This window comes from Phoenix dactylifera, chromosome 3 (genome assembly GCF_051530095.1).
Source record: "Phoenix dactylifera cultivar Ajwa chromosome 3, Ajwa_hap1_PhDact_Kaust_v1.1, whole genome shotgun sequence".
Taxonomy (NCBI): Eukaryota; Viridiplantae; Streptophyta; class Magnoliopsida; order Arecales; family Arecaceae; genus Phoenix; species Phoenix dactylifera.
In genome coordinates this window covers 53,713,614-53,995,103 of record NC_143192.1, presented here as the reverse complement: position 1 = coordinate 53,995,103, position 281,490 = coordinate 53,713,614, and the positions used below count along the sequence as shown (strand labels likewise).

The 281,490-nt window shown below is 38.7% G+C and overlaps 21 protein-coding genes, 2 non-coding genes and 2 pseudogenes across 68 annotated transcripts; 18 read left to right on the top strand and 7 right to left on the bottom strand.

The window, feature by feature from the left end:
* Window positions 1–6,913: 6,913 nt before the first annotated feature.
* LOC103697417 (uncharacterized) lies at window positions 6,914–13,613 on the bottom strand. 3 transcript variants are annotated; one of them, XM_039117090.2, is made up of 3 exons: window positions 12,565–13,613; window positions 9,189–11,010; window positions 6,914–7,301 (listed from the first exon to the last, which is right to left on the bottom strand). In XM_039117090.2, the coding sequence occupies exons 2-3, from the start codon at window positions 10,956–10,958 to the stop codon at window positions 7,146–7,148; spliced, it is 1,926 nt and encodes a 641-aa protein (XP_038973018.2). In that variant the 5' UTR covers window positions 10,959–11,010; window positions 12,565–13,613; the 3' UTR covers window positions 6,914–7,145. The 3 variants fall into 3 exon arrangements, with proteins under 3 accessions (XP_038973018.2, XP_038973021.2, XP_088575268.1); XM_039117093.2 differs by lacking the exon at window positions 12,565–13,613 and adding an exon at window positions 11,260–11,378; XM_088719142.1 differs by lacking the exon at window positions 12,565–13,613 and adding an exon at window positions 11,204–11,228.
* Window positions 13,614–26,011: 12,398 nt separating this feature from the next.
* On the bottom strand, window positions 26,012–32,293 carry LOC103697416 (uncharacterized). Its single transcript, XM_089929957.1, has 5 exons — window positions 32,249–32,293; window positions 29,383–30,165; window positions 27,585–27,773; window positions 27,341–27,466; window positions 26,012–26,402 (listed from the first exon to the last, which is right to left on the bottom strand). Exons 1-5 carry the CDS (start codon window positions 32,291–32,293, stop codon window positions 26,298–26,300), a joined length of 1,248 nt encoding a protein of 415 aa, XP_089786083.1. The 3' UTR covers window positions 26,012–26,297.
* Window positions 32,294–36,668: 4,375 nt separating this feature from the next.
* On the top strand, window positions 36,669–36,742 carry TRNAI-AAU (transfer RNA isoleucine (anticodon AAU)). Its single transcript has one exon. It is a non-coding gene; the product is annotated as a tRNA-Ile (tRNA).
* Window positions 36,743–46,429: 9,687 nt separating this feature from the next.
* LOC103715421 (pre-mRNA-processing factor 19-like) lies at window positions 46,430–64,352 on the top strand. 2 transcript variants are annotated; one of them, XM_008803029.6, is made up of 18 exons: window positions 46,430–46,730; window positions 46,839–46,924; window positions 47,070–47,141; window positions 48,301–48,363; window positions 53,917–54,003; window positions 54,264–54,408; window positions 54,500–54,618; window positions 54,993–55,109; window positions 56,359–56,454; window positions 56,565–56,624; window positions 60,900–60,974; window positions 62,276–62,380; window positions 62,472–62,588; window positions 62,703–62,780; window positions 62,860–62,956; window positions 63,556–63,607; window positions 63,789–63,859; window positions 63,972–64,352. In XM_008803029.6, the coding sequence occupies exons 1-18, from the start codon at window positions 46,718–46,720 to the stop codon at window positions 64,097–64,099; spliced, it is 1,581 nt and encodes a 526-aa protein (XP_008801251.1). In that variant the 5' UTR covers window positions 46,430–46,717; the 3' UTR covers window positions 64,100–64,352. The 2 variants fall into 2 exon arrangements, with proteins under 2 accessions (XP_008801251.1, XP_038973040.1); XM_039117112.3 differs by having other exon boundaries at window positions 46,562–46,730; window positions 54,506–54,618.
* Window positions 64,353–66,703: 2,351 nt separating this feature from the next.
* Window positions 66,704–78,884, bottom strand: LOC103715422 (uncharacterized). 3 transcript variants are annotated; one of them, XM_008803031.6, is made up of 8 exons: window positions 78,594–78,884; window positions 75,500–75,963; window positions 75,333–75,405; window positions 75,076–75,156; window positions 74,901–74,964; window positions 73,256–73,343; window positions 72,984–73,068; window positions 66,704–66,841 (listed from the first exon to the last, which is right to left on the bottom strand). In XM_008803031.6, exons 1-8 carry the CDS (start codon window positions 78,708–78,710, stop codon window positions 66,803–66,805), a joined length of 1,011 nt encoding a protein of 336 aa, XP_008801253.4. In that variant the 5' UTR covers window positions 78,711–78,884; the 3' UTR covers window positions 66,704–66,802. The 3 variants fall into 3 exon arrangements, with proteins under 3 accessions (XP_008801253.4, XP_008801254.4, XP_038973058.3); XM_008803032.6 differs by having other exon boundaries at window positions 75,347–75,410; window positions 78,594–78,853; XM_039117130.3 differs by having other exon boundaries at window positions 75,076–75,149; window positions 75,347–75,405; window positions 78,594–78,853.
* A 4,478-nt stretch (window positions 78,885–83,362) lies between these two features.
* Window positions 83,363–86,747, top strand: LOC103715423 (large ribosomal subunit protein eL37x-like). Its single transcript, XM_008803033.5, has 4 exons — window positions 83,363–83,495; window positions 83,572–83,707; window positions 85,886–85,987; window positions 86,318–86,747. The coding sequence occupies exons 1-4, from the start codon at window positions 83,493–83,495 to the stop codon at window positions 86,365–86,367; spliced, it is 291 nt and encodes a 96-aa protein (XP_008801255.1). The 5' UTR covers window positions 83,363–83,492; the 3' UTR covers window positions 86,368–86,747.
* Window positions 86,748–94,021: 7,274 nt separating this feature from the next.
* On the top strand, window positions 94,022–95,977 carry LOC103715424 (noroxomaritidine synthase 2-like). The gene has a single exon (XM_008803034.6). The coding sequence runs from the start codon at window positions 94,137–94,139 to the stop codon at window positions 95,721–95,723; it is 1,587 nt and encodes a 528-aa protein (XP_008801256.2). The 5' UTR covers window positions 94,022–94,136; the 3' UTR covers window positions 95,724–95,977.
* Window positions 95,978–103,732: 7,755 nt separating this feature from the next.
* Window positions 103,733–108,738, top strand: LOC103715425 (S-adenosyl-L-methionine-dependent methyltransferases superfamily protein). Its single transcript, XM_008803035.6, has 4 exons — window positions 103,733–104,002; window positions 105,751–105,979; window positions 107,493–107,645; window positions 107,959–108,738. Exons 1-4 carry the CDS (start codon window positions 103,796–103,798, stop codon window positions 108,630–108,632), a joined length of 1,263 nt encoding a protein of 420 aa, XP_008801257.4. The 5' UTR covers window positions 103,733–103,795; the 3' UTR covers window positions 108,633–108,738.
* Window positions 108,739–110,963: 2,225 nt separating this feature from the next.
* Window positions 110,964–114,791, top strand: LOC103715426 (pentatricopeptide repeat-containing protein At2g27610 pseudogene; annotated as a pseudogene). Of its 5 annotated transcripts, none has more exons than XR_015976733.2 (3): window positions 110,964–112,893; window positions 113,004–113,423; window positions 114,397–114,791. The product of XR_015976733.2 is annotated as a pentatricopeptide repeat-containing protein At2g27610 pseudogene, transcript variant X3 (transcript). The 5 variants fall into 5 exon arrangements; XR_016400007.1 differs by having other exon boundaries at window positions 114,261–114,791; XR_015976737.2 differs by having other exon boundaries at window positions 110,964–112,898.
* A 1,395-nt stretch (window positions 114,792–116,186) lies between these two features.
* LOC103715427 (mitochondrial import receptor subunit TOM9-2 pseudogene) lies at window positions 116,187–116,934 on the top strand (annotated as a pseudogene). Its single transcript, XR_015976739.2, has one exon. The product of XR_015976739.2 is annotated as a mitochondrial import receptor subunit TOM9-2 pseudogene (transcript).
* Window positions 116,935–128,538: 11,604 nt separating this feature from the next.
* LOC103715428 (plasmodesmata-located protein 2-like) lies at window positions 128,539–130,182 on the bottom strand. The gene is made up of 3 exons (XM_039117170.3): window positions 129,230–130,182; window positions 129,009–129,116; window positions 128,539–128,828 (listed from the first exon to the last, which is right to left on the bottom strand). Exons 1-3 carry the CDS (start codon window positions 130,047–130,049, stop codon window positions 128,821–128,823), a joined length of 936 nt encoding a protein of 311 aa, XP_038973098.3. The 5' UTR covers window positions 130,050–130,182; the 3' UTR covers window positions 128,539–128,820.
* Window positions 130,183–137,683: 7,501 nt separating this feature from the next.
* LOC148714463 (uncharacterized) lies at window positions 137,684–139,199 on the bottom strand. The gene has a single exon (XM_088719140.2). The coding sequence runs from the start codon at window positions 139,129–139,131 to the stop codon at window positions 137,767–137,769; it is 1,365 nt and encodes a 454-aa protein (XP_088575266.2). The 5' UTR covers window positions 139,132–139,199; the 3' UTR covers window positions 137,684–137,766.
* Window positions 139,200–142,104: 2,905 nt separating this feature from the next.
* LOC148714462 (uncharacterized) lies at window positions 142,105–144,408 on the bottom strand. The gene is made up of 3 exons (XM_088719363.2): window positions 143,818–144,408; window positions 143,529–143,724; window positions 142,105–142,166 (listed from the first exon to the last, which is right to left on the bottom strand). The coding sequence occupies exons 1-3, from the start codon at window positions 144,406–144,408 to the stop codon at window positions 142,105–142,107; spliced, it is 849 nt and encodes a 282-aa protein (XP_088575489.2).
* A 3,158-nt stretch (window positions 144,409–147,566) lies between these two features.
* LOC103715452 (uncharacterized) lies at window positions 147,567–150,298 on the top strand. Its single transcript, XM_008803070.6, has 3 exons — window positions 147,567–148,401; window positions 149,723–149,895; window positions 150,010–150,298. The coding sequence occupies exons 1-3, from the start codon at window positions 147,622–147,624 to the stop codon at window positions 150,143–150,145; spliced, it is 1,089 nt and encodes a 362-aa protein (XP_008801292.5). The 5' UTR covers window positions 147,567–147,621; the 3' UTR covers window positions 150,146–150,298.
* A 4,787-nt stretch (window positions 150,299–155,085) lies between these two features.
* NRPB2 (DNA-directed RNA polymerase family protein) lies at window positions 155,086–169,778 on the top strand. Its single transcript, XM_008803040.6, has 25 exons — window positions 155,086–155,569; window positions 157,093–157,314; window positions 157,401–157,691; window positions 157,841–158,038; window positions 160,379–160,443; window positions 160,557–160,643; window positions 160,734–160,854; window positions 160,950–160,994; window positions 161,107–161,244; window positions 161,339–161,411; window positions 161,507–161,583; window positions 161,788–161,895; window positions 162,049–162,165; window positions 164,106–164,261; window positions 164,350–164,451; window positions 165,159–165,284; window positions 165,373–165,450; window positions 165,525–165,620; window positions 165,712–165,827; window positions 165,926–165,995; window positions 166,265–166,318; window positions 166,407–166,550; window positions 166,748–167,047; window positions 167,841–168,263; window positions 169,058–169,778. Exons 1-25 carry the CDS (start codon window positions 155,333–155,335, stop codon window positions 169,175–169,177), a joined length of 3,564 nt encoding a protein of 1,187 aa, XP_008801262.2. The 5' UTR covers window positions 155,086–155,332; the 3' UTR covers window positions 169,178–169,778.
* Window positions 169,779–171,440: 1,662 nt separating this feature from the next.
* Window positions 171,441–177,910, top strand: MRPL11 (mitochondrial ribosomal protein L11). Of its 2 annotated transcripts, none has more exons than XM_008803041.5 (2): window positions 171,441–171,578; window positions 177,192–177,910. In XM_008803041.5, exon 2 carries the CDS (start codon window positions 177,211–177,213, stop codon window positions 177,673–177,675), a length of 465 nt encoding a protein of 154 aa, XP_008801263.2. In that variant the 5' UTR covers window positions 171,441–171,578; window positions 177,192–177,210; the 3' UTR covers window positions 177,676–177,910. The 2 variants fall into 2 exon arrangements, with proteins under 2 accessions (XP_008801263.2, XP_088575265.2); XM_088719139.2 differs by lacking the exon at window positions 171,441–171,578 and adding an exon at window positions 171,612–171,700.
* Window positions 177,911–184,513: 6,603 nt separating this feature from the next.
* LOC103715431 (pre-mRNA-processing factor 39-1-like) lies at window positions 184,514–206,199 on the top strand. 27 transcript variants are annotated; one of them, XR_015976720.2, is made up of 16 exons: window positions 184,514–184,688; window positions 185,770–186,246; window positions 186,419–186,525; window positions 189,085–189,314; window positions 189,951–190,118; window positions 191,523–191,883; window positions 192,400–192,543; window positions 194,017–194,169; window positions 194,252–194,368; window positions 194,853–194,933; window positions 195,040–195,189; window positions 201,959–202,252; window positions 203,156–203,263; window positions 205,409–205,589; window positions 205,781–205,812; window positions 205,890–206,199. XR_015976720.2 is itself a non-coding variant. In XM_088719135.2 (16 exons), exons 2-15 carry the CDS (start codon window positions 185,805–185,807, stop codon window positions 205,541–205,543), a joined length of 2,415 nt encoding a protein of 804 aa, XP_088575261.2. In that variant the 5' UTR covers window positions 184,514–184,688; window positions 185,770–185,804; the 3' UTR covers window positions 205,544–205,589; window positions 205,781–206,199. The 27 variants fall into 27 exon arrangements, 17 of the variants coding, with proteins under 17 accessions (XP_088575261.2, XP_088575260.2, XP_088575257.2 ...); XR_015976718.2 differs by having other exon boundaries at window positions 205,724–205,812; XR_015976717.2 differs by having other exon boundaries at window positions 205,721–205,812.
* A 5,671-nt stretch (window positions 206,200–211,870) lies between these two features.
* LOC148714461 (protein SENSITIVITY TO RED LIGHT REDUCED 1-like) lies at window positions 211,871–213,047 on the top strand. The gene is made up of 2 exons (XM_089929975.1): window positions 211,871–211,951; window positions 212,096–213,047. Exon 2 carries the CDS (start codon window positions 212,112–212,114, stop codon window positions 212,943–212,945), a length of 834 nt encoding a protein of 277 aa, XP_089786101.1. The 5' UTR covers window positions 211,871–211,951; window positions 212,096–212,111; the 3' UTR covers window positions 212,946–213,047.
* A 1,622-nt stretch (window positions 213,048–214,669) lies between these two features.
* On the top strand, window positions 214,670–215,401 carry LOC149768149 (protein SENSITIVITY TO RED LIGHT REDUCED 1-like). Its single transcript, XM_089929956.1, has one exon. The coding sequence runs from the start codon at window positions 214,670–214,672 to the stop codon at window positions 215,399–215,401; it is 732 nt and encodes a 243-aa protein (XP_089786082.1).
* A 46-nt stretch (window positions 215,402–215,447) lies between these two features.
* LOC149768148 (uncharacterized) lies at window positions 215,448–217,233 on the top strand. The gene is made up of 2 exons (XM_089929974.1): window positions 215,448–215,547; window positions 216,322–217,233. Exons 1-2 carry the CDS (start codon window positions 215,465–215,467, stop codon window positions 217,094–217,096), a joined length of 858 nt encoding a protein of 285 aa, XP_089786100.1. The 5' UTR covers window positions 215,448–215,464; the 3' UTR covers window positions 217,097–217,233.
* A 2,973-nt stretch (window positions 217,234–220,206) lies between these two features.
* Window positions 220,207–224,825, top strand: LOC103715432 (uncharacterized). Its single transcript, XM_088719127.2, has 3 exons — window positions 220,207–220,939; window positions 222,839–222,925; window positions 223,124–224,825. The coding sequence occupies exons 1-3, from the start codon at window positions 220,592–220,594 to the stop codon at window positions 224,573–224,575; spliced, it is 1,887 nt and encodes a 628-aa protein (XP_088575253.2). The 5' UTR covers window positions 220,207–220,591; the 3' UTR covers window positions 224,576–224,825.
* Window positions 224,826–231,201: 6,376 nt separating this feature from the next.
* LOC103715433 (P-loop containing nucleoside triphosphate hydrolases superfamily protein) lies at window positions 231,202–248,346 on the top strand. The gene is made up of 15 exons (XM_008803044.5): window positions 231,202–231,474; window positions 231,601–231,891; window positions 232,706–232,893; window positions 233,351–233,551; window positions 235,244–235,420; window positions 236,046–236,434; window positions 237,813–237,993; window positions 239,644–239,766; window positions 239,840–239,956; window positions 242,476–242,580; window positions 244,220–244,360; window positions 244,522–244,587; window positions 246,368–246,526; window positions 247,633–247,714; window positions 247,844–248,346. Exons 1-15 carry the CDS (start codon window positions 231,294–231,296, stop codon window positions 247,897–247,899), a joined length of 2,457 nt encoding a protein of 818 aa, XP_008801266.4. The 5' UTR covers window positions 231,202–231,293; the 3' UTR covers window positions 247,900–248,346.
* Window positions 248,347–250,142: 1,796 nt separating this feature from the next.
* LOC103715434 (Pentatricopeptide repeat (PPR) superfamily protein) lies at window positions 250,143–255,469 on the top strand. Of its 8 annotated transcripts, XM_089929833.1 has the most exons (4): window positions 250,143–252,403; window positions 254,041–254,172; window positions 254,373–254,468; window positions 255,151–255,469. In XM_089929833.1, exon 1 carries the CDS (start codon window positions 250,703–250,705, stop codon window positions 252,269–252,271), a length of 1,569 nt encoding a protein of 522 aa, XP_089785959.1. In that variant the 5' UTR covers window positions 250,143–250,702; the 3' UTR covers window positions 252,272–252,403; window positions 254,041–254,172; window positions 254,373–254,468; window positions 255,151–255,469. The 8 variants fall into 8 exon arrangements, with proteins under 8 accessions (XP_089785959.1, XP_088575255.2, XP_008801270.4 ...); XM_088719129.2 differs by lacking the exon at window positions 254,041–254,172; XM_008803048.6 differs by lacking the exon at window positions 254,041–254,172 and having other exon boundaries at window positions 254,363–254,468.
* A 4,140-nt stretch (window positions 255,470–259,609) lies between these two features.
* On the bottom strand, window positions 259,610–262,209 carry LOC103715435 (ammonium transporter 1 member 2-like). The gene has a single exon (XM_008803050.6). The coding sequence runs from the start codon at window positions 261,505–261,507 to the stop codon at window positions 259,972–259,974; it is 1,536 nt and encodes a 511-aa protein (XP_008801272.1). The 5' UTR covers window positions 261,508–262,209; the 3' UTR covers window positions 259,610–259,971.
* A 5,921-nt stretch (window positions 262,210–268,130) lies between these two features.
* TRNAF-GAA (transfer RNA phenylalanine (anticodon GAA)) lies at window positions 268,131–268,203 on the top strand. Its single transcript has one exon. It is a non-coding gene; the product is annotated as a tRNA-Phe (tRNA).
* The last annotated feature ends 13,287 nt before the right edge of the window (window positions 268,204–281,490 follow it).

The following is a 281,490-nucleotide window of genomic DNA, read 5'->3' as shown; positions in this document are numbered from 1 at the left end:
CCATTATATCTTTAGTTGTAATTAAAACTACCATTATGATTGCTTTTAATTTTCATTTACGAAATTAATGACCACCTTCTTAACCTTATTAAAATCAAACTAAATTATATGTTAGGGACTAACAACCATCCATTTCCTAGGCTATATTGATATAACTTTTAAGAAGCTTTTTTCTTGGGAGAGCACACGTCACACTTTCCCTCTCTAGCCGTTGGAGAATCTAAGCAATCACTTATTGTTGATAATTTATCCTTCCCAATTAACTCCCTTCTAATTTTAACAACAATTAAATACACATTTATTTGATCCAATTAATTACCTCTCTAAATTGAACCACAACTTCTTAAATATTTCAACTGCTGCTATTTTATACATCTATTAAATGTATACTAAAAATATATATACTAAAATAGAGGCTATATTTGCAAAGAGCTTTCCACTAGTCATGGATACCCATATTAATTATGTTACTAATAAAACTTTTTGTTAACACAACTAAATTTAATATACAAATTAATGACATCATTAATAACCGTATTTGTTTAACATATGCTAATATTAATGAAAAATATTTTTCATTAGTACTGTATCCCACACAAGTCATTAGATATTAATATTAATGAAAAATATTAATAACCATATCTAAAATGGGTAATTATATTACACAACTATTTTAGTAATTTTAATTGCATTTTTATAATCATGATGATACTTAAGAGTGAAGGTAGAACCCCTGATGACTCCACTACATTGTATTAAAATATTTTCTAGATGTAATACTTTTCCATTTCTTATTACATGCAAATCGGATCATGGTCTTATTGTTTTATAATAATATATTATTTTACTATATAGATAGATAGGTGGATATACTACTAGAATTTTATATATTGATAATATATCATGATATTAATATCAGAAATTTATTTTAAATAGCATGAAACATGATTGAAGTTTGATGTACGATTATATTAATAATATTAATATTAATACTATTGGTAAAAACATTTATTAATATAAACGAAAAAATTATATTAAATTATCATAATCATGTCTATATTATGATATAGATTTTATGATATGTTCGATGAGCTTAGTGTGCAATCAATACGAGTCTATCGATAACAATCAGTTTAATATTCAATGAGGTTCAGCTTCTAGGTAATAGGCAGGGCTCTTATTTCATACGGTTATTTATTTCTCAAAATAATATATTTTTCTAACAGCCATTACAATGTTGTAATACCATCACGATGGTTTCGATGGACTTAAATAATACTTGAAATATAATTTGCTGCATTATTATAACACATTTCAATAATAATTTGAAAAAAGATTAAAACAAAGTATCATGCGAATTTCCTAGGTTATATGTGTTGGAGATAATTATGGAGATCATCTGGAGATAATCATAAAGGAGCAAAACATGAAAATACAAATAATGATAGAATATCATACAGCTGAAATTGTAGTATCTTTATATGGATTGTACGACAATAGAAGAATCACGAAGGAGCAAAACATGGAAATACAGAATATCATACATTATAGTGTCTTTATATGGATTATAAATAAAGTCTCCTACAATACAAGCAATTCACTGTGGTTTTTCACCAAATCATTCTTTCTTAATCTTGCCTTGGTATCAGAGCATAATTTTTAAATAACTACAAAGGTGGGCAGTAAAAGGAGGTAATCATGGCAAGGAGCAGCCTAAGCGCCCTCCTTGATGTCAAATATGTCGTGAGGAAGGGCATTATGCCTCCCATTGCCATGAACGCTACATCAAAACTAATGCCCGCGCCAATCTTGCCGAGTCTCTTGCACACTGCTCTATTGATGATGATACTGCAGATTGGTATACTAATACAAGAGCATCGGCACATATGACTCCGGATGTATCTCTACTTGACAAGGCACAGCCATATAATGGTAAGGACAAGGTTATTGTTGGCAATGGATCCTCCCTACCCATTACTCACACGGGTTCTTTTTCTCCCACTCCCTCTCTCAACTTACTTGATGTGCTGGTTGTTCTCAAATTAACCAAAAATCTGTTGTCTGTCAGTAAACTCACCTCTGATTTTTCTTTCTCAGTTTCCTTTACTGACACTGATTTTCTCATACAGAACCTTCAAACCAGAAAGGTGGTAGCAAGCGGTAAACGTGTTAATGGTCTTTACGTACTACAGCGTGGACACCGTGCATTTTCCTCCATTCTCCACAAACATAATTTATGTGTCTCATTTGATATTTGGCATGCACGTTTAGGGCATGTTTCCCCAAAAATAATTACCATGCTAAATAAGACAGGTCATTTATCTCTCACTTCTGTTTTGCCTACTCCTACTTTATGTGCAAGCTATCAAAAAGCAAAAAGCCATAAACTTCCCTTTCCTATCAGTGAGAATCGATCCCCTCTATATTAGGCCTCGTTCATTGCGATTTATGGGGTCCTACTCCCATAACATCCATTTCTGGCTATCGTTATTATGTCATTTTTATTGACGATCATTCTCGTTTCGCTTGGCTCTATCCCTTAAAAAATAAATCCGACTTTTATGACACTTTCATACAATTCCAAGTATTCGTTGAAAATCAATTGTCGGCTAAAATAAAGGCTTTTCGAATTAATGGAGGTGGTGAATTTACAAGTGTCCGATTTAAATCACACTTAAATAAATCCGATATACATCACCAAATTTTCTGTCCCTATACCTTCTCTCAAAATGGCCGCGCAGAAAGAAAACACCGCCATCTTATCGAAACTGGCCTCACCATGCTTTTCCATGCCCATGCCCCCCTAAACCTTTGGGTTGAAGCCTTCAACACAGCCGCTTTCACAATTAACCGCTTGCCTACACCGGTCCTACATGGGATCTCCCCATTTGAAGTTTTATATGTTAAGTCATCTACGTATGCTCTTTTTCGTCCATTTGGATGTTTGTGCTTTCCTTATTTACGAGATTACGCTCAACATAATTTGAACCACGTAGTCTACCTTGCATATTTCTTGGTTACAGTACCTCTCACAAAGGTTTCTGCTATCTTGATCCCATCTCACATAGAGTATTTGTAACTCGTCATGCCCGGTTTGATGAAAACTTTTTTCCCTTTTCATCGTCAAATTTAAAGCATAATACTCCATCGTTAGATTTTATTTCTTTTTCTGACCCTTCCCCCCATAGCATCTTCTTTGCCTATTACTCACTCTTCTGCAGATTCTCCTCCATTGTCGCAATCAACTGCGCCCAAGCCTTGTGTGCCTTGCGCCTTGGAACTGAGCCCCATCCGACGCCCTGTTATGCCTATGCTTTTCGAGACTGCTCCCACACCTGCAGCAGCTCTTGACGCATCTCCTGCCGCTACGTTCGCTTCTTTGGCTGCCCCGATCACTGCTTCTGCACCTGTACAGAATGATCATCCCATGGTCACCCGCGGCAAGGCTGGTATTTCCAAGCCCAAGACTTACACTTATGTTTGTGAAGTTCCGCATTCTCCATTTTTGTTCTCACTACTAGCAATGAAGGCACCGAAGAGTTTTAAAAGTACAGCAAAATCATCAGAATGGATTGTTGCCATGAAGGACGAAATCCGAGCTCTTATTATCAATAAAACATGGGATCTCGTACCCCGACCACCCGATAAAAATGTAGTTAGAGCCAAGTGGGTTTTCCGCATCAAATTTCACCCTGATGGTTCTATTGCTCGGTTTAAAGCCCGTCTTGTAGCAAAGGGCTATACACAACTTTATGGTCTTGATTTTCATGACACCTTCAGTCCAATTGTTAAGGCCTCTACAATTTGTATTATTCAGTCTATTGCAGTTTCTCGCGGCTGGCCTCTTCATCAACTGGATGTCAACAATGTATTCTTAAATGGTTTTTTACAGGAGGAGGTTTATATGGAACAACCACAGGGCTATATTGATCCTTCTCGTCCAAATCATGTTTGTCGACTAAACAAGGCAATCTATGGTTTTAATTAAGCACCCCGTGCGTGTTCCATCGCTTTAGCAAATTTTTGCTCAAGCTCGGCTTTGTATGCAGCAAGGCCAACTCCAGCCTCTTTGTTCACTCCACGGCTAAGGGAACAATTCTTTTGCTTCTCTATGTTGATGATATTGTTCTCACAGGTAGCCATGTGGACCTTCTTGATCACTTCATCGGCAAATTGAGATCAGAATTTTCTATAAAGGATCTCGGGCCCCTTAATTATTTTTTGGGTCTTGAAATACATAGCAATACTTTGGCTTATTTCTCAGCCAGACGAAATATGCTCGGAATATCCTTATCCGGGATAATTTGCTTGATTGCAAACCAGTTGCTACCCCGATGATCGTCTCACAGTATTTAAGTACAAATGGTCCTGCCTTTGATTCTCCTACAAAGTATCGTTCTTTAGTTGGAGCTTTGTAGTATCTCACAATCACAAGGCCCGACATTGCCCATGCCGTTAATTCTGTCAACCAATTTATGCATGCTCCCACTGAGCATCATTTTCAAGCTGTGAAAAGGATCCTCCGATATGTTAAAGGAATGATGCACTTTGATCTTTTTATATGTCCAAGTAACCGATTTGATATCCTTGCCTATTCCGATGCCGATTGGGCTGGTTGCCCGGACACAAGACGATCCACTTTTGGCATTGCTATTTTTCTTGGTGAAAATTTGGTTTCCTAGAGTGCTAAAAAGCAACCTACTGTCTCTCGATCTAGTACAGAATCTGAGTACCGTGCTCTAGCACTCACTGCCACTGAAGTCAAATGGCTCTTGCACCTCCTTCATGATTTGCACATACCGCTCTCTAAGCCGCCTGCTTTGTTATGCGACAATAAAAGTGCTATATTCATGACACGAAATCCCATTACACAAAGGAGGTCTAAGCATATTGACCCTGACTACCATTTTGTTCGTGAATTAGTATGCAGTGGTGTTTTGCGGATTACGCATGTTCCCTCTAATCTCCAGATTGCGGATATCTTCGCCCAAAAGTCCCTCTTGACCATTGTTTACACTATTCCGTTCCAAGCTTCGCGTGCGAGCTCCCACGCTCGACTTGCGGTGGGGTATTGGAGATAATTATGGAGATCATCATGGAGATAATCATAAAGGAGCAAAACATAGAAATACAAATAATGACAGAATATCATACAACTGAAATTGTGGTGTCTTTATATGGATCGTACAACAATAGAAGAATCACGAAGGAGCAAAATATAGAAATACATCATGGCAGAATATCATACATTATGGTGTCTTTATATGGATTGTACAGCAATAGCTATTTAATGGCATTCAATTTATACATTGACCTTTTGTAAACCCTTCCCTATAAATAAAGTCTCCTATAATACAAGTAATTTGCTGTGGTTTTTCACCAAATCATTCTTTCTTAATCTTGTCTATATGCTGCTATTTTTAGAATTTCTAATCATTTCACTTGCAGAGGCACTGCAGGGACCAGCACTCTAAAACTTAACAAACTAGATGGTCTTAGCCTGTTAATCCCAGCGACAGAAGGGGTAAGCCCAACTTTAAGTGCTCGTGATAGCAAAAGAATGGATGCGGATTGCTAAGGAGCTGGTCAAGAAGGGGAAAATAAGAATCAAGTTTGATATGAAGTTCCTCTCTAGGCTGATAGCAATACAAAGGGCAGGCATCTAACACATTTTGGGCTGTTAATAGCAACTAGAAATCAAATATTTAGTATCTCATCCCATCTAGGACAAATTCTTTGTCTGAGCTCTTTTGAAATTGTATTTGTTTTGTTCTCAATTCAATTTTTTTCCAATTTTAAAGAGGTAGTGATTAACCATCTAATATACCTATTGAATATTGGTTTTCTATATTCTAATTTGTTGTATGAAGATAACATTGCAGTGGAAAATGTTGTTCTAAACTTATACATGATATCCATAAGTTTAGGCCAGCCTAAAGTAGTGCAATATTTGAGATGGTAAGCTGTGAAACGATGTGTAAAGCAGTTTGACATTCTCACAAACAGTGAGCATTTAGTTCTCTTGGTATATCACATAAGAGAGAGAAATGGAAGAGCCAAAGTCCTGGAAAGAGAAGAATATGGTGAAAAATTGAACAATTTAAGACTCTGTCTTGTTTGCAAAAAGAATTTTTCTTACTAAAATATTTTGAGTATATAGTATCTGAAAAGGTAATTTTGCATGTTTAATTAACCATAAAAAAGGGCACATTTTTAGAGTAGCTTATATTTATGTTTGGTTGAGTTTCTACTTTTTAAAAAAATTATACAAAATAAATATTATATTTTTTGTTAAAAAAAAGGTCTTATCCTATTAAGGATATTTTTGAAAAAATATTGTTCCAATTCTCAGCGGGTAAAAATTGGATGTTCCTATATCCTATATAGATTTTCCTTTCCCACGAAACCTTATTTTCATAAGAAAACTATTTTTCTAGCTCCTCATTTTTTTCATTGACCCACTTTCTCCTCCGCTGTGCCCGCGAAGCAAACGTGTCCTTAGAATAGAACAGGGATATTTTGTCTCGCCCACTAATCTATGAGTAACTCCAACCATTGATGGTTTTTTTCCCCAAAAAAATGGCATCATCTTGGTCGATCTGTAAATAAGGATAAGGCAATGTTTTATATATAATTTTGATAAAATGATGCACGTGATTTGCAGCAGAAACAAAAATCAAAAAAGGAGTGTTTGTGGAACATTGGATTAGAGCAACGAGATAAGATCTCTCTAATCTCAAAGTATTTCTGTCTCTGTTTACAAGAGCTTGCTCCATTAATAGCAGGAACCTATCCATTATGTCCCAGTCTTTGATGCTGAGCCGCAGAGGAGAAACAAAATTCTTGCTCAGGATCAAAAACTACTGAAAAAAGTTTACCAGATGATCCAAGCATCAGTCTATTCTGCAAAAGATTTATTGGAGTCCAAATACTCTTGTTGTTTGAATTAAACTGATGCTTAAAAAAAGCAAATGACAATAGATGAATCCTTTTATACATGAATTTATACAGCATTAGTGGAAAATTACAGAGGGATAAAAAATACTAGACATCTATTTCACCGTATAGTTATTCTATAATTTCTCGCTCTTTAAAAGAACGAAAGCAAAACCGATGGTTACAGTTGCAGAAAACTCATCTTGGTTCTACAGGTTTGGATAGAGGTCTGGTGTTTGAGTATGGATGATCGCCACCGCTGCGGAGAACGATTGCAGAGCCGAGAGAGTTGACTGAAAGTAAATAATGTAGAGGCCTTCACTCGAATTCACCAGCTTGAGCGTCGGTTCACCATGCTTTGCACCCTGAGAGTTACAAGCATAATCAAAGCTGCATCAATGCTCGTTTAGAGACATGCAGAACATGAACAGCAGTAAAGCCACATCTCCCCACCCCGCAAATAAAAAAAGAGAAAAAATAATTAATACAGTTCCATATTTCTTCGATGATATAAAATTCCAAACATCAATAATACACTAGAAGAAATTGAATGATGAAGTATATGTTTATTACGTATGTATATATGTACATATATTAACAATATCAGATATTAAAAAATTTTAAAATCTTCATCTTGGGATTTTAGTTAATCCAAGATGGAGCTGTGAATACAAACACCAATTCAGGATTTCCAGGGTCATCTTGTCGTTCATAAAAGAGAATGAGAATGTTTATATTAAAGAGAAAAAGTTGAAATAATTTTCTGCACTCGATTTAACAATAAATAATAAACTATGGATGATAATTCAAAAGACATAACAGTCTCTGCTTTGCCTCTTCACAGTTACCTTTTCTGGGTGCAGCTGCAACAGATGTTAGATGTCGGGCAAAAGTAACAAAAAATAAAAACAACAGCAGCTCTTTCAAGTTTTGCTCAAGGGTCTGGGCGTTTGCTATCCAAAGTTTTACTCAGATGTTGTTGTCGCCTGGAGCAACCAACATCTCAGCAACCAGCAATTATAAGTTGAAAAATGTTGTATTGATACAACAAAGATCTTCCTATAATGTGATGCACAAGAAGAGCGCACTAAAAGTGTGATCCATTAAAGAACATGAAGAGGTTAAAAGTATAAAACAACATGAACTACATGGCATGATTAGATGAGGATTTAAGATTTTTTCCTTTCTCCTTTCTTTTCTATCAGTTTCCACTTCTCAGATATGATACGAACCATGCCTTTCGGAGGTCATAATTTGAGAGATCCAAGCATTCATTCAGACTTACAATATACATCTTTAAGTTGTCTCATTAGGATATAACTCTCGATTTTACTCAAAGCAACAAATAAGTTTGTTTAGACCAGGACATCATGTCATGGTAATACTATGGCAGGATTAGAGGCATGAATAAACCAAATAAAATGCAAATGTGAATAAGAAGGTACCCAACCTGTTAGTGGGTCAGTTTGCTCAGACTGAAGGATAAAAGAGCTGAGAGAAGGGTGTCTTGTGCAACAAAAACGACATACGAGTCAAGATAAGTGTCCGCTCCAAGAGTCAGAACTGTGGTGATGTTTTGAGAAATGAGTATGAAATGAAGTAGAAAATATTGGCGCAACTCAAAAAATTGAGACCTAGCATGCAATTATACTTTAACGTAGTACATCCATGTAAAATGAGTTGATCACCCATAAACAAGACACGATACATGCAACCACCAGCAGATGCAATAAGGTAGGATACCAGATGTCAAATTCAAAGGCTCAAAATAGGAGGCAGAAAAAGAGTCACTGAGGAGTAATGGTGAGTATCAGAAAAAAATTTTCTTGAGAACTTGTACAACATTCAACAAGATTAACTATGAAAGGTGTAATCAACAACACAAATACAGTCATGATCAACTGGTTAAGTTCTAGCTGAAGATTGGGATGACGACGATGAACAAAAATTGCAAGCATCATTGGGTAACCAACCAAAACAATAGTTTTCATAACAAGGGAATATCCAGAATTGGCGATCAACAGAAACCACACTTCTGAGTTACCCAGAGACATACTCACAAAATCACAAGCATGGTGCCAAAGAAAAATTGGAAAATTTAAAAATTTCTTAGGCATCTCACCATTTCCTACAAGCAGATGAATCCAGAGCATGAAATTTTCAACAAAAAGCACAATGAATACATAAGATATTAAGGACAGGGGTCAAAAGGAACCTACAAAAATAGGAAAAAGAAACAATTTCTTACACACCTCCATAAACAAGTCAACTGAGCTGAGGTCTTCTCGTGATTCCTCCGGCGGCGAAGTTTTTGAATGGATACAGCAGTTGTCGAGTACTGTCAGAGGACACCCAACATCCCACCCACCACAGTCACAATGTCCACCAGACCTCCACCTCTCAACAAGACTAGATGGGCCACCAGTTCTGGTAATTGGACCGCCATGGAAACCAGCTGGAACTAAAACATTCATTCTCCTGGCAGATTTCCTTGAATTTCTCATGAGAATTTCTTCTCTGTTTTTTGAAGCAGATGAAGGCTCTGGACAGTTATCAGCATGACTAGCTCTGTTGAGAAAGCTAAGGCCCCAACCTCCACTTGCTGCCAGTTTATTGCTATCATGCTGATAGTCTTCCACAACTATTGCAGCCAACTCGAAATTGGGTGGGAAATCATCTGCAAGGTGATTCAAAGCAAATGATTCATCAATATTGCTCACCTCACCTATAAACACTTCCTCCAGACCCTCAGATTGAGAGCTTGCTTCACCAACTTTGTGAGTAGATGTATGCTTGGATGAAGGACTTGGTCTAAATATTCCTGCCACCTTCTTAGATAATCCCTTGCTTTTCATAATAGGAGAGGAGGAACTTTGCATTTCTTTGAAATGGTCTCCATTAGCACCAAACAAGACAAACTTGGTTTCTATGAATTTAGATCTATTCGAGTTCAGAACTAGAGTACTCGATACCTTCATCTTACCGACAACATTCGAGGCACCATTGATGGGGTTTCTTGAATCCTTCCGGCTATCAGTTTTAGAATGAAACAAGTACATGTAATCCATGGCCCTGTCAACCGAGGACTTGATCTTCAGAGGATTTGCCAAATACAATTCCCTCGGATCATCATTCAGAGAGAACACAAAATGAGGAGTCCCACCCTTCCACACACAGCGAAGAAGCCCTGTTGAAGTAAAGTGGTGTGCAGATGAAGAGGACTGATATGAACATGGAAAGTCTGTAGCTGAGCAAAACAGAAGCATCTCTTTGGAGAAGTTAGACATGGTTTTCTGCTTCCTAAAAGGAATTACCGCCATCATGGGCTTTTGTGATGAGGTATCAAAATGCCCAGAAGGAGAACTTGTCAACTCTGAGAATTCTATTCGTCTGGTACTGGTCGATCTTGATCTAATGTGTCCCACAGTATCATCTGAATTGCCTAGCTTGAAGAATAGTGAGCTTTTTATAAAGGTCCTTGCTTTGACAATTGCCTCTATAGAATCAAAAATCCATCGCCCTGAAGGACTCACAATTACATTCACTGAACGAATTGCTGGAGAACATTCAACAATGAAATCGCCCAGATCATTAATACTCCTTGTTCTTCTTCGCATTTTTAAGCTTTTGAACATATATCTCACATTCACGGGGATGTTTAACAGGGATTCTGTTCTACAAAAGATATGAATAGAATCAGAACTAAGTTCTTCCGATCCAATGAAATGCTGTGCGAACTTCCTATTGGGACTGATAAAATTGATATAATTTGGAAAGATGAGTTCATTGCTGCATGGACATGATTTCTGGTTACATATTGAACTATTTTTTGATCGTCCAACATCCAAGATCAAAGGTAGATTCCTGCTGACCTTCTCAAAAAGCTCTAATTTAAGTTCCGGTATGACAAAATACAAGCAATTGTCTTCTTCCAACCCTCCGGTACTGTCCGAACTACAAGGTATGGCATTTTCATCTTGGAATACTTTTGTCTCAGCCAAATATATACAATTCATCTTCATGATTGACAGGGCGTGTCTAGCTACTGACCATGTAAAATGAACTCCGGCTCATCTGCATGTCGCAACAAAAAATCAAGGTAACTCATTAACTAGATGCTGCTACATAGTTTTAAAAATGCATTCAAGAAGCTCAAAGAAGTTTTTCTTTTCCAATTGCAACTATTACCAAAACACTTCAGTAGGACATCAGTCAAATAAAAACTCTTAAAATTTTGCATGCACAAGTATTCGAGGATTCAGATTACATTTAACTTCAAATAATGCAGCAGACACTAAAACATGTACTCATCAACAAGCATACCAAAACAAAGAAACATCAGGTGCATTCCCTGCTAAGTTTGTACCCAGTTGGTTGTCCAGAGAATGCAGCATAAGTTCCCCATTTGGCATGCATATATTTCTACAGAAGAAACCTTCATGAATACACAAGACAGATGTCGCGCCCTTGCCCTTAATCCTCATCTCTATTTTTCACCTTGAAGACCACATGGCAGATTGGTGGACCACAGATGGAAAATTCCCTTTTCCCAAACAATTATTAGAAACAACATTTTGTTCCATGATTCCTCCATGCAATAGCCAAAATGGACTGGTCCCCCACAAATACGAGAACAAATCTATTCTATAGATCTAATACTTGGCAGGTTTAACAGACCTGCTCGCCATCCTTTGTCATGGAATCTATTCTGATGATCAAAACATGCACAAACAAGTAAGAAAATTTGTTTTATCTCTTTGGATTTTATTCTAATGACTCAAAAACAGAAAGTGGTGGTCAAACATGCATTATTGCTGTGAAACAAATCGATGGGCTATCTTTTGGATTGAAAATGGAGGCAATCCAAATTAATTTGGGAAGTCCAATTGCAAAATTCTATACACTTGCTGAATTACAAATGTTTTATGTATACATGTATGTTTATATGGACATTAGCTCATTTAGTGAATAAGAATATAATTTAAAAAAAAAAACAATGCCCTTCTTTCTTCTAAAGAAATAGAACTAGAGTATAAAGGCACAAATTACTCTACCATCAAAACTACAAGAATTCGCAAATGCTACGCCTGTTCTACCAAGCTGGGATTTAAAAATGAGTCCCTAGATTTAGTTTTAAAGGACAACTCTGAATAACAGCAAATTCAATTACACTTCCTTAGCCTTCAAGTGACACTTTGCACTGTCCAAATAAAATAGAAAGGTGTATTCCTTCCTACTCTTCTAGAGAAAATAGTAGAACACAAGATTATACATACATAAATACATACTAAAAATAGAGTTTCTTTTCTGGTAGAGAGAGAGAGAGAGAGAGAGAGAGAGTAACAACCTACCCTGTAATAAAAATCAGAAGAAATAATCAAGAAATAGAAGACGATACACAAAGAAAAGGTGGAAATTATGATAGAAAGAGTACGTTTTTTTGGAGAAATTATGACTAATCTCAAAAGTTCGATGTTTACTTTTAGTTTTCAAAAGAGAAAGAGAATGTTGGGAAAGTTTCCAGGTAATATCAAGCAGAGGACTGAAGCACCCACACCCTTTACTAAATGCTAAAAGGGAATAAAGAGGATGCTGAAGTAAAGAGAAGAACAAGAACAGATTCCTCACCTGAGGTATGATAGAATCCAAAGCTCGCCGAAGCTCCCCGGAAGCTGCGACACCCGCACTTCTTTTATTCAGAGAATGGAGAAATGAGGTCTAGATGTTTCTAGAAAGGAACTTCCTTTCGCCCTTGTAAGCTCCAAATCTTATCAATCAGAAGAACGGAGACAAAAAAATAATTATGAGGTAAAATAAAAACACTGTGGGGGGGAAAAAAATGGGTTTCCTGAATAAGACAAGACAAGGAGAAAAGATTAGAGAACGAAATTTTCTAAGCGAATGCGGAAAAAGATGAGACTAGCAGATGAAAGGCGAGTTGTTTGCACTGTTTGTATACTAAAGAGAGAAGAGAACACGAGGAAGGCGAAAAAGGAGTCTTTTTTTGACGCAAAACAGAGGATTTTCTCCTGCTACAGACAGGAAGAAGAAAACAGAGAAACTGGTATATATCATCAACCAAAATATACGAAAACTGGTAGAGGAAGGCTTACTCTTCATGCAGAAAAGAAGTTCAAAAAAACTAAGCCAGGAAAAACATTTTTTTTTGGATAAAAAACACAGAGAATCTTCCTTAGAGGTAAACAGGAGAAGGGAAGAAGACAACAGAAAATAGGATATGTAATAAAGGAACGAGGCGCTCCTTTCCCCTGTTTCTCAACTATAATATAGAGAGGAGAACACAAAGAAGAAGGCCAAAAAGGACTTCTTTTACAATGGGAAAATGAAGGGGTTTTCCTCTGAACAACAGGGTGCAATCGGCCAGCTTTCTCGACTTTTCCTTTCTCTCTTCCTTCTCTGCGTAACGCGTGCCGCCACGATCAAACAATCCAATTCAACTGCAATCCACTAAGCCACCATCACTCCCACCATTCCATTAATAACAGGAGCCAAGTAAAGAACAAGAGAGAAAGGAAGCGACCGTTTAAAAAAAAAAAAAAAAAAACGTCGCTTTAGCGTGGAAGCGCCATCTAATCCCGACCCATGTGATGGAGCGGGGACTGATGCATCCCAATCCCATAAAAAAATATATATAAAAAAGAAATAATTTTTTTAATATATCGAGAGATTAAATAAGTCTTATATAAACACTACCATCTAAATTAGAGGACAAAATACTATATAAAAATAAAAAAATATAAAATAAATTTATAAAATATTTTTAAAATAATAGGAAGCGATTCAATCAGCAGCTTTGTTCATCTTTTGAAAGAGATTCACAACTTAGGAGACGTCACACTTTTTCAATAGCTGTCGAATGCCTTCTAGAACTCCAAACTAATGAGCGAAAAGTAAGTAAATAAAAATAATAAACAAAAATGGAGGGAGAAAAAAAGAGGAAAAATAAGAAAGAAAGAAAAAAAACTACCGGAGGGCAGATGAGATGACAGGAAATTCCAGGCTGGCTTCGGAATCGGAAGTGAAGCTGCCGACGCGCACCTGTGTCGCTTTCTTTTCCCACTTATCCCGCTCTTATGTATTCCTTCTGCGCCGCCTATGTACGTTCCCCGAGAAATTACAACCCGGGGAATGGTGGCCAAGATGGACCGGGGTTACAAGCTCTCGGGGAGTATATGGGTGGCCAAGAAGTACTCTGATTCTATTTTGTTTTGTTTCGTCGTTGCTGACGACTGGGGTGTGTCGGAAGATTCAAACACGTCGACCGAGAGATGCATGAATATGGACGCTAGCATTAAAGTTAGAATGTTACTTGACCAAAGATTAATTTTGCTAATTCATTGATTAAAGTCCAATGCAACCTATCCGTGAATATATACAAGATATTGAAAATATAAATATAAATTTATACAAATAGAAAAATAAATATTTTTTAAAAATAAATAAAAAATTAATTATAAGTGGAATATCTTAATAATTAATAACTATTCCGTGACACCGACCGGCATGTCAATCTTTCCAACGACTTTGATCGCCATGATACTGACTGGGAGGTAATTTTTTTAGAATTTTTCGCATGTTAGATTGAAATAAGACTCATCAAAAAATAATTAAAAAAAGTTTCTGTATTATTTAAAATATTTTTTGAGTTTTCTAAATTGATTAAGAAGTTTTTGCCTAACTGGCATTTTTTTTTGGCATGTCAATAAGGCTTGGTAAAAAATGGTTAAGAAGATTTTCAGCATTTCCTAAAATAATTAATAAGGATTTTCATATTTCTTAAAATAATTGAGAAGCAAGCTTTTTGAAATAATTTTTTCTCTAAAAAATTTCTAAACAGACGGGTTCAAATATTTTTTTCAAGTATTTTTTAAAATAATTAAGAAGAGTACAGGGCATTTTTTTAACGGCTTTTAAATGTGGAACTCCAAAATTTTTACATCTCTAAAATAATTTATGCATTTCTTAAATAGGGCTGGTCAAATATTAGATAAAATGAGTTTCTTCTTTTTTTTAAATAATTAGTAACAGATTCTATGTTGGACCAATAGTACTGGATCCATTTGAAATTCTTTATATTAGGGTGGGCATTGTTCGGTAGATCAGGTCGGGGTTGCATGATGTTTGGATTTAACCTCAATCCTACGTAAAGCCACCATTCCCATTAGCATTAAACTTCTCGTTTGCCCAGCTATGGGAGCCTCTTAAATGGCTTTATTTATTTATTTATTTACTTATTTTTTTGGTTACAATGGTTGTTTACATTACTTTAGCTTGAGTATAACCAACAAAATTTAAAAACAAAAAATGCCAAAATAATGGAAGAACCCCCTAATGTGTCGAAAAAATCTCACCGAAATGCTGCGCAGCAAAGGAGGCAACCCTGTTCGCCTCACTGTATGTATGTAATGTCTGAAATGCCCTACAGTTGCCCGTCATCTTGCAGATGTCACACAACGAGGGTTGTCCCCCCCCCCCCCCCCCCCGACTCTCCCAGACCAATCCAGTCATTTGCTGTGGCTGAATTCTCTTCAAGCAAGATGCACTCTGTCTCTAACATTCTCTCATGAGAAATGCCTTTTCATGCTGCCCCGAGCTCCGCTCTAATGGCTGTCAATCCGGCCACATGCCGAATTATAACTACTGATCACAAACTCCATGCCTATACTGCCGTACCACCGGTTACATTTTCGTTGAAATTCACCTTCAAATAGCCAGAGAGGGGAGGTTCCTACTAGACAAGAACAATCCTGTCTTAAATGGCTTCATGGGTAATCCGGATGGCGTAACTGATCAAATTACATCATATTTCACCACCCAAGTCACCCCTTTACTTGGTGTCAAGACTTTGTGTGCACTACGAGGGGTGTGCATCTGTCAATACCTCAACATAAATAAGAAATTTTGAAGGTATTTTAAGTAACTTAAGTTACAGTACTCTTATTTCATGGCATGAATCTTTAATCAAAATTTACTATTATATGAGTTGTACCAGAAAGACATGAAGTTGGTATTATTGAACTACAAACGTACAAAACTACCCGTGAGTACTGTAACTTAGTTACGGTACTCTTATTTCAAATGCAAACATACAAAACTACCCGTGAATAAAAGGACAACGCTATTTTGGAAATTTTATTGAAATTTCAATGCTAGTAATTTACCACTCATATTGCTCACTGTGCCTTTATCTATCCACTTGTGATGCATTATTATTACGACTATTATCTTTCCTCCGGCAGGACAACGCATGCAGTGATCAGGAAGTTGGATAAGGGTAAGATCCAAAAAAAAAACACTGATATTTGCATGGTAGTCTCTCTGCCAAGGCTAGAAAATATTGAAACCACTGCATATATGGTCCATGCTCTATGGAGAAACTAGAAAAAGAGTTAGGGAGATCGAAAATTTCTCCATAACTGAAATGAAATGAACAAGGAATTGAAAAAACTTGGAGATTAAGCGAAGGCACCGGAAGGTGGCAGAGGAAAGAGGATTCGAACTTTGAAAAATAGCAGATGTTGTGACAAGCAAAAAAAATAACAAAAGAAGAAGAGAAATAAAAGTACATAATATTTATATGGCTCGATTTATTCATCTATGTCCATGAGCAAAGACGATACAAAAGCTTCATTACAAAAACTGAAGGTCACGTATTACAAAATTTTCTTGCAAACTTTAGCCTCTAATAGATTCGATCTCTAGAACAATTAATTGTTTCATTCTTTTACGATTACGAGATGTATATATAAGATTACAGAGTATGAAGACTCGTATGGACGTATGTTTAGTATCACATCGGTTATTTACTGGATAGATATTGGATACTTATACATGATCAAGAAATCCAAATAATACCTTCCGACTAGCCATTTTGGATGAGGTTCTGAATTGTTACAAATGGTAACAAAGCGGACTCAGCCCATATCCTATGTTACACTGCGGCACGGATTTATTGGAGTGACCACGGGCTGATCATGATGTTTGTGATGATTTGAATAGATTTGAACTCTTAGCTTGATGAATTAGACGTCATAGCTTTAACAGGGGGAGTATGTGAGGACTCATGCGGGCATATATTTAGTCTCACATTGATTTTTCACTGAATAGATCTTGAGTACTTATACAGAATCAATAAACTCAAATAATATATTCTGGCTAGCCATTTTGGATAAGGTTCTAGATTATTACACGAAGTATAAAATTTTCTCATAAACTATCAGTCTGCGAGCTCTAAAAAAAAAAAGTTTTATTTGCTCTTTAGGGTTTGTAAACTCAGGATATACTCAAACTGTAGGCTTGCAACATACTTGCTGGGGTCTCGCATAATCTAGTTCTTGTTCTCCTTCTCAATATTCTATTTTTGAGTCCCTAAATTGGCTCAACTATTGGACCAACCCAACCCGAGAAACAGAAATATTAGCCGTACTAAATTATTGATCGACGATCACTTTTAAACTCTCCATTGGTCAAAGTTAGACCAATAAAATTCGGCAACGGGAGGGCGATGAACCGGGCGAGACAACGCTCCGGTTCACTCGGCACCAGACATCCACCTTGGAAAAGGTAATATATTAGTGCACTGCTTTGTCAGTACTCCACCACGGCTAATCTTTTTAAGAACGATGATTGCTTGTGATTGAATCAAAGTAAGTGGATTTCTATGACTTTAGCAACCACATCCACATGGTGTTATTTGTGTATATATATACTTTTAAGGTTCACCACGGCCAAGGTATTGTTTATGCTCGAATTTTGACGCAAAAGGAGGGCTCGGGGAGAAATTCGAGAACGATTTGACCTTTTTGAGTTGTGATGTGATTTGTACTTCCAAATATATTAATGGAAGAAAACCCAATAACCGATGGGCTCGGGTTGTAGCTTTGGCGCAAAAAATTGATTCAATTTCTTCAGCTACGCTCACCTTCCGATTGCCTCATGCGCAAATCTTAAATTATACTGAGCCCTTGCATTCCCGGCTTGTGATGACCACGCGGACATATATTTATCCAAATATTAGTTATTCGCTGAATAGATTTTAGGTACTTATATAGGATCAAAGAGCCCAAATAATATCTTCCGACTAGGCATTTTGAATTAGGTTCTCGATTGTAACAAATGACATCAAAGCGGATCCGGTCCATAATTTATGTGGACTAGGAGACACTGCAACATGGATCCATTGAGGCTGACCACGACTCGATCGTAGTGTTTGCGTTTAGATTTGAATGGATTTAAACTCTTAATCTGACGAATACGTCAAGACTTAAACGGAAGGAGTATATGAGGACCGTGCGAGCATGTATTTAGTCCCATATTGGTTATTCGCTGGATAGATCTTGGGTACTTATACATGATCAAGAAATCTAAATAATATCTTTCGGCTAGCCACTTTGAATGAGATCCTGAGTTATGACACTGCTTGCACATGATCCATACATGGATTTGTGTTCGGGCCATGGTTTTATATGGGAAATCTATAATCAAATGATGTTTGTCATGCAATTTATAGACTTTTTTTTTTAATGCTTTTGTGGTGTGGGATGCGTGTGAATCTGTAGGTATTTTCCTCTGCAAGTCGCCTGGCCATTTGGGTGAGTTGGTGAGGCAAGACTAGTGCATGTTCCCGGTGACATGGTGGGCCTAATGCCTTCCAATTTTGAAGTGGAACACCGTTTTGACTTCACATTGGCAAACTTTGAGGCAGCCACATCTCTTCAAGGAGTAGGTGCCAACCACTTGAGCTACGGCCCATTTAGCTAAGAAAAATCGATTCTATAAATTAATTGTTTTTAATAGGCCACCAATATATTATAATCATATGTTGTCCTGGTCTCTATACCTCATTATCTTGGTGTATGAGAAAAACAATTGATTTTTGTGGTCCCTCTGCAATGATTTTTCTTTTATGTGTATAAATATCTAAAATAAAAAATTAAGCAACTAGCAAACACGTTTTATTTTTATCTTGAGTACTTATATAGGATCAAAAAATCCAAATATACCTTTCGTCTAGTACTTTTATAGGATCAAAAAATTCAAATAATATCTTTCGGTTAACTATTTTGGATGAGGTCTTGGATTGTTGCAAATAGTATCAAAACAAACTCGGTTCATAACTTATATGGACTAAAGGACACTGCAGCACAGATTCATTGAGAATGACCATAGGCCGATCATAGTGCTTAGGATTAGATTTGAATAAATTTGAACTTTTAGTCAAATAATATCTTTCGGCTAGATATTTTGGGTGAGATCCTCGATTGTCTATGCCAACTCATGCAATGGCTTGCTTTGTTTAAGGATCCTAGTGACATACATAGATATGAAGTTTTTCGAATTTCCTAGGTTGGTTGGCACTTTGGGGCTGTGGTGCAGGGTGGAAAGAAGTCAAAGGTTATAGAGATCCCCTATTGGGGAGGCCACCATATGTTGATGGAGGGATATTCTAGGAAACTCATCCAAAATATCATATAATCGGACCAAGGATCATATCAGTTGATGTGGAGAGGAAGACATGCAGGATGCTGAGAATTCCGAATCTACTTGAGTTGGGTCATACTAAGAGCTATAACTTACAGCCAAGTCTTCTGAAAGGCGATCCATTCCTTTCCAACGTGTACTCGTTGGTGCTCGAGGATTGCAACCAGAGTTGCTGGGAACTGTGATACACTTGTTTCATGCCCCTGATGGTGGACACACGAGAGAGGAGTTCCGGAGTTTCTGTAGATCTATATTTAGGGATGGCAAATACTTAATCGTTTAATTTATTTAATTTGATTCATTTAGTTATAGATTAGTTTAGATTATATATTAATAAAATAAATAGATTTAGATCTTAAATAAGTTGGATTCGGATTGACAATTTTTTGATCTATTTTATATCCAATCCAATCCATATCTTGTCCGATCCAATTGCCACCTCTACTTACATTCAAGAATCCGATCAGAATAGAAGCTGTCTGGGGGCTACATAGGAGCGGCTCAATACATTTGGAGGCCTAAGGCGAACTCAAAAGTTCCAACATAAATACATTTAGAGGCCTCAATGCATAAATAAGAAAAGATAATAAATTTCTCGTTCCAACATAAATGCATTTGGAGGCCTCAATTAGAGTTGATCAAAATCTAGGCCGGGTTCTATAGCAGAAATTAGGCTCGATGGCTATGCCCAGGCCCGGCCCGGCTCGACTGTCGGGCTTAAATTTTTGTCCAGGCCCGATCCGACTTTATAAATCTGGTTCTAGGCCCGTCTAGCCCGGTCCGACAGGCCCGATTTTTTCTTTGTTTGGAATCCGAAAATGGGCCAGAATGGCCCGACCCAATTTTTTTAGTCGGGCCGTTTTTCTTGCCCAGGCCCGACCCATGGACCTTTTTTTAATGCCCAAGTCCGAAAAATTTCAGGCCGGACTGGACGGGCTAGGCGAGCCAGAAAGTCCGTGATCAGCTCTAGCCTTAATGTATTTATAGCTATAAAGATACGTAGCATTTGAGGCCCCCAATGTATTTGGACGCTCATCTTAAAACTTGCTATAATAAATGCATTTGGGGCCGGAGTCTTTGGCAACTATCCCAGTCATTCTAAGGGTTAAGCCAGCTCTAGGGCTTTTATTTTTTGTAGCTAAAGCGGGCGAGTCGTACTACATGGGAGTCTAGCATTTGCTGCAGCAGAAGCGAAACCTTTTGGCCGCAGCATTATTCGTCCTCGAATGGGCACAGTAGAGGTATTGGAGGCTACGTAAAGATAACTAGGCAGCCACATCCTCTATTTTCTTATCTTTTCGTTTTTTCTTTGTTGATATGCTCCCCCACTATCGATCTGGGGCCACCTGAAAAGAAGCTATGTGTAAGGTGGTATTTAAGTTGAATATTTGTTTGTAGCATGGAACTTCTTCTTGACGTTGGGAGATCCTATTGTTGTGGTTCAAATTTGGTCCCAAAGGTGACCACGCCGGAGGAATCGAGGGAGCTGCCGGCTGGAGCGGAAGAAGGAGAGCCACCTTCCGCGCGATGGTGTACCTGCACAAAGCTTTACTGGTGGTTCCGGTGAGGATTCTTCAACGCTCAAGTTAGGGTGGATCTTAGTCGGTCCCCCCGGTTTCTGTAGTGTTACCTGATGGGGCTATATATAGCCCTCTGAGAGATGTCCAGATGGCGGAGGTATGACCCATTCTTAGCATGGAAGGAAATAGGGTTCAGACAGATGGCGCACAGCTAGAACTTGTTCGAGGCATACGGCGAAGGCCGTTCTTGTGAACGATAAGGCATCGATAAGTATGACCGGGTATAGCTGGAGCAGCATGGCGTTGTTCTTGACTGTCGTTGGCCAGCAAGCAAAGCATGACATGGTGAGCAGGATGACCCATTTTGCCCCCCATCATCTATATTACATGGAAAGTTGACACGATTGTCCCCCAGCAATCTTCTATAATTTCTATTAATTGTAATTTTTCTTAGCAGATCTCAATTATTATGCAAGGGCTAATGCTTTGCTTTCCTCTCAAAACAAAAACAAGAATATATGGGATGGCATATCAACTATTTTTCTTATATTTTTCTTTCCTAGATTGTTCATTTTGTTTATCTTTCTTCAAGGATTCATTAAAACTATTCCAGAACAATTATAATTTAGATTTATTTTTATGTTAAAATTATTCAATTAAAATATTTCATGCAAACAAGATAATTTTTTCTTGTTTGTTAACTTATTTTTCATAATTAAAATTCTTGTTCAAAGTTATCATTTGTCATAGTATATCTTCTACATTTATGTTCTTTCTTAAGCAGCAAGTATATATATTTTATTTCTAATGGTATTTGTGATCTATATAACTCAATACAACTAAACCTTGATCCCAAACTAGTTGGTCGGTTATATAAACCGTTTTTTCTTTATTCTACGCAGTTTAGAGCCATGCTTTTTAGGAGATATTGAGATAATGAGTCTTTTCTTATTATTTTATTTTATATGATTTTTACTTTACATCTACCCTTCTTTCTATTAAATCACTTTTTAGTATTAGTACATACCTCGTCCTACATAATACATATCTAAATTATTTAATTGTCCTTCTCTAAATTTGTCCTCTATTGATATTAAACCTATTTTTTTTTACGAATAACTTTATTTTTTATTATATATTTTCTTGTAGCATCATGCTTCTATATCTATATTCTCATTTTGGCCGGGCCATATACTCATTTTACTATATAGTTGTTTTATAAATTTTTTTTAACTTAATAGGTATCTTATGAATATATAATATGCTGGTTGTACTTTTTTTTATTTCATCCGACTTATCTTCATTTTATGGACAACATTATTTTCTATCTTTTTTAATAAATAATCAAATTTTAAATATCAAAATGGTCTCTATTAAAAATTTTCATGATGCTCAATATTTATTTTATATTTATATTTATTTTTAATTTTACTAAAACTATGTATGGCAATTTTTTATGTGAATTGAAATTTTTCCATGTTTCAAGTTATTTAAGCCAAAAAAAAAAAATTTCAAGCCTCTCTCGCTAAACATTAAAATGATTGTTACCCTTTTTGCAGCTCATCACTCTGGTGAGATTCTCTGAACAAGTCATGTATATGTTCTTCCACCTTTGGGGGATGTTTGGTATGGGGTGATCATCCTAAGATCAAAGGTGATGTAGGTCGAGGTGATGAGATTACCGCATTTGGTTGCACCACGGTGATCCTACGTGGCAGTGATTTTAAATCACCTCCACTTCTCAAATCATCCCCCAACTCGGTGATGGGATACCCGTCTTCGAAGTCGGAAATTCAAGATCACTTCAAGACAATGATCCTGAGTTGAAAGTTAAAGACAAAAATACCCCTCAAGCTAGCAAAAAAATTGATATATCAATATACCATCAATATTATATATATATATATATATATTATGTTGATATTATATATTATATTAATGATATATATTATATTATAATATATTACTAATCATATTATTAACGATAATTTTTAAATTCTAGTAGAAATATATTATTATTTTTTATATTTATATAATGAAAATATTTAATATATTACTATATTACTTCTATTTACCTTATTTTTCTAATCAAAATAATTATTAGTATTAAAAAAATATGTTATAAGTATAAATAAAAATATTAATTCTATAATAAAAAATAACATATTTTTATAAGATTAATAATTTATAGGAGTAATAATATATTTTTATAGAATATATTAATAATTAATATATTGATAAATATATTAATATTTTATTATAAATATATTTTATATGATTAATAAATATATGATAAGGGCTACTAAAAGTAGAATATGTGACAAAATTATGGAGTTATTATAGGAATTAGTATATTGACTTACATTTTTAATTCATGAGAATTAAAAATACATTAAAAAAATATATAAGATATATCAAGGGTATTTGTGGTATTATGTAGTCAGTGATATTGGATCCCATACCATACAAACAAATTACTTATGGATATTCAAAAATTTTTAATTACTGAACCATGGCCTACCAAATACATTGATCTTAGATCACCAAGATCAAATCATCCCAGCATTCGGATCATCGGAGATCTTAGATCACCATGGTGATCCTGTTGGAGTTACCAAACGCCCCCTTGGGGTATATTTTCTGTCTTGACTCTTGTGGCAGTGCTTGTCCGAGATTAATATAAGCCACTAATATATAAAATAATAATAATAATAATAATAATAAATCAAAATAAGTAAAAAATAAAAAAAAAACCACGTCTCTAAGGTTGGGATTTGGAGTTGGATTTGGGTTTGGGTGAGGTTTTCTCCTCTTCATGCGATCCCGATTAATCAAGCCCCTCTCCACCGCCATCAAGGGCACCAAGGACCTCCAGGATCTCCACTCGCCTTCCCCTAAAGCGATCGTTTCGCCTCCAAGGCCTTGATCAAGGGCTGCAAGGCTTCGAAGCGCTTCATTCCGGTGGGAGTTAACCCCGGAATCCCTTCCCCTGCTGCCAAGACGATCAGAGCCTATTTAGGCGCCGTGAATTTGATCGGGGACGCGACCGCATCGCTTTCTCCGATGGATTTCTAGGGCTGGCGCTTCTGAAGGGTGGCTACAAAAGTTTTCCAAGAATTTCTTGAACGTTCTCGAAGGGTTTGTCGGCTTGCAACTGGATTCGGCTCTCAAAAAGGGCATCTATGCCTTGGATTTGCTCGTCAGGAATGTGTTTGTTGGGAGAGAGCTCAACCAATGGATTGTGATCGGATGGCCAGGAAGGAGGCGGCACGAGTATGGCGTTGCGAGGAGCATCGATATGAGGTGAGGGAATAGTTTGGGCTATAAAAGAACAAAATTTGCTAGTGAATGTAGATATGTGAGAGCTTTCTTGGAGAGAGTTTTGCTAAATTAGAGGGAGCTGTGATTTTTGGAATGCCTTCAGAGTTGTCCTTTTGAATTGCTACGCTTGTCTATTCCTATACACGAGGTGATTCCAATGAATTTACTGAATTACTGTAAAAATCCCTAGTTGTTTGCAAGCATCGAAGCACAGAACTTATAGGTATCTGTTATCTGTTTAGTTTCTCAATTGATTGGTGTACGTAATAAGGAAATTGACACTGTCAACGTTCTTGTTTGGATGCTTTGATTATCCATTACCTATCATGAGTCACGCAACATCTTTAACTATGTTATTGGGCTCAATAGAGAATGAAATTCATTTGTATTGCAGAATTTATCTTCATCATATCCACTAAAAAGTGTCCCTGTCTTACAGGGAACCCTAACCAAATGCTTAGAAATTGACATGCAATCTTCTTCTCAAGATCTGATATGTTTCGTATCCAAAATTTCTTTAATAGTGACAAGCTTTGTCTATGCTATTTGCTAAATGATATCCAACCTTCTTGCTTTGGCACAATGTCATATATGTAATCAAGGATAACGATACAAACTGAAGTTTGTGGACATACTGGTGTTTCATAATTCTGCCTTAATTGTCACAAGGTCAAATATTTAACTTTTATTTCCCAACCTTGTTTTTTCATAAACAACAGATTGGTTGTGAAACACTTGCTGAATTTGCCAGCATATATATTGCTGAAATTTCAGAATCTTCCATCACTCATGATTACGTGATACATAATAAAGGATTTGGTTCTATAGCTTTCTCGTCCTGTTGATGGTACTACTGGCACTGTCAGTCATGTCCATGAGCATACAGGCAATAAGGCGATGCTTTGGTAGCACCCAAGCTGACCCTTGATCTGAGGTGTATAACAGGACATTTGTTTAGAAGAAGGGGAGTAACTTGAGCAGAACAACTGCGTGAGTTTATGAAACATTCCAAAAAGCAAAACTTATTTGTATTTTATGAAAAATAGTGCAAATCATAGGTGTCATTGCTTTCTGCATAAGAGCAACCAAAGAGGTCAACTTTATTGCTTACAATAAATTCATTTGTGAAGGTAACTTTCAAGACTTGTTGTCTCCATGAATCGTCCAAATATCTTTCACAAAATGGGGGAGCAGTCATGGCTGGTATTAAGCAGATGATGCAAGTGCAACCAGTATCTGCTGGTATTTTCATTGATGAAATATATTACTATGCTATTCCCTTTCATAAATGTTGTGCTATCAAAACAAATCTGAGTCTAGAACTGGTTCTTCACCAAATCAATTTTCTTTTCAATGTTTCAAGTAGCACTCTTTCTATAATTTAATTGAATTAGGGACCCTTGGCTTGCATGATCATGGTGATTCATGCTTTACTACGTACAGTTTTTTTCCTTGACCATTTTTTGGTCCAAAAGTGCATTTAGAAGACCGAACAAACTGTCTGAAAGTGGCTTTAACGACACTTTCTGGAACTTAGTAGCAACTTAAATTTTATTAAAACAAATGCAGATTGGGATGTGCCTTGTCATTTTCACGGTATTTGAACTGCTCGCTTGTACTAGATATTATCGGCCTCTTAGACCTCATGTATTATCACATACAGAAATCATCGCATGTATATGATTGTTTAATATCAATGCTAACATTTCATAAACAGGACCTCTCTCTCGATGATTTTGGCCATTCGTTTTGACTGTTGTTTAGGACTCAAAGATTCCTGCTTTATTTAGTGTGAAGTATGTATTATGGGTCTTTCACGTTGAAACGAGATAACAATAAAATGGCAAGAAAATCTCTTGCTATTTCTGCAATCATGGAAATTGTGATGTACAACACTACTGAAGACAACGATTGCCTCCATGCCTTTCTGTTTATTTGAAAGGGATAATGATTACGCCCACTGGTGAATGGCCAGACGTAGCAATAATACCAACTCCAGCATCTGTTTGGTCATATGACTCATATCCAGGACTCCAGAGTGTAGTTGTATTTAAAGGAATTCACGCCACTGATGTGAGCAAGTATATCCGAGGAGTCAAGTATATCTTCTTCCTTCACCTTTACCTGCAAATTGCGGTAGCAATAATGTTATTAAAAACAGGATATGCTTAATTCGAGGTAAAATAAAGCTGTCTTCTTTCTTATTGAAGTTAACCAAGATACTGAGACCTGTTGCACTAAAGCATGTAGCTTTTGTTGAGATCTGACTGGTAGCTCACTTGTGTTTGGTAGTAGGACTATTAAATTGAGTTGATAAAAAGAAGTAGGAAAGTCTATTACTTCTACTAGTTTATTGTCAAGCTTAAAACTTAAATCTTGGAAATTTGGCCTATAGAAGCTTTTACAGAATTGTTTTTTAATATTTTTGGGCTCAATGGATTTATATTCTAGGGGCCTTCAAACTTCATGTTAATGTTAGTTTCATTTTAGATATATTGAATTGCTATCAATCAAATGAGGGAGGGCAGACCATTTCTTGCAACCGTATTCTAATACTGGTAAGGACTGAATGCAAGACAGAGTTCAGAAAATGGATCAGTTTCATCTTGGAAATCTGGCCTACAGATGCTTTCACAGAATGTTTTTTTTTTTTAATATTTTTATGCTCCGGAGAGTTATGTTTTAGAGGCCTCCAAAGTTTCATACTAAAATTAGTTGTCATTTTTAGATAGTTTGAACTGTTAACAATCAAATGAGCAAGGGCAGCCCATTTCTGGCAACCATGTTCTCGTACTGCTGAGGATTGATCGCAAGACAGGATTCTTCAGAAAATAGATCAGTTCATCTTCATACATATCATATGAAGCAATTTTTGAATAATCCAAGGCTATGATAGTTAATGTTGTTCATAATCATAATTTCTTTTATATGCTTGCTAGGTTTTTTTTTTTTTTCAATTTAAATGTTGCCCTTTAGGGTTAGTTTCTACACTGCAAAGAACCTGAGTATTTCTGGATAATCAGCATGATGCATTGCAGAAATGAGATTATTATAAAGCTTACTTCCTCCTCTTCATTGAACTCATGGTGATTGGAGGTGTGTCTTGCTGCCTCTCTAAACTCATCATTCTTTGCAAATCGCCCTCGGATACGAGGTCGGCTATCTGCTAGAGTTTTCCTACAAGCATACTGCATTTTTCCCCCCATTAATTTGGACTGCTAGTAAGGAGTACTGTGCAAGAATAAAAATATCAAAATTAAAAGATCATTTTCTTAGAGGGTCCATGGGGTGTAAGTCTTTAACTACCTTGATCTTTTTGCTGAAGTTTCTTTCATTCCTCTTCTTCAGGTATCTGTGGATCTTCTCCTTCCTCTCTTCCATGGAGAGGCGACCGACTTTGAAGGTGGACTCTTCTAATGCTGAGATGTCTGATGCTGGCAACTTTGTCGGGCTTCCGCTGCACCCATCCATGAGATGCTGGTTTCCTCCAATCACCTTACGAGAGTAACAAAATGGATGGTAAGAGTCACTGCACCATGACATAGATTTCAACTACTGGTTGTGGAATGGTTGATAAAGCCTGCCAACCATTCCAAAGAGATCCTGGCCTCTTGAGAGGTTTATTTCTTCATGCTGATGATGTTTTTATGCTTGCGAGGTTTATTGATCATATTTAGACAACAATGGGACTGCAGACTTCTCCTTTCTCAATTTGGATTTAGTGATTTTTTATGCATCAAGAGTCATATTTATGCTTGCTTCTACAGCCTATATATATACATATATCATGCACCATCAATATGGAAGGATGCTGTATTGTTAGTTCACATGAGTCAAAAGATTGTTCACCATATATATTTTTACAATCAAAATTAATAAGAAGTATGTTGCTCAACTATATTGTAAAGATCAATTAGAGAAACTCGGCAGTTTGTGACTGATGAGTGAACAATTCCAAATGTCTACTAGCACTTCCTCACCGAAGGAACTCTTGTGTTTTACGTAGTGGTGGAGTTAAAGAGGGTCGAAATTATTCCCTCTAGTCCAAGACATGGGACAATATGGGTGAGCTGTTGATTAGTAGGTGGATCTAGTATTGAACCAGATGCTTTCTGGCTGGCTTCTTAGTGGGCTCGGTCAACCCAAAATCAGAACATAAGACTTTGGTCTGATTTGCTTCTGATAAGATTGGATCTTAATGGGACCACATTCCTTGCTAATTAGCCTAAAAGTTGTTCCAAAATATTGCAATATAACTTCTAGAATTCGGGCAAGACCTAACTAACCAGACCTGATAAGTGGATTGGAGTGAATGGGTCCCATATATGGGTCCATATCTTGGACCAGTATGGAGCTAACCCTTCTGTACACTAATAAATACAGTCATCATGTAAAAAAATTGTGAACAGGGAGACTTGGCATGTCAAAATCTATGCATTAAGTACTTAACCAAATACTTGCTCTTATTTCTGCACAGAACGCATAGCTGGTGCAAAACTTTAGGCTTCCTTAGTCATCTATATGTGACTCCAACCATCAATAACGCTATCAAATGAGCTGACCTGAGCAGATCTAGTTGACCCTTTTATTTAGATCAGGCATGGCATATTTGAAATGCTCAACTGTTGGTCAAGCTAAACTCAAGAATAAATGTTCGAACTTGGCTCATGGGGCACCATGATTCAGCTAATTCTCAAGCTGAAGCTATTTATCTCAGTGGCCTAGTTGACAAGGTCACCATGATTCAAGTTTATCCCATCTGCCACTCGAGCCTTCAAAAAGGGTTCAAGGTTAACCCTATTTTAACATAACAAACATGAACGAGCTAAGGCCAAGTTGTTTGTAAATAACTTAGTTAATCTTTTCTTTTATAAAAAGTTTCATAGGCAATGATTTACATGAAATCTTTCTCAAATACTCCTAACTTACAAACCTTACTGAATTATGGTGGAAGGCAGGATTTCATCTCATTTCACTTGATCCAAATTGTATAAGGTGGCAGCTTGAATAGCTTGGTTAATTGACAAATTCGCTACTTATTATTCATAAGTAATAGTAAGTTAAGAAAAGAAAGAAAATGACAGTATTCTTTCTGAATCAGTACCTGCTGCATGTCGCCGGAGCTGTAGACCCGCTGCATGGAATTCAAGCCGTAGATCCCGACATTTCCGGGCCCCTCCGCCAGCGGCTGGTACCCCCCCACCTCCGGCGCCGACCCCACCATCATCATTCCCGCGCTAAAGAACCCCGGCTGCCTTTCTCCTCCCATCCCCGTATGGTGGTACAACGCCCCGATCCCGCCCCCTTCCAGAAACGCGCAAGACGGCGACGGCACCGCCGACTCCAACCCCACGAACGTCGCCGCCTGCTGCTGCTGTATCTGGATCGGCACCATGGACTCCGGCGAGTAGGCTGGGTATCCGCCACCCGGGATCGGATCCGTTAAACCGATCTGGTCGAAGGGGTCCACCACCTGCTGGTGGTCCCCGCCGGCGTACTGCGGCGGGGCTGGGAACATCGAGGAGAGGTCGGACGAGGACGGATAATTGACGGCGTGGAGGACGTCGGGATCGGGGTCGGGAGGCTGCGGGTCGTCGAGGAAGGCGGAAAGCGCGGCGGCGTCGATGGAGGGGAAAGGGGAGAAGGCGGTGGGGCCGGCGGAGGAGGAGGAGGAGGCAGGGACGTCGTCGGAGGAGTAGAGGAGGGGTTGGCTGTCGGGAGGGAAGAGGTCGTCGTCGTCGCAGAACTCCAGGATCCGGTCCTCGATAGGACTCGAGATGCCCTCCTGCACGCGCTCACAATTTTTCAAAACCAAAACGCACCCAATTTTATACACACATGTACACGCAAGGAGGAGAATAGGACTTGCAATTATAAAGTGCGCACACTATTTAAAACAGGCAGCAAGCTTATAAAAATCTAAACCCGAAAGTGACGAGTCTTTTATATGAGGTGGCGAGGAGTTCGGTGTTAGAGTCTGATTTTGAGTTCAATTGTAGAACACTGCTTTTTTCTTAAAAAAAAAGAAATATGGCACATGTGACCGGTCTGTAGGGTTGGCGCGTGGTGTCCAACGTCGTCTGGATAAGACCGACGGATGGACGGAAGGAGGTGACAGCGACGCTGCTGTCTTCGCTTAGTTGACATTCGACCAAAAAGTCAATGCTTAATTGGGCTGACCTCGTTGGCCACCAGAGAGGAGAGTCAAAAGTGTTTCATAAAGTTGTATTGTATTTCATATCTTCTCCATGTCTTCCAAAAGTGCATTGCATTTTATAGTTGACCACGGAGCTATGTATCCCCATGCCATCAAACATATCAAACATATGTATATATGCATAGGCGGACACACAAATACATATCTTTATGTATGTAAGCATCAATCTTTTAATGTAATGCTTGCACGTATTTCTATGCATAAAAAAGAATTGGATGTGCATTGTTTATTACTTAGAATCCTACTGTTGAACGTCTTCAAGTTATTCTCTTGTTCGATTGATTGTTTGTGGACCTTCACTAACTGACCTTACAATGTTCTTCAAAGATGCCTCTGTTACATCAATAAGTATAAGCTAGGTGCTATGCATGCGAGACTCAATATTCCTAGTCATGGCAACTAAAAGTGAAATATGTGCATCCATCATCTCATTGTGCATGCTACCATCAACAAAAGTAGCAAACTCTTGTCAATAAACTATTCTGAGCTGACTCAACAATCCACAGATAGGAAACAAATTTAGGCTAAATCGAGTTTGGGTTTGGGTTTGGATTCGGATTCCCAAATTGCTGTCCCCAAATAAGCATAAATTCAAAATCAATCATAAATTTTCAGCATAAGCTAAATTAACCCAGCCTGTTGATTGACCTACCTCATAAATTAAAGAGATGTAATATAAGTAAATTGGAATGAAAGATAAGGGGGAGAAAAAGGTAGGAATCTCTAAAAACAGGTAAAAGAAAAGCTCAAAGCATCGCAGTCAATAAGTAAATTGGTCTTGGATGGGAGAGGAAATCCAAACAGAGCACCTATACTTTGGCACTTGAACCAAAGCCAAAGTGCATCGATTCTCCACACCAGTGTGCTGTTTTAGTCTTGTCCGATTGATATGGCTTTGGATCGCTTTACCGTACGGGGCGGAGCTTCTATTGCTCATCATGTGAAGAGGGAGGTTCGGAAGAATGCTTAAGCTTATACTATTATTAAGTATTGAAGTTTTTGACTACCACACTGTCATGTTCCACCTACTGGTGTGACAAGTACGTTCACATAGAACCGTGAAACATTGTAGAAAAAGAGAAACTCACGAAGAGATATAGAAGAGAGAAGAAATATTGGCACGCCATTTGTGGAATAATAAGAAATAAGAAGGTGGTAATTGTACGTGTTGTTTGAGATACAAACATGCAGGAAATGGAGATTGGAAGTTCTAGAGATAGTGTTGAAATAGAATTTGCAAACTTGACTTCAGATAGAAACATGTAATTCTATATTTGTTCGGACAAAAGAAACGCCAAGAGCTGAACATACAAAATGATCTTAAACTTGGGGAAAATCTGTAGTTCTTTTCTGAAACTCCAAAAAATGCTTCCATATTTCCATCAAACTAGCTTTTTAATCTTTAATTTTTTTTTAAAAAAAAATGTAGCTTCTTTGTTTGCTTAACTTTAACGAATGGATCGAATTTTTCCTCCAAATCACTACTATTTTGAAAGATAGAACCAGCAGTTTCAACCAAAATTCCGAGGAAAATAATGAAGATACTATTGAACAATATGCAGCAAAAAGAAAGAAAAAAAAAGAATCTGAATTAGAACAGTCCACCTTTTATATTAATTAGTAGTATATAATAATATAATCGTTTAATAAGGATACGATTATCTGCAAATCATAATATGCAAACCTTTAAAGAACTTCCATTAAACCAAAAAAAAGAAAGATAAATGAGGAGCAGTGGGGATGAGAGAATTACAATGGAGAACTGCACCGGCTGGCTATGGATCAGGTCCTGCGACATCTCTCCTTGACGAGCTCTCCTAATCTTCCAAAAAAACAAAGAATGGTAGAAACAGAAGCCCTCACTCACTGCAAAAGCTCTTATTCTCGTCTCCTTCCCTTTCCTTCTCCTATTCCTAACCTAAAACATCGACGTTCCAAACAAAAGAAGAAGAAGAAGAAGAAGAAGAAAAAGTGGAACAGGATTTCCTAAGCCAACCCAGAGACCCCCTTCCAATATATAGGATGAGGTGTGGAGAGAGAGAGAACTGGAAGAGCCCGAGGATAGAGAAGTGGGACGCGGGTGGGGTTACTATATATGGCGAGGAAGACTGTCCATAGGAGGACGGGGAGAACAAGTAACGGCCGTTTTTTCGTACGGCTAGTCGCCGTCAGCGGTTGGGGCCCGAGGTTGACGGGGGGCCGCGAGGGCCCAGCCCGCGGGTCCAACGGCGGCCGGGAAGCGTTTGCCACGTAGGACGGAGCAAACGTGGCAGTGATGAGCTGGCACGACAAATGCGGGCGGGATCTGGGTTATTTCCGGTTGCTCCGGTTTACTATACGCGACTAGGGTTTGTAACGGTATCATGCTGCTGCCGGACCCCATAACTCGCATTCAATTAACTTAACTATATATCCATGGACGGATTAATCTCATCTCCCATGTCGCTGACAAGTGTCTAATGGTGTCCGGGAGATTTGTTCTTACTTTTTCTCTCCTAGATATAAAAGGGTATTTGGGCCATTGACAGTGCTAACTGTATAAAATTTGATGACTAAGACATATGATAGATTTTTATTGGCTATGCAGTTTGCCAAAGTGTACTATATGCACTTAGTAATTTATAGAAGATCTACTAAAGCTACAGGGATAATTAGTTGCAGATCATGAATGAATTGTGTTATGAGGTTATTGCCTTGGTCATCTCTAGTTTGCTGCCACCTGGGTGGTTGAAGCATATGTAGGGTTGGGCTACCGGATTTAGGGACATGAGGCTTTAGGTTTTTGTTGAACATGGGAAGTTAATTTGAAGCTTCGGTAACTTATTTGTTGATGGAAGTATTTTGCATATCATTTGCATGGTTGACACTTTGAATAATAGGTAGCTTAGTTGTATCTAACCTAAAGAGAATAATTTAGGAGAATTTCTAGGCTTGAAGTGGACCATCTTGATCACTACAAGTTGCGTTGGATAGAGTTCAGGAGCGAAATCAGCCATATTGGAAAGCCGAGTTACAGACTTAATTTTCATAGATCATAACTTGGACATACGATATCCGATTGAGATAATTTTTTTTTTTTTTAACCGAGTAGTTTTTCGAGATCAAGCTCAAATCTCATCGTTTCGAGCCTGAAACGGATCAATCAAACCGAAAGTTATCTTTTTAGATAAGATTAGAATTAGAAAGAAGAATTTGATCTAAATTATATAAGAAAAGGTATGCAAAATTACTATTGACAAAATTACCTTCTAGGTATAATAGTTGTCTGTTTGATTTCGTGATTGATGGACCATCTTTGGTTTAACTGTACCAAAATCAAGTCCAGATGGCATGTTCAGAATTTTTATTCATAAAAAGTATAATTATTTAGTATATATCCAGTTTTGTAGCTTGGTTTGGTTTTGTTTGGTTTCCTGTTTGGTGGTTATACTAGACTACTAACATCATACCCATCTTAGTTATCTTTAGAATAGACTTTCCGGTAAGGCATATTTCCTTATATAGCAATAAATCTAACTGGCTTTGAGCCAGGATTAACACAGCCAACCAAAAAGGATTACTTTTAACACACCATTGTGATTTGTGAATCGGAAAAGATTAGGTTCTGATCGTCTAAAATAGTGCATTGCCGTCACAATTTGTACCCTCTACAACCTCATTTTAGGAAATTATTCGATCTGCAGGGCTGTCATTGATGGAGCTCTACTGAGTAACTTCTAGCTGTCATTAGTCTTAGCCAGATGTATGTAGCTCGAGAAAAATATACAATGAGTATAACCACCAAAGAAAAATATATTTTGGCTCCGTCTTGTCACTGAGAAATTATATCTTACACCGCATATACTACATGACTGTGCACCGCGCCAATTATCTTGTCTTCTTCTTATGAGCCCCATTCATCATTTGCTTGTTTCGGTGACTGGCCTAAAGAAAGGAAACGAGTTGATTGGCATAGTGTACAGTGACTTGGTGTAGCCGTGCAGGGTATTCGTTTGCAGACCGAAAAAAAACTAATAAAGCGGCAAAAGTAAGAAGAATCTCATGAAAGCATCTTTAGAAAGCAAGCTTGAAATGTTTCACCGTAATGTGCTATCTAGCGTAAATATTCTGCAGGAGGCCCCTGGTCGTGTGAGTTCATGTGTATACTTTTGTTGTCGAGTGGCATGTTGATGTCGGCAAACGGATGACTAGTTACCAAGGCAACCAAGTCAAAGGGAGGGCGACAGACCATGAGATCGAAGTGGGCAAACCTCTGCTCTGCCACGATAATGCAACAAAAATAAATTTTAATTTATAATAAATAAGAACATTATATTCTGAAAACTATATATCAATTTATCTGAAGATTTATATTAGGCCGCTGTCAGTTATGTACTTAAAAAAAAGAAAAGGATTTAGAAAAGAGAAAAGAAACTCGGAGAGGAAAAGAAAGGCCTGATGCATGGACCAACAGGGAAGAATAGTTTTACGAGGAAGAAGAGATACGAACGAGCAGTATCACACACGGATGCTTTACTCTTCGATTTTTACTTTAAGATAGATGCGAAAGAATAACGGCTCCAGACGATCTTCTTTGGTAGGATTTTTTGTTCATTCCGAGCACCCAAATTGGTGCGTTGATTCAATGCATGAATTGAATTGAAGAGGTAACACAAATGCGGCCGCTTCTCATTCCACGCAACGTGGCAATAACCCTTTTTAGTGTCTATATTGGTTCCGACCAAGTCATCCGAGCTGTTCTTATCCACTTCCAATGTCAGCTTTAGGTAGAATCTTCAAGGAACCATAGTAAAAGATTGACGAATACTTTCAAATAGGATGACAAACTAGTGAATTTCTTTTGCGACACAAGTAATTCATTGCTGCTGTCAATTCTGACTGAAGGCAGTAACTGAACCGAGTCTATGGTAACATCAACTTCAATTGGTAATTAAGGAGCTCCAAGACTTGGATAAGTAAAGAAAACAATGGAAACTAAACAAAAGCTGAACACCTGATCTTTAAAAGATACGTTCTAGACCATGGCTTTTCTGTCCTTCAATGGCTACCCCTAAAGTACAGGAAGACTTGGAGAAGTCCACATCTGAACCCTGAGGCCACCCCCACCAAAATGGAACCAATGCCCATCAATCCCTTTAAAGGGCTGCCATTGTCTCCAAGCTTTAGCCGTGAGAATCTTTAGTTCATCAAGACCAATCCCTTTGGGCTGGGACGACAGGCGACCCTCCAAAGCCAGCAAGGGAAGGAAGGAAAAGAGATGAGAGAAGATCACATATATTTCCCAAGTGGCCGTTGCCACCCCTTTAGACCTACATTGGAATCCCATGCCCTTCCTCTTAGGACACAATGTCCATGAACATGAGTTCAATGCCCCCTCCACTTGCATGATTTGAATTGCTGTCTTGGCTAAAACTGCCATAATTCCCTCAACCACAGCCCAGCACCTTCACATATTTGGGAAAGCTCGCCCACATGAGCCATGCATGTTGTTGGAACTCTTTGGGACACCAAATCAACCTGCTTTGAACCTTGGATCATGTTTCAATCCAGGATATATTCCGATCATTTGACGAGACCTAAGATCCCCAAGATATTGCTTGGCTTCACTGGCCAATTGTCGATCCATGATTGGGTAACTTTGTCATGCTAAGATTCCAAGGGTTTTTTTGAAGTTCCTTGATGGATGAACTTGCATCATGCACCCGTGAGCTAGTATAAGTGGATGAAACTTGGTCATGGAGATTAATAGCATTGACATATATAATATAAAAGATTTATAGTTGGAATTACTTCTTTTATGTACTCAAAAAAGTTAAAAAAAAATTATTGTCAATTTAACTTTATTTGACTATTACGAGACGGTTTAACCTAATATCGTCAGCCTTATGGTTGAGCATTGTGTTTAGGCAAGCACCCACAAGATTGACAATGCTTATCCATGGAAGTGTCAAAATCACTCGTAGTTTGCATTATTGGAGCTACATTGCTCTGCATGATAAGGGAGAGTGAAAGAAATTGGATAGAAAATGAAGTGAATATAACAGCCGAAATATGCATGGGTGTGGCCGAAATCAGTGAAAGCTTGCAATTATGAGGCTGACGTATAAAATTTTCGTATAATTTTAACATGTTCGTGTATATATTATTGATCCTAGAAATGCATCGTAACAACTGGCCTATTAGCTCAGCTGGTTAGAGCGTCGTGCTAATAACGCGAAGGTCGCAGGTTCGAGACCTGCATGGGCCATTATTAACTTTGTTTATTTTTTAACTCATCAATCAACAAAATAACCTAATTTTTATTTTTATCTTTCTCAATTCACCATCAATCAACAAAATAACCTAATTTTTATTGATATCTTTCTCAATTCATCATAAACTACATCCCCATGCTATATATCATCAAAATTGATCAGGTCCATCATACTGACCTGAGTCATACCTAGTTTTCAGGCTGCTCGTTACCTTCTCTAGTTTCATAGCATCAGGGCCATTTAACTTTGTTTATTTTTTAACTCATCAATCAACAAAATAACCTAATTTTTATTTTTATCTTTCTCAATTCATCATCAATCAACAAAATAACCTAATTTTTATTGATATCTTTCTCAATTCATCATAAACTACATCCCCATGCTATATATCATCAAAATTGATCAGGTCCATCATACTGACCTGAGTCATACCTAGTTTTCAGGCTGCTCGTTACCTTCTCTAGTTTCATAGCATCAGGGCCATTTCACAAGTGCAATGCTTGACAAACACGAGAGGAGATTTTCTAATACCTTTACGATCCCATTTAATAATGGAATGCTTGTATTCCTATGCTTGTTCTCTTTGATTTTTCTTTTTTGTTCAAATTATTTAGCATGCGATACATGCAATTTATTCAAGATGAAAGAGAGTCTAATGCATACGCTCATGACCCCTTCATGTAGGATGTATGACTCTTGTATTTAATAGATTGTTTGTCTCGGAAAGTATTTAATGTCTAGGTATTTAATAGATTGTTTCTCTGCTTCTTCTTTCTTCATTCCTTTTACTTTTCTTACCTAATGTTACCTTTCTACCTCTAACTGGTCTCACTCCCTGAATGCAATCTGGGTGGGCTCTTCTTCCTTCCCTTTTTCCATTACATTTTATTCGATCCAAATTTGATATTATTTGATGGATAATTATAATCCTCACCAACATCATGTTCCAGTTCACTAGAAGGTCTTAAAAAAGTTATGACACAGATGTAAATGCCTTATTCAATTTGCATTGTATAAAATGTAGCCTTATTAACTAGTGTAATCTGTTTTTAAATCTAGCTTAAATCTTATATCTGTTTTCATTGACTCAATCCAATGATTAATTTTTGATCAACTCTCCTTGTGACCACATAAATATAATAACCAAACATGTAGATTTTGTATAAAATCATAAGAAAGCAGACATAGACCAATAAGCAGAATGGTTCAAGATAAAAGTCCAAGACAAAATGGCCAACATAACATAAACTACTAAGTTGATTTAACTGGCAAATCACTAATCAACACCGATATCCCAAAGCATTCAGTAGCCACTGTAGCAGCATATCCTATCAAGCAAATGATAAAAAGATCAATATCAGAAAAGTTACAATTATAGCTGATTTGAATGGTCTCACCGGTCATCATTTAAATCTGATTTGCATTCCAATTAAAATACCAACATCACAACATTTCATGTTCTTAGGGTTCATACCTCACTCAAAAGAAATGCATATTCATATATTTACAATTAAACTTGTAGGCCCCTGATACGATAAGCATAGCATAATTTGATTTAAGCTATCACACCATCTCAGTTTTCCTTCTGGGATCAGACTCGCCAGCAACCATCCATAGGTCAACAAGCTCTCTGACCTCTAGATGCTCAAACAGATAGGTCAGATGACATTCTTAACCAAGGACATTCGAATCTTATGGGGATTTAGGAAGGAGTTGACTTATACAAAGATGGGCAAGGAGGTCGATGAGAAAAGACTAACGACGTGGACAGGATCAATGCAATCATGCAAATAAAACCTTGAATGAATAATGATATTACTTCAATCTAGTGCTTCAGTCATCATCTAGGTTAAGGTAGAGCTGAAAATCACTGATGTAGTCAGTTAATTTCAACTGAAGTTGGATATTTTACTGATAGCCCTCTCCTCATGCATTCCCTGTGTATGTGATGAAAGAGAAAAGGGCATAAGTAATGATCAATATGAAGATACCCACATAAAAAACAATTAAAATTAAAAGACAATCAGTATGAAGATGATAACCTAATTAATCCAGTTAGAATGCAAGGAACCTGCATCTCTGAATTTATGTTAGTAAATGCTCAACCTCAAGGCTCTTGCGTAATCAAAGTGAGACACATGCCTGCCGTGGGCCTGTAGAATCCTCAGCCCCAAGGCGCAAGCCCTAGCATGAACTCATTCTTCAGATCGAGGTGCATGTTCAGGACTGCAAGACCAAGTCAGTCTTCAGTTTGATCATCCTACCATATCTAGCTAACCCTAGACAGGTCACCTCATCCAAAGTATATCTAACAAGTGCTCTTCATCTAAGGTTTCATGTATCATCAATCATCTAATTAAAGACATAGGCAGCTGACGCAGGCCAGGCATAAATATACCGCCTCGCATATGTGTCAGCCATTTATTTATACATCAAGCACTGACCTGTCCAATTTTATAATTAAGAGTGGAATAAAATAGTAAGATGCTGCTCACCAAAGGCAAGCCACTTATAAAGTAGATCTATGCAGCTGCGTGTGTGTTTGGCACGTGCACGCATGCGTACATGTGTGTGTGTCTTTACATCATTAGATGCATTAAATTACTCTGATGAACTTATTTGGTTTGAGACAATCTCATCCATGGAGATGCTGTTAGACTGAAAACAATATACGAAATGAACATTTTTAGAACCCCATTTCAGAGTTTGTTATGAAAGCAAGTTACCAAAATTTTAGCTCGGATGAATCTTTTGAAAATATTGGAATAGAATAAACATTATGACAGTGATTTTTTTTAACAAAAAAACTTGAAACCTTATTTTCATATAATATTTCATCACTGGATATGATCTTCTCATTGTCCTTCCCTTTTCTACAGATACGGACAACACCAAAGTCTCTGCATATAGTCCTCAAAGTTCCGCCGGGTTGGATAACAGATCGGTTTGCCCTAGGTTGGTCACAACCACAGGCAACTCGTTCCGAAGGAGAAGAGGACCGGATGACAAAGGTAAGTAAGAAATTGACCTTATTAAGTGTGAAGATTCTAAGGCTTATCAAGTTTATACACCTGACGATTGTCGCCTTTCTAAAAGTTCTTCTCCTGCTCTTGACTCATCAAGCCCTGGTGGCTGTTCTAGCCGATCACGAGACCTACACCTAGCCTCTTTGTCCAATGAAAAGTGAGAGGATTCCCTCTCTGACGACTTCGGTGAACAATGGGCAACTCCTATTACTGAAACCAGTGGATACTGAACCTCTTCCTCTCATCTTTGGGCTGCTCTTGCTGGCTCTGAAAACAAATTTAGAGACATAGAACAATGGATCCATTGTTCATCTTTGCTTTCTTGTTCTTCAAGGAAATAAACATCCAAAACAGCAATTAAAGCAAATTCTAGAGAATCCAATTTTTGTAGTTAACAAATTATGCAAAGGTACTCAAAAGAGAGGAGCATGGTAGACTAAGTTTTCTGCAAAAAGGAGACACAGACAGTTATGCTCTTCCTGCATTATGACTTTTGCCACCACCGAACGTCTTGCACGTCTGCAGACTTTTCTTGTGCACTTCTCTATGTCCTTTAGAACTGGTAGTTCGTATCTTATCTGAAATAAGAACCATGCAACTCATAGTGTACATAATGCTACAACAACACATAATAAAATAAGAACATTATTTATAATATGTCATAGAGCAAGCGAAGGAAAAATGACAACCTTATAAGTAATTCGATGACCAGTCAATCACCTGTGTAAATCTCGACGCACAGCATTCTTAGACGATCAAAGAGATTTTCATCTCTCGTTAACCTGATCATGCATCCATGACGCAGGAATGCAAAGGAAATGAGTAGATCAGAACCACATAAAAGCACCACTTTCAGTGATTCTGCATCGAAAAGAAAAAGAATTTATTCTTCAGAGGAGTTTCTACCAACTAAAATATACATATTGTATTAATCTTGTCTTTTTGGCATGATAATATGCTATCATAATAAAAGCAACATTAGTAATACTACAGACTGTGCAGCAACAGCCTTCTCACAGTCTGTCTACTTTATCTAAAATTCCTTATATCCTCATTTTATCCTTTGTCTCATGGCTAACATCACACGGCACCAGAGCTTATGAACTTTGCTCTCTGGTCCAGCATTCCACCATTTTTCTCTTTTATCTTTATTAACACAATCCATAAATTAACCTTAGAAGCCCAAAGGTTCATCTGAAAGGGGAAGCAATTTTCATGATTTGTTTGCATGCTGCATTAAGATCTGTTAAACTGAACGAATCAAACTACCTCCAGTGTGCAACATGCATAGTGCTCCGTATTGGAGTCAAAAGGTCGCGAGTAATAATATGTTCAGGAATCCTATGCAGCCTTCTCCATGCAAGGTGTTATGCTACTCATACCACAAAAAAGATGTGGACAAACTTGGTAAAGGAAACACTGAAAAATAACAAAGGTTAAATTGCTTATGTAAAATTTGGAAGTTATAGCACGCGTATAATGAGAGGTGCCAATGAGGGTGAGCTACACAACAAATAGTTTCATGAATAGCTCATCAAGTAAGTTAGCAACATTACTAACAATCCAAAACTTGCGCATACTTAGCAGTGGGAAAATTTTAGGGACAATGAGAGTCTATGGTTACACCTATAGTATACATTGTAGGGGGAGTATCTTATTAGAGTGGCATGAATGAAGCATTTAAATATAGTCAAAGCACCTAAATGAGTGAAAGAAGCAGCAAGAAAATGAATGAAATAAATATTGATAAAAGAGGAGGAGAGGGACAAAAATTAACTAGGAAAATAATCAAACTATAAAAGTATTGTTTCCTCAGACCATTGGCAACTAATACAAGTATATTCCTATAAACTCCACCATGATGAAAGGAAGGCTTCCGGAAAATCTTCATATTTGTTCCTACCTGCAGCAGCCACAATATCATAACTCACAAGTGAAAGAGCCAATTAAGCATTTCTTGTACTTTTAACTGCAGACATTGTTCCCAGGCCAAATTTCAAAGGGAAAAGGTAATCATGTGATTCTGGAAGCCAAGCACAAGGTTAGCTCCTTAATATGTTTTCTCTTTCTTCTTCTTTGTTCAGCCATATCTTATGCACCTATGACCAGCTCACCAGAGTGAAAGTGAGTTGCTAATTTAATAACGCTAGCATGCATGATCACATGTTGCTGCTAAAATTTCTCATCAATATGGTTTGCATTTTATGAAAGTGTTTTGCAAATAGCATCCATGAATGAGCCACAATGGAAGAACAATTATTTCAGCTCATACATAAAGCAAGTCCAACAACATGCCTAATATCCAAACAAAATGGAGCTAGTCTAAACCAACACTATGCAATTCAGCAATGAGCTTGTAAATACTAATGTCGATGAAGAGTAATTTAATTTCCAGATGAGCTCAGAATTCATGATTTAAAATTTTGAAACATAGAACACATGATGAATGAGATATTTCATGCATGCCTAAGAAGACAAGTAGTCTGGATGTTGACTATAGCAAAAATATTACTTTATCGCAATTTCGGTATACCAATAAATAATGCAAGTTCAGAGAAGAAATTTACAGGGAGAATTGAACTTATTCAACATGAGTAAGTGCATACAAGTTAGAGGATTGAAACTTCCTGTTGAGACCAAAATGACATACATCATTTCTAGAACTTGCATTAAAAAGAAAACACACATAAGCAGACGACACAGTAACCTATCTTGCTTGGACTCTTGACATTATAATTTTTAAGCAACTGAATAAAATTTCTATCTGCTGTACACATGCTTGTTATCAACTCCAAAATGCACTCTACTGAAACCCAAGTGTGGGAATCATATATGAACAGCTAATGTTGCACAACCACTTTCATCATCCTGATATCTAGTGGTTCCAAAGCAAATAAACGTTTAGATGCATGGAGAGAATGAAGATAAGACTCGCCAATTAGTACATCTCTATACTTGATGTTTATCTACGGAAGTGCATCAGAAAATTCGTTATAGTATGGTTTCCATAGCCAAAAAAGTGAAAAATTTAGCAATTCTTCTTTGTTCCTCTTCATCACAGAAGATATCCTAAATAGATCTTAAGGGGAGGGAAGGGGGGGAATACTTATCCTACGACCCTGCAATGGTTGAAAAAGGAAAAAGAAAGAGGAAAAACACGAAGATGAGGAGAATTTGGATGGAGCAAAATTTTTTATGGGTAGAAGAATGATAGGAAGGATGGGTTTGAGAAGCTTGGTTGCAACCCAAACCCCTTCATTTCCTCAGCACACTCGATCAACCACCCCATGGTTATGGTTCCATTCAAACCAACTCTGCTATGGAACGTGTTTATAAATCCTATCTTTCCCTGTAAATACATTAAACAGTTCTGTAGCGTACCTATTATCGGGCCCAGCCCTCCATTTGTCAGGTGAATATCGCATTAAATAACATTATTAATATAGTTTTTTTTTATTTTAGATAATAATTAGAGCTTGGATTTAATATGAAATTTTATTTTGAATCATATTAATATATTATTAATATAGTTCTTTATTTTGGATAGTTTATAATAGATCCGTGCATATATGTGTTTAATGCCATATTGGCTATACATTGGATAAATCTTAGGTACTTCTGCTAAAAAATCTATAGTATATTTTTTATTTTATTTTATTTTATTTTATTTTTATCAGATCTTGTCTTGTTACAAATAGTTTCATTCATGTAGATTAGGGGAGATTGTAGCAAAAGCCTACTTTAATTAACCATGAGCTAATTATGGTATCTGTAATTGGATTTGGACACTATGTATCACAAAAAAAAAAGAATTTTGTGCATGAAAACCCTCCTAAATATTGGATTTTGCATGAACACCCTTCCAACATTAATATTTGCAGGTATTTCCTCGTAAAATACTTGTTTTACTATTCTACCTTTTTTAATTTTTGTTTTTGCATATGTACCGATTTTATTTAGCAATGTCAAAAAATTAACGGTTTCAAATTAAAATGACTAAAATACCCTTAATGTGTAGACTTGCAAATAGATCACGATCCCAAAAGAAGGCAGGAACAATAGTGCAATTTTACAATTTTATTTTATTTTTAATTAATATAAATTTGATTTTTCTTAACACCGTTAGAATGATCATTATATTAGGAGCATTTGTACAATAATAGAGTTTTACGAGGGTATATATGCAAATATAAATTTTAAGAGGATATCCATATAAAATTCGATATTTAGAAGGGTATCCATACAAAAAATATATTTAGCCCAGGATGAACATGCAAGGATATTGACGCCTGTGCGTGTGTTTTTATGGGGCTGCTTGAAAATAGAGACATTAGTTTTAGAAGAGCTTAATCTTATGTGGACTTGATATTTCAATTCAATGGCAATCTGTCCTCTTTGCAGTTCCCTTCCAAGTATCTAACATATATTATATCTTCTCTTAATCCAATAGCACCAGAACTTGGATTTGATAGATATCAAGTAGTTCAAGCTTTTTTTTTTTTTTTAATAAGTTGGAATAATAAGCAATTGCAGGGCTATGATTTTGAGAGATATATCACTGTTTCATTTGGAAGCTAGTATTTCCTCTCCAGCTAACTTAAAAACGAAGGTTATCCATGCATTCAGGAATTTAGAAGGGGCATGAGTTCATAGGAGAGGGCCACTCCCCTATGAGGAAAATCAGAGCTCAAGTATCCATCAAAAAAAGTATAGAATATCATTTTATTAAAAACAATATAAGTTATATATGACCTAGGTAATACAACAATTAGATGTTTCTACCCTCATGCACAAGTTGCAACATGTTGGTTTGTATTCTTGAAACTTTAGAAGCTAAACAACACTTGGCTGTCATGTGAACCAACATAATCCAAGTACTCTCAAAGCTTATCTGTCCTTGCTTGGACTACTTAATTAGTAGCATATGCAACTCTTATTCATTCATTTTGCATTTCTCCATCAAACAAAATCTGAGCTCTAGCACTATATCAACTAACCAACTGATCTTAACAAGTCGAGACGATGAACAATGTATATCAAACTCAAATAGCACATGAGGCATCGAGCATATGCAAGATAGACATGCAAAGATTGTGCTTACAAAAACAATTGTCTCATATGCCATCCTAAAATATGTATGCATGTTTAAACTTTGGCAGTTCATTAATTCTGCTCTAATAATATGCTACAACCAATTCAAAAGATCATACATATATACACACGCACACACATACGCACATATGTGCATTTGTTGTTTTGGGTATTGAAAGATCTGAATCAGGTAAAAATCAGAAAAATTTCATAGCTGATCATCTAAAAGAAAGAAAGAGGTTGGTAAGAGCCGAGGAACAATGCCTCCCTAACTTAAGGGGGCCCACCAGCCAAGCAACTAGTATTTTTTCGGGTGAGAAGCGGTTTGCTTTCGTGTAATGCCCCATTGCAGGAGTCAAGATGGTAGAATAGGAGTCACAAAGATTAGATCACAACCTTCCTATGGACATCTTCGCTGTTCTTCAATTAACCTTACAAAATAGAAGAAGAAAAAGTGAAGACCAAATATATCTAATACCACCTCATACACACACACACTATATGTATGTGTGTGTGTATATATGTATGTATGTGTTGTGGTTCAAATTTGGCCTGCGGGTGACCATGCTACAGGAGTCGAGGAAGCCGCCAGAATATGGAAGAAGAGGATGAGAGCCACCTCCCCCGGTCGGCGGTGAACCTGTACAAAGCCTCACCGGTGTTTTCAGTGAGGGCCTTCCGACGATCAAGTTAGTGTGGAACTCGGGTGGTCCAGCTAAAAGTCCCTTAGGTGTTACCTGACGGGGCTATTTATAGTCCCGGTAGGGGTGCTTAGATAGTAGAGGTATGGCCCGTTTCCATCATGAGTGGGGATGGCGTGCAACCAGAGCTTGCTTGTGGCGCATGGTGCGATTCGTCCCTATGAGGAGTAAGGCGTCGACAGTCGTAGCAGGGTATGGCTGGAGTAGTACGGTGCTATCCTCGACTGTCATGGGCTAGCAAGCAAAGTATGACGTGGTGGCATCGCAATGTACGACTATATAGGAGGGCGTGAGCACGCACATAGGTGTGGCCGTTGGCAAAGCCGAGCTCGTCAAGAGGTCGCATCATGCATTTGGCGAGATCGGCTTGACAGGTGTTGAGACTAGCCTGGCATCTCGGGTTTCGAGGTGTGCTCGATAGGGCGCCCCGAGCTTAAGGGTTGGGGCGTATTATTGGAAAGGGCACCCTGAGCTCGATCGGGATGAGTCGGCGAATATAGGAGGTGCCCCGAGCTTAGTCGGGGCGAGTCGACGAATACAAGAGGCGCCCCGAGCTTGGTTGGCGAATACAGGAGGCGCCCCGAGCTTGGTCGGGGCGTCCCGAGGGTTACTGTGGGCCGCGGCAATGGAGAAATTTGGCCGGGGTCAACTGTACCTTCGGCGGAGTCTGGGCTTGGATTGGCTCTTGGCGGGGGCCGATATTCAGGGGGTCCATTTGGCCGAAATTGAGTGGTCCCTTCGTTGTGAGCAGGACGATCCATTTTGCCCCTTATCAGTATGTACGTGGTGTATGTTTTTGTGTATGTATTTATGCTTTCCCCCCCTCCTTGGTAACTTAATTTGCCAGCAGTACTATGTTAGTAGGATTTTTTATTTGTAAGCTTGAAATCCTTGCAAAGCCACCGTCGAATCCAAATGAAACAGCGACTCCATGTGAAAATTACATTTACAGCCGGGTTTGCATCAGAATTCGGAACCCAGGCCAACGAAACCCGGAGCTCCGTTTTATAATAAATCAAACCCTACACCTCCCACTTCTTGCGCCTCTCCCTCTCCCCTCCCCGGCGCTCCCAAAACCCTACCGTCCTCCTCCTCCTCCTCCTCCTCCTAACGGGCCCCGGCGAAGCCGAAACCCTAGCTCGGCGCCGCCATGATCTGTGCGAGTACGCTCTCATCCCCCCCAGTCTCTCCGCCACCCAAAACCCTAGCGTTTATTCGTCTTGCTTCCTCCCATTTTTCTCGTGAACTGACCCTTCTTCTCTCTTCTGCAGTCTCCGGAGAAGTGCCGGAGGAACCGGTGCTATCGAAGAAATCCGGGCTTCTGTTCGAGCGCCGGCTGATCGAGCGCTACATTGCGGTAATAGTTTCGATCTTGAATCTGATGCCTTTCTTGGTTCTATATTTTTTTTCCTTTCTAGGTATTTTGGTTTGATTTTAGTCTAATTGATGCGATTTGTTTCTTTTTATCCTTTTGGAATTGTTGTTTGGTAATTTTTGTTTAGGATTATGGGAAGTGCCCTGTTACAAAGGAGGAGCTCACGATGGATGATATCTTGCCCGTGAAGACGAACAAGGTTAATCTCGTTATCGATGCTTCTTAATTTAGTCACTATCAGCGCGCTTAAAAGAAGAAAAAACAAAAAGACTAAAACCTTGGGTATTATTAGGCGTTCCCTTGGGTAAAAGGCTACATGCAAAACGGTTAATTGGCTCTGACCATCGTTCTACCTCCATTCTAACAAACACGGTTACCATCTTTTCTTTATGTGGATTTGTCTGGATAACCGGTTTTTCACCATCTTGGTGGCAGTTTTAAAAGATTGTGATTTTGAAAGACTTATTTGTAACCCAACTGTAGGTTTCCGTCAATGGAACCCCTAAATTATAGAGACATTACATTACTTTGCATGTTTTCTTGCATCACCATAACAGATGATTGGGTTCAAAACAAACTTACACTTTCCAATAGTCTATCCATTTTCTTTGTTATTGATGCTGTCATGTAATATAGTTTTTGTTTGGGTGTCAGTGAATTGAAGTTATGTATTATTTTTTTTTTGTAGAAGTTGGCACGTGACTGTCGATCCCAGATATGTTTGAATACTCAGATCTAGATTTGCTTACTCTTGACCTTGATTCTTTTTGATTCAAGCATGCCGTCAAATTTTGGTTTGCAAGAGAAGCCCAAACTTTCTATTAGGTTTCATTAGGAAAATGAACAGGAGTTAAGAAGGGCTGAACTTAGTTGTGCACCTCTGACAGAGATTTGTTCTTAAGCACAAACTTGCATGAGTTATGGTAAAGAAATACATATTTGGATATCAACTTTGCACCTAGCTGACCTTTCCTTTAGATCAGCCTGAATTTAGATTGATACAGGTTGTCTCAGCTGACTCTATGATTGTGTTTGGCAAGTCATGCTAAAATAAAATAGTCACATAAAGTTCTAGCATAATGTACAATGATAACGTGACAGTTAATGCATAGTAAATTGAGAAGAAAAGATTTAAGTTGGAAAATAGGAGTGGATGTTGGTATGTGTTATCATATTATAGAAGGGGACCTGTGAGACCTAGAACTGAATGCAAAAGTGTTCCGTTAATTATCCAGAATATATTCTGGTACAATAACAATGATTCGGGTGCCTAATATGCACTAACAGTGATTACTAAAGTCTTCCTCTTGCACTGCTAATACTTTAGGATGATATCATAATGTATCTTTTCTTTGCAGGTGGTGAAGCCTAGACCCTTGCAGGCTGCAAGCATCCCTGGGCTGCTTGGAATGTTCCAAAATGTAGGCGTCTTAAACTCTCTGATTTTGATATGACCAGTTCTTGTCATCATGTTTTAAAAGGATAGTATTTTTTATAAAAAAATTTTATTCCTACTAAATACTAAGAAATTCTCGCTGTGATAATTTGGAGTTTGTTGATGAATTTATTTTCTGCTTCCAAAAGAAGACTTCATATCTTAGACACAAATTTTTCTTCTTGAGCTTGAGTGTGATATTCTGATGGATTTGAATTTGTATTTGGAGTTGATGCCAATATGGCAGTTCATCAGGTCATTTAGGGAGCTTGTGTGCTACTAAATCGTGATATGTATAATTTGGCATGCTTTCTAAAATTACAAATTGTGGTTGCATAATATCAAATTTTGGTGGTATTACTGCAATTTAGATAAGCCCTAAGATCGTAAATTGAAATTTTATGATAAAATGTGGTAGTGTCTTCCAAATTTTGTTCGGAGTTCATGCCATATGGCAGTTTATTGTGTCATTAGGGTAAGCTTGGGTGTGCTTCTAAATCATGATAATTATAATTTGACATGCTTTCTAAAGTTACAAATTGCAGTTACATAATGTCAAATTCTGGTAGGATACTGTAATTTAGACAAGCCCTAAGGTCGTGATGCCATATTTCTCTATTGTTACCATCTTATGCTTTTCTGTTTTGTAATCTGCTTCTTCTTCTTCTTCTTCTTTTTCAACAACCAAACTTCTCCTAGAAGGTCACAACTCTCAAAATTCAAATTCTTTAGATGGGGAAAGAGGATTAAAATCATGATTTTAAATTTAAAGGTCTCGAAAGATAGCCCTAGAAATGATTATATCCAGAAGCAGATCTTGAAGACTGCATGTTTCATCGCGAGCCATGCAGTGGAGAACATGTTTCACTTGCTCAGCAAACCTAAGTTACTTCTCAGTGATGGATGGGAGAGCATTATCAATAGTCATGCTCTTTTTGTTAGCTAAAATTGTTTTAATTCTAGCCCTAAGCATGCAAGTAAAAAAATGCCAACATTTTAGCCTACAAGGTTACATTTAGTAGAATTGCAATTTTTAACAGATGTACTAAAATCATTTGAACATTTAGATGCCTGAGTTGTTTGTGTTTTCCTTCACAGTTAAAGTAAAAAAAAGGCCCATCGATTTATACCTCAATCTTATTTATTTATTTTACTTAAAACATATATAAAATGATAAAGGCATATTCACCCTAGAAGTTATTTATTCCGATGATTTGATCTGGATGTCGGGCTTTCTGTAACATACTCTAAATACATTGTTTAAGTTTATCCACATGGATGTGTCACATCACTTATTCAATGATATAGATATTGAACTATGTAATGCCCTTACAGCATATGGAACGCAAATAAGATGCAATCAATGAGGTTTTGGTCATTCCACTAGATATAGGAAGGTGTAATGGAGCAATGCATGTAAAAGTTAAATTATACTGGTTTACCCAGAAAAAGAGGTTAAATTGTGCTATAACAGATAGTATGAACCTTTTTTTTAATGTTTCTGGTGTTAATTAAGCATTACAATCATTAATTTATGCCATCTTTCTGGAAAAGCAAATAATATAACATTAAATTTGAGTAAGAGGTAAAGTTTGGAGAGGAATACTTTTCCCATCAACAATGCATGAAACACTGAAACACAACAAATTACAGTGTTGCTCTTTTGGAAGACATTGCTATCTGAATTCTAATCAATCAAGAAGCAGTATTATTTTTGCATGTTACTGAGATTTCAATTTGGAAGTAATGATTAACATAGGAGAAACCTGTAATGTTCAAGGTCCAATGAGCCATCTTTTAGAGAATGACTAGGCGCGTTGTGTCATGCACAATCTACATCAATCACATCTTCATTCTGCTAATTAATTTGCAGTGAAATAGTAGGTGACTATTGAATTTATAAATTAAGCTGCATAGAGAGAGCATTTCTCCACTTCAATCCCTTTATTTGCTATTATGGTGATTATCAAAAGCTCAGTGCTTCAAGTAAATGCCTTGATTAAGTCAAACCGGTTGATGCCACTTCTTCATCTGGTTAGTGCATCTTTTGTGCTTGAAGGATTGAAATAAGGAACTAGCATGCAAAGCCCATTTAGCCTCTAAATCCAGTCTTAGTAGTTGGAACATCCATTTATTTTCTTGGCCATGCAAGCAGGGTCAAGAGCTGTGTTCCTTCCCTACAAAGTTATTATTTAACATGGCTCCACACCTCCCCACCATTTGCTTCACACCAGAATTCTCTTGCCAAAGGCACCTAAGATAATGATGCCACCATCTACCAATCTGCAATATCATATAATTCTGCCTACCTGTAGTAAACCTTAACACATGCTCAAAACAGGCTCCAAAAATAGTAAAGGTTTCAAACTTTCTATACCCATCCAAAAATTCATACCGAGATAATACCAATTTATAGTAGCGACTAGCGACTCTTCTAAAATCTTACCTCATCATCATCTATTCTTCTAATTATTTACCTAGCAAAAGTCTTGTTCTTATTCTTTGAATTCCAAACACCATTCCAAGTACCAATCCCTCTTTCTTTCTATTGTGACTTTATTCCGTTAATCCATGGAAATTACTATATATCCGCTCTAGCTTGAAATTAATGGTTTTCATGGTTATGAACAGAAAGAAAGTACAATTTTGGAGAATCAAGAAAATGGTTACTCTTATCTTACTTTTAGAAGAGGGCAGTGGACTCTTACACCCTGTTAGTTTTTTCTTTTATCAAAATGCTCCAAGATGGGATCCCGATGCACCTGTGGCTTCTGTAACATCAACAAGAAAACCAAATAATTAGAAGGTGATGTACTATTCACATCTGCAAATTTACTCCAATAGCCATATGACTCTTGCCTGCACTAAGCCCAAGCCAGGTGCTTTTGTTAAGGTTGATTCTAAGATTAGGTCACAGATTCAAAATAAAATAGGTTGCGGTTATATCTTAGTGGATTGGTAAAGATGACATCTCAAAAAATAAGTTAAGAGTTGGCGTAGAGTACTGTCTGACCTAAAAAACTTTACTCAAGGTTGAGTAAAACAGAAGTAGGATCCTTTTGCTTCATACTCTCCGAGTTCTTAAGGATGCCTTTCTAGAAAACTACATAAAACTAATTCTGAGATATTTATCAGTTATATTTTGATCTTTTTTGGGAGGTTTTACATTTTGGTGGCCATTGAAGATCTCCCTTTGTACTGGCCTCTAAGATGCTTCATTTTTTCCCTTATTCCCTTTAATCCTTTTCATATGAAGTCAACTTTAGGAAATAATTGGGGATTATGGAATCAATAGCAATTACATAAAGTGGATGTAGCTGGCATTAGGAAATTTAGAAGCTGAGAAATTAACAATTATTATTTTTTGAAAGTTTGGTTGCATGGGCTAGTTGGGACCTGGGTGTGGTTAATGTCAGGAGCAAGATTTGAAGTCCTCCTCCTCGTCTGCCTCCTTTGTTAAAGTATGTTTTGGCTTCTCCTGGAATTACACTATTTGTCTTGTAACTAGGCATTGAATAAAACTTATCAAAGTTGGAAGAAAACAATTCAAGCTAACTCTGGAAAACAAAGGCTCGTTTCACTCGAATTTAAAGGCTGAATTATCATCCCAAAAAAATGTGTGATCTCTATCAGCATACGAATGTTAGCCATTTTCATGTGCAGCGGTTGCCTTGCAAGCATTGTGCATATATGCATTCACAATGAAACCATTCTAAACATATGAAGCTCATCTTGCCTCATGTAGATCAATGCTTACGTGAGTGCAGGCTGCTATTGTGGTTATACAGCATTTGTAGGTAGGATGTGCTTGTCTTATTTTGACATTTCCATATATTTTTCTTTTTTTTTTTTGAATTTACAAATAGAAAGTAAAGAGTTATTTCTGCTATAACCATGACATGGGGTGCTAATGCTTTTAGGCTGTATTTTGTGTAACAAGTCAATCTAGAGGAAAAAGGTTATTCCTCCTAACCCTCTTTACTTCAGAATTAACTATTCCAAGCTGTAGCGTGGAATAATTTACTCCAAGTTAAGTGGAAAAGTAGCTGTCAAGTTTTTAAATTATCTATTTTGTCCTCAATAAATTCGTAGCTGTTCTAGCGTTTTGTGGGTTAAAGTGGAATAGAAGGGTTAAAGAAGCCTTTCCACCTTTTGTTCCATTTAACCTCTCTTTAGGCAACAACAAAATGCAGACTTAAGGAATACATCTTTGGTTAATGAATGTTTTGCCACATAATAGCTCATATAGCTTTTTGCAACCTCCCTATGCAGCATGGTTTTATGTGATAAGTTCAATGGCTCATTGAGGATGAGAGACTGAAGCTTATTTTATTTTATTTTATTTTATTTTATTTTTTACAACCGTAAACAAGATGAGCATATTGCATCTCCATGTGAGTAATGCTAAATGGTGGAATAAGCCAACAATGTTCTCAACTGACTTTTGGCCTTAAACCATAGCTAGTCTTATCACAAAATGAGAACAACATCCTGTGCTATTCATATTTATATATAATTAAAACCGGGTCTATGATCAATAGATTCAATACCAACCGAGAAACTGCAAGTTAGTGTTCTTTAGACCAAGAAGGTTTGGAATTCATGATTTTGTTTGGATGCATAGACTTTGGAAGATATTATTAAGGAGTGTGACCCTACTGAAAGGAATCGGAACATTACAAGCAACAGCAAGGCTCCAATATGGAGACATTGAATCTTATTTTTGGTCTCATAGTAACTTGATATGGAATTTATTATGCCATTATCTTTCCACCTTATAATGTGGAAGACTGGACACCTACTCAAAAGAGCATTGTGATTAACATACAGAGGTATGTGTAAACCATGATATGGTGGGATATTTGATATTTGCATGAGAGATCACTTAAATTTTGACAATTTCTGGCTGGATGTAAATAGTATGCCACACTATATGATTTGGAATATTGGCCTTTTGGGTTGAGGGATTTAAAAGGCAACCTTCTTATGTAGTTGAGCACATAGTTTCTCATAATGCGGTTCTACTTTTTTATTTCTTCCTTCTTTCTAATTTCTGCTTTTTCTTCCACAAGGACAATGTATTTACCACTTTTGATGTGATAACATATTATTAATTGAAAAATGGCTTTCCAAGAAGAATGAAGAGGATATGATCTTCAACCTAGCTTGAGTTTAGAATGTATTTTTTCTGTATGCTCCAATGGCAATTGAAACATGGAAGATCACTAATGAATTTTTTTCCTGATATTCTGGAACCTGAAAGATCAAGGACAATTCTGCCTTTTAATTTTTCTGAAAGCTTGCTTTAGATATTGAAACTACTGATCAGGTAATCATGTTCGGTAAGTGTTATGGCTGTGATAATCCATATTGTTTGTTCACCATAATATCTGTATCTTTGGATCTTCATTTTGCTTATGTAAGGTTATATGCTTTTAAACAATTTTAACTTTTGGTCTGCTGATGCTAATTTAGCTACCAGTTGTCTAGATTTAACTCTATAATTTTCTCAACCCTTATTTCCATCTATGGATGGCAGGAGTGGGATGCTTTGATGCTCTCCAATTTTGCTCTGGAACAGCAGTTGCATACAGCAAGGCAAGAGCTAAGTCATGCCCTATACCAGGTATTAGTTAATTGCATTATTTTGTTTTTGTGATTAGCGGCATATTCTGGCACTGAATATAGCCCTTCTATGTTCTATTCTGCTTGGTAGCAGTTGATGTTAGAGGCAAATGACATTTAGTTTTGCCTTTATCTTTGATATAGTATATCTACTTTAGTTTGAAGTCTTTTTTGTGTTCTCTAGTTTGGTCTGTGCAATCTTTAAGAAATCTTTTATTATCATGAGTCACTTCAATTTCTTCCTTTGCATTTATTTTCCAGCACGATGCTGCATGCCGTGTTATAGCAAGACTAAAGAAGGAAAGGGATGAGGCCAGAATTCTCTTGGCTCAGGCTGAAAGACAGATTCCGTCATCTATAGCATCTGCTGCTAATGCAAACAATATTGTCAGCAATGGGAAAAGAGGTTTCTGTTATTTGCTGTGTTGTAATTGAGCTTTGGTGGTACAGCAGGAATTGGTTCCATATCTTAAGAATTTGCTTTATTGTACTTGTAGCTGCAGAAGAGGAGTTAGGCCCTGATGGGAAGAGAATTCGTCCAGGTATAAATCCTGCTATGATTGCAGAACTTACAGAGTGTAATGCTATGCTTTCAGGACAGCGGAAGAAGCGGCAGGTAGTTATTCTTTTGCTATGCAACTCTAGCAGCTCTCTTTTTCATCATTATTACCCAACATTATGGCATCTTGATTTGTAGAAGAAATGGCTGGAACCAAACTTTATTGATAGAAATGGAGCACAAAGATATGAGCACACACATGCACATGGATTGGGGGTGGGGGGGGGGATCCCAAGGGAAGGAGGGAGCAAGGGAGTGGTTGTATATTAATATTGCTGGATGAGAGGGAGAGAGAGAGAGAGAGAGTGATTGTATATTAATATACTGGATGAGGGAGAGAGGGAGAGAGGGAGTTGTTGTATATCAAGGGTGTGACTTTTTACAGTTGCTTCTTAATTGCTACAATTTGATCCATATCTTGTGTTTGCTAGATTTCACCAACATTGGCACCCATTGATGCGCTGGAGAGATACACACAAATCTCTAGCCATCCCCTTCACAAGACTAACAAGCCAGGCATTGTATCTGTCGATATCCATCCTTCAAAGGTACACATTAATAATTTTCTGTTCTCTGACCTATTATCATGCTTTTGTGTGTCCTTGTGTGAACAATGTATGCATGTACTATGTTTCTGCACACACCCATGCATGGTAACAGACTTCTTGTGCATGGGGAAAGGATTGTGCATAGCCATGTGGATGAAAAGGTGAAACATTATGTGACCTGATACGGCAATTATCTGACATGAGGAAAGGGTTTTCACTTTTTGGACTTGTCCTCTAGTCTAAAAAGCTTTTTTTTTTGGGATAAGATCCACAAGTTTGCATTTGGGCTTAAAATGATCGGAGCTGTTCATGAGTAGCTCAAGCTTTGCTCAATTGCATGGATTGATCTAGCTTGTTCGGTAAGGAAATGAGCCAAGCTCAAAATCATTGAGAGCTTGACTCACAGATGACAAGCTTGTTCAGTTAACAGATGAGCGAAGCTTGAACAGATGTTGCCAAAGCTCAGCTTGGGCCCAATAGTCCTTTTATAATAATAAGCACAGGTGAGCTCCTTAGTACTTGGCTCGGCTTATGTTTTTTGCGGTGCTGCTTTGAAGTGGCCAGAGCTATTCTGCATAATCTGACAGATACTTTGTAGACAGATACCATGTTGTTTTTAGGAAGTCTTTAGAATAACGACCAGCATCACATATGTATGATAAAGCTTGGTGGTTATGTAGTTTGTTATTTCCTTTGGAAGAGAAATCATATTTTTTTGAAAATTCATGTTATTACTTTCACATTGCTAATGTTTATTGAATCTCAGAATATGCATGAATAGTGCAAGGACACCAGATGACTAGGTTTATTGTTTGTTATTTTCCTTATTATATATGTATGTGTGTGTATGCGTGTATATATGTATATATATAATGTATTAAATATACATATATATGTTTGTGTACCACTGAGAAATATAAATTGCATGCTTAAATTTTCTTTTTTAATATTTTAATTGGGCAGAAATGTATTGTGATTTTACCTATGCATATCATGCATATATGTATTGAGATGTCACCTATGCATATTATCTATATATTCCATACACAGTGTTCGGTGAACATTAAAAGAAATATGAAACTTCACAGAATAATGGTTTTTCCATTTCATTTTGTTGGATGTAAAAATTTTTGTGCATAGTTTTATGAATATAGCTGCCATTTTGAAAAAAAATATTACGTACATTTTGTGATTGGAATTTGAGAAGTCTGCATGTCTCATTTGAAGCATTTTCCTAAATGATTAACAGGATATAATTGCAACTGGAGGGATTGATACAAATGCAGTAGTTTTTGATAGGTCAGCAGGTCAGATCATATGTACACTCACTGGCCACTCAAAGAAGGTTTATGCTTTCATCTTTCATCCTCCTGTATCTATTACAGCGATCTTTCTTTATTTTCTTCGATTTTTTTAATCCTTCTAATATCATTGGTATTTTAACTGAAATTTTAGGTTACCAGTGTGAAATTTGTACCTCGAGATGAGCTTTTTATTTCTGGATCGGGAGATAAGGTTAGTCGTCAGCTAAGCATCTTGTTGTTGTTGTTATTGTTGTTGATTACCTAAGCATCTGTTACCCTATATGTTACTGATTCGGTTTCATATTTCATTAGCTTGCTGAAGGATTCTCATTTGTTGTCTATAGGAAATTACTCTGCTTCATGGCTATTTTTGGAGAGCTTAAATATAAAATTAGTTTCTTAAATATGGGCTGCGATTCAAGGAATTTTGTCCTTCATGTTGGCGTTTATATTAATACAAACCTCAGTGACTAGCTTATTTTTTCTGCAAGTGAGATAACAAAAATAGGGGTTTTATACTAACATCTTCTTTATGAGGGAATAAGCTAAATCTCAGCATTATCACAGAATCATGATTACAGAGCTTACATGACTTCATCTTATCTATGATGAGCATTTTAAGGCAAACCTTTGGCATTTTAAGTATGCAAGCTGGTGTCATTCATGTGAAACGTCATTGATAGATTGTCACATTTTTGTATTAAATTAAATCCTTGCTTTAATGCATGATTTCAAACCTGGCTTAAACAAACTGCCAACAATGCAAAAAAATAGCAGTGTTGAAATCAATTTTATTTTAATGACTTATTTCTCCTCAAGCACTTATGCTACATTAATTTGCATTGATTAAGTTTAGTTCTTTACTTGTTACAATCAACATTGCTCCATTATATGTCTTCTCATAACTGAAAGAATTGGTTTATTGTTGATTTCCCTTCACTGTATATTCCCCTTTATCATTATATAGTCCCTTTCCTATCATTGTGTGTACCTTTCATAAATATTGCAGCAATAATGGATGGAGGGGGTGCTTTGGTTTAGGTAGGCGCATAGAGGTTAAGGTGGCCCAATAATAATAAATTCTGAAAAGTAATAAATATAAGGAGAATCCTAGAAACGTGGTTATAACCCAAGGAAAGATGTGGCAAGTCAACGAAAATATCGAGCGATATCAAAATTGATTCATAAATTGATCTCATCCTCCACATGGAAACATGATACAGAATGTCAGGTGGGTCCTCAAGAAGCTGTTTTTAGAACATTGGGCACAAACTATCATTCTAGTTTGTTCCCTCCTTCTGTTGATGGAATTGGATGGTTTATATATATATATATATATATATATATATACACCTATGTATGTATGAATATACATACATATGTATATGCATATTAAAACATCAAGGCATTATTGTCACCATATGAAATTCATATAGCACTTTTTAGGCTGAGAATTAACATCCTGAAATTATCAACAAAATGATGGTGGGACATGTTCATCCAACAAACTAGAATGGTTATATGGCCTAGACTATGAAGCAGAAAATTGAAAAAGGATAGCAGTATTGGCAGTTTTTTTTTTAAAAAAAATCAGTGTGTATTTGTGTGCCTGAATGCATGTTCTTGTGGGTGGGCATGTTGCAATGAGGGGCTGGTAGGTGGGAATGTTGGTGATTTTCAGAGGTGATATATGTGGTCTTTCTGCTTTTGCTTGTTTGGTTGGCGGAATATATTCTTATGTATGGTGGGTGGTTCTCATAGTCGCCCTCCAACTGGTTATTGCCCCCAGCCAATTAGATGGCAAGCTCCTTTGCTTCAGAGAGGTGGCTATAGTAGGGGTATGAAACCTGACTTGGATGCCAACTTGGTTTGGTAGCTAGGTCATGGATTAGGGTTCAATTGCAATTAGCCAAACAGTGTAGAACCTTGTATTTCTCTTTTCCTCCCACAAATAGAAATCACCTTCCCCCCAAAAAATAGACCATCTTGACTTCTCACCACAAGTCTGCAGCTAGCGAACTACCCATCTAGACATCAGTGGTCAACAACCAGTGGAGCTACCTACCTACCTACCTACCTCCTTCATGCAGGTAGCTAACTAGTAGTGGACGAAGACTTAAGAGAAGAATGTGACTCTATAAGGCAACTTAAAATCATATCTACCTCCTTCCCCCAGACCAGAGATTGCCTTTCTCCAAAAAAAAATAGAGTTCGCCTCAATTTCTTGTTTTAGGTTGACAACTAGGGGGTCTACCCGCATCCTCATTGTTAATGGCTGATAGCAGTTGGTGAAGACCTAAAAAATGTCTAAGGCTGTGTGGCAGGACTATTCTTCCTATTGACCGATAACCTCTCTTTGGGTGGTCAAGATGGATAGAGGGAAGTGAGACGGGGACATAGAGGAAATTTGGCGTTTCAGCCTTATCCTAGAAACAGTGACAAAAGTAGCAGCTGCGTTGGTGTTAGATAAGGGACATAGATGAGATTAAAGTGCAAATCAAAGAGAAAGGGTCAACATTTTAGGACTTAGGGATTGAACTAGAGATGTGTATCTTCCCCTTTTTTTTCAATACTTTAACCTGTGTGGTTTAGGTGAGGGATTCAACATTGAGCGGTCTGCATGCCTAAACAAATTTGTTTGACGGTTCAAGCAGGCTTTCCCCACTTTCAATATTGGACCTAGGTGACAAGTCCGATGTCTCAACCTAGGTAGGTCAAATAACATTGGGTTGAGTCGTTTATTTTTTTTAAAGGTTGTCAAATTGCCTAGGTGAGGTCAAGTGGTGGACCCCTATATGACCTAGGCAATCACTTAGGTGCTTAAGCAGCTGCATAGGGAGGAAAGTCTTCCAAGGAAGGTTTGTCGTACCTATTTATTATCATTTTGTACTGGATGTACCGTACTGGTATTGAACCAGTATGCAGTCTCTTATCGTACCGACACTTAGTATGCCTTGCCATCTCGTACCGTACTGTATATTAACATTCTAATAGAATGGTATTGGTATGAGATCCGTACCAAGATGGCAAATTTTGCTTCCGAGCTTTTATTTGAAGTACCTTCAATCACATGTAAGAATAAGGTTGTAAATATATCATATATATATATATATATATCCTGTTTTCACTAATATAGGTATCATAAAACCTATTTTTCACACTTAGAAAGTTCAAACAACAGAATCCATAAAAAGAGAATGGCAACAACATTGTTGCCCTTACAACAACTAACAGGTCTCAGAACATGGCCAACACCTAGCAAGAAGCAAGAGGAGGGTTGGAAGCAGTAGCAGCAGGATGGGCCACAACAAACAAACATAAAAAAGGAACAACCAGAACAAAATGGAAAAATTAGGGGAAAAGGGAAAAAATGGTGAGATGAAGAATGTGTAGGAGTAGAAGAAAATGAGAAAGAAAATTTAGAAAGAGAAGAAGATGAGGATTGATCTAAGGAAGAACAAAGGAAAAAATATACACAAACTTGGTGCTAGTGCTTGGCCACTACATCCATCATTGCAACTTGGGGCTGCTGATTGACCTATTGGTAGTTGTTGATAAGTCCACTAGTTGCTACAAGGTTGATAGTAGCCTTCACTGCCCTCTTTCATTTTTCATCTGGAGGTTTAAACAAGGAAAAAACAGGAAGAAAAAAAACCTTAAAGCAGCAAGGTTTAAGTGGTCTTGGCCTGGCGGCGTGGCCAAATTAAGCGCCTAGGCGTGCAGGTGGCCATTTTTGACAGCAATATTGTTTTTTAAAGAAAGGGAATGAGATCCACTAGCACTAAAGTTATTCAGGTCTAAATGCTTGGGGGTCACCATTCAATAATCAAAACCAGAACATCTGTTTTTTATAAGAAATGCAGTGTGACCATTGGGACCAGCCCCCGGTCACTGTTGTTGTTTAGGGAATCTTTCTTTTACATTAGTTGATTCAAGCCTTTTGCAGTCCACTTCATCCCCCATCCCCCGCCCCCTCTCTCGTGTGCCTTTCTCTGGTGTCGTCATCATCTCTCTCTTGTAGTGCTTGTCTTCAACTTTCTATTTCCTAATCAATAATGCAAACAGTTTAAGAAGGCAATAACGTTCTGTTGCATGGGCATGCTTCCAAACATATATACGCATAGTGAAAGTCCTCTACACTGGTGTGGTTAATTATCTAGTTTTTGGATCCTCTATAGACTTCAAAAGCTAAATAGTGGCGAAAATCCACCGCTATTTTCGTTATTGTTCGAGTATATTTCACAAACAGAATATGTGTAACTTATGCTGCACATTCCAAAATGGCCATGTTTATGGAATAATGTAACTATAAGCTGTGCTTCAGAAAGAGTAAACTGTAAAATACTATTTAAAGTTGCAAAGTTCATCATCTAGCGTGGGATATATCACAAAAAAATGGAAACATGATGTTGCATATAATTTTAGAAGATTTGTAAACACTGAAGATTGTCAGTTCTGAGTTGAACTGCTTTATATTCTGCTGCAGACTGTTCGTGTTTGGCAAGGGACTGAAGATGGGAATTATAATTGTCGACATATCTTGAAGGACCATAGTGCAGAGGTATCTCAGTTCCAGAAACTTGTTTCGTTGCAAAATATTTGGGTGTTGTATGTTCTTTTTCCTAATAAAAGTGGTGATAAATGACAATCCCGTTTCATGCAAGAAATCTTTACTTTTTAAACATGACTGGCATTTCAATAATTTGAAAAGTTCATATTAGCTAAAGTTATATAATTAAATAGGTGATTAATGGCTTGTTGCTTATCTTTGAAATTAAGATTTCTTCTATATCATCATTTTCCATCATAACTATATGCTGTTTCTGTATAGATATGAGGAATTAATCGCGTCGTTTTTGTCCTCAACGAAAAAAAAAACACTTAAATTGCAATATGGTAGTCCCTATATGTTGAGTTGTTCGTATTTTACTATGGCTATGCTAACTGTTTGGTTGAAACTGCTCTTGACATGATTCCCTATGGTCTTGTTAATATCGAATCTTCATGTGCTAACTTGCTGCAAGATTTGTGTTGAAGATAATTTGTGAGACCAAGTCTCACATGGAATATTATCTGCAATCTTTCAGAGAGGGTCACACAAAGTAGAGGCATTTTGCTTCCATTCCCTAGGCGCTAGTCACTATTTCCCCTCTATTTACTGCATTTCTTTTTCTCAAAGAAACATTTCTATTTACCATCTAAAAGTCTGAAAATGTGAAAGACCAGTTGAAACATATGTCTATGTATGTGATATTGATATACAAGTTATTTATTGCTATGCCACATAATCGGTATCGACCTCCCACCAGAAGATGTTTGTAGAAATAAGAATGAAGCAAATTTTAGGAGAAATAATTCAATGATCTGATCAATTAACTGCTGGATTAAAAATCACTTCTTACAATACCCGGCATTGACCATAATTTACAAGAACATACTGTAGTATTAATAAGAGGAGGAAGAATTAAAGATTTACCCGGTGTGGATGTCACATTATTCAAGGAACCCTAGATACTGTTTGAGTGGAGGATCGTGAACAAGGGTGCGAAGATAGTTTGCTTAGTTTTAGAGGTATGACTATACAGAATTTGCTGAGCAATTTTTGGGCACAGCACTCATCTCATCATAAATGTTAGTCTGTTGAAAGAGAACTAGCGGAAGATAAACAATGTGCACCCTGGACTTATGCTTAGTTACCACCATAGCTGCACTATATTCTATCTCATATCCTATTCATGGAGTGTTTCAAGAATTTGTATGGTAGCTTTCTTGATGTTTTTGTTTCTGCATGTTACTTGGTGAAGCTATTTTAGTTACACTTCGTACCACTGATTTTAATTTATAAATTGACTTTTCAACCAGGTACAAGCAGTCACAGTCCATGCAACTCATAAGTACTTTGTGACTGCTGCTTTGGACAACACTTGGTGTTTCTATGATCTTGCTACTGGATCATGCCTCTCTCAGGTTCTCTCTCTCTGTGTGTTCTCTCTCTTCATGCATGTAAACAATCTTGCAAACACCCCAAGGATAACTAATTGATAAGATGCATATGCAGGTGGGTGAAGCTTCGGGAGAAGAGGGCTACACTTCAGCTGCCTTTCACCCTGATGGTCTAATCCTTGGAACAGGAACTTCTGAAGCTCTTGTTAGAATTTGGGATGTAAAATCTCAGGTAGAAGCGTACAGCATTTGCAGTCACAATATTTTGTTGGCTGATGTTGTTCCTATTCTTGAAAATTTTTAAGCAGTCCTTGCCTTATGTTAATGGAAACATGGTTATTTGCAGTCAAATGTTGCAAAATTTGATGGGCATGTTGGAGCAGTCACTGCCTTGTCGTTTTCTGAAAATGGCTATTTCCTTGCGGTGTGTGTTCTTTTGCATATGCTGAAACATCAATGGACAACTTATTCACCTTGTTCTTATGTGTTGTGTCATTGAGTAGACTGCAGCTCTTGATGGTGTTAAGCTGTGGGATCTTCGGAAGCTGAGGAATTTCAGATCCTTTACTCCCTATGACTCGGATACTCCGACAAACTCTGGTAACAAAAAAAAAAAAAAAACTCTGATATGGTCATGAAAATCCCTCACATGCCTCATCTTGTTATTTATAGTTGTCCTAAAATTTAATGGAAACTCATTCTTTTGATTGCTTCATTTTCACACAATAAACCATGGATTATCTTGACGTCACAATAACGTGACTGTTATGGATAGGCCCAGATCATTTTCCCTCTACAATCATGCTCACGTATGAGGTCTTTAATTATCTTCGCTTCACCTAATAAACTTCTAGCATACTTATAGTTAACTAGATGGTTCATGTCCTGTTACTCCATAACTGAAACTTTTGTATAAATTTATCTGCACTGACCATGCTTGCTTCTTGTAAGATCTGCTTGAAAGTTCTAATTCCAATAAGCTAGAGTAAAGTTCCTTTTGGAGCTGTCTTCGATTTATGAAATATGCACTATTGTTGAGCTAGAAATTTTACAAAATTATTGTAATGGTATTCTAAATTTCTGGAGTTCATATTCCTGTCTTAGTAGTATGTGGAACTCTTGTCTATATGTTAGTTCTTCCCGGGCTAATTAGTTTAAGCATTTTTACTAATGCATAGAAAGTATGCTGTTATTTGCAGTGGAATTCGACTATAGTGGAAACTATCTTGCAATTGCGGGTTCGGATGCAAGGTATATGCTTCTCAGGAAAATTCCTTTGCAGAATAATTTGTCTCAGAATTATGTTACATTTAAGGGATGATGATCAGATGCTTCCACAACATGGGAGTCTGGGGCACGCTTGCCAAAAAGCCTTTTCTATCCAATTCTTTCTGGTGATTGATCAGGTTTATTTTCAAATGGATTGGTGCAGGGTCTACCAAGTTGCCAGTGTAAAGATGGAATGGAATCAGATTAAGACACTCGCTGATTTATCAGGCACAGGTCTAGATACGTTATACGCTTTTTATTATCATAAATTTTGCCAATCATTTTAACAATCGATATATATTGTTTTGCTCGGTCTCACGTTTTATCGGCTGTCTTCCATGGCCAGGAAAAGTGACATGCGTTAAGTTTGGAGCGGATGCAAAATACATGGCTGTTGGTTCTATGGACCGTAATCTCCGAATCTTTGGGCTCCCAGGGGATGGTCCAGAGGAACCCAGATCACCAGATCACTGATTTCAAACTTACAGAGAAGCCAGAGTCAAGATTCTTTGCGTTATCACTTAATCCTTTGCTGCTCATGGGGACGCTGCACGCCCCTGGGCTCGAGATCAGCAGTTAACCGTTGGATGCCCCCCTTGTATTTTAAGTGCAACCAAGATCCTGGATGGAAGCCCTGAATATGGCATTTTATTTTGATGATGTCCCGTAAAACATGTTGTATTCGTAGTTTTGAGTCACCGGTGAAAAAGCGCATAAACTTATTCTATCTGTGATTCTTGACATTGTTGCTTGTCCGATTGTCTTGATTGCTTGGGAACAATCTATATTCTAGTTTCATTTATGAAAGGCCTTCAAAAAAGGTTCGTAGAAAGGGGAAAGGTACAAATGCTTGATGCAACCGGATGTCCTGTATTTGTGCCGTCGTCCGACAGGGAAGCATGCAACCATGATAAAATAGTGGTGCGGGTGGGTGACTGGGGCAACCGACAAGCCATGTGAAAATGTATCGTCGACAGGCATTGATGGCTTTCAGGTATTTGAATTGTCGATCGTGACTGCGAAGCATGTTAAAGTGGTGCGAACTGGTGATTGTGGATGTCAAGCCAAATAATTAGTCATTGAAGTGGTGCAGGTGCAGCGGTCGTGGATGGGTAATTCTTGTTATTGCTCCAAGAAAGCAACATAGAGTATAAGCTATATAGAAGTATATGGCTTTCGGGACAAGTATATTTTAATTTTTTAAAAAATACTGATCAGGAGGATCAACTTAACTGAACAGGCCCTTGATAGATGGAGCTGAATGTCTATCGTGACCATCTAGGTCTTTCGTGCACGCACAGCCATCTAGTCGCACTTTGGAGCTGCTTTGAGATGCGCGATCATATTTGATTGTATAAAATCATGCGTGTTCTTCCGTATTCTCGCATCGTAAAGTCTGATAAGTTGCATGCGTGCAAAAGTCCATGGGGTGCCGCTCCGCTCAGTTTGTAAGTAAAATTTGAAGGTTAAAGGTCTGTGGATGCTCCGGCAGAGGTAGCGATCACTCTCAGATTGAAGCAATTAGGAGCCATATAGTTTTCAATTGAAGTCGACTGTTGGAGGACCACAAAAGGTCAGAAGATATAGTGGTCACTCTCAGATTGGGGCAATCAAGAGTTAAATCTTGGAAGAGTCAATGGAGTGCCATGCAGTTTTGAGGTCAGAAGATCGAAGAGGAATGGAGGCAGATGCCAAAGTAAGGATTTCGAGCAGCTTGATGTTCTGCGGAAGAGAGTCCAGCGTGGATGATGAATTCTCAGTGGATAGAGGATGAAGGACACCAAGGCTGTGGGCCAAACTGTGATTGCAATGCTTGTAGTGGAATTTTGGTTGTGGCAGCTTATATGTGGGAGCATTGGTTTGGACATCGACGAGGGTATTGATAGTTCGCATGGGGAGGATTGTCGCGGATATAGTTGTAGGTAGGCTCATTGCAGGGCGTGAGCATGGCATGGTGTGGTGGAGGATCTTGCATGTGCCAAAAGCTGCAATGCTCCTCAATATTTTCAAAACCCCAGGCACATCATCAGGTAGATGCCTCGCTAGGGTATTCAAGAGAGCAATGGTTAGTTGTGGCACATGATGGCCATGGCATGATATTAGGGGGCTTGGGAAGTTTGATATTTGGCATGATGGCCGATCGCCAAGATATATATGGATACTCTGAGGATTTTTCATGGATCTGAGGAGGGGTGCAATGCTCTGTATGTATTCCTGATTGCCCTAAGCCCGTAGGATACGAGCTTGCTGTGGCATGATTACAGAGCAAGAAGTTGCCCCACTCGAATGGTCTTTGTACAAAAGTATCTCGAGCAATACTAGCCGAACAAGCTAGCCATTTCACAAAGGGGATTTCTACAAGGTTGACCTTAGGGAGTTTTCCGAGCTATCCGGCTTATATTGTGCCTTGGATTGGGCCAAGGATCATAGATGGCCGAAAAGGTTATGCCCAGTGTGATACAAGAATTGTACTAGTCAAATATATTTACTTGATCGGCAAATTTGGATACTAGTGTTGTGGTAGTATGCAGGGACATGCAAGCAGGCCACAGACCAAGAATGCTGGACGGTACGGTCATAGACCTTAAGAGCCATGTGAATGTGCAGCAATGTGTGAACATGCATGCTAAGGATGCAAGGTCGAGATCGTGGCACAAGAGCTTGCGGAAAAGCATGGATAGTGGAACAATGAAGGCTCAGACGCAGCTTCGAGAGGCTGCGGAGTGTGTTGGCTAAGCAAAACTAGGGAATTGTTTACCTTAACCTCGTGTATAGCAATGGCAGTGCATAGTCATGCCATGTGTTTGGCCTCTGTATTTCAAAGAGCAGCGCAGTGACTCACAGATCGATTGCACGGAAGTACTCTACTGGGAGTCATGATATCTTTGGTGAGCAGTACTCGGCTTATGGGGCATTACTGTGGAATTAGCACAGAGATATTGGCCTGCAAAGCACTCTCCTGAGTCTCTACTTTGACATAGCCCGAGGGGAAGGGTTGCCTGTAGCCTGTAGGTACTCGGATATCCATGTATTCAGTTTGACAACACATCGTCCCACATCCAAGTCAAGAAATTGTAATAAAATCAATTGAAACTGGGATTCTTGATCTAAAAGAAAAGTCAAAACAAATGAACAACAAAATCATATACAACAAAAATGCTGGCATCCTACCAACAATTATGTGTGATATTGTGATGAATGAGCGAAACCCCATAACTGGAGAAACAAATAGAAAAACTCAAGAGATTTCTCATGCAGCAACTATATACTGAGAAATTAGTACCCAATAAAGCTTTAAATATCATCGTGAAATTTATTAAAACATGCAGCATATTACAACATTTCTGTGCAGCAAGAAGCATTAAATGGGAATAGCTTGATAGATTAGGGGTAGCAGTAAATGATCCAAAAATGTCACGGTGTGGCTAGACTCTTCTCACTCTAATAGATCACACACAGACTTAATCTAGTGAAATTTCATTAAAATGTTCGATAAGGGAAACAGTTGATGCCAGATTTGGACATTGTGCTGTTTTTCCATGAGATAAATTAAGATGAGCATTTATAGTACATTCATATATCTGGAATTTACTAGTCTTGATACAAAGATCATTTTAATAATTTAAGATGGAAATCAAGAATTTATTTAGCTTTATTTTCTCTGGCAATAATGTTTGAATTTAATTCATGGATCACAATAAGCAAGGCATACTACAGAAAAATTTAGATGCATCAACTGATCCTGAATATACATTCTTATGTTACAAGTCGATTATGCAACCAGTTCATTATATGGCCGGACTATTATGTATTATACCTCTTATCCGATACAAGGAAAAGAAAGAGACAGTATCTATGAAGAACTTAATAAGAATGTTAGAGCAGAACATGAGAGTTCCTAGTTTGTTCAGCCTGAGATCAAACATTCTATATTGGAGTTCACAGAAGAATCACTATAGGGAGAATAAAGGTCTAATGATCCATATAATATTCGAGCAATGAATAAGAAACTACTAAAGTTCCCAAGCAAATCAGACAGCAAGCATACAGTTTTCTGATAGCAAAAAAAATTTAGTTCACCAATATTAAGATTTTATATTAGAAATCATTGCACATTTGGCTGGAGGAAAGCTATGGAACTTATCATTCTATCAGGCCTAAACTTTATGCCCTCGAGCTTATTTTTTTGGGCTAGAACCGATGATAGTCCTCTCAAGGACCAGCTCCCACATGAAAGGTGCAACTAAATGATTTCAGGCTTGGCCTCAGTTACTAAGACTGTGGGTTAGGTTCAAGCTTGAACTATATATTGAAAAATTTGGGCCCTACTATATATATACATATATATACATATATCTATGTATCTATGTACGTATATATGCATAATCCTCATAATGCCCATCCTGACCAGATAACCTAAGGCTCGGCACCAAAAATTCAAGCCGTTGGATGTAATCTACTATTCATAAAGTACTCAGTGCTCACTGTCAAAAAAATATATGATTTGGAAATCCCTAGCCTATACATCCCAAGTTCAAAAGTCATGCATTATTTCATATTATTTAAACTGTCCATTTTTAACCACCGGATGCATAAACTAGGGATATTCAAATCATATTATTTTTGATAGTAAGTTAGAGATTGTATATCACATCCAATCGCTCGGATCATTAGTGAAGGCCCCTAGTCATCCGATCAGGACCTACCTTATTAGAGTTGTATGGACACCTATATATATGTATCTATGTATAGATTGACTTGGCTAGACTCAAGTGGATCTCTACTTAGATTTGATCGAGTCTAGATTGAATGATGGGAGTCTCATATTGATGATTTGAGTTATTGTATGAGATCTTTTATCTTTAAACTAATTACACATCAAAAAATCATGTGAATTAGAGACCCTTAACATATGCATCAAATGGTCAAAAAACCATATATTGATATATGTTATTTAAACTGGCCAATTTTTTGACCACTTGATGTATAGGCTACAGATCTTTAAATCACATGATTTTTTGTGTGTAAGCAGTTTAGAGGTAATAGATCACATCCAATAACTCGGATTATTGATGTGGAACCCTTATCATCTAATCTAGATCTAACTGGATCGGAGTGGAGGTCCACTCAAGTGGAGCCAAATCAATCTATACATACGTTCGTACATACGTACATACATACATACATATATATATATAGGGATTCCCTATCCCTGCATCAAGTGAATGCAGATATGATTGTTTTTATGTCATGATATTATGTTTGCTAAGATCTACAGCTTAGTAGTAGCCAAAGCTATTAAAAAACTGACTTATAGATGATTTAAGATGCATGGATTATGAAGAACAATGCAAGCTTTCAATATTTGAGGTATAACGCATTTTACCACATTAGCGCTATTGGTGCCATCCATTTTTGTGCTAATGTATTGCATAGGTAGGAGATCTCGAAAACATATAACTTTTTGAGTTTACATGTTTTTAGTATTGTACATCATGATACAAAATATGGATCTTTGATTTGAGTGGCCTATTACTAGTTTTGCACCATTACTTGATGACAAACATTTAATGGAAACTGGTGTCCAATTCAAGCACATGTTAATGTTCCGATTTAACTGTATCTCTAGATCAATCACCCGACATAACCATACCTTTAGATCAATCATTGATAGTTGAGATCTAAGGAGTGGCCAATAACCCTAATTCAATGCTTGAAGCATGCTTTATTGCATGTTCAATCAGGGATACTATTGTATCTAAAGGCTAATCATAATCCGGGTCTAAACTGAAGTAGACTTGATATAAGTCATAACAACCAGCAAAGCACTGCAAAAGAAAATAACAAGAAACAAAGAGGCAACCCTGTGTACTTCTTGTAAAAAGGACTATTTCATTTTCACAGTAGGCAGCCCCACTCATGTAGTTGATATATCTTATTGCTTCTTTATAGTACAAGTCCATTTATGGCACTACATGAAAGGAATATCCATAAAAAGAAAATGAATACATATAAAATCGAAAGGATCATATAAAGTCTTTTACAATCTTCTGAAATCTTGTACAATCGTCACTAAAAAGAAAAGATCATATAAAATCAAAATATCCCAACTCTAGTAGTATTCAGCTAATATTTTCTGGTTTTCCTCTTTTAAAATATTACAAATCTTGAGAGAATTACCCTTTTATGGACAACGCCAGTCTCAAATCTGCTCAATTTTTAGGCCTATCTGTAACCCATAATATCCCCAACCCTACCTAGCATTTCCCAACGTAGCAGCTGGCCACATCAGTATGGGCTCAAGAACAACCATGCTTCCCACTATCCCGTTATTAATTCCAATATATATGTAGTTACTGTAAAGGTGTTTTATCTGGACAGATTGTAACTATTGATATTGTACTAAGTACTAACCAGCATTCAAAAGGTAGTTTGTGAAAACTTGTATAGCAGATATCTGTATATCAAATAGTGAGCCCCCCTAAATTTTCCTTGGGCAATAAAATAGCTAGATCTTAAGTGAGAACATGTGATTTATTTTATGACAAGAACAGGAAATGGTAAGTGCACATCCAGTAGATGCCTCAATGGATCCAAGTATAAACCACGCAATAGCAGTTGAAAGCTCAACATATCCAGGTCTCTCCCTGAGCAGGCTGATCAAGAAAGTCACAAGCTGTTAGAATTGTTATCTAGTGTATCTTTAGAAGACAGGCCTGATGAGATCAAATGGATTGGTTGAAGAAGCAATGAATTCAGAACTTCCAAGCTATGGATTGGTGGCCCTTGCCTCTCTACAAGTCAATGTGGAAGTGTCAGATACCTGAGAAGGTGAAAATCTTTCTGTGGATGCCTTATCATGACAAACTGAACACAAAGTAAAAGCTTACTGCAACAGGTTTTGGCATCACATCTGTGTGCAGTATTTGCAGCTCAAACAAGGAATCAGCTGAGCACCTACTGATACCTTGTTGTTGTTCTCAGAATATCTGGGTATCTATCCTCAACGCTCTCAGTATTCAAGTCAGAATACCTTCCATTCGCTTGCTTTGGAAAAATGGAGAAAGAATAGAATTCCTAAGAGACAGAAACCAGCTTGGGATGTATCATTGATCTCTTCTCCAGCTGGACAGTTATTGCATATGCTAAGATAAATGCAAGTTTCAATGTTCTCCAGCCCAAAATTCACAGGCTAGCCAATCCTTAAATTATGCAGAACTGACTGCTGCTTTATTTTCCATCTCTTGCAGAGGCATGAGATAACACCTCTGTAAACATCCAATAAATTGGGTGCTTAACACCTCCCTTATACTCAAAAAGAAAAAAAAACAGAACAAGCAGTGCATCATGGAGGTCTATAGGATGATGCAAGGGTAAGCAGAATGATAACTAACAAACTAGTTTGTTTGCTGTCACCATGAGAGGCATGAAGTTTGCTATCAACCTGGAGAGTGAGCTTGTGTGTTCTACCCAAAAAATTCCTCTTAGGAGGCAATGGTTTCTAGGGAGCCCAGCGAAAGGAATAATGTATTTAGCTACAAAAAAGTTTTGCAAAGATTTTCAGATACAGATTGGTTTTTGTCTCCTAATAAGAGCTTCTAGTACTACTCATTTTGGCAGGGAACTACAAACACCGAGAACCAAAAAAAAGTCGAGTTGTCAGATTTGGTGCACAAATGACTTGAATAGCACATGGACTTAGGGATTAAAACATTGATATAAGAAATAAGGTGTTTTCAGTAAACCAAGCTACCATACATATGCAAGAAACTGTGTTTTGTATGAGCTAGTAAAACATATAAAAGTTCGCGATCAATTAGGAAAATGATAAACAATTAGTCGCTCCCTTCGGAAGAGAGAGACTGAGAGCAGAAAGAGAGAGATGGCGAAGCCACCAGGGTTGTTGTTTGAGAGAGAGAGAGAGAGAGAAACTAAGAGAGAAAGAGGAGAAAGAAAGTGGGGAGAAGCCGCCAAGGTCGTCATTGTCATTGTCATTGGAAGAGAGAGATTGAGATAGAAGACGAGATACGGTGAAGCTGCTCAAGTCAATCTTCGCAAGAGAGAGAGAGAGGAAAGACAGATGGGGGAAGCACGTACATGTCATTGTTGGAGGCAGTGACGGCCGACAGCGGAGGGAGGGAAGGAGGGGGTGGGGATTGAAACCCTAACCACAGCCAAATGCAAGAGGGAGGAAGCAAGTGATAGACGAGGCGAATCATATTGTGCTTGGGTCAAGGCAGTTTGCTGCCTTTATAACCCCCCTCCTCTAGGACCCCACTTGGAGTCGCATCATCTTCCGATCACTCTTCCTCCCTCTTGCATTCAGCTAGGGTTAGGATTTTGACACCTCCCCCTCTCCCCCAGCTGTCACCTCCACCGATGACCACATGTATGCGCTTCGCCCTCTCTCCATATTTTCTCTCTCTCAATCTCTCTCCCAAAGACAATGACCCCCAGCAGCTTCACTGCCTGTTCCAAACTGAACTTGCATCTCGACTTGGTGTCCGCTAGGCATGGGTTGATACGCTCCGAACTGAGCAGTTCAGGCCAAGATAGCTAACCTTATTGTAGAAATGTAAGTTCCACCATTATGGGAGAAGTAGAAAGTGGTAACTTGTAACTTGGGATCGAAGAGGACTATACGCTTATCATTCTATGGCTGGCCTTAATTATATGTACTTGGGCATGTTTTGTTGAGCCATAACCATTATAACAACACCCTATGTAGTCAAACCAACTTGGCGGCACTTTGCTCATAGCCACCTAAGAGATGGATGTTCCAATAAGCATAATAGAAAGCATAGCTTGGGACTATATTTGATCATTCTCTTTCTCTACTTTATCATTTTATCTTTTATCTCGTTCTCAACTCCTTAAGTGGTCAGTCCCTATCTAGGGGCATTTTGGGCATAACTGCCTTAGAGATGGATGTTCTAGCAAGAGATTGCCCCTCTACAATGTTCTCTTTTACGATTTTACCTATTCTAATCTACCTTCCTTTCTTCTTCTTCTTCCTCTACTTCAATCTTCTTTTATCTTACTTTCCATAAACTTCCTCTTTCATTTTTCTTGCTTTAGTTCCTCCTATCATCTCAACAAAGAATCTGCAGTATTTAGTATTACGAGCCAAAACAGTACAGAAAATAAACTGTGTTTATGCAGATGCAAGTTATAGAATGAATGTGGTATAGGAAATGATGTGGCTATATGGATAATGGTTAGCATCTGCGATCATCATAAACAAATCAATTAGAAAGATAGTACCATCCAAACTATTGGGGTGCACCATACCAATATTGCTTTAAAAGAATGATAAAACTCCCCCTCCCACCCCCTAAAAAAGCAGAGTTGATATTACCTCAACATTCTGTAATTCAAATTCTGCATTATGAGCCAAACATGAGTTCTCAAATGTTTCACTCGCGCCGCTTGTTCCATGTAATCTTTTTAACAAGAAAGAAAAAGTTAGGAGAGAAAAATTTACATGTTGCAGTTATTAGTAGTTATATCCATTTTAAAAAAATGCAAGGCCGTACAAGTCTGCATTACTTGAGGGAGGCAGAAGTCATTAGAATTTCAAATTTTAGAAATATTGCATTTTTTGACAGAAAAAGAAAATAATTTACTTACAAATCTTCATCAAGGCATAATGCAAAGCTTCCACCCCCACCAAATGCCAATAGATCATTCAAGCACAAGTAATAGTATCGATTTGAACCTATGCAGTATCCCAATATTAGAGAGGGAGGAGGGAAAAAATACTCAAGAAGACAATTGGCATGCTTGGGTTACGTTAACTGATATTAACACATGTCTGGCTAAAATATTTTTCATTTGATGTTACTCCTGCACTATATAGATTCTGACCATACACATATCTGAAAAATTTTTCATAGACAAATGATCTCAATTACTAGAAAAGGCATACACAGGCACACAGCAAAGATATACCTGCTGTGAAATAACATAAATCTAATAAGCCACAACAAAGTAAATAGATGTGTATGAAACAGGCTTCTAGCAGAATCTGCAGAGTAAATGTGCTCACATCATCCACCCTTTTCATCTTCTTTTCAGATATAGCAACTTTAGCAAAAAGAACCACCAAACTGTACTCATCTATCTGGGGTAAGGTTCACCATTTATGATCTGATCTATCAACAGACTTCCAAGATCCAAAGTTCGATACTGAGTTTCAAATTAGACAGATCTTAAGGCAATACCATTGCCATGGAAACTATTTTCTCAATTGTGAGTAGTAGTCACATGTTAATTTGGCAACCCAATCGCTCTCAACAGGTCTCTTCACCATTTTCAGAAGGAGAAAAAATCACTTACCACTCTACCTAAACCCCCCACTGTGAGGTTCCCTAAATACAACTTGCTCATGACACCGGTACAAATAACTGACTTATGATTCATCGATAAATTTTTATATGTAAACTCTGGATCAATTATTGCTGAAGTTTTGAGACATTCTACAACAGCTAATGTCATCAGTTGGTTTAGACTGATTTCGTCATACAACTGTAAGGCCAACCATTTCCTTGTTCATCGATAATTCCTTATTTACCAATTATGTATTTAAAATTTTGAATATTTTTTATTCATCACCAAACATCATAAAATGTGTTGTACTATCAGTTCAAATTTATTTTTCCATAAACCCCCAGCAACTTCTTCATGGTTAACAAGTATTTGTGGAGATTAAGGAAGAGCATAATATAACATTTCGTAAGTTTGGATTCATAAGTGCAAGAAAATTACGAGTATTGGGCTTAAAGATCTCACTTCTGTCAATTTTCTTATAGATGATGTCAGAGAATCATATAAGATTTTATGATGCTCACAAATATGAGAACAATGCATGCTAATAGAATCTGACTGTTGAACCTTCAGTTTATATAAAAAGATACAAATTTCCAACCATTAGCAAATTACGAACAGTTGATGCTAATACTGTCCCGACTCCTAGATTGAGTTAAGGTATAAAGTGAAAGAAATACCACTTTTACCACATAGTTTCTGGCAAAACTAAAGTTAAAAAGCCTCTTGCAGAAGCTATCTTTTCCAAATATTAGCAGAACATGATAATAGATATTTCTTGTTAAAATTAGATCCTAATGCCACCATCCAACCCTCCTGCAAAACTTCCTTAGAACATAAGGCACTTTGATGAGTTTGAAAAAGACATATTTTTGATTAACTTTGAATGCATAGAAGTTGAAATGCAGCAAAAAAAGGAAAAAAAAAAAATTGATAGTAAGATTATTACCGGTTGCTCTAAAGAGCCTTGGGTCCCCATATATGGTAGTAAATACAAATGTTTGGATCGTCCCCTGTCCAAAAACAATATGATGAGTGTGAACTTCAAGACACTGGAAAAGCAACACAAGCAAACAAAGGGTCATAACGAGATCAGCTTGCAATGTGAAATATTAGGGACTTACCTGGTATTTTCTTTTAGCTGTAGGCTTTAGAGGGCACTCCAGAAGGCCACCAAATATGGCACCTTGCATATCTCCTGCAATCTAGAAAGCATGAAGATATCTCAAAATAATTATTTAACAACATACACATTTACAACATGCATGCATGCCTGTTGTTATCACAAAACCAATAGCTTTTAAGCAGAGAAATAAAGAACATTCCAATCTTAAGAGCAATAACCAGAAAAATTTGTGTCCAAACACAAGAATAAACTCACTAGTAAACATGGACCTGGGAGATTAACGCTCCTACGGATAAGTGTGCGAAGTGATATCCCATGTTTCCACGTACTGCCCTTCATTTGCAGAGAGCAGCAATAAATCAGGGAAAAGGGGAGGAAAAGCTTAAGTAGCATATGCCAATAATCTATTGACAGCACACTACCTATACAACAAAATCCATTGGCACCCTTTCACAATATTAGGGAGGGATGACTGAAAAAACTCAAACAAATCTGCAGATATAAATGCAGACTTTTCCGAAAGATATGAAAGATATTCTTTAGAATCGCGTGAAGCTGTTGCTTCTTTAATTCCATTAGAGCTGTTGATATTCCTTTCAGAGACATGCTCCAGATTTTCTTTAAAAATCTCAACTGTTTCATCAGTTTCGCTTTCAGTTCTGCAGTCTCCACCACAATCCAATGGTCTATCTTTCCACGTGATACCACTGGACTTCCATCTTGAAGGCAATGAGAGAGATGGTAATAATCTTCTACTATGTGAGCAAGCAGGTGAATTTGGCTTGCCCACATCACCACCAGAACTTGCACGGAGAACAGATGAAATGTATGAAGAGAAAGTAGATTTCTTGGAATGAGTAGATTCCTCTGAAGAAAAGTACACTGCCTGCATGACATGAAATGTTTATGCTGTATGATTGAATAAGAAATTACAAAATGAAGATACTCAAATATGCAAATATGATGGAATGGAGATCATTAGTGGGTTCTGCTTCATTCTGGAATCTGAATTTTTGTTGAGCAAGTAACAATCAAACTTCAAGAATAGAGTGGTATAGCCCATGCTCTTAAAGATAAGTTATTATAATCACATAAATTATTACCAGGAATGGATTAGAAATTCCTAGAAAACAGATAAGATAGATCTGCCATTAAATGCTTAGCACCTCATCATGTTAAGATAGCGTAATCAGACTAGTAATAAATGTTAAACTAGAACAATGCATGCTTTTGAAGAGACTGACTTTTGCATCCTCTTTTAAAATTAACTCACCAACTCATTCTTAGTATATGGAAATGGATATTTTTGCATCATACAGTCATTTTACTTCAACATGAATTGCTTAATTGCTTGATCAGGAAAGACGTTCAGCTGAAGTGTCTTATGCAACCAAAAAGTGGATTGAAGCATATATGACATGAGGGACACTAACCAATCCATCATAGCTAGGTTTTAAATGGATGAAAAAATTGATTTCACATCTTCAGAAGAACTTATTTTCAACATTGATGAGGACATACAGATATAAGTTATCAACAAAGTATCACAAGAATGCTGTAAATCCTTCCCATCATCTTGTCTCATCAATAATTAAAAGTTTATTTTCTCTAACTGTCTTTGTTAACTAGCAAGTGATTCAAATCTCGTGTAGAAAGAAATGATCAAGATATCCAATATGATGGGCATGGAAAGCAAGAAAATGTACTTGTTAAAGAAATCAGGCAGGTGCCAAAAGAATGAAGATCAAGTCTTAATCCATGTATCATCATTCAAGTTACAGCTAACAATATTGTTCTCAATAACATTTTCAAAATAGAAGCATTGTATCATTAATCAAGACAAAGGAGATAGCAGTGCTATAATGAAACTTTTTTTCGCAACAGTTTCTTCTAGGGGATTCATGCAATAGTCAATGATAGATTTTTCATATTTCATTGATCTGCATATACGCTATTGGATGAAGCTTCTATTAAATCCCAATTACTTAATTAAAAATTTAAAACTGCTATGGTTGTTTCATTTACTGCAGAATATCCTATACAAAAACCATATGGCGAACTAAATGCTTAAGGAACACGTCTTTTTGCAAATGGATGTGTGAATACATATTGAGGTTTGTTTATATATTTAAATGAAAACCTAAAAGTCAAAACATAAATAAAATTAGTGCTGATCAAAGTGTCTGAAGAACTAAAACCTATTGCTGATCTGGCTATCAAGAAACTAGAAAGTAAAGCAGAACATATAGAAAAAGGGAAATGTTAATGTTAAGCTCATTCCCCAGTTATCACTAATTTTGTTTCATGTTCTTATTGGTCAATTAATTACATTTAAATGGTACTATTTTAGCCATCAACTACCTTTCAAAATTTGCTTCTCAAAATTTCCCGAAATCTCTCCAACTCAACTACCCATTCTACTGTTTATTGCACTCTTTTTTTTGTCTTCATATGAGTGGTTAAGATTCATTTATTGAAGCATAATTGTAGAATTAAAGTTGTCACTATTAGGAATATAAAACTGTGAGTTATTTATAGTTGAATATATAGGTTCTCATGGAAAATTTGGGTTAACCTATATGTCATTTAAGACAATAAGTGCCATGGAGGAATCTTTAAACAGACCCATAGAAAAATTGAGCTATGACTAGCCAAAGATAAACCTAATTTAAACCCTAAACTAATACGAAGGCTATAGCCACCACTGCAAAGTTTACCTTGATTATCCGCAAGTTAAAATCTCCAAGGATTCACAAAAATCGTCATGCTCCTTAACTCCCAATTCCAACCTTTCGGTTGACTTACTGCCTCCCTTTTCTTTCATAAAACAATCAGATTTGCTTCTTCTCGTTTCTGAATTACATGGCCTTTGGAACTTCCTTGTTGTTGAAATTTCCCCATGCTAAGTCCTTAATCTGGTATTGGGACTCTCCAAATTTTCAAGCAGATATGGCTTCCTACTCTCGTCCTTTCATAAAACTCTTTGCAAATATGACATACCTGTCAAGCTCGCATGATCAAAGATCAAACTAAAATGACAGGCAAATAAATCGCAAACCCTAATGTAAAGGCATCAAATTGATCATTTTCAGGGAATGACATTTTAAAAGCCTATGGCATGATTTGTACTCGCGAAAAAAAGACGGACAGCATCCACCCTTTCTATAAAGAATCTCAAGAGAAAACGCAGAGCCCTACCCATGGCATCCGTCCAACAGGGTACTATTATGAAGAAAAAAAAAGAATTAACCATAATTCCAAGAATCAAGATTAGAAAGAAAGAACGAATGTCCCTCCAACACTCATCTGATCACACACAAGCTTTAATCAAGAATACATCCATCAAAAGAAACACATTAATTTTCTTGAATTCAACTTGAAGTTATTGCGATTAGAAAAATCGAAGGCAAGAAAAGGCAGTGTACCATCAGATTCCGCGGCCCATCACGCAAGAAGAGATGAAACATTTCGCAAGAAACGGAAGCAAGAAGAAAAGGATCGAGCGGGAGGCATTACCTGAGACTCGTGGTCAGCGATGGGGGAAAAACCGGCGGCCGGAGGGGAAGGCGAGGACGGCGGGTCGGCAAGAAGACGGGATAGCTTGTCCGCCACCTTGTCCCTCCACGAGAGCATGGTTGCAGCGGCGACGTAGAGATATCGGAGCCCTAGCCCTGGTCTTAGAAACCCCAGATCTCGTCTCGAATCGAGGAAGCGTACGGAGGTGGCGAGGAGATGCCTCCGCCTCCGCCTCCGCCTCTCTCGCTGGCTCTCTCGCGGCGCTTCCGCTGGGAGTTCGTGTACGTCGGGTGTTTCTTTTTAACTTATAGTGCGGAGGGGAGCATCGGACATGGTCGTGGGAGTTGAGGTACGTAAAATATCAAACGGATGGATGTGATTCCTCCGATCTGGAACCGGAGGTAATAAATATAGTATATATAGATATAGATATAGATATATAATAAAAATATACATATAGACAGAGATATATACAAAATAAAATTTTTTGCTTGTGCAAATTTTTTCCTTCACCTTTTAGATAAATAAAATTTAATTTAAAAATTTTGCTTGTCCAAAGCTCTCTGTTCCCCATTTATACAAATAAAATTTAATTTTATATAAATAAAATTTGATCAAAGAATGCAAATGATCAATATTATCTTTCTCCCATTCAAAGTAAAGAATTAAAGGCAAAAGCATGTCCATCTCACTATTTCTTAAAGATAGTTAATCTCATGTTTCCACTTTCACAACAAATCATTCATGGCAAGAAGCATATCTTCTATTGTTGCCGATCTTCGAAGTATGGGTTATTTTCATCGATTTGCAAAATAGCAAATAAGATCAAAGAATTTATTGGACTTTTGCTCTGTCCGGGCCCTTGAAAAAGATGTCTAAGTGGGAATGAAGAAGGAGTTAGAGGAATAGAGTGTTGTTTAGCTAGAGATTAATTGATTACTTTTTATATAGAGCCCTAAGGATCTATTTTATAGTTGATATGGAATCCTTGAAAATTGCGCCCTAGCAACTTAGAGTAATGTTGTAACTATTGAAGATTCCACTATAACCATATGAAATTTTGCTGTAATCACTCGGAATCATGCTGTAACAACCTAGATGAGAGTGTCGGCAGAATATGTTGTAATTATCTATAAGAGTGGGGGCTAGCTGGAGCTCACACCTTCGAGCATTGTCCAAGATGAGAGCACCCTATTCAGCTTGGTGCTGAAATGAGCAATTTTTTGGCCAAGTCGGAGAGCTCAACCTTAGAGGTCGGTTGCCTCTAACTTGATTGACTTGATCGTCTAGTTGGAGAGAGTTGGCTTAGTCTGATCATATCAAGGAGGTCTGAGAGTTGTCATGTTGGTTGCGAGCTGGTCAAATTGATTGCACCGTGTTACTGGGCTCGTTTGATACTACATCAACATAATTTCAAGTATTAGAATTCTTCTTGCATTCTACATTGAAATAAACATTCGATGCCTTTTAAAAAAAGATTTGAGAGTCAGTTTTTGTCATCATTGACATTTTTGATAGGGGAATCTTCGAAGCTTGGAGATCATTTGAATAAATTAAAGATAGGCCTCTCAAATATGAATAAAGATGGGTCTCTCAAATATGTAGAAAGTGCATTGCCTCACAATAGTCTCTACTCATGAAAGTCAAATAATTCTCCGTCCAAGTGTATCTAAAACAATTTCATTTTTTGGAGTGCTTTAGTTAAGTTTCTATATTATATATATATTTCTATATTATAATAGATCTTAGATATAGCAAAGTATAATATATTTAATATAATCCCTTAGTAACATATTTTGATAATATTTATTTACAACAATATTTTGATATTATAATATACAATAATTAATAATATAATAGATCAATTTCGTATAAATTACAATATTTATATACTATAATATACTATAATCTATTAATATTTGATAATGAATATTATATTATATTATTTATCCTATATCAATCATCTTTAAAATAATTAGGTAAAAGTTGGTCCATATAATTTAAAAATAAATATATAAAATATTGTACTAATAGTAATACATAATTACTATTGATTGGATATGGTAAAAATTGTAGTTATATTATGATATCCAATCATTTATTTATTATTGTAGCTGTATATTATATAAATCTTCCTTAAAAATTTTGAGACACTTGAAATTCTACATGCCTGTAATTATTTGCTGTAGAACTCAACTTTATATTAGATGCCTCATCTAATATAAACATAATATTACTGAAGGATTACTAGAGCACAAATTATAATCTTGAAACCATAAAATAGAGTTAATAAGGCAAACCGGGCAAAAAGAAAATAATCATGTACCAAATCAAACAACAATATAATATAGTAGCAAAAAATAAATATGAAATCAAAGGAAAAACTAAAGGCAGACTAATTTGGGTGATGATTTGTAAATTTAAAAATGAAGCATTTCATAAATCAAGCAACGTATCTCAATAAAAGTAATATTCCACTTTAATCTTCAACAAAGAGGGGAGAAAAAATAGAAATAACAGCCTAAAAATAAGAATAATTCATATACATATGGTTTGAAATAAGAAATTTTTAATTTTAGTTAAGCAAAATTAGGGGGGACAAATATTTGTTTAGCAAAAATTTTGTATAGTTAATATAAATTATAATAAATACCTAGAAAATATTTGATGATGGAAATCCAAAAGGAAAATACTCTGAAAGTATTATTATATCTCTTATTTACATCTGATTTTCCTCCTGTGTTCTCATAACCTCAAACATATAAACTAATTTTATTAGAACTAATCTAATCAAAAATTTTCTTTGAAAACATATAAAGTAAATCTAAAACAATTCTATTTTTTGACATGCTTTAACTAAATAAATAAAGAGTAAGTATATCTTAGAACAAGGGTATAATATGCTACAAAATCAGTTGAAAAAAGAAGGAAAAAAAAATCATACTCCGTGTATTGCATGGGTTATAAGCTAGTATATATAATAATGTATCGATATCTTGCAAGAATTATATATATTCATGGCCATGGAAGTGGGCTGATTTATAAGAGGCATTATTGGTTGGACCTAGGCATGCAAATGGGTCGGGTAGGATTGAGTCATGAATGACCCCGACCTGACCTAGTTCCTTATTCAGATTCTAATATTGGATCTAGACCCAACCCAATAAAAGATTGGATCGGGTCGGATTGTATTGGATCCATAGTTAAAATTTTTAATCCAACAAGTCATTTGAGTCGGGTCAGATTTATATATAACTCGATCCCAACCAAAAAATTTTAGATCTAGATCAGGCTCGAGTTGGTTCCAAACCTCACATATGAAGTTTTAAAGTAAAAAAAGTTAATTTTGGATAAAAAAATTCTAGCTTCATCACAAAATATGATATCTCTTTAAGAAGCAAGTTATGACACATTTAGGTTACATTTGGCATTATTGTCACTTTTTAAAAAAATAAAAATTATAAAAATTATTTATTATTTTTTTTAGATTTTTGATAATAGAAAATATGTTTAGTTCGCTCTTTATGTTTTACAACGAGGGGCATCGATGTGATCAGCGATGAGGGAAAGGGAGGGGGGATAGGGTTGGCGACATAGTCAGGGATAAGAAAGAGCTCAATGTCAGGTGGAGAGGTAGTCAAGGGAGAAGTAGAAGAAAATAAAGTGGGGATGGAGCTGTGGACGCATCCGGAGATGAGAGGATAGCTCAGCATCAGGCAGGGAGATAGTCAGTGAGGCCCAAGAAGCTGATATGGTTGGGCGGGGGCGATGGAGTTAAGGGCAAGATGAGATGGAAGAAGAGGAGTTAGAAAGAGAAAGGTGAAAATCTACTTTTAGAAAAACCAAAAGTGAATTTTTTTTAATTTCATGTTTTCCACAAATAAAGAAAGTTATTTTTAAAAAATAAAAATAGAAATAGGATAACCAAACATGTTTTTTTGCATTGAATTCCGTATTTTTACTTAAAAAAAAGAAATGAAAAAAAAACAGTACCAAGCAGGCTCTTTGGGATGATATTTTTTTGCCAACAAGGCTTAAAAATAATTAAAAAAAAGTTCCAAAAGTTGAGCATGGACTTAACTAGAGCATGGATAAAATGCCAAGTCAATCACAATATCAATCTATAATTTAAAAGTCAAACTTTTCATTCAAGAATATCATTCATCTATCCAATTTGCCACAACATCCTCTATACCATATAAATAAAATCAGAGCAAAAAGTTTGGATTAGTAGGATTGATGACACTATTTATTTTAAACCAATCAACTGATGATGGATACCACAATTATATAGGACTAATGTCTAATCGAAACTTCGGAGAAGTAGACTGTAAACGGCAAACCGGCTTAACACCACCCCCTCTCGCCTCGAGTTAATGGATATATCATGTTCGAGTTAGATCGGGTAATAGATGAGAAGACCTAAATTATACCTAACAATAGGGTTGGGTCATAACTCAATAAATCAAGATTTGATCCAAAATATGAAGCGGGTCTAAATTTGGAGCCTTACCCGGGCCCATGGATCCTTAAATTAGATTGAATCAGATAGGTCGAGTCACGAATCAACATGACCCATTTAGAGTCTTAGTTGGATCATATGTAACCGATAATTTTTCTGATTTATAATAACCATTGATGAACCATGTTTCCTCCATGTACCGGCTACTTAATGGCCAGGTGAGAATTTGCGTGTCCGTTGATCTCCAATCTCGGCCATTGGATTTGACAAAGCATTCCTGTAATTCACCAGAAGGTGAAGGGCAAGAGAATCGGGTGAGGGGCTATAAGCTGTGGTGCTCGAGTTGCTTCCTAGGGTTTTGGCGAGACTGCGCTCGTCTCTCGTCCCGCCGTCAAGCCAACCTCAGAAGGGGCGACCGGGGAGAACACCGTTCCAGAATGGTAACGCTCTCTCGGTCCTTCGCTAACCCTAGTTTTGAACGTTGGCTTATCTTTTCTTTATCTGGTTTGATGGCAGGGGAAGGGCACGGGGAGCTTTGGGAAGAGGAGGAACAAGACCCACACGCTTTGCATCAGGTGCGGCCGCAGGAGCTTTCACCTCCAGAAGAGCCGTTGCGCCTCCTGTGGATACCCCGCGGCTCGAATCCGCAAGTGTAAGTGCTCTCGCCGATCCGATCTTGATCGCTTGTTTTTTCGATGTCTTGTTTTTTTTAATTTTCCAGTTAAAATAGATTTTTTTAACAGAAACTCATTCAAGGAGATGGAACCGAGGCTTTCTGTTTGCTGGAAAATAAATGAAATATTAACACGTAATTCTTTTTTTGTAGTGTTACTTTTTGGATAAATTTCTGTAAATCGATAATCGTTGTTTGGAACATTGATGTGTTTTGCCTGTTTGCGTTTACTTGGTTTTTTATAAATATTTTTGGTATCGTTATAAAAATCGACTGCAGTTTCTCTATAATGTGTCCTGATTTAATAAAACGAATACGTTATTAGAAGAACTGGTATAGGTGCGCGTATCGCTTTAGATGTTCATTGATTTTCGATAAGTGGTTATATCATTTGAAATGAGAACTTTTTATTACAATTGTTTTTAATTTTCTTTTATTCCATGTAATATTCCTTTCTAAGAAAAGAGATAATTTGAGGAAGCAGTTCATCATTTATTGATGATCCGTTTTGGTGCAGTATATGTTGACCACTAAAGTGGTAATTCGTACTACAAATTATGCAAAAAATGGTGCAACAAACTACTCTGTCAAATGAGTAATGATCAAGATTAAGTTGGAAGTTAACATCTTAGTTGAGTCTTGGAATGCTTCTGAAGGATGCTGCTGCTGGGGTTCCTGGGATTGATTGGGGATATCCTTTGCAGTACCAAATGGAGAGAAGGGGGGTAAGGAAGATGGAAGGGTGTAATAGCAGGAATTGGAAAGAGGGGGAGCACTTAGATCTAGATCAGAATGGATGACTAATCCTTGATTAGCGCTGGATTTGCACTCCAAGGCAGGACTAATAGCTGCATCTCAGCTTATGACCATCTTGGATGTAAGTTGGGATACAACAGCACAACATAAATTTGCACCTAAATTGATGTAGTCATGGCTCAAGCAAAGACAATCATATAGCATTAATTGCTGAGCTGCAGTATGCCAGTATCTGGAGTTTCAGTAGCCCTGGTAATCAGCAACCAAGAACAAACTTGCACCTCTTTTGCATATGCGTACATGATACATGCATGCTTTTTTTTTCCTGTACATACGTGTATATGTATGCATATATATGTATTTATGTGTGTGAGATTGACTATGAAATTTTTTTCAATGGTTTAAAAAATGTATATCAAGGTATTGATTCCACATTATAACAATAACAGCTGAATGTTTAACTCCTCAACTGTCATTTAGTTAGAATTTATTAATAAAATTAAGGATTCATTGATATTTAACTAGAAACCTTAAACTCTAGCTTTTGAAGTTAAACTTTGTTTATAATTAAATATTTCACCTTTTCCCCATCATATGGACTGAAGTTCGTGGCAGAAGTCTCCGTGGATTTGCTTGTGTCTTTTTTGTCATTTAATGTGGTTTTTGCTTCTCCTGATAAACATGGACCGAGGTGAAATTTATTGTTGTTTTTTCTTAAAAAACATGTAAAAATGAATCAGCAAGGGGTTAGGTGAAATAAGTTAACTGCTAACATGTTCGTGAATTTTATGAACCATTTTTAATTGCCCAAGATTGGTTGAATATCTCAGCCTTAAACTGCTAAATATCAAAGTCTTAGCCAAGTACAATCGTCATGATATATCTGCTTATAGTATTTGGCTTCAGTTTTTCTCCTTGTTTTTCATTTGTTAGATTGTTGTATTATAAGATATATAGAAATTTCAATATTGAGTAGCTAATTATAAAAGTTCTGAATGTCAGCCTTTTTTTGTATTTTTTAAGGGAGCAAGCAACATCTTAATTTTATGCAGCTACTCGTATATTTTTGTCTCATGATATATTATAGTCTACCTTTGGTCCATTATATGATGACTGATCCTTTGGCCCAAGCACATTACTCCCAGCAATTTTGCGGCAGTTTGCTCATGCATACTTCTAATTTTCATTTTTTCCATGATTTTCATAAGTTTGTCAATACAAGGTTTTCTTATATAATTTTCATGCTAAATGCATGTGTGACATGTTTTCATCAAGTGAAGTGTAGTTGCTTCATGTTATGTTCTTCCTCAACCTCATTGATAGGACAACCTGCCACCTAACTTACTATGAAGTGGTTTTAATCGGTGACAAACATTACATACATCTGTTATCATGGAACAGATAATTGGAGCGTGAAGGCCATAAGGAGAAAGACAACAGGCACAGGAAGGATGAGGTATCTTCGTCATCTGCCTCGAAGGTTCAAGAGCAATTTCAGAGAAGGTATTACTCCTTTATGGATGCAGCAAAAGCTACAATCAGATCATAGGGTTGTTTTTGAGCAGCATATATGTTGGTCCATTTAGCCTTGGCAGATTTGGCTGGATAACAAAGGGCCAGTGGTTTATTTATCTTTTATATTTATCTGTGAATTTCTTTTGCCTGCTTGCTGCTTCATGGCATTGTTCAATTCTTTTGTGATTTTCTCATATAGCGTTGTTTAACGTGATCACTGGCTATGACCGTCCAGTAACATCATTATCAACTGAAGTGTTTTGGTTTCATTTTTTCTTAATCATATTTATATTAATCATCTGGATTGTCCTCTTTCAGGAACTCAAGCAACTCCAAGGAGGCAGGCTGCAGCAGCTGCAGCTCTTTAAGCTGCTTCCATTTGGATCACAGGCACCAAGAAGCTTTTTAAGCCGTTCTGTTTTTACCTTATTTTGTTTGTTTGAATCTGGTTGAGCTATGTTTTAGCAAATTTCTGCTATTGAAAATTGAAGGATATTATTTTTGATCTTTAAGCTGCTTCCATTTGGATCACAGGCACCAAGAAGCTTTTTAAGCCGTTCTGTTTTTACCTTATTTTGTTTGTTTGAATCTGGTTGAGCTATGTTTTAGCAAATTTCTGCTATTGAAAATTGAAGGATATTATTTTTGACATGCTTAATTTTGTTAAAGACAGTTCCGTTACCGGCAGAACCATCCATCTGTTGTCCTTTGCTAACTTTAGAGTCGGTTAATGGAGCTTTTGGGGCAATATCTTCTGCTTGGTCGAGTTTCCATGCACAATTCTTCTATCATTGTGTTTTGGGCTCGCTGCTTGATATTTCTTTTGTTCATCTGTTGGTCGCTGGCGAGGCTTTGGCCCATAACTAATGGGGGATTAAAACATACGTCTGTCCTCATATGGTTCTTTTTTTTGTGTCCTGAGATCTTTGTCGGGCTAAATGTTCAAATTCATTCAAATTTAATTACAAGCACGATGAGTGGTCAGCCTCAATTAGTTTACATGTGTCATAGGCTAGGTTTATGATTGGTCTATGGTCTGTCTTAATGGATCCGTGCTGTGGTGGCTTTTAGTCTATATAAGCTATGGGCTAGATCTGTTTTAATATCATTTGTAACAATTTAGGATCAAGTATTATTTACATAGGTTCACAGCTATAACTAGTAATGGCCTACTTTTTTTGTCCTTGATCTCTTGTTTTAGTACAATAGAAGATTTTAGCGGCTGCCTTGATTGGGCTTGCCACATTTATTTGCTTTTCTTGTTTGTGGACTTCAGTCATTGTCGGTAATGTAGACTACCATCTTTTGCATCTTTTGTGCTTGAAATTAAACTTGTCGAGATGCTTGCGAGTTCTCTCATCCTCCCTGCTAATAGCCTCTGGAAGTTAAACTTGTCGAGATGCTTGCGAATTCACTCATCCTACCCTGCTAATAGCCTCTGGCCAAAAGCTGGATAGGCCTTGAATGTTATTTAAAAAAGTAATCAGTGATGAGACGATTCAATCGTCCTATTTTGTGCAATGAATGCCATAGAAGTGTCCAAATAGACCTGTGATTATGCTTATACAATTTCCTATTAGATAATAAAAGGCTGAGATATGGGCTTCATGCCTATACAATTTCCAGTTAGAGTGATATATAAATATCTGATACACATTGGATCTAATTTTAGCGCTTTAGCAATGAGCAAAGGAGTTAAAAAGACAAAAATGAAATTTGTTATGTATATCTTCATGCATAGCGATTATTGAATCACTTGCTTTGTCCCACTGGCAACCAAGTTAGGCTTATGGGCTTCATCTAGGAATGGTTCTTGCAACTCCGGAGTCCCTTGACTCCTTGAGGTGTTCTCATGGTGGTTGATTGCAGGTGATCAGAAGCATTAATCATTAATTTAGAGAGTGTTGCTTCCCTGCACCACTCCTTTCCGCCGAGAGCACCAGTTCCATGGCAGTTGGTGCGGTATGTCCCATGTTGCAGTGCATCAATAACCACACTTGGGGAATTAAGGGTGTGGTGAAGCTCTTAGAGTTGAGCAGGGAATGGACGACAGAGGTTATATCAGTAGGATTCACCTTTGTTCGCACGAGTCCACTATTGGATTGCAGTGAAGAGTTCAAGGTGCTTTCTGAGCTATGCGTGATGCGATCCAACAGTTGATGTCGCGAAAGATAGACCAAGCATTCAAAAGATACAAGCCGTGAATGGAAGGCCATTCTGAAGCTTTTTTGGACCATATAACATCTGTTGGAGGCAGATGGTGACTACAAGCTGGCAGCTACAGTGTGTTTTGTAGTTCAGTGCTACTCGAGTCAAAAAAAGTGTCCTTGTATTTCTCCCAAAGAGTCAATATAGAGGGCGCATCCCTTAATTATCCAAGAAGATGGAGAATTAGGCGCGTTTGGTTGTTATTTGATCTTTTGATATTAAAGGATAGCTACTATATCTCTGTCCTTTTTCTTTTTTTTAATATAAAAAGGGAGGTAGAAAGAAGCCACCAGGCTTTTATTAAAGATTAGGGGCAAAGATGAGTTACATTGTTACGAGAAAAAGAAGCTAGATGGTTCCAAACTAAATGTCTGATAATCAGTGGAGAAAAGAATCTTATCCAGACCAATAAGCAAGAGTATTTATTGCCCAGAAGTTCCAAGCATTTATTATATCTCTGTCTCGATCTGATAACCAAGTCTTCTTGTGCAAATGGTTGTATTAAAGATTATGGAAATTTTAGAAGTCTGGTGGTGTGGAAATGGATACCTGAGAAGGCATTAAAATTGCTTCAGGGTACGTGGGAAATGGTTTGTCGATGTTAAAGAGGTTCGAGATCAATTCAATTGGGTAGGTGTGGAAGAAAGATCAAGCCGTGAAGGAGTTATCTTTACTACAATTGATTAACAATTAATGACAAGAACCTTCTTAGAACAAGATTGACATATTATTGGCCATTGGTACTGATATTTGATGTAACTGATACCTGTAAGATTAAACAGTCCGGAGCTTGTTAGCATCAAAACTTTATCATAGGAGAACGGCAGCATGACATGATTCATAGCTGTCCAATAAATTGACCATCTAATTCATCACAAAAAGACATAGAGTCCTCAGTGTCGGATCTCTTTAATTAGGCAAAGTTTTTTTTTGTTGTTGTTGTTATTTTATAGGAGTAAGATTAAGATCAACTAGAGGTTACTGCCGAGATATTAGCTCTAGTTCTGGGGCTCGGATTAGAAGGCAAACGAGACATAAATCTCATCAACTTCCGAGCTGCCTTGGTTCCCTAGCAAATCCACTGTCCACAGTTTTGAGTGAGCTAAACTCAAAAATACTCTACAACTCAGCCTAGCATGAACATGATGATGGATTTTAGCATTCAAAAGCTATGCACGTACGGTATTTCCTGCAAAATTCGCCATATTTTTTCACCCCGAACATCACTTGTTTGTGGATTAGATAAATGGTCGATATCTAATCTGAAAGACGCATCAAGAGTAAATTAGAGATCTAATCCAGCATTGGAATGCTGTATGTTCCATCTGAATCATCCTAATACCAAGCAAACGTTGGCAAAGCCCTCTTTTCTTATAGTTGAATGCAAAAAGTTTAGGATTTCAGGAAGACTGATACATACAACTCACACATCTCTTGGTTAGAGCTTGCAAGATGCAAGGGTGGAACCTCTCTGCTTGGGCTAGATAAAAGTCCAAAACCAAACGCATGCTATCTATTACTCAACTACGATGCTTGATCTCAAGCCAATCCCAACCTGACTTGGCCTTGGATCTGATGCAAGGAAGATGGTTAGCATTAATGCAAACAACTAACAATAAAGATCTATTTAGGTGTGTACCAATATGGTCGTGCACCACATTAATCACCTTGTCTTGTTCCTATAGGCCAACCACTGAGATGAGTACATGATGGATAGGGTTCGGAGGAGCAAGACAGGATGATTGGCATGGTGTACAACCATGTGATGTATGCGGTGTAGGTATAATTTTTCTTGTTCTTGATGCAATCCTTCTCTAGCAGACTCAAAAGTGTACTGCTGCTCGCTCTGGATCATGATAAAATCCAATCTAAGCTCAGCTGGATTTCGTTAGGATTATTTTGATAATTTATAGAATTCACTAGCTATTAAAGATGTAGTCAAAACAAAGAAAAGAAATCCGTTGCCCTCCTCCTCACGGAATTTTAATTTTATACCCCGTACCTATTCAAACTTTTATCCAAACTTGTTCGCTTGCGTATCAACTGGCTTCAACTGAGAGCCTCTACATGGTTAGCTTGCATAGAATTTGAGATCCCCAAGAGCAAATAAATGAGACGCCTGACTCTTACTTGCAAGGGCGCACTTCGAGAACAACCAATCTGATAAAAGGTCAATACCCATCCTTTTCATGAATCTTATCTTTATATATGTCACGTATTCAGAAATTTTAATTTTATACCATGTAACTCTTCAAACTTGTATCCAGACCTGTTAATAAAGTACCCATCAATCAGCCTCAACTGAAATCACCTCCAAAACTTGCTATATAAGTTATTGGCGTATAAGAGTATATTTGGTTGGCAGAAGTTGGACTTTAGAATGAAAATAAGAACGAGTGATTTCCAAATCGAGCTATTTGATTGGGGGGAAAGTTTCATTTCCATTTCGATTCCAAAAAAATACGAATGCCCCAATCTCCAAAACTCAATTTCTACTTGTTGAGGGAAAAAATGGACCACCTCACAAGTACAATTAAAGCACCCAAATCCGACAGCAAGCCTGACCTTATGCAGGCCGAGCTCATACAGACCGAGCTCAGAAGGCCGAGCTCATGCAGGCTGAGCTCACGCAGGCCGAGCTCATGCGGACCGAGCTTAGAAGGCCAAGCTCATGCAGGTCGAGCTCACGCAGGCCGAGTTCATATAGACCGAGCTCAGAAGGCCGAGCTCATGCAGACCGAGCTCAGAAGGCCGAGCTCATGCAGGCCGAGCTCACGCAGGCCAAACTCATGTAGACCGAGCTCAGAAGGCCGAGCTCATGCAGACCGAGCTCATGCAGGCCGAGCCCAGAAGACCGAGCTCAGAAGGCCGAACTCATGCAGGCCGAGCTCATGCAGACCGAGCTCAGAAGACCGAGATCATCGTCCACATGCTGTGGCCACGCCCTGCAGCAGTCCCACCGTACCATACTTTGCTTGTCGGCCACGCCACGACACATCAACCAGAGATCATACCATACTACGACTGTTAACAATTAATGCGCATGGTCTCCACGGATCTCCGGCTTACTCAAAATCTTAGGCCATCCACGATAACTCATCGACTCACTCAACTACGTCCGGTCACCCACAACAACTCATTAGCTCCAGTCCCGTCCTCCACATCAACGCATTAATTCAGATGACCGCATTCAATCATGACGATAACTTATTTAATTCGTCCGGTCACATCACAGGTAATCCTATATCCCTCCTATAAAAGGAGAACTTCTTCCTCTTTAAAGGAGGATTCTTCTTCTTGATTCGGACTTTTAGACTCCGATATACAACTCATCTATCTTTCTCCACTAATTCCCCCCTCTAACTTAAGCATCGGAGGGCCGACGCCGGAAGCCCCGGCCATCGGCTTTTTGAAGGTCCCCTAGAGGACGCAGCCCGCCGACGCACCATCCACACCGGAGCTCCTCCTTCTCAGCCGAGTGGTCACCCTCGGGTCCAATTTCCAGCAACACTACTCTTTCTTATTATTGAAATTTTATTTTGATCCTGATTTCAGTCATGAATGAAATACGTGGAGGAACATGATCATTCCAATTTTCATTCCAATCGACTCCAACTCCAACTCCGATTGCAATTGCGAACAAAATGCATGTTAATTTTTTTTTATCAATGATTGCTTTTTCCTTTTTTTTTTCTTTCTTTTTTTGCTAGACGAAAGGAGGGGGGAGGAGAATTAACCCCACCCGCATAACAACCTCCACTGAGCCCCTCTTCCACTAGAGAATATTTGATGCGGGTAGATAATACACTCATACCCTCTCCAAATCGTGGGTTACCTACTTACCTCATGTGTGAGTAAGTCACCTCAGCGCCACCTCAGTGCCAACTGGATCAGAAGTGCTCCCACCAAGTGTGTCCAGGCGAGGGGCATCCGGTCCCCATATTTAATCGACGCCCGTGCGTTTCGAGCCTGGGCCATTCTGGTGGAAATAAAGCCCCGTTCCAACTGTGCTACCACCTTGGTGGCATGATTGCCTTTGGATGCATAATAATTGTGGGTACTTTGTTTCCACTAGATCTTAGCTGGTGAGGCTTGGCTAGTGCGACAGTTTGGCACATGCTGCATGCCTTGTCGCTTTTGGGTGCAATGCTAACCTAGCTTTCAAATTGGACAAAAAGAACAAAGAACGCCGGGCTATGCCCGATTTGTCACAACTCCATTATTGGCGACCGTGGTGGGTAATGATCATCCATATCCTTTTCCGATGAACTAGATTTCCATAGGATCCCTTGCCACAACCAAATATAGTATTAGGTTGACATTATTTAGAACTGAAATAATAAAATATAATGATATTACCTACTTAAATCATTGCAGGGGCTGAAAGGCAGCAGGCACAAATTACAGCAAATTAAAGCCTCTCTAAGCCATGTAAAACCATGGCTATACACATTCTGCATCCTTTATGAATTCATTATGTATCGAAAAAGATAAGACCTAATATAGGATTGAAAACACCAAACAACAAGAAGGGAATGAAGAACACGATAAAAAAAAAAAACAAAAAGAGTCGAACAGGAGAAGAAGGTGGATGGATTAGTTTCACCTCTATAACCATTTTGATTTAGCAATTCTGATCCAATGGTTAACAAAATAGCACGACTGCTATACTTATTTGACATAAATTGCTTTGCCGTCATTGAGATTTATATGTCACAAAAGTCTCAAATAAGCCCCAAATCATAAATTCAAACTAGACTGAAAATAACAGCTCCTGGTATCTAGAGAGTGATTGGGTTTACAAGTAAAAAAGTCGCATTATCTAGCTAGAGATTCCTTTCTTATTAATCAAGTATCTCCCAAAATCAGAACACCATATTCTGCTATTAAAACTGTTTATTGGCGATTCTAAAGTAGAATTATAGATGTAAAACTGTTTATTGGTGATTCTCGTAACATAGTAAATTTTGTATAGTATAAATAGTTTTTTACAATTTACATATAATATATTTATTTATTTTATTGGCCCATCATGTTTATTGTTCTTAAAATGCAATATACGTGCCTCACTGTCAATATATATATATAATTATGGCAACAGGATAAGACCCAACTTATTGATCCTTGCCCCAATAATCATATTGTCGTCCTGTAGCTATCTAGATTGGTTTTTTCTACGGCGCATGACATATGAAATCTCATCTCCGTGAAATCCTGAATGAAACCAACGTTTCAACTCCTAGATTAAAAAAAATATATACATGGAAAACAGCTAGTAAGACTGCATCGGTGGTTGCAACACCAACCACCTCTAAAATACCGTGTAGGCATATATAGTGACATCCAGCCAACCATACAACTCCATAACCGAGATAAAATTAGATGTGGCAATTTATAATCCGATCCACTTTAAGTAATTTTGGATTTAACATAAACAACTTTATACCGTATATTGTCCAATCCATCTAAATTTGTTTATTAAATAAGTCGGATTCAGATTTGAACTTTTTACCCGTTTAATTCATTGTGACCCATATAATAATCAGATCGGATCAGATCAATCCAACCCATTTAATTTATTAAAATTTGTTTAACTTTTTTAAAACCTGCTTAACCTATTTCTAACCTATTTAACCCGACTAGCTTAATCTGTTTAAATCAATTTAATTCATTTAAAATCCATTTAATTTATTTAATAAATAAATTATGTAGGTCGAATCAAGTTAACTGTCTAATAAATATATCGAATTTATATTTAAAATTTTGATCTATTTAATAAATAGATTAAATTTGGGTTGATAAATTTTTATCCAAACCCAAGTTCAATCCGACCCGATTGCCCCCTAGGTAAAGCACGAAGCTTCGCCTATATATAGAGGCTTGCTGTTTCTTTTGATCCCCACTCATAGCAGCTTATCCACAAACAACAATGGCTGCCAGTTTGTTAGGGGCTTCACTACTAGGCGTCTTGCGAGCATACCCTGAGATCCTCATATCCGTTGCTTGCTTCTTCTTCTTCTACTGCTACCGAAAAAAAATGAACGAGGGGACTGGGATCCCAGTGAATTGGCCATTCGTGGGGATGCTCCCGGCCCTTCTTGTCCATCTCCACCAGCTCCATGACTGGGGCACCATGATCCTGAAGGAGACCGGGTGCAACTTCTTCTTCCATGGCCCGTGGTACTCAGGCATGGACATGTTGATTACCTGCGACCCGGCCAACGTGTACCATGTCTTCAGTGCCAACTTCCATAATTACCCGAAGGGCGACGACTTCTCGGAGATCTTCGACGTCCTCGGCGACGGGATCTTCAATTCCGACGCAGAGTCATGGAGAAGGCAAAGGATGAAAGCCCATAGCCTGATCAATGATCGAAGGTTTCGGGCCTTCGTGGCGCAGTCGAGCCGAAGCAAGGTGGAGAAGGGGCTCATCCCTCTTCTGGATCAACTTGCCGAACAAGAAGTTGCAGTGGACTTGCAAGATGTCTTCCTAAGGCTTACCTTCGATACCACCTGCTACTTGGTTTTTGGCGTTGACCCCGGCTGCCTCTCAATCGGATTTCCCACGATTCCGTTTGCCAAAGCTATGGATGATGCCACGGGGGCCTTGCTCGTCCGGCACACGGTGCCGCCGGCGTGGTGGAAGCTGCAAAGATGGCTGAGGGTAGGGGTGGAGAAGAAGATGGCACTGGCATGGGAAGTGATGGACCAATTCATAGCACAAAGAATTGCTGAGAAAAAGGAGGAGAGGAACAGATCGAGAAGCCATGAAGAAGAGGCACCAAGAGATCTGCTATCATCTTATGTTGATGTTTGTGATGATCTTCATCTTGTGGATGCGGAAAATCCAATGGAATTCGATAAGTTTCTTCGAGATACAGCCATGAATTTTATGATTGCAGGGAGGGACACCACCGGTGCCGCCCTCACATGGTTCTTTTGGCTTCTCTCGAAGAATCCGCTTGTGGAGTCGAAGATCCTGGAGGAATTGAAGTCCTTAAGAAAGAAGAGTTCATGCTTCGACAACATGACCCTATTCGATGCCGAGGAGCTCAAAGGGTTGGTCTACTTGCATGCAGCCCTGTGCGAATCCTTGAGGCTATACCCGCCGGTCCCGTTCGAGCACAAGGGTGTGCTGCAATCCGAAGTCCTTCCAAGCGGCGACAAAGCGCAGCCGAGCACGAAGATACTGTTCTCTTTGTATTCCATGGGAAGGATGGAAGGTGTATGGGGAAAAGATTGCTTAGAATTTAAGCCTGAGAGATGGATTTCAGAGAAGGGGAGGTTGAGGCATGAGCCATCTTATAAGTTTACTTCATTCAACTCCGGGCCGAGGACTTGTATCGGGAAGGACATGGCCTTCACTCAGATGAAAGCGGTTGTGGCTGCCATGGTGTATAACTTCCATGTTGATGTGGTTGAAGGCCATGTGGTTCAGCCCAAGATTTCCATCATCCTTCACATGAAGAATGGCCTGATGGTGAGGATTAGGAAGAGAGCTAGTGCCTGTCTGTAGTGTTGAAATCCAAGTTGTTTGCTGTGAAGCTAAACATATAAATTATTAGTATAATTTTAGGAGTCATGTAATAATTTGTATCAATCGGTATTATTTTTTTTTTGTTATTGTGCTTCTGTATCAGTCAATACTATTTTTCTTTATTAGTGTAATCTTATATTAGCTTTTTTTTTTGTATACAGTCTGTATACGAGTTTATATAACTCATGAGATATACCAAATACAATAAAATTTTTTATTTTTTTTTCTATAAATACTTTAACATAAATTAATGCAGCGGGTAACAACGATTTCATGTTATAATTGTTAGGTAAGGATATTGGAGAATTATTAGGCAGACCGTAGACTTGGGCTTTCGCTTTCGATTCCCACACTCCTTCCTCTCTCTCTTCAACTCATCTTGCCTAAATTCCTCTCCCGTCTCAAGCTTCCTCCTCGAAATCCATCGAATGATACGAGAAAACCAAAAGAATACTCAACAAAATAGCATTCGCATTTCCATTCGCATTCTGTAATTACTACAATTCCATTTTCCTTTGTTGATGGACGAGTAAGTTAACCTCGTACAAGGCCCTTCTTTTTTCCTATCCCTCTTCCACATCCGGGGACGACGACAACAACTGGTCTAAGGACTCCGACAGGCGGGGGGCGGCGAAAGGAGAGATGCGGAGCACCACAAGCATCCGTGGGCCCAGGTTCACTGGACCAGCGGACTACGTGCGCCCTCTCTTTCTCTCTCTCTCTGTCCCTGTCCCTGTCTGTGTCTCTGTCTCTCTCACACTCTCGCACGCAGAGTCTCTCTCTCTTTCTCAGAGAGATCTTTACCATGCCACTTCTGCCACCCATCCTATCTTTCCTTAGGGGGGATTTAAATATTATCATATCACTGATTTCACAAGTATACGTCGTTTTGAATTATTAGGTTTCGAGGAGTTAAATATTATCATATCACTGATTTGGTAAATGCATGGGGTTTTGAATTATTGGGTTCGTAGGAACTCTAGAAAGTTGATTAGACCATCTGGATGTGACATCTATAAGATAAGTAATATTTACACTTTGTACTATTTATTTAAGATTAATTATAAAAATTGATGTCATGATTCTAAAATAAAAATATTTATATAATTTTATAATTATATTAAGTTTGATTATTGAAAAAATTTTTGTTAATTAATCGTACTAATTGAAATATTGTTATAAGATGAAGCATGCAAAATTAAAATTGTTGTAGGTTCAATTGTAAGGCACAATAGTGGTATTGAAAATGAAAAAATGATTTATTTTTTTAATATATGTGTATCACCCGACTCTCTGCATGGGTATGTATGGATTTAGAATGTGATTGCATGACCCAGACTACGAGGATTAAATATGGCCATATGATGATATGACCTAAGGCATAGGGCTTAGATATAGAGTGACCCAAGCTCAATAGGGGTTAAGTGCGGTTTAATTATCATAATTCTCGGATTTTGATTACTAGTGACCCAAACATAGGGATTAAATATGGAGTGACCTATGCAATGGGGATTAAGTGTGATAATTACTAGTGACCGAGAATCGGGCTCATATGTAAGTATAGTTGATTATGAGATTAGATACTTTACTTATTACATACTGAGACGTGACATTTCCGATCTTTAGCTTTTTTTCTTAATCTAGAGATAAGAGGCTAGACTAGTATCGGTATGTTGGGGAACTATTAGAGGCAAGATCATTCTAGTAATAGTAAATCTAGTTGATCATTATATATATAATATAATATTTTTTGGATCTCGTGTAAATAATTTAAACACTAGAAGTTGTAGATTATAAAATTTTAGAGAACTTTATGTCATGGCTTCTGATAGTGTCCATGTTATATGCTATATTTTGGCTTAATAGTTTAATGTTTTTGATATTTACTATTCTCTGTAAATAAATTGTATAATTCTCAAGTTATATAACTCCTTGGGAGGGTATATAACTCCGCCTGCGACGGCGGCCCGGACGTCGTCGGCGACCTCCTGGTGTTCGAGGTGGTCTCCTTCAGCTTCTTGCTCTTCTCCAGCCTCGTGACCCAGGGCCGCAAAGCTCGCCGCCATCAATGGCGACGTGGACGAGGCGTTCCGGGCGCACAGCGACACGTGGGTGCTTCACCTTCGCACGCTCGCCTCGGCGGTGGGGCCGCCTCTTCCTGCTGCTCTCCATGGCCCACGTCATCCAGATCTGCCTCGGGATGCTATCCTGCGGTTAGAACGAAGAGGAGCGGGGGCATCCAATAAAAATATTTTTTTATTCTTCTAGCCGCGGTCGAAAGTGGAGATAGGGTAGGCTTCTACTGGCTGACGTGTCGAGTTTTTATTTGTGGCCCGTTAATGGCAAGGAAAGAATCCATGATAACTACTCCATGTTTCCACTTTCCAATGGACTGGGGGAGCCCATTAATGGGTTTTGATCGATTGGGCTTGAAAAGTGGGGCCCGACTTGTTTCAACAATTAATGGGTTTCCTCTTTCCCAACCCAAGGACTGCCAGATTTAGAGCGGGGAGAGAGAGGGAGGGAGAGTAGGCAGGGATTGGTCGCAATACTCCACGATGGATTGATTTCTTAAGGGAAAAAAAAAATCCCTAAAATCATTTTCAATATTCTTTCAGAATTTGGGCTGCAATAGAGTTTTTAACCGTTGTAGAGTTGCTGCCCACAAATTGATGAAACAGGGATGAAAGACAACCAACTTTGCAGCTGTTGTCAGTATTTTAGATCTTGTTTTTTATGCTGCATCACTTTATCATGAAATTATACTCTACACCGTGGGCACCATATGTGGCTGTTGCACTATATCGATCATCGGGTCTGCTTTCTATCGGCTCTATTTATTATGCGCTCGTCTCGGTGATTGGCCCACAGAAAGGAGACGAGCTGATCTTAGAATTGCCTTGAGGTGCTTGTTGATTGCATTTGATCATTGATTTATATATCACGCAACTAAGGTTGTAATTGGAACTCATAAAAATATAGTGGGAACATTGATTCTTTGGTAAATGAAAATTAACTATTTTACAAGCCAACGGAACCGATTTGCTTACATCACCCGGATGTTGGGTAAGGGAACAAACAACGAAGCGCCTATACTTGTTCCTCATCTTTGTGTTATTTAATGTTTGTATGATTGAATAGATGGTATCGGTAAAAATAAAAGACAAATTGATTACCATTAGTATGCACTTATTGCTAACATCAATATCATCGTCAACCTAGTTTACATTAACTAACTTTAAATTAGAGAATAAAAATATTTGTTAAACTAGGAAAGATAAAAGATGAAACTAGTATTTTTGATGGATATTTGAGCATCGGCCCAATAAATAGAATTGTACCGAATTTTTTAGATTGGTTTCAAACAATTTTTGTAGATGATCGGCTCCATGCAGTCAAGAAGAAGAAGAAGAAGAACAATTCAAGAAACCACGAGGATCACAAGGATGGCAAAGGACGAATCGGTTTAATATCATCATGTATAGGTGGTCGGCAAGATCTTTAGGTGGTGGATGGAAGATTTAATTTTCAGTGAAGTTTGATAAATTTCTTAGTCATGACATGGTGACGAATTTCATGCAAGCTCGGAGGGACACCACCAGCGCTGCGCTCACATGGTTCTTTTGGTTTCTGTCAAAGAATAGGCTGGTGGAAATCAAGATCCTTGAGGGATTGAAGTCGCCACCAAAAGAGAGGTCAACTTTAGATATTATGAGCATCCTTTTTTTAGGTTCCAAAGTTGGCGCAGCCTTGTGTGAATCCTTGAGATCTATATCCACCGGTTCCATTCGAGCACAAGGAATGATTGCTTAGGATTTAAGCCCGAGAGATGGATTTCAGAGACGGAGAGATTTGAGGCATGAGCCATCTTACAAGTTTCTATCATTCAATTCCGGGCCTAGAACTTGTTTGGGGAAGGACATAGATAAAAGCGTTGGTGGCTGCCACGGTATATGGATAACTTATAGGCTCATTTGGTTCACGAGAAGCATTTTTCTTCTTAGGAATATGATTCCTAGGATGCATATTCCGAGGAAAAGGATGCCTGAGAGGGCTCGTTTGGTTCGCGGGAAAAGGAGGGAAGGTGTGGTTAACAGAAAAGTAATGACACGCCTCTTGTTTTATTGGAGTTTTCAAAGAAGAGAGACGGAAAAGTTGTATTTACATGGGAATATGATTCCCACATTTCATGAAAAAGTCTTTTCCATGAGAAGCATGGGAAGGTTATTTTTCCATGAGCCGGAAATCATTCCATTTTTATTTTTTCCCAAAAAGGCCCTTGAGCATTAAAGAGGCATTAAAGACCTAATTTTTATTAAGGATATAATAGAAATTACATATAACTTTTTTAGAAAAGTGGATGGCCAACCAAACATAAGCTCTCTGCAAATCTGTCACTTTTCCCTGGTTAACCAAACATGCCAAAAGCACTTTTCCAGGCATCCTCTTTCTAGGAATCTGTTTTCCAAAAATCATATTTATAGGAGAAAAAATGCTTCCTGCGAACCAAATGCCTCTTTAATGCTGAATGGCATTTTTGAGAAAAAATAAAAATAGAGTGATTCTCGGCTCATGGGAAAGTAACTTTCCCATGGTTCTCATTGGAAAGACTTTTTCATAAAATGTGGGAATCATATTCCCATGGGAATATGAGTACTTTTTCGTCTCTTTTCTTTGAAAACTCCAACCAAACAAGAGGCATCTCATTATTTTTCGTTGACCATACTTTTTTCTCTTCTTTTCTCACGAACCAAACAAGCCCTATATGTTCATGTGGTTGAAGGCTATGTGATTGAATGCAAAAGATGATGGTGTGGTCTTTCAGGCTAAGCATATGCTCAGAGAGACTAACAAAACCGCGGAATAAGTGACTTCTTATATCGCCAATTACTCTGAAGGTACCCTATGGATCGGAGAGAGGGAGCTGCCTAGAGCACTCCGAGACTTGTTGTTTTCTGATTTTATTGGATATATTCGTATTCGAACCATATGAATAATCAATTTTAGGAAAAAAAAGAGGGCTCTTGGTAAGGATTAGGAAGAGAGCTAGCACTTGATACAAATGTGATGCTGAAAATAATGTAGACTCATACGTTATATGGTTAGGATAGCAAATCTCTCTCTTTAGCTTTAATTAGTCCTATACTGTCCAAGAAAAAGCTTTAGTTACTCTCTTTTAAATTGCAAAATTTTATAGCCTCTCTGAGGTATTGCATGTGAGGGGAAGAGGATGGTACCATCTTCACTAGTACTGAAAGATTCTCTTTACCAAGGTTGGCACAAGATGATCTCAGGTATGCTCTGGGAAGCCTTACGTTATAGAGCGTGGAGCATGAGGCATTAGGTGAGGTGACAAGCATAAAATGTTTAATTTAAAGCAGAGGGAGGGGAGGTAATCTGACTGTCGTTGTTCTCAGGGGAAAAAGCCGTTGTCACGTTACTTATAAGTGCAATCAAAACATTTTTGTGCATCTATCTCGTATTTTACATAAAAGTCAGCCCTGGGCAGCACCCGTTGAGCAGTTCAAGTGCATGTAGTATTGGAATTTGGAGGTTTAGGCCCTGTTTGGAGGAGCTGTTGGCAGTAGAGCTGTTGGAAGTAGAGCTGTCGGAAGTAGAGCTGTTATAAAATGCTGTTTGCTGTTTGGTAACTACATTCGTAAAGTGTTGTGGTACTTTGTTTTGTGTTTGATAAACAAACTGAGAAAGTACTTTTGTATGGCAAAATTACCATAAAGGACATTGCATAGTATTATACAACTAAACATAATAAAATATAACATATATTAGTATATAAATATACGATATAGTATAATATTATTGTAATATAAAATAATATTATTATAATATAGCATAATAGTAATATAATTATTAGAGTAAATTAATATTTGGTAATATAACATAATATTAAATTATTTAACATAACATATTAATGTATTATGATATAATGTAATATATATTATATTTATAGTATAATACAATAATAAAGGTATAAAATATTATAATTATTAGTATAAATTAATTTTTATAATCTAACATAATATTAAATTATTTAAAATAACATATTAATATATTATAATGTAATGTAATATAATATAATATTTATAGTATAATATAATAATAAAGGTATAAAATATTATAATTATTAGTGTAAATAATTAATAATGTTGAAATATATTTATTTATTATCTTATTTATTCATTTATTCATTCATTCCTTCATTTATATAAATATTTATTTATTTATTTTTTTCTTTTTTTATTTTTTAAATTTTCTTTTCTTCTCTTTTTTCTTTCTTTTTCTTCTTTTTTTCCTTTTCTTTTTCTTTTCTTTTTTCTTCTCTTCTTCTCCTTCCTTCCTCTCCCCCGTTCTTCTTTCTTCTCCTCCCACGCGGCCGGCGGCACCGGAAGGGGGCCAGGCCGCCGCGGGAGGGGGCCGGGCCGCGGCCGACGGCGCCCGCGGGAGGGGGCCGGGCCGCGGCCGACGGCGCCCGCGGGAGGGGGCCGGGCCGCGGCCGACGGCGCCCGCGGGAGGGGGCCGGGCCGCGGCCGACGGCGCCCGCAGCAGTCTCGGCGGCCGCGGCTGGCCCCGTGGGAAGTGCCCTCCTCCCGTGAGGCCGTCAGCGTCGGGCGGGCCGTGGCGGATGCGGGAGGGGGGCGGGTCGTGACCGCCGGCGGCCGCAGGAACCCCCTTCTTCTTCCTATTCTTCGGCCCCTCCCACCGTGGGACCTCCTTCTTCTTCGGCCCCTTCTTCTTCCTGTTCTTTGGCACCGCCCCTTTCCGTGACGGGTCGTCGCCGGCGGCGGCCGCGGGAAGGAGAAGACGACCTGTCTTCCTCTTCTTCGGCACCTCCCCACCATGGGGGCAGGGGAGAGGGAGGGGGTGCGACGGCGGGGCAGAGGGAGAGGGTGCGGCGGCGGGGGAGAGGGAGTGGGGTTGGGTGGGAGAGGAAGAGACGGTGAGAGAAAGGTTTTTGGGAGGATTTTTTTTTAAATGGGGGTATTTTGGTCAAAAATACAGCTTTCCGAAAAAGCTGAAAACAACATTTTTGAAAAGCTCCAAATTGGAGCTTCCCCCCAAAAGCTGTTTTCAGCTTCCTGCAAAAGCTGAAACAGTTTTTCGAAAAATTTACCAAACACTCTTTTTTAGCTAAAAGTATTTTTGGAGGGCCAGAAAGTGCTTTTTGGCCCTCCAAAAGCTCCCCCAAATAGGGCCTTATTCTATAAGCTGAATGGTGTTTCACTGATGTTTTTTTCAAACGTATATCTGTATATAAAGAAGATGAATGTACATTACTTACCATATTTGGCTGACCAAAATATTTGGATTTTTGGAGAGCAGTCCTACACCAAAGTTCGTTATGAAGAAGGCCTGAGTGCATGCTATAAAGATCACCCATGAAGGTCCATCGGACAAGCCGTTAACAGCTCAGAACACCTGAGATTCTACCTCTGCTCTTGTAGCGCCTCGAATGGTGTACATCACCTGTGAGCCTCCACTTCCGAGTTTTCTCAAGGTCAACTTCGATAGATGTATTTTGGATGGTGGTAGAAGGGTGGAGCGGGTTTTGTGATCGGAAGCCCAGACTCTAAAATGGTGGTAGCTGGTGGGTGCCTAATCTTCAATATTTCTGTCCTTGGGGCAGAGTTGAGGGCAGTTTGGGCTGATCTGTATCATGCTCGGCATGTACTGCTGGCCAACGCAATCTTGCTCAAAGTTGACTCGGCTAATATGATCGGCTGGATCCAGAGGTGTACTAGTGATATATATGGCTATCATTCTTTGCTCCGGAACATCTGGGACATGGCAAGTGGAGATATTGCCTTTTGAGCCAAACCCAACTATAGAGAGACTAAAGGAGATGCCAACTGGATAGCTAATTATTTTAGAAGAGTTTTTTGAATGGGTGAGGGAGAGCATTGCAGCTAGTCAGAGTACGCCACGTATCCCAATTGTATAAGTTTCCTACAGCTAGAGTTGTATGGTATTTACGCTCGAGAGCTAGCTCCGTTTCTTCTGGGAGTTCAGGTTTAGGGCTTTGGGCGTCTTCGATGTGGCGAGGCGCAAGACTCGCGTGGAGGAGCTCCGCTGTGCGCCGGTTCTCCTCCAACGTCCGCCGGCTCCCGGAGGACGAGGGGGACTGGTCCTACTCCTCTGAGTGGTGGGGGACGTCCTCCGATGGCCGGACCGTCTTCCGATCGACGTCTGATTACGGAAATGGCGTCGTCTCCGTCGTCTCCTACCCTTGTTCAAGACCGGTGACCCCTCTACTCCTCTCCTTCCTTTATTTATTTTTTGTTATCTTTTTCTTTTAATTGAACCATCCAATGCGGTAAGAAAGCCCACAAGCTCATGAAAAACCCAGCAGTTAAGAGCACTTTAGTTGTTGAGTTGGTGCCCGTATTGGGATCTTTAGTAAAATATGAGAACTTTGAAAGTGAATCGTGTTTGTACTGAGGTTATTTTTTTTTTTTTAGGATTTATATATAGTTTTTGGCTTGCTGTTTGAAATTTATGTTGATATAGGATATATTGATACTTTTTGTTTAGGAAAATAACATCTTGATCTGTCCGAGTTGAATAAAATACCCCGTAAGTTTAAAAATTGGGACCATGAATCGATAAATTAATGTTGTAGCAACAGATACTAGAGCTCTCAGGTCTTGACCCTGGAATGGTAGAACTCCACAGTAGGAGTTTTACAGGTTAAATCGAAGTTGATGACAAGCAGATAAATAAAACCACTGAGTTGCAAATGTTTTAGATGAAGTCCTTAGCCATCATTACAGAAAAGAAACTCTCACACGTAGTCCGAAGAGTGGAGAACCAGATCATGGCTTTACATCGCATGCATGATGTTTCTTGAGCAATTATGCCACAGGAATAAATGAATGTGATACATTCTGATGCTAGCTTAGTGATGCAACCTACTTTCTTAAGGTACTCATGACCTCTGTCGTGAATGAAAGTGACAATAATAGTACATTTTTGAATTGCTCAATTCAAGTTTCCTTATTTTGTTGAAGAGGATCCTGTGAGGTGAGCTTTTAGGTACCAATTGCTTCCTTGATTATAAAGAGCAAAATACTTTAGTGGTACCAATTTCTGTGGAGAACTCATTGGACGGCGTGAGGTAGCATTTTGAGGCTCCTTGTGTTCAAACAATGTTTGTATTGGAAGTACATGGCAGAACTGACATAACCCTGTCTGTTCAAATAGCAAGTTTCATTACAAGCAACTGTCAAATGCAGTGTGGGTTGACAAAAGGATTTTCATTATTTCACCTGTGGCTTTAAGGAGGATCTAGCATGATCAGTTGATAGCGTGACAAGCAATAAAAAGGATGAATGTAGTAAAATTTTCTTCTTTTTTTTAAAATAAAGAAAAGATTTTAGGGGCTTCTTATCATCTGATGCACAGGAAATCTCTGGATATGCCTAATTATCTTGCCATACTAAACGAGTTTTACAAAACAAACATCAGAAGTAGATATAAACAATTTATAGTTTATTTCAATTTTACCACTTAGGCCTTTGGGATTGGTCTTTCGATTGCAACCCTTGCTTATATCGCTATTAGCTGGTATTTGTTCTCAACTTCATTCTTCTGTTGCCATGCCCGACAGGCTTTATTTTGCCGTTCATGAATAGTATCTTTATCTGACCAACATTCTAAATGGTGTTTAAAACAATTAATAATAATCGTAATGAAGAAAAGAATTGATAGAGCTGGACTCAAAAAATTAAGTTTATCGATTTTAGGGTCTCACATTTCTCAATCATGTTAGCACTCTTTTTTTGCATTAGGAATATAAAATAAGGCCAAGGAATACTGAAATAACAGGTTTGAGTAGAAGGTTTTTAAGTTGCACATTTTGTGTTGGAAGTGTTTACATGATCAAGATAGCTCAAGTGATAAGTTTACAAGACTAATGCTTCTTATTGTGCATTATTCTAAGCCCATCTACTTATAGTGCTTTTCTTTCCTTATATGTGTACCTTTTCAGGCTCCAATGCAATGGCCAACAATAGAGAGATGGCTCGAGCAAAGATATGCAAAGATTCATCCAGAATTTGAACATGATGGGAAGTTTAGGATACTTGGTTATGAATGGCGTGTGCTTAGCTTTAATGGCAACACTCGCCAAAGCACAGCTAAAACTATGGTCATTTACAGAAAATCAGACCCTGCATCATTGTATTTGATGCAGCAGCCACATTGTCTGGCTGTACCATGTAAGCTCCTTCACTTGATTTCAAATGTAATCTTTATTGTAATTTATCAAAACAACATACATTTCCTTGCCCATTCTTAAAGGTTTCTCTTTGTATGTTAGATACTTGCAGATTTGATCTGCTTTGTTGCAAAAATAATCATGCTACATGTATATGCTATTAGTAATATGCTTTCATCATGATGAGATTTTACATTATACAGTAGGATTGTTGCACTACATACCTGCTGCATGATTATGGTTATTGTTAATCTTCTTTCCTCATGAGCGTAATTAAGAGTCAATTTTGGGTACCTTCTATGGTAGAACTTAATCCTGGCTGAACTTGATTATGTGGTCATATGTTTTTAGAATTTGGTAGTGTTTGTTATATGTTATAAAATTATGGAATCTCCTTTTATCCTGTAACAAGAACCTTATTCTGTTTCCAGTAAATGAAGGTGCTTACTACTCAGTAACTGGAGTCCAGCAAGATGGAATCATTCAAGTAAAAGGAAATTGCAGTTTGGTCAATAGCTAATTTGGCCATAATTTAGGTTGCAGAATTTTGATTGAAGATAACAATTATAATAATTGAACCAAGGTTGGAAAACCCAGCGAGCCAACTCACGACTCGGCTGAGTCGAGTCAAAAACTAAGGCTACCAAGACAAGAGCCAAGATCACGTGATTGGTATTAATAAATAAATGAAAGTAGAGTGTTTCGTGACTTGGTTGAATCGGCGAGTCAAAAAAATCGATTGAGTCATGTTCTTATATTTGTTTTCGGCAAGACTTTAACTTGGTCGAGTTAGAATGAGTCGTTGCTAAGCTAGGGGATGACAGCAATGCCAATGACGAATAAGATCAAGGAGACATGGTTGTGGGAATTGAGGGTCAAGAATGTGATGGGAAAACATGATCGTATTTCTTTGCCAACAATGACTAGAGATGATTGTGATTTTTTTTTTCTGTCTGAAAGACTAGTTTAATCGCAAGTGATAAGAAAGAAGATGATGTTTTCCTTTTTGTGTTAAGTTGAAATTTGTATATTTTGTAGACTAAATGACTTGGACATGATTAATTCTGATAACTTGGAATGTTGGATGGCTATTGTTGTAATGCTATTCTCTCATTTGGTTTTGCATAGAGACACTATTGATCTATAGTATTTGTATGTTCCTCCTTGTTTAGAATATTAGAACATACTAAATTCAAATTAATTGTAGAAGTTTAGGTCAGTCAAATATTTTTTTTAGTTACTTATAGAGAAGTGTTTTTTATATGTATGTATGTATATAATATATGTATGCATGAGGTACAACTCGCCCGAGTTGCCTAGTTGACTCGTCTGAGTGAAAAATTAGTAGAGGGTGAGTCAAGTCCAAGTCATCAGTTTTCCGACCTGGAATTGAACATGCCCAATTGCATTGCAGTTATTAATGCTTCTCTGAATGATTTGTTAATGTTTGATATTATTTCCTACTTCTTTATATATTTTTGATATTCCCTTCAATCTGAAAAATGCTGTGGCAGATTTAAAAAGTATGGTATCCGCCGGCTTGATAACATTGACTTCTTCCACTTATGATCTCCCTGAGGCAGTTATTGGAAAGAGAACCATGAATATTCTGTGCATCGGTCATGGTGGTGGTAGTCTACCTTTATTCTTGGCCAGTAAAATTAAAGGTGAAGACTACCTTCCCCCTTTGTCCATAATTAATTGTCTCAATTTTATAATATCTACATGAAAAGAATTTTATCCTTTTCTTTTATGCACTTTAGTATTACGGGATCCTTTTTGCATATCTTTTAAGGATTTTGGGTTGACGTGCACATCACAAGATGAAAACTAAAATCTTCTTTATCCAATAATTTCTCGGTCTACAATAACTATCCTGTGCAAACTTCGCAGGCTCAACGTGTAGGCCATGATATCTACCGCAAGTTATTCTTTCCCAATTGCTAAATTCTACTCCTGATCACTGCTTGTTTTGTACAGGTGCTGTTGTCCACATCGTGGACATCGATCCGGTTGTTATCTCGGCCTCAATTCAGGCAATGGGTTTCCCTGCTTCTGCTGTCAAAACCGCAGATCAGATTTCGGCCGCACCACCTGCCTATGCTGACAGATTACTGTGGGATGGCATCCATGACCGGCTATTCCTCCACCGATCGGATGCTGAGGATTTTGTACTCAACAACCCTTACATATATGATTTAGTCTTTATCGATGCATACGATGGCGATGATATTTTCCCTCGCAAGTTGTGGGATTCAGATGGCCCTTTCCTCAGATCTCTTGAAAATAGGCTTCATCCTGCCCATGGGACTGTTGTGGTCAATCTGCACTCAGATTCAGAAGGCTTCGCTACTGATGCAAATGATTGCTCTTTTTCCGACAGCATTCTACCCATGAGCAGATATGTCTCACAAGTTTGCAGGGCTTATAAGGAGCATCTGGGTCTGGCGTTTTGTGTCCCCGTTCCGTGGCTTTGCAACGCCACTCTTGTTGCATGCAGGGGAACGGGGTTGTGCGGTGGCGAGGGGTTCTTTGTTAATAGGGATATGGTTCTAAATACCCTCATTTCTAAATCTCGTTTGGTGGAAACTGTGCTTGACCTGCCATTTCCTTGCCTGCAATATGTCAAAGGAGGGTTCGTGTTGGTTGATTGATCTGCTTGGATGCAAGATTTTTTTTGTTTACATGTTCTTGCGTTGCCAAAAGTACGTTTAGACTTGCGATTAATTAGCTCTAAAGCCTAATCAGCAGGGTCACAAATTTGGGGGGCTGTCAAATGTTTTAAATTCAGAAAAAAAAATATCGGAAAATTACTGACAACATGTTTTATTACTAAGTTGTTCAAATTTGTAATCTCTAAAATTTGCGAAGCGAGTTTTGAAAGCTCAGTGCATCATCCTGAAGGAGAACTCAGCAGAGGTGGTAGAGTGGATTCTACAGAAGAGGTTCGGGGTCTTTGACCATCTGTTTTTAGAGGACATCAAATAGTTATAGCAAGTGTGTGCTGTTTTTCAGATTGGCCATGTGTTCTGAGATACGCAGCGAATCTAAAGAAAATCTTCAGAATAATAAGCAGCAAAAAAGGCAGCTTATAATTTAGATATAGCTAGACGAAAAGTGATCTTGTGATCTTGGAAAAGTGAAATATATACTCCTACCAAAAAAAATTGAAACGCTGACAATATACATCAAATTATATGTAAATATAATAGTTAAATTGGAGAATCATGTGACGTGCAAATGGATATAAAGTTTGATGTGTTTGATTACAAAGAATTGTCTTTGATTAGCATATGATGAGAATTATGTTATGGAGGCAAGCATAGTCATTTGCAATTGTCTTGTTGCATACTAATATGACCATGCAACTGAGTCTATATTGTTTAAATACGGCTAATTAAAATGCCAATATTATGTAATTCATGGCCCATCAATAAAATAAATAAATTAAAAAAAAGACGACTAGGGCCAACATTGCAATGCCAATTCCCACGTCGATTCCTGCAATATATCTCATGACAAATGTCAAATTGAAAAGCCCAAGTGACTCGCTGGCGGTAGCTAATACACTAATACAGCTACCAACGGACTATACAGGGCAGGCATAGAGAAAAAAAAAAGAGATGACTTTTCTATTTTATTATATTTCCTCTAGTACTTATCTTAAAGAAAAAAAATTAAAAGTCATAAATAGAGTTGTCGGTCCCATGAATAAAAAAAAATCAAAAATAAAATAAAAATCGTGGTATATACTACATGGCCAAATAATATACATAAAGTGAATTAATTATTTAGCAAGCCAATATACTTATTTAGATAAATTGATACATAGTTTTTAGACTATGATGTTCACCAGTACATAATATACAGTCAAATAATACACATTTATCAAATTAGGCCCTGTTTGGGGGAGCTGTTGGAAGTAGAGCTGTTGAAAGTAGAGCTTTTATAAAAAGCTGTTTGCTGTTTGGTAACTACATTTCTAAAGTGCTATGGTGCTTTAACATTTGTTTGGTAAACAAACTGAGAAAGTATTTTTGTATGACAAAATGACTATAAAGGACATTACTAGTATTATACAATAGTATATAATAAAATATAATATATATTAATACATAAATATATGATATAGTATAATATTAATGTAATGTAATATAATATTATTATAATATAGTAATATAACATTATATACTATAGGATAATAATTTAATATAATATTAAATTATTTAACATAATATAATATAATATTTTATTATATTTATAGTATCCCCAAAGAGGGCCTAGTCATTGAGCAACCAAATACACACCCTTCAAGTAAATTAATACATAATCTCTGTCAAACCATATTTAGCAATGATACTACATGGCCGATGTTAGTTTAATTAATGTATACCTAACAATGATCCAATACATATCTTCAGGTAAATCGATTTACAGTATCAAAATATGCTTTTTACAAGTACATACTATATGAACAAGTAACACACACCAAGTAAATTAATTATCTTGCAAGCCAATATACACCTATAGGTAAATCGATACATAGTATTTAGAGCATAGTGTTCATCAATATTGATTCATAGTTTTCTAGCTCTGTCCAACAAAAAAAATTATATATATATTATTTTTTAGATTCAATGATCGCTTAGGTGCAAAGATGTTAAAAAGAAAGAAATTTGTACGAGGAGAAAGGAGTTAAGAAAGAGAAGAAAGATTTTATAGGTGTGATAAATAGCTTGATCAAAAAAAAATTAGATAGAGAGGCCGGAAAAGAAAAAAAGAATGCGAATGTTCTCTCTCCAAGGATAATCTCTTTTGGTGCATCTATTTTTTTTATATATTTTAAAATTATGGCATTGGCGGAAAAAGTCCTACTTCTCTCTAACTTTTAGATTTTTTTTTTTTGAGATGAACGTCAGAGAAAATATAAATATCCCGCTCTATATAATATTCAATAGTGTCCGCTGCGAGTTTTATTCACTACTAACAAGTCTATACGGGCCCTTCATTGTAAGTAAGTTACGAAGTAGACGTTACATGGCCACGAGCACGTAGCGAGCACTAACAAACAGCCCACGACTCCGGCGAGCCACCCCGGTGGCGTCCGCCTATGCCTGTGGCGACGGCCCCGGCGGCGGCGGACCCCGCACGCGTCCACGCCCACCTCATCAAGTTGGCCTCCGTCGACCGCGCCCTCTACAACCAGCTCATCACCCTCTACTCCCGCTCCCCGGTCACCCTCACCGACGCCCTCCGCCTCTTCCGCCGCCTCCCCTTCCCCCCGACCCATGTCTCATGGACAGCCGCCGTTTCCGCCCTCTCCGCCGACCCCGACGCCGCCCTCCGCCTCTTCCTCTCCATGCTCCGTGGCCCCTCCCGCCCCACCCAGGCCACCCTCTCCGCTCTCCTGAAATCCCTCTCCCTCTCATCTCCTCCGCTCCTCTCCGCTGCCCTCCAGCTCCACTCCCTCTCCCTTAAGCTCGCCCTCTCCCGCCTACCCTTCGCCGGCACCGCCCTCGTCGCTTTCTACTCCAAGGCCCGCCGCCCCTACGACGCACTCAAGGCGTTCGACGACCTCCCTTACAAGGATGAGGTTTGCTACGCCGCCGCCATCGTCGGCATGGCTCAGAACCACCGACCCAACTGCGCCCTCTCCCTCTTCGCCGCCATGAGGGCCGCCGGCGTCGCCTCCACCGTCTATAGCGTCTCCGGAGCCCTACGGTCGGCGGCCCACCTCGCCACCCTCGAGCAGTCCCGGGTAGTCCACGCCCACGCTGTCGTCGCCGGGCTCGAGCCCGATCTCGTGGTCTCGACTGCCCTTGTCGATGCCTACGGAAAGTCCGGCCTCGTCTCTGACGCACGGATGGTGTTCGACGCTCTGCTACCGGACGCCAACCTCGTCACCTGGAATGCTATGCTTTCGGCCTATGCGCAGCAGGGGGACTCGGAGTCAGCAGTCAAGCTGTTCGATGAAATGCTTGAAAGGAAGATCGCGCCTGATGATTTCTCCTTTCTTGCCGTCCTCACGGCATGTAGCAATGCTGGTTTCGTTGGTGAGGCAGAGCGGTGGATTGATTTGATGGGATCAAGTTTTGGAGTGGCGCCAAGCCTGGAGCATTACAATTGCTTGGTTGGTGCGATGGCCAGAGTGGGGCGTTTAGAGGATGCCGAATGCCTCGTGCTCACGATGCCATTCGAGCCTGATGCGGCTGTGTGGCGGACGCTGTTATCGGGTTGTGTGGTTCATCGTGCAGCTGACTTGGCAACAACTGTGGGACGGCGGCTATTAGAACTGGACCCTCAGGATGACTCAGCCTATGTTATGCTCGCCAACATATATCTGGCAGCAGGGAGAAAGGATGACATGGCCAAGGTGTGGACAGAGATGAGGGACCGGGGAGTGAAGAAGGAGGGTGGACGTAGTTGGATTGAAGTGAGAGGGGAGGTGCATGCATTCATTGCAGGGGATAGGATGCACAAACATGCGACAGATATCTATGCCAAGTTGGTGGAACTGATGGAAGAAGCAAAAACGCTAGGGTATGAAGAGGTGAATGAGAATGAGGGACTTTGGTACCATAGCGAGAGGTTGGCAGTGGCGTTTGGGGTGCTGAATGGAGCAGTGCCAGAAGGGAAGGCATTGAGGGTGGTGAAAAATTTGAGAATTTGTGGAGATTGTCATGAATTCTTTAAGTACGTGGCTAGGGTGATCCAGAGGGAGATTGTGGTGAGGGACGTAAATAGGTACCATAGGTTTCAACGTGGTTGCTGCACATGCAAGGACTATTGGTGAATTTGGCCAGCATGGTATTATGGTATGATTGAAGTGCCAATCACTATTAATAACTCATGAACGGCCATCGCGATGTGATGACTGATGAAGCTTTTGTAACTTTATTGTAGTCTGGAGCCTTGGTAAGGTGGATTTCTTCTTTTCTATCAATAATATCTGAGTTCTGTTCAATACAATAAGGACCGTACAAAGGGATAGATTGTAAGCTTCATTCCTTTTTGTCTCTTCTCAGCTTCATAGAACTGTCAACCGCTCACTGGTTTGCCTTCAGCTCTATTTCTGGGTAAGACTTTGGATGACCTCAAGGAGTTTTACCATGGGATCAATGGTAGACCATCAGTGTCTATAGGCTTTTTCCTTGATGGATATCTATAACAGTGAAAGGTCATCATCACTTTGGGTAATGAGAATGTTCATATGAGCGTATTAAAATTTCTCACTTCAGATCTTGGATTGAGTTTGAATTCCCTCTTAATTACATGTGAGCTTGTTGAGCAAGGAGCATTAGTTGTCTTATATAGCTCAGTTTGTTTTGTCCAACATTGTCGAGTTTGATGTCTCTATTCAAGCTACTACACTCCAGCTTCCAGAAAGACACCAATTGGCGCCCCTACACATGGATCTGTCTCTAGGCATTCTCTTCCGCTGTAAGGTAATTTCCTCCTGTAGAATAGTCAGTAACATACTACAGTACACTTTAAGGTTAATTGTTATGAATATCTATCTTTCTTTAGCAAAATTATGACTCATCATACTTATTTCTTGGGGAAAAAATTAGCAATAAGCCCATGTCATGTTCTAGATTATTTTGGGAAGTCCCTTATTTGTTTTGGTTTTGGGAACCTGCTACGGCCATGTTGGGAAGTGCTTGTATTTCAGTGGGATATAAAAAAGAAAAACAATTTCTCATCATTTTCAACTACTTGGAGTGGACCAATAAAGCTCAGTGTGAGTAATTTTTTATATAGGCTGGTTTATAATTTGTCAAATTATATTTGTCTATGATTTTATTAGTTATAGTTGCATAAACATGCTAGGTATTCCTTCATTTTGTTCCTAAGAAAGCTCAGACATTGTTGGATCTCAGTGCATTAAGTGCCACTTGATAAGAGTTCACAGTTTCTGTAATTATGAAATGATTCATCAGTTTTTACCTACGGTTCCAATTTTGCTGACTTAAATAGAGCACTCTCTGTAACTAAAATGAATAGGAAGAACTTATATGACCTCTGCACATCATTCTCTTGCAGAAAGTTCTTCCATTTCATATTACTTTCCATGTCAGTTGGGATCATTTGCGTACACAGTTATATGTAAGCTTTGGAAATTATTAATTTTTGTCTGAAATGTACAATTCTATTCCTATGTTTTGTGGGATATACGACTCTTGAGCATTATATCAGCTAAAATGAATCTTTTCTGAACTATCACATCTATGATACTTTGTGCTGAGTAGCAGCAGGAATTTGATAAGAATTTTATGTTTCAGGAGTATTCTGTCGACTGTTTCAGTCTTTCAGAACTTACTAGCCACAAATAGTGTTATTCTACAACATCAGCATTATCTTTTACTGATCTCGCATCCCTTAAATTTTGATTCATCTACAATCTGTACTCATCTGCAGAAAGCTGTCAAGTCATGGAGATATCATTCTACACACCTGCTTATTGCTGCTGTTTCAAGTCACATTCAACAACTGTAGTTGGAAAATAGAGACATCATCAGTATTCTGTACTAAGCTTGTTTTAACATATTCTTATTATGGTTGAACACAGAATCATTTTTCTTATACGCAGATGTGCGTCACTCCAATTACAATGCTCCACGCGCAAAATATTTTGTGGTTAATAGTGTCTTTACTTGGTGATATTATATTCTGCAACCATTTACCGCATGAATCTTATAGCTCCTCGACAGTTTGTCTGGTGGAGCTGCAGGATGGTCAGAAATATGCTAATTAAATGTTGTCAGCTATCAGCTGGCCAGTTCATATTAATCTGCCTTTGAGTTCTTTGCTTATTTGATGAATCATTTGTGATCTAATCTCAGTATGAAACTAGTATTCTTGCTTCTACTATCTATCCATAGATCGTTAGTTTTTTGAGTTCATTATCACCCAGTTCTGATTGTAGAACAAATGGTCGGTGTCCTTTATATTTGTCGGTATCTCCTAGTATTCCCAACAGACATTAGACACAAGCTTGCCGTGCAAAAAGCTTCATTTAACATACATTGGAGCAAATGGGAAATGGAAGGAATATTTGCTAGAGAAGGTGATGTGGTTTTTGTACTGCATGGCAAATGCCAGTGTATTTTAAAGGGATCTGGTTCTTGGAACTGAAATCTTGCAAAAAAAATGGCTTGAAGTGATGCTTGTCATCCTTTCGTGCTCCAGAAGGAAGTTATCCATGACACCTCTGAATTGCATTTTGCATGTCAAAAGGATATTCTGAGAATAATGGCACGTCCGTAGCAGAATCTAATATTTTGGAGGAGAACAGGAATTAGAGGGGATAGATCGGTTAAGCTGTTAGCTGTCAGATTTTCAAGATACTGCAAATCGTTCTTTAAAAAGGCAAAAAATTTGGCCATCTGAAGGAGAATTTCGACACACTCCTCAAGACTGATTGCTGTAGAGGGCGAAGTTTGATTGGATTGACAGCCATCGGAGCAGAGCTCAAGACATCATCGAAAAGTATTCCCTAGGCAGACATCATCGAAAAGTATTCCCTAGGCGAGACTGGTGCTGGGGGCAAAAAGCATCTTGCTGGAGGGAGATTCAGTCACAGTGATCGATTGGATCCGAATTGGAGGGGCGAGGGGCGGGCCGGGGGCGAGGCGATGGGTTGGTGATATGCAGTACATGCATATCGTGAGGCGAAAAGGGCTACGGACTAGATCGCCTCTTTTTCTGCTCAACATTCCGGCGAGGTTCTTTGGACGCAGCAGGAGGTCTTTCCTCTGCTTTGTCATTTCTTGTTTCTTGATTCTGTTGGTTGTACTCATGCTAGAATAATGTAATCAGCCGTTGTACCAAAAAAAAAAAAGAAGAAAGAAAAGAAAAGAAAGAAAGAAAGAGATTGGATTCTGGCATCTCGAATGGGATTGTGTCCTACTTTCAACTCAGTGATCCAACAAAAACCATTCTAACCGGTGATTTATATTGGGCAAGACTAGGTTGACAATATAAAATTGGTCCACAATGTCGCTGGCTTGCAATCCCAAATCGTGAATCCCAAATCAAAATTCTCATGTTGTTATTCTTTTTCTTGGTTGCAGCAAGGGAAGATAAATTACTTCACCTGGATTTGTGGGTGATTGCGGCCTCAAGTTCCTTTGAGGTTGATTTGGGCCAGCACTTTCAAGCCTACGTCCGGCCCAACATGGATCCCTAATTTCACTATCCATTTGCCTTTCCATGTCCGGGATATCCCACGGATACCATATCCAGAGGCCTTCGCCCTTCAAGGGTTTTTAATACGCGCCGCCCACCCTACGATCGCCGTCTCGCCGAGCCGCTTCCCCTCCTCATAGTCTCTCTCTCCCCCTTCTCTTGTCCCAGCCAACGATGTCTTCTTCCCAGGGCCGAAGGGGGTCTCTCCCAGGGACGAGCCGCGACGGCGAGGGGGGTGTCCTCTCCAGGGTCACGAGCTCCATCTCGCAGTCCCCCGTCGTGTACCGCGGGAAGCGCGCCGCCTCCGAGGCCGCCACCGTCACCAAGAAGCTCCTCTGGAGCACTGGCCGCGCCGCCTGGATCGCCGGCACCACCTTCCTGGTTCTTGTGGTCCCCCTGATCATCGAGATGGACCGGGAGCAGCAGATGAACGAGCTCGAGCTGCAGCAGGCCAGCCTCCTCGGCACCTCCTCGCCCTCCATGGCCGCCCCCGCCCCTCCCAAGTGATCGTCGTTCAGGTCAGCAAGGCTCTTCCCATCTAGGGTTCCGCTATGACCAGGATTCGTGATCTTGTGAGAAGCTGCAGTGATGGGGTTTAGGTCTTTAGTATTTGGTCTGGATTTATAAAGCTTTTGCCTTTTTGAATTTGCTATAGCCTATTGTTGAATTCTTATCTCTCTATCGAGTTTCTTGTTCTGATGTGATACTTGTGAAATTTCAACAACTGATTTGTTCGCTCCATCTGTGGAATTAGTTCTGTTCTGTTTATTTTTGGTGATTACGTCGTCGTATGGAATATTTGCGAGGTGATGTTTTTCTTTCGATTCTTGGTTGTATCCTTGAATCCATGTCTGGGATGCTTATCTTGCATCAGTCAAGAACTTGGTTCTTTTATGTTCTTTGAAACCCTAGAACTCATGAAAACTGCTTCATCCAGTTTTAGCAACAAAAGAAGAAAAGAAAAAGGATGAAAAAACAGAGTAGTTCAGTAAATAGTGAAAATTGCTAATTGTTTTAGCCTGGAATTAGTAATGACTCTGATTCTGAATACTGGCACTGAAGGTTATGAGTCAAGATTTTATGATGTAAGATTTTCATTTTTAATAGGAAGAGTTTCACAGTCTCCACTCAACAAATCTGGTAAGTCGATCTTCTGGTTATTGAACATTCTCCCCAAGAGCAGGGTTCGCATCGCTTAATATTTGAAAAATCTCATCAATACAGAGGAGGGGAAGGGAAAACAATTGACATGGCATACCCTCTGTTGGACTTATTCACTAGGTTATCCTATAGTAGGATAAAAAGGGCATCATTGAAAGCTATGGATTTCAATGCACATAGGTTTTGATTTAGGAACATCATTGGATCAGACATGTTGTGAATCTTATTCATGGCACAACACAATAGGTTATTAGCCCTATTAACTGTCTAACTGACAAATTTGTACACAAGGAAGCTTGAGTGAACATTCTTTAAAAAGAGTAGATAAATTTGGCAAATTTAGTAAATACTTGATCGTTTTTCACCCACACAACGCACATCAGATAATTTAAGCTTAATTAGCTGACTGTATGGTGTTTGGACTTTTACATATTTAGGGAGGAGTCTTTGACAAGGATCTAGCGTGAGGAGTCAGGCTTATTCGAGGCACACCCTCATGAGGAAAGATACCTATGTTTACATTATGATGGCATGATGGACATGCTATTCTAATAGGCTTCTTCAGAAGCTTGTGATGCTTTCTTCCGCCTCATGCAGCAAGATGTCCCTGATCAGATTCATTTTCTAATTTCATCTTGAATAAATTTGGAGTCATTTTTTTGTCTTTACAATTTTCTTTTTAAGCTTCCCATCAATCTTTCTACTAAGCATATAGTTTTCATTTGTATGGGATAAAGAAAGAAGATGATCTGCCCTCATTTTCTTGGAACAACTTTGAACTGACTATAATCTGATTGAAAGAGAATGATGTTATAGGCTAGTTTGTTACGTTACATTATAATTTTGGGAGCTGATATTTTTTGACATTCAAAATGATTTATTTTGAATGTTCTAAATTATAATTAATTTCTAGGTGAATCATGGTAGAGCCACGTTAAGAACAATAGTTACCATAGACTTTGATGTTATCCACAAGTTTCATCTTCTGCAAGCTTACAACGTTGAACTGACTATAATCTGGTTGAAAGAGAATGATGTTATAGGCTAGTTTGTTACGTTACATTATAATTTTGGGAGCTGATATTTTTTGACATTCAAAATGATTTATTTTGAATGTTCTAAATTATAATTAATTTCTAGGTGAATCATGGTAGAACCATGTTAAGAACAATAGTTAACATAGACTTTGATGTTATCCACAAGTTTCATCTTCTGTAAGCTTAAACAAACATATATCTATGCTTCCATAAGCTGAAACAATTTGATTGTGTGGAAAGGCTCAAGATAATTTGGTGAGCTATACTCTGCCAATATTTGATATATGTGCGGTGTAGTTGGTCAGTCTTGCAAGTTGACCTGTAAGCATGCAAATGCTTCCTAGCTAGTAAAAACTTTTATTTCATACAGGGGTGTGGGAGTTGAGATTTGTTGATCTAATATACCGATCAATAAAGTTCGTTGTTCATTTATTGATGATAAAGAGGAGATGAGCTCACAAGGATGCCTTCCCTTGAATCTAAAGTTATTACACCAAAACTATATACATCACATTTGTTTTTTTTTTTCCTTTATCGTGTAAGAAAGCTCTGTAGGAAAGGGAGGAAAGAGAAACATGATTTCACACGCATGCACACAGATATGTGTGTCCGTGAACAATACTTATATTGCAAATGGTCTTCTTCAAGTTCTGTTTTTCTTCATGCTAATTTTTCATGATAGTTTTGGGAGTTTTTTCAAATTTTTTTTTTTAAATTTTCAATCTCTCCATTTTGTAGGTCTTTTTTAGCTCATGCATATGTAACAGATAGTTAAGCTAGTCAAAGTATATCAGATATTGCCTTCATAATGCATGGTAAGCTAAATAAGTGCCAAACAAAGGTTTAAAATCCCTCCAACTATTCTTCTTACATTGATTTTCTTCATATAAAGAACGAACAAATTCTACCCTTAGCAGCGTGACATATCCATATCTGCCTGCATTTGTGGTCCAATTTGATAAATGAAGTTTTTCAATTCTCACAGTTCCAAAGTTTGAGATATATGCTTTGAACTCCAAATCTAACAAAATATTGTTGCTTGATATGTCTTGCTGTACAATATAGGGCATGCACAGCATCTATGATAATATTAATCTTTTAATACCAATTCAATTCCGGAGCTCTTTGCTTATTGTGTAGAATTTTAGCTAAACTTCCCCTCTCTGTGTGCTTAGTTGCAAGAAATGTACATTGACCATTAATGCAAAATCCATATCATTTCTCAATGCTGCGGTGTCTAACTTCAGTTACGCTGGAATTTTGTTTCTGAAACTTCTCTCATTGGCTAGTCATTCTGCTAGGTGAAGTCTTTTCAGAGCTGCTACCTTTCTGTTAGGAAACATGACTCTGTAGACATGACCATATCCCCACTTTTCCAATGCAATTTTTTCATCAAAAAATTTTAAGTGCATTCATGATGTAATTGTGTGCAGATCTTCCATCAAAATTGGGTAATGAAATTAGAGTTCCTGTAGTGACTTCATTTTCCTTTCTCTTATTAGATTTTTCTCTCCGGTAACGAACAACAATAACAAATATAACTGATTTGAGGTGCCAACAACAAGTATGAATATCAAGAGTATGATGTGATCTTTTATTAAATCATGCCCTCATGTCAAACTACAAGGGGACAAACCTGATAATTCTCAGCACAGGCTCTCTATTGTTGGTACACCAATCTACTGAAGCATTGTGAAATAATTTGCCCTTAGGAATTGGTCCTTCTAGATTAGTGCATAATACAATAAGGTGTTCTTACGTCACCAATTTTGCAAATTGTTGTGGTATCTCTTCAGTCAGAAAGTTATGGCTAAGATCTAGCAAAACCCGTAGGTCTGCTAGATTAACAATCTCAAGTGGGAGGCTTTTGTTCAACTCATTCTTGCTTAGCTTGAAGAGTTATAGTCTCGAGCAGTAAGCTAACTGCTGTGGTATTGGTCCACTCAAGTAGTTTTCAGAAAGATCAGGGGACTCTAGGTCGTATGGTTTCCCAAGTTCTAAGGAAATCATCCTAGAGAGTTGATCATAATTCAAGCCAAATAAATAAGTCAAGTCACCCAACTTCATTATTATCTTACCTACTAGCACATTTGAAGAGAGGTTTTATCTTCTACCAATATAGTTTAAATGTGTGTATGTGCCAAAGTCAGCTGATATATTCTCTTCGAACTGATTTCTCTCAACATGGACCCTGATGAAACTTTGTATAATTTTTCAAACTCTTTGGAGTGGGACCTTAAAATGATTTGTTGATTAAGTTGTAAACTAATTCTTGTGCTACTAAGTTTGTAAGATTTATTAATTCCTCAAACGGGTTACCAAGCAGTTGATTGTAAAAAATTCGAAGATCAATTAGGTTCCTTTAGTTACCAAAAGATGGAATCGTTGTGCCAGAGATTCGATTGTTGTATATTGCTAGTTCAAATAATCTTCCTAGGTTTCCTATTTTGTGAGGGATAAAGCCAGGGAAAAAAATATAGGAGATTTCTAATCTCACTAGACTTCCAACTTCTCAGGGGATGATTCCAGCGATACTTCTCAAGTAAATTTAGAAAATTTTAACAAAAGTCAAGTTTCCTAAACTAGAAGGAAGGAACCACTTAGAACTTGCCATTTTTTTCCCCAGTTGGTAAGGCTTACCAGATCCTGTAGACTGTTTGCCAACATACTAGGTATGAAGCTTGGTCAGGTTTCCTAAGCTAGTTGGAATAGAACCTGTTAAGAGATTACTTGAGATCTCTATGTTGGTTACGTTCATTAAATTTCCTGTTTAACGTGGGATGTTGCCACAGACTTGATTGTTCATGAGGTGCAAGGTATCGTGCTTAGTCAAATTTCCTAGAGGGGATGGAACCTATCAGAATATTATCTGATTTTTCTGAACAGACCAGGTCTACTAGGTTTCCTGTTTCTTGGGGGATAATGCCATGAAATTGATTATCATTGAGATGCAAGCTGTAGGGCTTGGTCAAGTTTCCTAGATTGGAAGGGCAGGCTCCTTCTAATAAATTGTGATATATGTAGCTTACTTAGGTTTAGTAGACAGCCTAACCTTTGAGGATGGTGCCAGAGAGGTGATTGTTATTAAGCTACAGAGTGTCAAGCTTAGTCAGGTTTGCAAGGTTTGCTAAACTAGGGATGGGACCTATTAGGTGATTATATGAGATTTCTAAACTAGCTAGGCCGACTAGGTTGCCTATTTCATGAGTCATGGAGCGAGAGAGAGTAGTGTTATGGACATACAAGGTGTCAAGCTTTGTAAGATTTCCAATGCTGGGAAGACGGAACCTGTTATCTGATTTGTAGAGATGTCAAGAACAACTAGAGTCACTAGGTTTCCAATTTCACCAGTGATTTGATTCCTGAAAAGATATTGGATGTGGAGATTTGTCGCAAATAGGATTTCTGAAGGAATTCTTCCAGATATTTTGTTGATAGAGACAAAGGTGAACAAGTTTGGTCCAATTGGCAAAGAAAGATGGTGATATCTCTCCTGTTAATTCATTGTAGAAAAAGTGGATTTTGGTGTTGTAGGAGAGTTTGGCCAAAGAAAGTGGCAGATGGCCAGAGAAACAATTCTGAGATAGGTCAAGGGAGGTGAGAGCAGAAAGGGTGCTAATGGAAGGTGGAATGGATCGGAAGAGGGAACTGCATGGAGGCGTGAGGTGTGGAAGCGCAGAGAAATCAAGTGTGTGGAGCCTACCCACTATCCCTTTAAAGGTAAACCTATCTCCTTTACTCTCCCATTCTTGTTGCATGTGATTCCCAGCCATCTGCATGAGCTGCTGCTGCTGTTTTTCCTGCTAGTGAGGATGAACTTCTAGGAAGCGAGGGCTTGCTGGTTCTGTAAGCTGGCTTTCCCCCAAAGGAGAGATTGAGCTTTGGGTGATTCCTGCTGACTTCTTTTCTTAACAGCAGTGGTTGCAGCAAGAGTAATGGACAGGAGTAGCAGCAGCCAGAACCAGGCAACAGAAAGATATGGGAAAGAGGATTCCATATCTCTGCTAATGGGAACTGAAGTACTAGATGATATGGCATGGTGGTATGGGGATTTGAAGGCCTTCTATAGCCCAATTTTTGAGTGCTGTAGCTCTTATACCTGTTATCTGGGGTCCGAGAACCAAAATCAAGTTTTACACGATCGGAGGGAGGCAGTATTATCTTGTTCTGGCTTAATCATGTGGAAGTTGGATGTTGCACATAAACTGATATGAATTGTTGTAGGTACCAAATGAACTTGGACTGAAAGCTGGGCCTTGACTGAAAAAATATGGACAAGAGCCCGACTGGCCTGAGTTCCCATCTTATTCTTCGCGCAGGTAAGCCCATGCTTGACAGATAAATAGCGATCTCGAAGTCGAACCCAATAGTTTATGATAGGACTTGAGGAATTTGGTTCAAGGGTGCAGGGCATGAGAAGGTGCTGTTTATAATTCCATCCAAGATGTGCCAAAGCATCACTTGTCACCAGATTCAACAAGAACGTGTCCAAATTTGATCCCCTTTTTTCCCTACTGAAACTTAATGTCCTCATGAGTCTTCCTTGCTGCCCATTTAAGGTTCTTGATTAAGCTAAGATAGTTTGAAATGATTATGACTTCTTTGCTGCCTGTTGATTGTTGAAATACGTCAGCCAAAGCTTGTTTATGGCTATCTTTTCTGCCATGACTGCAGTCATTATCGGTCTGCGATGCTCATCAATCTCCACTACTGAAATCAGCACCGCCAGTAATGATTTTCCAGTTATCAAGTTGAAGTTACTAAAGATTTCAGCTTCTTCTTTAATGCTTCTCTTTGCCACCCATCCAACCTGGCTTCAAGTTCTTTTGATGGGCCTCTTATTTTGGCATTTCCATTTGTCTTTGACCATGGATAAATATGTTCACCCATTGCTCTACTGACTGTACTATAGTTGTACTGACTCTTCCCTGTTATATAGGATATTTGCTAGTAAGAACAGTACAAAAGAACAAAGGTTTAGGGTTTGTTTAGGCTGAATGATGCCCTGCTACAATTTTGCGGTATAAGGTTTTAAATTTTTAGGCTAATCATGAGTTCTAAGGAACTAATAACTCTGTATCGGCATTTCTAAAACCATGACAAGCAGCATCAACGGATTCACTGGCTAAGTCACTGGTTGGGGTTTCTTTTATCTTTTTTTGGCCATTTTTGTGTGTGTGTGTGTGTGTGTGTGTGGATCAATAACGGGATAGAGCTATGTCCCAGTTTGGGACACACGGTGGAGCCTCTTACTGGTCTGCCACGTTATCGACTGTGCCTCCTTTGGCGAAGTCCACATGATTGATTTACGACTTTTTGATTAATTTCATGATCCTGAATGGAAGCATCGAATTGGAGTAGCTAAAGAGGCTTTTAGTTCTACCAAATAAAAAAATTCTACCAAACAAAAGGCTTTTAGTTGGAATTTGGGAGAAAAAAAAAAGATTTGCAGACTTTTTGGAGATTGTGTTATTGTGAAATGTTTCATCATTTGCGGATATCATTCGGTCGTTTCCCCCTTCATCTTCTCCCCCATCATTATCATATAGGAATCCGGCAATGGGATCTTGGATAGGTTCGGTTTAGTAACTTTGACCAGATGCAGTTTAAACTTACAAAAATTATTTTAATATTTTTTTTTTGTCCATGATCAAAATCAAAATTAGTATTTAAATTAAAATACTTAAAATGAGAATCAAAATAATCATATTTTTGGACGTGCTTGATTCACAGCTGAAATTAAAATTTAAATAAATTTTAAATACTAAAAAAAATGAAAATTAAATTTTAAAGAATTAAAATATTTGGTTTTTTTTTTTAAGAAGCGAAATGAGAATAAACATGAGATCCATCCTCCTCCTCCACTCTTGTCGATGGGACCCATATCCAAGTCAACCCACGTGCCTCCAGTTCGCATCTTCTATGGATGGCAACCGTGTCTGTGGACTTCAACTGTAGATGATAAATGGGAAGTGAGGGCATCGATAAACACGAAATGCTGTGAGTTTCAACTCATCTAACCCGATCTATGTTTGAGTCTTGCATACATTATTTTAAAATTTATCATAAATCTATCATCCTAATGAATTAGGTGGAGACTGAAAGTTGAAACCCCCTCATGTTGTCCTAAAAAAATCAAAATAAAGAAGATCGGCAAGAAGAAAAAGAAAATAAGCACCAAATGTTTAATATTCAATTTGTACAAATGCTGAAGTTTCAAATTTCAAGTTATATGGCCATGATTGGATCTTTGTAATTTAGTTTTATGAAAAACAACAATTTTATCTTTCAATATTGTGCTTTACTTATATGTAGCATTTGTGTTATATGGCCAAGGAGGTAAAGTTATCATTTCTTCGGGAGTTTCTTCTTATATTTGACTAAAGCTTATTTTCTCCTTCGATAAACTAAAGTTAATGCTAGCTAATTTTTAATATTACGATCCCCTCTCGCATTAACCCCCTAGATAACCCCCCAAATTTTTTTTTTAAAAAAATAAACTGGAAACGGTAAGGTGTGAAAAAATTTCATGCAGATAAATATATACCATACTTGGTAGGATCGCAGTTGCAAATTACCCCGCTCCGTGTCAACCGGAGGCATGCAACACATGCACCAGACTCTACTTTTAAACTATAAATAATAAAATATTGAGTTAGCATTCTTATAATTGTTATGTAATATGTGCATATTTACCGCCGCCTATATGTTTGAAAGATAGATGTTTTTAAATTGGTCAACAAAAAAAAAAAAGTGTTATAGGGCTGGGTTGGGCTGTGCATGGTTTGTGCTGCAGGCTAGAGTAGTCATGCTTGAGGATGACTCAGCTACAATGGTCAACTCGATCCAAAAATGCATAGGTAGTGTGTGTAGGTGTCACCCCTAGCTTCGAAATATTTGAGCCATGGCTAGAGGTGGCATGGTTGTCCAGGCTAAACATATATAGATGAGGCTAATGGGACTGCGAATTGGGTAGCCTCGTATGTGGCTAATCACTCTAAAAGTGCTTTATGTGTCGGAGAGAGGGAGCTCCTTGAGCGCTCATAAGGTTCTGTTCGGATAGGTACGCATTAAAATTTTATGAATTATTAGTTTTAGGAAAAAAATTAATATAATATTATGACATTGAGAAGAAAGTGATCTGCCTTAAAAAAATAAAATAAATAAAAATAATGTATATAAAAATAATTTTAGGTTCGTCATCCGGTCAAGTGGCGATGAGTGCCGCCAAGATCTTCATCCCCACTTCCTCTCCGGACCAACTTGGCCTCTCCGCGTTATCGATCTGCGCACCGCCCGTCCTCCATTGGGCACGCACTACAACGAAGGTTAGCGGGATCTGAGTCAGCTTATCTCGAGATTCAGCTCACCGCCCGTACGTGGGAAGTGGTTTGCGTGTCATTCAGTTTCCCATCCCTTAATGTGACCGATTCCTGCCACGCTGGATCTCAATTTTTTAATTAATAACACTTAAGATGAGATACATGTTGCATTTTTTTTAATCGCCAACGTTCCTTGATACCGGTATATTTATATGGAGAGAGTATGACCATCCTGCGACCATTATAACATAATATAATCTATTTATTATAAAATTATAATATAATATATTTTTATTATCAACTCATGAGTTATTATTACCTTACTTTAATTATTAATTAACAATCAATAATAAAATATATTGTAATAATTATTATGATATTATTTTTAATAATTAATATGTTTGTATAAATATTAGAACTAATATATTAGTATATGATATTGTGATATTAGTTATTATTTTATTAAACAACAATTAATAATAAAAATGATGATAATATGATAATAATATCTTATTATTGCGGTCATGGTATATTATTATTTTATAATTGTTAGAGAGAACGGGAGGTGATTGTAGCCTCATCTGGAACTTGAGACGGCATTTAATCCATACCTTGAGAAGGTAGGATCTCATAAGAAGAAAAAAACTAGTTGATATTTTTTTAAGTTCTATAATTATGTATAAATATTTAAGATTTTTTCATTAAGGATTTAAATTTATTCGAATATTAATTACAAGCGTCACTATTGCCTGTAGTCAGCCTCAATATGCTCGTCTTGCATTATTCCCTATTACATATAAGCCATACGCCGGATCTGCTTTCATATCATTTATAACAATAAGGAACCATCCAAAAAGGCTAATCAAAAATATTTTTATGGATTCAATCTACAAGTACTCAAAATTTCTGCGGCTAATAACCGAGACTACTATACACTGTTAAATTCAGATTATGATGTGAGATTGGTTAGGGCAGTTGAGGCATTGATAAGCTTGGGGTTGGGGTAGGAGTGAGAGTGGTTAAGGCAGTTGAGGCATTGATAGACTCGGATGCCTATTATTCATTGCAGATTATGATGTTAACATCTATTTGTTTTTTGCTTTTAACAGTAAACCTAAACTCTAGTGACTTTCTGTTTGTGAGGCTCCATGTTTTTTTTTTTTTTTTGATGTTCATTAACTACGGATAGGTTGTGAGGCTCCATTGCATGAGTCTTTATGCCTCTTTCTTGTTGGTACATTATAATAACTTATATTAATAGTTTAATTCTCTCTTTGAGAAACAGAAACAAAAGAAATGCATTAATTTCATATTATTATTGTGAGTTTCTAATCAACATTTGAAAATTAAAACCATTTTTAAGACTATCTTTTATTTGCATTTTACTTGCCAAACTCTAATCCTCTATATTGCAAACAAACTGGCAATACAAACTCTAATATATTGTACCATATCAACTAACTGTTTACGTTTCCAAACTTCGTGTTTCCCTTTACGCAAGCTATTTCATATTTCCCACTATGTATGATTAGAGATTGTGATTATTAATCAAAAGATAAAGAATTTGAATTCTTGCTCAAACATTTATTATTATTTATCTAAAAAAGTTTATCCTTATAAAACTAAAATTATACATGAATGATACATGCCATGTCTACTCTCCACTCTCCTCCATTTTCGCTTGGCATCAGCTGCTGTTGCTGGTAAATGCACTCATGCAATAAAAGGTGTTTTAAAGAACAGTCAAATATCCTAGCCAGATATGGAATAAAAGGGCCATCTCCACATCTTCAATGCCATCAGCAGTCAACTTTGGCAACATTAAATCCACCCATCCGTGATGGTCAAAACTATCCACCAACATGCAACCAAACGTCCACAAGTATTAACTTGTGAATTGCACGGAAAGCTTAGTTCAGAAAAAAAACTTTCTTGCCAAGGTATCCCTAGCAGTCAATTTCGAACCAGAATCTGCTCTTGTTGCGTCCAAATGAGGACAAAGCTGGGGAAATTTGAGACAAATGGAACGAAAGCTACATCCCATGTATTTGTTCAGTTACTACACGAATGCAATCCCATGCGAAGCTTAATTCCTTGCACTTTGAGTTTACTACTCTGATCAAACACATCTGAAATATGTAGCCAATGGTTTCTTTATTTTTTTGGCCGAATTCCTGCACCACCAGCCAGTAGGACCCTTCCTCAACGGTTGGATTGTGCTGGGCCACAGAGTTCTGATCTTCATTTTGGATCATACCAGATCAAATCTACGAATATACCTGACCATGACTAGATTTTTGTTGGAGACTGATCCAAGAGTTCAAACCTAGGCTAATCCAACTTATTTGCAGCACTTCATTTCAGCAAACATATTGCCGCCATTCACTTCGAATTCAAGAGTTGGATTCTGAAATAGGAATGGAAATGACTCCCATTCCAACTGTTTGGTTGGAAAGACTCCCTTTTTTTATACCCGATTTTTTTAAAATCAAATCCCCACTCTTCCTTAGTATTCAAATTCTGTTTCAATTCGGATTCCAGTTCTGAACTAAATATATTGAGGTTAGAGTAGGCCCTACTTAGCTCGAATTGGCGAGCATAGTTTCAAAGTAGATCCGTATGGGCCAGTCTGGGTTCAGACCGGTAACATGAGAGCTAGCACAAGAAGTAATACCTTTTGTCCCAAGAGAATAAGTGGTGTTGAAGCTCATGATGTTCCCTCAGAACCCAACAAAAAAATTTCAGAAAGATGTCCGGAAAAAGCTGCCCACAAAGCCACGGGACACCAATGGATGGAATAGCATTTTCGAACCCTCATCACTGAAAAGGAAACCGGATCAAGCAATAAATCATGAAAGGAACGTTTAGTTGAACAAATTATCTAACCCAACGGCTCTCTCTGCCTCCGCCCCCAAACAAAGAAAGAAATTAATATTCGAAACAATGGAAATTAACAAGTACTCAGCTAACAAAAGGAGACGGCAAACAAATGAGCTACAATTTAAACTATATAGAGACAGAGATGTACAGGATTGAATCAAACCCTCCATTATTCTCTACTTGCCCCGCTCCTCTGAAAACACCAAAATCCTCACCCACTTTTTCACACGCGGACCCATCACCACCAACTTTCTTCAAAAATCTGCAAGCAAGAAAGGCAAAGGAAAAAACAAAAAAGGAATTCAAATTCGAACGCACAAACCAACAAAACCCCATTTCGCAGTCGTACGAGAATCAAGAAATAAGAAATAACATTATAAGAGGAAATCATTTTCACAAAAAGAATTCAAATGAGTTTGTTTGGCGAGAAAGAACTGCTCACCGTCTTTCTTCTTCATTAGATTCCTGGCAAAGAGCAAGCAGACCACCAGAAACCCCAGCGCCGCCGCCCCTCCAACCACGATCGCCACGGTCCTCCCTGTTTGCTGCCCTAATTCCCAAATCATACCAACCCGCAATTATAACAAAGAACACTCTCTTTTAAGAAAAATCGAAGAATAACAAATAATAACGAAGGAAATCTAAGAAGGGAGGGATCGGGACCTCCGCCGCCGCTTCCGCCGCCGCCGCTTCCGCCGCCGCCGCTGCCGCCACCGTGGGGGACGCCGTTGGGGTAGTAGGAGTAGGTAATGTAGCACTTGTCGAGGTAGACCTGGCCGGAGGAGGCGCCGCCGCACTCCACCTCCGACTTTTGGACGGCCTGGGACACGCAGTCGCTGCAGTCGCCGGTGGAGAGGTCGCCCTCGCACTGGGCCATCGCGTACACCGACGCGTAGCTCGTGACGTAGAACCCCGCGCCGCCGGCGACGCCGCTCTGAAGCTGGGCGAAGGCGGTGTCGCGCTTCAGCTCGAAGTCCCCTCCGCCGCCGCCGCCGCCGGAGCCGCAGGTCTTGAAGAGCATCTGCGTGCCGGAGACCTGTGGGAAGCCGGAGGCCTGGTAGAGGGCGTAACAGCCAGTGAGCTGGACGCGGGCTGCGACGGCGAAGCCGCAGAGGGAGCTCCACATGCCCACGGCGCGGCCCACGCAGGCGGAGCAGTCGGAGGGGCTGAGATCACCGCGGCATTGGAAGACGCCGAACAGCGCCTGCCCTGAGGAGGTGGTGGTCTTGTAGAACTTGGCGGTGGCGGCCTGAGCAGTAAGGGAGGAGGCGAGGGCGGCGAGAGCTTGCTGGGAGGCGCCGCCCCCGCCGCCGAAGGTCTGCTTCGCGCAGCCCTTGTAGACGAGGGCGTATAGATCGGCCGCGGCGGCCGGAGAGATAAAGGAGACGACGAGAGCGAGAACAAGGGTTAGGCTTCGAAATAGAGACGGTGGTGGTGAAGAGGAGGAGATTGGGACGGGAGAATAGGCTTCGGAAATGCCCATCTATCTAGGGTTTCTCTCTCTCTCTCTCTCTCCCCTTCTCAATCTCCCTTTCTTTCTCTTTCTTTTCTTTTTTTTTTTTTTTTTTTTTAAACCCCTACTTCTATTCTATGTGATAAGGCTGGGAAGAAGGGAGATACCGAGATTTTTCGAAAAAAAATTCTAACTCTATTCCCGTTAGGGATTCGGGCTTCTTGGTTGGGCGAATTAGGAACGAGCAGAGGTGGGGATTGGGGAAGGGCCTTTTTATCTCCTTTGATCTAAACAGATGGGCTTAATATTAAGTTTCAAAACCAGTGGTCTTACAGCAAAGATGGGAATAATAGTGATGAAGGAATAGTGGGATGGGGATAACGGAGACCAAGTGAATGGCCTCCAAGATATTTTGACTCCAGTCGTTTTATATCACTAACTAAAGTTTGTGAGCTGTAAACATTGAAGAATAACGGAGGAATAGGTTGAGAGGAGAATGGGATGATGAACGTGGGAATGCAGAGGAAAGAATCTAACTTGGCGGAGAGGGGAGGTGAAGACAGGGGACTGAGAGAGCTGGAAAGGAGGATGGGTTTGACTATTTGGAAAATTGTGATTGAAACTTTGAATTTTATGGGGTAATGGGGGTTTTTTTTGCTTGCTTATTAACTTGCAGGCCAACTTTATTTAAACAAAGTTGATGTTTATCCTCCAACTCAATTAAAATCTGGACTTCCTGTTGTTACGAATGTGGGCAGAGAGGAGTGGATTGTCAGGTGTTCCGAGTTAAAAAAACAACACTAGTCTTTCTTAATTCTTCTGTTTGTTTTTATCTTTTTCTTGTGTTTGGAGGGAAAACGTGATTGCTCTTGGGATTTGGAGCCTAGAAATTTGTAGGGTAAAACTTGGTGTGCCGCAAGCCTGAGAGTTTTTTTTTTTTTTTTTTTTTTTTTTTTTTTTTTTTTAAGGTACAACCGCAGTTTACACCGATTGAAAATGGGTGCAGCCAACAAAATCAGAAAAAAAAAAAAATACAGAGGGTGAGGTACTAACACGTGGTCCCCTCAGGTGAAGCCTCTAGAATGGTGGACCGATGAGGCTACCTAATCAGCTGCATTGTTTGCCTTCCTATAAACATGTCTGATTGTCTGGCCCACGATAGACCATCCTCGTCCAAGAGTCTGCGGACATCGGGAAGCAACAGTTGGACCTCGCATCGAGCTCCGGATTCCGGACTCACTCAATCACCAAGGCCAGTCTTCCTCGAGCAGAATGCGATACGAGCTTGTGAGTTTCGGTACAAGAAAAAGTATGGTATAAGCTTTTAGATGCCACAACCCGTTGTTATACTTTGCCCTAATTTCTTGAACAAAGCATTGCTTGCATTTCTCCATGCTTTGCTTTTATCTTTAAATTTGATGCAATTGTGCTTTTTTTTTTCCCAATACAAGGCCCATTGCTATCTTTGCTAGTAGCTAAGTTGTTTTGCTTAGATAAGAAATAGCCTCAAAGGTTGATGTGGCTGCAGTTCATTGGCAAAATCAGTGTAATCTATAAGCTACATGGATTAGTTGCATCAAAATCAAAAGTGTATAGGAGCAACCATAATGAAGGCAAGTCATAAAAGCCTTGCTCATCTAAATGAAGACATTTTAGCCACTCCATCAGGTGATTCCGGTTCACATGTTAATCTCAAGCATCATTGCCCTTCTCACCAAACATTACACTTAATGTTAGTTCCTATTATTATAAAACGCTATCATGCCATTGTTGGCACCTAGTTTGTTGATACAGCTTGTCATCCTAGATGGATTATCATGTTAAGTTTGGCTATAAATAACTTCATAATCATGTTACAAAGGCCACGTAAGCGAGACTTCGAAAAGATTAATAAGAAATGATGAAGTAAATTATTGAAAAGGAATTTATAAATCCGATGCCATGCACCAAAAAGATCGATCGACAGATATTGTATACCATTCAATCTTTTTTTCTTCTTTTTTTTTTTGCTGAAAGCGGGAGTATCATAAATAACGTGTACGGATATAATTAAGTAAATCAAAAAAAGTACATCATAGAGTGCACTAGGCAACTCCGCCTCTCTTACCCAGAGGTGGTCTTCCGAGTGGTCCACCCAATTTGTAGCACCATTGGCCTCTCTAAAATTATTGCAAGAATGGTGATTATACAACATTTGGTGAAGCATGTGTTGATGTATTACTTTCTCCATTTTAGGAGAGCTGATGTTCTAAGTATATCTTTTGAAAGACTCCTGTTGGAGGATCTCTCTCTATGTGTGATAGAGAGAGAGAGAGAGAGAGAGAGAGAGAGAGAGAGAGAGCAGGGAAGTGATAGCATGAATAGCTACTTGTTTCTATGAACCTCATTTATCAAACGTTTATCTCGATGCACCGTCATGTATTGCACGTGGTATAGGATATAATTTCTCCATGAACTTGTTATAGTTAGATATGCAGCAGTCATACCTAGCAACGTTTGACCGATCATATCTTGAAATGTAAAACTAAGCAAGCGTTGCTACAACCAACAGTCTACCCTGGATCCAACTAGATCAGTACATATCGAGCACTCTTAGATCTAGAAGATGTTTTCCGGTGTACAAAGTCCAATGAATTTTTTTCTTCTAAGAATCTACTTTAGTAAGTAGTTGTACATTGGACTGCGTTACTAGAATGGAAAAAACGAACAGCATAATGGAAAGGAAGGGAAGAGTAGAGTTCAAAAAGGTGTTTTCTAAACTTTTCATACAAGCAAATCCAGATCAAAGAAGATGGCCGCCTTGATAAGATTCTATTGGCCAAACCTTGGGGCTACATTTTGTCAACCCAACCCAGCCTGGCTATCAAAACCGAAGCCTAAGACCAGCCCAGTTTTAAAAAAACGAGAGAATAGGTTGGAGAATGGACAAAAGGAGGTGGTTAGGGTGGAAAGAGTCAAAGTTCGTCATTTTGATACCGAACTTTATACCAGTGCCACTCTAGTATAATATCGGTACAGTACGTTATAAAAATTTTACTCGATATGCCATTTGTACTGGATACCGGTACTAAACCGGCATAGTGCGGTACGTTCTGTGCTATCTGATTTAGGCTAGTACGATATATCTTAGAGAGAGGGTGACAAAGAATGGCCGCTTAATGTGATAACTGATCTGCCCGTAGGATCATACTTATGAATAATAGGCTTCATTGATCACAACTTTGATCGTAGAGACACCATGATCCATCAGAGTTATTCGATACAAATCCAACCACACTAGGATAAGGATATACTCAACCTTGGAGGTTTCAAAGTGCACAAGAATAAAAAAAAATTAAGAAGAATTAAACTTATTTGAGTGCAACAAATTAATCGAAACTAAAAATTGAAAAGAAACTAATTGCTACGATGGGAGATTTTGCAAGGAAGGGAGGCATTGGAACACAACTTGCTGTCCCCTAAAATCCCGAAAAGGAAAATAAAATGGCTAGGGTAATATGCAAAAACTAGACTAACTTATGGTGAAGGGGAAAAACCTAGCATAACTAGGAAAAGAAGTGTGCTCTTATAAAAGCTCACAGCTCCTTCTCTGAGACTTTTGGTGATCACTTGGTAATCTCTGAATGATCTCAATCCTTTAGGGGTGGAAAGTTTATGTAGGACCATTAGGGTAGGGTCTGGAACTCATGTATCTAACATGGGACTAAAAGAATTGGTGAAAAAACAACTAAATTTTGTTAAAATCAAATAAATATATGAAAGAAATCAATTTGGAGAGTTGGACTTCGGGAGCTTTTTGATGGTAAGGTTGGCGATGCCAAAAGGTTTCACCGATTCCCAACTGATAGTTAAAATCTACTATCCATTGGTCCCTTCCTTCGAAGAATCCAAAGGCTACCAACATAAATTATAAGGATCCGTGCGAGCATGTGTTTAGTCCCGCATCGATTATTTGCTGAAGAGAACTTGAGTATTTATACAGGATCAAGAAACCCAAATAATACCTTCCGGCTAGCCATTTTAGGTGAGATTCTGGATTGCTGCAAATGGTATCAAAGCAAACTCCGCTAATAACCTATATGGACTAGGAAATACTGCAACCGGATTCAGGGAGGCTGATCATAGGCCTATCGTGGTGTTTGTGATTAGATTTGAATGAATTTGAACTTTTAGCCTGATGAGGACGTCAAGACTTGAATGGGGGAAGTATGCGAGGACTCGTGCAGGCGTGTATTTAATCTCACATCGGTTATTTGCCGAGAAGATCTTGGGTATTTATACAGAATCAAGAAATCTAAATAATATCTTCCGCCTAACCATTTTGAATGAGGTCCTGAATTGTTACACAAATGTATGGTATCACTAAAGTACTCACATCAGTAGGGAACCAACGGTGCAGTGGCATCGTTGGTTTAGTTCAAGAAGGCCGAAGGCCCTGCTTCTCCTTAAACTCAAATACTGTGCATGGGATGCAAGGTATGGCAAGATGAAAACCCCTTTTCTTAAGAGTGTGAAGGTCGACGATATCAGTAATGGGGACATTTTGTTCCTTCTCAATTGGCGTCAAAACCTGGTGTCTACGGACGGGATATCTAATACACTACCAAATCCATTGGGGAAGAGAGAGTGGCAGGGGGAGAAAAGGGAGAGGAAGTCAGAGATAGGGAGGTGGACCGGAGTGGCAGCAGGTGAGGGGACTTGAAAGTGGATGGATGGATCATGAAACCTATTCTATTTTCTCAAACCTAAAATTAATGTAGTTATATTAATATGAAATATAAATAATATATTATATAGAATATTTATATAATTTTAGGCGAGGCTTATGTGCTTTGGAGACTCATGTAGATTCTTTTTACCGTACTAGATCTAGGTACATACAATCATGTTTAGTAACAAAAAGAACAATAATTAGACTAGATAAGAGAAGAATAATTGTCATAAGTTTGAGTAAAAGATTGGATATCAAATATGAATAATAAATAGTATCAATTAAATAAAAATTAAAATATGGTAGGGATTGGAGGTGAATAAAGTTGTCGGAGATAGATAAAGATAGAGAGGATTATAAGTTTGTTAGGTGGAGATAGATTAGCTAAGATAAAAGAAAAATTTGGAATGTTAAAAAGATCTTGTTGGATGTGAGATACCAATATGAGAAAGAAAATTGTGACTAATAATTATGGGAATTTTTATTTTTTAAACAGCTATGTTGATGATTGTCATATAATGAAACTATTTTTTTGTGATTCAAATAGTATTTCATGATGGACAAATTTGATAAATCCAAAAAAAATCCAATGTAAGGTTGATTGTACAAGGATTGGGATGTATACCAATTGTCCAGCAATAAGGTATGATACGATCTATGCCGTATCATTCTGAGTTACAACGATAAAGCCAAAGTTGGAGAGGGAGGGAAAAAGGAAGAAGGAGATAGAAGAAGAAAGAGAGAAAATGAGGGAGGCAGAGGGGAGGAAGAGAAAGAAAGAGAGAAGGAGGGAGGTAAGCTGAGTAGGAGATGAGGGCTTGAGTCTCTCCCCCTCCCTCTCCCTCTCCCTTCCCTCCTTCCCCTCTCTCTTTTCTTCTTTCTCCTTCTGTCATCATATCCCTCTCCCTTCTTCATCTTTCTCTCCTTTTTTTCTCCTTCTCCATCTCCTCCTCATCATTAGATTTTTCAAACCGAGGGCCGGAACCATGCTGATTCTGTTCCAGTACGATTTAATACATCCCAAACCAGATTGTTTGGAATGGTACTATACTTATTACTCTAATGTTCTTTATATAGTATATATTATTAACAATGATTTGGACTTTTTTTAAGTATTTCGATTGGAAAAGGTCCAACCAAAGTTAGACAAAAACAAAATGGGTTACCATTATCAAATATTGAGAACTTTATCAACTCAACTAATTGGTACTCCGCATACATCAAACTAGTAGGTATGTAGTGCTTTTTTAAAGAGGTTCCTTAAAATCTTCTATCCATTATGTTATTATCGTTCTTCATCTCAGACTCCGTGAGTTAGCGTTATATAAGCCTTTTGCAAACTAGCCAATTACCACAATGCTTCATATCTTTCTTGCTATCCTCCACAACATGAACAGTCTCCACTTGCTCGGAGAGTTTGGGCACCTTCATTTTCAAAATCTCTCAAAAGAATATTAAATACCCGTATGAGGATCATCATGAATTTCATACAAGTGGTCAAATGATTATACTTGTTTGACACTTGAGGACCACCTTTGGTGGATTCAAACACAGCCTCCATCCAATATAAGTAGTGCATGTAACCACTGTACCATGCATTGGTTGCAAAGGCTTATGGATTTTGGGCATGAAATTCTTAGTTGCATGTAACGGAGCAATATGAAACATTTCTTCAGTGCGAACTGCTTGTAGTACAACTATTGGAAGGTTCATTGCTCATAGAATTTTTTTTAAGCGAATGAATATGATTTAATCAAAAGACACCTTCAATCATTGACATGAGAGAACCATGTCAATTCTCGATATATATGGAACCTTGTATGGCCAAACCACTTGGAGATTTTGTTTAAGATATTTAGATTAAGAATAACAAAGAACCAAACATGTAGCTAATTTTGCACTACATGAGTACATGACTTTTCATTTACAGTAGAGGAAGGTTATAAAAGAATTAGGATGGCCGCCCTAAATATTGAAATAGACAGTTGGAGGTTGGAGGCTAATATTCTAATGGATTTGAGTCCACTTTCGCAGTACAAAAGTAAACAACTAAATGAATAAATAGAATTGTTGGCAATTAAAATTAGTAAGTACCATTGATGAAAGCCTGTGCCACAAGCATCAAAAATTTTGATGTATTTATGGTGTTCCTATCCATGCATCAAGTGATTACAAATATATATGGTTTAAATAAGATTCAATAATTAAATTTGTAATGAGTCATGTCTTTGATAATTTGCAATGCCAATCATGGTTGACAACATTTAAAATAAATCAACCAAATTCTGGGGAGCAATTGGAACATTATAAAATAGGAGCCAAATTAATCGAGGAGTTGATTTGTTGTTGTGAGTAGATTTGAATATATTTGAATTCTTAGTCTGACAAGTCAAGGCTTAAATAGCGAGAGTATGTAAGAATAGTGTATGTTTAGTTCTACAACGGTTATTTACGGAAGAATTTTGAGTACTAATACAAAACTAAAAAATCTAAAAATTACTTTTTGGCTAGTTATTTTAGGTTAAATTTTTGGTTGTTATACGATGATCTCACCAAAACAAAAGTAGAATTCTTATAAAATAATAAAATGTAGATTTCTTGATGTCTCTCAAATGTTCTATCGCCGCATCTCCAACTTCGCATCATTTAACTCATCCCACTGCTCTTGAGCTCCCAACAAATGGTGTGTTATCCGAAGTAATTAAAAAAAAAACAATATATACACAAGTTAATTGCAAATGGGTTTGGTTTCTTGGAATGAATTGTGATTCCTGGGACGAGTCACAATACTTGTTATCCAAAATAGTATGCTGATAACTTTCCATTTGATGCTCAAAAGTTTTAAAAAGTTATTCTCCTTGCATCCTCAAAAGCTGCAACAAACCACCAAAGTTACAAATCTTGAATATCCTCCACAACATACAACGAATCATAAGCGTATTAAACGAGTCCATTCATCTCAAGCTCACATAAAACCCCCCAGGAGAATAAAAATTATGCATGATATGCCCCGGATAAGAAGAGCAGCTCACTCTACTAGTGGTCCATATGGGGAAGTGGAGGAGGAGGAGGAGGAGAAGAAGCCTTCCGCTCCCTTCGTAGAGGGGAAGGAGCAGGCGGAGGCCGCAACCTCAACGTTCGCGAATAAAGCGGCGGGCTCTCCTTCTCCCTCACTGTACGCGGCGGTGCCGGTTGCGGTTGCGGGTCCCCAGTTTTGTCCCCCTGCGCTTCCAACTCCCCTTCGCCACCGCCGGCGAAGCACGCCAGCCTCCCGATGCTGCGCCTCCTCTGCATCTGCCGCTCCCCTCCACCACCGCCACCGACCTTCTCCTTCTCCTCTCCATCAGCCACCGCCGGCAGCTCCTCACGCCACCTCGCCAGCTTCGACTCTACAGCGGCCCCCTCCCGATCCAGAGGTGGCGGCGGCAGCTCCGACCGACCCTTCGACTCGGCTTCGGCTGCTCGCTCCCGGCGGGGGACAGACCGCAGCTCCGACCGCCATTGCGCTAGCTTGGCCTCCAGCGCCACCCTCTCCTTATCGAGAGCCGGCGACCGCCCAAGCTTGGACTCGACCGCCAACTGCTCTCGACCCCGAACCAGCGGCAGCTCGGGCCGCCCCTTCTCGGACTTGCCCTCGACCGTGGGGACCAGTGGCATCTCCGAACTCCACTGGGCCAGCTTGGCCTCGAGCACCGCCCGCTCCTTCTCGGGGAGCGGCGGCAGCTCGGCTCGCCACTTGAAGAGCTTGGCTTCGAGCGCCGTTCGCTCCTTTTCAGAGACCGGCGGCAGCTCGGACCGCCACTGCTCGAGCTTGGACTCGACCGTGGCCCCGTCCCGGTCGACAGGGGGTCGTGTTTTCTTGTTCTTAGGCGCGTTGTTGCAGACGACGGCGGAGGGGGCGCCGGCGCCGGCGAGCTCGGCGAAGATGGGGAGGGAACGGACGTAGGCGTCGAGTAGGGAGACGCCGATATTGAGGATGCCCTGGGGGCGAAGGGACTGGGGGCGGCGGACCAGAACGGCGACGAAGCGGGTGGCGGTGGAGGGGCGGAGGGCGGAGAGGAGGGCGCGGGCGGTGCCAATGAGGATGTCGGAGGCCGGGAGGAAGCGGGGGCGGGCGGCGTAGATGTTGACAGTGACGGCGGCAGTGTCGGAGCGGAGGACGGCGTCGTCGACGCGGAAGACGAACTTGTCGTTCCAGGTGGGTTCGGTGTGGCCGGCGGCGTCGAGGCGGGTGCGGAGCTTGTGGGCAGGTTCTATCCACGCCACAGCGTAGGTGCGCATCGACCGGGAATTGGCGAACAGGTCCTGGGCCGACACCACCGTCACCTCCAGGAGGTGGAAGGAGAAGGGGAACGGTGGAGGGGTCGGGTAGTACCCTCCGCCACCGTCCGCCGAGGACATTTTCCTCGAGCCCGCAGTGGCAGTGGCGGTGGCGGTGGTTTTGATGCCCGGCGGGACAGAAGACAAGGAGGAGGAGGGAAGGCGTTATGGGGTGGTATTAGTGGACGGACGGTTACGTTGACGAGGGCGACAGCTGGGATTGGGGGTTGATTTGGGTCCATCGCCAGCCGACACAGGCGAAGGTTGGAGCCAATCTTGGAGGGTTGGCCTGTCTTTCGTCGCTGGGGCTCCGTTGTGTCGTGAGGTCAAGATTTACGGACTCGGATTCCTATTCGGGGCTTTGGCCAGGTCCATTTCCTACTCTCACATCCCGAAACGACGATGGTGATGCAATATTAAAAACGAAAAAAAAGAGAAAATCTCTATTATAGTTATCTTGTTACTCTCGATTGTTTGCGCTGTCTTTGTTATATTTTTTTCTCACTCCTCTGTATGTCTTCTGATCACAGCTGTGGAGGTCCCAAGAATAAAGAAGGAAATTCTTTATATACAAAAAGTATAATTTTAGGTAGCTACTATATCATCCGTTCATGATAACGTATGATTATTAAATAAGTTACTGGCATGCAAAATACGTTGCGTACAGTACACAATGCTCATCTTGTTTGATAGCCGTATGTTTTCGTAATTGGATCATGTTTGTGCCATCCAAGATTGCATCATATTTTACCCCGTAAAACATGCATCATAGAGAATTTGATCAACGGGTCAAAGATATATCTTTCGCATAGAAAAAAGATCATTTTCATTTAAATCATGTTGGTTCATCCACTGCATACGTCTCGTAGCGCTCCAAAATTCTATCATTCGTATGTCGCATGTTTTTTTTTTGGGGACAATTTATAATAATCTAGTATGAATACATTTTTTAAAAAAATAAAAAACAACGTATTTTGGAGTACTCTCAACAGCTCCAAATCATCCGTCTAGAGGACTCCACTTGAGCGATCCGCCGTGAAAGAGGCCATCCAGTCAGATACTCTCACTAATCAAATTTTAGATATCTCGAAGCAAAAAAGTGGTACTGAACCTTCCTAGCACGCCCCTTTCATCGTCAAGATTTGAGGCCCACTGCTCATGTTGAAAAAATGGTAAACATGCATGAATTCCACTATTGGTGCCATCCTCACACAAAGAGGGGAACAAGTTGCTATCTCTAGTATTTCAAATATTTTCTCATATGTAATATTGTAATCAAGGTATGTTATTTTGGTACCAGTTCTATACCGTTATGTCATTGCATCGATATGCTTGGTATAAAAGCCAATTCAGTATATTGAGTGTAAATATATCTCCCATTCGTATATTGATACCAAATCGATATAAATGGCTTAAGGTGGTAGTCCAGATTTTTGATGACCGAAATGATGAGGAGAAATCCGAAGAGGAACCATTACATCACTAGTTTTAAAGCTACCGGTGCATAGATGATGTACATTCGTGTGAGGGAAGACCCTTTTTTTTTTTTGTGAAAGCGGCAATTCATATAGCTCTTACATGAGTACATCCTGCTAGATCAAAAGAAAGTAAAAAATACAGGGGAGGAGGAATGTCCCCCAAAGAAGTCCAGATGATCTTCCCGAAGTACCGGACAAAAAAGGAGGCGACCTGGTCATTGTTCGCCTTCATGAATACATATAGCGCCTGAAAAGAGCGTAGCTCCTGAGTCAGTCTGCAGGTGTCGTGGATAAGAGGATAACTATCACCATATCCATCTACTCCCCGCATCCAATTAATCACCACTGAAGAGTCTTCCTCGAGGCATATATACTCAGCAAGGAAAGACCCTTCGCGGATCGCTCATGAGCGGCTTGGAGGAGATATTTTTAGGGGTAATTAATGGCCGGTCCAGTGTTGGACCGGACTATAATTTTTAGTCCCTGTTTAATATTTTTGTAACAGCCGGTCCATCCCGTTTCTGGATTTCTGTTTGAGACGGAAATAGCCCTGAAGTTCCCACCGAAACAGCCGGTCCATCCCGTTTCTGGTTTCTGTTTGAGACCAAAATATCCCTGAAGTTCCCACCGATTCGGCTTCATCTCTTCCCATTTTTCACTCTTCTCTTCACACGGAAATAGCTCTCATCGTTAAGGATTCATATTTCCCCCTTTTTGCAATCATATCTCCCCACGAAATTTTCCATCTTCCTCACCGATTCCGGTTGATCTGGTGTCCCCTGTTTCAAACCCTAAGACCGTAAAGAAGTTCCCACCGGCAAATCGCTCTTGCTCCCGACGGAGAGTTCCTCTGTCGACTCTATTTTCCGGCAGGTCTTCGACTGAGAGTTCTGCGTCGACGGCATTTTGTCGACTCCCACACCAGAAGCTTTCCTTGATGCTCGTGACTTCGCCCTGATCGTTGGTCGACGGCGCTTCGTTCGACATCGGTCCCCAAACCCTCTCCGAGGCATCTTTCCAGTTCTTCGATGGTTTGTAAACCCTGCATCATACTTTCTCGATTTGGTTTTCGTAGCAACAAACTGTTATATAGTATTGTAGGGCATTTATTTTAAAAATGTGCGAATGCTTAGGATTTGAGAAATTTTCAGGCAAGGACGCTGTGATATCAAAATTAAGACTATTTGCGTAGAATGAACAATTATGTGCCAGGCTTTTATAAGTGGATTCCAATCATACTTAAATGCGTTCCATTGCAACCCGCTGAAGTGTGCACCAGTATGGAATGTGTGCCAGGATTCACAGATTGTGTTCGAAGTATACTCAACATGGTGCCAGGAACTTTCATTGTATTTTAACAGTGTGCCATGGTGTACCATATTATATTAACTCCTTTCATAGCTATAAATACAGTGTTCCAGTATTAATAAACGGTGTGCTAGGGATTACTGTATGCTGAGAAGTACTTATGTCTGACATGTTGCACAACCAGAGGTGTGCCATTGTGTGCCAAGGGTTGCTTACTACCAATCGGTATAGAGACACGCAATCATCTGAATTTCTTGAAGCTTCTGTCTTATATTTCTCCAATAACATCAACAGTAAGAGTGTGCCGGGGCAAATGGCACACTAAAGTATCTGAAATTGTTTCAAAGCCAATTCGAAAACCTGAGAAAGTCTAAAACAAGTGTGTTCCAAGCAAACGTTGATGGGTGCAAACCTTAATAAAATGAGTGCCAGGCTTTCATAAGTGTGCACACCACATACTGAAATGTGTTCCAAGCATAGTTTATTGTTTGCATAGAATGAACAATTATGTGCCAGGCTTTTATAAGTGGATTCCAATCATACTTAAATGCGTTCCATTGCAACCCACTGAAGTGTGCACCAGTATGGAATGTGTGCCAGGATTCACAGATTGTGTTCGAAGTATACTTAACATGGTGCCAGGAACTTTCATTGTATTTTAACAGTATGCTATGGTGTACCATGTTATATTAACTCCTTTCATAGCTATAAATACAGTGTTCCAGTATTAATAAATGGTGTGCTAGGGATTACTATATGCTGAGAAGTACTTATGTCTGACATGTTGCACAACCAGAGGTGTGCCATTGTGTGCCAAGGGTTGCTTACTACCAATCGGTATAGAGACACGCAATCATCTGAATTTCTTGAAGCTTCTGTCTTATATTTCTCCAATAACATCAACAGTAAGAGTGTGCCAGGGGAACCAGAGAAGTATGCAATTCATTTCATTGACATCAATTGTTTATACAAAATTCTTCCACAACAAAATAAGAAGCAAATGACTAGGACAAAAATAAAAAATTCAGATCTCCATACATTACACCTAATCTCCAAAATATTTAGTCGATGGCCACATTACAAGTTCTTCTATTGTGCCCAAGCTTTCCGCAGCGTCCACATTTTATATGATGTACTAACTCCCCTTGCGAAGGTCTTCTCTTCTTTTTTGGCCTACCTGGTCGAGTCTTTCTGATTGGGGGTAAAATATGAATCTCATCTGAGGCACTATAGGGCTCCTCGATATCAGGAATTGGACTAATAGCTTCGACATATGTTGCTCTGTACATTTCAGTTTTGAAACAATAATCAATGAAGTGGTACAGTGATCTACCAGCCTTCTCAATGCATGCACATGCATGCTTACATGGCATGCAGATATGTGCCACTCGCCGCAAGAGCATTTGTTATTCTGGAGGTCAACTTCGCAAGAGTAGTTTGTATCCTTTACGTCATATATCATTATGTTTGATGTAAATACGGATAATCTCCGACCGTCTTCTGCATTTCTATGCAATACTTTCTCTGCATCTGGGCATAGATTTGTTTGAATATTGTAACCTCGATTACGCCGTTCATGCATCAATGTTATTATTTGAAGCCTGATATGGTCAACCAACTGAGGCACGGGAAGATGGTGAGCCTCCAAGATCCAACTGTTGAAACGCTCTGCCACGTTAGATGTCATAATACCACATCGTGGACCTGGAAATACTACATTTGCCCAATGCTTCGGATTTGCATGCAGGAGAAAAGTTCTACTCCCTGGAGCATCTAATGTAAGCTTGCTAATTAATTTGTGGAAAACATTCAGCCTTAGAGTATAAGCAGTAGCATTTAGTAAATTGAGCAGCCTCTTTCTCTCACTTGCACAATAATGGACAAGCACCTGCATTAACAATAATAAAAGGATGAGATCATCAACATCCTAAATTAGTTAGATATATTGTATGCTGAAAATTAAAAATATGACTATACATACCTGATTCTTGAAGTTGTCTTTCACATAACGGAAACAATATGAGTGGCAACTACCAGAAAAGTACTTCGGCACTGATTTAATAATTCCTTGATGTCTATCCGTCATAAATGTGATTTGCTCACTTCGCCACTCAATGCAACTATGAATTGCTTCTTTCAAATTCCGACAAAACCAGTCCCAATTGTCATCAGTCTCCGTATCGACCACACCGTAAGCAATAGGAAACATATCGTCGTTCGCATCTTTGGAAGTCGCGCCAAGAACTACTCCTCCATCCTTATGCTTTATAAATGTTCCATCCATAAAAATCAGAGGTCTACAATCTCTTATAAAACCCACTACTGAAGCATGAAATGAAATGAATAGGCATTTGAATCGACCTTCAATAGTTTCATACTCCGCTATGCTGCCAGGGTTGGTCTCAAGAATGACATCGCAATACCAGCGTATCCGATCATAAGATTTTGATCCGTGACCATAAAGGTCCTTCATAGCCACCTTCTTGCCATGCCAAGCTTGATGATACGGCAATTCAATACCATATTCTCGACGAATATCCTTTACGATATCAGTCGGCCTATATAACGGCATATCTTGAAGTTTTTCTTTAACTATGTTTGAAACCCAACGTTTCGAAGCCTTAGGATGTGACCGGACTTGCAACCCTCGCCACATGTATGCTGACTATTCATTTTTTTAATTGCAAAACTTTCTTGATTCCCAAGTCGGGAAGCATGGATACGCCATTCACATCCTTCGTATGCACATTCCACGGTCAGTCGCAGGCGATCGTTCTTCACAAATACAAAATCTCTACAATTTGCAATGCAAAAGTTGCGAATCGTGTTACGAAGAGTTTCCACATCATTGAACTCCCGACCAACACCCTCAATAGAAGTTTTCCAAGCATCCAAAGAATTTCTTTGACTAGGTTGCTCTTCGATTGCAGCTCTTGTTTCTTCAACAACTCGACCGAAATTACTTGAGCTACCCTTTGAAAAAAATTTTGATCAGCAACTACACTTAACATTTTGGGATGGGCCACTATCCCTACAATAAGTTTAACAAAAATTCAGCATACTAACTATTAAATTAGTGATTAACATGAAAAAACTAACATGTGAAATATGCAATACAACAAAGAGTTAAACTAAGATTACCAAAATAGAAATAGATGCAATTAACTTCTGCATTACCTCATATCAATTACGACATCAGCTGCTTCGATCAAGCATGGAATATGACTAACAACCAACTCGATCACCGGTGCATTTAAGTTGACGTGTATTTGATGCATATTCCGAACATCCTTATCGTTCAGGAGCGAAACAACCATTCTAGACTTGTTTGGAATAAAATATTTAACTTCTACCATTGTATCAGACAGATGTCTCCACCTTTCCACTATTTTCTTGTAAATTTGATCGAGATTTGTGTCCTCGGAGATGGAAATAATAAGAGCTTCGCCACCATAAGAACAAATAGCCATGAAAACAGGGCTACTTGTTTTTTTGGAAGCCATGACAATGGAAAAATGAAAAAAGGGGAAATGATTGAAGTTCCGAATGCTATTACAACAATGAAGCGAAGGGAATGCTGCCACAGCAACTATTTTTCGAATATGATATCAGCAATGAGAGTCACACGTTTAGATCTCCCAACAGTATATGAGCAATGGCAGACAAACAACAAGATAATCCAGCTAAAATAGGGTTTTCGTTCGATCACAGTTGGGAAACAGAGGAGAAAAGAGGGACAGCAACTTTTTTTCAAATATGATATCAGCAATGGAAGTCACATGTTTATGTCTCTAAACAGTATATGAGCAATAGCAGACACACAACAAGATATACCAGCTAAAACAGGATTTTCGTTCAATAACATTCGGAAAACAGAGGAGAACAGAGGGATGCCTCAGTGAATTAAGAAAAATTGGAGTAGCATTTTAACCTCTATTACTCTTGTGCAATGAAACCATTGCCGCTAAATATCGAAAGGGACTCTAAGCAAACAAAAAAGGAGGAACCTGAATTTTCCGAAACTCACAGAATAGTATTTCAACCGGAATTTTCCACTTGATTATTTTTGGTAGAAGAAATATCCCTGAACAATCTGAACTGTATTTCCTATTTGCGAACGATCTCCCCGACACGCTTCTAATGGAGAAACCATGTTCGTCCACGATTCCAATGGATAAACTCTTCCCTTTCCGCTTCAAAGTCTCCCCTTTCCGCTTAATTCTTCCGGATCCAAGAAGCAAAATAGAAGAATCCGAGCCATATCCCATGCGAACGATCTCCCCGACTCGCTGCCAATGGAGAAATCCTGTTTCTTCACGATTCCAATGGAGAATCCGAGCCATATTCCCCTGTTTGCGGTCGATTTTCCAACCGATTCCACGTTTTCAACCATAACGGCAACGAAAGGGCAGCTTCGGAAAAAAAAAAAGAAGCAAACCTCTGTTATGGACCGATAATTAAGATTATCCCTAATCTTGGACCGGAAAGCATGGTTTGAGTTAACAGGGACTTAGCATTATACAGTAGTCAAGGAAAGGATCGGAAATTAATTTACGCATATTTTTATTGTTGTAGGGGTAGGGCCCACCTGCATGGGCTGACCGCGAGGGATGTTTACGTGGGCGAAAAGTTTTCCTTCCGTTAGGCCCCCCGGTGAGAGGGTGGTAGAGCTCTACCGTGATTCTTTACAGCTGTGTTTGATTTTTCATTGGATACAACAAACAAGATCCTTAACATTAGGATCTGACGGTAGACAGCCGCTCTGGTGCCGCATTCGCAGCAAAAAGAACGTACCTCACTTGGGCACTCATATACCATTTCGAAACAATTAAGAGAATTTAGTACTAACCCACTTTCCTCGGAGCTTTAACCCTTCAACAAGGCAAATAAACCTTTACTTCCAACGGGACGCCCAGCTTTAAAAATCACAATGTTAAAATTAAAAATTCAGTAAAATAATAATGTTTTCTTCGAAAAATAAAGAACCAAAATCTGGCGAGTTGTCTAGTTGATTAGTACCAGCTGAGAAGAAAGAAAGTATGATCAATAGAAAAGAAAAAAATAATTTATATTTGGTTAAAAAATTTTAAAAAATAAAAAAGTAGTTTTTTCATAAAAATAAAATATTTATATTTTACTAAAAAATATGTAGAACATAGGAAAGTTGCTTTTATTAGAAAATTAGAATATTTTTTTAAAAATATTTTTAAAATTTTAAAATAAAATAATTATGATTTTTTGTTTATTAAAGATATAACAGATATTTTATATTTTTTTTAAAAAATATATAAGTATAACAAAATATAGACTACTTACAATATGCTATTTTTTATGGTCAATAAAATATACAAAAATAATTTTTTGAAACATTATATATTTAGACATTAGCTTCTAAAAACATAAATTAATAAAAAAATTCTTCCGAACCAATGGAGTCCCTACGTGTAGAGAATAGACAAGAAGTTGTATTGAGAAAGAAATAGGCCGTAATCTACCCGAAATTAATATAAAAAGAAAAAAGAAAATCCCATAAACGTCCTACTTTTTTTTAAAAAAAAAAAGTTGGCTGAGGAAACGTCCGTTGAGAAATAACCGGCGTGCATCAGCAAAAGAACGGGAAACGTAGCTGTCAATCTCCATATCACGCCATAACTGCTCCTCACTGGCTCCCCTATTTCTTCTCTCGACGGAAACGGAGAAACCACGAGATCCAAATAAAGATCCAGACCTCACGACTCACGAGAGAGAAGAGGAAGAAGAAACAAGAAACCTAGAATAGAAGAAGATGTTGCTGAGGAGCTCTTCCACCCCAATCTTGGGATCCCTCCTCTCCTCCTCCTCCCCTTTCTTCTCTGAAAGCCCCTCGAACAACGGCAGCCACCACCACCACAGCTTGGAGAGAAGCTCCTCTTCCTCCTCCTCCTCTTCCTTCCCCTACGACACCGCACGTCACCCCAACACCTCCCTTCGCTGCCGCTTCTCCCCCCTCTCCGGCTCCTCCGACTGCGACCCCTCCTCCCTAGGCTTCCGAAGAGCCCACTCCGAGGGCAACATCAAATACCTTCTCCCCGACGACTCCTACCACCACCACCACCACCTCCCAATAAAATCCTCTTCCTCCCGCCGCCGAGCCAACCCAGTTCTTGAGACCATCCCCTCGTTCTCCATGGACAGTTCCAAAGAAGAGGAAGAAGAACCGCAAGAAGACGAAGCAGAAGAGGGCGGTGGTGGGCTCACAAGATCGGTTACGATCGGAGAGATCATCACAGCAGAATTTGGCTTCTCAGGCAAGGATAAAAATGTCGGCTTGGACGAGAATTCTCGGGAAATTGGAAAAGTTGGTGCCAATGCGGTGCCACCATTGTATCTGGCCAGAGGTCTCGGGATCGATCGGCTGGGCTCCGGAATCATGAATGCTGGGGGCGGCGGCGGCGGTGGCAAGTTTGCTGTTCTGACCGGCACTGGAGGAGAGCAATTCGATATGGAGACTTATTATAAGATGATGGTCGATGAGAACCCGGGCAGTGCTCTGTTCCTGAGAAACTATGCTCAGTTTCTCTACCAGGTGACCCATCTCACATTCTTTAGACCTTAATCTCATATCTGAGATAGATTCTATAAAATAAATCTGAGATAGATTCTATAAAATAAAGTGTGGATTTGAGGTGTCAGTCGGGCCCCACCTGCTCTTAGCCAATCACTGGCTCCCACATCCCCGGTGAATCGAGAAGTGATCAATTAGCGGGTGATGCATTAGCTTCCTCGTTCTAATTATCTGTTGTTAATTGTTAATTAACAATTTATATCTCGGATGCTGTGCTGTGGAACAGAGGAAATAAAGCGTTAGAATTTCCATATACTTAGTGCGGTTATATATATATATAAAGAGATCTGATCGCTCTGGAAGGGGTTCTTAGGAGAAAAGTCATGGTTTGAAATTGATAACATCCTTCAGAATGTGCAACTGGAAATTTTTAATTATCATTTCTGATCCTGACAACATATATGCCAGGGATCAGCCTTTCTTTTATGTGGGTGTGGCATCCAACAACTTAATAAGCGTGAGCTCTAAAACTGTAAACAATCTTGAATGAAGAAGAAGGGGGGGGGGATCTTTTTTAAAAAATAAGGAGTAAAATCTAATTGATTCATCTTGAACTTTGTTTCAGTTTGAGACTTGGAGAAACAAAAGGGGCAAGCAAGGTACAGTCGAACCAGGTCTAGACTTGTTTTATTTTGAGGAAAGAATGGAACCAGATCTAGTAGTTTATATGTTTCCTCATGTGCTGCAATTCTTTCCTCGTTGCTAGATACGGGCTTTGTCGTAATTGCAGCAATTAGATAACTGATGAATCCTGAAGACTTGAATCCGAACGTAAGCAGGAAGAATGAATAATGCCAGCATGACCCAAAGGAGAAGTATATATATGCTTTCTCCTATAGGAATTTTCAGAGTCATCATCTCCCATATTGAGCCATAATGTGACCACTTCTGAGGAGGAGGTCAATACAGTTCTAAAAACTATTTTGTTTAGCAGAGGCTGAATTTAATGGCAAATGAGGCTGTATCCAAATACCTAATCATCTTGCCATTAGAAGTCTTTGACTCCTAACTACATGTTCCTGTGCAGGCCGTAAAGTACATTGCTTCCATGTACTCACCCCGAAAGAAATTACTAAATCATAGGATATTTGTTTGAGATATAGAAGTTGATCTACTGATTTTTAGTTTATAGTCTATTTCTAGCAAATAGTATGTCGTATAGAATTGAAGGATTTATCCTATCTAATGTGCTTCTATTTTCTTTACCGGCCTTCAAGGTACTCTGTTATCAAATATGTATCCATTCCCTCCCATCTGATGCAATTCTATGTTCTTGTATTAGACCAAGGGTGATCCTCAAAGAGCCGAGGAGTACTACTCTCGTGCTATACTTGCAGACCCCAGCGATGGAGAGATCCTGTCGCAGTATGCTAAATTGGTATGGGAGCAGCACCATGATGAGGAACGAGCTTCTAGTTATTTCGAACAGGCAGTTCAGGCCACTCCTCATGATAGGTATACATGTATAGTAGGCTCATCATCTTGATGAATGTTCTGAAGTTTTTGTGAGAAAGAAAAAAGATTTCTCAAACACTGATGTTTTTTTCTGCAACCAATTATTCCTTTCAGCCATGTTCTTGCAGCATATGCCGGATTCCTGTGGGAAAAAGAGGACGATGGAGTAGAAAGTGGAGAAGGTGGTCTAGCACAAGATGATGCTGGGGTATCCATTAATCATGGAGCATTGGCATCTGCAACTTATTGATCATAAAGGCATGGTTTCAGTGTGAAACTAACAATGTACTGCTTCAAAAACTAACATGCTGCATAATGTGATGAGGAATATCTTGAAAATAATGAGAAACATGGCTATATTATGGAGACACTGGACATCTGAAAGGCCAGTCCTATGGTAGAAAGTGGAAGAAAAGCTTTTGTCCAGAGACTTTTGAGAATATAATAACCGCGTTTTGCTCTATTTGTTAGGACTGGCTGAATGACATTTTTCATAAGCTTAAAATGCAAGGTGCTACAGAGGAAGATTCTGTAATGCCGTTGTAAAGAGTTGGTCCACCAAAACAATCCTCCAACCATGCTGACTTGGCTCACATCGGCCTCTGCCAACAATTCCACCCCCCTAGCAAGGGAGTTTTTTCTTTTTTAATCGCTTGTCCTGGGAATCGAAACCCGTGTCGCTGGCTCTATTACCACTTTTAAGACTGTAGGAGTTGCCATTTCACTAAAACCCACAGATAATAGTCAAGGCTTTAACCACGGTTTTTAAACCGACCATCCCAAGCACCCCTCCGGCATTCGATTGCAACTTGGTCCATACTGGCCTTCGCCGCGAGCGAGCCTTGCTGACTTGGCCCACACCGACCTCCACCAACAATCCCCTAGCAAGGGAGCCCTGCTGACTTGGCCCACACCGGCCTCCGCCAACATGCAGCACTTTTTAAACAAATATGATTATATAGCCAAAACCTAGAATCCCCTGATCTAAATAATTGTTGTGTCATTACTACCTGTTTTTCAATGGATATATGAAACCACTATGCATATCCATTGCTTTATCTGAAATTTGATCTTGCTCTTCTGTAAAAGGATTTAATCCATCCCAGTGAAATTTTTTGTAGTTTTATGCAGAACAATGATCTCTTTTCAGGCAACATTGACCTTGAGAAATAGGCATTCACTAGGGGTTGCAAACACTAATAATCCCAGGCATCTAGACAAAGCGTTGATCCATTCTAGCACACCAATGCTTCCGGTAATGACCTTTAAATCTGTTGTCCTACCACACTCATTCTATAAAGGAAACGAGTAAACACACACAGCAGCAACCAAACAGTCTAAATAGTAGAGATGGCAATTAACGAGCCTCCCTAAGGCCTTATGAGAGCATGAAGTCGCCAAAACTTAAAACCAAGCCTTCATACATGAAGGTTGCTACAGCACAACCTGGTACAAAACCAAACCGTCACGTCCCCGATTGTTCCTGCAAACATACTGAGGGAAGATGGAGGTCTTTTAAGACATTTACCTTGAGTTGCTGACAGCAATGTTTACAGCATTTATCTACGACGTGTTTGCTTTAATGGATGATGAATCAAGCCAGTAAAATTCCAAATTTCACGAGTCCAAGCGTCACCCTATAGGCTGAGATGGAAAATAACTACGTTTTCCAACTGATTAACCATCCACCAGCCGTTAAGAACCAAAACCAGAGCAACCTGATTCTATTTGCATGGATACAACATCAACGGGCGCCCATTCATGCAGCTGTCTGCATTAATATTCAGTTTAAATAAAGCGAAGGACCTAAGATATAGCAAACTTCAAATGCCTTCATCTAAGACTTGGTTCATTCCACATATCAGACGTGCGTTCCTCTGCAGAGACAGGAGCAGAAAACTCCCAGACATGTATTTCTTCACCCAGTATTTAGTTGGAAACTGCCAAATTAAATAACAAGGAAACAAATAAACAAATACTAGATGCCCTCAATTTAAATCTTGCTTGAACTCCAGATATTAGATTATTTTCTTGGAATTTACATGAGCATATTCTGCACTCCAGAAATGTATACAAAGTAGATCAGAGTAGACCTTGAATAAAACCAGCCATGCAACAGATAAACTGGAAGAAAGATGGAAATCAATCCCCATTTTTGTTTTATTGCCGAAAACAATAAAATATACTGAGCATAGGCAGCTAGAAAACCCTTCTAAGCAATACCAATAAAATAAAAATTACAGAAACGGAAGTCACATAGTTATTCTTCACTAGGAAAGTCACAATGATATGTCACCCTCATATGCTCTCATGTCATTCCTATGACTGAATATTTCGTTTTCATGTTTCGGACATCAACATGTCAACTAGAATCGTAGACACACACCAGAGGCTTGAGCCCTTCTAAAACATCTAACGGTAACATACCAAAACCATATGGTCCATATCCCCCAGAAATTCCATCAGAATATGAAACTTTTTAACAAGAGACTCTCGGCATGGCATCAAAACTGCGAATTCAAGCCGAGTTCCAGGTCAAGACAATTATAAGCCTTTAGATTCCCAGAATATCTAGAAGACTGACAAAAGGTCCCACCCCATTTGTTCCATAACATATTAATGCATCACCTCAAGGGCTTGAATTCTAGTTCGCTATGAGCCAAAATTAAACACAAACAAATAACTTAAGGTGTTATTTTTAAGATAGTAACGTAAAAGACAAGCAAATAAGTAATGCATTCATAATGATGGAGGCAACACGTAAAGCAAACCGAACCCATCTGGCAAAACTATCAACTAAATAAGGAAAGATAATGTCTCAATGCATTCATATTATATTGCTAGTATAACAAAGAAACAAAATTCATTCTCAGATTTCTTTCAACAATGAAAAATCTCCCGATATCTTTAAGCTTAATTGTATCTGTTTGCAACTACAAATTCATAGAAAACTATTTTCACAATAAAAGAACAGTAATCAAAGTGTTCTTTTTGCTAGAAACTAATAGGATGGAGTTAACACTGATCTTAAAGAAATATCTGCAGAACAATTCCTTTATGTTGCACCCATATGTAGCTTTTCTACACTCCAAAATGGAAGTAAAGAGAAAAAAGAATAAGCAAAACATATCTTTGATTTTTTATTCTGAATCTCTGAAAAACACATCGTACTTTTCCAAGATACATCACTTTTCTTTTATTTTCTTCTGACAACTTTCCTTGCAGGCAAACAAACCACGACAGAGATTTTCCAATTTCATTTGTTGTGGTTCAAATTTAGCCCGAGGGTGACCATGTTGGAAGAATCAAAGGAGCTACTGGAGTATTAAGAAAGAGGATGAGAGCCACCTCCAGCGGGTCGGTGTATCTGTACAAAGCCTCACCGATGCTTTCGGTGAGAGTCCTCCGACGATCAAGTTAGAGTGGAGCTCAGTTAGTCCAGCCAAAGAGTCTTTTAAGCATTACCTGATGAGACTATTTACAGTTCCTGTAGAGTTGCCCAAGTGGTGGTGGTATGGCCCGTTCTCATCATGAGAGAGGATGGCTTTAAGCCAGATGGCGCGCGGCTAGAGCTTGCCGGTGGCGTGCGGTGCAGTCCGTTTTTGAGAACGATAAGACGCTGACAGTCGTAGCAGGATATGATTGGGATAGCATGGCGCTGTTCTTAACTGTCATGGGCCAGCAGGCAAAGCATGACATGGTGGTATCGCAATATACGGCCACGTAGAAGGGCGTAGACACGCACGTGGGTGCGGTTGTCGGCAAGGCCGAGCTCGTTGAGATGTCGCATCATGCATTTGGCGAAGTCGGCTTGACGGGTGCTGAGGCTAGCCTAGCGACCCGGGTTCGGAGGCACGCTCGGTAGAACGCCCGAGCTCAAAGGTCCGGGTGTATTATTGGATTGGGCGCCGCGAGCTCGGTCGGGGCGCGTCGACGAATAGAGAAGGCGCTCCGAGCTTGGTCGGAACGGGTCGGCGATCGTAGAAAGTGCCCCGAGCTTGGTCGGGGCGAGTCGGCGAATCGGAGATGGCGCCCCGAGCTTGGTCGGGGCGAGTGGGCGATCGTAGAAGGTGCCCCGAGCTTGGTCGAGGCGAGTCGGCGAATATTCCTGAGGTTGAAGGAGCTTTCGGCGAAATCCGAAGTCGAGCTGGTTCTGCGCCGGACCAAGGTCCCGTCTGGTCGGCGTTAGTGTCTATTGGGCCGAAAATGAGTGGTCCTTTTGTTGTGGGCAGGACGATCTATTTCACCCCCCATCAATATCAAATAATATTGAGTAAAAACAATTTGGAATACCAAATATGACCATGCATGCAAGAGAGAGAAGTTGATTAACTTTCAAAAAATTATGTAGGTCATATTTTTCATTGTAATATCATGTCAAATCTCATGCAATATTTAATGAAAAAAAATGCTGTTTTATATCAAACTTATTGTTCAATATGAGCAAAATATGTACTATTTACAAATGCAGACACATAGGAATAATAGTTTTCTTTGCTTAGGCATTTCTATAGCATATGAGAACATTAGTTAGAAAATAGAGATATTTTGTAAATAAAAATAATAATAAGTCACAGAGCGCCCGAGGCAGCTCTCTTTCACTAGTCTAAAGAATCTCTAGAGTGATTTGCTATAAAGAAAGCCACCCAGTTTGCAGCTCCATTGGCCTCCTCATAGACATGCCTTGCCCTGAAGACAATGTCACTATTAGCCATACTTCATATATCCCGAAGAAGGATGGCACTCTTCGGGTTCTCTACGACTTTTCTGGATCTAACCAATCATTATAGTCGAGTCACTCTTAAGTAGGATGACATTGACCCTCAGTAAACATTGAGCTAACAAAAAACTATCCCAAGTTGCCTTCAGCTCTGCTTTAAAAATTGAGATGTCGAAAATCAAACCACTCTAGAGTTCAAACATCTGATTGTAAAATCCGCACCACCCTTTCTGTTACCATCCAAAACACATCTCATCTTATTCAAAATTTCAAATTGTACCTCGATTTAGAGCTAGAGGCCAAGCCGGCCTTATTTTGCGGTTGGGCCGCCCGATTTCCCAACCCGGGAGCAATGTGAAATCACGCAGTTGCACGTGGGACCGCCCGGTTGAGCACAGCGTTGTGTCAACCACGTGTATTTCACGTGCACAAAATTTTCATTTAAAGACCAATCCGACCCAACGCAGCCCGACCCTCTCGCCGACCAACCTGTTCCCTTCTATTAAAGTACGATTCTTGCGCTATCGAGATCGGCCTCCGCACTTCCGCTCTTCGACCCCCTTAAGTCCTCGTTCTCCTCTCCCGCCCGGAAGAAGCCCTTCTTTCTTGCCTCTCTTTTTTCTAGGGTTTCTTTTCTTTCGGAAGGTTTTGATCCATCTCTTCCATCGATCGAGGCCTGGTTCTGGATCGATCGAAGCTAGGGTTTTTTTGATATAGATGGAGGACTACGCGATGATGGAGAACGAGAACGAGGAGGACGAGGAGATCACCCAGGAGGATGCGTGGGCGGTGATCAGCGCCTACTTCGAGGAGAAGGGGCTGGTGCGGCAGCAGCTCGACTCCTTCGATGAATTCATCCAGAACACCATGCAGGAGATCGTCGATGAGTCGGCCAACATCGAGATCCGACCTGAATCCCAACACAATCCCGGCCGCCAGTCCGACTTTGTCGAGGTCCGCGCCCTCCCTCCGCAGCTGCTTTTTCTTCTCCCGTTTCGTTCTTTTTATTTCCCGTTTTCCTCTGATAGGGTCTAATTGGACCTGATCATTTGAATGGGGAGGTATTTTGGTTTGTGGAGAAGTGAAGTAGGTGGTAGGGGGAGGGTTAGACTGATTGAAGGGAAGCGGCCAATGATTCCGGTAAAATTAGATGGACGAAAAGGAGATTGTAACCTAATCCGATGATCCTTTGTGATGGAATAAGTCGAGGACTAATTACAAGAATGAAAACTATCAATTCTGCTAATTCTAAAGGAAAGTTCATTGAAGATAAGAATATGGGCAACCCCTTTGTGTTTCTTGAAACTTGCAAGGAACTTTTTCAAGTAGCAGAAGAAGAAGGTCAAAGCTGGTCCGGGACAGGGAGTAGTGAATGAAACCCTAGAGCACTTGATCCTTATTTCACTGGAAGATAATCCTTTATATCATCTGAGAGGAACCAGCCTTCTGAATCGAGTAGGTATGAAGTTAATTGCAAAAGGGACCGATGCAATTGGGATGATGGAGATGGATAAGCTCAGTTCCAGTAAATATTTGACATCTAGAAAAGAAAAAGACATAGGCCAGTTGAGGTTAAAAGAGTTTTCAGTTTAAACTGAAGAGATTTATCCATTAGGCCGAAAATAAGGGGTGCCCCACAAATTTCTAAACCGACAAACATCAAAATTCTAAGCTAGTCTTGGTGGAAATAAGCGATGATGAATTTATGTGATGTATGTATTTTAGATAACAAATCAGTATCCACTACCCCAAAAATCTCAACAATCCTTTTAACAATCGAAGATTGCCAAGATAAAAATTGGCTTGAGTTGAAATTTTGTTATGACTATTTTATTATGTTTGGCACTAATGGAAGCTGGGTAGATCATGGTTTATATTGTGATGGGAGAACTTATTTGATTGACCTTTACGGCTTAAAGTTTGCAAAATGTTTGAGAAGTTTTATTTGAAATGTAACGGGGAAGTCACTTTCCACGTGCATTTGCTCCAATGTTCAACTCACCTATTTTATTTGAAGTAAGTCTTTGGCATCTTCAGTCCATTATCATGAATCTGAAAATCTTCCATGCTAGTTCTTGTTTAAAATGATCACTTCTGTTAAAAACAGAGGTGGATAACAGTAAACAGAAATAGGTCCTTTTGTGCTGTAATATATGTTATTCCTGTTGGAATATGTGGGCAGCAAATTCAAGTTTTGCAACCCCAGGGATAAATGATGATCAGTTTGGGTTATCGTACTTAAGCCTCTATTGCCTCCCAGAAAAGAGTCAGCATCGCCAGTACTACCATCTCTAGCATAAACTCTATTTAGTGCCATTCCTTAGTTTTGGATGTGAGCTTTACCTTTAAGGTGTTATTTCATACTTTTGACCTGCACCACCTTCCTTAGATCCTCAGACTTTCTATGATATTGTGGTGCTATTACATTTTTTGTAAACTTCTGCTTTTTGCTGAGCTACATAATTTGTAATTTGCAGACAATATACAAAATCAGCTTTGGCCAAATATATTTGAGCAGGCCTATGATGACAGAGTCAGATGGAGAAACTGCGACATTATTCCCAAAAGCTGCAAGACTGAGGAATCTGACATACTCAGCCCCGTTATATGTTGATGTCACGAAGAAAGTTATAAAGAAAGGGCATGACTGTGAGGAAGTGACTGAGACACAGGAATTTCCCAAAGTTTTTATTGGGAAGGTAATGTGTAGCATTAATGAACTTAGTTGCTTGAAATTTGTTTTCTTTTGATTGATTCAGTTAGCTTTCATTTGCACCCTGTGCAGGTTCCCATTATGTTACGGTCTAGCTATTGCACATTGTATCAGAATTCTGAAAAAGATCTAACAGAACTTGGAGAATGCCCTTATGACCAAGGTGGATACTTTATAATTAATGGGAGCGAAAAAGTTCTGATTGCACAGGAGAAGATGAGCACCAATCACGTTTATGTCTTTAAGAAAAGGCAGCCCAATAAATATGCTTATGTTGCTGAAGTCCGATCTATGCCAGAGTCCCAAAGCAGGCCAGCAAGCACCATGTTTGTGCGCATGCTTTCCCGTACCAGTGCCAAAGGGGTAAATTTTTCTTTTATATGTAGTTGTTTCTGTTGACATTAGTTTTATGCTGTGTTTTTCTCCCAGGTGGGCCTATCCTAATCCACTTATATATGCCATAGTTGAAATGTATCTGGAAAAGGTTTACTTTGATTTTTTTTTTTTTCCAGGGTTCTTCAGGACAGTATATTCGTGCTACTCTTCCATACATACGAGCCGATATTCCAATAATTATTGTATTTCGAGCGCTAGGTTTTGTTGCCGACAAAGATATTTTAGAACATATATGCTATGACTTCAGTGATACACAAATGATGGAATTGCTGCGACCATCTTTGGAAGAAGCATTTGTTATTCAAAATCAACAGGTAATTTCTGTTATCTTTTATATGCCATATTTTTACTACAGAATACAGATGTTTTTGTGGTTCTTGGACTGAATTATTTCTAGGGGTGTAAATGATATCTGAAAACTCAATAACCCAACCCGATTACTTTATAATAATGGGGAGTGGATTCAAAATAAGTTTTCAATAACCTTATTATATTGAATTTGGACTCTATATGTAGGATGCGATTTTTTATTGAATTGATCCCTGATTTATGTATGTTTGAATCTGAAAAACCCAATAACCCAAATACTGAAAAACAAACAATATATGTAATATATGTAAATATGGAAATATAAAGAAAACTGGTTAAATGATTTGTGTTAATTTCTTTTCTTCTTATTTGGATTTACACCTTTTTCTCATGCATGCTGTCCTTCACACTCGTTTGTTGCTATTTTAATTCCAAAATTCCAAAAAATATTTAGATTTTGATTATATTTCAATTAAGCTAAACATAAATAGAACAAAACCAATCATTTACTTCCTATTATCTTACTCCTCTCATATCATAGTTTACCACATATTATTGTGATAAGAGTTCATTTTGTGCTGGAATTTGTTAATCCTTGGCTAGTGTCCCGTTAAAAGCATGTGCTAAATTGAGCCTCAAAAAAACTTGAATTTCAACTTGAATCCGATTATTAGTTGAATTTGCATGCGAGTTTGGAGCTTACTCATTTTGGTGGATCCGGATCTAATTGAGTTCGGATATGAATACAGCATAGATTTGACCTGAAATCCAACCTGTTTAGAACCCTAATTATTTCTTGTTCAAGATAGTTTCTTATGGATATGAGGTGGTATTAAATTTATGTGATTGGGCTAGTTTTTGCATTTTTTCCTCTCAGAGATTTTTACTCTTGAGAGATGAGCCAAAGTGCAAATACAAGGGAACAATTTCATTCATTGTAGAGTATCAAGTAATACTAACCATAAATGACATGGCCGCTGTCTTGTATAATTTGTATGATGTTAATTGCCTTTATCTTCATATTTCAACTTTTTGAAGTAGGCAGTATTTGTATTGTTATAATGACATTCAGTCACATGATAATGCTATCTTTTTTTGTTTATTTACTTTAAATTGCATTACACTTGTTGGTTATTCGTACTTGCATTTACTGATGCAATGCAGACCTTAAGGTTCTGAAATGGGTTAACATGAGCTCTAAATCTTGATCTAGGAAGGGGATTATGTAGCATATACTGCGGTTTATTTTAATCTAGTGCACTAGTAATTTCAAGCTCTTCAATATGATTGCGATTGTGCTTGTGTACAAGTTTTTTAGGGGGTCAAACTGTGAGGTTTTTTGATGGCTGATAATTTGTTCTGTACACCCATGTTTTTCATGGGTTGTTTGTAACTAACCCTGTGAAAAACAAGTTTACTTGAGCAAATTAGACATCAAAAATCTTTGGAAAATATATTTGAGCGACAAGAATAGGCGATATGATAGTAGGATAGTTTGCAACAGAAACAAAACCTCGATCCCGTATCAAGAGGAAACTTCCCCATGAGATGTATGAGCAGCTTTGTGAAAATGGAATGAAATGTTATGAAGAAAAGGTGGTCATTTTTCTGGCACCTTTAGCTGATAATTCTTTTAGGTTGCTGCAAAGTGCTTCATTGATACTTTAAGTGGAGACTGATACGGAATGCAGAATTCTATATTAATATTATGGTTTGAATCTACTTCATAGTATGATTTTATAGTGATAATATGTAGAGACATTTGCACCATATCTGGAAATTTATAGAATAAAATTATCGAAATAAAGATTTCCATTTTGTGTCTGCCATATATATGGAGTTTGGTTATGATTAAACTGCAATTATTTCAAATATGATTCTTCTTTTCTTTATCAGTAATTACTGATAATGGTTAAAAGTTAACGTTACCTGACCTGCTAAATTCAATTATTCATTTAGAAGGACAGCAGAAATATTATACCCCAATGGCCCTGTCCACAAATAATTCACGTGTATGAACAATAAGAAGCTATGGTGGTACACAGTCTTTTCAAGAAATGTAGCGTGTTGTTTCAAAAAAAGTATAATTAATCCTGCAAATCTTTGAAACTTAAGAGCCTTGGACTGTATAGTATACCTGTCTTTCAGCATGAACTAGAATTGACAGTGCTATGAGAATAATAAATTTGATATTATCTGGGAACTAGATGCGCAATTTAATCACAGTACTTTCCTTAGTGTTCTCTACAATGTTTCCTGGTTATTTCTTGGTGAGCTACATTCTCTTTCCTTGTTTTTCAATCCCTCTTATTACTGTTTGTATGACACTACCAGTTCTCTTGCAGGTGGCTCTGGACTACATAGGGAAGCGAGGGGCAACTGTTGGTGTCACGAGGGAGAAGAGGATCAAGTATGCCCAATCGCATGAACCTTTAGGTGGACCTGCCATTGGCAGACTTTAGATATATGTTTGGTTGTTGCTATTTTTCTTTGTTGCATCAGTTTCTTTTGTTTCTTTTGAAGGTATGCTAAAGAAATTCTTCAAAAAGAAATGTTGCCTCATGTTGGTGTTGGAGAATTTTGTGAAACTAAGAAAGCATACTATTTTGGGTAAGTTACCCATCTTTTTCCAAAGTAAATTGTTTTGCGACATAAATATAAATTCCAGTTGAGATATTAACTGTGTTGTTTTTTCATTAGTTACATTATTCATCGGCTGTTGCTGTGTGCACTTGGACGAAGACCAGAAGATGATAGGGATCATTATGGCAACAAAAGGCTGGACCTTGCTGGTCCTCTACTTGGAGGCTTGTTCAGAATGGTTTGTTTTTACAAAACCTGGAAGCTTCATAAGTCCATCTTTGAGATTTATTTTTTTAGACTAAAATTTTGACATGATTAATTTTTGCAATGCAGCTTTTTAGAAAATTGACCAGGGATGTGAGATCATATGTCCAAAAGGTTTTAATGCTTGCCTTTGTACTCCTTTAGTTTATAGTTGAAGTGTTTAAGTTACAATTTCTGCAAATCTGTTTGGTAGTAATTGTAAACTATCTTTATTTATGTGGGACAGTGCGTGGATAATGGAAAAGATGTCAATTTGCAATTCGCGATCAAAGCTAAAACCATCACAAGTGGCCTTAAATATTCCCTTGCTACTGGAAATTGGGGACAAGCAAATCAAGCTGGCGCTAGAGCAGGGGTTTCACAGGTCTGTTTCACCCCTATTGATTTTGTTAAAAAGAAATCCTCAGTATATAACTCTTTTATGTAAGATTACTATTGGATATACTTCCACCTGACAGGTTTTGAATCGCCTAACATATGCTTCTACTCTCTCTCACTTGCGGAGGTTGAACTCTCCTATAGGACGTGAAGGTAAAAAATATATGAAGCTTCCAATTTATTGTTCATATTAAATTTTAACAACACATTTTTAATTTCTGAGAAACATTTCTTTCTCGTGTTATCAGGGAAGTTGGCTAAACCTCGACAGTTGCACAATTCTCATTGGGGAATGATGTGTCCTGCTGAAACACCTGAAGGACAGGTAATAACCTGGTTGTCGGAAGTTTCTTTATAATGGATATGAAACCAGCATTTGGATGATTCTTGTGAGATACGATGTAATCTGAGAGATGTAAGAGCTGATAATAATGCCAACTAAAGTAAATGCAGTATAAGTTGTTGCTTGTTGTTTATTTCCATACATCATATTCTGTTTCTAAGTTGTCCTCTATGATTTTGATGTCAGGCTTGTGGATTGGTGAAAAATCTCGCTTTGATGGTGTACATTACTGTAGGATCGGCTGCACATCCTATTTTAGAATTTCTAGAGGAGTGGGGTACTGAGAACTTTGAGGTACATACATCTTATTGCAAGCTTATGATTCATGTCTGGTTTCTATGGTTCCCATTTGCTGAGTTGGCATTTTAGGTTGGCGCCTTAGTCTATCTTTTTTTAATATAGGTTTGTCTTTTCCTTCATCAAGTCATATGACTTTGCTTTGTTCAGGAAATATCACCTGCAGTTATTCCTCAAGCATCCAAAATTTTTGTCAATGGTTCCTGGGTGGGTATTCATCGGAACCCTGACCTCTTGGTGAGGACCTTAAGACGGTTGAGGAGACAGGTTTGCATGCACACCTTTTTATAGCTCCAATTTTTTCGATTTGGATACATAAGCCTGCAAACAGGATTTTGATACTTAATCATCATTCTATGACAGATTGATGATTTTTTTATGTATTTGTGGTAACTACATCCTAATGATTAGATTCCCAGGATTATTTTCTATTTATTTTTAACCTCTTGATTTACAGGTGGTATGTTTCTTGTCAATTTTTAATTCTTTGCTGGACAACAGAACCCTGGAACTTCTTTACTTCCATGATGTTTATGTATAAGAAGTTTCGACATGTTTCATTTGAGCAGTCATATTTCTTGCCTTTTCTTATCAATCAGCATACGGGCTGGCTTTCTTTGCTCTCTTTTCAGAGTTTTCAGTCTCTGTATGCATAAATTATCTTACAGTTCAATTGTCCTGCCTGACTCCTGGTTTACTATGTCTCCTCATGATATGCCCATTCCACATTTGGAGCTTGTAGTGGATTTACTAGTTTGAGTGGCCTGCCTCCAATCCTCTTATCTTCTTCTATATGATTGTAAATTTGATTCATGGCTCCATGTATTTGGTGATATTCCAAAATAACGTGTCTTGCCTGAAGTCTCTTGCTTGATATCTATATTCAAAAATTCACATCATCTTTCTATATACTTCCATTGTCTTAGTCTTTTGTCTTAATAAACTTCTAATACAGAAAAACTAATTTTTCTGTTGGCATATTATTTAGTTTTGTAGGGCTGCAATTCTTAGAGCGGAACAGTGCTGATCCTGTCCACATTATGTTAAGTCAAATCAGCCTAGCTATAATTTGATTTAGATTCAGGTCATCAATCCTGTCTTGGAGTCCTAATGGTTCTTTTTGCTCCAATTGCGGATGACTGTCATTTTCCAGCTTGGTCTGAAGCCTTCTTTCATGTCAATCTGTAGCTATTGTGGTTTCAAGGCTATGATGAATAAGTGCAGTCTTGTTCTCTGTTCAGTCTCTCCCTTGGTTTTCGTTTTATTTAAGACTTGGTTCTTTTGCTTCCCATATTGGCAAACCATCTATAAGACGTAATTTAGTTGGACAGATGGAGAACTACAAGTAGTTCATATCTATTTTACACACAGATAAATAAGGACTCAGAGAGTTATAACATGCTTGAATCTCTTTATATTCGAAATGAATTTCAAATTGGAAAACTTCTTTTTTTGTGAGATTGGTTTACCTTATAAGGGTAAATGTTCAACTAGTCCTAACACGTTCCCTGTTTCTTATTTTGTTAATCAAAGGGAAGGTAGAATTGTGGTCTAGGAAATCTGTCCTGAATCTTGATATTTCTTTTGCCTTTTTGGTTCAAAGTGCTTTTTCATTTTTATGCTTTTCTATGAATAAACTATTTATGTCACTGTGGATGGAGAGTCAGCTAATTTTGTATACATATATACATGCATGCAAACATGCATGCGAACATATTTGTTGTAAAGAGACCTTTTTGATTTGTAAATGTGGTAGGACTGTGATGACAGAAACAAAATTAATTCTATATAGTCTTTCAGTAAAATTGTTTCTCCTTGTGATCTTTGATTACAATTTCATTTCTTTATGCCAACATGAATGCAAAAATTTGATCGGAAAATGCAAATATTGGTTATTTTTTTTATAGAACTAATTGAGGAGTGGATCATACCCTTGTGAACCACTTGAATTGTGAGCCCAAACTCTAGTGCTTTGTTGTATATTATATGGCAAGAACCAGTAATGGTTCACTAATTTCTTGTCAAGTTATATATTGAAAGTGCACTGACTCTGAAATGCCCCAGTGGTTCCAGTGGTCAGACTAATGGGACGTGCTTTCTGTCATTGTCCAGTGATTACTCTTGAGACTAGTTGGCAAAAATTTATTTTCATTATTCCTTAAAAAAAATGAGAACTGCTCGCTTATAGTTAGTATTATTGTTGTCAGATTGATGTCAACACGGAGGTTGGAGTTGTACGAGATATTCGTCTCAAAGAACTACGGCTTTATACTGACTATGGCCGCTGTAGTCGTCCACTGTTTATTGTAGAGAACCAAAGGCTGCTGATAAAGAAAAGGCATATTCAAGCACTGCAACAAAGGGTTTGCTATTCTTGATAGTTTAAGATCAAGTATATGTATTTTATTTGTTCAAATCAGCTACTGAATCCTTCGAGGTTCTTCTTCCCAGGAATCTCCAGAGGAAGGTTGGCATGATCTTGTTGCGAAAGGATTTATAGAGTACATTGATACTGAGGAAGAAGAAACTACAATGATAGCCATGACTATCAATGTGAGTTTCTATATGATCAACAGTACTCGTTTGACATCTCAATATAAATGAGTTTAGGCAATTATTATTTTAACTGAGAGAATACCTGTTTCTTCACCAAAAACAGCACCTTAAATTGCATTAGTTTTGCCAGATGCTTGGACGGATGATGCAGTTAATAATGTCTAGCATGCCCTTTTTACAGATTAATTTCCAATACATATTGGAGTATGCTGTCCTTCATATTATGTATGTTGCTCACCTGAATAAGCAATTTAGAGTTTTACCTTATGTAATTTACTTTGATCTTTAATTGCCAGTTAATTAGACGTCGAGTAGGTTATTCCAAGAATTGTAAATGAGATACAAGCAACTGATGATGCTTGTAATCCAATATACAAGTAACTCATTGCAAAGTAGGATCACAAGATAAGCCTTTGAGCAATAATTTCTTGGCCATGCTATACTATTTCATGTCTATACACTATGTGTTTGTGTATGTATGCGCACGCATTGTGTGCATTTACGATAAACATACATTTATTTTTGTCTGATATACGTCTGTATGAACATATGCTGCTTATTTTTCTTGTTTCCTGTGTGAATTAATTCAATCCAAAACCGTGTCTGGAAATTATTTTTATTTTAAACTTGCTATGGTCAACCATAGTCATGTTGAGTCAGTTATATGGCAAACTCCAAATTCTGATGACAATTATATATTTCAGGATCTTGTAAATGCAAGACAGAACCCAGAGGAGGCATACTCTGAAACTTACACTCACTGTGAGATCCATCCATCATTAATTTTGGGTGTTTGTGCATCTATCATTCCTTTCCCTGACCACAACCAGGTTCGCATTTATCCAGTAAAGTGGTATGATATTGATCTCTCTTTTCCGTCACTTTTTATTCTCATTTTTAGTTGTTTGTGTGCGCCAGTCACCTCGTAATACATACCAGTCAGCAATGGGAAAGCAAGCCATGGGGATTTATGTAACCAATTACCAATTACGAATGGTGGGTATGCTTTTCTTGTAATCTCTTGTTCTTAATGTTAATCCTAATGGATGCTGATCCACTTCTTCATTCAGGATACATTGGCCTATGTTCTCTACTATCCTCAAAAGCCTCTCGTTACAACTCGTGCCATGGAACATTTGCACTTTAGACAATTGCCTGCTGGCATTGTATGAATCTCTCTCTCTCTCGCGCGTGCGCGCTTAAATGGTTAATTGTCAGAATGCTTCTGATATCTTCTTGCATTGTATCATAATGTAGAATGCAATTGTTGCAATTGCCTGCTATTCGGGATATAACCAAGAAGATTCTGTTATCATGAACCAATCTTCAATAGATCGTGGATTCTTTCGATCCTTGTTTTTCCGTTCTTACAGGTACCTCATTGGTTCCCTCTTCTTCCTTTTTTATGATGTTCTTCTAGTGTCATTTTTAAGATGCTATCATCCTCTCGAATATATGGTCCTATATCCAGAGATGAGGAAAAGAAGATGGGAACTCTTGTTAAAGAGGACTTTGGGCGCCCAAATAGGGAAAATACAATGGTGAGTGGTTGGAATGATTAGATGTTGGCTTGTTATTGTTCATTTGGTTTGTGGATTATTATGTTACATGGATGCCGATAGATGTGCTGTGTGCCAAGTGCATAAATATTGGATCTTTCTAATAATGAAGAATTTTGTCTTATGGATTCATAGCTATGTCATAATAATACGCATATTTAAGTGTCAGGTGTTTGGGTACTTGAGGCTAAAATGAAGGATCTGAACTCCAGGCACCATAGGTGCATTGATCCTTTCCCTTATTTATGCAGGGTATGCGACATGGCTCTTATGACAAATTGGATGATGATGGTCTTGCACCTCCGGTGAGTTTTTTAGACAGTCAATTATTTCATGTAGTCGGATAACTTAGTAGTATTTCGTTATTCTATAATTATTTATGCACATTATCAGGGTACAAGGGTCTCTGGTGAAGATGTCATAATTGGAAAGACATCTCCAATCCCTCAAGATGATTCTCAAGGTCAAGCTTCAAGATACACACGACGTGATCATAGTACCAGTGTACGACACAGTGAAAGTGGGATGGTGGATCAGGTTGGCTATTGTTTTATTTTCCACCAATTATATTGTTTGTAGTATCTTTCCTTAAATAGAGTTCTTAAGTCATGAAAATATTTCAAGACTTAACTATAATTGATATTATATCTTTTTTCTCCTTTTGTGTTGAAATAATGTTCCTTTTCCTTTTCTCTACTCTTTCCTTAAATAGAGGTAATGTTTCTTTATCACAGGTCCTATTGACGACAAATGCTGATGGTTTGAGATTTGTGAAAGTAAGAATGAGGTCAGTTCGTATTCCTCAAATTGGTGATAAATTTAGTAGCAGGCATGGCCAAAAGGGAACTGTTGGAATGACGTACACACAAGAAGACATGCCATGGACTGTGGAAGGCATCACACCTGACATTATTGTGAATCCACATGCCATTCCTTCTCGAATGACAATAGGTCAACTTATTGAGTGCATCATGGGAAAGGTTGCTGCCCATATGGGAAAGGAGGGAGATGCTACCCCTTTTACTGATGTCACAGTAAGTAAATCCGTAAAACCTTCATGCAAGCTTTACCTGAGAAGCGTGTCACAATTTAATTTGCTATAAATGCTGGAGCATTTTTGCTTATTCAGTTTAAGAATTCTGAGGCACTGTATCTGATGTTAAAGAACATTAAGGGAAGTTTCTTTTGTTCTGCTCCAGGAGGAAGTAATTTTTGCATATCTCGCTAAAAGACATTGTTGACAGCTTATACAAAAACAGAATGTTATTCATTTTGCATTACCATTAAGGATTTGTACTAGATATGGTTTAATAAATATGATAGATGTGTTTGAGAACTGTCACCGCAACTAGAACCTTTCAACTTCATACCTGGATTTGATTTTTTCTTTTTTTTTTGAGGGGAGCTTTGCCTTTGGAGTTCATATTTGCCTCTGGTTTAGTTAATTATAATCTTTTATTTGAAGTCTACTTTGAATATCTCTTTTTAATTTCTTGAGAGGTAAGTTTACCCCCATAGACAGAAACGTGACTTTGAAGATTGACCTTGGACGAGTGTCTTCTAAGTTATTCTGATGATCCTAAACTTGTATAAGTTTCAAGACATACTATTTTGACTACGGTCTCTTCTAAGTTATATAGTAGACTATCTCCTTGTAACTGGTCTGTGACTTGGATTTTCCAATTCAATGATCTATCAGGAGTTCTATCCTAAATAATGTTTTTAACATTGATTTCAGATATATTCTGATGTAGAAGTTTAATATGTAATTGTTCATTTGTAATTGTCCCATTACAAAAAATACTTATATTATCACAAATTTCCTAGGTGGACAATATCAGCAAAGCTCTTCATAAGTGTGGATATCAGATGCGCGGGTTTGAAACTATGTATAATGGCCACACTGGGCGGAAGTTGACTGCCATGATATTCATAGGACCTACTTATTACCAGAGACTGAAGCACATGGTTGATGACAAGATCCACTCTCGAGGGCGTGGACCTGTGCAAATTCTTACAAGGCAGCCAGCAGAAGGACGCTCTCGTGATGGAGGTCTCCGCTTTGGTGAGATGGAGCGAGATTGCATGATTGCACATGGGGCTGCGCATTTCCTGAAGGAAAGATTATTTGACCAAAGCGATGCTTATAGGGTTCATGTTTGTGAGAGATGTGGACTTATTGCTATTGCCAACCTCAAGAAGAATTCCTTTGAGTGCAGAGGTTGCAAGAACAAGACTGACATTGTTCAGGTAAGAATTTTCTTTTTTAGTCCATTTCCTTTACAAAAAATGCTTTGCGAAGTAATTATCATATATGAGAGCATTTTTAGTTTTTTGAGACTTTATCTAAAGTATATTTGCTTATGCAAACCTTCATGCATAAACTTATAATTGCTCAAAATGTTGGCCATCCAATACTTCAGTGGCTTTTGTTTAATGAACATAGCTTTCACTCCCTTGTATATGTAGTTGCGCATGGTACTTATGCCTGGTTGTCTTATATCTTCAAATGCCTAGTTAAGTTTGGGGTAATAACTTCAGCTGGCAATCCCATTATGCCACATCACATATTTAGTTGGACGGAATGATGTGTGTAATATTTTGGACAGAATGATATGTGTATAATATTTTGGATTGCTAGCTGAAACACAAACATGTGATGTAGCATAATGGGATCGGTTGATTTTTCTGATAGTTCAGTTAATCTCAAACAGGTAAGCATTCTTGAGCAATTGTGACGGGCAAGGTTGGATGAGTAATTTTAATCTCATGTAATTTTACTGCTTTACTGTATGTATGTTGTTGCACTATTTCTGATGCCTCCAGTCAACTTCAGTTCTGTTTGATCTTAACCACATGTTCTCATGTTTCTGTGTCATATGTTTGCTTTCTTTCTTGTGGCTCCGCCCAATTTTATAAAGTTTTAATTATATGCACAGAGTGCGGCTAAATAGAGAAACTAAATTAGTGGAAGTACTATTTCTGCCTGACACCCCTTTTGATTGCTCGCTTACGTAACCAAACATGCCATCTTCCTTATATAGGTGCATATACCTTACGCTTGTAAGCTGCTTTTCCAAGAGCTCATGGCCATGGCAATTGCTCCCAGAATGTTCTCAAAAGAAGTGAAAGCAGCCAAAGACCAAAAGAAGAGAGGCGCCTAAATTATTGTACCCATACTTGTGGTTTCCTAATGCATAGTCCTTGTTGTAATATGTGGGATATTGGTACTGTATCAGGAAATCCACAAATTTTGGGGACAGGCTTCATTATCATGATGGTGCTTGTTCTCGTAATTTGGTGGTTGTCAGGTGTGCATGCTGGTCTGAGCAGTCACGTAATTGTAAATTGCTTCTTTGAGGGCAATGGAGAGAAGTTGCTTCTGTTTATGCTACCCAGGATCATCTTGAAGACAACTAGTTACATGTGGTGGAAGGAACGGGTGTTTTGACTAGCTTAAGCCTTCCTTCATTTAAAAGAAAGCATGACATGTATCATCTACTTGCCATACTGCTGCAGGCGTTGAGGGAGCATGTACCTGTCTATTCATATAAAGAGGAGACTTGGAAACTTCTGCGTAGATTATCTAGTATCACGTGAAGATACTACCTGTGGTTGCATATTTGAATTATTGTACCATTGCGAAGTTTAGGCTAATGAATTTGTCTTCCCATCCATCTTTGTGAGAAGTAATCTGTTGATGGGAATCATACAATTGTTTTGTAGTTGTACCTTTTATATTTAATGTGAAAGCTTCTTGCTGTACTTGCTTCTTCTGAATGACTATACTGTAGTTACATTTGGCATCGGAATTCTGGCATGATGTACAAAGCTCAGCTTGGTAGCAGAAGTATGCGACTCACGAATGGGATTGCCAATTGGTCTTTTGGGGATTGTCAGATGGCTTGGAACAGTGTCATTTGGTTACTGATGGTTATGATATATCTTTTATGTTATAAGCAGCTGCATATGATGTTATAACCGTTGTTTTGGGAGGGGATCTGTCATGCTGCATGCTTATATAGCAGAAATTTAAATAGAAGACTTTTGTGGCCCATGCCATTGCTGAAGTTCAGCACACAATGGAGGCACATGCTGCGCATACTGCGCCCATGCACAAGGTATCTGAACTCGCAGGAAGCAGCGGTTCAGGAGGACCATGGTGTTTTAATGCATGAGGCTCCAGACTACTGCATGATAAAAAGGTTAGATGTATGCAGTTTTACCTCAATATGTGAAGGAATTGTTTTCATATTTTAAACCTGTGATGCTAAGGTTACAGAGGAGCAACTCTACCCTTATCACTATGGTTCGATATATTGGCTCACAAAACACAGTAGCTTGAGAACATAGATGGGGTTTTGTTCAAACATATATCTGGTGTTAGCTTATTAAGCTGAAAAGTTCTTGGTAGCTAGACCAGGTGACCATGAATTGAATCTTACTTTCACTAGAGTTTGGAGAATTAGGGTATGTTTAAGGGTCGTCTCTCGTTGTAATAACCAACATTTGTGCCTAGAGATTTCCTAATTAATCATAGGTGATACATAAGATGCAATATATGAGTTATAAACAATTAAATAAAACGGCACGAGGAACTCTAGTTGAGGTATGGTATTGGTTTCAGCCAGAGTTCAGCTTGAGTTAAAGCTGGATTTTGTCATACTTAAATTTACTTAATCCATTTGTAACAAGGATTAGAAATAACCCATTATTTTATATGGAACAATATGCAGCCTGCCAATATATTGATAGCTGCTTGATCTATTTCTTAGAATACCAAAACAAAATAAGACTAAGAAAAAGGATTTTAAGGTGGGAGTACAAAAAAAGCAGGAGAGAGAATTAAAACTGGAGATTCTTCTGGAGGTGAAAAGGTTATCACTTGAGAAAAATTGAAGAAAAACAAGATAAATCTTGAAAATGTTCTACATTCCACCTTTTTCAAATAATTGTTATTTATTCTCTAATCATGATTTTTTTGATAAATGAACCAAATTTTGACTAGCCTATTACCTACTATCACTAATCTTCTAGGAATGCAGGGCAAGATTTTCTTTTAAGGATTTGCATATCCAATATGATGATCCATTTGAGTTGGACAATGGACTTGAAGCCTAACCCATTTAAGTCTGATTGATTTTCATAACCCATACTTGATCCAATTTTGAAATCTTTATCCAAATCTATCTATTTTAGATAATTCATGATGAAACATTGCCGCCTTTAATTTGTTCTCCTTGGAAATAGTATTTCTCAATGATGTCACCACATTATGTTCTCCTTGCTATAACTATTTCTATTGTATTTAATTTGATGTTTACTTCTCAATGGGAGAAGCAAAAAAGAATATACCTTCCAAAATCAAGAATTTATTTATCAATATGTATAAATAATAAAAGAATAAATTACATTAGTGTTTCTCTAGGTCACTGCCCCAAAAAAATATAGATCTTACCGTTAAGGATTCGATGGCTTTCTTTCGTAAGTCCGTATAACAATTTCAAGCACCGACCGCTCCCTATTCGCCCTCCTCGCCGCCTGCTGCCGCTGTCACCGGGACAGGTTAGCCTCTCTCTCTCTCTCTCTCTCTCTCTCTCTCTCTCTCTCTCTCTTTTCCAGCCCCGCCGCCGCTTGCTCGACCGGCCGGCCGACCGGAGCGTCGAGCCCCTCTGCGCCGTGGACTTGTATGCCCTCTTCTCTCACTTTTCTCCGTTCTTCTGTGGTCTCGTCTCTGGCGTAAATGCTTCAAACGGGAATAGGAAGCGAAGATATATACGTGATTGAAAGGAGAACGCCTAACAAGTGTTTGAATAAATTACTGTGTTACTAAGTATCATCCTAAAAGCCTTAAATGGTAATTGTTTTTGAGAAAGAATGGTTGTTGTTGCTGGAATTTGGACCCGGGGGCCGCCGCGAAGCCGGGGAAGGAGGAGCTCCGCTGCTACAGGGGGCGGACGGCGGTGCGCCGGCTGGCTGCGTCCTCCGCCGCGGGGGGTGTGCAAGTCCTGCAAGGAAAACCGGTGGCCGGGCTCCCCGGCGCCGGCCCTCCGATGCTTAAGTCAGAGGGGGGCTTAATTTTGGTGGAGGAGGAGATGTAGTTCGTATGTAGCAGTCCAAGCCAGAAAATTAGAGTTAGGAGCCGTCCCCCCTCGGGAGGAAGAAGCCTCCCTTTTTATAGGGAGAGTGGCAGGGTTACCTGTGATGTGACTGGGCGAATTAATGGGTTACCGTCACGATTGGACGTGGGCGTGTGAAGTAATGAGTTGCCGTGGATGGCCCGTTCCCATCATAGGAGGAGATGGCGTGTAGCCAGAGCTTGCTTGTGGCGCGCAGTGCAGTACATTCTTGGGAATGGTGAGGCGTTGACAGTCGTAGCAGGGTATGGTTCCTGATTGATATGTCGGCAAGCAAAGCATGGTGCGGTGAGGCTGCTGTAGGGCATGGCCGCAGCATACAGACGACGAGGTCGGCCTTCTGAGGTCAGCTCGACCTTCTGTGCTCGGCCTTCTGAGCTCGGCAGCCTTCTGAGCTCGGCCTCGGCAGCCTTCTATGCTCGGCAGCCTTCTGAGCTCGGCTCGGCCTATGAGCTCGGCCTTCTGTGCTCGGCAGCCTTCGGAGCTCGGCCTCGGCAGCCTTCTGAGCTCGGCTCGGCCTATGAGCTCGGCCTTCTGTGCTCGGCAGCCTTCTGAGCTCGGCCTCGTCAGCCTTCTGAGCTCGGCCTCGTCAGCCTTCTGAGCTCGGCAGCCTGCTGTGCTCGGCAGCCTTCCGAGCTCGGCTCGCTGTCGGATTTGGGTGCTTTAATTGTATTTGTGGGGTGGTCCATTTTTTCCCCCAACACTACCCCCCGACTTCCGAGTTCGAGCTGCTTTTTGGCTCGGGCGAAGGAAGTAGTCCGGTCGTCGATCATCCTGTAATATAGCCAAATATGTATAGAGATGTACGTACCAAGTTGGGTGTACCTCTAATGCAGTTGGAGTTTTAAGTGCTCCAGGTTGACTCAGCGGCCTTCTTTGGCTTGTCGTAGGAGGCGTCGAATGGCGTTGAAAGGCGTCGAATGGCGTTGAATGTCGTCGAATGGCGTCGAAGTGTCGTCGAATGGCGTTGAATGTCGTCGAATGGCGTCGAAGTGTCGTCGAATGGCGTCGAAGTGTCGTCGAATGGCGTCGAATGTCGTCGAATGGCGTCGAATGGCGTCGAATGGCGTCGAATGTCGTCGAATGGCGTCGAATGTCGTCGAATGTCGTCGAATGGCGTCGAATGTCGTCGAATGGCGTCGAATGTCGTCGAATGGCGTCGAATGGCGTCGAATCGGCGTCCCGAGCTTAGCTAGAGCATCATTGGAGACGCATACAGGAGACGGACCTCGTCCGTTGGCGATCGTGCGCCCTATTCGGGGCGACGTTGGTCGTTTTTTGGATTCTCCGACCTGGAAATAGATAAAATATTGAAATTATTTGAAGCCAAAGTGGCGTCCTGTACCTTTTGGAGATATTTTAATGGCTTCCAAGCTTCGAAGTCCCTTAGGACTTAGCTTGGCACTAGCTTTCTTTGGCTCGATTTTCTGGGGGAGGTGTTCTGCATTCGGGCTTTGGAGCTTGGCAGCCTTCTGAGCTCGGCGGCCTTTGGTGCTCGGCCTTCTGAGCTCGGCGGCCTTCGGAGCTCGGCCTTCTGAGCTCGGCGGCCTTCTGAGCTCGGCAGCCTTCTGGACCATGAAAGGATTTAGCTTCATAGTACTTTCTTGGGGTAGAATCTCCCATGAATCTAGCCAGAGGAGCGCTCATCCTTTGGAAGGCATACAAAATAAGGTATCAGCCGAGCTTTCATGATGTACTAAAATCCCTTTTTTTAAAACCTTGCAATGATGAGGGAAATAGCTACAGCGTCGTCATAAAGAGGGCTCAACACCCTTTTGGTCTTCATCAGAAAAGGAGATGTGACTTTCACAGAGCACGGATGCTTTGAGGAAGCTCTTTTTTCCGAGCTCGGAGCTTCTGGTACCTCTAGTTGCCCGCCCTCTGATGGTATTGATGATGCCCGTGAGAGGTCAGTGGTCATTCTGCTCCTTATGCGGCACTGGATTTTGTTCCTCGGGCTCTCTCCTGTAGGCATGATCACGGACAAAATAACTCAACCGACCTCGGCGGACAAGTGCCTCGATTTCATCACGAAGCTCGTAGCAATCCTCCGTATCATGGCCGCGATCTCGGTGGAAGCGGCAGTACTTTTTCGAGTGCTTCCGCGACTCTGTCGGACGCATTCTCAATGGAGGTCGGAGGTAGCCCCGACCCTCAATCTCCATGAGGATTTCTGCTCGGGTGGATGTGAGAGGAGTGTACGTCTGAAATTTTTGGAGGGGAGACCCCGGGCGAGCTAGGCTCTTGGGCCAAGGAGGCTCTTTCTCATGCCAGGGGAATCTGCTACTTGGTTGGGAGTGCTCCTGGTGCTTCTTCTGCATCTTGGCAGGTCGTTCGGCTTCTTCCCGCCGAGAGGCCATGGCTTCCTCAGCCTTGGCGTACTTGCGAGCTCGGGTCAACATTTCGGTGAGGTCCGCAGGGAAGTTCTTCTCGATAGAGAAGAGGAACCTGTAAGACCGGGCTCCAGTCTTTAGTGCCGACATGGCGATTGACTGGTCCAGCTCCCGGACTTCCCATGTTGCGGCAGTAAATCGATCCAAGTACTCCTTGAAGGACTCTCCCTCCTCTTGTTTGATGTCAAGGAGGGAGTCCGACGTCCGCCGCTGGGGCTGGCTAGCGGCAAAATTACTGGCAAACTGCCTGCCGAGCTGCTCAAAGGAGGAGACAGTACTCGGCTTCAACCCGGTGAACCAAAGCCGGGCCGGTCCTCGGAGCGTTGCTGGAAAGGCTTTGCACATCATGGCCTCCGAGGCTCCTTGTAGGGCCATTAAGGCCCGATAACTCTCCAGGTGGTCCAGGGGATCAGCCTTGCCGTTGTAGGGCTCCACCTGGGGCATCTTGAACCGTGGTGGGACCGGTTCATCTTCGATTTCCGGGGAGAAGGGAGACTTCGTAGTGAACTCGAAGTCGTTATCACGTCCTGATTTTCTCCCGTGGAGTGCCTGGATTTGGCGCTCCAACTTCTCGACCTTCTTGTCGAGTTCATCATTCTGGGGGATCGCTGCAGCGGTCCGTTCGGGTGCAGGTTGCCCTGGAACCGACTCAGCTTCTGAAGGCTGTGGCCAGCCTCCGTGATCTCTGACTGGGTGCTCTCTCCAGAGGGAGGCCTGGGCTTGAGAGTCCTGACCTCGAAGAGGAAGCCCGCTTGTAGGGGGCTCCGGTTGAACTGGAGCCGGGGGAGGCGGTGCTGCTGGGATGCCCCTGGGTTGCAAGCTTTGGACGGCGGTAGCCAACGCCTGCACTTGCTGCACCAGGGCATCAAATTGTTCCGGTTGAACTTGAGGTGCTGGCTCAACCGGGGGTAGCGAGTTCCGAACGGAACATTCTGGGCTTGGTGGAGGACGTCGAGAGGCGTTGGAAGCCCCTTTGCTTCTCAGCTTCATGGTAGCGAACTCGGGCCCTTCCTCTAGCGCCAACTGTTGCTGGAATTTGGACCCGGGGGCCGCCGCGAAGCCGGGGAAGGAGGAGCTCCGCTGCTACAGGGGGCGGACGGCGGTGCGCCGGCTGGCTGCGTCCTCCGCCGCGGGGGGTGTGCAAGTCCTGCAAGGAAAACCGGTGGCCGGGCTCCCCGGCGCCGGCCCTCCGATGCTTAAGTCAGAGGGGGGCTTAATTTTGGAGGAGGAGGAGATGTAGTTCGTATGTAGCAGTCCAAGCCAGAAAATTAGAGTTAGGAGCCGTCCCCCCTCGGGAGGAAGAAGCCTCCCTTTTTATAGGGAGAGTGGCAGGGTTACCTGTGATGTGACTGGGCGAATTAATGGGTTACCGTCACGATTGGACGTGGGCGTGTGAAGTAATGAGTTGCCGTGGATGGCCCGTTCCCATCATGGGAGGAGATGGCGTGTAGCCAGAGCTTGCTTGTGGCGCGCAGTGCAGTACATTCTTGGGAATGGTGAGGCGTTGACAGTCGTAGCAGGGTATGGTTCCTGATTGATATGTCGGCAAGCAAAGCATGGTGCGGTGAGGCTGCTGTAGGGCATGGCCGCAGCATACAGACGACGAGGTCGGCCTTCTGAGGTCAGCTCGACCTTCTGTGCTCGGCCTTCTGAGCTCGGCAGCCTTCTGAGCTCGGCCTCGGCAGCCTTCTATGCTCGGCAGCCTTCTGAGCTCGGCTCGGCCTATGAGCTCGGCCTTCTGTGCTCGGCAGCCTTCTGAGCTCGGCCTCGTCAGCCTTCTGAGCTCGGCCTCGTCAGCCTTCTGAGCTCGGCAGCCTGCTGTGCTCGGCAGCCTTCCGAGCTCGGCTCGCTGTCGGATTTGGGTGCTTTAATTGTATTTGTGGGGTGGTCCATTTTTCCCCCCAACAGTTGTGTATAGCGACGAATGGCTCAAGTGATCTAGGCTGATTTGTGGACGGTGCATTTTTTTTCTTTCTACGGGGTGGTATGTTTAGGTTTCGGGTTTTGGAAATATGGAAATTTACTCTTTTTTTTAAAAAAAAATCCTGGCCATGGAGTTCTTAACATCTTTTCCTATGCCTTTGTTTCTCGTGCATATTTTTACGATTCCACAGAATGATATTTCCCTTTCTCCTTTTAAATATTGTAGTCTTGGTAATATAATCCCTAATGTGGCAAATAATCAATATTTAGCAATCTTTACTGGATATTGTCATCATTTCTCTGATAGCTTCATTTTCAGATTTTTACAATTGAAATAATAATTTGCAATCTTCTTCAAAAGTTGTGTTCATGGTAATCTAACCCCTAATTGGGCAACTGGTTTTCAGTTATTACTCCCAGTTCCTCTTCTCGTAGTTTCTCCTCTACTTCCTATATTCCCTCGCTTGGACAGTAGATAAGGAGAGACGAGAAGAGAAACAGAGAAAACAAGTTTTCTTCCTACCCACTTTTTTTAACATCTCTGAAAGTGGAGAGTTTTGGAGACAAGAAAAACTCTCCTTTTCTTCATTTTTTCCAACTATATGTATCCGAACAGAACAGAGTCAAAATACAGGGCATATGTCTTAATTTTAGGTAATTATTGTTGTACATGTAAAGTAGTTTGGGCGCAATATGTGATATTTTAATGAATAACATGAATGCAGATTTTTCTTAGTTGTTAACATGGCAACATTGAAAGATGTGGTAGCCCGCCGGCCGATCACAGCCACTATTCGGCTTACTGTGCCAGCTGGGGGAGCACGGCCGGCCCCTCCAGTTGGGCCGGCTCTTGGTCAGTACCGGCTGAATCTGATGGCATTCTGCAAAGATTTCAATGCGAGGACTCAGAAGTACAAGCCTGACATGCCAATGGCTGTCACGATAACAGCCTATAAGGACAACACGTTCGAGTTCACTGTCAAGTCCCCCTCTGTCACCTGGTTTCTCAAGAAGGCTGCTGGGATTGAATCTGGCAGCAGCCGTCCGGGACACGTGGTGGTGTCATCCATCACGCTTCGCCACGTGTATGAGATTGCAAAGGTGAAGCAATCCGACCCATTCTGCCAGCACATGTCAATTGAGGCCATATGCAAGTCCATCATTGGTACAGCCAATTCCATGGGTATCCAAGTTGTTAAAGATCTTTGATTGTTGTTCTTATAAATCATCAGTCATTGTTATCTGGGTGGTCTAAGTAGTTACTCTTACCATCTGTGATAGATGAGTACTTTTTGTGTTCGTCATATGTGCTAAATGAAGACAAAGAAATGATTCATTGCCAACATCAAGCATTATTTTAGTGTCTTCCAAGCATTCTTTCCCTTTTGTAATAAGTTGTCTTTACCATTCCATTTATGCATAATATGTGGTCAGCTTCTCTGGAGTCGATCATTGCATCCTTTTAACGTTCAGTGTGAAATTTTAAGTTTTATTCAATCTGGAGTTTTTTTAATCAAAACCATTACTTGATATTAGATGCATTCATGTTCAGAAGGGAAATATGTGATTGATCTAATCAATATGCAAATATATGATGAAGCGATTGCTTGGTTTTAATCTTTAATGAGAAATTTCAGTTTTAGAATTTTTGAGGTTCAAATTATGGTTTGATGATAGATGCATGTATAATGATGCCAAAATGTAATTGGTAATTTTCATTTATATTGTCAAATAATATGTAGTGGATAAATAAGAAAACAGAAAATAATAATTGTAACGAAGGAGAAAACAGAAAAGGAGAAAAAAAAAAGGTGGCAAAATCTCAACTCCAACACTCTGTGATGTGTTTCTCAACTCATATCTTCCTCTGCAAGTTTGTCCCTAATTTTTAGAACCTCTCTTTAAATGTTTCCAACGTGGCTCCTAAAGCATATAATGTCATTTCATAGCTGCTATTGCAACTCTAGGATTGGTGCCCAATTTTGTGCATAGCTGAAGTCATCTCCATCACGGCTCATGTTATGAGTTTGGAGTAGAATATATTCTAGTTTCATTTATATATTCCTTGAGCCTTTTACAACAGGTGGATGACGGTAAACATTGACGAACTTCGATTTGTTGATTATAAATTGTTTCACTAACTCTAAAGGACTTCCCTGATAACAAATAGAAGTCCATTGAAGTTTGACAATGGTATCATATATATTCTTGTTGGGTACCAGTTTTTCTTTCTTTCGTTCCTATTTTTCCTTCATGTTTATTCTTAATAGGTGTTTTGGTCTCATATGAGAGTATAGTTTATTTGTCAATGTGTCGCATGATTGTAAGGAGGTTATCAGGTCTGACCTGCTAAAATATTGAACTTTTGTACGGTTAAGGCTTATGTTGCTGGGTTTGATCCTTGCATGTTGTATTAGAGTGTCAAATCTATTGCTGACGTCATCTTGTGTGTCATCATTCATTCAGGAGTTGCGAATCTTGCCTGGTGCTAGAAACACAGAGTTTTACGGTTACAACCTTGATTTTTTTGCCAAACCCTTCATTGAAGAGAGGGATTATTGGATTATAGTGTTAAGTTTTTTCAGTAACTCTGTTCTAACTTTGGCTCTATCTCATCCTTGTACAACTGTGAACTATGAAGGATATAAAAGGTATGGTTCCACCAACTGTATCTAATTTCCGTGCCACTTACATTCCCTATCGGTGATCCTATGCTCGTGTATCCAAGTGGAATTGCCTTTTTCTTTTTTCATCCAAACCCCTATTATCAATGATCAAGGGAAACTCTTATTATCAGTTGTGATGCATGAGAACAGAGAAGCAGCCTTCTTGCATCCTACATTATTTTGCCTATTTTGTAGGACATTGGTCTTGGTATGACATTTTATGTTGGGATCAAATAAGAAGATGCATTAGACTGATGCAGCATGACCATTGCTTCTTGCGGCCAATCTAGGTTTCTCATGAATAGCCTTTCCACATCTCTTGACAACGACCAGCTAGCAGCCTTTCTACATCTGACATTATAGGCCATTTTGGTGATGAGTAGCATGACCTTTATGTCGGATTCTGGAATAAAAGGCTGATCGATTGTCTTAACCTAGTCTTTGGGCCAACATTTTTGATTTTTCATAACCACGTGATGTTGGATGATAGCATTGAACTTTGTAAATGGTCTGGTTATATTCTCAAGGAGAATAATTGCTCAAGGAGACGAGATGATGGTCAATATTGCAGCTAGTTTATCATTGAATGATATTTGTTTCATAGGATCTGCATGATAGCTGATTAGGGAAGAAACTGAGGTAGTTGCATAATAGCTTTAACTGTGAAATACTGAAAGAAATAAATTGTTGAGTTTCAGAGATAGTCATCTTTGGAGAATGCGAATTGCTTGAGGAATATGGTAGCGATATCAAGACTCTGGAAAATGTTATGTTGACTTGAGCTTTCTTTACCATTCATTTGTTGTATTTCAGCACCATTAAGTCTGTCAAAGGACATGATGTACTTATAAATACATCAAGTCCTAGTTTCATGGTTGTCTTCATTAAGTAATACATCCAGCAATCAGTTTGTTGAACTACTGCCAGAATCCAATTAATGTGTAGTAGAACAGTCCTGTGGAGCAGTTATTGTAATTGGGTTCCAGTTTTTGGTGAGTTAGTATAATGCATTAGTCTACAAAGGGGGAACTAGAACAAGCCACCTACAATGTCTTGATTATTTTGACATCTTTTAATAGAACAAGTTGGAAGAATTTATAGCAGTGAGCAGATTCCCTGTTGTTCATGGTTTCTCTTTTCATCATCCACCTCTCTATCTAGTCTAGCATGTTTGTTGGACTAGCAAATTCAAAATACAATAGTTCACTACTTTCTGCACATACTACATTATAAACCATTATGTCATTTTTTATATAAGCATAATGTTCCAGTAAAAAAGTTGAAAGACAAGGTAGTATTTTCTCCAAGGGCTATAATTCTGAATCTGCTGAATGTTTCAGCACATTTTCTCACGTCTTCCGCCCATATCCGACTTCTGTTTACAGATCATTACTTCAAAAAAAAATCTCATGCCATGGTAAAGTGGTCTTTAGAGGAAAAAAACTCTCGGTTTCTTCCCAACAAATAAAAATTTGTTTAGGACGTGACAAAACCAATCAAATGGACTGTATTGGCCAGATATGTACACAGAATGTTGTAGATATCAAAGCAAATTTGAAATATAACTGAGAATTCTTGATCTGTTTATGGGAGGACTTAACCTGCTAAACAGACAATTGTATGTTCTTCCTTCCTTTGCTCGAGTTCCTGGCAATAGGATAAGCAACATCATTAAATTATTTGTTTAGCTTAATCTACATTTAACTTTCTCTTGAATTGCGTTTATGAATTGCGTGTATCAGAATTTAACTATGTATTTCTTATGCATCATTCTTTTATTTTAGCTCTTCCAAATCCTGCTTTCAGCTACTTTATTGTCTCTACATTCTTTTTTCATATGTTATGTTTTAGCCATCACATTCCAAATCCTACATTCTTTTGTTTTATGCATCATTCCAAATCCTGAATTCCTCCCAAATCCTTGGATCCTCCCAAATTCAGGATCCTCTCAGCCGGGCATCGTAAAGTTGAATGTCCAGGGATCTCTCCACCATCATGATGCTGGAGTTGAATCTGTGGTTTGGAAAAGCTTCGAGAATTTTGATGTTACCAGGGGTTCTATCCCTCTGCAAAACATGTCAGCCTTGGCTTGTGGCGTGGTCTTCTGGTTCTTGAACCCACTCGAATTTGGATCCCAGGGGATTTTGTCATGGTTGTCTACTGGTGGAAAGAGACTGCATACTCTCAGCACCCTTACATCCACGATATTGCTGTGCCGTTTGGTTGGAGAGTTGCCAAGCTATTTCAATCACCCTTGCCTATTGGGAACGAAATGAAGCTGCATACTTTTTGGCACATTTTGGTGACTCTAATAAATCTAGATGATTATGGACACAAGACTTCCCTCAAAGATTGGTTTTGTTAACAAAATTGGATTCTATGGGCACAATTACTCAAGGTTTTGACCATCCTTCTTCATAAAAAAAAAAAAGAAAAAAGAAAAAAAAGAGAGCATGAATCAAGGTTCCTTCTCACATTGAGGCAGAAGCCAACTATCTAACTGATGTTTGGCTTCCAAACCTTCTGTCTCATTTCCTTTCTCTAACGACATTTTAGTAGATATACCTTCACGTCAAAAAAATGATTGAGAGAAAGATAGCAAGAAAATATTCCACGACAGGGAGGTATTTGTTGGGCTTTTGTTCCAAGCAAGCACAATCAATGATCATTTATCAGATGCTCCCTTTTCTTGAGTAAGCCTCTAAATCTTGTCATTTTGTATTTAGAAGGGTGATTAAAAAAAAAGATACTATAAATTAATTTTTCCCACACCCACATATACACGCATGTGTATGTTTATATGCATGTATATATGTATTGGTAAGAGAATTCTTCATATTTTTCATATGAAAGAAGAATTAAATCCTTCTATCGTATGGTCCAATGGTGGATTTACGTGAAGAAAAATAAATCCTTCTTTCATGCGAGTGATGCAACTATTGATAATTGGATCAAGTTTGATCAGTTATGGATAGGGTCGGATACGGAATAGATAAAAAGTTTGTAATCCTAAATCGACTTATTTATTAAATAGGTTAAAAAAATTGACATGAAATTGACTTTTTTTGTTTTCTTTGAGAAGCAACATGATCATTGTTTTAAATAGGTAATCTATCTCAAATTGTAATGGTTAAAATGAAGTTAAATAGGTTAAATAATTAAGGCTCCATTAATAATAAAAATTATTAAACAGCTTTTGGTGAGCTTGAAAGTACTTTCTTGCACTGCAAAAGTACTTTTGGATGGTATATTAATATTTGGTAAAAAATTGAGAAGCTGTTTTAGCTTTGTTAAAAAACTAAAAATGTTTATTTGAAAAGAGCTCTATTTTGGAGCTTTTTTCCAAAAATGCTTTCTAACTAATATCGAAAAGCTATTTTGGTTTTAATTAATTTTTTTAATGACCAAAATGCCCACAAACAAATCTCATCATTATATCATATCATATCATATCATAATATATTATTATATTATAAATATAATAATAAATTAATAAAATATTATGTTATATTATATTTTATTATTATATTATAAATATTATAATATAGTAATACATAATTATAATATAATATATTCTTATCTTATATTATAAGCATAATATAGCATATCATTGCAATCATAATATTATATAATAATAATAGTTATTTTATGAAAATATAATATATTATTATCATAATAATATTATAATATACTATTAATAATATAAGAGGATAATATATTGGATTATATTACATTATATTACATTGTATTATATGATTATATTATAATAATATTATATTATTATAATATAAAACATATATTATAATATAACAATATTATATTATAATAATACAATCTGAGATAATAATATTTAATAATAATGTAATATTATTATATACAGTATAATCTATTATTAGGTTAGATTCTAATCCATTATATTATATTATATTATATTGTTATATTATATCACAATATTATTATATATATATATTATATTATATATTATGTCAAAATTATAATATTATTATATAACATTATATTATATTGTACTATTAATAATACATTATTAGATCATATCATATTATGTTATATTATTATGCTATAATATTCACTACTATAATAATATTATACAATATTAATAATATTTTAATATATAATAAATAATATGTAATATTATATCGTATTATACTCTATCAAACAATATTATACAATATTCTTTATTCTCATTTTATTATAACGAAAATATTTTTTTATTATGTTAAAGCTTCACAGCATTTTATATATGTAGTTACCAAATAGCAAATAGATTTTTTTAAAAAAATTTCTACTCCCTTTATTCTACTTCTCAAAAGCTCTATTTTTCATCGAGAATCAAAGAGAGAAGCAGGCAATCAATTTAGAGAAGGATAGTGGGATGGAAAGAGAGGTAAGATACGTGGCTGGCAAGGAACGCTTGTACTCTCGGTGAGCGCAGGGTGTCATCGAGGTTTGTTGCGAAGCTTGCTCGAGCACAGGTCACAGAGATCAGGCCCACCATTTCTTAGACCTTTGACAACTCGGGACACCTGGAGTTCCCCTTCTACTATGGCAGCTCTTCAGATGGTGTTTTTCACCTGGGAGCCCCCACCCCCGAGTTTTCTCAAGGTCAATTTCGATGGGTCGGTGCTGGATGATGGTACGCGGGGCAATGCAGGCTTTGTCATACGGGGCCTGCACTCCAGGATGGTGGCAGCAGGTGGCTGCCAGTTGTTTGACACGTCGGTTCCAGGAGTAGAGTTGCGAGCTGCCTGGGCGAATCTGCGTCGTGCGCGGGTAGTGCCGGAGGCCCTCCAGTTCGATTATTATTCTTGACTTGATCATTCTGGAGGGCGATTCGGCCACAATTATCGGATGGATTCGGAGGGGGTCGAGGGGTGACGACACAGACCGCCCCTTGATCCGTGACATAGGGATGATGATGAGAGATGGGAGGGCCTTTCAGGCCAAGTATGCATTTAGAGAAGCCAATAGGGCGGCCGACTGGGTGGCGGCCCACGCAGCCCACCACTTAGGGTACACCCTTTGCTTAGGGGAGGGGAAGGTGCTACTAGCACTCCGCGAGTTGTTGTATTTTGAATTTCTTGGGTGTATTCGTACACACACTGTAAAAAAAAAAAAAAATATATCTCTATTTTTAAGAATTCAAAAAGAAGGCTTTACAAATCCATTGTTGGACCGTCCAATATTTGCTTTGAGATATCTCATATTTGTACAAAAAAAAAAAAGACTTTATTTCTTTGATGAACATCACAAAGGTGAGACGTGAGTTGAGGTCTCAGGCTGACCTCCGAGTCGGGTAATATCCATTTCAATCACGGCCGCACATCAGATATATCCACTCTTCTATCAGGTACATGCACCGGAGGTGCCGATTACTGATCATTAATACCCTAACCGGCTACCCCTACTTTTCCCTCCCACGAAGCACTACTCCTCTCCCCTCCCTCTCCACCCCCCTCCCCCCTCTGCTCTCCGCCACCGCTGTGTCGCGCCGGCCCGCCTCTCTCTCCCCCGTCTCTCTCTCCACTGGCCCCGCCGGTACGGTGCCCGTGCCTTCTTCCCGTATGCGCTCTCTGTCTCTCTCTCTAAAATTACGGTAGAGTTAGGGTTTTGTAGTGTAGAAATCTTGTTCTTATTCTGAACTTTTTGACATAAAATTTGATTATCTGTTCCATTATCTAGGGCTACGGTTTACGCTAACTATTCTTTATCCTTTTTAATTGAATTAATTGGATAGATTTGTGATCTAGCTTAATACGGTAGGGTTTATGCTGATAGATCCAAGTTTGATTTCCTGCGGGGGCTCGTGGGCTGTTATGTAGCTTATCTGTTTTGTGGATTGGTTTCAATTTTATTTTGATGGTCCCTATCATTTTTATTCTGATTTGTATTTTGAAATTTTGAACTTGTGACTGATTTGGGTTGAATCCGTGCCAAGATCGAGCAATTCTACGTCTTCTACTGGTGATAATTCCACTTATTGTGGATTCGGAATTATTTCTCACTAAACTTTCACGTTCATCTGTTGTTGAATATCCAGCCCAGTCCAAGCAATAATGCCTTTTGATTTTTTTTTTTCGAAAGAAAAGTTACAGAATTGTCAAGAAAAGAGATAAATAAGTTCAACTAACACAGAAACATCCTTTCCTTATGTACGATTGTGCGGTTATCTGGTTTCATAGAGCTCTAGTTTCATCAACTGTTGTAATTTCTGGAAACCCTAATACAAGTAGGATTTTCAAACTAGGATGCTTCATTTGCAAATCCTGACTGAAGCAATTGAAGTTCTAACCTTGATGGAAAACCTTTTTTTTCTGACTTCTTGAACCTTTTTATGCCAACTTCGTTGATTAGTGCTCTCATTTTTCTTATCTTCACTGCAAATCAATACCTCTGATCCAGATCTGTGTCCCCCTTTGATTAATATTTTCACCTTTGAATTGGTAAATGATATTAGTTTGGGCTGATTTTGCTCACTCAAGCTGTCTTTCAATAGGGTGCAAGCTATGCCTGGAATTTGCGTTCTTGTGAACCAGTAAATCGACTTTGCTTTATTTTGTTTTTTGCATAGTCTTTTCCTTCCTCTATCATGACATACTGAACTGTTTATTTATTGCAGCTCTTCCCTGTGAATCTCTTTGGTTGGTTTGTAGGATGGATGATAGTCAATCAGCAGTCTCTCAAGCATCCAACGTTGCAGAGTATTCATCCACAGGTCTTGTTCCTGCCGAGTACCCCATGACCAATTCAGGTGGTGAAGGCCTTGTTTCTTGTGTACCTACTGCAGCTACAGATTACGCTTTGTCAGATTCTTCAAATCCTGGCAACGGGAATATGTACAGCCAGGATACCAATTCTGTTGCACAGAATGCTGGCATGGCATATGAATCTAAGCCTGATGATGGGGCTGCTGTAGCTAGTGAAATTGCCATTGGTCATGAAACCGTGGCAGGTATTTCTACTCATACAACTGGTTATGATTCCATGAATGGAGCTGCAAGTGAAGTGGCCATTTATCAATCTACAGGGGTTATTGAGAATGGAGGTTTATCAAATGATGTGGGTAGTACTGTTGTTCAGCAACCATATGAAGATGGTATCGGAATTTTCTATTCCTTCTTGAGATGTGAAATTCTTTAAGAGATTCGTTACTTTGAATTGGTTTTGTTTCGTCAGTATTTAAAAGATTGCTGGTGTTTGTCTTTTGTTTATTTGTATTGTTCTCATTAACGTTGGTGGCCTTTGATTTAAATCTTCCTTTTTTGTAGTGGCGTATACTGCTGAGGAGGAAAGATTATGGAATATGGTAAGAGCAAATTGTTTAGACTTCAATTCTTGGACAGCCCTCATTGAAGAAACTGAGAAGGTCGCAGAGGTATCACTGGACTTCGTTTGTTTTTCTGAATATGCTACATATCTTATTAAGCATGTCTGTATGCATATTAAATCTGTGGTATTAGTTATGTGAACCTAGTTTTCGGTGGTAGATTAATGGACAATGTTTTAGCTTTGTTCAAGATATGAAGTTTGATTTATCATTAGTTATGTAGCTACCTGCAGAATGAAATTGATTCTTATCTCATGTTATGTGTGGAGCAAAGTAAAACTTCAGGAAGAACTCTGAATGATAGTACTGAGCTTTATGATATTACAAAGTAATTTTAGGTATTAGAATAGAAAATATTATAACCTTATGTATCCAACTAAACTGATTACTTGATTTTGTGCTTCCAACTCTTACACCTGCATTTTTGATGTTTTCTTAAGAGTTCTTAGTTTCTGACTCTAGCTACTAGGATAAGCTAGGTATGCTTTTTAAAGTGTCAAATTGCACGAAGAGAATATTCTCTATTAGGGTAAACTAGATATCATGTCCCCATCAAAAACTTAGAATGCTATAGTCGTGTACAATTTGTCATCAGTACTATTTATATTATCTGTTAATGATATTATGCATAGGAAGTCCATGTATTGAGTTTGACTACGTGGATGGGTATTGATTGATCCACATGGATAGCTTGAAAAGCAATGGAACTGGGCCAACTGTATATTCTCATGAGGCATATTTTGAGGGTAAAAGCAATATGTAAGAATATAATTTTATTCTCATATGAGGCATATAACCTCAGGTATAGAAAAAGATAAAGGAAAAACAAGAAAAAGAACTGTGATTTGGCTGATTGTTGTGGGATCTAATACATCACCAACATTTTCACTTTCCTGATTGCAGCTATCATCATTACAATTCAATCCGACACGTGGACATGCAGTACTTTCTACAACAACAAAACAGCCAGAACTTAAAAATATGAAAAAAATATATTGCCAAAAAATTTTTATAAGCCACATTCTATCAGATACTAACTCACTACATTGGCAGATTCTTTATTTTGGAAATATATATGTGAAGGAATGTTTGTTTTAGCCGTATATGCTATGCAACACTGTTCAGTTCTCTTTTTTTCCTTGGATAACTGGTTTGCCTCTAACAGTATTGCAATTTCTAATATTTATGTGAAAACATATGCACATTATGCAAGGTACAAAGCTTAATTCAATATTAATGTTCCATATCTTTTCTTAATTAAAAAGTTGCTTTGAAAATAACTCCTTGTCATTGATCTAGTTCTAAAGTTACTTGTTAAAGGATGTATTGCATCGAACAAAAATCGGATCAATGATTAACAAGTGAAGTACTTGCATTTCTGGTAACCTTTTTGTTTTTTTCCAACAGTACTTCCTGTATAGTGTTATAAGAGCAATAGAGACAATCCTTCACCTACTGCTTGTTATTGGAATTCAGATAGTCGCTGAGACACCTGCAGGTGACAACCAATGGGAAAAAATAGAGCATAATAGGGCTGATTGTAAGAGTACCATATAGCCTAACATTTATTACCCACACATATGACAAAAAATAGTTATTAACCCTCTTTGTCCTCATATCGTGCAAAATGAGAAAGGTGATGGTGGATCTGTAGACAATAGTATGAAATTCCAATGATGATGGAATAATACAGAATGTCCACCTAATAACATGCCAATCCAACAAGTTGCAACAATTATTAGGTGCAAGATTTTGAAGCCAATATCTTGGCCAGGATATGATGAAAGAAGCTATGATAATCAAGGTTTTACCTGGCAGTTTTGGTACCTAGCCAGTGCACCCTTATTGAGTGTTGGTATGATACAACCTTGGGACCAACACGTTGGTGTGGGGGTTGTACTGGGTACAGGTTCTGTATTGGTATGGTATGATATGCCCTTTACCTGATGGTATGGAAATCCTTGCTGCAGATCTGTAGAAAACCTTTGTGGTTGATCAGCCGTGCTTCCGCAAATCAACATTTTTCAATAATCTCATTGCACAAAAAATGCTTATGGTGTTAATTTGGATATTATTGTGTAGTCTATGAAAGACCTAACATATCTTTTTTAGTTCTGGCTTGCCTTTGTGCAGCTGGTGACAACCACCAACTTGTCTCTTGTTTTAGATTCACACCTGTGATGTGTTCTCATGCTTTGAGATGGTGTCTTACTAGCTGGATTAAAGGATTTGGATGTAGTTGGTAAAGATGCCAACTGATAGTAAAATGCCTAAAATTACAAAAAATATATGAAAAGAAGACTACTTTTTTGACTTCAGATGCATTTGGGTTGTGAACAAACTGATTGTTGATTAAGGGATTTGGATCTAGTTGGTAAAGATGCCAACTGATAGTAAAATGCCTAAAATATAAAAAAATATATGAAAAGAAGACTACTTTTTTGACTTCAGATGCATTTGGGTTGTGAACAAACAGATTGTTGCTTACTTGTTATACTGTATTTATTTTAGTACTTTCAGTACTTAATTTATATTTGGGTTACTAATATTTGCATGGAAAAATTGAATTGAACTGACATGTCTTTTCTTACCTTTTTTTTTGTGTAGAACGACATTATAAAAATTCGAAAAGTTTATGACGCATTCTTGGCCGAGTTTCCTCTGTGTTATGGCTACTGGAAGAAATATGCAGATCATGAGGGACGTCTGGACAGTGTTGACAAGGTTGTGGAGGTGTATGAACGGGCTGTCCTGGCAGTTACTTATTCTGTGGAAATTTGGTTGCAGTACTGTCAATTTGCAATCTCAACATATGAAGATCCAGATACTATTCGAAGGTAACAGTCAAACAATCTGCCCCTCCAGTGTATTGCACACTTTTTTTTTTGTGGGCCTTTTCATTGTGATGAGATGCTAGTCATGATTTTTGTGTTCTTCTAACCTTATGTTGGCATGAACAGTGATAGCCACATGGATGGAGGAAAGGTTTGCTGGGGATGCACTTTAGGAACTCTTTTCTAATGTGCCAACCCTTGATTTGAGTCTGTTTAGTGTAGCTCTTTTCATTTTATTAGCTTGTACTTGCATCATTATGTGTTCTTATACCCCCTCCCTGTCTTTTATTCGAAAGGTTCCTATAGTAGTGATGTAGTTCATGAATTACTGCTCCTTTAATTTTGGCACTCTTGAGGTTATGATTGGTGCAACATTATTCAAAATGCTGCTCGGAAGATCACGCTCAGTTTTGGGCTATGATGGCCCTTATGATTCCCTCCGTTCCACGGGCATAATATGAATATTTCAGGAAGGTAAATGCAGTGTATTTGTGTCAACTTCAGATGTGTCATCTGCTTTTAAAAAAAATGGTCCTCAATATTAACAATATAATTGTCTTGAATTCATGCATGGACATGAATGTTACTGGAGGACTGAATGCTTACCATAACAACTTTGCATGTTTTGTTGTCTTTCAGGCTGTTTGAACGTGGATTGGCATATGTTGGAACAGATTATGGGTCACACAATTTGTGGGATGAGTACATCAGATATGAAGAATCACAACAAGCATGGAGTCATCTGGCCATGATTTATACAAGAATACTGGAGCATCCTATACAACAACTGGATCGTTATTATAATTGGTGATAACTCTTCTCACTGAGTCTACTTTGATATGCAAGTTAATATTGTGGCAATCTTGATTGATCTGTAGCCGTTGCTCTAAGTTTTGCTTACACATTGTTGTCTATATCAGGACTATTGATTCTTAAATGGTTGCTACTTAATTATATCTGAAACCTTTCTTAATGTTTGCATAAGAGATTTTCAGTTGTCCTATATAACTTTTTATGTTTGGAAAAATTGAATATTTCAATTTTATGTTCTGGTGACTGGTTTCACTTGTGTAGATAAATTCATAGTTAGTCGTGCAATATTCAGCATGCACGTTAATGTTTTGTGATTCAACAAAGTAATAAATACCGTCACAAAGATAATGATATTGTATCAAGTATTTGGTAAAAAATGTGATGTTGATGATTGAGTATAAAAGAAAGCTGGAACAAGTAGTAGTTAATTACTAGGAGGTTCATTTGTGACCTCGTAAAAGGCAAGAATCAGAAAGTTAAACCTTAAATCATCTAACCTATAAAGAGAGATTATTGAATGGTGCAGTTTATACTTTCTGGATGGATTTTAGCCTCTATATGAGGTAAGATTACAATCACGACATTTAGGGATGGCTTTTATTAACTTAATCATTTATTCTTGTTACCTTTTGTTACCCATATCCTTGTTCCCATTTCTGGCATGGCTGAGCTTTGATGTACTAAAAAGTTTGCCCATAGGGATATGTGATATGTGTTGATAAGACCTTGATGTAATAGTTTCAAGAATGAATGTGTAGCCAACAAATTTCTGAGCAGTAAATACTTGTTCTTTTGAATAACTGACGAATATCTCAATGTATCAACTACCAAGATGTGTTCAGTGATCTGTGATGATGATGATGAATTTGGGCATGTAGTTCTTTTGCTTGATGATGTCTTTCTCATTCACAGATTGTGCTAATGTCCTATTATCTCGTCGATCTGTGCCGATGTTTTTAACATGCTTTACTTATCTACTATGAGATGCATATTTATTTTGCTTCTAAAGTAAACATGGTCATGGCTAAGTTGCTGCTATGGTTGCATCCTGAAACATCCGCAACTAGTTGAGATTTGATAGTTGCAAAAACATCTTGATGTGAAGTGGAGTCAATAGGAGAAAAAGGGAGGAACATGATAATCCTCATCTGAAAAAAGAGTATAGAGGCTTTGTGACTGGCAAAATTCCCCTCTTATATTAGTGGAAAATATAAAAAATAATAATAACAAAGAATAAGTAAAATAAGATGACTAAGAGTAAGTAAAAAATGTATTGATTGTCCCACTAGGTGCAATTTTTAGTTGGTTCGACATTATATGATCCATTTCTTAAAATCTTTTTAATGTGGCTAAAATTTGGAATTTCTAATCTATATTCTGCTCCTATTGTCATTTCAGTTTTAAGGAGTTGGCTGCTAGTCGATCTTTATCTGAAATACGGACTTCTGAAGAAGCTGCTATGGCAGTTGCCAATGCCGAGACTGGTGGCCAAAGTCTTGAGGGCGAGGTTCATCCTGATGGTGTAGAGCAATCTCCAAAACCCGTAAGTGCAGGTTTAACAGAAGCAGAGGAGTTGGAGAAGTATATTGCAATTAGGGAAGAGATGTATAAGAAAGCTAAAGAATACGAATCTAAGATCATTGGTTTTGAAACAGCTATTAGAAGGCCATACTTCCATGTCAGGCCTCTTGATGAACCAGAGCTTGAAAACTGGCACAACTATCTTGATTTTATTGAGAGAGGAGATGACTTTAACAAGGTATACAACTGTTTTTGTTTTGACACTCAATTTATAATTTCAAACTTGTTAGTGTTTTCTACCTTTGCTTCAAATGGTTAAGAACTTACAATTTAGTCATATTGGCTGCATTATATGCTTTAGTGGCTAGTATGTTCGATGAAGCTTTTAAAATGGGATATTGAACTGAGGATAAAGCGTGGGCATGTTGTTTGCTTTCTATGAGGCTAAGTACTTCAAACCCTCATTTGTCAGTGGATGTTCTGGGTTCATGATACCTGCTGCACAAATATCTGTTTTCTTAAAAGGTCAAATCTCATATATGCAGGTGTTTGCTTATTGCTTAGCCACTTAACCATCTATCTAGCAGGCAAGGATGGTCCCTCCTTTCATACTGAGGGGCCTCCCTTATCAGCTAATGGAGTACTTCTTGTGCACTTCTCTTTGTTGCAAGAATATTGTTCTTTTAAGTTGAATTGTTTTTTTTTTTTCCTTTCATTTCTTTCTTCTTTGATACCATCTATATGCTATTTTCAGGTTGTTAAGTTGTATGAAAGATGTCTAATTGCTTGTGCCAATTATCCGGAGTTCTGGACCCGTTATGTGTTATGCATGGAAGCGAGTGGAAGCATGGAGCTTGCAAATAATGCTCTTGCTCGGGCTACTCAAGTATTTGTGAAAGTATGCTTTTGTTTTTCTTGGATCTTTTCTTCTTCATTGTTTTTTTTTTATTTTTGTGAAATAGCCATAGTATCTACATCTGTATAATGAATAATATTTTAATTATGCCTTTCCACCCATGATTTATTAATTTGTTTAGCTTGCAACAATATGTGATAGCAATATCAAAAAATAGTTCTTCTTATGTAAACTTTTGCTGAATTTCACAATCTAAAACATCCATGAGCCTTTTGTGACGGACTTCTCAAAATGTCCTGATTATTTTTCTAAGACTTTTGTCATGGATTACCTCTCTGACATTACTTATTTCTTCTTTATATGATTTTATGTTTTAAATATGAACATGCTCTGATGGTGAAATTATCATTATGTAGATTAGCATGGCTTTTTGTTATGTAGTGTTTCCGGAAACTTTCATTATATTATTTTCTTATGAACTCCTATGCAAATGCATGAAGATGTAATCAATAATTGGTTTTAACTATTTTCAGCGATGTCAATACTTGAGTTCTAATGGATGCTTTTTTGACAATCAAGAATTTTAACATTTACTTTTAATTACTTAGTAATTATAAGTGTAAGTAAGTTTTAGTATCCGATTTAGCATTTACACTTCCATTCTCTTTAGTGAACATTGCATGTTCTATAGGTAAATGCACCATACCTATGTCCTCTTCAATTTTAGCAGTATGTTAATTTATAACTAGTGTAAAATGATGAGGCTTATTGCTGATCATTGGTGTAAGCACAGTGCTTAGAAATATTCTTGTCACCCAACTATACTACTCCTAACTCTTGTCATTTCTCCGGGACACATCTCAATAATATCAATGTACTGTTTTGGCACATCTTTCCTTCTTAAAGCCCACCGGGATTAGTTTCGTATTTGACTTTTTTTTTATCATTTGATTGTTAACCCAACCTTAACCCTTCTTCTTTTTTTGTGGTGGGACTGAATTTTGTGCTGTTCAAATATGTAATTCATCTGCAGTGAGTTGCTGATATTTAGAACCACTGACATGTATACCGTGCTCATTTGAATATGTTTAATGTGATTAATAGATAAAGCATGTAAGTTTGATCACATCTCTCTGTGCGTAGGAATGGCTTATCTGTCATAAGAATTTTTCCCTAAATATTGGTGTTGGGTGGGGGTGGGGGAGAGCTATATCTGCTGGTCAATATTCTATCAGTTTTAATCTCTGGAATTATACCATCTTTGTGTGATGCCATAAATTGCAATTATCTAGCACAATTCTAACGTTCAATTGCGGTGTTGAATATACTTCCTAGAAACTGTGGGGAGATTTTAAATTTATTATCCGAAGTACCTTGAGTTGGCCAGTTCAGATAAAAAATTATGACAAGGAGGCTGGTGATTAACATTTTTTAAAAATTTGTCTGGAAACACTAATATTTAACATCTTGTTTTCCTTCGTAATGCTCACCAGTCATTTACTTCATTTTTAACAGAAACAACCGGAAATTCACCTTTTCGCTGCTAGATTTAAGGAACTAAGTGGAGATGTTTTGGGAGCTCGTACAGAGTATCAGCTCTTGTATTCTGAAATTTCACCTGGTCTGTTGGAAGCCGTTGTTAAACATGCAAACATGGAAAATCGACTGGTATTCATCTTACTGACCTTCAAAACATATACTGATTATACCTGGTCGAAGATGTTTGTTGAAGGTTCCCATGATTCTGCAGGGAGATAAAGATGCTGCCTTTGCTATATATGAGAAGGCTATCACTGCTGAACAGGAAAAGGAGCAGTCTCTGATATTGCCAATGTTGCTTGCTCAGTATTCACGTTTTGTGTATCTGGTAAGATTCTCACTGTCAAAATCTGTGTTGCTTAGGATATCCATCATACTGACATAAGGTTTATTACAAGAGCTAAACCTTGCTTGCTCTTTTCAAACCTATAGGTAAACTATAAAAAGTTATATATATGTCTGAACAAACTAAATGTCAGTAAGTTTGCCCCAACATTTGCTTTCAGTGATTTTTAAAATATTATCGAAGTATGGGCATATGCTGAAAATATTTTATAACTTTCAAAATATTGCTAATTAAATGTGTTTTCTAAGTTTCTGCTGATCTTTTTGTCAATGTACTACTGCAGATCTAGAATATAATCCGTTGGTCACATTATAGTTAACTATTAAATAAATACATCATAGATTTTGAAAGGTAAATAAATTACTGTAGAATTGTTGTGCTATATCTGATATATTTTTTGTGCTTGTATTAATTCATTAAGTTCTCATACATGGCTCTGGGCTATTATATTTGCATTTTCTTGTAGGTTGCTGGTAATGCAGAAAAGGCTAGGGAAATTTTAGCTGGATCTCTTGAGCATATTCAACTGTCAAAACCTCTTCTGGAGGTTTGTCTCTCTTAACTTTCTGCTGTGGATCTTATTCAGCTGTCAATTTTCTTAATTTTTATTTTCGTAGTTACGTATCATTAGGTTTTCCATCTGACTTGTGCAGGCTGTCATCCATCTCGAGTCGATCCAGCCATCTCCAAAGCGTGCTGATTATTTGGATTCACTGGTGGAGAAGTTCATTATGCCCAACCCTGACAATTCTAACATGGCTAGCACCACTGACAGAGAAGAGATATCCAGCATATTTTTGGAGGTAATAGTTCAAAGTGTTACTTTAACAAAACAGTTAGTTTTCACCTATTCATGATAGAAAGTAATCAATATCTTCAAAATAGTAAAGAGTTAAATTTCCGACAGCTCATTTAGTGTTCTTGGGAGTACAAGGAAGTTGCCATATATTTGTTGTTTACACAGGTTCCAGTAAATTTGCTCAATTGGGTTAAGATTGTCTGTAGTCCTCATATATTAGCTGAAAAACAGGTTCACAGTCAACCTTTTTACCCTGGTTGTATGGTCATGACTTATTTACTGCCCGTGTTAGCAGTGTGTTTTTTCCTGTTATGATAATAGATATTGTACCTTTATTTTCAATTGCCTATGATTTCTTGTTATGTGGAAGTCGATCTAATGCTGGAACCTGGTGAAAATTCACTACTCTGGACATTGTTGCCACCAAAAGCAAGGACCTTAATTCTTTGATGGTGGTGTTACGTCAAGCATTTTTAAGGCTAATATGCTCGAATAGAAGTGGGTGCAAGAGCAAATTCAATTTCTGAAGTGGAGAAGCAGAGTTCCAATAAACTAACAATATGATAGCACTTATAAAAATAATATTATTGGGTAATTGCATAATAAAATAAGTACTCATTTGATTATCATGTGTCAAAAGATGCAAGAATCAGTAATTTATGAAAAATGAACGATTGATTGTACAGTAATTATAGTAGTAAGATCTATTTAAAATGAAGTCCTGGCATAAACAATACTTAATCCAAGATGGCGTGGGAGCACAAATAAGTGGTTGCGAGAATGGAAGCAAGATTTCAGGGTCTGTGCTGCCTTAGGTTGAAGATTTTGGCAAGTAAGTTTTGTAGTAAATAAATTATGACTAGTGAATTTATGTCAGAGTGCACATTATTGTGCTCTCTGTTTGCTAAAAATGCTAACTTTGTGGGGGCTTATGTGCAAGAGCAATGTATTTTTCTTTTCTTCCTTGAGTTGTATTAGCCTTAGGGGTTAGAAGGTATGCTGATTGTATCCATTTTGTCCCCAAATTTCTGGATTCTGCATTAAGTTTTCTATTTAAAATAGTCTTGGTGTATTAGTGATCACCAGAATTCTGAATCTTTAGCTTCTTGTTGTCATAGTAGTCCTTTGGCTCTGTTGAATTTTTGTAAGAAAAGTTTCAAGTGCCTAAAAGTTGTTGGAAGGAAACTGAGTATGTACAGTTTTTTTCAAATAGAAATAGAAGTGAAAGTGAGGCCCAAGTTGTAATAAATATTTAAAGAGATACCATGATGCAATTAGTTTGCTCTCTTTTATGTGTCATATGGAAAAATGGAGAGGTATATGAAGACATCAAATTGAAATAGAGTAATTGAAGTGGAGAAGTGTTTCTGGGTTGTATGATTGATTACCACTTTTATAAATTAACAATATTGCCCTAGGAGGTATGTTTAATAGTGTTGGATATACAAAGAATCTAAACATACAAGATGGATGGTGAAGACATGGAAATGTTACGATGGATTTGGTAATAGCAAGAAGGATATGGTGCCAAACGAATTTATTAAAAATTTGTAGACAGAGTACTGGAGGATTGATTTAGATGGCATATTGTGTGCAATAGGGTTTATAAAAAGGAGGAAGATAGGATAAGGTGGGTAAAATTATGAGCAAAGATTTAGGCAAAGCTTGCTGTGCCACAACATGTTCACCTTTAAACATCCTTTGTGAGCTGTTTCTTCATAAACTTCAAATTGAATATTTGTTCTTTGAAAGTTGTATCCTTAAATTTTTGAGCGTGTTCTTGGGATGAATATCAATTACTGTTGTATATGTTTTTCTAGTTCACATGTCATTCCACTAAAATAGATCATCACATAGATGATAATTATTCTTTTAGTTTTCTTTTATTTCCTTAAATATTTCTGGCTTATCTTTGATTTGCTAGCTAGTTAACAATTTTTGATACAATTTACCTAGATAACTGCTTGCTGCAGGACTATGAGGTTCCTTGCTCACTTGCTTACCTTGATCACCTTTTAAATTACTGCTTGCATCTTAATTAGAGTGTGATTCTAAGAGTCATGAGTAATTTAAGAAATCTTCTAACGTTATTTGGTGGAATTGTAATTGGTTGTTTAAGGTTCAACTATGGGGCTCATTTTTAACTTGTTTGTTAGTGGGCCAATACCTTAGCTGCTTTGCCTCTTAAAGTTGTTCATATGTTTCTGTATTATTGCTCATACATGATTTAATTTTGATCATTATCTAATTTATATACGAACCAAGAAGACATGGTTAAGATTGTGGAAATCAGATCTGCTTTGTTTTGTGGGTTCGTATAAGCCTCTGTATGATGCTATTTTGATGCAAGTCTTTCCAGTAGCATCATTTTCTACCTAACTGGGTGCAATTTCTCTCATTACACTCGGGACATTCTGAATTGCCTTGGTACTTAGCAGAAATTAACTATCTTATAAATGCTTCGATGGATAAGAATAAGAATAATATTGTTTCGGGAAGTGTCAGCTGTATGAACTAGATCCTCTTTAAGACTGTTAATTTTCATATTTTTCCTTTTCAAGAATATTGTGTTTTGCTTCTGTGGATGTGCAAATATAGAGTTGATATGTACGAGCAGGGAGTGGGGTAGTGTTGCAGCTTGGATAGAACAAGAGGGAGATGTGCTCCAATTCTTAGTAATTAACAAAATTTCACTGGTATAAAGTCAATCTGGTATATTTGTCAAACACCTCTGGTGACCTTCGGCATCTGACTTAACCTGTACCCTAGCAGTTGGCCAATTGCCTTGGCGGTTTTGCTGGCAATGGACTTAGTAAAAGGACTTCAATTAAACTATTACATTTATACTTGCATACATGCCCATGCTTTCCGTAATTAGCTAGATCCATTTTAGATAAAATTAAAGTTTCAAGTGAATATTTGATATGTTTTTTTGCTTTCACTTTTCTTGAAACCATAGTTTAAATTGATGGGTATGATAGGCATTTAATTAAAATCCGATATGGGAAGTCTATACTTCTTTCCAGAGAGATTGTGGGAGAGATATGGGTAGAGTTTTTTTGAAATTTAAAAGAAAATGATATTAGGAGTTTTAGTTGTTGGTGGTGGAGATCATAATTAAATGGGACTCAATTGTTGATATATGAGTGGAGCGAGAGAAATATGGAGAACTATGAATCGTAATGAATGATGAGACTTGAGGTTTGTTGCTAAGGTTATGCAAAACTTAATTTCCAAAGTTACCCATCTTTCCAGTGATTATCTAATAAAGTTTCTAATGGAACTAATTAATATTTATTATAAACAAAAGACGAATATGCCATCTTAGTTTTAGTCCAACAAATTTCTGACTATAATCAGCGAGAAAAAATGCAACAAATCCCACAAATGTCTTATTTACATGTATACTGCGAAACTAAAATTTAGTTTTGAATTCTTTATCTTGATATCTTGACAACAACTTAACTTTCTTAATCAGATTGGAGACTTCTTAGGAAGCCTTTTTTGCTTTTAAATTGCTTTTTAGAGTTACGGAATACTTTTAAAGGTAACACGAAACATGCCCCTAAATTAGTTCGAGTCTTCAAAAGAAATACTCACTTAATCGAACATCTAGACTTCCTTTGTTTACGTTAGAGACTTAATTGCTTTGAATCCTAAGAAAACACTGAACTTAATTGTTTTTTTTTTAAAAGAGCACTATCTGTGGGATCATATGCTCTCTCTCTCTCCCCCCACCCTCCTTTCCCCATTCCCCCTCCCTCCCCCCGATCGTACCCTCTTTGTCTCTCCCCCCTTTCCCAACTGGATTCGCCTTTGACAAACAAAGAAGAACTCTCTCTCCAACCTGCCCCCCTCCGCTCTCTCGTGCTCCCGCTTGCGTGTGCATGTGCACCTATCCTTCTAGTGTAAAATATTTTATAGGTACATGGAAATTTCACATGCATTCTAGAGAAATCTTTCTTATTTTTTTCATGTATTTTTTATATTTTTGTGCAATCAATTTATCTATTCGTATATATTTTTTGTTTACAATAATTCAAGGATTTAAAATTTTTATTGTTATTTTGTTTATTAGTGTTTTTGAGACATGCATTAGATGCATGCTAATTTTTTGTTTATTGATATTATATTTTGGATTTGTTTTTATTTTATCTCTTTCTGTATTTTATATAATTCAATAATTTGTAATATTCTTAGGCCCAAGTTGGTGTTGCTGTAGGTGGTAGTGCTTTTATCTATAAAGCTTTGAACAAAAGTGTTTGCTAGTAGAGCTTTTAGTGAGAAATAGTTTGCTGTTTGGTAATTACACTTACAAAGTATTGTAGGACTTTAATATTTGTTTGATAACCTACCTAAGAAGGTGCTTTTAGTATTAGGAGCCGATGATGAAGAACAACAGATAGTGCTTTTAATTGTCTGTCTATACTATCAAAATTGTTATTCGAAAGTATCCTTAGTTTACAAATTATCCATTTTGATATGTTAATCTAAATAATGTAATAAATAAGAAATTTTATACATACTATATATTTTAAATAATATATAGTATTATTTTATTATAATATTATTATCATAGTATATATTATAATATAATCACTATGATATAGTGTAATATAATATAATTTACCATTTGATGCATAAGTTAAGGATCTCCAAATCACACGATTTGGCAAACAGTTTAGTGGTAGTAGATCACATCCAGTAGCTTTGATCATTGATGTTGGACCTCTATTGTCCAATCAGGACTTGACCATATTTGAGTGGAAATTCACTTGACCAGATCCTAGTTTTCCTCTATCATATCATATTATACTATATTATATTATATTACATATGAAGAATTAACATGGGCATTTTCGTTTTCGCGAAATTTTTATTAAAATGGAAAAAACTTTCCATATTTTCTCATATAGAGCTTTTGCCCATAAGCTTCAAATTGGAGCTTCCCCTTGGTAGACTTTTTTTCTAGCTTTTGGAGGGGGTAGAAAGCTGTTTCAAAATTTTTACCAAACACCTCAAAATTATCCAAAAGTGCTTTTGGCCTTTCAAGTTCTTTTTGGCCTCTAACAGGAATACCAAACAAGCCTTATTTTATTAGTTCCTTTTAACTGTCTATTGTGGACTGCTAGTATTCCTTCGAAGTTCAAATTTGATGGACCCGAAGGATCCCCAATGGTCTATTTAATGTAATGTAAATTAAAATGTATATGCACCTATTAGCATACCTTAAGGCATACATCACAAAGATAAAACAAGTAAAAAAACTTCCTTTTGTATTTACAAAAGGAAGTTTTAAAATCCAAGCATGTTGACTGAGTCGGCCCACCAACATGTCACCGAACAGCCAAAAGGGGTTGGGTCATGGCAGTACTTAAGAGTATTAAAAAACTCGCCCAACCTGTTGAAATGGGTAGTTCAACCATTTGAATTGCCCGATCCAAATGTTTTCGACCCACACGTTTCAACTAATGTAAATTGAAAAAAAATGATGACAAAAGGTTGAAACACTTTTGCTCTCTCCTCTCTATCATGGAATTGTGAGGACTTTTTTCTTGATTGCGGAGAAGTGATGTGCTAGTACTCCAGAGATGTCACCAAACCTGGGTGGGAGGCAGACTGCCATCACCCGTACTCAGGGAGGAGTTATTGTCTCTGGATCTAGGGATGAGGGCCATTGTCATCGGATCCAGGATGCAGGAAGGTTGTTGCTGGATTTCTTGAGGAAGGCCATTTTGCCGAATCTATCAAGAAGGGTCACCACAGCTAGAATTAGGAGGCAGCTGATGATGCTGGAAGTGCTTGTCTAGATCCTTGCACTCCTTCCTCTTCATTCTTCCCCTCTACTTGTTCTGTTCCCCTCTCGCCTCTTCATCGGGTAGGAGGATGCTCTCTTTTCCGTTTTGGCAGAAGCGATGCAAAAAGATGAGGCTTTGGAGTTTGGACATCGTATATGATCATGGATGGCATGGTTAAAATAAAAAAAGAGATGGGCCTGTTTGATTTGTAGTTTATGGTGGTTGAACTGGTGACCCATGATCCAGGCACGAGTATAGTTTAAGCCTGGCTTGTGCATTTAAGATGCTGATTCAAATTGTTGATAATCACAATTTCTAGACATTTTTTCTCATGCCTGTATACTAGTTTGTCACCTTCTAAATTATTATATATACTCCATATCTTGTATGCATGTATATGCTGCTGCATATACACGACTGTTATATATCTATAGACATTCGAACATATGTGGAGACAAAAGTGGTATGAAAATAGACATTTGCATTATTGTATCTACGATAGTCTAGATGAGGGTTGTCTAGGGGTCTGATGCCCTGTCCATCACATTTATGGTCTCACAGGCCTCTAGGCAACTGCCATAACTATTACACTGATTAGACTTGGGTTTATCACCATAATGGCTAACTTAAGCACCTTGTACTTTGATTGCTGGTACACTGTGACTTGGGTCTTGATAAATGTAAACAGTGCTCAAATTAGATCTCAAAACATAGTATAGATCTTTGACGAGAACTCTGAGAATAAACCCCCTTTTCTAACAAATTACTTTTTCTGTGAGTAGATTCGACATTCTTTTTTTCCTGCTGTTACTGTATCTCTTTAGCAATTATCGAGATGCATTCTATTTGACTGCTAAGAAGAATCTTTCCTGGGAGATTTGTGCTTATTGGTTATCTATTTAACTTTGTCCTGCATATTGCGCTCGACCTATTTCAATATCTGTACATTAATTCTATTTATATCTTTTGTTTTAGTTTTTGGATCTCTTTGGAGATGCACAGTCAATAAAAAGGGCTGAAAGTAGGCACACTATGCTCTTTCTTCGTCAGAAGAGTGTGTTGATATCAAAAAAACGACATGCTGAAGATTTCCTTACCTCCGACAAGGCTAAAATAGCAAAGACTTATCCAGAGCCAGGTCAGTCAATTATGGGGGCATACCCAAATGCACAAAACCAGTGGTCTGCTGGTTATGGACAAAAAGCGCCAGCTTGGCCTCAGACTTCCCAATCACAAGGGCAGCAGTGGAATCCAGGATATGCGCCACAGGTAGATCATTTTTGATCCTTGTAAATTTTGTTAGAGTTCAGGTGAACTTTGCAGAAATGTCTGCTACTGAGTAAACCTTATAGCTTATCATTTAATTTTATTATGTAAGACTTCTTTGGCTAGTGTAGATGAATGTTGCTATGGTGGATGACAAACTAAACCTTATAGCTTCTTATGTTTTAATTCTTTCCCTCATTTGGACCTCTGCATACTTTAAACAATTTGTGGATTCATTTCGTGCATATATTGCAACCTTTTATTGAATAGTAATATAACTTTTTTTATGAGATCAGAAGTAGCCCGAAATATGTATTCTTGGTGAATGATGGTTTGTAAAGCAGATCCTGTGTAGTCAGGACAAGGGTTGATGGTTATGATTATAGTCACTGGAAGCCTTAATCTTGAGATTACTTCAACAGACAAGCCGTAGTGTTTAGATTACTTTAACAGACCTGGAATGAAGATCTGTGAAGTAGATCCTATATAGTCTTGACAAGGCTTGATGGTTATGATTATATATTTTCTGAGTATGATAAAGGTACCAGAAGCCATAGTCTTTCGGTTGAAGTCATTTAGCAGAACTGAAAAAGATGGTCTGCCATATTCTTTCTATTTCCTTAATTGACTTATTTTTTCATTATTGGCATAGCCAACTTATACTAATCTCAAACATAGAAGTATCAGAAGCCATAGTCTTGAGATTAAAGTCATTTAGCAGAACTGAAAAGGATCGTCTGCCATATTGTTTTTCTTTCTATTTCCTTAATTGACTTATTTCATATTTCATTGTTGGTATAGCCAACTTATACTAATGGTGCAGAATTTCTATTTGGCCTTTGCTAAATGCATTTTCTTGGCACCGTTTTATAATCTGCCTTTTCTTGCCCTTTTAATCTATGTTAGGCTGGGTATACTGCATATGGCGGTTATGCTAATTATGGCCAGCCACAGATGCCAACATCAGCTCAGGGTGCTTCTTATGGTGCATATCCTCCCACATATCCAGTCCAGGTACTAGGACCTTCCAATTTATTTATGAAATGTGTTTGGAACATCTTACAGTTATATATAAAATGATTGTGTTTGCTCTATCTTTGGTTGCTGTTATTACTCGGTAATTTTTACAAATTGAAGGAATCTAATTTGTACAAATACCAATTTATCATTGAAATTAATGTTAGTGCTTTTATTTTGATTCTAGAGTATAGTCAGAATCATGACCTTTGGTGCACATGTTAAATTGGTCTAAGATTGGGTCTTTTCTCATGTCATTCATTTATACAGAGCTCGTAGTTGCTGTTACTCTTTCATGGCTGACAGCTGCTAATGTTATATTTAAAATTCAGTAACACCTGGTGGATAGTAATTTTGTTGATATAATTGCTTGCTCTGGTCACGTACTTACTAAGGACTCATTGTTTGTTTGGCTTTTAGTATGAAGCCAGGGTACGCTTACTATAGTGGAACTTCAAAAAATGATATATTTGTCCTGCTCAGACTGATTTTAACATAGTAAGGTTTAAGTTTCTGTGTTACATGGTAGAGCTAATATGTATGCCAGTGATTTCTAATGTTCGGATTTGGTTAATAGACATGGACAGTTGTAATCGAACAGAATCATTGCATTTTCTTTCATTTTTTCTTGCAAGGATCTCAACCTTGTTCTGTATTAATATGTTAGCCGATAATGTTAGGGACAACATAATTGGAGGGAAAATATGTTAAATCTAATCACTTGTTAACAATGCCATTAAGCCTTTAAGCATGATCCCTCATCGATAGAAGTGATCCCAGATTGGGATAATGTGCAGCTTAAGATGACTGCAGGCTTCCATTTATAAATATGTCATAAGGAGCCATAAAATTAACTGGCTGCTTTGTGCCCATTTATATGCTAAATTTTTCTTAATCCATCTTCACCAATCCGTCTCAATTTTCTACATCAATCTTTTTCTCCCTTTTCATTATTTGGGCTTTATATTTATTGTTCATTGCCTCATTGGCTTCCTGGACTTTGATTCCCACAGAATTTCTCTAGGACATGCTCCTGTTATTGGTGGAAAAGATTTTTGAACGTGCTAAATCACTAATTCATACTATGCTACAGGATTAAACATGCTAATAAAAATAACGAAGAAAGAAAAGTGTGTGCTGAAGGTTGAAATTTATTGCACTGACTGCAGATTAGGTTTCAGTTATATTTGTTAATTTTAAGTTTGCATGTTCTCATGGTCGTAAATGATGAGATTCAGACCAGCAGAAGCTATATTGGCCCGTGTTTTATATTGTGGTGAATCTTTCCTTCTTGTTGGTCCAAATCTAAATGGTGGTACTGCCACTTAAAACAACTGGTGCTTATTTTCTTGTGCAGTGGTTTGAGTGGAGTCCGAGCAACTTAAAAGGAGGGTTTGAAATGATTAGCTGGATAGTTTAGGGTCTTGAAATTTAATTTTGTAATTGAAGTTTTGAGCCAGAGAGAGAAATTGCATAATGTTTCTTATCCTGCTTTCCTCTCTTTTGCTGTGCTAGATGTGGTTTTAAGAAGTAATTTTTTTGTGTGAAAACTATCGAGCTGCTTTCTGAGCATATTACTTGAAATCTGACTTGGGCATGTCCACTCTTGGTGAAATCTGTCATGCATCACCACGCGTGGGGTATAGTTATATGTGTTGCTGCTGGTCTTTTAGCCACAACATAAATTTGAGGTTCTCAGTCATGATTTCTGAAATTGCTAGAATTTTGCTTGCATTTATCACCGTCTGGTTGTGCTGTCATCTTGTTTTAGGCTGCATGCTTTGGCTGATGGTTCTGTTGCTTCCTTTTTTTGTTCGTTTAACCATTCTTCACAGTTCCTGAAACTAGTTTAGCTAGCTTGAAATCTTAGGGTGACAAATTGAGTTTTTTCGTTTCCTGTCATTGACACTGTTTTTGGATCTTACCACTGCTTAGAATAGCTTAAAGTCCAATTGGTATCATTTCTTTTTTCCTACCTGACTTCTAACCTTCCTTGCAACTTTGCAGTTTCCATTGTTGGGTAATATCTCATTTTAATGGTTGTTGAGATACCCTTATCAGTAATGCGCTTCTCACGTACGGTACCAATAAGAATAGTTATTATTACAAAGTCTTGATATGACTGTTTCTGGCTTATGACAGGCTTATCCACAACAAACGTATGCCCAACCTGCACCAGCAGCAGCAGCAGCAGCAGCAGCAGCAGCAGCAGGGGCAGCAACGGTGTATCCCCAGCAACCAGCACCTGCTCAACCATATTATGGCAGTTATTATTGATTTGGTCCATGTTTTCCAAAACAGCTAACGTTGTTTGGTATAGTAGGTGTGGCCCCTTGCTCCTTTCTCTGTCATCATTGCCATACCTTTTTCTTATGATGATTCAGGTTTGTTATTATGAAGAAATCATACAACAATTTGGTGACATTTTTTAAATTTTTATGCACCAAGGAAAAGCAGGGTGAGAAGGGTTCTCTTTTCCGATTCTTGGAACATAATTAGCCAATTTGGTGGCAGGTAGCCTTGTGAAATCTGAAGAACTTAACCGTGTAAGTGGTGATCATTTTGAATGCTCCGTGCAGCCTGCCTTTATCATGCAGAAGGTGACACAATTGTCATTGTTCAGGGTGTTAGCTGGTACCACTGCATGAGGACATCAACAGTGTATAATCTGGATTTCTACTGCAATATTTTGATTTTCACTTTAATCTGCTGAACTGGATGCCCATTTCCAGAGACGGCGCCTGGTTGAACACGTACAACCTGTTAATTGTACGAACCAACTGTTGTGGCATCGTATGCGCGCTCCAGCAAAAACGAGCCCTTGTTTTTTAATTGTTTAGGCAGTCATGTAACCATTATCAGCATATATAATGGTTGTCAGGCAAATGAAATTTTGTGCAGGATTTTAATATATAAACATTTACCTATGGCCACTTCGTTGTATTCCCTCTCTCCTACCCTCATCTTTGCACACTGGTGCAGTACAATGGGTAAGAGTTCTCTGATGCGTTTTTACCAATGGAGTTATTGTTCTCTAACTAACAGATGTGAGTGTTTGTTACGTGGTGCATTGCAGCAAACTAAAAGAGATGGAGCGTATAATGGTGGAAAACAGGTAGTTGTTTGTACATTTGTGAGATCATTATTGATAAATTATAGGAATATTTCCAATGGAGTAGCAGCAGGACAGGTTCTTTATGCCAATTCATATCTGTAACAATCAGGGGTGTGTGAGTGAAAGTTCTGATTAAAAAAAATTGTTTCCAGTGTTATTTTATCAACTTAGCTGGCTGGCTGGCTGGCTGGCGACGCTCTTCTTGCCCTTACCGCTGGGAAATCATATTGGTGCTGGCCGTTCATACCCGAGCTAGCTCTGATAAGAAAACCTGGAATCCTGGGGTATTTTCTCTTCATATGGGCAAATTAATAGCATGGCCCCAGGTCATGCGAACCCTACCATTCCACTGGAAATTAGGTGTTGCCTGTCTCCGCCTTGTGCAAGGTTAATGGTGGAAATCATTGAAAACTAGGTGATCTTTTAATATGGGTGGTCATTGGTGCTGTTAGGCTGGTTTGTACTGCATTCCTAGGATGTGCAATACGGTAAATCCCGTGACAACAAGGCAGTTGGTCGGAAGTGGTCAATGGGATCATAAATTATGTCATTCAGGGATTTGTACGTTCTTGTGATAAAATGATGGCATTGGTCGTATGAATCGGTCGGTGTTTGAGGACACGTTCGGTTAAGAAATCCTCCCAAGGATGCAGCAATCCAACACAATAGGGCAATCCATCGAATCCATATGTTGTGTATGATGATACCATGTTCTCATCATCAAAACATAATGCATTAGTCCAAGTTGTACAGGCCTTGTCTTAATCTTGGTGGCTAGTCTTAATCTTGGTGGACCAAGATAATCTTGCAGGAAAAGTTGAAATTAGATCACAACATATCTGGAGATGGGTGTACGTCATACCATGCCCCAATGAGTTTTGTTCTTCCCCTGAATTGCACTTGGCGAGTTCAATTCTTGAGAATCTCGCTGGCAAAACACACACCCAAATCAACCATTCCATATGACATTTCAATTGCAATATTACCATTCCGTAGTTTTGATGGGATCAAAAGTGATATCGAATTAAAAGAAGGAGTTGATCCGACGGATTGATTTTTTTTTATTATCAAAGATAAAAATTCATAGAAGATATTGATTTCTCGGAAAGGCTTCATTTTTTCCTTGAATGTTCTTTAATAACCATTTGTATTTTCTTTTTTTATGATATAATTATTTGTATTTTGAACAGCTAAGTCAAAAGACAAAAAGAGAGAAAAAGAAAAGAAATTTGCAGATTTGAGCCAAGATCCGCCAAACTGGTACTGAAACTCGTACCGGTCGGCAGGCAGGTCGATACCGTATTGACATGCAATACTCTTGGGCATGTCAGTTTGAAACTGGCACGCCTATTTTTTTTAAAGTTTTTCAAGTTTAATTAATTGATAATCAATCTTTTTTAATTTTTTAAATAATTTTAAGTCTAACTTGATATTTTTTTGATGTTTCTATGATTTTAGTTTAACCTAAATGATACATCTTGTTGTTTTAAAGTGATACAAGATATAAAAATGATTAGTGAGATGTTGTATGCTACAAACATGAAATATCCTAAAATCAACTAGTGAGGTAAAAAGTATAAAATAATATAATCAATTATATATATTTAAAGTACAACATACATACCGATATCTAAAATCTCTACGAGAGGCGATGCCTCTCGTAAATATTCGGATCATTAGCATAGTCAGGAGGCACATCAGTCCATCTTTTTAACTAAACGATACCATAGTCTTGTATGTTCATCCCATAAGGAACGTGCTCTGGGTTTCTCTCGATCTCTCGTTGAAGCTCTCGCTCTGAGAAGTGTCCCTGACTGATAAAACGGCTGTGAAGGGGCTCATCCGAATAAGCCGACAGCAAAATCCAACTCGTAAGATGCTCCAAGCTACGTAGAGTAGTAGCTATCGGAAGATGCCTCGAATGCACCATATCCATATCTGAATGGGTCATAGACTGCTTGTGGCTGTGGGTAATAGGATCCAGTATACGACTTGGAACTTGATACATCTATGAATCCTACTTTACGTGCGAAGTAATATGTAGCTGTATCGTGTCCTCCTGAATGACCTCGAAAAGCTTGTCTCTTATATGCCATCGTATCTTCGCGGGCTCTAACGAGTCAGATTACATTCAAATCGTTATTTTAAATGTGAAGATTGGCCTGGTCGTCGTCACACCACTCGCTGATGCGGATCTGGGAGGCTGGGTCGGCTAGCATTGAATACGAATAAGCTCTTCTTTCATTCCTCTTGTTCAAATGGTTTCCCTTGGCTTCGGTGCCAGCTAGGACCGGTAGCATGCTTAATGGTAGCATGGTCTTCTCTTTGGGTTTCTCTTGGATTCGGAATGGGAGCTGCACGTTAGCACTTTACTTTATGACTTGACTGCAGATCGTACATCGTGGTTTCTATCTTATGTAGCATACGTAAACTGAGACCCACTAGTAAATCGAAGACCACTTTGCGGTTATGTCTCATAAACGGTGGTCTCATATCTTTTAAACTCTTCTTGTTTAGCAGATTCATGACCACTAGAACTGCGGCTCCTGGTATTTGAATCTGAATGAATTGGCTCATCCTCCACACTCTCCACGAGGTTTGCTGGTATCTTTTATTTTTCTTTTTGGTGTGCCACTCACTGCTTGCTCACCCTTCGTGTCACTCTCTACCTGCTTACCCTTCGTGCTCTTTTTTGTCTGGCTATATTGGGAGAATGTATATCGTCCTCTTGATCGAATCGATCGGATAGTGTAGCAGACTCGTCTAAGTACCTTTCGATTATATCTCTGAGAGGATGTTTCTAGAGTTTGTACAAGATATCAGTTTGTACTTTTCCTTTTTGACCTATACTTATCTTATTCTTTTTACCCATTGGTAACGAGCGTTTGGTGCAACTCACGAATTTGTCGCCAAACATGGCAGGGTGGTTGCTGAGTTATTGATTATGAGCTTGATGGATTTTTCATCTGCACATTAGAAATACACAAAGCATTTTTCATTAATATTTAAATATTAAACTTTTGATCACTAGAGTTATTCTTTTTTTAATTTTCTACCTCTATATGTTAATATTTTCTTTTTAAATCTCAGTATCATAATATTCTATTTAATATAATATTTAGTCAAAATATTATTTTTTTAGTTTATATCAATATAGTTATATTTGTCTTTAAAATGTATATATGTTGCATTATAGTTGCTAGTAGAAGGAAAAGAGATTAGATGAGATGTTAGTGTCTATCCAAAAGCACAAGAAAATATAAACAATGTAAGATGCATATTAACCTAGCCAGGCAAGGGAGGAAATTGATCTCACAAAGAGTAAGGTTGTTTCACTCCTTGACCACTTCTTGACCCTTTCTAAAAGAAATAAAGTTAAGGCAAGCAGGGTGTAATCGGAGTCTATTGAGAAACAAATGTCATTATGTAAGAAAAATAAACAAAAAAAAAGACAAGAGATAAATGGAAGGAAGCTTCTCTAAATGATAAATGCATATGTCTCCTCTTCCTTCAAGACACATCTTGCTTGAGTTTGTAGCAAGGGGCCGTAGCAGTATAAAACAATTGGCATTGGGGTAGAGTTACTTAGACAAAAACCTAATTAAATATGTAGGGTTTGGGTCAAAATTTTGAACGAAACCCTCCATTTGGGTGGTCACATGGTTGCAAAATACCTAGACCTAATCTTGTAATATCCCTAATCCTAAATGATTTGTTAGTGTCCAACATTGTGCTACCAATTGAATGGAAAATATTGATTCATGAAGACAACAACCAAACTAGTCCTATATTTAATCTATTAACCAAGTAAGTTTTAACTATCTTTGATCTAAAGACCAATAATTCTAGTTGCAGCTCGCTAGTTCTGATCAATCTCAACGATTCATTTTTTAACTAGTTGAAAATGACTAAGTTCGTTTTTTTTTTTGCCAAAATCATCAAAAGTGTGGGACCATTTTATCATTTGAAAGAATTGCTGCCATCTTGAAGACAATGTTATATAAAAACCATTTGGAAGTATATAAAGAAATTTTCCACGCCGACATTGGACATCTAGGATCTTATTCAAAACAATAAGCTCTTTATATACTTCTTCAAGGATTCAAAATGTAGGCCTAGTAAATGTTATAGAATGCGACGTCCATATCTCATCTTTTATCTCTAAGATTACATTAAAGCACCAGTAACCTAGGACCCAATCTCAAATGACAAACTCTTTTACTTCTTATGAAGCTTCTAATCATTGGCCTAATAAAAACTACTGTGGCATCGGATCTTTCACTTTCACTCAAACTACAGTCAAGCAGTACTTATAGATTTTGCCCTTGCATTGTCTTAAAGCTACCCGATACACTATTACATCTCGAAATACCGAAAAGCGCAAAAGATTTTGGAAGCAAAAAATCTTTGCATTAAAGGATCGAGCCTACATAAAGATCCTGCAAATGGATTTCAATAAACATGATCAATCTTTGTCGATATTTGGTCCTCCATAATGTCATACATGCATCTTTTTGGAAAGAGATTTTTTTTTTTTGTTTTTGATAGAAAAATAATACACAAGCATAGCATACCCAAAATTTTTACACCTGCCATCAAATTCAATGATAGTGGTTAAAAAATAATAACAATAATTATATATATCATCTCTTACCATCTTAATTAGTATAAATTTTTGTGTGCACAATGCCAACATATTGCCTGAGATTTTTTTTTAATCTTTTATATATTTTATATTATTAAACATATTTTTATGAAAAGATTCAAAAGCTAAAGCTGATACCTTAGCGTAGTTATTCCGTTTTGCCTATTTTGGCCATAATCTCCATATATTTGTCGTTGCATGTCGTTCACGAGTATTTTGAGTGGCAACAGTGGAAGCAACTCGCGTTTTATTGACACCATAATTTTCAAACGTTGGAGTGAAAGATAAGAGGGGAGGTTTAATGGTCATTTAGTGGGTGTGCACCAAGGAGGATGTTCTTTTACGTGCATTAGAGCTCGTCGTATGCGAAGCGCGCCTCGACATGAAGTGCGTGGAAACGAAAAGCAACCTAGCTCCGCACCGAGCTCGTCTTATATTGGAAAGCTATAAAGAAACAAAGCAGGTCTCCACTGCCACACGCCCGTAAGAGAACAATATTTGAAGCAAGGAAAAGCGAGGAAAGCCGTCCTGCCCGCTTCTTCCACCCTACCCTTTCACTACTTCCATATATCGCCTTCTTTTCTCTTCAGTTTCTTCTACTCTTTCTCTTTCATCTACCCTCACCCCAGTCTTTCTTCCTAATATCAGACTCTCTCTCATATACAGGTTTTTTTTTTCTGTTAAGTTCCATTTTTTCTTTTGGCCTTCTCTGGAGAAGAAGGTTGCTTTCAAGTTGATCGCACATTTTAGTTTTTCTTTTTTTGTTTTGTTTTGTTTTCAGCATCCGATCTGTTTTTAGGTTTCTGGATCGCCATGAACTTTGCTAGCGTCAAATTCTAGCCTTATTTGTGCTGAAAACGCGATATTCTTGCAGCAAAACAAACGATCTCGGGAGCTTCCAGGTGTTCTCTGCAAGTCCGAACAGGTAAGTCTTTACCTCCTCTCCATCAAAAATAAATGTTATATATAAATGATTGTACAAAGATAGAGATAAGGGAAGGTTCGGGCCGGAATCAGACCCCATTCAGGACTCTAGACGTAGTATTTATTATTTTCCTTCTTTTAACAGTCGTATACAAACCATCATGAAGAGAGAGGGCTCCTTCTCCCCTCCCCACCCCTCAAAGAAACCCAGTTCTGCACCCATCACGACCGTGGAGGCTAATGAGAACAAGCTTCCAAACCTTGTTGCCGAGATGGAGAAGGCTAAGGAAGAGATACTGGCTTCAAGAACCTACCACAACCTCATTACCCAGCTGGAGACCAACCCTGCCATCAAATCCAACATCGATCGCATCCTGTGTTCCCATGATCGCATGCCCATGGTGTTATACGGGATCGATAGCATCCGGGACAGCCCCACATCTAAGTATCGCCTCGCCCTTGCTCTTTTGCTCAAAGATCATCCCGTCCTTCGTGCCGAAGTTATCCAAGTCCGTCACCCCAACCTTAGTCCTCTAGAGCGAGACGCCATGACCGCCCTTGGTTGCGCTATTGTTTCCATCAAGGAACACTGTAGAAAGATAAGATTTGAGAGCGAGAGGCCAGCTTTGTACTTGATGTCCTCCACCCGTCAAGGGCTCCTAGGGGACCTGCTAGAGGAGAACTGGCGCCCCTCTCGATTGAACCGGCTGGCCATTCTAGGACATAGCTTTGCCAGGATCGTGAACGATATGGCCAAGGAGATTTCGATCAAAGAAGGGCATCCCATGATGGAAGATCTCTGCAGCCATGAAGCAGAGAGGATGAGGTACGTGTGTGCCGTTGCATGGTTCATGTTGGAGTTCGACATCCTTGATGTATCAGACAAGATTCAGAGCTCAGGCTCGGAAGCTGACGAACACCTTGAGGACCTCGGATGGCATTTCTTCCAACCAGCGCAAGAGATCGATATGAATGCCTTCTTGCCTCGTAAGTGATTGCAAACTCATTTTTCACCTTCAATACTTGTATTACAACTTCTTTTGGCTTGTTCTTCATCTAATATATATTTCATCTTTTCTTCTTTCTGCTAAAATAGGCCTGCCAGAAAGCATTGTGAGGAAAGATTGGATAGAGTAAGCTTTCAGTTCTTTATATATCAATCTATGTATGTTTGTTTTCGCTGTTACCATGTCATACGTACATGTGTAGGAATTCTGAATGCAAATTCTTGTCCAACTTAATTTTACAATCAAATTCAATGATAAAGAAAAAGATAAGTCAATTTTGGCAATCTATAATGGTTTCAATTTGTAAACACAAGCACACCACAACTTTAGGAGGGGGGAGGGGTCTTACTTCATCATCATTCAAAAGAAAAAAAATACAAACACACCACAACATGCATTGAATTTATACTTCATTTGCTTACAACTCTCTCTCTCTCTCTCTCTCTCTCTCTCTCTCTCTCTCTCTCTCTCTCTTAATTCTGACAAGTTGCAAAATGGATTGGATTTCAGAGGATCCATTATGCCTATGTAATCTAGAAGAAGTTGGTTAAAAGCACATTGTAGTACATTTTCGACCCGTAAATTAAAGATGTTCTAGGCCTGCCAACCAATATCATGCTCCTAACTATAGCAAGATCTATATGCCTACCACCATGTGAAGCACAGATATTGGAATGAGGAGTTTTTTTGCCTTTTTTAGTAAAAGAGTCTTTTAAAGAACTCTTCAAACATATTATAAACTTTCTTTAGCATTCTTATTATTGTTTTAGGATCGCCGTTCCATTCTACGTGCATGCTGCTATAATTAATAAATTTTATATTTACTATAAAACTATTATTTGACTATAAAAGTGTCGTTATCCAGTTATGTTCCCGACAGTCGGGAATCTTAAAAGGGCGAAGTAGGGACAGATCTAATCTTTGGTATTTTCTTTTTAACGATATGCTACTTCATGATGAACACGTGTCATTACGCTTATCAACTTAAGCCTTCATAAAACTCGACTTAATCGTGTCTAGCATATTTTCCGCATCGATCCAAATTAATAGGTGTCTTATTTTTTACATTCAAAAGATCCATCTCCATGAAAAGTATTACTTGAGATGGTCCAAGCAAGAATACAAATGATAGGAGGTGGTGCATTTGAATTCAAAAAATAAGAGCTATATTTGATTCTCATAGAAGTCTTTGCCATTGAATTGGACTATTAATTGGCATGCATCTATCAGCTCGATGATGAAGCAATGATTTGTCATATTCACCCATATGGTTAAAATCATAGCTCACTTTTGGTCTATTTCTTTTTTGTTGCTACCTATTTTATTTTTCATGGGTAATTTTGCATGAACAAGGAAATCCCATCTTGTTGTTTTTATTTCATGGAAATAATGAAATTTATATTTGATCAATCACAAGACCATAATTTTTCATTTGGTTTCTTTTGCTAGAAAATTTGATGATATGGTCAAGGAAAAGCTTCTCATTATGCTCTAGGAAAGCTCAATTCTATGTTTTAATTCCAGCACTCTTTAGGAAAATGAAAAGTCAAAATTTTCACCAAATACAGGGAATAATTTTTCTATCATGCAAAACAAACAACTAGAAGAAAAATCTTTTCCTGGGGAAAAGTAGTTTCTCAAACTTTCTTACTACGATCATTGTATTTGCTAACATGTTCTATTTGAAACATTGATGCAGTTTTGTGAGTGGCATGGATGAGGACGAATTTGATGAAGCATCAAGACTTAAAGGAGAAATAGAAATCACCATAAAGGAACTGAAGGAATCTCAATTCTATCAGTCATTTCTTGAAAAATTAGAGAAAGATCCAACGCTTAGAAGCGAATTTTCTTGCCGTTTCAACTTTGGAAAACATGGTCAGATGGTGGTCTATGCCCTTGGCAGCCTTCAACATTACCACTTCTCTCAATTCCAGTTTGCTTTAGCATTGCTTCTGAAATGGGAGCTTGACATCCTTAACATTTTAGAAATCCAAGTATTCGATCCTGTGTTTACTTGGGCTGATATCGTAGTTATGCAGTCCTTTGGGTGCACAGTCCTCAGGGTGAATGAGAATTGTGGTAGAACAGTTGACCAACCCACACTGCTCTTCATGCCTTGCTGCTATTCGTTCCTCACTGGAAATCTTATTAAAGAGAACTGGGAGCCACAACAGCTGCATAAGATTGTTATGTTGAGTGGTGCTTTGTTCAATGAAGTGGAGGACATTTCTAATTGGAAAGAGGGGAATGCCTGGTATGTCTGGGCAATTCGGGATCACATCACTACATATCCTTTCACTGCATTCCCTGTCTTTGATAGTGAACCATTTGGGAAGTACCAATGGCTGTTCTTCAACATCGATTCAGAAATGGAGCTAGAAGGTCTATTGTCGGGTAAACTAGAGAGTCTTAAGTTCATCTATTTTTCCCGTTTAGTCTAATCATTATCTAATCTAACTCTTCTATTTTTTATGTATATTTTTTCGATGCATGTTTTTATCACTATGGATCAAGGTTTCGAAGAAATTGAAGATATAAAAGAAGCAGACATTTATATTTCTAGTTGGAGCCCTGCTGATTCCATACGGTAAGGGATATATGTTTAAAATTTTCCTTAAAAAAATGCTGCAATATCTAAATTAAAGTCAGGATTTAGTGTGAATCCAACTCATTCATTAAACACGCGAACAAATTAACTATCCATTGATTATGCCCCATGGTGTATCTTTTAGCTTATCCTAGTGCTTCATTATCATATATAACAATGTTTTAATAACTCAGGAATAAAGCACAAAATGTCACTCAGCTAGTTTGTAATTGTGTTCTTATTTCTCCCTGGAACTGGCATTTTTGAGTGTGCCACTTACTTAAACTTTGTATTTTGGAAATCCAGCCTAGCGGGAAACGATTAACCTGTTTGGTTAGAAATCTGATGGTAAGTAAGTAGATTTGGTTAATTTCTGTATGCCTGCATGTTGTATTGTTCACAATCGAGAAAGTGTATCTCAAGTATATGTACAGATGTCTCTCTCCAAATGAGCTTCTGAAAAATTATTTCATGGCCTACTGCTTCTACCTGCTAAGCTGTAGGATTAATTAATGTATGGTTGATGAACTCAGTTTTTTTGTGTACAGTGCAAACTGTAGACAAATAAATACAAAGGTGAGTAGCTACAAAAGGAAATAAAACTGAAATGTGCTCATATGCTTTAATTATATTACATAGTTATCTGTGTTTTAGTTCGAAACCAAATTTAGTTATAAATTGATTCACTTTGTGGCCAAAATTATCACAACATGCAGTTTCTAAATCATCGCATTGAAAAGCTAATATGAGTTATCCATCATCCCATGTTCTCAGAGACCTCAGCGAATTTGGGGAGCAAGATTTTGCAAAACCTTTCGCATCTGATATAGAAGACATACGTTTTGCCTATGTTATCAGAGAAGAGAACAGGGATTGGACAGATATATTCAGACAAATAAGACTTCCAAGAAGAATTCTTGGTGCATGGAGGCCACCCCATGCTGGTTGGATCAAGCTCAACTTTGCAACAGTCATGGATGATAAAAGAGCAGGATGGGCGGGGTTTGCCGGCCTTTTTCATGACGAGGAAGGAGCGCTGCTGTTATCATATGCTGGCCCCGTGGAAGAAGATGGTTCTTCCTCTCTTGTTGGTGTACAGTTAGAGGGATTGAAGCAAGGTCTGCAATGGCTCAAACTCATGAGTCGTGCTAAGAAATTGGTCATCGAGAGTGATGCTCTTAGTTTGGTGAGATGGATCAATGGGACCATCCCACCACCTCAGTGTCATACTGCTGGTTTTGCTGAGATAAATCACTTGCTCTCATCTTTTGAATGGGTAGCTTATCACATTTATGAGGAAGCCAATGCCGGGGCCATTGAGCTGGCTACTAAGGGGACTCGACTCTCTAAGCTTTGTGTTTGGAGTGAAAAGAAGTCCGTGGGAGATGACACCTACCCGTGTGGTTTCTCAAGATCGAACAAGAAGTGGGAATCCGCTGCTCAGTTGGCGAGAGAAGAGTTTGAAGAGGAAGAGACTGAAGATGAAGAGACTGAAGAGGAAGAGACTGAAGATGAAGAGACTGAAGAGGAAGAGCCTAAAGACGAATAGCTGAGTGGTTGCTCAAGATCACATTAGAAGATATTGGTTCGCTGCTCAGTTTTGCATTTGACTTGGTATCTTTTTACATGTAGCAAAAACCCTTGCTTTGTCCTTGGCGTGTCTTTAAGGTTATTCTATGCATAAAAACCGTATCATTGAAATGGCCTGTCAGTTCGTGTGTGTCTATATATATATATATATATATATATATATTATTGATTTTTATCTAAATAATATTTTATAACTAGTTTTTTTAAATAAAATTTTATGTAATCAAAAAAACGATAGACCGGGCTCTTAATTCATAGAGACTAGAATATACTATAACATAGGCTAATCATCATTAGATTTATACTTTAACACTGTCATTTCAACAAGTAAATAATTTAGAAGTTTGGAACAAGAACCATGTAATATAAGTGTTATCGAATGGATGGCATTCTAGTACTTGGTACGTCAAAAAAAAGTTCATATTGTACCAATATATACTATGCTAACATGGCATTGGCATGAAGTTGGTACCAAGATAGCAAACCTCGACAACGATTATAGAATGATTTGGAGATAATGATTGACAAACAAACAACTGACTGAAGGATGTGATGTCTCCTTGCCATCCGGGCCTACCTTTACTCTTCCAACATGCATTTGTTAGTACTTTGTCTTCTTTACAATATTGCCGTGGATCTCCTCTCCATGGATGCCTTCTCTAGCTTCCTTATGGATGCTAGGTCTCGATCGGATGTTAAGTTTTTGGATTTGATGGTTTGATCTATAGATTTGATATGTGCGAACTTTTATTAGTTGATAAATTACTGTTAGGTTGATCTTTTATTACTCTTTTTTATCTTTTCTTTTTGAAGTTTGAGATTGTTTTATATTATTACGAAAAATTTAATGTGATCCAAAAGGGCATATTGGATCATTAGAGGCGTACATCTTTGTTTCGATGGTTGTTATTTATCTGTTTCTCCGACAGATGCGTGGAATGGGGTTGCCGGTGCTTTGAACTGTTTCAAGGTAGAGCTCGGGAGAAGAGAGTGTTAGGCCTTAGGTTAAGAGGGAGAGGAGGAGAAATAGAGATTGCTCTCCATTAATCACCATCGCACAAATCTTATGGTCTCCTAGTCATCCTATGACCATCGAGTGGAATATTCTAGTTTACTATCTTTATCTCTATTTGTGTTATTATCTTTATCTCAAAAACCCTATTTCATAATTTTGAACTCCATTTGACTTTTTTTTAAAAAAAAGATTATAATAAAACTTTCCCACAATTTCTACCATAGCCTTCCCATGCCTCAATCCATATATAAATATAATTTTTACCAGATATATTCTTAATAAAATAATTCGAAGAAAGATTATTATATCCAACAAATCTAAATAAATCAAGTTCTAAATGAATGAGTTTAATATTTAGCATCTATAATATATATATATATAATTAAATTATTATTTATTATTAATTATATTTTTGTTTATTTTTTATCTTTATTTACCAAAATGCACTGTGCATGCTTCTCTGCTAGCATATGTGTGTGTATAGTTTTAGTTTTGTATATTTTCTCATATTTTTAGATTCATTTTTCAGACTTTTTATTTAAGGAAAGTTATGTCTTTAAAAGAATATTATTATGTCTTCCAACCATATTCCTAAAAGTTAAATTTGAGGATGAAACGTGAATAATTTATTTGGATCATAGAAGAATCGGTGTTTTAACTTTAGCAGCATTTCTTTATCTCTGCCACTATCTTTAATTATATGCAATTATTCCAAATTATGCACACATCATTAACAAAAAAAAAATATATTTTAATTAACTAAAATAATGTTTAGCAAAAAGGAATAGGATTGCATGCATGAGTCTAAAAGGAATTTAGTTATGAGATAGCATCATGATGAAGCAAAACTATCAATAGATTCTTCATTTTCAATGGTGAAGCTCAGGAACCATCCAAGCAGCATTGCATCATAATCTAATAATCCACCATATATGGTATTTATTTTGATCTGAGAAAGCTCAGACCAATGACATATATCACCTAAGTTATGAATAGATAGCTATTAATTGATTTTCTAAATTTTGACAAATGCGTATCAATGATCAAAGCTTGTCATGCCTAGTTGGCATCATTTGCATTTTCATGCAGGCAGCATCATCAAACTATGTTATTCAGATATTTCTTTCCAGCTCTCCAATTTCGGGCCTTTTATTCTTGACCAAAATAAACCAACAAAATATTATTTTTTCTAAATTAAGTGATATATATATATATATATATATATATATATATATATATATATATATATATATATATATATATATATATATATATATATATATATATATATATATATATATATATATATATATATATATATATATATATATACAGATTGAGTCTAATACTTGAAAAAGTGGAAGGGCAAGAAACATAGCATCAAAGATTGGGTGGTTCCATCCGAAAGTTCGATGGTGATGAAGCAACAAAAATATTTCATATCAGCGAACCAAATTGTCACTCACGAAATCCCAAACTTTTTTTGGTATAACGGCTGCTAACACTGCTCTAGGATGAGTGCTACCAATAAAGTTGATAGAAAAGAGATGGTGTAAGGATGAAGGAGCAACTACAAAATATGTTTAAAGAATGGAAATTCATGAATTTTTTCTCTTGTGATCATTTATAGATCATTTCTATTCTATTCATAAGTCTCACCAAGTCAACAAACCAATTATGAATAATTCATCAGATCATTGATATGGATAATATCCAAATCCCAAATACGTTTTATATGTGATTCATATAAAGAAAAAGAAGTTGTTTTTGGGAAGGTCAAAAAAACAAACTTGTTCTTTTTCCATAAAATTTTTTTTTAATAATTCTGAACCTAATCTTTGTAAAAAAATACATACCGTACTTTTATATTCACAAGGTAAAATTCTAACATACGAATATCGAAGTATAATTTTTTTAAAATAGTAAGCAGTGAAGTAGATGATTCAATTTGCAGTCCTATCTACCTTCCAACATACAATCTTCCACAATCCTATCGAATATTTTTGAGAAGTTTTTTTTTTTACTTTTCATCCCAAATTTATTCGACCGCCATCGCCGATGCTCTTTCATTTCCACCCGTTAAAGAGCAGAGGAATAAAAAAGAGGTTGGACCGCACCCGCTTCCCGAAGACCGCACTCCACCACCACCCTCCGCCCCTCCCCTCTTCGCTTCGCTCTCTTCTTCCGCCTTTTTTTTCCCCATTTCCGATCGGTTCTCTTCCTAATCTTTGACTAAAATTTCTATTAAGCGAATCCCTATCTATTTATTTCCTCCAAAGCCAATCCGGGTTTTGGGGAAATGGATCTTCCCTTGCTCGATACCCCCAAATTTCATTCTTATCGGTGCTCGAATGAACCCTTCTTGGGGCAAAATAATACGATGTCGGCCATTTCAAGTTTGTGTTAGACCCTTTGGCTGTATTTGCTGTAGAGAAATCGATGGGTTCGGAGCCTGCGATTGTGGAGATTAGCTCCGACGATGAGGAGGATCTTTCTATGGATGAATTGGACTCGTTCAATTGGGTCGCTGACATGCTCGATCGCACCGATGGAAGGGTGGAGGAAGTCGACGACGTCGTGATGGTGGACGAGTTTTCTTCCGCGCCTCCGGCGAAGCAGAAGAAGAATTCTCAGTCGTTGAGGCCAGGCATGGTTGCTGCGGGGGACGAGTCCGATGATGATTGCTTGATGTTGGACTCCGATCCTAATAATCCAGTTTCGGTTGTTGACAAGGGCGACGGAGGAGATGGGTCGGACGACCTTCTCATAGTCGGAGAGAAGGGGCAGGTATGATTTTTTTTTAATATAAAAAAAGTTTTTTTTGTATATTATTAGTTAGATTATTTCCATATTATAGCTAATTTAATTTATATTTCAAACAATAGGGGATTATGATGTTTAAGTTTGATTTTTGCCTTTCCCTATTTGTAGTCCGAAATGTGGCGGAAAAAGGTAGAGAAATTAATGTGTGCCGATATTTATTTTTCATTTGGAAAGATTATCACTTTTCCTAGGGCTACTGATTTAGCTGATAACTTTCTCACGAAGACCCGATTTGGTTAATTCTTGTGCTTTATGATATTTTTTGTCCATTCTTTTAAAATAGAAGGGGTCGGACGCCCGCTTCCAGCTACATACTGTGAACGAAACTAAATACACCGTTTTGATCTAATTAAGAAATGATTTGTGAGTGTTTGAGACAATACTATTAGTTGGTAGGATCTTTCCTCCTCCCTCGAAGATTGTAGATGGTTCCATGACTGTACATCAATTTATGATCTGATGTGTTAATGCGAATTATCAATTTGTGATCTTTGTATTGTTTGATAATTCACAATACAAAGAAAGCTAAGAGAAACCTAGCATGAAAAAAAAAACCTTAATGCACTCAGATTGTGATCCAGGATTTACGTGAAATGTTTTATTTTCATTGCACATAAGTGTGCAGGCTGAGTAGAGTGTCTAGACTTTGCTGCTCCAATACAGTACTGAGCAGTCGGTAATGTGCCGAGACTCTTTGTTCCGGAATGCTTTTTGCATTCCCAATGAATTGCACAAGTTTATAAACGATTTGCTTACTATTCCTCTTATGAATGTCCAGCTGGAAATATCTATTTGTCTTTCTTAGTTGTTTTGTCCTTGTTATGAAAAATGGCTGCTTGAGAATTTATTCAGTTGCTTAATCGGCTACACCCTATCTATTATTTAAGTGCTGAGTGGCCTGTTAGCTTGGTTAACCATTTTAGCACCTGTTTGTAGGTGTAAGCAGACGTTTGATCTGCTAATCATCTTGTATCACAAATCAGGGATTGAATTGATAGCTTAGTGTATCCACTGACATATTCTATTGTTATTCTAATTGTTAGAGTACAACATCCGTAACTAAGTTATGTTTTTATTTATTTTGCTTCAGCATATGTTGTAAGGTAATTATTGAATAATTAATAACATGCTCCATCACAATTTTCATCCAAGAGAATGAGATCATGAACCTTTATAAGATCATCTATGAAAATATGGATAGTTCTCTGTCCTAGTCATGTAGAAAAAGTGTTACTCGGAAGTGTGAAATGGATGTCGAGTGTCTAAGTGTCTACAAGGATGCAACACAGGAATCTTCAAGAAGTTTGACAAGTCTGCAAGTCTGTATGATATTGATATATGCATGACTATGTATGGATGTATGTTAACTAGACACTGGTGTCCTTTATGTTGGATATATATTTTGAGTCAGATATATGTCAAAAACTTGGCTACTTATGAAGTTCTTTGGTTGCCACTTTTGAAGATTGGCAGAGAGTTGAATTCTTTCAACAATGAAGTTGACCTTCCACTTTGATGTTAGAAGTATTTGTTCTTTTTCAGAGAACTTTATGGAATTTTAGTTTTTTATATCTTCAAAGTTAATCAGAAGTTTGAATGAGAAAGGACCATAACAAACAATTTTTTTTTTTCAAATACATTCTTGTAAGATTCGAATAAACAGATCTGTTCTGTGCATTTGCAGAACAGATTGTTGAAGTTTATTTTCTCCTCATTGTATCTTGTTCATATATTCGTTGTTTATGACCATGCAAAATAATATATACACCTGCAGATAATGGTTGTTAAATGTAGCAGCAACTATGACTTGTTGGTAAGCATCCGCATATTCCTTGTGAGCAAACTTTTGTCATCCTTTTGCAGTTGGCTTGCAGGGATTTCCCTCATCCACGGCACCTATGCGCTAACTTTCCTTTCAGCACCACATCACATGAAAAGCATTGCAACTTGGTATGTCTCTTATATTTTCCACTTGTTACACTGTATATGCATTTCCTCAAACTTTGAAAATTTTGGCTTTTCCATGCTTTTCCTGTGACTTGAAAAATCTTGGCTTTTCCTTGAGTATTGTTTATAAAATTGGTCGGGACTTGTTTCTAGTATGTATTTTATCTGTCCAATCGATTGACTATGATTCAGTGAATGCAGTGCCACTGTTATGTCTGTGACTCTCCAGCCCCATGTATCTACTGGGGCAATGGTAGTGCGAGCACCGACCATTGTCATTCTACAGATAAAGATGGAAGATGGAAATCACTAAGGCAATCCTCTAAACAAAAGAACCTCACAACTTCTCAGCCACAGAAGCTTCCTGATAGGACACTTTCCATGATGCCATCCTTTCAAAACTCAGCACCTCTACGTTGCTCCAACATGTCCTCACTACCCATTCCGACATCCAGATCAATTCCCCTCCGGCCTTGCTCAGCCGCTAGATGTGCTACTCCAGATCCACCTAATCAAAGACATCAGCAGAATACGGCACCTCTATCTTACAGTGGTCAGAGACTTGGTCATCATCCATCCAAATCCCGCCCACTAAATCCCAGAGCAAAATGTATACAAAGACAGATTCATGTTTCTCGTTCAATTACTGCTCAATTAGAGTATTCCCGTTCAAGATTTAAAAGGGTCAGGACAGCTCGAGCTAATCGGTTCCAGAGAAATGTGCCACAGAGATCTCATTTCACTATACTAACTTCACAGAGATCTCACTGCCCTCCGGTGACATCACAGAGGTCTCAGTGCTCTCGAGTGACATCACAGAAGTCTCAATGCCTACCAGTGACACCACCACAGAGATCTAATTCTGCACCAGTAACTTCTCAGATATCTCAGTGCCCATCAGTAACGTCAGTGGATGATAATGTGAATCAGATGTACAGAACTGCACCACAGAGATCTCAACATGTACCGGTAATTTCACAGAGGTCTCAATGCCTACCAGTGACACCGCCACAGAGATCTTATTCTGCACCAGTAACTTCTCAGATATCTCAGTGCCCATCGGTAATGTCAGTGGATGATAATGTGAATCAGATGTACAGAACTGCACCACAGAGATCTCAACATGTACCAGCAATTTCCCAGTGCCCACCAATGACTCCAGTAAATGATAATATGAAAAGTTGGCTGGATATACTTGCTAGTGTGGCATCTGAACTGGGAGTCTCTGATGGTAACAGCAGAGATGCTGTCCCAGCTGTTCAAGAACCAGTTTTGGTTTCCTCACAACCCCTGCCTTTCAGTCAATTTGTTTCTGAGACAAGCGCAAGTCAAGATGTGGATCTCTATGGTCGTTCGGCACCAGAAGTGACCAACATGAATTCATTAGAGTTTGATTGCAGATGGTTGAACCCAGCAGCTCAAAGTATTCAGGAAAATGATCAGGAAGTGGATCCCCAGCTGACAAATGTACGGCCATCTGATTCACTGGTTTCTGGGAGCAAGCAGGATCCAGGAGAGACTCCGTTGGGTAGCTTTCTAGCCTCTTTAGAGGAGATAGCAGAGACTGCAAAAGAGCCAGGGCAACCGGAACTAGATCCTGTCACACTGCTCTATGACTTTGAAGCCACATGGAGTGGCTTAGCACCAGTATAGTTGTATGATCTTCGAACATCTCTTAGGTTAGGTTCCGTCTTTAACTGTCTTCTCCATTATAAATGCTGTCTGCAGTATACTCATACATTAACTAGGGTCTTCTTCGACAAGGATAAGCATCTCTAGTGGATGGTCTTGCTGAGATCCATTATACTTTCACTTTTAGTTGCTTACTAGCTAGAAATTTCTCATTTGGAATTGAGTATTCCTGACCATCTTATGGCACATTAACTAGGGTCTTGTTGGACAAGGATGAGCATCTCTTCTGGATATTCTTGCTGAGATCACTTGTACTTTTATTTTTAGTTTAGTAGAAATTTCTCATTTGGAATCGAGTGTTCCCGACCATCCAAACTGTGAGGGAACATTATTTCTAAAACTTTGTTAAGTTTATATTTGGTGTAATAGTCAGAGTAAATGCTCAGGATTAAGTTCAACAATAGGTTTTCACCTACTTTCATGTGTCGCCTTGGCCTTGTCTTAGTTTGTTTTGCTTTGGTGAGGTTACCATCCCAAGCTTGCAAGCCTTTTTTGGTTTTACAGTCCAGTCTACGTAGTGCCTCTGTTACTACTCAACACATTAGGTGTCTGTTCAGCAATAAAAGTAATTCTACAAAAAAATTTTCTTCTGGAAAACATACAAGATATCGAGTAGGGCCTACTAGTTAGCTTTAGAAGTCCACTGAGTCACCTTTTGTGAAATGCCATCCCTGCAGGGCCTCCCAATTCATCTATGATTGCAACGGTCTCGACTTGTTCTTAAATACTACACAAACTTTGGACCTTGTGAGAGGATCCTCTCCTCTTGAAAGATACTTGCATTCTGTCTTCTGTAAATGTCAAAAAATAGCTGCCATTGCAGATTGTCTTAGTTCTCTGAGAAGTCTTCCAAGCTGCTTGACATCCCCTTTCAGATTTGGTGGATTGAACATCTTGCAGTGCGGGACCTCTCTTTGAACTCCATCCCATCATTTCATGATGCAAGTCTCAATATTAAAAATTAAAACTGACACATAAAACTGGCAACTTCTTATGGAGGAAGGCTAAAAACAATCAAAAATTACATGGTGATGGCACTTTGACAGGTATAGCAGAAAAATGTGGGATCTCGTCCTCAGGCGTTAATTGAATTGGATAGTTTTTACTATTTTTTATGGTTCTCTGTAAATTCTAGAATTGTTAATGCATGTCAGATAAGTTTGGTGATTTATTCAGAGTAACTTGGTGGAATGGAGGAACTTGTTTTTACATGAGTAAAAGTTATGATGATAATGACTAACTCGCGGCCTACACAATAAACACCATCTGACCCATTCTATCCTGACTTAACCATGTCAGGTCGAGTCCTCCCAGAATGGGCATCATAGAGGAAAGAAGAAAAGGAACAGAACTTTGAGAATATGTTAACAGTGTACTTTGTCGAAAAGGAAGCTATTTTGACATACAAGTAATTACTTGTTTGTATCTGTTAGCTGATAAATACATTTGAAGTTCTCTCATTAATCATAATATTGTGTTTTTGATAAGTAGGCAAATTAGGGTTTTTCCAAATGTGCATATGTTTATATAAAGGTGAATATATATAAGAGTTATATTTGTTTTATATGTAACCCTAACTTTGCTACCATGATGGTGTGAGGCGTGTCTATCTGTCCATGATAGCTTGCTTAGCTAATATAGGTACATGTGCCATTACTCTAATTTATTATAAATACAATATCCGCACTAGAAAAAGGTAGAAAAAGAGATGTCTAGGGTTTTATCAATTTCACAATACTAGATCATGACACCCATGTCCTCAAATGAATGCATGCATTCGACCTATAAATGCGCATTATAACAATTGATGCATGTGATTTAGAGGTTGATTAACTTTAAAAATAGCAGGGCTGTGAATAGATTGGATGGAGATCTAATTTTGTATATCATGCAGAGTTCAACTCTTGGATCAAGGGAGCAATCATAGTTGGTATTAGATTTTAGGGATCCACCACGATCACTATCCATGTTACCAGCAATGCACTTGGGGCTGGAACGAAGGGACCTAACACTGAGAGAGCGAGAGAGAGAAAGAGAGAGAGAGAGAGAGGGAGGGAGGGAGGGGAATTGGGTGGTCACTATGAGAAGAACAAGATGGAGGAGAAAAATTATTTATCTGGTTGAATTTGAATTACTTAATAATATTCCCCAGGTGAAAGGCTTAAACTCGGCGCAGAACGACCTTCAATTGTATTCAGGAGGAGAATGAGAAACGGGGTGGTGCTGCCTTCACGGACAGAGTGGATAGGAGGGAGTTTCGCGATTTTGCGGTGCAGAACGGCCTGGTAGACCTAGGGTTCTCCGGACCACGGTTCACCTGGTGCAATAATCAGCTAGGTAGTGCTAGGGTTTGGGAGCGACTAGATAGGGCCTTTGCATCTCCAGATTGGATTCTCCGATTTCCTACCTGCCGGGTCAGTCATCTGCCTCGAATTGCCTCAGACCACTGTCCTTTGCTTCTTTCCACCTCTTCGGGTCCCGTCCACCATAGCCCCTTCCGCTTTGAGCAGGTCTGGCTATCATACCCCCAGTCGTGGGATATCGTTCGTGACGCATGGCGCATCTCGGTGCGCGGGGATGCCATGCAGCGGGTCTCACGTAGTCTTGAGTTGACCAAGAGGCGGCTTCGCCGTTGGAACCGTGAGGTGGTGGGTAACATTTTTCGGCGGTTGGAGGGGGTAGAGTCCTCGATCGCCGAGTTGCAAAGGAAGGAAGACTTAGGAGGCGTGCTTCCGGAGGACAATATGGCTAACCTTCGGGGGCTTCTAGCGACTCACCATTCGCTGCTACGGCAGCATAAGATTTTCTGGCGTCAGAAATTCCGTATGCAATGGGTGAGTGAGGGCGATCGTAATACCAGTTTCTTCCATCGGTCGACGGTCATTCGGAGGCAGCGGAGTATGATCCACTCTCTGCGAGATGGGCCCGGCCATCGGATGGCGGGCGAGCCTGCTATCCGATAGACTTTACTTGACTTCTTCCGTGCCAGATGGACGGAGGATGAGGTGGCTAGTGATGGAGATCCCCCACTGAGGGTGGAGGTGGGCATTGGTGATGCTGAGAGGGAATCCCTGATCCGACCGGTGTTGGCACAGGAGGTCCAAGAGGCAGTCTAGGCCTTGGCAGCGGAAAAGGCCCTGGGACCTGACGGTTTCCCTCCCTTCTTCTTTCGGCAGTATTGGGGTATTATTCGGCGAGCTGTGGTGGAGGCTATCCAGTGTTTCTTTACCCAAGCAGCGATGCCTGAGGATTGGAAGGCCACTTTCATCACGCTTATACCTAAGCGTCAGGATGCTGCTGAGCCGAGTCATTTCAGGCCCATTAGCTTGTGCACAACCTTATATAAGGTTGTGGCAAGAATAATGGTGGGCCGGATGAAGCCCCTATTGCTTGGCATCATTAGTCAGGAGCAAGGGGCTTTTGTAGCTGGAAGAAATATCTCACACAATGTTTTGTTGGCCCAGGAAATGATGTGGGATCTTCAAAGAGCATCGAAGCGGCGAGGCCTGATGGCAGTCTAGCTGGATATGGAGAGGACTTACGACAGGATCAGGTAGAGCTTTCTCCAGCGGGTACTAGAGGCGTACAGCTTTCACAGGCGGTGGATTGATTGGGTCATGGGGTGTGTCCGGGGGCCAAAGTTCTCTATTTTGGTCAACGGCACACCATCATCTTTCTTCGAGTCCACTATGGGGTTGCGGCAGGGATGTCCCTTATCCCCATATTTGTTCATTATCTGTGCTGATATTTTGTCACGAGCTTTGCAGCGAGTCTGCGCCAGCCGGGAGATGGAGGCCTTCACTCCAGCACCAGGGGCTCGACCGCTCTCCCACTTACTTTTTGCCGATGATTGTCTTCTCCTGACCAGGGCACGAGTTGCTGAGGCACGAGTTCTTCGCAGGGTGGTGGCGGACTACTGCACGGCGTCCGCCAGAGAGTGAACCTCATGAAGTCAGCTATCACGTTCAGCCCCAGCACGGAGACCAGAGTCCGGCAGGAGATCCAGGAGATACTGCAGATACCAGAGCAGGAGGGGATGTTGACCTATCTGGGAGTTCCCATCGCTGGCCGGAGGCTACGAGTGGCAGAGTGTTCGGGCCTAGTACAGCGGGTCCAGAGTAGGTTGGAGGGATGGAGGGCATCTTCCCTATCCATGATGGGGAGACTGACTCTGATCAGATCAGTGTTGGGATCCATGCCGATGTATCTCATGGCCAACTCTGTGGTGCCGAAGACGACTTTGTTGAGGATTGAGCGTCTTCTTCGGAGCTTCTTATGGGGGTTCCACAGTGGGGGCCATGGAGTGCATCTGGTGGCTTGGGAGCAGATCTGTCATCCGACCAGTGAGGGTGGTTTGGGGGTGCAGTCCCTCCTGAAGAGGCGCGAGGCTTTCTTTGCTCGGCATGCGGTTCAGTTTATGATTGAGCCACACAGCCTCTGGAGTCAGGCGATGGCAGTCAGATATGGCCCAGGGGCCCTACAGGTGGCACGGAGGGGGCGCCGAGTTTCCTTCATGTGGCGCGAGATTGGGAGGTACCTGCCGACCGCATCGGCAAACACCAGGTGGTTGATAGGGGACGGCAGGAGCATTGATGTGACCAGCGATCCGTGGGTAGACACCCTTCCTCTGCGGTGTTGGCCGACCATGGTAGATACAGAGGCAGTAGAGGGACTGCGGGTATGTGACCTCCTAGTTGCAGATGGACCAGAGTGGGATGAGACCAGACTTCGACGGCTGTTCGGGGTGCACCTAGCTGCGAGGATCCAATCCCTTCCGTTACCAGGATGTGCAGGGCCGGATGTTAGGGTTTGGGGTACCTCGAGCCGGGCCAGTGTTAGGCTGGGAGACCTTTCCCGTGTTATCCAGCCAGAGCATGAGCGGGGGCCGGATTGCACTTGGATCTGGAGGTCCGGACTCCACCCGCGTGCAGCCCTTTTCTTATGGAAGGTATTTTGGGACCGCCTTCCAACGAGAGCAGTGCTGAACAGGTGTGGCTGGGGGATCCCCGCAGAGTGTGGGACGTGTGGAGCTGAGGAGTCGGTGGACCATGTGCTTTTCCAGTGCACATGGGCGAGGTCGACATGGCAGTGGATCGAGGTCCCGCAGGAGGCTCGGAGCGCGAGGCTACAGTTTCTCCAGGTGATACGGCAGGGGCTTGCCAGTCCGAGTACTCGGCTGGAGGCCTTTAGAGCGACTTGCACAGCACATCAGATTTGGCTGGCAAGGAACGCTCGTACTCTCGGGGAGCGCAGGGTGTCACTGAGGTTTGTTGCAGAGCTTGCCCGAGCACAGGCCACGGAGATCAGGCCCACCCTTTCTTTAGATAGACCTTTGATAGCTCGGGACATCTGGGGTTCTCCCTCTGCTACGGCAGCTCCTCAGAGTTTCCTCAAGGTCAATTTTGACGGGTCGGTGCTGGATGGCGGTGCGCGGGGCGGTGCAGGCTTTGTCATACAGGGCCCGCATTCCAGGGTGGTGGCAGCAGGTGGCTGCCAGCTGTTCGACATGTCGGTACCAGGGGCAGAGCTGCGAGCTGTCTGGGCAGGTCTGCGTCATGCGCGAGTGGTGCTGCATGCTAGTTCGATTATTCTGGAGGGCGACTCGGCCACGGTTATTCGATGGATTCAGAGGGGGCCACAGGGAGACGGCACAGCCCACCTCTTGATCCGCGACATAGGGATGATGATGAGAGATGGGAGGGTCCTTCGGGCCAAGCATATATTTAGAGAGGCCAATGGGGCGGCCGACTGAGTGGCGGCCCACGCGGCCCACCACTCAGGGTACACCCTCTAGCCAGGAGAGGGAGAGCTACCACTAGCACTCCGTAAGTTGTTGTATTTTGACTTTCTTGGATGTATTTGTACACGTATTGTATGAAATACCCGTTTCAAGCAAAAAAAAAAAGGCTTAAACTCGGCATGTTGGCCCGACTTTGTGTACATGTAGAGTGAAAACCATCCGTAGGCCAGTACAATGGCGTGAGTGCAGCAAACAAAATTTAAAAAAAGGAGTTGGCACAAAGGAGGAGGAATAAATGCGTGGTTCTCTCAGAAGAAATTGTTAGAATGATGGGCCATGTAGGAGGCAACCTAATCAGCTGCACTATTCATTTTTCGCTAGATATGAATGGTCGAAAAGAAGTCATACTCTTTTACGGGTCTATATATGTCATGATATAGCGACATCCTGCTAGTAATGTGGCGCGGATTTTAAACCAACTCGATCAATATAGCCAAGTTTCTCTTTAAAAAAAATGCGGTCTGCACTCAAAATAAGTCTTGCATATGATACATTTTTTATATGGCTTTAAGCATGGCCTTACTTCCAACCAAGTGGTTCCGAGTTCGAAACGCACGAGCGTCAATTAAATTGTAGAGATCGGATGCTCTCTGTTCGGATACGGGTTTTGGAAGGACTACTGGTCCGCTAGTAGTCTCGGTGGTGCCAGGTGTGACGTACTCATACGAAGGATTCGTGCTGGAGCTCAAAGGAATATTCGAGCCGGGCCCATGGGTGAAAAGGGTATGAGTAAAACTAGCTGGGATGTCCAATATATAGTTATTTCTATCTGCATCAAACATTTTTTCTAGCAGAATAGGGATACAGTAAAAGATGCTACGTGGGCTGGGGCTTCACTAGGGTCCGCCGCTCCGCCTTTCGAGTCCTCTGAGGTAACCCATGGCGGAGGTATCGCCTGCTCCACCTTCTCTCTCCGGAAAGAAGAAGAAGGCGAAGCGTGCTAAGAAAGAAGGCCCTCTTGCCGAAGCCGCCGACTCCCACCGCCTCGAGTTGCTCCCCTGGAACGAGTCCCTCGCCAACGATGACCCCTTTTTCCTCCTCGCTGGCGGCAACGAAGGAGGTCCTCCCTCTCCCCTTCCCTGCCCTACCATCCTCTCTCTATCTCTTTCTTCAATTCGTCCTTGTTTTCCTTTTTATTTAAAGATTTTTCTTTCTATTTGATTCTTTTTTGAGGGGTTTGGAGCAGGATTTCTTTCGTTGGAAGAGATCGACGAGTCGGAGTACGGGTTCGTAGGCGGAGTTCCGGATCCGGTGGGGGGAGAGAAGAAGCCCAAGGAGAAGAAGAGAAAGCGGGGAAGCGGAGATGGGGATTGGGGGGACGATGGCTCCTGTGTCGTTCAGGCGGAGGACGGAGGGAAGAAGAAAAAGAAGAAACAGAAGAAGAAGAAGAAGAAGCCGAGAGATAAAAAGAAGAAGGAAGAGGAGGGCGTGTCGAGTGACAATGGAGAGAAGGGTGAACCGGTCGAGGGGATTGAAGGTTTGTGCCCCTCTTTTCTTGTTTAGGTTTTCTTGAAGATTGAATTTGATATTGGATAATATAATTGATATAAAAAATGTTCTTAAATTGTGTGTGTGTGTGCGCGCTTTTTTTTTTTCAGGGTGTTCTATTGTGTTTACTGAGGGTTTAGGGTTTAAGGGATTTTGGATCTATGAACTCCGGCATGAGAAATAGTATAGGAAAAAAAAGGGATTCCCCGCACCCCCGGTGGTTAATCTAGCATGAATATTCAATGTAGTAGATTAAAAACCTTCATCCTTTTCTTGCTTTGCTGAAGAATGCCCGTCTTCACTAAAGAAAGTAATGGACCGGAGAAGATTTGTACAGGGAATGCAGATACATCTGAGACAAAAAGTCCTTTTGGCAAAGGAGATAATTGGCGCAAATGCCACTGTTTCATTATACTGTTCTAATAGAACAAATTGCACAAGAAGAATTTGTAATGATCTGGATCTCATGTTACATTTCATTGGATAAGAAGATCTTTTCAATATTAATATTCCATGTACCTAATATATCATTTATAGATTTGAAGGTGATCTGATCAGTTTTATCTAATATAATATGAGGTAGTACTTGGAGTTATTTTTGTTGTTGCAATGCAGCTATGGAAGCAAAATAATTTTTTTCTTTTATTTTCATGAACCTGAGTTTCTTAAGATTGATTTAATTAGTCATTCATTGCATTTAGGATCTGGACGTATCGGTTTTCTTCTTATGTACTCCCTTGACCTATTTGTTTTGAGAATATTCTTATGGTTGAATTCCACCTAAATGATTCCTGTTCTGGCAGATGTGCACAACAATGATGATGCCAAGTATAACATTGATGAGGGGTTACTTATTGACGAAGATGAAGTTTATGCATGGAAGGAGTTGAGACTTCATCCTCTTCTTATTAAGTCAATATGCAGGCTTGGGTTCAAGGAACCGACACCCATACAGAAAGCTTGCATTCCCGCTGCTGCCCATCAAGGAAAGGTTGGTTCAAACTTCAAAGCAACCTTTTAATGAACTTATTATTTTCTTTTTGTTGCCAACCTTATGAATCCTGCTTCACCATTTGCTCCTACTAAGAAATTTTTGTTTTTATTTGGTCTGCTTTCTGAATGTTTCCTGTCAGAATTCTACTTGGATTATCTTGTGTCTCCTTCTCCTCTTTTCTGATCCTTAAACCCAATTTTGTTTCACTCTTCTTACTTTCTTTATCTCCATTGTGTTGATTAATTGAAGAGGTGAGGTTTAGTGATAAGCTAATAATGTTCTATTCGATGTGCTAATGGAAAATGTTTGGGCTGTTGTCATTTTCTTTCAATTGTCACTTGTGACTAGCTCACCACCTCCTGGTATAATAGTCAGTAATTATTGGATTCAAATTATGTCCCAAGAATATCTTTAATCTAAGATTTTAATGGTCTTGATTCTGGTTCTACGGCAGGATGTCATTGGTGCAGCAGAGACAGGTTCTGGAAAAACTCTTGCCTTTGGGCTTCCTATTTTGCAACGCCTTCTTGAAGAACGGGAAAAAGATGCAAGGTTACTCCTGAAAGATCCAGATGAAAAACTAGTGGAAAAAGGTTTCAGGGGAGGCCCTCTTCGTGCTCTTATTGTGACTCCTACAAGGGAGCTCGCCTTTCAGGTACCAGTAGTTTACTTGAAGATATGGTTTTATGTCGCTTCGATATCAGTATTTGAGGACTGAAGTTTTTCTATGCATCAGTTTCATCAGTTTAACATGGTAGTATACCTGCAAATAGGTCGCCGTACATTTTTAATTCATTTAGATATCAGTATTTTAGGACTGCAGTTTTTCTGTGCATCAGTTTGATCAGTTTAACATGGTAGTATACCATTCAAGGTGCAAATAGTTCCCTGTACATTTTTAATCCAGTTGCCGTCACAGATTTATCTTTTGCTGTATTCATGAAGATATTTGGTAGTGATCCTCTATATTCTTAACAAGCTTATGTGAATCGATTGTAGTCTTACTTTTCTTGGTTCAATTTTCTTGTTTCTCTCCCTTAACCAAGATGGCATCAAAAGGTTGATGGTAAGCATGAGATTGAGTGACAGGGGTGGAATTTGAGTTGCTGGAGGCATGGCCTTGCTCATGCTATTCATGTGTCATGGAATAAGCATTATGACATAGTGTGTGTGAATGTCAGGGTATATACTCCAATATGCATGTATTGCTCTGCTCTGGTTTGTATCTTGGCACTGACTAGTTTGTATCTCTGTGCTGATCTAGCATGTATTAATATGGCTAACATGGACCTATTTTTGATCACCACAAACCTGGCATATGACCACCATTGCTTGGCATGGAATGATACAATATATCTTGCACCAACTTGATCAACTTTAATCTTTGATGCTGTTTGCTGCATCATACTATTGCTTTAACTCATCAACAAGCAAATAAGACAGAAGCAATCTACTCTAATCTACTGGAAAAGGTGGAAAAAGCAAAGCAAATCATTTGTTGTAGTTACTTGTAAGAAGGCTGTACCATTCTGAACCATCCAGTTCTAGGCATACTGAACCGTAATAGGGGTGGACCATTACGGTCCCTTGGTATAGTTCCGCCCCTCGGTTTGAGAAATTTGGCAGGGGAGGAAGAGAGGGAGGAGAGAGAGGAAGAGAGAGAGGGGGGGAGAGGGAGGAAGCGAGAGAGAGAGGAGGGGTAGGGGGGGAGAGGCCAAGAGAGGGGGAGAGGGAGAGGGAGAGGGAGAGGGCTCTCTCTGCCTTCCTCCCTCTTCCTTTCCTTCCCTCCCTCTCACCCTCTCTCTCTCTCTCTCTTTTTCTCTCTTTCCTTTTCCCTCTCTCCCTCCTTTGCCGGTCCGAAGCAGAATGGCACGGTATCGTACTATACTGTATCATCGGACAATTGGTACAGGTCTCGGCACTGGCATAGAATACCTTGCTTGTAAGGTAACTATACTTAAATCGGTGACATTGTTTTAGCTGTATAAAATGATCTATGACTCCCAGCTATTGCAGTCTATATCTTGTGGATTGTGGAGTTCTGGTTCTGCCATATGCTTTCATGATTAGGGATGCACTATATGTTATTCAAGCTTCTATTGAGAATAGAGGTGATAACATGTTAACTCACCTGTGCTTTGCGTGCAGCCAAGAATTATATATCTTTATGTGACACCCTTTATTTTTTCAAATGCTTTTTTAACCTCTGTTTATGTGATCAACTGGAAGTAATTTGTATAATCTTCAAGAATGTCTAAGGGTACAATGTGCTTTTTGCTAACTTAATGCTTCATGACATCTACCCATGCATGTTGCATCCTTGATTATTTAGTAACTCTTGTTTCAGGTATCTGATCATCTGAAAGCAGCAGCAAAATTTCTTGCCATTCAAGTTGTCCCCATTGTTGGTGGAATGTCTTCAGAAAAGCAGGAGAGGCTTTTAAAAAGAAGGCCTGAAATTATTGTTGGAACTCCAGGACGGTTATGGGAGCTCATGTCTGCAGGAGAGCAACATCTTGTTGAGGTCAGTATGGTGCAACTTGTTGCATATTTATTGTCTATATCATCATATTTGGTAAGTATTGCTTAATTCATTGTCTTTTGGCATGCTGCAATAAATCTTATAAATTTGTACAGATTGTAGGATATGTCTAATGACTAAAGCAGAAATTAATGCTATAGAAACAAGATAGCAGCACTGACAGTTGATTGCTAGTAAGCAGTTCATATCATGGATGCATTATCAATTATTGTCATGTTAGTCTTATGATTTCATATTGATATGCATATACATATAGTTACATGGTTGTCACATAGATGGTGCTTTGATGATGAGAATTATGGGTTATTGTCTTAAATTTGAAATCTTAGAAACATGCCCTAAGAAATATGGAAAGGTCTACTTAGTGATCTTTGAGTGGAGCTCGTGTGATGCCATGAATTGCCGTAAGGTTGTTTAGGTTTCAGGAATTGATATGCATCCTTGTTACTAAAGGGACATGCGTACAGTAGAAGCAGATCAAGACTAATTTTTGTTATATGTAACATATTAGCACTTATAATTTAGTGATATGATTATAAATATTTTGTTATTTTTATCTCTTGCAAAGATCAAACATTCCTGTTGACTTTCTCATTTGACTATGCAGTTGCACTCTTTATCTTTCTTCGTGCTGGATGAGGCTGATAGAATGATAGAGAACGGTCATTTTCATGAGCTCCAGTCTATTATTGACATGCTACCGATGCTTAATGTTTCTGTTGAACAATCCTCCCAACCTACTACAATTTGCAAAACAATTCCAAGTTTACAGAGAAAGAAAAGGCAAACATTTGTTTTCTCCGCCACAATAGCCCTATCTGACAATTTTCGTAAAAAACTGAAGCATGGATCATCTACTTCGAAGTCATCCACATCAGATGGGATAAGTTCTATAGAAAAACTTTCAGAGCGAGCTGGGATGAGACCTGATGCTGCAATAGTTGATTTGACAAATGCTTCAATCGTGGCTACCAAACTTGAAGAGTCATTCATCGAGTATTTCTGATCCTTGCCATTTTACTCTCAATTAAGTGACATTCTACTTTAAAAATACCATTAAATTGCTTTAGTTCTTGGTGTCTCTTATCCTTGCCAATTTTTGTGGATACTACTTAATTAATATTATATCAATTCCTCCTGTGATTAACTTGATATAACTTATTGTCTGTTACCTCCAACTGTGTACACAATGACTCCATATTTCAAAATATTATTCATAATCTACCTATTTTTTGATGTTTAAATGTACATTTGGCATTTAGTACTTTCAAATTGGAAGCAATTTTGCCGTGTTCAGGAGCACATGTTGCCTTGTTATTGCTATATACTTAAATCTCACTTGACTTGTCTCTTTTCTTAGTGTTTTGTTAAGATTGTTATTTAATATTAGTGAAAAAAGGTACTCATTTTGTGATCATTAAGAGCAGACTACTTATTTGGTCTTACAATGCAGCAAGCTTAGGCCATTGGTGTCTGATATGCTTCAAATGGCAGTGTACAAGATAATTAGGATTAATATATTATAATTCAACTTTTTGGAGTTTTAAAAACAGCTGCTATAAGGTCACCGAGCCACTACAGATCTGATTAAAAGTTGGACTGTGGTGCGGGTTGATTTGCCTGAGGAATAACCAGTCTTGGGAGCTTGATCTTTACCATCTTGTTGTTTTGTGTCAGAGTCTAATATATGGGTTCCTAACTTATTTCTGCAATTAATGTATTTGTCATGGACACTTTAGTATATAATGCCAAATTGAGTGACAATTCCTGAAGTTTTTTAATTTTTTATTGGGTTTTGTTTTGCTTAAGCTGTGATTAGTTTGAAGATTCAAAAACATATGGGGGTTTTCTGATACATGGAAATTATTTCGACTCCTCAACTTCTAAGCAAAGCATTTCATGTTCAAGCTTGCCATCAGATCTCTGAACAAGATGAAATACCATAAAATTCCATTTTTTCAGACAAGTGCCATGTTGCTTGTTTTAAATTTGAAGAGATTCAGATGTTTTTTCCCCTTGAGAGAACAAGAGAAATGTTTTGATGAAATTTCAATCACTACTGTTCTCATTCTCCATCAAAGGCCCTCAAGACTATTAATTTACTAATTTTGATATTCATGTCATGCAACCAAACTGTACGGTGGTGAGTGCATACCATGCCTTTTCTTGTGAAGCATAGTGGATGCGCTCAGCTCTGTCTTTCATTGGTGCTCAATAGTATGTGTATCGTGAAATATTTCTGGAACCTTTAACCTAAAGTTGAATAGCATTCTTTTTCCATATAGAATCAGTTACTGTATTTTTACTCATGCAGCTAGCATGTGAGTGCAATGCACTTGCTTTCTGTTAAATATATATCTGCTGGCTTTTGCAGATGCAGTGAGGAAGATAAAGAGGCATACTTGTATTATTTATTAAGTGTACATGGCCATGGTCGCACGATTGTTTTCTGTACATCAATTGCAGCTTTACGTCGTCTTTCTTCCATATTGCACATCCTTGGCATCAATTCTTGGACCCTTCATGCTCAAATGCAACAAAGAGCCCGCTTGAAGGTAATTGATAGTTATAATGAGTGATGTAATCAACTGAGTTATTAAATTTGATAGTGTATTTGTATGTGCATCCTTGCTATCATTAATCTCAATCCATGCTGTTCATGAATCCTAGCTGCACCATCCAAAACTGACCCAGAATTTTGGACCTGGGATTGGTATAGTCAGTTCACAGCCTTACCAGGTGGTAATCACATTTGGCACTTAATTGTTTTTTTGTTTCAGAACTGATAACCTGGTCACACTTGTTCCTATATCTGCATAAAAATAAAAATTGATAATGGAAATGGCCCCTCCTTAATCTTTTTGCAGTTTTGGACCTGCAACTCAATTTCAGATTCTCAAGTGCTTTCAGATTCTGATTTGATTCCCATCTTGATTCAGCTCTTTGCCATTGAACTGTAAAGGTTTAGCTTATTTGACAAGCACTATGGAGCAAGGTTAGCTGAACCAGTACCAGGATCCGTATTGGTCAGCTACCAATTCGGTGGGGTACTAGTTCAGTATGGTACCGACACATGGTGCGCTAAGCGTTGTTGTTCTAGTCATTAGATCGGCATGCCTATTTTTTTATTTTTTTCAATTATTTTAACATTTAATCAAATGTAATCAATTTTTTTGGTTTTTTGTATGAATTTAAACCTAATTTGATGTTTTTTGATGTCTTTTAATGTTTTTATTAGGGTTGAAGTCCTAATTTGATGTTTTTACCACCTGGTATATACCTTAAATGATGCTTCTGGACCAAGATCGGAGGAACTGGTACCGGACACTATACCAGTTTTTCGGCGGGACGCCTCGGTACGGGCCGTGCCGGGCCTGTAACGAGAAAGGGCACGGGACCATGGGAGAGGAACAGAGAGAGAGAGAGAGCGAGCGGGGGAGGGAGAGTCGGAGGAGGGTGACGGATGTCGGTGGAGGGCCGGTAGAGGCTGCCCCAGGCGGCGCTGCGGTCGTTTCCCTGTTTCAAAAGAAACAGCTGTCGCCGCCCTTGCTGCTGCCAACCCTTGCTGCCGCCGCCACCCTGCAATCCTCTGCCGGCATTCGCCACCTCTCCTCCCTCCCTCCCCCGCTCGCTCTCTCTTTTCTTCTCCTTTTTAGGCTCTGTCGAGCGTCTTGTTTTTACAGTCGGACCCGTACCGGTGAGCCATTAGTATGGCTTGGAACGGGCGGAACCGCTTGGTTCGAGACGGTTCTGCTGATCTTGTTATTGACCCTAAATAAACTATAATTATATCATGAAATGCAGTTAAGGTAGATCAAGCAATATATTTGTAAAGAAAATTAGTGAAATACAAAACATAAAAATTAGTGAAATATTAACCCTAAATGATTAATTGTTGAAATGATTTGGTTTCAACTTTCAAGAGTTTTGTACGATTATAGAAATCCTCAGCATGATTATGCACATCATGATATTTGCAGCAAAACCTGTGCAAAAGTTCAATAATCAAAGATTTAAGAAAACAAAAGCTACCTTTTGTGCTGCCGTTTGTGCTAGTCAAGAGTGCTAATTTTTGAGATAAAAATCTGGTTAGAAATTTTAACTGACATGATGTGAAATCTGAGTTGTAAGCACAATTTCAGCTCTCAAATTCTATTGTTTTATTGATTTTGACTATCATCATAGCTGACATGCTACCTGATTAGGCTATTGATCGTTTTCGTGGTAATGAGCATGCTGTACTGGTTGCTACTGATATTGCTGCACGTGGGCTTGACATTCCTGGCATCCGAACTGTTGTTCACTATCAACTTCCGCACTCAGCAGAAGTAGGTGCAAAGTTGTGTTTTTAATTTCTTTATGGTTCTGAACCTTATTAAATGGAACTTGTTTTTCTTTTAGGTTTATATTCACAGAAGTGGAAGGACGGCACGTGCATCTGCTGATGGCTGCTGCATTGCATTAGTCTCTCCCAGTGATAAAACAAAATTTTTTTCTTTATGCAAGTCGCTGTTAAAGGTACATTTCGTAGTTGTCTATCAAATATTGGTTTTCTATAAGGCACATTTTCATCTCATCCGACCCCAATTTTAGGGAGGCTGAGCTTACCAATGCTTGCATATATCTTATTAATATACTGGTCTATTAAGAATTAATACTGAGTATTACCTAATTAAGCATAAACTAATAAGATATGGAGATGAGAGTATAAAGAAAAGATCCCATAGATCTTGCTTGCTTTTACAATATTTTTTTATTTTTTCCCCCTTTTTTAACAAGAAGTAAAGAGGGACTTTCTTTATCTCTTGAAATCTGAATTCTTTAAGTCTTGGTTCCTGTTGATCTAGTGAAACTTTTGTATGTTCTTACTTGGATCACTGATGAGAAAAGGAAGTGCAAGAGAAGTGTGTTTACCAACCTGCTCTTAGGGTGGGCGAGGGATGAACAGTGTTCATCCCATCTTCCACCAGCTAACTTTCGGGAGCATACAAGTTGGGTAACATCAACAGTCCCTCATTGCCCCCCAAGATTCAGTAGAACAAGAAAAAAATCCCCCAATCACCAGCAATTAATGTCTGCATATGCATGTATATATGTATGCATATATGTATATGCCTATATGGTCAAAGTTTCAAGTAGTCTAGTTAAAACCGGCCAAAACTGAAATTGTTAGAGGGGAAAGAAGGGCAGGGCCCACCATTTATTAAGAATAAAATGGAATATACATCAGCCTTTAGAAGAAGGATAAAAGAAGCAGTGAAACCCAATTGCAATGAGAGAGTAGAAGCAACAATCTAAACCAAGGTTTTAAATCTGGTGGGGCAGGTGTGACCCTATTTCTCCATGAAATGGGACGACCCACTATCTCGCCTCATTCGGGCAGCAATTCTGGTCGAGAGTCCTATAGGTACCCTTCATCTCTCTCCCCTTCTTTCCTTTCCTTCCTTTTACTTTCTTTTTCTCTCTTTCTTTCCCTTTTTTTTCTCCCTTTCCTTTCTTCCTTCTTTCTTCCCATTTTCCTTACCTTCCTTTCTTTCCATTTTCTTCTCCTTTCTTTTTTCGTATCCTTCCTTTGCTTCTTTCTTTCTTTACTTATTCTTCTTTCTCTTTCTTTTCTTTCTTCTTTCGTTCCTTTCATTCTTTTTCTTCTCCCTTACTTTATTTCCCTTTTTTTCTTCTTCTTTCTCTACATTGATGGGTTTCAACGTCTGGACACTGTCCCGATCTTGTTTTCTCATAGGAATGGGATGGATGGCTAGGATGCCCTCCATCCCACCGGGACTTAAAATCTTGATCCAAACCACACTTTCTCGATCTTGTTTTCTCATAGGAATGGGATGGATGGCCAGGATGCCCTCCATCCCACCGGGACTTAAAATCTTGATCCAAACCACACTTTCTCGACAATGGCCTTCTGTTTCTGAATACATGAAACTAAGGTACGCCATACTGGTCTGAATCGGATAGTATGGAGCATCCCATACTGTACCGGTTCGGTACTGGTATCCAGTACGGATAGCGTACCGATACTCGGTATGCCAAAAATATTTCATATTGTATCGTACTGACAGTGTGCTAATATAGCACCGGTACATGGTACAGTATCGAGACGACGAACCTTACGTGAAACTTACCAATCATTCACTTTACGTGAAACTTTCCAATCGTTCATTGAGGTCAAGGTTCTAAACAGTATGAAACTGAAAAATTTCCTCGGTGCTGGCTGAAACTTCGAAATTGATCCATTTCAGCCTCAACAGTTCTTATCAAGACTTTATTCTTTCTGATTCAAAGGATGCTACTTTGTGAAACTATGATTGGTAATGGGATGAATTTCTTGCTCACTTCCAGGCAAGGGAACAGTACATTAACCATCACCCCCGCCAAAAAACAGAGAAAATAAAGGTTTTTGTCATGTTGTTTCTTTTCTACCTTTATTTCCTTTTACTTGTCTCTGAAATAGATGAGTGAAAATTAAGTTCTGTTGTCATAAGTGTCAATGATCGTCTAGTTGTGGAATCATGAAAATTGATGGTCCTATATTAGGTTGCAACTTTGATCTATATGTTATTGAACATGGTGCTCTCTATCATAACTGTTGCGTGTAAGTTTCAAGTTAAATGCTTCATGACAGCACCAGTCGATGCATGAATTCAGTGATTTCTCATCAATGCTTGCCATGCTTGACATATATCTAAACAATATATAAATTTCTTATTCTATGTTTAGATGAAATATGATCTTCTTTCGACCATTTTTCCCTCTACCCATTAGAATACATGATTTTCTATGCACTAACTTCAGAAAAAAAAAGATTTTCTATGCACTAACTAGTTTCCATTCTATGTTAAGTGCTTTGGAGATGACCATATAAAATATTGTTGAACGGTAGGAGGAAGTCAACTTGGTGTATAAAGTCAAATCTGAACTGATGCTCTTTAATCACTTCGCAATGTTACTCCTTGCACTGGTGAACTGTTACCAAATTTTTCTAAAGATTTATAAGTTAATGCCACTTTTTTTGGGCTCATTTGCAGGAGAGCCTTCGGCAGTTTCCTGTAGATGATGCTTACATGCCTGAGGTAATGAAGCGGCTATCTCTTGCTCGTCAAATTGACAAGATTGTGTGGAAAAATTCTCAGGTATTTCTATTTACGCACTTCTAGATGTTCTTTTCTTCTATTGAGCTAAAGTTTTTAAGCACATTAACTGAGCAGTTGCTTGGTAAAGATTATATATCGAGCTATGAGAAGTGCAATTTCTTAATCATGTGATGATAGGTATTGTTGGTACCAGTCCTGCTCAATGCAATACATGGTAATTCAGGGGTATATATATAGAAGTTATGACTCAAATCGTGCTTTTGTTGGCTTCTGTCCACTAAAGTTGAATCAAACACTATCATGATACATTCTACATCGACATGGTCAACCAAGTTTCATATAACATTTGTAATTATCTGATAACTGCCACAAATTCTCTCTCCTGGTCTGCCGAACCGGGCCAAACTGCCCGGTTTAGGCAGTATCGATCCAACCCGGTGCGAAATCGGGTCGGTTTGGTATTTCAATTTGGTTTCGGCCCCTATCGATTGGAATCGGTCCTTTACCAGCCGGAACCAATCCTTTACTGGCTGGAACCGGTCCTTTACTGGCTGGTTCAATGCTAACTCGGTGCGAACCAGCTGGTTCGCACGGAGTCAACCCGATTTCGAATCGGGTGGACTGTGGCATTATTGTCATAGTGCCACTGTGGCATTATTGGTATGTATCATTATGGGATGAACGTACAAGACTGCAGTGTTGCTTGGTTAGAGGGGTGAGTTGATGTGCCTCCTAACTATGCTGATGATTCGGATATCTACGTGAGTCATTGCTACTCGATCCGATTTTAGATATCGGTATATATATTGTACTTTAAATATATGTAAGTAATTGTATGATTTTATAATTTTTACGTCACTACTTGGTTTGAGGATATTTTATGTTCCTTGTAACATGCAACATCTCACTAGTCATTTTATGATTTGTATCATTTTAAAATAATAAAATGCATCATTTAGGTTAAACCGGGATCATAGAAAAATATCAAGAAAACACCAAAAAAATCAAATTAGACTTAAAATCATTGAAAAACTTCAAAAAAAGTGATTACTAATTAAATATTCTTGAGAAGTTAAAAAAAATCGAGCGTGCCGATACGGAACCGGCACGCCCTACATGCACCGGTACCGAACCATATTGGCCGCTGACCGGTACGGGTTCCGATACCGGTTCGGCGGTCCTTGTTCTATCTACAAGGAATACTGGGTGGATCATGGTATCATATTGCTAGTTCTGTTTTTTTTAGCTAGATATATGAAATAATTTTTGGAATGCTTGACCAGATCTCTCTCTCTATCTATCTACTTGTCATCCATTCTTGATGCTAGGCTCTTATCTTGTGGGTTTGATTGGATCATAATGTGAATGCACCAGTTTGTTGAACTCTACAAGTGGAATGGTGTCTCAGTATCCTATTGGCTACAACAATTTATTGTCAATTGCTGTAGATATAAGTCCATCATCAAGCCCTATGCTGTCGGTGGTCCTCTGATATTTCAATTTTCCAGTCATATCATGTTTGTAGTTTAGGGGTATTTTAGCTGTGTTTTGGATCACCTATTAATTTTTAGTGGTTCCCATGCAAATGAAGAGCTTTCTTTTAGTTCTTTTAAAACATGGAATGTAATTAATAAACAATTTCCATTCAACATTTTGCTTCCTGTTGTTGTTTCTTAAGGAAAATGCCAAGAAGAGCTGGCTTTTACGGAATGCTGAATCTGTGGAATTGGCTGTGGAGGACAGTGGCAGTGAGGAAGAAACTGTGAAAAGCCATAAGCAGAAGAAAATTAGTTCTCTTCATCTAAAGAAGCTGCACCAGGTTTCTCCGTTTTAGTTTTGACCATGGCTGCATTTCCGATTACTAGAGCAGTAGCTGTAGCTACTACCCTAGAAAAGAAACTTTTAGTGGATTGACTTTGTAGGTTCTCTCTCTCTCTGAAAATTCTCTTTTCTATAATTTTATTATGTTTCAAATGGCAGGAGCTGAACAGCCGCTTAGCACGGCCATTACAACCAAAATCATTCTCAAATCGCTTTTTGGCTGGGGTAAGTTTTCAATTTGTTTCTCTTTGTATGCACATATATATATATATTCTCCTTATATATGATCAAAGCAAGAATTTATTGCAGATTATCCACAAACTATTAGCTAAAGGTAAATTTCTGATATGTTCCTTACTTCCTTAGTTCAAAGGTCTCATCCATACCCTCTCCCATCACCCGTCGTCATTTGTTACTCAGTTTCCCTTGTCCATCGGTCATGATGACAAGTGAGTTGCACAAAGCAGCAATGGAAATGGGAACAGATGCATGGGGGGGGGACATCTAATTAATAATGTTGACCACTATGAGTGCTTGGGAACAACCATGGATTTGCTTGTGCATATATAAATGGTAGACGATATGTATCATTCATGATGGTCTCTTTGGCTGTTAACTCACAGTAGTATGAATTCAGGTTTGTTTCTTTTTAGAAAGCACGAAAGTTTTGTTTCCAAAGCATTTGCACCTAGGATTTGCAAGCTGTCAGCAAGTTGAAACACCAGCACTGGCACGACATGATATGTATGTTGCTAGTGCTAGATTGGCATGCCACTGGCACATAATACTTCAAACTTTGGTCCCAATGAGATTAATATATTCTGTAATGTTGCTTGGCAGAAGATGCTGAAGCTTTTTCTATGATGGATTTACGGTCATTCTCAGTACAAGGAGAGAGACCTGATTGGTATCCAAAATATGAGTGTGGGAGGTGTTTTGCAAGCAGAAACATGTCAAATGACTTTGTTTATGCAAAAAAAAAAAAAAGCTTTAAGAAGGGACTAGACATTTGTTGGGGGAATAGCATCCCGTTGTTTGAAGGTTCTTAATGTTGTCAGGTGATTTCATGAAAGTGAACTGGGTCGTAAGGATTGTGAAGTCGATCAATTACCTCTCCCTTTGATTTGAGCAATGGTTCTACCATGAGAGGTCTAAATTATTATTATCAAAAGATTGCAAAAGGACTGAAGTTTGATTTTTTTTTAATTCATAAACGGTTATTACAACCATGAACTATTATTTAAAAAAAATCCTGCGTAGTTATCTACAGACAAAAACTGGGATTCATTAGCAGGAAGCTGTGATATAGCCTGTCTGGCCATTGAGGATGGGGAAGATAATTTTCGTTTTTTTAGAAGAAAGAGATCTCAAAGTGCTAAATTTCTTATGAAAGTGTCTCTCATGGTTCTCTTTGAGGACTTGATCTCAGTTAATATCAACACATCCTGATGGCTATGGAAACATAATGTTCAAGGGTTGAGAAATACCATTGTGATGTGGAATACTAGGAGAGGAAAATTCTACTAGAGCAAGCTTAGAAGTTGCACTGGTTTTGAAGTTAAGAAGATGAATAGATTACGATGCTACAAGCATGTTCATCAATGTTCTGTATAGACATTGTAGGAACTCTGATTAACAGTGGGTTTCGGTCTATCTGTCTTTACACTTCTTGACAATCTGCTATTTGCTGGTATCCTTATTTTTAAAGGCATTTGTGAGGAAAATGAATTTGGTCTAAGTTGTATATTTTTCAATATTTAATCTTTTAGTTTATTATGTATTCCACTTGAATGTGATTCCGCTGTTTCCAAATGAGTTTGTTAATCATTGACTGAATTAGTTCTTATTATACAGTATTTTAGTATCGTTATAATATGTTTAGTCATGCGAACTTACTTCTCATTGTGGAGGTTCTTTTTTCTTCCAGCTGTTCTGATGATATGCAGTGTCTGCATGTCAAGACTTGTGTTAGTGTTCTCTTGTCTAACTTGTCTTTGGATTCCAGGCTGGTGTTTCTCCCCTCCTTCAGCAGCAACTGGAAGAGTTGTCAAAGAAGGATCCAAGTGGCAATGTGAGCTACAAAGAAAATAAAAGACCTGGGTTTCAGGTTATTGGCCAGGATTGTATTGAACCTCTTCAGGCTCTCCGCAGTTCTGGGCGCGAGGTATGTCAGAGAAGTAGTTGTTTTTATTGGTTCCCCGATTGATTGCCTACTTTAAAATTGTTGTTCTGTGTTATATGCAGTGATCTCTGATGTAATATTATGTTATTTCGAAAAAAATGCATAGAGATGCCTAGCATAGGTATCCTAAGTGTCTCAGCTGATGACAAATATGACTTCTGTTATAACATATAGCACAATTTTGCAAATTCTGAGAAATTTTCTATAACAATTGATATTCCATGATGACCAGTCAATACATTCTCGGGTGGCCAGCTGATAATAGCTTCACTCGTATGTTATACGTCTCCATGTCAGGAAACTCTTTAGGCAAATAGGAGCTGATGATCTACATTAAATAAAACAGCTTTACTTGTCCCTCTATCTTCAGTTTTTGAGATTGTTCTACCTCGTACTACTGCACTGATTCCTTACTGAAAAGGGTACTTAATTTAACAACAATACTGAGTCTAGTACTTTTATTCTGTCTCAAGGTTATTGGAATAAAAGGACCTTGAAGTTCTACCTTTTAAAAAAAAATAAAATTCAACTCTATGCTGTTCTTCTCTTTTAATCTCAACAATCAACCAACATGTTGTGGTTTGTTTTTTTTTTTTTTAACTAGAAATTCTGTTATATAATCTTTGTTCTTTTAGGGATGGCATCCCAGTCATCTTTCTTGGAATTAAGTCATTTTATTTAAGTATTGGTACATGGAAATAAAGTAGGAATAACTTAGAAATTGAAAGGAGATATATTATTGGCTGCCTTGAATAATATCAGCATACTTCTTTAAGCAAGCATGGTTCTATTGTTCTCTCATCACTGAATTTTAACTTACTACCCAATCCATCAAACAAAAATTTTACAGAATTGGTTTGGAAATACTTGTTATTTAGCATCTATAGTGATTTCAATGTTTTGCCAGATTCATTCATGGTGAATCTTGCACAGGGACTGATTTCCAAGTCTTTATTTTGGTCAGTGTTGTAATTGTCAATTATTCACTAGTAAAAATAAAAGCTTTTGACTGGTCCAACCTTCTCTTTAATGAGAGACATTGGATTTTCATTCTTTGGTGTTCTCGTCCTTTCTTGCACGTCTGCCAGGTTTGTGTGAGTGTAGACAAGAAGCGAGAAGTGCGAAGACTGGCTGAGACTTGGAAGCGAAAGAACCGAGAAGAAAAAAAGCGTATGCTCTCTCGCCCCCCCCCCCCCCCTTCTCTCTCTGTCTCTGTCTCTGTCTCTGTCTCTCTGTGGATGCATTACATTGCTATAGTTCTTGTTGCCATTAATTAAGATTGTTGCTTTTGTTTGCCAGGTACACGGGAGCAACAAAGAAAAGAGAAGAAAAAGGCAAAAGAAGGAATGAAGTAGAGGATTTGTTAATGACTCCATGTTTTGGAGGTCGTGTCATTTTTCGATGCTTGCCAGGAAATGACGGAAAGTTGCTTGCATATTCTTCATTTTTCTTTCTTACTTTCTGTAAAATTGCCTTTAAGTGAGATATCTAGAAAAAATGGGCAAAATTAGTATGAGAAACTAGCTTCTCTTGAGGAAGTGAGTGAATGAGCGGGCACTGTGAAATGTTGTAATTCTGTGTTAAAATGAATTTCTTAAAATGTTTTTTTTTAATTTAAAACAATCAGCTACTTAGGTCACTGAAAAAATCTTGATCTATTCTTGATTTAGCCAAATGATTCTCTCGATAGCATTCTCATCTAATTGAACAGAACAAGAATAATCAATAATTCTTGAATATTGTAATATATACACAAGATGCTCACAAGGAAGCACCTGTGTTCAGCGGTGTTTTTGCTATTATTTATTTTTGTTGCCGCCTTGTGCTTCAGTCGACATGAATTTCTGTAATATATAGTAAGCTTGTGTCTCATGTACATTTTAGATTTTTAAATAGTTTTTAATGATTTGAATTCGTTGCAGATTTTTGTATTTTTTCGCATTTTGTGAATTCTGATTCTTTGCCCCTTCTGGAATATCTTCACTATAGGTGTATTAGTAAATCTATTATGCATATCTATGAACACCAGCGTCCAGCCGTCCTGTGCGCGGTGCAAATAAGCATTTAGTGAGATGAGTTTGGTTGTCTGGAAGATTCCTTGATGGTAGTTGTTCTTTGTTCTGCTTCATAAGGGCTCGGGCTCTATCCCATTACTATAACAAAAATAAATGAAAAGGAAAAATATGCATGGAGCGTTCATTTGCGATAGAAGTTAGGATCTCAGCGCGCACATAATTGGACAAAGCATACGTGGACCAATAAGTTTTACAAGGCTTCTCCTAAATATATTTAGCTTTAATAGAATTAAGTGATTAATGATGGTGCTTTCCCTTGGATGGTATTTAGGGATAGCAATCGGGTTGGGTCAGAAGGAGGTCAGATCAGAAAATTGTAAATCTGAATTCGACCTGTTTATTAAACAGGTCAAAAAATTACAATCTTAACCCGACCTATTTATTAAACGGATAATCCAATCTAACCCGTTTAACCTGTTTAATTAAAAAAATAAAAATTAATAAAGCAAAGAGGTCTCACCACTCAGATCGGAGGGCTGGGGGAGTTGGAGGAAGCGAGATTGACGGCACGGGGATCTCTACGGTGGCGGAAATCCGGGATGGCGGCCGTGGAAGAGTCGGTGGTGGAGAGGTCTCACTCAGATTGGAGGGTTGGGGGAGTTGGAGGAAGCGAGATCGACGATGCGGGGATCTCTACGGTGGCGGAAATCCGGGATAGCGGCCGCAGAAGAGTCGGTGGTGGTGGAATTGGGCGTGAGCCGAAGGAGCCGAGCCACGGAGCGCGGCCTTGTTGCAGTCTTTGAAGGGGCCGAGGGAGGAGCCCGTGAAGGAGGTGGCCTCGTCCTTGGCGACAGCTCGAATCCATCATTCCGATCTTCGCCGCCATCTCAGAACAACGATCGCAGGGAAAGAAGACGAAAGGAATCACTACACGAGAGCAGGGGTTTGGGGATTTCTTTGGGGTAGGGTTTTGAAGATAGATTTCTTCTTCGATTTGGGATCAGTTCGAGGTGCCAGCGAGGATGTGGCCGTAGTGGGGGAGGCCGGTGGCGAAGGTGGGGCCGTCGTAGAAGATGTACTCGGGCATGGACTCGGTGCGCTTCAGCTGGATCTCGAAGGTGGCGACTTCCTTCCACCATTGGAGGATGCGCTCCTTCTGGTGAGGGAAGGAGAACTCCCTCCCCTCACAGACGTCATCCATGGTGGAGGGCAAGAGGATTTGGGGATGGCTGGGGGTCCGAAGGAGGCCAGCGCAAGGAGCGAGGGGAACGAGGGGAGAAGCCGAGAAGGTTTTTATTTCCACCTAGGGTTTGCCTTTGATTCGGTTCTTCAAGGATCCGTTGGGCTGAGAGCCTGAGGTACTTGTTCTTCTGGATAATAAAAAAAGCATGGCCTATATATTAAACGGGTTAAACGGGTCAGATATTTAAAACCCATATCAGACCCAATTAATAAATATGTTAAACGGGTCGATCTATTTAACTATCCGAACCTGTTTAGGCCAAACCCAAATCTGTTTATGGCGGGTCGAATACGGGTCGAGTTGGCGGGTCGGGTTATATTTTGTCACCCCTAATTGGTATCACTTCTTGCGACTTTGGGCTACTTTGGGGGCTGGAGGGGGTGAGGTGAGGATGGCTTTGGTTGCAGGCTTGCAACTCGAGAAAGGGGATCGTCTATCGATCGTTTTTGCTGACTGATTCTGCTTGGACCATCACTAGCGCCCAAGTATGCAATTCATCGTTCTGTACCTCTACCCGCCTGGTCAGATGAACAGAGGGATTTTTTCTTGTTTCTTTTTGTTCCATTCAAGTTAGAATCAGATCAAGAGATGAAATGGATATAGGATAGAAGGTGGAGATTAATATTTCTAATCTAAAGTAATTAGGGGCAATCATACGATCTCTGGTTGATTCCATTTCTCGTGTTCGAATAAATCCAAAAAAATTCTGCAATAACATGTTTCTATTTACATAAATATATCATATGATTATCTTAATATTGTATTATAATACTTTTTAAAAAGGTAACAGGGTTTTTTTTTTTTTTTCTTTTTGCCGGGGTAAGAATAGGTAGATCACTTCATTATAAACGTCAGCAGAATATCTATGTGGGCGGTCGGCCACCCGCTTAGCTGATATTGATGCCCTCCAACCCCGACCCTCGGCCTACCTTCAACAAGCACATCCTGTCCCTCCTGGACAAATGCGCCAATCTCAATCATCTCAAGCAACTCCAAGCCTTCCTCATCGCCACCGGCCATGGCCAGACTCAATTCTACTCCTTCAAGCTCGTCCGCTTCTGCGCCCTCGTCCTCGCCGACCTCCGCTACGCCCGTCTCATCTTCGACAGCCTCCAACTCCCCAACGTCTACCTTTACACCGCTATGCTCACCGCCTACTCCTCCCATTCCGACTCCGCCTCCGCCCTCCACCTATTCAACCTCATGCTCCGCCGCGCCCGCTCTCGCCCCAACGAATTCATCTACCCCCATGTCTTGAAAGCTTGCTCGGATTCCTCTAGTCTTGGTCTGGTTAGATCGGTGCATTCACGTATTCTGAAAACCGGTTTCGATGGTTACACCGTGGTACAGACCTCTCTCCTCGATGCGTACTCTAGATTCTCGGATCTTTACACTGCAAGACTGCTGTTTGATGAATTGCCTGAGAGAAATGTGGTTTCTTGGACCGCTTTGATTTCCGGGTACGGGCGGGTTGGGAAGATCTGCAATGCCATTGCGTTATTCGAGGAGATGCCCGAGAGGGATGTGCCATCGTGGAATGCGGTGATAGCCGGGTGCACCCAGAACGGGCTCTTCTCTGAGGCGGTCTCGCTGTTCGCGAGAATGGTTTTGGAGGGGGCCCGGCCGAATCAGACAACTGTGTCGTGCTTGCTCTCGGCTTGTGGCCACCTTGGAATGCTCCGGCTTGGGAAATGGGTGCATGGGTATATCTTCAAGAGCCATATGGGTCATAGTCCCTTTGTCTCAAATGCACTGATTGATATGTATGGGAAATGCGGGAGCTTGAAGGAAGCGAGATGGATCTTCAGTATGTTGACTGACAAAAGTTTGACAGCATGGAATTCTATGATCAATTGTCTTGCGCTTCATGGGCGTTGTGAGAGTGCGATCGCGACATTTAAGGAGATGGAGCTTGAGGTCATCAAGCCCGACGAGGTCACATTTGTGGGGCTTTTGAATGCTTGTACCCATGGGGGATTGGTCGATGAAGGACTCGCTTATTTCAAGTCCATGAGCCAGGACTACCAGATTGAACCCCAGATCGAGCATTATGGGTGTGTCATTGACCTCCTTTGTAGGGCTGGAAGATTTGAAGATGCAATGGAGATTTTGAGGGGGATGAGAATCGAGCCAGATGAAGTTGTGTGGGGATCCTTGCTCAATGGCTGTCGAGTTTATGGGAATACAGAGTTAGCAGAATTGGCAGTTAGGAAGCTGCTGGAGATAGACCCGAATAATGTTGATTATGGTGTTATGTTGGCAAACTTATACAGTGAATGTGGTAAATGGGGAGAGGTGGGGAATGTCAGGAAGATGTTGAAGGAGTGGGGAGGGAAGAAGTTGCCTGGATGCAGTTGGATTGAGGTGGATAGCAAAGTTCACCGGTTTTATTCTGGTGATAAGCTCCATCCTGAAGCCGAGGAGATTTATAAGGTCCTAGATTTGTTGGTTGGATTGATGGAAGCATGAGGAGATGTGAAAATATTGGATCAATGTATTTTTCTTCAGTGCCTAAAGTCAGGACCTTGTAGAACCAGATTTAACTGCTTGGTATCAGCTCAGGTTACAATTTTGTGATCTATATCTCCAGTTGCCTTACAGGTACCTTCTCGATGGGTTGCTCACCAACTTCTGTTAATTGAGTGATCGACACTCCCTAACATCATCAGATAGAAGAACAATTCAGTGATGAGAGTAGTTTGCTTTTTGATGATACAATTTTTTTTCTGGACTAGCTGAAGCTGTCAACACCTTGAAAATCATTTGTATAAAATATACCAAACAAGTAATTAAATGTCCAATATTGTAAGACACTGATTTATCAGCTCCATTTAATCTCATATTCAATCCTTTGATCTGTCATCTAGTGGGCGAATCAGAATCACCTCGTTCTCTAGATAAGCTTGGTTAGAAGTTTCCTGATACAGCTACAATAGTATAGCTACCTGTAGACCAATGACGAGAGTGATAGAACTACTGTTCTATAGATGTCTTCTATAGCTGCCTCATACTTGTTAATGGCATCAGAGTGAATATACACATACCCACACACATTAGGACATGCATAAAATCATACTTGCATATAGAATGTATCTACATACTCATTTTTTGTGTTGTCTGCAAGGACAACATTGGATTTCCAATTTTCATACTTCAGTTTGAAAGAAGAAATAAGTAAAAAAGGAAGAAGAAGCTTTGAAGCAGGCAATTCATTACCTTGCTGGGCTGTATTTCCTACAGAAGGAAATTTCAGGAACTGCATTGCAGAATGGTGCTTTCTGCATGAAATAGCACTGTGACTGCTTCAGAAGTCTCGATATTATGTTATGAAGAACTTGAATGAATGAGCATAATGGAGTCTTATTTTCTCATCTAGAGGACGAATGCAATAGCTAAATCATTTGCAGCCTGTTCGAATGCTTGGAACCCTTGGAATATCCTGTTACATCTAATTTAAATATTTGGTTACTTTCATTAATGATCTTCCACGCATGATGTAAGTTCATAGATGAAAATCATAAGTATTTTGTCCAAATGTGTCAGAATAAAATACTACCTTCATGCTTGTTAACATCTGAGATTAATTTGAAGAAAGTGGGGTTATCAATTAGATTACTGTGCTCATACTAATCTGTGGTGTCTCATTGTCAAATTTCAATATTGCCAAATAGTAGCAATTTGATGTTTTATCCTGTAGCTTTGTTACTAGCCCTCAGGGTTTGGGTCTTGAACTTGCAGTGGATGAATTAGATGAATTTTTGTTTAAATGTAACTCTATCTATTTTCCCTACTAAGAAAACGTCTTGTTGTTATAATACTTAATTTGCAATTTTTATGTGCTTATGCAATCTTTTCTGGAACCCAGATTCTCTATATTCATATAAGGGACAGGAAATTCAATATCAAGTTGACCCTTAAGTGTTTGTTGATGCAGCATCTTTTACTTCCATGAGAAATGTGCATTTGTTGTTAAAACATGTGATTTTAGAGCCTTTGCTAGGTTTAGGTTTTACTTGGTCATGAAGTATGGGCAGCGTCTACACAATGAATAAGCCAGATACAGTTGTTTTTCCTGAAAGGACATAAACCAATTTCTTCTGAGATGTAAACTGAAGCGGAGCAATGGAATGGTTTTGTTCCGTCGCATCTTGTATTATGAATCAAACGACTTCTCTAAAAATAATCATCTACATGGGAGCTGCAGGATTAAGCAACATCACATTTTGTGGTTTTTGTAGGGTCAGTCTTTGGCCAGGGGAGACATCTACTTGTTCTTTCCAGCTTGCCACATGACATATTTTGAAAGCACTCGTGTCTCATAACTTCTGTAGTAGCTTTCACACACCGTAGCTGGTTGGCAATTATAATGTGTACTATATTCTTTCGCTGTTGTGCACTTTATTTATAATGCTTTCCTTCTCATCCCTTCCTCACAATAATAATTACAGAAGCAATTGAAATAAGTGCTGGAATAACTAACTTCTGAAATCCTGTATGTATGCTATATCAATAACAAAGTAGACAGTGAAATATGCAATGTTAACTTATGTTTTCTTGTAGGGCATCAGAGTCTGATAAGCACATCTGGATCTGAAATTGGGAAAGGTGACAAAGGCCTTTTGAGTTTCTTTGTGGAAATTAGAAGCCACTAAAATTTACGCACCAGGTGATTTATTTATCTGCTAATATGTTTTTTCAGAACATTTATCTGCTAATATTAAATGCCTTCTTGAAGTGTTATGGGCCTTCTACCTTCTTTTGCTTGCAATCTTCATATTATAGTCCTCTGGTGTACAAACAAGATGGAGGAACCGATTTGAACACCTCTAGATATGTTAATCATCGAAATTTTCCTCTAGAAATCATCAGCTTTACATTTTTCCGGTTTACCATTGAATATCTTTTGATAAGTATATGAAGCAAGGCGTATGCAATGAGTCCTGAGACCTTTAATCCAATGAAGTTTTGTCTGTGTGTAAATCCAAAAGTACATGAGTAATCATTGTGCTTGGCAACGAACCAGACAATCTCCAGAATAAATCTGATCACAAGTAACAATGGTGAACACTTGCAGGTACAATCTTATTAAGATCTATTGATCATTCCATAAGTTATTGATTATTTTGCAGTTTTATATCTGGTTATTTAGGATGTTTTGATGAGTGCATTTTGGGTTGCTCAACCCTATTGACTCTGCAGCAATTCAAAACGATGTTAACATTTTTGGTGCTAGGGCCACAAACCAGACAATCCTTGCCATCTTTAACATTCCTGGTTGAAATTTTAGAGATTCAGTTCATAGCATTCAAAAGGCTGATACAGCTGATATCTGTTGCTGGTTTTGGCAGGGTCTGTTTTTGAAGGAGCTGGTTTTGGAAGGGTCATCGGTACAAAATAGGTCAGGTATTAAGGCGGCACTGTGCTGTAGCCTCTTATATGCGGCAATAACAAAAATGTACTTGTTGATGGAGTATCAACATAATTTGGGATGTGGAAGCTGTCTCTAGAATTTGTCAATCTTAGCACTTCCATTGAGACTATTTCTCCCTTTTATGATCCTTTAATTTAATCTCTACCCCACCCTTCCTTTTCTGTGACATGATATGTCATGAATCTCTAAATTTTACTGTCTTTAACTGTGCTATCATGTTGATAATTCTTATATCACCTCTCTTCTTATGAGAAGCTTGAACTCTTTTGTTTAACTTCTTGGATCGGTTTAGCCATATGAATAATTTGATGGCAACGTTGTCTCAGATCTCAGAATATGCCTGATTTCAACTCGATCAATTATATGTTACCTAAACAAACTCCAGAATCCTACATTTGTAAAAGCATACATTTTGAAATGGAGGCTTACTTTCTCTTTCATCTGAAACTCATTTCAAAAATTTCCTTCTGTCACCTTTCTTTTAGCATGAAATTAGCAGCAAGTTAGCATTAATGCTCCTTTGAGCTGCCAAATCAGGGATTTGTGGGACTCCTAATTATAAAGGCGATGATGCCTTGAACTTATTCAGTTTTTTACTCATATTATTTCTAGTCAAGCAACCAAATATTCTCAAAGTGGAGAGGTGCTTCACATGTACGCATTTGTATAGATGATTCTGGTAAGATCCATGCAAAAATTCTCTTGATATGCAAAGCTCAAGGCATTTGATGGAGTCCAGGGTGTATTATGGCTCTCATGTTGTGTAGTCATGAGCTGGGACCTGTCTTAAATAGTCATGACTCTTTACCGAGCAACCATATATTCTAGGTTTGAATATTGGATAGTACATCCTAAGTACTAGCAGTAGATAACATATTGCGGATGGATCTCCTTCCATTTTTCTCACTCAATAATATTTATTTTTTTACCTACTTTTACCCAATATATTTTCTAATGCACTGTAGATTTTAAAATCCTTCACTCACATGTTGTTATGAATATAACCGGCTGCTTTGATCTAGGTAATTATAGAATGGATAGATCTCCCTTTTCTCTTAAAAAAATTTAATAATCAATTTTCACCTATATATCCTAAACACATTTATAAATACTTTATCTATAATATATACACATAGCTTAGTTTAAGCCTTGCCTTTTTTTTTACAGAAACACGAGAAAGTGCAGAAGATAAAGATAGAAGTGCCATTCATCGATTTATATAATAAAAAGTTCATGCGACACCTTTTAGGGTGTAATAGCTCAAGACAGTGCTTATAAACAACATCATCTTCCTAAAGAAAGAAGAAATATAAATCACGCGTGCCCATTTTGGTGCAGTGGCATGCCTTTTGGAAAGTGGTATGGTCATTGTGACAATGGTTTTCAATCCTGCATCATTGTAGGAATCACCAGAAGATGATGATTAGGTTGGCTTGTCAACTGGCTCGTAGAAAGTACGAAGGAACGTATCATCCGCTAATGGACAAGAAGTGCGTGTCTAAAGGTCTCATGCACTGCAAAACAACAAAAATTTAGAAGGGAACGCATTGAGCCAATATTGCCCTCCATTACTCATTAAACTTCTCCTTTACGTGACGACTGTTTGACCGTCGTTGGCGGCTTTGGTGTCGGTATCGAAGAATAACATGAAGTAACCAAGACCGCATACACTGACACACCGACAGTTTGGGCATAGATTAGTTAGGCTGTTTGGAGACGGTTCTGAAAAATAGATGGATGGTCGAATATTTGTTGAGCTGATTACCGATGGTGGTTGATTTGGCAAGGTTGGTAGGGCTCTCGGTCAGTGACCTTGTTATCTCTGGCAAGAGCAGGTAGAATGAGGAGCTGATTAGAGGGGCCTTCAGGTTCTAGCTGGTTGAGAGGATTCTTACCATTCTACTACCCCACAAGCCCATGACCGAGAGATTGGTATGGACGGCCACTGGAAGGGTAGTATCCATTAAACAAAAATTTAGAAGAAAACATATTGGGCCAATTTTGCCCTCCATTGCTCATTAGACTTCTTCTTTACATGACGACTGTTTGACTGTCGGCGGTGGCTTTGGCTTTGAACATTACTATTTGACATCTCTTATCTTCGTGGCTCCATCCGGGCTGCTACGAGACTACTTCGGATTTAGATCCGAAGAACTTTTGAATTAGTGCTTTTTGAATTTATTAACACCATTACATTTTTTGTTTTTATAATTATATAAAAAGATATGTGTGCATTTCTAAGATAAGGAAGTGCATTCATTGTCATCGCTCGTCTTAAAGTAATAATTTTTCATGTAAATCCAAATATCATGCAATGTAAAAGGAAAAATCACATTGATATAATACAATATGTCAGTGGCTACGGCATAAAAAAATAAGGTCTTTTGTATAAATGCCCTCCTAAATATCGTATTTTGTATGAATATCCATCCAAAATTAATATTTACATATATATCCTCGTGGAACACTTATTTTGCTATTTCTCTTTTTGTATTTTTATTTTTTGCATATGTACCTACATCATCTAACATCATTAATTTTTTAACGGTTTCAAATTAAAATGACTAAAATATGGGCATTTCTGCAAAAATAGTGTTTTATGAGGTACAGAAATAAATATAAATTTAAGAGGGTATTCACGCAAATTTAAATATTTAGAAGGTGTTCATTAAAAAAATATTTATATTTTTTTTATTTTTCAATATTTAAAATTAATATTTTAGTTATTAGTTAAGCAAATCATCTGTTAAACATGGAGGTCAGCTTGTGTTTGTTATATTAATCGAAGATCTTGTAAACCTCAATTCCTTCAATATTTATTGGCCGAGATTTTCAAAGGCTCACGCTTCCTTATCTTGTCAGAGATATCGGTATGGTTGGCACTCGACAGCCGTCAGGAAAGTCAGGCCAGAAGACTTCTCGTTAGTCGCCGCAGGCCACAAAGAAAGAGCCGTTCGGAACAACGCTAGATTGACTGATGTCGAAACAGATTTTGAAACCGAGATCGCGAATAGAATGTTCTCCATTTTTTTTCTTCCTCGTTTGTTGCCGTCCTGTAGGTAACGAAATCTTAGTTTTAATTGAGTTTAAAATCTGTACGGCTTGAACGTTATTGCCATGAGAACTGTTTTCCCGAATTTCCTTTTTGGATCTTGGGTATAGATGCAGATTGGATTTTTAGCGGAATCGAGTGGAAATTCTTCTAAATTCTGTATGGTATTGATGCAAATTATGAAAAGAGTATCTAATTGTTTTAAAAATGAGCTCCAATGACAGTGTGAAGAATAATAGATTTGTGGAGGTGATTCCATATAAGAGTCCCATTGGATGAATTAAAGGCTGCGGGTCCGAGAACAGTCAACTTTTGAATCACTTTGGAAATTCATAATCAAAAATCTAATCATCCATTGTTGATAGATATCTCGAGGATTAAATACAGCATTGATTTATTTATGTGAAGCATATTTTGAGGAAATTTAATAGGGCAATATATTAGGTTTCGTAAAGCAGAAAATTGGATGATTTTCTATGTAGCTGGTCATAGTAAATCAAAATATTGGAAGACCTCATCGGTATTATTGCTGATTATCATAAGTAGTATTTATTTAAAGATGCCGTGGAGCAGCGAAATCAATATATATATATATATATATATATATATATATATATATATATATATATATATATATATATATATAGAAAACTTAGATCAACACGAATGAGGTCATATAGGGAAATTTAAATTAATGGTAGAGATGAGTTTAAATAAAAAAAGCTTTTCAGATCCACTTATTACCTGATGGTGGGGCCATTCCAAGTTCCTAGTACGTGAGTCGTTGAGAGAGAGAGAGAGAAGGACATCACACTATCACAGCCCGCAATCTTTGAAGAATCCAACCCCGGTCAACCCTTCCCTTCCGCCTTCCAGAATTGATCCACGAACAGATCTCTCCCCTCCTCCTCCTCCTCTACTATGCTTGATGGTTCAAAAGAGATTCTAAAAGTCGCTCCTTTGCCATGGATGCTCATTTTGGACGCGCAAAACACGTGCCTTCTTATTACTTCCGCTCTATCGTTACTCTCTCTCTCTCTTTTCCCTTCATTAAAACTTAAAATCTCTCCTCCTCTTATCATATTTATTATATATATTCGCCATTAAATCAATTGGTTCTCTATTTCTGCTAACTTTTAGATCTTGAACCAAGCAATTAATTTTTTTTTAAAAAAAATTCTGAATCCATCTATCATTTTGTTGAGCACCGAACTTGATTCTAATAACCAAATTTAAAAAGAGAAATGAGATACAGAGAGTGGTGCAAAGTCATAATCCAATCGGCATCAAAACACATCAAAGTCCATAAAGGATAAAGAGCATATGAAAGCAACCGGAAAGACAGAAGACAAGATCATCATTCATCATCACCATGATCAATTTATCACGATCCACTTGTCATCCCCTCCATACCATTTTTTTTCTATGCAAACACGCAGATAATTCTAATAATTATAGCCCACTACATGAGAAGAAAATAAAATGAAAAGCACCATCACCCAATTGCCACCAACCCACCCATCACGTTGACCAAACAAGCTCCATGCCCCTGTATATATTACAATTTTTTTTATTTTTTTTTTTGGGGGCGAGGGGGTGCCTTCCAAAGAGAGTGAGAGTCTACTGTAATATATCAAGCAAGAAAATAAAAGAAAAAGAGAAAACTGGAAATGGATTACGACATGGCTAGACCGGATTGGTGGCATTGGGCTCGACCCGTACGTTGGAGGACTTGAGCATGAAGCCCCCGGCGGCATCATGGCCGGTGCCGGAGTCGTCGTCGTCGTGGTAGATGTAGGCGAAGCCCCCGTGGCGCGTGAGATCCATCCCGGCCATCTCGTCCTCCGGCGAGATCCGGAGCAGGCCCATGCGGTGCAGCGCGTAGAAGAGCGGGCCCATCGTGCAGCTGACCCAGCCGGCGATCACCAGGATCTGGACGATTTGCGCCGCCAGGAGCCTCCCCCCTCCGCCCATGAAGAGCCCGTACGGCCTCCCCGGGCGCCCCGGGTACACCTCGTTCACGTACTTCTCACGTGCGAACAGCCCCGTGAAGATGATCCCCCACGCACCGCAACCGCCGTGGAGCTGCGTCGCCTCCAGGGGGTCGTCGAACTTCACCTTCGCCGCCAGCTTGTTCAGGCCGATCAGCACCCACGCCGCCACGAAGCCGCAGATCACCGCCGCCCAGGGCTCCACCACGGAGCACCCGGCGGTGATCGCGGCGAACCCGCCGAGGAGGCCGTTGCAGACGTCGATCACGTTCCAGTGCCCCGTCTGGAGGCGCTTCCCGAAGAGGGTGGTGAGCGCCGCCGTGCAGCCCGCCAGGGTGGTTGTGACGGCGGTTCGGCCGACGGCGGACCACTGCCCGTGGATGGACCCGATCGGGCCGTAGGACTTGTCGATGGTGATGAAGGAACCCGGGTTGAAGCCGTACCAGCCGAACCACAGGAGGAAGGTGCCGAGGACGACGAGGGTGGCGGAGTGGCCGCGGAGGGCCACGGATCGGCTGGCGTGGTCAAAGCGCCCGATGCGGGGGCCCTCGATGAAGGCACCCCAGAGGCCGGCAACGCCGCCGACGAGGTGGACGACGCCAGATCCGGCGAAGTCGATGACGCCGGAGCGGAAGAGGAGCGAATTGCCGACTGGGCGGGAGGCGGAGGCCCAGCCGTCGGTGGACCAGAACCAGTGGGAGACGACCGGGTAGACGAAGCCGGTGAGGAAGGAGGAGTAGATGAGGTAGGCGACGAACTGGGTACGCTCCGCGATGGAGCCGGAGGTGATCCCGGCGGCGGCGATGGCGAAGGCCCACTGGTAGAGGAAGTAGGAGTAGTCGAAGCCCGGCTGGGGGATGCGCTTGAGGCCGAAGAAGTGGCGGCCGATGAAACCGTTGGACGGGGCCCCGAAGGCGAAGGCGAAGCCGAAGAGGTAGTAGAAGAGGGCGCCGGCGGCGGCGTCGAGGACGTTGGTGAGCATGATGTTCATGGTGTTCTTAGCCCGGACGGATCCAGCGCAGAGCATGGCGAAGCCGAGCTGCATCGAGAAGACGAGGTAGGCGGAGAAGAGGAGGTAGGTGGTGTCGATGGCGGAGGCGGCGTCGGTGAGTTGGAGCGCCATCGTATCGAACTGCGAGCAGATGTACTGCGCCGCCGCGGCGGCGGAAGAGTTGCCGGCGCCGCCGAGGAGCGGGGCCAGGTCCGACGCCGAGCACGACGGGCTCGACATCTCGCTCGAATCGGTCTCGGGAACAGATCGAGTCGGAGGGATCGGAAGCGGGAGGAGTGAATACGGAGGAGAAAGGGTTAGGGGGGTCGGTTTTATAGGCTAAGGGGGCGGAGAAACCAGGCAAGGGTTCCTGCCCCCGCTCCAATCGTAATGGAGGGACTGTATAATTCGCAGCGTTGTGTGTTTAGTTAACCTATGCCGATTTCCGCCTCTCTTCTTTGATTGGCTGAGTATATGAAATGACCAAGACTGGTTGTGAGTGACTCGCCCAGGAAAAAAATTATGTGGATTTTCTGCGAGACAATGGAACTTGGGTTTCCCCTAGGTTGGAATCTGGAGAGATTCAGCTCAGTGTTGGTGCATCACGCTAAGTATTTATTATAATCATGCGTGATTTCAGCGGTTGAGATGGATGGGAGCAGGAATCAGGGTGCGAAGGGGGGCGGATTTTGATTGGTTCAAAATATGGGGACCACAGTAATTATGCTATGAATCCATGTTATGATGTACAGGTGCAATGGATAGGATGGAAGCTCCAACGGCTGTGATCTCCTGAAAAGAAGAATTGATGGATGTGATCTCTCTTATGATAAATACGCTCCTCCTTAGCTCTATTTCCCCTCCCACATATATGAGATGAATAATAAAAATGCATCTTTTGTAAATAAATATCACATGCTGATGTATTTTATTAAATAAGCGAAAAATATGGTGATCACCTTGCTAACCGATGGCAAAATCTCAACATAGATGGAAGTTTGAGATTGCGCGATATAACCTTGATGTATACTTGTATCATATATCAAGCATCGAAAGCAAAACCAAAGTTTTTGTGGATTAATTGATATTACACAAATGCTGAATTTTTTTTGTGAACAACCTCTCCATGTCCAAGAAATGCCTTGAAGTTTTACAGATTTAGCTGTTTCTTAATTTTTGACATTGTCTTGGAGAAACCATACCTCATATCAGCACTTTGTTTTCGGAAATGGGTGCCTCTAAAGTGTGGACTATGGAAATTGGCTAGTGTTCAGGAAATGTATAGCTCTGCCTCAATAAATATTTCAGCTGGTGGAAATGAAACATTTGAGTCTGATTTCAATAGGTCGCATTCAAAACGCCAGCCAAAAATAGGCTTATAGACTTCCATAGAAGGCACGGCCAGCATTAGAGATGACAACTTTTCCAACTCCATTTCAAATTAAAGTGAAATAAATTCCCTTTCAGCCTCAGCTGATACATTATCTTATTATTCAACGAAATAAAATAAGAGGAGGATTCCATATTGGACCGCAAAATCCTACGTCATGAAAGACGTCGAATACTCGATCAAACACGCATTGGCCGTTGCAAAAATAGGAGGGCAAGTGCGTGCTTATTTAATACTATCAGGGACCATCCTGTTCTGGTCAGTCTCAGGTCCACAGTGTGAACCAAGAAAGATGAGAAAATTTCCAAGCTAACCATGATCAAATTCTTTTAACCTTACTTGACCCAATGTAACAGCCGTGCGGACATGTGTTTAGTCCCAATCAATTTTTTGCTGGATAGATCTTGGTACTTATATAGAATCAAGAAATCTAAAGAATACATTTCAGGTAGCCATTTTAGATGAGGTCCTGGATTGTTACACCCCAACGGAAGAGCCTTATACACCAACTCTATATTGCATGAATTAGTCATGTATGATCTGGCGCATAGGATGAGCAGGAGACCAAATCTCCACCTTTTGATCCAAATCATGCCCACTTGAACCAAGTGTATGCATTAGTATGAGATAGGGTGCATCAAATTCTGAATATCCTTTGCGGAGTTCAAGTAACTGAACTCCTTTCAGTACCGGGCTAAATCCTAATAGGCTGACTACCTCCTCCCTTTTTTTTAGTTTTAGCAAAGGGAGGGAGGGGGGATTAACCTCACCTGCGTAGCAGCCCCCACAGAGCCCCCTTCCACTAAAGAATGTTCGATGCAGGTAGAAAGTTTCTCATACCATCCCCACCAGCATAGACAAACCCGCAACATTACTCCAGTACTACCTTAGTACCAGAGGACCAGTAGCGCTCCCAACAGATAAACCAGACGGGCGACATCCGGTTTCCGCATTTAATCGACGTCCGCGTATTTAGAATCTGGATCACTATGTTGAAAATAAAATCCCGTTCCAATTGTGCTACCACCTCTGTGGTACCGACTACCTCCTCCTCAATCACAAACTTCGACCGAAATCTAGGTATTTATTTATTTATGTATTATTTTGTACCATTGGGCAAGAAAAAAAAAACTCCACCAATATTTTATCTAATTCTTTTATTTTAGTTAATTAAGGTCTAAGTTGTGTTTAGGGTCAGAGGTTCCTAATTTGCACTAAAGAATCCGGCTTTGGTCACCATTGTGGAGGCTCGACGCAGCCCGAGGTCACCATCACCAAAGTCAACATTGGCAGCTTGAGAAGGGCCGGAAGCGTCACATATTTATTGAGTGTCCCATCAGAATCCTTGATGCAGTGCTTTGTCTTTACCGTATATCATGTTTCAAAGCAAGATTTCTTGTGCCCTTTATTCATTGGAAGGGGGGAAACTACCATTACTTTAATTGCACATATAAAACAAAAAAAAAAAAATAGTATGCACTTATGCACATAATATTTTAAATATATAAAAAAATAAAAATTTTCTGAATTATTATTTTTTAGAATACTTATAAATATTTCTATCTATTTAGGATGCATTTGATCCAGGATTAAAATAAAAATTAGTATCGGGATTAGAATGAATTAAAATAAGTATTGGGGTGATCATAACTTCTGCATATTTGGTTTGTGATTGAAATTAAAATAATATTTAAATATTAAAAAAGAATAAAAATTGAATTTTGAGGATTTGGGGTGTTTGCATTTTTTTCTGTAATTAAAATCAAAATGAGATACTTCCAATCAAGCGACTGTAGCGGTCGTTCATTTTCATTCTTATTTGAGAGTCCAACTCTGTTCAACAATATATATCTACAGTATTTTTTATTTTTGAGAAAACTATTGATACTGAAGGCATCTATTAGGTTTCATAGGTGAACGGAACCATCTTTATATATCTTTACGATAGAGAAGATTTTCATATCCATGAAAGGAGATAAAGGAGAAAGAGTTGTATTACCAGTGTGGCAGGAATCTTTTGTATACTGATTTAGACGTAAAACTTTTCAGAAATATTTTTCTATAAGAAAAATATTGAATTGATTTCCCTGTTCGTTCCTCGCACGCATTCGTTGAAAAGAACAAAACTATTCGTTGAACAAATTCTCCTATTTTAATTATGACACCATTTCTCAGACTTGAGCGAGCAGGTGAAAGAAGCAAACCACAAGATGGGAGTTAATCTGTACCCCACAAAAATACTAAAAACAAAAATAATACAAAAGGAAAATGAAGAAAATTAGGTCAGCGCATAGAAATCATGAGAAAAAACTGCAACTCTGCAAGGAAAACCAGCAGAAAAATGTTTCATAATTGTTCCATGTTATTTAACTTCTCTCTCTTTCTCTCTTTTTAGAGGTGAATACTTAACTTTTTTCTGAGCATCTTTCTTTTAGAAAAAAGAATATAAAGGCATTTGATTTGCTCAACCGGATCTCACAAAATGTTTTCTAGGATGAAGAGAGACGTTCCCAAGCAACCGTGGTCGAACCATGGCCTCTCACATGTAAAGATTACTAAATTACAAGTTAATCATAAATTATTATAAAATTTCTGCCTCTATTCTGCACCGCAGAAGCTCAAATTCAATGCGGGGGCTCGACATGGTGAACAAAGAGAGCCCACCGTCAACATCTCAAAGTCCACTCTCACATTGAGCTTAAAGTAAAGCTTAAACGCCATTCAACTCTTCTTATCTCGTTCCTCAACAATTTCCATCACCTCAAAAAACAATTGACTTTGTTGGGCAGAGACATTTATAGGAAAGCTGGTAGATGAAGCATTGACATCACCATTACACTGGTTGTTATATCTTATTACCTTGATATACACAAAACTAATTGACAAAAAAAAATGTCCACCCTTCCGCCCACAAATTTACCACCCATCGGATATCATAATTGTCACCCCCCAGATTCAGAACATAGCATGGTCGTGCTACCAAGGAGTACAGCACACGATAACACGAAGCCATTATTACTTTTAGTTTTCTAAATCCATTTCAAATACAATACGATAATAAAAATTCAATTTCATTATCCATTAAATAAATCAATACTAATTCAGAGCGTCTAAATCCAATCATAATACCAAACCCATAATCTTCAATGTTCTGAAAATCATTAACTACACATTCGTAATCAATCGAAGAACTAAAGTTCTACTCTATTATATAGATCGCCAAGCTTGCTAGCGTGAAACTCCCAATTTGGGCCATCCTTCATTCCTATTAATCCTATTCGTCTAGAGAGAGAAAAAGATAAATAGAAGTATACGAGCGACATAGCTCAGTAATTGTATATGTTGACATATCCCCTACACATTTCAACCATTTGGATTACATGCAAACCACTCTTTTTTATGGGTGTGTTGTTTAATTCTTCATAAGATACCAACTGGAACTTTGCTCAAATGATACCAACTGGAACTAATTAATATGAGGTAAATCAGCAACCTATTAGATGGATGGCGTAAATGATTTATGACCATAACATTAGAGAAATGGGATGCAAGCATCAGCTACATCTTTCAAAGAAAAGCGAAAAAAATAATACCATGCTTTTTTTAAGTGAGACATCTTTCTTAACACTTTTCTGGTAACTGGTGGTCCTAGAAATGAGGTCTCCAGCCACAGGCTTCTTCAAAAAATCTATCACCTTCTTGTAACAAGCCATTAGGTCAGACTGGTCTGATAAGAACGTGCCTACTCATATCTTTAATGCTCAGAACGCCCACAGAATTCAGAACCCCTAGCTTAACTCCTTTGACCATTAAGATTTGAGAAACCAGTCTCTCAATTTGGTAGCCACATGACATGTACCATAACATGACTTAATTTAGAATTATTAAGCATTAGTTTTCTGCCTGAACATGTAAGGTTGCATATAGTGGCAAGTTAAATAATAATGATAGTGCAGTACACAATGATATGCGAATGAAGGAAAAGAAAAAAATCAGCAAACTATATTCGAATTAGATGCTCGAATCCATAGATCAGGTTGTGCTACAAGATATATATCTATGCTTACCTGTCCATGACATGGTTCTTCAACTTGTAGGTAGTTGAAAACTATCAAAGCTATTATTCGACTTGGTGTTTGCCATAGCTGGAAGATACTTGTAACAACACAGAACTTTATTCAAAATGGCTAGCTAGAAGGTATTATTTGGGTTTCTTGATTCTATATAAGTACCCAAGATCTATCCAGGAAATAACCGATGTGGGATTAAATATATGCCCATACGAATCCTCATATACTTTCTCCATTTAAGTCCTGACGTCATCATCAGGCTAAGAGTTCAAATCCATATAAATCTAATCGCAATGACTACGATCGGCCCGTGGTTAGCCGCAATGGATTTGTGCTGCAGTATCCCCTACCCCACATAGGTTATGGGCAAGGTCCGCTTTAATATCAATTGTAACAACTTAAGATCTCATCCAAAATGACTAGTCAGAAAGTATTATTTAAGTTCCTTGATCCTGTATAAGTACTCAAGATCTACCTAGCAAATAATCGATGTTGGATTAAACACACGCACGCACGAATCCTCATAGTACCACCTTCACAACAATATAAAACAACATGGCTTGTGACTCACACAAGAGAGCAAAGATTCAGTTGAGAATCATAATGTACCAAGAGTTTGTATCCTCATCAAGTTGAAACTTCTGACAGCAAATGGTAAGCTGCGATAGGCCAGAAGAATGAAACAGGTGATGTAAACAAAGCGATGTCACCAGCACAACTAGGTCTATATGAAGATAGTAAAATTTGAAAATTCTGAAAATATCCCTAGTACATCAGATTTAAAATTTCAAAAGTTTTGAGGTTGTGTTGGGCTTTAAACTATTCACAGTAGTAAAATTTTTGATCTTTTGACAACTAGTGTTAGGGTTCGTCATGTCGATGTCATCTTGTATACTGTGGATATTGTAACATCCAGATCTTCGCTTTGCAACAGTCATAGATTTTTTTTTTTTTTTTTTTTGTGTTTGTAATGGAGATTAGAGTGAGACGAACTTAGCCCTAATCACCAGCTTTTATTAAAGAATGAAGGAACACAGAGAGTATAGGAGGAACGGTCACAGAAGTTCTAAAGCAACAAAATTTTGAAAGAAAATGGAATCGAGGAAGCAAATAAAATTATGGTGCAGAAGAAGTCTAGTAACAAGTTACAACAATAAAAGAAAAGCAGCATACCTTGATCAAACGAACCGTCAACTCCACTTCATCATACATAGCTTTCATCAATAACTGTTAGGTTCTAAATGGAGCTCCTCATCTTCTAAACACCAACGAAAATATAGATCAATAGCAAGGCTAACGATATGATGAAGGAAATATGATCGGATATTCGGCAGCATAAAAAAAATATAAAAATGAAATACTAAAGCTAAATAATACTAATAAAGTTCTACTCAAACATGCACGCGGGGATAGCTCAGTTGGGAGAGCGTCAGACTGAAGATCTGAAGGTCGCGTGTTCGATCCACGCTCACCGCATTTTTTTTATTTTGTTTATAAAAAACTTCCTATTTTTTCTTTTACAGAAAAAGCAATCTTTAATTTTTTTATATATTTACTGTTTTATGCAGAAAAATCAAAAAAACTTTTTAGTTTTTGCTTTATGAAAAAAAAAACACTTCCTATTTTTTGTTTTATGTAAAAAATACTTACCCATTATAATTATATATATAAATCCCTGCTGCTATTTTCACAATTTTCAGAAAAGATTTTTTAACCTTTGAACTTTAAAAAAATATTTAATATTAAATATTAAAATTTTAATATTTTACATTTATTTTAAAGATATTTAACGTTTCTAGTTGTATATATGTCCTAACTTTTATATTTTTACAAAAAGTTCTTTCTGCTTTTGTATTTTGACTATTTTTGAAACACCATTTTGTACTTTTATAATTTTCATTGATATTTTTTATTTTTAAAAAAATAAAATTTGTATTTTTATATATAACTCTTTAACTTTAGTATATTGTAAGAAAGTCCTTCTCATTTTGTAATTTTTTTGAAAAGTCCTTTCCACCTTCCTACTTCTAAAAAATTGCAACAAAACTCTTACAATACGACAACATAGTAGTCTCGACCAGCTTATTAAACTTTTTATATTTTTTGCAAAAAAAAGCATATTTTTACATAAAAAATCTCTAACTTTTAGGTTTTCACAAAAAAAAAGTTCTTTACACTTTTGTATTTTAATAAGAAAATTGCAACAAAATACTTAATATGCAAGAAGATTAGTTGCGGTCTCTACCACTTCTTAAAATTTATATATTTTGCAAAAAGCAAGTTGTGTATTTAATATAAAAAAGTCCTTCTAACTTTTGTACATTTAAAAACATTCTATTCTTGCACAATAAAATGGTCTCCACCTTCGTATGACTTGTTAAAGGCTTGATGCACCAAGCTGTTTCATGTATTTACTTTTAAAATTTTATCTAATATTTCATATTTTTTTAACAAAATTGTTAACTTTTGTATTTTTGTAAAATGTTCAATTATTCTTTTTCTAGATTTTTGCAGCAAAACCCTTAATATGCAATAATATAGTATAATATTTTAGAGCATTTACATATTGAGATCAAAAGATGACCATCATATTCATCAATTATGAGAAAATAATAGGAAATCTAAATTAGTAATTTCAAAAATAATTATACTATCAAGAATTTTTATGATCTATGAATGGACAAATATGAATGTCTATGCAAATATGTCATGAAGGCTTATTTATTTGATTGTACGCATAGTAGAAAAAATGTTGACAAGATACTTACAAAGAAAGCAAGGGGTATGTGGTTAGTTATGGTTATATTTCTAGAAAGAACAATAGAGGGCAGCCATCTAAGTCTAATAGGGTCGTAATTTTATGCATTTATTATAATAGTTGACAGAAATTATTCTTCAAATGACAATTGCATGAAGAGGTTTAGCATCGCCACTTTTCTCAAGACTTTATTCACCCCCACCAATCAGGTACGTAAGAGGGATGTACGATAAGCCTTAACCACTGGCTTTTTTTATATTTTTTTAATAAAAATTGTTTTTCATACATGTTATCTGTTGTCCATGAACAATAAATGGAAACATAAGCTAATGAAAGACTACTATAATGGACTCCTCAATGACCTTGAGCCCCAAATATTGATCATGAATATTGATTGTTAGATAAATAGTAGGACATAGGTCATGCTTAATCAATTACTCAACTTGCCATCTTATTTGTGGCTATCTTATGCTCCATCTCTCTCCTTAATTAGTTCCATATTTCCTAGCACCATCCTTTCTATGCTCCCCTCCTCCAATCATAAATCGAGAGATTCCTATTAAGGTATAATTAGACCCTTAATGGCTTGACAAGATCCGGCTCGATAAAAATTAAAATCCAATTAGGTGTAAGAAGGCCAGCGCGATGCCTGAAAAGTTGGAACGTTTGTTTCGTGATTCCTCTAAAATCATAGGGGTTAAGTGAAAAAAATTGGGAACTTTCAGGGTAAGGAGAAAAAAAAAGGGAGCTCCGATTCGCGGGGGCGGTTCTCCTCGCCGAATTGGATGGGTGATTTCAGGGTAAGGAAACCCGATCAAACCTTCTCGTCCGTATTCGTCCTCCCTTGCGGAGAGTTTGGTCCTAAAGGCTGGAGTTCAAGCCTCCTCCGTGCCCTTTGCTCCGTCTTTCTTCACCTCGAAATGAGTCGACCATGTCTTGGACTGAACGCAGCTTGGCATTAGTTTCTGGACCCAATGGTGGCTCCCCAAATCCGCAAAATCCTTTCTTGCTGCAAATTAGAAGGCTTATTACGTCTGCTTCCACCCGGAAGTCCTTCATGGATCAGTTTTGGGTCGATAAATGACCTCGTATGTTCCGATTTTTCGTGAAATCAGGTAAAATCATTTAATTCCCTCTTGATGATTGCAGATGGTATAATTTGCACAAAAAAAAAAAAAATCGATGCTTTTTTTTAAAAAAAAAAATGCTTTATGTATAGATTATTGTTTCCTTCCTTTTTGTTCATATATCCATATTATTTTTACCTCACTTCTTCTTCTAACGTACCTCTGATGGAGGCTCACTATGTTTCTGCTGTCAGCTCCCCCCTGTAAACCTTCATGCCTTAGATATTTATGTTCGCTTTAAGCAATTATGTTTGCTCCGTTAGGCTTTATTTGGTTCGAGTTGAAGGTTGAGATAAGGCTTGGGATGACCCTGATTTTTTCAAGTATAAGGTTAGCAACAATGGAATGCATATCCAAAGCTTACAATTCCTATTTAATAATTTCCTGCTTTCAGTTCCTATTTATTAGTTCCTGTTATTCCCATTCCAACCACCTGCATTATTTGTTTCCTTGGAAAACTTTACCTTTTTTTTTTCTACCTATTAAAAGGTGCAAATGGGTTGAGTTGACCCTTATTTACTCTCTACCTGATCCATCTGAAACTCGACCAATGCTTGAAGATAAGACCCCAGTGCTAGACGCCGGGTTTTGTGCCATTTTGACTCTTAAAAAAAATAATAAATCAAATGCTTTCATTTGTGTTCTTAGTATTTCGATTATGATTGTAGAATTAACTGTTTGAGTCCATAACTTGAGATGCGAGAGCCTGTTTTTACATCATATATGAATTTGTAGCAACATGATGAGTTGCATCTTTTGGAGGTGTTAGATGTGTGCTAGTCTGGCTTGTTTGACCAAGGTATTGTAGCCTAAAAGGGATGAAATGACGCTAGAGACATGAATGCTTATCTCTATTTCTTTCCTTATAAGACCCTTTTAAGGTTAGAATGATCTTTGTTGATGTATCGATGAACTAGATGAAGTTTAGGTCTTTAGGGTCTGAAAAGGAGTTGATGTAAACTGTTTTGCAATTTCTTGATCTTTAACACAATTGTGAGCCTCTCCAAAAATCTCTGTTTCTTGTGCCTATTCTTCCTAGTTTTACCATTTATCAATGTTTACATACTTATATACGCGATGCTTGTTTCAACGACATCTTCAGGCATCAACGTTTAAAACTTAGCAATCTCCTATGGTTTTTAATCTTTGAAGTTCCTTGAAACTAGGTTCTTACTTATTAGATTAGAACTTCAAAGCATAAATTCGTGGCCTTGGCATTCAAAAGATTTGAAACTATTTCATTCGAGCAATCAACCCAAAAGACACATTTACATATTAGCAGGCTATGACATTAAGATATAGATAGGTTATGATTAGAAGTTAAAATTGTCCTTCCATAGTCAGAAGGCTTTAATCCCCAATCATTTACTTTGCAACTCAAGGTCAAAGATTGAGGTATAGAGTATTCATGCATGCCGACCGGGCACTTCTATGGTAGAAATTGTACTTTGCTGTGCTGTGCTAGTGTCCAACAAGCTTAACATGAACTGGAATTGTGGTATGCCAAGCTTTGCAGCTGGTGCAAGGCTGGTGCCATCCTGGTAAGGAAATAATGTGACATTCTCAAGGCCGCATCAATTGTGTTGACTGACACTGTAATCCATGTTCAAGATTGTAAGAACCTGTGATCTAGAGCAGTCTAGGTAAACCTTTTACAAAGCTCTTACTAGATTCCAACTCTTCCATCATGATTGTAGTGCTCATCCATAAAATTCATCCAAGTGAACTACAAGTCATTAAGCTCATTGCTTTGTGATTCATTACAAAATCAAAGAATCTTATATTTGGATTCAACAGTTTCCTATTTTTTTTTTCCAAAAAAAAGTAAAAAAAGATATCATGTAAGTTGATTTTGGATATGCTACATGATCAAAATATTTTGTGATATTCCATGTTTTTTAAATAAGTTATGGTTTGTTTTAGGTTCGATGTTTGATTATATTTTGGAAATTGAGAACTTCTCTGATATATTGAGTTAGAAGTTCTTACTTTTAGTTGATTTTTCAAAGTTCATGATCTTTTCCTCACGCTCTATCGATATCCTTGTTATTACTTTTTTTCGGAACAACCAAACTACAAATTTTTAGACATGCGGCAGTTATTAATTTCAAAATATGCTTATGAAAATAAAAATTCCACAATCTAGCACTTAATCAATCTTCAAAATTGTAAGTGCACATGGAGGATGAATCATTGAGGACAGAAACAGACAGTTGCAATATTCTGTTGAACATTGATGATGCGCCTTCAGGGAAATTTCTCAAAGAAAACTCTGATTGGTTTATATCTTTTACCTCATAATGTTATTCAAAGGATTTCTAATGGCTTCTTGGCCTAAAATAATGGTTATGGCAAAACCTCTTTTTGGGACTTGATTTGATAATATGAATTTTTCAGAAATATGAAAGTGGAAAGACATCTTACTCATTGGATTGGAAATGCAAAGTGCATTTGTCCTGTTACAGATATGTATGATCCAATGATATTACTAAAGTTACTAACTTGGTGCTTTATCAACCTGAATGGGGCTGTTCAGTTGGCTTTTCAGGCCCTTTGGACGTCAGCCATTATTGGCTGCTTGGCTGATGGAAGCTGAGTCGTTGATGGGCGGACATGTGCCTATACTTTTGCCCTACTCGGGCTTAATTTATTCAATGCCTCGCCCTTCAGTTATGTCCAGTTATCACTCCAAATGTAGACACATCAATGCCTACCTGAGGCATTAGGTAGTTTAAGGATCAATCTTCTGGCTGTGAATTTCAAAGTGAAGTGATATGTCTTTGGTTAGAACCATCTCATAACATTGGCAGGCGGAAATGGATCTCTATTGTTTGCTTGTTGTGTGTAACTTTGAGCACTTTCATGATAGGTAGCAGAGTCTTGACCATCTAAAGAAGGGCCAATTTCTTGATACCTGCTCTTTGTATTTATTGAGCCTTCTATTTTCTGCTTTCCTTTCTTCCCAGCCATTTTTGTGCTATGACGGAACCCAAAACATGTTGCTGGCATCGGTTTCTGATTTTCTCTTTCACATTGTTCCCTGCATCCATTTGTATGCTGTCTCTGAGAACCAGGGGCAAGTATGTTCTTGTTTCTTTCTTCAGCACATCTTTAGCATGTCCCAATCATATTCAGTCAGTATTTGTATATTCCTGGGCTCAGCTTCTGCTCATCTGCATCCATATTTCTATCCAAACTTTTCACCGAATAAGAAGATGAAACTCTGAAACTTCTCTTGGTGTCTGATATCGCAAAACTGACATGGTTGTAATATCATGCGACACAGATTTTTGAGAGGAAGCCAATCAAGTTCAAGAACCATGGCATCTGGCTGAGGTACCAGAGTAGGACAGGCTACCATAATATGTACAAGGAATACAGGGATACCGCACTGAATGGTGAGCGCTATGGATCAGATGTGCAACAAGATGGCTTCACGTCGTCGCTTGAGGTACCACTGCATCCGGATCATCAAGACAGCCACCATCCCTGCTAAGCTCTGCAAGCGCGAGAACACCAAGCATTTCCATGACTCCAAGATTGGATCCCTCTCGCCTTTAGGAGAGTAAGCCCCCCCTACCAGGAAGCTCAAGACCACCTACAAGGCGACCCACACCAACTTCTTCATGCAGAGGGGTCAGGCTGGATGCATTTCTCAAATCTTTGTTTTTGGACGTGCTTGCGTTCATAACTTTATTTCTATGGATGGATGGATTCTGTCATAGCATCTGAAGCAAAGTCAGGTTTTTTTACATCTTCGTTCGAGTAATTTTCATAATGGCTCCTTTGAACCTTTCACCAGCCTTTTGATAGACTCCGATAGTTAATGAATTATATTGGCCTGCATCTTCTGCGTTTGCAAAGTCGGCATTTATCGCAAATTCTGATTGCCATAGTTTTAGCAGCAGAACTTTTCAGGTGTTTGAAGGCTTGATATTATGTATCCAGTGACAGCATTTTTTGATGCTTGATTGTGCGGCCATTTTGTGATCCCATTTAATTATTTTTGTTGAAATCTTACAAAACCAAATGATTTCTTTCCTGAGCATCAGTGGTTGGGTTTGCCTATATTGATACCCAAACCCAAAATATATGTCAGATTCCAATCCAAGTAAAACTCTGTGCCTGTACCTAGCATTAAACTCAAAAAAAGATTGGGTATTGGGTTGGGATTCAAGTATAAATTAAATATTGAACATTTTTTCCTTTTTTTTTTACTTTTAAAAAATTTGTTTAATGCATCAAAAGTACTAAATAATGAATTGAGAAGCAAGACAAAAGATATTAATGTAAAAAAATATAAAAAATATATATCAAAAAGATTATATTTATTTTTTAAATTATTTCAGCATCCATGTAACTAAAAAAAAAAAGATGAGAAAATCTTACAATAATCGAGCTTAACATAAACGTTAAATTACAGAAAATATATTATTAGAAGACTAATTTGTTAGTAACAACTATTAGCTATAGCCGTGCATGTCATAAAATTTGGTTAAAAACCTGCTTATAATTTTAATACTTTATTTGATTATTTTTCTTGCTATGAATAAAAAGAAAAATCAGTATTATATATGAACATATATGTCCAATATATGTGTGCTTACATGTATCTATATATAATAATAAAGTCAGATATTGGGTTGCCGGGTACGAATCTTCTTAAACCTAAATCAACCAAATATGATTTTTGGTCTAATTTTCGGATCCAAATCCAACCCAATAGATTATTGATTTATATTTTATAAGCCGTTTCAGATCATGTTAGTGGGTTCTGGGTCTCGATCGACGCCCCTATTTCCGAGAGCTTATGAACACTCCTGCATTAGGCTTTGGGGTTACCTATTTTTGTTCAGTTCTTGGTCTTTATGCCCTCCATGCTGAAATCCTTGCCTGTCTCGTCGGAAGTTTCTAAGCCTAAAAGCCTGTTTTGATATTCATGCATACTTGGTCCGAAAATTCTGAAATCGGATCTAACTCTTCCAACACATATCTTCTAAACTATGTGCACATATTATATCTAATATTATAGGGTATGAAGCCTGATCTAGCCCATATCAATTGAACCTCTTTCAATCCATTTCTATAGGATGAAACAAAAGGCCAGGTGAGATCATTGCTTTTTTAAATTTCTATAGAATTCAGGCCGGCCTACTCTGAAAAAATTAACGTAAATACTGTGAAATGGGCCTTCACCTGGTCTGTGTTTTCGGAAATCCTAATGAATTACACGGAATAATCCAAACAGACCCTCAAAAAGAAAATTCCAAGTGGTCTTTTTAAATAATGTTTTATTAGGTTCTTGTAGGTTACTTGTGGGTTTTTTGAGTGGTAGTGCTCGCCCAATGAGCCTAATGGCCATCCAATTTATTATCTCGTCATTTCTTAGTTGTGACGATAAATCTCCTTTCTATACATAGACTATAGAAACAAGCTCACAAATCTTACATACTCGTGCCTCAACTAAGGAAAAATTATCAACCATATGCCCCAAATATAGAGCAGATTTTGCTCTTTGATTTGGTCTGAGTGGCTAGATCTTTGCAGCACTTGTATTCTTTGCCGAGCAAGCATCCATGCCTTATTTGTAAACCATAAGTAATTTCAATTGTAAAATTCATCAAATGGAAAGAAAAAAAAAGGAAAAAAAAATATCTAAGGCTACATTTTGCAATGTCATAATTTTTCTCAAAAAAATAGAAATAGAAATTTTAGTTCTTTTTTTAAGATCTTTGATAATAAAAAATATGTGTGGTTTGTCCGAAAAGGAAGATATACAAGGGATAGGGCCAACGACGTTGCTGGGAACAAGTAAGAGCTTGACGTTGGGTTGAGAGAGAAGCAAAAAGGAAGTTGGGATAGGGCCGACGAGATAGCTGGAGATGAGAAATAGTTCAGCATCAAGCAAAAAGATAGCTCGGTATCAATCAAAGAGCCAGTGTGGTTGTATGGGAGCGATAGGCCGAGAGTGAGATTTGAGGAAAGAAGAAATGTCAAAAGGCAAAGGATAAAAACCAACTTAAAAAAAAATATAAAAATAAAAAATTTTCGTCTTAATTTTTTTTAAAAATAATTGAAGTTGTTTAAATAATAAAATAGAAATAAAACAATCAAACATATTTTCTATATCAGAAAATTATATTTTTATTAAAAAAAAAAGGCACCAAATAGATCTTCGAGACACATGTTATGACTTTCATTGCTGGACGAGTGAAGACAGCCCGATGGCGACTCCCACAGAACAAAGTGGTAGACTCTCCAAAGTGGAAGGCTCTCCGTTGACTCCATCATGCGTCGCACTGGAATGGCAATACCGTCCTACACGGCGGTTCGTCCCTGTAGTACTGCATCAAGATAAGCATTTGATAAATAGGCTTTATAAAAACAAACGGCTATGATTGACCGTATGTACGGCTCACAATGGTAGATCTCATAAAATATAATTTCTCCCAAAAATCCGACAGCCCCCTCAGTGCTGGCTTCAGCGAATTAAGTTAACTGGACAGCTCATGCGATGTTCGATGCCTTCTAGTTTTCTACCTTATGTCATTTGATCTCACAATCCGGTGCTCCCCCAAGTCCCACGCAAGACTTGACGTAGGTTGACTGAGTCGAGAAAAAAAAAATTGCTCACCGGTGCTAACACTTTTTAAGCGTTGAAAAATAGTGACCAACAAGCGACGACTTATAAGCGTCGGCAACTAAAAGTGCTGCTAATTTTTTGATTTTTGGCACGTATGTTATTAACATAGTAGAAAATGTTGGAAATATAATTACTAATATTTATAAACGTCGGCATATACATTAAAAACGACCTTATTATTTTTGAAGGTGATTTGGCTATAGTGGTTGAGTGGATCCAGAGGCGGAGACGTACAGGACCGATTGCTGATTCATGAGATTCCAAAGTTGCTGGAAGAGTGTGACTCCCATACGGCTTCACACGTATTCAGGGATGCTAACAGAATGGTCGATTGGATGGCCTCCTATATGGCCTACCACTCCGATGGTTTTATCTGGATGGGCAGTAGGTCTGTACCAGGGCCATTACCTAGTGTTCTATTTTCTGATTTTGTTGGCCGCATCCGCACTCGTAGTGTATGAGCCGCCGTTGTACAATATATATATACATTAAAAGCATCGGCAATGCCTAAAACTGATGTAGTATTTTTAGAAATAATTTCTTGATAATGCCATACATATACATACATACATACATACATACATGCATACATATATATATATATATATATATATATATATATATATATATATATATATATATATATATATATATATATATATATAAAGGTACAAAGAAATTTATGGGAATGAGCTCTGTGGAGTGATTGATAATACCCCAATTTGATTTTGATGAGACCAAAGCATTTGAGTATATTTTGTGTTATACTAATGAATTCAATCTAGTATCTCACGCAAAAATTATGAGAATCTTCTTTTGAGTGCATGTGGAAATCAGCTTAAGTCAAAGGCTGAAACTCGAGTCGACTCCGGAGGATTACGAATCGACTTCAAGTGTTTCAGATGTTCTGGCACAGGCTCGAGTGGACTCCGGCACACTGCGAGTCGACTCCAAATGAGAACAGACAGCATGACAGAAAGAAGAATCTCAGACCCTGTCACCGAGTCGACTCCAACGGTTTCGAGTCGACTCCGATGCTTACCAAGTCGACTCCCGACAGTTCCGAGTCAACTCCAAGGAGTAACAGACAGAAAGACAGAGAAGTGGTTTCTGGACCCTGTAACCGAGTCGACTCCAGAAGAATTCGAGTCGACTCCAACGTTTGGGGAGTCGACTCCTAAACAAGCAAGAGTCGACTCTCAGAGGAAAGCAAGACTAAAAGTCAGAGAACCAACTTCGGGCTCTGAGAGCCGAGTCGACTCCAACAAAGTACGAGTCGACTCCGAAGCAATTCAACTCAAAACACAGAGGAACATTTTTTCGGTCTCTGAGAGCCGAGTCGACTCCAACAAAGTGCGAGTCGACTCCGAGACAGCTCAGGTCAACAGACAGAGGATCGGGATATCAGGCTCTGAGAGCTGGTCGACTCCAAGAGAATCCGAGTCGACTCGAGGGAGTAAATCCGAAAGAAAGATCTCTGAAACCCTGAGAACGAGCCATCTCCAAAAGTGCCGAGTCAACTCCAGACATTGGCGAGTCGACTCCAGGTTTGGTCCGAATCGACTCCAGGTCGGGACAGCACTTTAATTCAAATCCTGAACAGTTGCCGAGTCGTCTCTAGTAAAGCATGAGTGGACTCCTGCAACAGGCGAGTCGACTCCAGATCGCGCGAGTCGACTCCGATCTGAACGGACATACTGTCAGGATGTGCAGACTGTACAGAACGGCTACAAATCTGTGTCTAACGGCTATATTTCAAAAAGGACTGCATAAATAGCCACAGTAAACAGTAGTAGACACCAAGAGAGCTATTCCATTCAAACAAAAAGGGTTTTCCACCTACCAAAGGCTCTCAAGAGTAAATACAAGAGAAAGAAGGAAGAAGTGCATTGAACTCCATCCAACAAACTCTTTCCTTCGCATTCAAGGCTTTCCTTCTGATAGCAAATCTTCAGCACACTCAAAGAGGAGTCTCAGAGTTCGAGAAGCCCCTTCTTCCTCTTCTACTTTATTCATATTGTTCATATTTGCTTTTTAAGAAGCTTTCCCTGTACTCTTTCCAAACTGTTTCTCTTACTTGATTCAATCAGGGATTGAATCAAGGGTGTTAAGGTTGGTTGGTGAGCTGAAGTTAAAACCAACGGTGTAGGGTTCGATTGTGATCCCGGAAAAACAATCGGGTGGTTCTAGTCGGTGAGCCTGTGAAAACCGACCGAGTTCGTTGTGATCTCGTGAAAACAACAAGTTGGGTTGTGAACTTGTAAAACAACCGGCTGTAATCCAAGGAATTATAGAGAACTCCCAAGTGAAGCTTGGGGAGTGGACGTAGGAGCAAGGGTTAGCTCCGAACCACTATAAAACCTCTTGTGTTTGTAATTGGTTCATTGTCTCTTCCATCCCCTTCATTCACTACAACTAGTAATCTAATTAATTTGCTTGCAATAAGTGTTAATTAGTTACTAATTAAGTTTTTTTATTGCAATTATTACTTAAAACCCAATTCACCCCCCCCCCCCCCCCCTCCTGGATTGTCTCCTTGGGCAACAAGCTCCAAAGGGGAATAAAAGTGCCAGCACCGGGGAGTAATTTTTTTTTTTTCGACTGAGTCAACCGACGTCCAGTCTTCCTGGGACTTGGTAGAGAACCAGGTTGTGAGATCGAAGGACATGAGGTAGAAAACGAGAAGGCGTCGAACATCGCATGAGCTGTCCAGTTTACTTAATTGACCAAAGCCAGCACTGAGGGAGCTATCGATGCATGAGCTGTCCAGTTTACAAAATTTCAGCGTAGACTACTGGAAGTTATCGATGCAAGGTTATAATGTTCAACTTTATCCACATATCATTTTTTTGTCGATGCATTTCTTTTTTCTTGTGGTTATTCTTATCTGGCTTTCCTCCTATTTCAGTCAACTGCCAGACTCCTTGGGTCCTATTTCATGTTTTCCCATTTCTTATGCATATAATTTGGAAAATTGCTATTATATAACAATCCGAAGCTTTAAATATGTTTAGAATAAAATTTAAGTCAAAATCTAAATAAAAGGAATATTCTGGACTTATCGTGGATGAAGGCTAGCTAATATCTGCAACGAAGGCAGTAGATCGGAGCAGGCTGGCTTATAAGCGTCGTCTTAATCTGGCTCATTTTCTTCTGACGACACTTATAACAGTCGTCTTAAACCAATCCTTGGCTTCCCACGATACTTATAAGCGTCGTCTTAATATTTGTTTCCGACGATGTTTATAAGCGTCATCTTAGTTTAATTCCTGACGACACTACTAAAAAGCGTCGGCAAATTTTGACGCAAGAGCTAAATTACCGATGTTTCTATCTAGCGTCGGCATATATATGTCGGCAATTTCGAATTTTTCTGTAGTAAAATTTTGTTAAATAGTCATGAACATTTTGTGAATAAATTTGTTTGTAAGCGACCTAAAATTAGGGAGTCCTTGATTAATTAGTTCATGTCCAAATAATGGTTAGGAGAATCGTATGGCTAAGAAAACAATAACAAGTTTTTTTAAAAAATTATTATTGAGGAGGGATAGGGAGGACCCACCATATTATAGTAAATTACCCAGATGGAAATATTGTGGGGTGAGGGATTCTTCAATATTTTGAAGAATATTATTAATTAGTATGCATGCCCAAGACCATCTGATTGAATTAAAAATCTGATTGTTCTTGCTGTAATCTGATCCAAGAGCCCATGGATATTGCCTATGGACGACCAGGATAATTTCGTTCATCAATTACTTCATGAAGCATTAATTTGATTTCTGTTACATTCAAATGCATTAGTGTGGAAGAAGACTTCTAACACATCCTCGCTGTCTTCTTTGAGAACACCAACACATCCTTGCTGTCAAGCATGCATATGTTGGTGATCGATCCACTCTGTTCCGGTCAACCGACCTACGTTCTTCTCCAAGACTACCCCACAAGGTTACAAATTTTTCCCACTATATATATATATGTGTGTGTAATCTGGGGTAACGTAGGTCTCATTGCTCAATAGAAGCATGGAGTCGTACTACTCGTCCTCGTCATATGAGAAGATGGAGAGGTCGTACTTCGTAGTAGTAGCAACGCAAGACCACCACTTTCATCATATTATTGCATCACAACAGGAGCTCAAGTTCATGTCATACCTCGGCAAAGTTTCTAGTACTGCAAGGTCCACACCATGCCGTGGTTTAGGTATCCATGGATCATGCCCTCGATGGTACATT

Coding starts and splice junctions, on each gene's coding strand:
- LOC103697417 (XM_039117090.2), bottom strand. CDS start 10,958: ATGAAGATGAATTGTATATATTTGGCTGAGACAAAAGTATTCCAAGAT. Junction 7,302..9,188: donor CAGTTGACTTGTTTATGGAG/GTGTGTAAGAAA, acceptor TGTAACTCTCAG/GGTGCAAAGCATGGTGAACC.
- LOC103697416 (XM_089929957.1), bottom strand. CDS start 32,293: ATGTCGCAGGACCTGATCCATAGCCAGCCGGTGCAGTTCTCCATT. Junction 30,166..32,248: donor AGCCGGTGCAGTTCTCCATT/GTAATTCTCTCA, acceptor TGTTTTAAATAG/TGTGCGCACTTTATAATTGC. Junction 27,774..29,382: donor GCTCCGGCGACATGCAGCAG/GTACTGATTCAG, acceptor TACTCTCGTAAG/GTGATTGGAGGAAACCAGCA.
- LOC103715421 (XM_008803029.6), top strand. Junction 55,110..56,358: donor TCGATATCCATCCTTCAAAG/GTACACATTAAT, acceptor AATGATTAACAG/GATATAATTGCAACTGGAGG. Junction 56,625..60,899: donor TTTCTGGATCGGGAGATAAG/GTTAGTCGTCAG, acceptor ATTCTGCTGCAG/ACTGTTCGTGTTTGGCAAGG.
- LOC103715422 (XM_008803031.6), bottom strand. CDS start 78,710: ATGCTCTCGTGGAGGGACAAGGTGGCGGACAAGCTATCCCGTCTTCTT. Junction 75,406..75,499: donor CAATGGATTTTGTTGTATAG/GTAGTGTGCTGT, acceptor AATGAAGGGCAG/TACGTGGAAACATGGGATAT. Junction 66,842..72,983: donor TTGAATTACAGAATGTTGAG/GTAATATCAACT, acceptor TTGTTTCTCCAG/TTATGGGGTTTCGCTCATTC.
- LOC103715423 (XM_008803033.5), top strand. Junction 83,708..85,885: donor CGCGGCTCGAATCCGCAAGT/GTAAGTGCTCTC, acceptor ATCATGGAACAG/ATAATTGGAGCGTGAAGGCC. Junction 85,988..86,317: donor CAAGAGCAATTTCAGAGAAG/GTATTACTCCTT, acceptor GTCCTCTTTCAG/GAACTCAAGCAACTCCAAGG.
- LOC103715424 (XM_008803034.6), top strand. CDS start 94,137: ATGGCTGCCAGTTTGTTAGGGGCTTCACTACTAGGCGTCTTGCGAGCA.
- LOC103715425 (XM_008803035.6), top strand. CDS start 103,796: ATGTGGCGAGGCGCAAGACTCGCGTGGAGGAGCTCCGCTGTGCGCCGG. Junction 105,980..107,492: donor ACATTGTCTGGCTGTACCAT/GTAAGCTCCTTC, acceptor ATGCTGTGGCAG/ATTTAAAAAGTATGGTATCC. Junction 107,646..107,958: donor CTTGGCCAGTAAAATTAAAG/GTGAAGACTACC, acceptor TGTTTTGTACAG/GTGCTGTTGTCCACATCGTG.
- LOC103715428 (XM_039117170.3), bottom strand. CDS start 130,049: ATGGGCATTTCCGAAGCCTATTCTCCCGTCCCAATCTCCTCCTCTTCA. Junction 129,117..129,229: donor CGGCGGAAGCGGCGGCGGAG/GTCCCGATCCCT, acceptor TTTGGGAATTAG/GGCAGCAAACAGGGAGGACC.
- LOC148714463 (XM_088719140.2), bottom strand. CDS start 139,131: ATGTCCTCGGCGGACGGTGGCGGAGGGTACTACCCGACCCCTCCACCG.
- LOC148714462 (XM_088719363.2), bottom strand. CDS start 144,408: ATGCCGTTATATAGGCCGACTGATATCGTAAAGGATATTCGTCGAGAA. Junction 143,725..143,817: donor AAGACAACTTCAAGAATCAG/GTATGTATAGTC, acceptor TTGTTAATGCAG/GTGCTTGTCCATTATTGTGC. Junction 142,167..143,528: donor ATTTCCAGGTCCACGATGTG/GTATTATGACAT, acceptor AAACAATTTCAG/ATACTTTAGTGTGCCATTTG.
- LOC103715452 (XM_008803070.6), top strand. CDS start 147,622: ATGTTGCTGAGGAGCTCTTCCACCCCAATCTTGGGATCCCTCCTCTCC. Junction 148,402..149,722: donor ATGCTCAGTTTCTCTACCAG/GTGACCCATCTC, acceptor TTCTTGTATTAG/ACCAAGGGTGATCCTCAAAG. Junction 149,896..150,009: donor CAGGCCACTCCTCATGATAG/GTATACATGTAT, acceptor TATTCCTTTCAG/CCATGTTCTTGCAGCATATG.
- NRPB2 (XM_008803040.6), top strand. CDS start 155,333: ATGGAGGACTACGCGATGATGGAGAACGAGAACGAGGAGGACGAGGAG. Junction 160,995..161,106: donor TGAGATCATATGTCCAAAAG/GTTTTAATGCTT, acceptor TATGTGGGACAG/TGCGTGGATAATGGAAAAGA. Junction 166,551..166,747: donor AAAGTGGGATGGTGGATCAG/GTTGGCTATTGT, acceptor TCTTTATCACAG/GTCCTATTGACGACAAATGC.
- MRPL11 (XM_008803041.5), top strand. CDS start 177,211: ATGGCAACATTGAAAGATGTGGTAGCCCGCCGGCCGATCACAGCCACT.
- LOC103715431 (XM_088719131.2), top strand. CDS start 185,805: ATGGATGATAGTCAATCAGCAGTCTCTCAAGCATCCAACGTTGCAGAG. Junction 186,526..189,084: donor AAACTGAGAAGGTCGCAGAG/GTATCACTGGAC, acceptor TTTTTTGTGTAG/AACGACATTATAAAAATTCG. Junction 195,190..201,958: donor TATCCAGCATATTTTTGGAG/GTAATAGTTCAA, acceptor CTTTTGTTTTAG/TTTTTGGATCTCTTTGGAGA.
- LOC148714461 (XM_089929975.1), top strand. CDS start 212,112: ATGAAGAGAGAGGGCTCCTTCTCCCCTCCCCACCCCTCAAAGAAACCC.
- LOC149768149 (XM_089929956.1), top strand. CDS start 214,670: ATGGATGAGGACGAATTTGATGAAGCATCAAGACTTAAAGGAGAAATA.
- LOC149768148 (XM_089929974.1), top strand. CDS start 215,465: ATGGATCAAGGTTTCGAAGAAATTGAAGATATAAAAGAAGCAGACATT. Junction 215,548..216,321: donor AGCCCTGCTGATTCCATACG/GTAAGGGATATA, acceptor CCATGTTCTCAG/AGACCTCAGCGAATTTGGGG.
- LOC103715432 (XM_088719127.2), top strand. CDS start 220,592: ATGGGTTCGGAGCCTGCGATTGTGGAGATTAGCTCCGACGATGAGGAG. Junction 220,940..222,838: donor TAGTCGGAGAGAAGGGGCAG/GTATGATTTTTT, acceptor ATCCTTTTGCAG/TTGGCTTGCAGGGATTTCCC. Junction 222,926..223,123: donor ATGAAAAGCATTGCAACTTG/GTATGTCTCTTA, acceptor CAGTGAATGCAG/TGCCACTGTTATGTCTGTGA.
- LOC103715433 (XM_008803044.5), top strand. CDS start 231,294: ATGGCGGAGGTATCGCCTGCTCCACCTTCTCTCTCCGGAAAGAAGAAG. Junction 239,957..242,475: donor TATGCAAGTCGCTGTTAAAG/GTACATTTCGTA, acceptor GCTCATTTGCAG/GAGAGCCTTCGGCAGTTTCC. Junction 242,581..244,219: donor TTGTGTGGAAAAATTCTCAG/GTATTTCTATTT, acceptor TTGTTTCTTAAG/GAAAATGCCAAGAAGAGCTG.
- LOC103715434 (XM_088719129.2), top strand. CDS start 250,703: ATGCCCTCCAACCCCGACCCTCGGCCTACCTTCAACAAGCACATCCTG.
- LOC103715435 (XM_008803050.6), bottom strand. CDS start 261,507: ATGTCGAGCCCGTCGTGCTCGGCGTCGGACCTGGCCCCGCTCCTCGGC.